The sequence below is a fragment of the Rhipicephalus microplus genome, chromosome 1, assembly GCF_043290135.1.
Source record: "Rhipicephalus microplus isolate Deutch F79 chromosome 1, USDA_Rmic, whole genome shotgun sequence".
NCBI lineage: Eukaryota > Metazoa > Arthropoda > Arachnida > Ixodida > Ixodidae > Rhipicephalus > Rhipicephalus microplus.
In genome coordinates this window covers 219,539,565-219,827,212 of record NC_134700.1, presented here as the reverse complement: position 1 = coordinate 219,827,212, position 287,648 = coordinate 219,539,565, and the positions used below count along the sequence as shown (strand labels likewise).

Here is a 287,648-nt window from a genome sequence, read left to right as displayed (position 1 = left end):
GGAAAATTCGATATTAAATCCAAATCAAATTGGCTTCAGAACAGATTGTTCAATCTGGTGTGCACACGCAGATTTAGAAAGCCGCATTCAGCTTGCTCGCAAAAAAAGACAACATGCGGCACTAGTGACATTGGATATAGCTAAGGCATACGATAGTGTAGAACATTCAGTATTATTAGACATATTAGAGAGCCACAATCTCCCAAAATATATATTGGCGTGGGTGAGGGAATTTTTGAGAGGAAGGGAGTTTTATTGCTTTAAGGATGGTTGCGCATCGTCAAAGTGCAAACAAACACGTGGTGTCCCCCAAGGCGCTGTATTATCGCCAGTTCTATTTAACATCCTAATGAGCACTATACCGCATTGCCAGGACGTGAAGGTGTTTGTATATGCTGACGATATTGCATTTTTCACGGCACATAGTGACATATATTCTTTATATCAAACGCTACAGAGATATGTCAATATGCTGGAGAGATGGCTAGATGCAGTCTGCATGACCTTAAATGTAAATAAGAGTGCAGTATTGATATTCCCGTTATCCGATCCCATCTCAATTTCAATATGTTATAAACAAGAGCCCATTCCACAGGTGGAATCTCTTAAATATTTGGGAGTAACTTATAATGCCAACCTAAACTGGACTCCTCACATAGAAAGCATGGCATCTAAAGCACAACGCGCCTTAGGAATTCTTCGTAGACTGAGCAGCCGCCGATATGGTCTACGCAGAAGCACAATGGTGATGATCTATAAAATGTATATGCGACCAATCCTAGAATTCGGGTGCGTATTGTTCTCAGGTGGCCCTGCCTATAAAATAAAGCCTCTGGTCATGCTGGAACGAGAAGCCTTGAGATTGTGTCTAGGACTACCGAGGTTTGTAAGAAACAATGTTTTGTATCAGGAAGCACGATTACCTACATTGCCTTGCCGTTTTCGTATCCTAACGGTTCAGACGTTTCTGAAATTTTATAGCTATGCGCCAAGACGATCTGAGTATGATTTTATAAATGACCCAGACAGCTTTTTTCTTGCCCATTGGCCACGCTTTCGAACACCTCAAATTGTTTTTGTCCAGAAACAACTAGATAGGTTAAATGTAAAAATTCGAGATGTGATTGCTGCGCAGGATACAAATCAAATTCTTAAGATTGAATTCGATGACATTTTTCCCTCTAAGGCTAAATTACAATCCTATAGGGTATTAAATAGCCGACTGCAGGATTATCTTGCACACGCGGAAACGAATGACATTATTGCCACAGATGCTTCAGTATTGGATGAAAAGACAGGTGTAGGTATATACTCACATTCGCTTGACTGGTCTTTTTCATTAAGATTACCGGATTTCACCCCAGTTTTTGAAGCTGAGCTGTTGGCAATAGTTCTAGCGCTGCGAAAGCTACCTTTGAATGCCGCTAATGCGATCATAATAACGGATTCCCTGTCAGTATGTACGTCGATTACGGCGTCAACAAAATCGATGGCCTTAAAGACGCTCCTTATGCTAGTTCCTCCTCAGCTGCAGCTACTGAAATTAGTATGGGTACCCGGTCATTGCGGCTTAGAAGTAAATGAAATCGCCGACTCTCTAGCACGAGCAGCATTGGAAGGGCCAGTACTATCAGTCCTTCCCGAAGTGGCCACTATAACGGCGACAAGATACAGAAAGCTTGCGCTCAGTGCAGACGCTATGGAAGCAATATTGTCAACACCAGAATTTACTCACTTAAGATTTCCATGGAAAAGTCACTGGTGTCCTACAAAACAGTTGGAAACCATAATAACCAGATTTCGATGTCGTGTCCCCCCGTTAAATTTCTATTCACATAGGGCTGGTCTGGCGATATCACCACAATGCAACTTTTGTTCAGAATTGGAAACAATAGAGCACTATTTTTTATCATGTCGCCGATACAAATTGCTTAGGAAAACATTCTTAGCCCTCCCATTCGCTAGCCTGCGGTTGAACTTATCTGCAGAAAACATACTTTCCTTCGGTGCTTACGATCTGGGCTTCAGCCACGAGAACGTTTTCTACGCAGTTTGCAAGTACCTGAATGAAAGTAAAAGAATTAAGCTTTTAATTGCGTGATTATTAATCATGCAAAAAAAACTAATAATAATTCCAACGAACACAAGAGCATTGTTTAACTATCCTGATTCTTATTCAAGGTAATGAATAGTTGTCTTATCTGCACGAGTGACAAGCAACTATTGCATTCCATTCATTCTGACTAGGGTGTCTTTATTTTTTTTATTCTTTTTTTCTGGTGGGTGGTTTCGATATTAAAAAAAAAACTTACCTAAGTCATCGATTCTTGGCCAATCCCCCTGAGTGGGTACGAGCCATGTCTGTGGATTCATCATCATCATCATCTGTGCCTCTCGTCTACTCGGACTCCACGACCATAGTCACTAGGCTTGTGGGCACAAGTTCGCCCTAATAAAGTTGCTTGTTTTTTAGCCTGTCTGCCTCAGCATCGCTACATTTCTGGTGGAGTTGCTGGGTTATGAATCGAAGCCCCGCGAGCTCAAGACAGCGTAGCCCCGACGACCAGCCTATCAACCCCGTGGAAGTGACTCCTGTACACCAGAGGGCAAGTCGCCGTCTTCGAGGTGACTCACCTGAGTTCGGTCCTCTTCACTTCTCACCAAGGGGAATTCAAACTATGGATGCCACCACTATGACTACCCAGGTAACACCAGCCCAAGTGTTCATTAGCCAACCGCACCAGCCGCCAGTATTCCACAGCGACTCGTACGAGGATGTTGAAGATTGGCTGGACCTGTTCGAGAGAGTGGCGCGCTTGAATGGATGGGACGAAAGAGAGAAGCTCCGTCGCGTATACTTCGCCCTGGAAGACTTCGCAAAGACATGGTTTGAAAACCATGAAACCTCGTTGTCTACCTGGGAGGTATTTCGACGACAAGCGGTGGCTACGTTCGTGAACGTAGACCGAAAAGAAAAAGCGGAAGCTGCTCTTCAATCCAGGAACCAGCTCACAAACGAGAGTGCTGCCATGTACATTGAGGACATGGTCCGTCTGTTCAAGCGTGCGGATTACAACATGGCTGAAGATAAGAAGGTGCGCCATCTGATGCGCGGAGTGAAGCAAGAGCTGTTCGCCGTTCTCGTCCGCAACCCTCCAAGCACTGTTGCTGAGTTTTATTCGGAAGCGACGGCTATCGAAAGAACACTAGAACAGCGCGCTCGGCAGTACAACCGGAATGTTAACTGCGCATCCGCACAGCTATTCTCTGGAGGCGTGCGAAACGACGTTGAAGCCCTGCGAGAGCTCATTAGATCAGTTATTCGGGAAGAACTGAGCAGACTGCAAATGCCCCAGACTTCAACTGCACTATCCTTTACAGACGTTGTTCGTGACGAAGTGAGGCAGGTCATACGATAACCAGAGCGTGAGCTGCAGCCAGTTCGACCTATCCGAACGTACTCTGAAGTTCTCCGACAACCCACAGTACACAACAATGCAGCAGTTGCGATGGCGGCGACTCCTCTTCCATCTACAGCACGCAGCGCACCTCGTCCACGGGAACCAACGGCTACCTATCTGCCCCCAGGAGCACGTAGCACGCATCGCTATGCGGAGCCTAGGCCCAGGAAAAGTGACGTCTGGCGTGATCACGAGCGCAGGCCTCTTTGCTTCCATTGTGGCGAAGCGGGTCATTTGTACAGATTTTGCCCTTACCGACAGGCTGGATTAAGAGGCTTCCCGTCGTATGCACCGTGCCCCCGAAACGGCGAACGACCAGCGGAGATTGAGGAGTACTTGTCCACGCGCCAGAACTCGCCACCTCTACGCCAACGTCGGTCACGGTCACCATCGCCTATGCGCTACCGGTCATCCAGCCCACGTGCACCTTCAAGGCAGCCTGGTCATCGCTCTCCAAGTCCACTCCCGGAAAACTGAAGAAAGCGACCTGTGTAGGCGAGGCCGCTGATAACATCAATTACGAAGATCCTCCAATATGGCTTGAGGGCGACGACGGTGTATTTCCGGTAAATCGGTGCAACCACGAAAGCGTTACTTCAGATTTGCGGTTGAGAATAGAAGGATGGGAGCTGAATGCCTTAGTCGACACCGGTGCTGATTATTCAGTGATAAGTCACAAGATGGTGAAGAAGCTAAACAAAGTTTTGACACAGTGGAGTGGATCGCAGATACGCACGGCAGGTGGTCACATTATTACGCCCCTTGGCAGATGCACCGCAAGACTTGAAATACGGGGCTTTATTTACGTTGCCGATTTCATTGTGCTACCAGAATGTTCAAGAGACCTCATTATAGGAATGGATTTTTTGCGAGCTAATGGCGCCGTAATTAACCTGCGTAGGTCCAGCGTGTCGTTTTCGACTGAACGAGCTATACCTGTATAGGAATCTGAGGGACGCCTAACTGCTCTACGCGTTGTTCATGATGACGTAACTGTGCCACCACGCTGCAGCATAATGGTGCTCGTAGAGAATGACGCATCTTACAACCGCGAAGGCATAGCGGATACAAATGTAGGGCTGTTTTTGAAGAAAGGTGTCTGCGTAGCTCGGGGTCTTGTTCACTTGACGAATGGCCGTGCAGATGTCCTACTTACGAATTTCTCCAATGAACTTCAACGCATCGCTCAAGGCACGGCTATTGCCTATTTACACGACTTCTGTATGGCGACAGAACTATGCAGCTTAACCACGTCAACCACTCGACCAGTGGCCTGCAACATCGACACATCCGTGACCGTCAACCAGAGCCTTCCGGACAGTCAAAAGAAACAGATTTACGCCTTAGTAAACGAATTCTCTGATTGCTTTTCAATTGCCTCGAAGGTCCAGCGCACGTCAATTACGAAACACAGAATTATAACGCAAGACGACACGAGGCCTATATGCCAGCATCCATATCGAGTGTCACAGAAAGAACGGGAAATCATTAAGAAGCAAGTGGAGGAAATGCTTTCGGATGATGTCATCCAGCCTTCGTATAGTCCATGGGCGTCCCCCGTAGTGCTCGTTAAGAAGAAAGACAACACGCTTAGATTCTGTGTCGACTATCGAAAACTCAACAGTGTAACTAAACGAGATGTCTACCCCTTGCCACGTATTGACGATACACTAGATCGGCTGCGATCCGCAAAGTTTTTCTCCTCCTTGGATCTGAAAAGCGGATATTGGCAAATAGAGGTAGACGAGCGGGACCGTGAAAAAACGGCATTCGTAACACCAGATGGCCTCTACGAATTCAAAGCGCTTCCATTCGGCCTCTGTTCCGCGCCAGCGACGTTCCAGCGAATGATGGACACTGTCCTCGCGGGATTGAAATGGCAGTCATGCCTAGTGTATTTGGATGACGTGGTGGTATTCTCTGCAACGTTCGACAAACATCTAGAGCGACTGCGCACTGTATTACAAGCCATCCGGTCAGCAAACTTGACAATCAAACCCGAAAAATGCCACTTCTGCTTCGAAGAGCTGAGATTCCTTGGACATGTCATTAGTTCTGACGGTGTTCGTCCTGATCCAGAAAAAACAGCCGCTGTTCAGAGGTTCCCTACACCCAAAGACAAAAATTCAGTGCGTCGATTTTTGGGTTTATGTGCCTACTATAGGCGATTTGTGGAAAACTTCTCAAAGATTGCGGAACCTCTTACAAAACTAACGAAAAACGACGTGCCCTTCACATGGGAAAGCGAACAACAGAAAGCTTTTGATGAATTGAGAAAACGGCTACAGGGTTCACCAATACTTGCCCATTTTGATGAGACAGCTGACACTGAAGTCCATACCGATGCCAGCAATGTCGGCCTCGGCGCCATCCTGGTCCAGTGGCAAAATGGTCAAGAGAAAGTGTTAGCCTATGCCAGCCGCAAACTCTCAAAAGCTGAGGCAAACTACTCTGCTACTGAAAAAGAGTGCCTCGCAGTCATCTGGGCAATAAATAAGTTTCGACCCTACCTTTATGGTAGACCGTTCAGAGCTGTCAGTGACCACCATGCTCTATGCTGGCTAGCAAATCTCAAGGATCCGTCAGGTCGACTAGCCAGATGGAGCCTTAGGCTGCAGGAGTATGACATTACGGTCGTATACAAATCTGGAAGGAAACACAGTGATGCCGACTGCCTGTCACGCTCTCCCGTCGATCCAAGTGTACCTGAAGAGGAAGACTTCCCGTTTCTAGGCGTTGTCGACGCATCCGAAATCGCTCAACAACAACGAGATGACCCAGATTTGCTGGCGCTTATACAACACCTGCAGGGTCTCGACGTTCAAGTACCTCGCATATTCTCCAGAGGGCTCTCCACGTTCTGCCTTCGAGGAAGTGTCCTTTACAGGAGGAACTTTGAACCTAATGGCGAAACGTTTTTACTAGTCGTGCCCACAGCCATGCGACAGGAAATCCTGCATGCATGCCACGACGAGCCAACATCCGGCCCCATGGGTGTGAGCCGAGTATTCGCCAGGATTCGCCTGAAGTACTATTGGCCTAAGTTGCTCGCATCAGTGCAGCGCTATGTGAAAACTTGTCGTCAATGTCAACGGCGCAAAACTCCAGCCGTAAAACCAGCCGGCCTTCTCCATCCAATAGACCCTCCGGATGCCCCATTCCAACAAGTCGGCATGGACTTCCTAGGACCTTTCCCGACATCATGTGCAGGCAAGAAATGGATTGTGGTAGCTACGGACTATCTGACCCGTTATGCTGAGACTGACTCTCTGTACAGTGCGACAGCTGCCGAAGTCGCCAAGTTCTTTGTGAACAACATAGTGCTCAGACATGGTGCGCCCATCGTCGTTATTACGGATCGGGGCACAGCATTTACTGCAGACCTTATGCAATGTCTGATGCGCATGACAAATACCGATCACAGAAGAACAACGGCGTATCACCCTCAGTCGAATGGCTTAACCGAACGCCTCAACAGAACTCTGACCGACATGCTATCAATGTATGTCGATGTTGAACATAAACAGTGGGATGAAATATTACCCTACGTAACATTCGCATATAATACCGCCGTTCAAGAAACAACCCACGTTGCCCCTTTCGAACTAGTATTCGGCCGAAGAGTGACCACCCCACTGGATGCCATGTTACCACTACAGGACGAAAACAGCTATCCACCTGACTTAGATGACTTCTTGCAACGAGCCGAAGAAGCACGACAAATGGCAAGATACCGAATACGCCGTCAACAGCGCGTCGACTCTAGTCGGTACAACAAGCGACGCAGTGACGCACTTTATCATCCCGGTGACAAAGTGTGGATATGGATCCCAGTGCGCCGCCGCGGACTCTCTGAAAAGCTTCTTTGTCGATACTTCGGCCCTTATGAAGTACTCAACCGTATAAGCGACGTCACTTATGAAGTTAGATCCGCGGGACACGTGAGCTCAAGACGCCGCAATACCACGGAAGTGGTACACGTAGTCCGCATGAAGCCCTATCATGACAGATCGTCGGAAAACGAGTGAGAGGGCGCATGTATCATTTTACTCTCTCAAGCATCGGGACGATGCGTCTGAGGAGGGGGATAATGCCGCGAAAGGTTAGCCACGTCCAAGTAGCCGCCGCAATCATCATGGCAAGAGCAGCAGCAAGACCCGGCTGGCATGCGTCACGCGTTCGGGCGCTCCAACAACGAGGAAGAGGAAGTTAGTTGAATCTGTGCCTCTCGTCTACTCGGACTCCACGACCATAGTCACTAGGCTTGTGGGCACAAGTTCGCCCTAATAAAGTTGCTTGTTTTTTAGCCTGTCTGCCTCAGCATCGCTACAATACTTACAAAAGGCCAACTCCGGCGATTTTTTTAGCTCAATGGATCTCAATGAAATTCGCTGGGTACGTTTCTTTGCACATTTCCGCAATTTATGCCAAAGTACAGTTTTCAGAGATGCACTGATTGTTTGCAAATGAATTTTAAAGATTGCCTCGAAAAGCTCACCTCGCTTGCCAGAGTTATTGGCAACACTGTCTGTGTGACGTCATGTTTGGCGTGTAAACGGACGTGACGCAGCCGATGGCATCGCTACTTTCGCCACCACAGCGTTTATTGAGGTGGCCACAAAGTGACGGCGGCGGTTTTTCGCAAGGGTATAGCACGGGAAAGCTTTTTTTCCTTCCTCTGTGGTGTTTGGCCGGCGCTTCGCTGGTCTGGTTTTCACAGTTTTCATACTCCGCGCCACCGAGACGCCAGTATATGACCTCATAGTACGTCATACGCAGACAGGGCACCTGTTTTGGTTTCGGTTTTGGTATTGCACCTTTTTGCTTATTAAAATCATTTCCGAATTTCCTGAGCATTTCAGCTATACCGCTCGTGACAAGAGTGCCCCAGGAACATAGAAACACCATTATCTTGACATGGTCAAAAATCGCCGGAGTTGGCCTTTAAAATCATAACCACTTGTAAAAAAAAAAAGTCACAGCGTCAAGCACTCCGATGCTTAAGCGTGAAGAAAAGAGGCAACAGAGAAGAAAAAGACGGGCACTTGAATTAGCGTAAATACATAATAATGCGCACTCTATAGCAATACGCGATATTTTAATTGCACCAAGTTGCCCAATCTGCAGTACTTGATCCCTTATAAAATCGATGAGACGACTGTAAAGCGAGAGTCGTCTCATTTTTCTCATAAGTAGGTTATATTGATCCCTTTGCCCCTTCTAGCGACCAACTTAGCACATATACCGCAGAATGGGACCTATCAGCCAAGCGACGACGTTATGTGATAACATCATAGCGACGCCACAAATTTTGACGAGGGTTCAGTGTATATATATATATATATATATATATATATATATATATATATATATATATATATATATATATATATATATATATATATATATATATATGTGTGTGTGTGTGTGTGTGTGTGTGTGTGTGTGTGTGTGTGTACCTAAGGGCTCGTTTTTCCGTGTTTTGACACAATATTAATGAGATCTAACAGACAGTAATGCCTATATATATATATATATATATATATATATATATATATATATATATATATATATATATATATATAAGGCTCTCGCCTTAACGCGTAGCCCATATGTAGCAGAAACGTCGCGCAAAGATGAAAAGAAAGCCACCCCTTTCTCTCCGCAACCATGAATTTCTTGCACAAGCACTGCAGTGAAATTGAGCCATATCAGGCTCTGATTATGTTACGTTGTCATACAACGAGCTCTTGGCCAAACCTCGTATAACGCCACACACATTCGCTTGGGTTCGCAGCGGTGAATAACCGTGTCAAAGAGATCATAATGGAGGCCATCGCCCACTGGGAGGAGAGAACTTGCCTCGTCTTCGAGAAGAGGTCCCGGGCCAACCTCTGGTACATCAAATTTCGCACCGATAACGATGGGTGAGTTTGCACTAATTTATAGCAGTCGCAAATGCCACTGAACTGCATATTACATTGTTATTATTGCAATACAATGGCCAATAAAAACTAAGTAAAGTACAGTGACTTTCTGAATAAACTATAAAATATATAAAAAAGTAGTACAGTAAAAATTTTACCTTTTAATAGGGATCAAACCCCACGCTGGTGCGTGACACTTTGATCAGTTGATTGGGTTGCCGTGGTATGGTGTTCTCTTCCAGATTCCTGATGAGTTATGCACGACAATTATAGGTCTGACCATGCTAGCTCGAATGATTTGTTTGTTTAGATGTACCAAACCAAGGCTATAGGTGGAAATCTGTCGCGTATGGAAGTAGGAGCTATCGAGGCGAAATCCCCTTTTCTTTAGCTTTTGTTTAGCTAGTACTCCACGTACTTGTACAGACGGCTCGTTAGCAAGTTTCGCGTCTCTTGTAGTGATTACTGTTTCGCACAATGCCAAGTCTACGTCAAGCTGTGCCCTAATTGGCTTACATATAATATACACCGATGTTCGCCACAACTGTTCTGGTTGACGACTCTGCCCAGTAAGAAATCGCGCTGCATAGACTATTTTGCAGATCATTCTGAGTGCCGCCATGTTAGACTGGGAAACCTCCGTGTTTTGTTTTTTTTATCTTTAACGACCAAACGAACAGTGTTACTGTAGATGCATACGCATGGAAACAATTGAGTTGGTGAATACGATATTTCGCGGCCTTCTAATTTGTGTTTCAATATATATATATATATATATATATATATATATATATATATATATATATATATATATATATATATATATATATATATATATATATATATATATATATATATATATATATATATCGGCCGTTCGGTGGTATGCCTGTGCTAAATCTGTCTCGCAAAGCAGCAAGGGGCCGTTCAGCGTCGCCCTGTATTGGCATAGTTTGCCCACATTAGTTAAGAAACCGTCCTCACCCACAGTGTCGCAATGAAGCGGGCCGATCTCGGAGGCAGTAAATTACGCGTATACGTGGATCACGTGCTCCGAGTCTGCATTCGTAGAGCCATATTTCCTGGCATGGAACTTTGTCACGATGGCTGAAAACATACCTGCCATGTACGATCACTTCTATAAGTCCGTTGAATTACATCCCAAAGCAATACGGCCTCACAGTGAATTCTCCAATACATGCAGCCTCGGTTTGATTTTTTTCCCTTCTTTTTGTACACAACTGCGACGCTCTTTTCTATTCGGTCGTCTAATTTCTAGTTTCCACGACTTTTTTTTTTACCGCAATAAGTATGAACAAGTTAGGTACTCCCGCAGTAATGGGTTACTTTTGGCCATGGTATAAGTTGTATATATGCATCATAACTATATTTATGTGCACGTCACGATCCATCATTGTAAAACAATTATTTTCAATAATCTACGAATACTCTCACTTACACGACACAGGTGCTGGTCGTTGGTGGGCATGGAGCCGCTCGGGCCACAGGACCTCAACATTGGGCCCGGATGCGAGCGCGTGAGCATTTTTAATAACTACTTTAATAACTACTTTAATAACTACTTTAATACCTATAGTCAACACTGAAGAAAGTTGCGCAGCGCCGTATCACTACCGCTATTTTCTAGAACTATCCACAAAACCACCCACTGAGCATTTCTTTCCCCACTTTTGTTCAGGCCGACACAAGTTCACCAGCATAGATGCCACTTTATATGTACTTTGAGTCCGCCCCGGCGCAGCCATTTTCAGCCTGCTCGCCCGTGTTGCTTGAGCACCCACTGGACGAGCTCACGCCTGACGAGCTTTCCCAGCGCGTTGCGTGGAATTTCGTCGACGAACGTGACGCCGCCTTCCAAGCGGAAAGTCTTCGGTGCGTTTTCTGGGAATAGAGGGAAAAAAGGGAAAGAGAGAAAGCGAGAAGGCAGGAGAGTTAAATTAAACACAGGCAGAACAACTAATTTAACGAAAGTGCTGCAATTCGACTGAGAAATATTGCTTATCCAAGCAGTCACGAGGACGACTCAAGACTGGGCCACGAGATTTATGCATGTAATTAAAATACATCTCGTAACACCATGAAGTGCTACACTACTTATCAAAAGATCACTGAGGGATGATAATTAGGCATGTTTAAAGGGATACTAAGAGATTTTTTTTTCGTATAACTAAAGTGGTGTTGCACGATACACTAGAATCAACACACTTGCCCAGAAAGGTCACTTTGTAAACGAGAAAACACGATGAAAGAAAGTGAGGGTGGTCCCTCCACTTAATTTAACCTGACCTAACCTAATGTTCCCGCACCGATTGCCATGGTGTCCGAGATTTCGAAGGCGTCCACTAGAGCCTGCGTCAGTTAAAATCTATAAAAAGGAAGTTCATTGTCCTGTGAGAGGCTCACAGACCCAACATACGGTGTTTCATGTAGTTTCGACGGTGCATTGTCGCCAAAATACGAAAAAAACACTTTGAAATCCGTGTCATCTCGCGCGGAGATTATGGCGCGAGTTTTAAAAACGAAACATCGACCTTGATTTTCTTCTTTATTATTATGCCTATGGTGGTGAAATAAACGACACCAATGTATTCAGAGTACCGCTTATCAATCTAAACTGATTCATTGTTTAACTATATTAAGTGGCACATATCTTAGCTATTTTCAGCAATACACTAATTGCTGCTCTTTTTTTTCTCGGTTGATGAACAAACGCCGCGATGGGTGAGACATAACTGTTCTTCTTTTGTTTTAAATGTTGGTACGATTTTCAGTTCTACTGCACGTTACTAAGGTGGTAGTTTGAACGCGCATGTACTCAAAAGCCATTGCACTGAAAGACGAAATCTGCGTTTTTGTTTCTTGACATTAGTTACATTTCCTTTTCTGATCTCTAGAGAAAAATAAATCGCGCCACGTTTTCGTGGATGTTCAAAGTCCATCTTTCCTTAGCATCAACGGTGAATTCTATCGGAAAATTTCTCTAATCTAAGCAACGCGCTCCGATCACAACGCGTCTTTCCCCGTTTCCTTAAACGCTCGCCCAAATGCTTTCAGGGATGAGACGAACCTTCTACGTATCGTGTGAAGTGTCCGGCCTTCAGAGCATCGGCTCCTGGCTTTCGGACAATCACGGCATGCGCTACGTGACCGGCTTCGTCGTGCGGAAGTCCGACGACGGCGCAGTCGTGCACTTCCGGGCACTTCTGCAGCACACTCTCCACCAGCACTGGCGAGACCTTCACCCCGCGGCAGCAAAAGAAGTCGCCCATCCGTTGCACCAGATAGAGCCAACCGTCCTCGTCGTAGTAGCACTGGTCGCCTACGCGAGGATTAGGTTAGGTTAGATTACACCAGCTAGAGCCAACCGTCCTCATCATAGTAGCACTGGTCGCCTACACGAGGTTTAGTTTATAGGTTAGATTACACCATGTAGATCCAACCGTCCTCGTCGTAGTAGCACTGGTCGCCTACGCGAGGATTAGGTTAGGTTAGATTAGTAAGATTGCATGGACAGACCCGCACCGTATACTACAGCTGTTTTAGAGAAAGACTTTGCTAAACCTGAAAAATAAATAAGACGAATAACAAACTCACAAGGTGCTTATGCATTCGCTGATTACGACTGAAAGGCTTGAAAGCCATCTCCTTCATTTTCTTAGCAGTCGATGCAATGATCTTACCTTCCCATGCTCCCCTGAATGCTTTCTGCTCCTAACATTGTGTGATTGATTGATTGGTATGTAGGGTTTAACTTTCCAAAACCACTACATGATTATGAGAGATGCCGTAGTGGAGGGCTCCGGAAATTTTGATCACCTGGGGTTCTTTAACGTGCACCCAAATCTGAGCACGCTGGCCTACAACATTTCCGCCTCCATCGGAAATGCAGCCGCCGCAGCCGGGATTCGATCCCGCGACCTGCGGGTCAGCAGCCGAGTACCTTAGCCACTAGGCCACCGTGGCGGGGCATTCTACCTTGAAGACGAACCTCAAACGTCCTTCAACCTTTTGTGCTGTCCCTGTAGGATCAGAGGCTTTGCGCGCTACATTTCACCCAGTTTTTGCTTCGCCTCCACAATCAGCCCACCTTTGATCGACGACGAGGTGTGATGACGTCACGGTGACGTAACAATTTTCGGCAAACTGCGACTTGAGGACGAGTTCGCATGATAAAGTCATCGCATGACGTGTTTTTTTTGCATCACCCTTGTTGACGACGACGGTCAATTTTTGAGTTTTAAGACTGTCACCCATAAACGTTTCTTCTTCAAGACTTTGTCAACTCGCACGCAACCTACGATGGGCGATAGAGTTTACTAACATATTTCATACTTATCAGCTCAGGCGGCGAGCTTCGTTGTTTGGCTGAGCTCACGGTATATTCTTACAGCATGGAAACACAACGAGCGTGCACGCATACCTGTGCTGTACCAGCCTTGGCTGTCGGTGGCGGGCTCGTGCAGCCTACCCCAGTACCCGAGCATCAGATCTGGACCTCGAACAACGAGCTCGCCTTGTTCGCACGGTCCTAGAGGCTTGCCCGTCTCGACATCTCTCACCTGTAGGAGAAGCACGACGTAAAACGTTTGAACTCTTAGATGCGAAGCAGCTTATGGCGAAACTCAATCCGGTGTATACGTAACCACCGTTACAGCGCATGCGCAGTAGCTGGCCCAAGCACGGCCAGAATGCGCTCACGCGCTATATAGTGCGTTCCGGCCTGCTTAGGGGGCTGGGTAATACGCTGTGGCCTCTCCCCTTTACACTCTCAGCAATCACGTGATGCCGTCGGGAAACGAGATTCTGCAGACGCGCGATCAACCAACGCGTTGTATCACAGCCTCCTAGATTTCCCTTGCCTGCCGGATCATCGGCGGTCGCTTGGGAAGCGGCCGTCGTCGGAACTATGGTGGTGGCGCCACTTAAGTAAAAAAGTTTTTACGTTTTCGGAGCTTATATGCAACAAAAATAACGTATAGAAATGTTTTAAAGAGGCGTAAACGTACTTATAATTAACCCTACGTAAGTGACACCGCCATAGATGACAGGCGTTTCACGCTCATTCAGCAGGCAACCACTTCAAAACAAGGCATAGCCTTCGAAATTAGCAAACGCCAAAATTGCTGATCTCAAAGGCCAAATGCAAAGACTCTTATTCCCACGTAGGTAGCGCCGCCATAGATGGCGGGCATTTCGCGCTCATCCGGCAGCCAAGGGAAATCTAGGGGTGTGTGGTTGTATCCATATAGTCAGACGCGCTGGCACGCGCTAGCGCGTTCGGCCCTGCGTAAGTGGCTGTGCACTGGCTGTGTAAGAGTCTGTGGCCTCTCCCTATAACACTTTCGGCAATCACGTGAGTGAGTGAATGAGTGAGTGAATAAACGTTTCTTGGGTCGAGGAAAACGCGATCAAACGCGCACCTGCAGTCTAATCCCGCCACGGGCCGGCGCGATCACGAGTACGCAACGAGATTGTGCAGACACCGCGCGATTAACCCACGTGCTTCCCGCTTGGCGTGGCGATGAATCCGCGTGGCATGCTCCAACAAGAGTTCGGCACGAGTAACAGAAAATACGGCGAATTCGTGGGGTGCTCCACTTGCAAGGACGCGTTAACATCGGGCAAGGTGGTCGTGGTGAACGGAACGCTAAGTCGACCCGTGAGCTGCTTCACATACTATACTCGTGGTTCCATTTAGTGGGAGATGATGCAATTTTTTTGTTTTCTTTATTTGGTATAGCGAATATCTACAAGAAAGGTGCGTAAAGTGACAAGAAAAAGAATGTTCAAAGTGTGGCGAAACGCAACAAAATTATTCCAATATATCGCAATGCGGAGAAAGAAATGAAAACTAAAATAATTTCGAATAAAATATGGCTTCACTGGATAAGGAGGATTGTGGTAGTAAGATACTCGTGTCGAAGAGGACATAGGGTGGAAGGTTAACTGCTAGGCCCCAATTTCGAAGCAAGCGAATAAATAAAGTGTAAACGTAAAGCTTTGCTTCTTCGTTCAAGATATAGAATGCCATTGTAGCCTGCATTATTTAAGAGGGTGAGTTATACAATGAGATCACATAGATCTGAGGGCAAAAACAAACCTAAAAGTTTAATAACACGCCACTTCCTTCTTACATTATCACTGTTTTGAGCTAGAACATGGTGTAGCTTACCATTGCTTCGACGCCCATGCCCAAGCGGCCGATCGACGTGAAACGGCATGGTGCGCCGTAAAGGCCCGCCGCGACGAACGGAATTTCCGACTGGCCATACACTGCATTCGAGTACAGAATAAATATATCTTTATCCTCATAATAACAATAATTATTATACGTGTAACTGTAGTGCCAAGAAACGGGTAAAAACTTTTGTATTGGTGCACCTGAAAAGAAATACGCAATGTACAACACACCCGCTGCAACACAACCACCACCACGGGAAAAACCAAAAGAAGATATATAATAACAAAAATAATGAGGTTTTACGTCCCAAAACCACGACATGATTACGAGGGGCACCGTAGAGGACAGCTCCAGAATTTTCGACCTCTTCGGATTGTTTAGCGTCCACCTAAATCTAAACGCAAGTGTTCTAGCACTTCACCTACAACCAAGTGCGGCATCTGCGGTGGGGATTCAATTCCGCGACCTTCGGGGATCGGCATTCATGTACCGTAACCGGTTAAACACTGCAGTAAAAAATAAATAAAATAAATTAAAATGTATCTAAACGAACAGCGAGAATGTGGGCTTGAAAGTGAAAAATTATGCAGTGTGGTTATTATTCGTCGAGTTCTTGTATCACCGCAGAGCCAAGAACTGCCACAATCGTGAAAATTAAAAGAAAAAAAGTCTGATCCGAGACATTAGGTCGTAAGTGAACTAAACTTTCAGGGGTGCTTTTCAGGTTCACTTTTTGGAAAACAACTCAGGCTAAAATTCGAAAAGAAAAGAACGTTTGTTAAAACGGGTAGGACATATATTCTATGGCGTGAACCTACAACTAATAGAAAATAAATCTAGGTAATTATTTAACTTTAAAATAAAGTGACTTCATTAGAGAGCCGCCTTACAGACTGTAAAGAGAGAACACTGGACCAGTAGCAAAAACAAGGGTTTAATGGTGGCCAGTTGGCGAGCCATATTATGAAAAGTACATTTAGGACCCGTAAAAAAATTATATCGCATTTAAATGCGCTGAGATGAAGTGAGACTTGAATTCAGTTTTAGGCAGAATGTATAGTCCCTGCTGCAAATGGTGATGCGCTGTCCATACATGTCTGAATTTCGTACAGCATAATACTAACGCCCTCGTTATTACATTCCAGGAAAGAAAACTAAGAATCACTTTGTTTTGTGAAGTATGCTAACTATTAATAATTAGCAAATATTTAAGTATATAATTGTGGTACAGCCAGTCATGCTCGATTTTTTCACGATAAAAAGAAAACTTGAAGCTCGAAATGCACATGCCGTTCGTTTCTGGTCGTGTCAACTTTGAGCAAATAAAAAATAATAGTTATGAAGTGTGTCCCGGAATGCAGCACGTTGAGAGACCTGTCGGACATCGTACGTAGTACGTTTACGAAAGTAATCAACTGCAGTCACACGCAGCACAGTGGGGTTGAATCAAGAGACGTCGACTATGCAGAAGGTTCAACCGATCTTATGCGCAATGTTTCTTGCCCTTTCTTTCCCACTAGTCTCAGGAACTGGCAAAAGCAAGTCGCGTCCACACATGTAGACGCTGCGCCTCAAGGGGGATAGAGGGTTCTGTTAGTGTGTCGTAAAATACAGCACTTACGCTGAATAAACGAATGGAGGTTCAGTTCCTGGAAGAACGCCCTGGCCAAGTCCTCGTTGATGCAAGAGGTCGCGCTCGTGACGTATTTCAGGCAGCTGAGGTCGTAATTTTTCCGCTTCTCATTGTCCAGTATGCACCGTGCCGTGTGAGGTGTCGTGCTCAAGGCGGTAACCTGTTGAAAACAAGGAGCAAAGTAACATCTGTTTAAATAAGGTCATAGCATATATTTTGTTTGTTCTGTAAGAGTCATTAGAAATGTTATTACACAGATTCCTGGCAATATGGAAACTTCCTGGCAGCGGAACTGCTGCTGTAGCTCAAGTACCGTATTTACAGGATTGTGACCCAAATTGTGATAGACCCCCCCAAAAAATCGCACGAATCAAAGAAAAAGGTATAAAAGCACGAGTGCCTTACATAAACGAATTCATTTACGACGTCACTGAACAAAAAACTAATAAAAACTCGAATTCCAGCGTGCAAAGGTAGCTTCACGGCAGCGCTTAGAAGAACGCAATAAAAGCTACTTTTGCATCAATAAGCCGGGATCATTTTTACAAAATATTTCGCGAATCATTGCTGGGACTTCGGCTTTTACTCGAACAAATATGATACACGTTAAAGCTATACCAGGAAGCCCAACATAATGTCATGACCATCCCACAGAGTGCCTTATTTCCCGTTTGTTTTGGTTCCAGCTGTAAATTGACTCGTCGATTCCCCCCCCCCCCGCCCCCCAGCCAACTTCAGATTAAAAATTTAAAGACGGGTCAAAACCTACAATCGTGTAAGTTCCGTACGTTGATCCTTACAAGAAAATGTCGCAACACTGTTAGATAAGTAATCTCAAATAATGAATTTTAAACCACCGTGAAATACATATCATGAAGGGGTATGCAGCGAATGACCTGAACTGTGTGAAGGTGCTAACATCTCTTGTGAAGTTGTTTGCGCCTCATGGCGCAAATGTTTTACGCAGAAGCCGCGTTTGGGGGTCACGGCTGTTGAGCGATAGGTGGCGTTGTGTTCGCGAGCGTAGATCACCGCCATCATCGTCAAGGTTGTTAGAGCGGTAGCACCACCGTAACGGTGACTAACTGGATTCCCAGAGAAGGCAAGCGAGTTAGGGGGAGACAGAAGGTTAGGTGGGCAGATGAGATTAAGGAGTTTGCGGCTATAAATTGGCAGCAGCAAGCACAGCCGGTGGTGACTCCTGGCGGAAGGCAAGCCTTGGTGGCGGTAGATGGCGGCAGAGAAAGGTGAACGAGTGGCTCTTCGGCTGGTGGCGTTTGACGCGAACGGTTGTCTCCGGTTGTCCTTGGCGCGAACGGCAGTGTGCCGGGGACCCGCGTGATAAGTCAGGCGTTGGCGACACCGCCTTGTTTGTCATGTTGCTGTTGAGTGTTATTTAATAATGTGTAAAGGTGTCTTAGCGTGTTGATCACGACTGATGTAATAATAATTCGGCGGACAATACCGTCGTTCTAAACTAGTTAAATAAATGTCTGTTGACTTGGTTTGTTCCGACCGCGTCTGCTGTATCCGTTCACTTTTAGAGCGTGGTGGTGCTCTCTCTCACAACGAGACCCTACAACTGCTTGTTTTAAGTAAGCTGAACAGAAATTTTGCATTTTGTAATATCTTGTTACTAGGTAAGAGCACCACACGCCTGCCTAAATCATTTGTTAAAAACATTTAAGGCCACTTCGCAGTAGAGGTGACAAGCCTCAAGTATACGTGCGGAGCTGGGCAGCCTTCTTTGTATCTCTTCGGCTTTCTTTTTCTTTCTTCCCCCCTTTCCTTTTTTTCTCCTTTTTACTTTTTTCATTTCTGTTGATTTTCACCTGGCTCTCTCTATTTTTCTTCCTATTTTGTTCCTTTCCCCCTCTTTTTATGATGATGATGATGATGATGATGATGAAGCCTCCACTATGGCTTTTGCCCACTCAGGGGGATTGGCCAAGAATTGAGGATATGAAATTTAAGGCCTTTCAAACGATACGTAATCCAAACAGAAGGAGGATAAAGCACACGTAAATACAGAAAGAGTGCAATAATTCCTTTTTGACATTTCGACCAGACAGAATAATATATACCTTGAATTGAAATTGCAGTAATTTTGAATACGTTTAAAATTGATGTTTAGGATTTGCTTAATAATGCTATAAATAACAAATATACAAAGAGAAATTTAGAAGCGCATTTGTTTTGTTTCGTGAAGATAACTGCAAACGGCATCAGAGGCATTCCTGTGGCTGTAGCCCAGAACCGAAGCACCAAAGAAGAGTATGTTCTCAATGGTGAAGGGCAGCCCAAGGTTAGCAAATGGGATGACAAGGATACGTTTTTTAATAATCTGTAACGGCGACATGACAAAAAATAATGCTCTGTTGATTCCAGATCTGTACAAAAGCTGCATAGGGGAGATATCCCCAGACCAGCCCTGTGTGGATATAGATTTAAAGGGGGCACACGACATCCTAATCTTGTTAGCATGACTTCCAGTTGCCTAGTATGACACCAATCAGATTTCCATCGATATTTCAAATGTCTAAATTCAGTGCATGGTGTTACTTATTCTATGACATCAGCCCTGAGGGAAAATTTCCGATATCTTATCGCCGTCATACTGGCCAGGACCGGAAGCACAGAAAGTATTGGGCCATTTAATGCCATTCGAGCTAACGAGTCCACCATTTAATTTAATTATAACCCGCAATGTCCCAATTATAACCAGCAATTTTAAGAGCTTCAGCTGAGGAGAAATTAGCGTAAGGAATGTCCTTAAGACATCTGATTTAGATGAAGCTGTCAGTGACGTACATACGGACAGGGAGTCTGTAACTATTATAGCAGTGTGGGTGTCCAAAGTTAGTTTTCGTAATACTAGAACAATTTACAAAAGTTCAGCTTCAAAAATAGGTGTGAAGTCTGGTAGTATTACTGAAAACGACATGTCAAGCGAAGGAGAGAAAATACCTACTCCTGCCTTTTCGTCTATTACTGAAGCAGCAGTGGCTATTACATAACTTGTTTCCACGTGTGCAAGGTAATCTTGCAAGCGGCTATTTAGGACCCTGTGTGATTGAAATTTGGGCTTATAGAGAAAAACCTCATAATATTTTATGATAAGATTTTGATTTGACATATTTGCTGCTGGTATATCTCGAATTGTCACGTTGATTCTGTCTAGTTGCTTCTGAACAAAATTAATTTGTGGTGTATGAAAACGTGGCCAATGAACAAGAAAAAAAAGAGTCTGGGTCGTTGATGAACACATATTCTGATCGTCTTAACGAATAGATATAAAATTTTAGATAAGCCTGAACCGTCGGGATACGGAAACGACGAGGCAAGGTTGGTAAGCGCGCCTCCTGATACAAAACATTGTTCGCAACGAACTTCACTAGAGCAGCATGTTGCCATCTAGCAAGTCACTAGAGCAGCATGTTGCCATCTTTTGCGAGCAAGTTGGATGCGGCTTTCTAAATCAGCGTGAGTACACCATATCGAACAGTGTTCTCTGAAGCCAATTTGATTAGGGTTTAATAATTTATTCTCTGTCATCCAGTTTGTCATTCTCTTATGAAGCACTCTCTCAAGAATGTTTTTATGTCGCGCTTACTTCCTCTTTTTTATAAGTGGTTTTGCCTGCGTTACGCAATCACACTAGTTGTTTTTCGGCGATGATTGTAAGTGATCGATGACCATCAAGACGCTCGAAGAAAAAGAGGTAAAAAAGGCCTTTGTCTGGCGCGAGCCCTCATCATTACGCTACACACGGAGCGTTACAGCATACGAGAGCACGACTGCCTACACTTGCAACTCGTGCGGCAAAGCCACATAGCGATATACATATCTCAATGGTAAAACCGCTGCCGCGCTCTACCTATCGACTAAAGTAATGCACACTTTTCTTCCGACTTCAAGTTACCCGTCTCACGCACTATATTCATAGGCAGTTGAGCAGTATTTCGTTAATTTCCGAACTAGTATATTTTTATCATTACACGAATTCACCATGCCGTCTACCATTGTAGTCTCTGAGGTGTTTGTTTCTTTTAACACATTCATTGACACATTACTATACGACACATTACACAAATATTTTTTCCCCCATGGCGCTGACACCTTATAGACACAAACCTCTACCCGCAACTCGACACTCGTCCGCGTTACCAGATAGATAAAATTAAATATAAATGAGCTTTTATCTTCTCAATCTCATCGCAATGCAAGCACCGTGCATGGTAGATGAGTGGACTCGTAGCACGAGGTACATTCGACGTCGTTTTGTTTTTTATTGCACGGAAAACGAATTAGCAGCCACACTCGGAGTTCCTTGTATTTACACACCTTGTGCGTGTGCAGCGCCTCGAGCACATCGTCAGAGGTCTCGACAAAGGCAGCCGACGCTCCCTGGACGATGGCTTTGCAGACGACGTCGAATAGCGCGTACACGTGGCCCAGGGAAGTGGTGGCGAGCGCCACGTCATCTGTGTTCAGCTTCATGTGAGCAGGATGGCTGAAATCGGCGAATTGAAAAAAAAAATAATAAAAAAATAGCGAAGAAAAGGAAACGTTGCAGTTCAACTGGAAACACGAAGCACCGCAAGTTATCGCAGTTTATTAACACCAAAGCTCCATAGAGGCAGTACAAACCGAGTACTGGGCCAGGTTCTTTAAAGCGGCTACTAAGTACGTGACGTAGTTCTTCAATTTTATTGCGACAGAAATTATACACTCGAGGTGCATTTTTGGCGTTGCCGTCAAGACCCGTAAAATGTGCAAATTTATAACACTGCCCAGCACGTCGCATGTTCTCTGTGTGAGCGAAAGTTTGCGGAGGCTGCCGACGCGGGCAGCTCAAGCAGAGATCAAACGCGTCGGCCTGCTCCGCCGAGTGAGGGCGCTAGAAGGGGTGGCGATGCAAACGGTGGTAGTATTGCATAATCGGGCAGCAATTGCGAAGTCTGGTCATGAGGGCACAGCCGCGTGCACTATATCGATAGAAATAAGCAGAAGGTGCCCACAGCTACAAACATACCATTCTGTCACGGCTTCGCGGTGTGGTGAAACAGCAGGAAAACTGTTTCGCTATACCTGGAGCGGCCGTATTCCTTTACGCCATTGTTTCGTATCTATAGAGTTACGCCAGATCTCACCCTAAAGGAGTTATCGGCGGGCCTTACTTCGTATAGCATTCCAGTTTATTGCTATCGAATTTCTTACGTTATCGTAGTGTCGCGTAACGCCAGATAAGATCCTAAAGAGTTAGCTTACAGCGTTATTTCGTATACAATACCGATTTGTTGCCACTGCATCTTTTACGTTATGATGTAGGGTTACGCCAGATATGATCCTAAGAAAGTTATCTGCAGGTCGAATAACAGTCCAATTTGTTGGTTTGCCATTATAGCAAAGATGCGAGATATAAAAAAGAGGTGATTTCGCTTTTTGTATGTAGTCGTAAAAAATATTGGCACGCTTTTTTTTTTAATTTGTCAACTGTATGATACATACTTGTCTTGGTAGCGTTGCGGCTTTGAAACAGAATCCTCAGTGGGACCTTTTTTGTCTTTTTTGGACACTTCCTTGCTACTCCATCCCCGGGATCAAGCCAATCGCAATTTTATTATTTTTTTTTGCGTTGTCGTGTTGTTACAGGAGTGACTTATTTCGGGTCAGTGGGTGTTGCTTAGCGAAAGGGGAAAAAACGGCGCTTATACGGCGAGGACATGGAAGGAACGACGCACTATGTGCCGTTTCGTTCCTTAGAAACACAAATGCTTTCCCCCGAAAGCCAGGCCAAAATATGCGTATAGCCACTGAAACACAGCAATCACGATCATGATGACATATATGTGCTATATAGGCTAGTTAAACGTAATGTAACCTGTTTGCCTGGACGGTGGCTAGCAGAGATTCGTGAGAGTGCACGACCACTTTTGGCTTGCCGGTCGTACCACTCGTTGACGTCATGTAGCAGATATCCTGCTCCCGGTACTCGATCGGAAGACAAGGCGTTCCATTCGCTCTGCGTCCCTTCTGCAGCAGCTCATTCCAGGTGATTACGAAGTCACACGTGCTGTCCCGTTTGTATGACACTTCGTCAAGCACTATGATAATCTGGAAGAAGGAATTCGCAAGCAAGAGCTCACAACGTTCACTCCATGTTCTAAATGCGTGTAAACGCAATAATTTTATATAGGAAGTCATTAAGTATATTGATTAGGACTATTACATAGTTTACTTGCAGTGGTACTAATTCAAAACCAGGTAAGACAGAAGTTTAGGAGAAGAGGGAGGCTTGACGGAATGAAAACTTCAACCTGGAATCCGATCTCACAACCTTCGACGGTTGTGGGTTCGGATAACGCAAACAGGCAAGACGAGTTTTAGTCCACGTTAATTAATGTCACCCAACGTCATAATTACTGGACTAAAGTTAAAGACAGCATTTGGCGTCACGTACACTTTCATTAGTATTACGATCCACTGGATTCAATTGGTTGTGTATAACATAAAAACAAGCCCACCCGAAAAAAAGTTTCGTCTTTTGCTAATGAAGATATTTTGTGATGGTAACCATTTCATATAGATGTTATTGATAATTTGTACTCGCTGATATATTATCGCTGGTATTATTGTAATATTTGTACTCGCCGATTGATAATTTGTAATCACTGTACAAATATTGTATTCATTCTTGTCTGGTGATTCCTTGTTCACGATAGTTCGTAAGATTTCAGCAATGTGTCACTTCCCGTACCTTAAGAGAAGGCACCATACGCTGTAGCTTGACGGCATCCTGCACCCAACATGGTTCACAGCAGAGGGCGGCAAAGGACAGGGGTCGCACCGCATCGGCGAGGACATCTGCAACCGCATATAGTGTATTTTTTTATCCGCGAAAATAATTTATACCGCACTGGAGAGAATCTGTCGTACCAATCGCGGTAGTCTAGTGTTGCCGGTTCCCATGTTGCGAATTCAATTCAGTCCCTCGTGAACGCATTCCGATGGCGGGAAAGTACACACTCTCGTGAAATAAGACATATAGGTGCTCTATAGAGAACTCCGAAAGGACAAAAATAATCAGTACTTTGCAGGTAACGATGTGCCTCAATATATCGGATAATGGCTTTGGAGCGTAAAAGCTTACAATTTAAACCCAATTCGTGCATTTTCTGTAATAGCAAATTACAGAATTGACACCGTAAGAATTAACCCTACGTGTTTGTGGAAATGAAGCAATCATTCATAACACTATATACTGTATAAAAAGTATTTCAAACTGCCGAATGCTGCGCCACATGCCGTGCCTTGTAAATAAGGCATACAAAAAGAAAAAGTGATGTTGTGTAATCTTGAAGGATCACCCTCTTCTTTCCAGAGTGATTGTTTTTTTTTTCAAAGAGTTTGATTTATGACTTTTTAATGCCATGATTAAGTCACCCGGCGGTTCCTGCCACAGTGGATCGTGTAAGACTACATGACGGCGTTGTGCTGCAGAAAAGCTACAGCATTTCAAGCACAGATACGTTACTCAATAGGAACCGGATGTAACGTCATCAGATGCTTCTAGTCACGCTATCAGTTTCGAAACTAAGTTTGTGCAAAATAGCGCGCTCGACGTTCGCGTAAGAGAGCTAGCCAATACCTATCGTCCACTGCATGAACTTTCGCCATTGTCTCCACCGTTTAGATATGTGCCTCTTCACTGCGAGATAGTGCTTGGACCATGGTCGGGCCCGAACAGAGAGATATTCGTTCTCAAGGTGCTACATCCTTTCGTCGTTGAGAGCTAACTGATACACTCACTGCGATTCCTTTTGTAAATACTTGCTTTATTATCTGTTTTTGCGTGTGCATGCGTTTCTGTATATGAGTGTGCACGTTTGTCTGTGGGAGGCCGGTGAAACCATGTGAAAATTCATGCATCTCCACGAATTAAATCATGACGTGTAGGCCAAGCTCAGGCTATCGTATCAAAGAGTAACCGTAACTTACCCGAGCGTTGCCCCATATAATGTAAATTAAGTGACATAAAGTGTATGGACGAATGTAAATTTATTTCGCCTTCCAGTCTCTTTAGGCAATTCAAGAAGGATTTAGCAATTCGCTAGAGGGGAGAATATGCCAAGACACTGAATGTGTTTAGAAAAATCCATTTTCACATACGTCAATAACATTCCAACAGAACACTTTTTAGTTAAAAGTACATTAATGATGATGACAAAACAGACTTCAATTACATGAACATGAATATGAAATGACGTGGAAGGAACATGTATATTCGATGTTTCAGACAAACACAGCCACACAAAACAATGTCACAAAAACACAGGTACACATATGCAGATTGCAAGGTAAACAAGAGGCACAAAGAAAACATGAATATGTGCTTTTCGCGTATTTACATGTTGGCATGGCATTTCTGCCGACGCACCGGTACGTCAGACTACCACAACCAGGCCTGTCGAAAGGCAAGTTTCACTCGTCTGTCACAGACCGGCACAAAAAGGCAAAACCAGTGGTGGATAAATTCCTCTTCACCGAGGAAGAAGAGCTCTTCCGACAAAACTGATGGCAGCTCCGAGCTCAATTGCTCTAGGACCTGTAAGAGCGCGCGGCGGCGGCGGCCCGCTGCTACCGCCTCGCAGCGGTTGCGCCAGAGGCAGAAAGAACCGGCAACAATGAGAAGGCAGGCGATGCGGCCTCGAGAGCAACGCCCAGAAGAAACGAAGTGATTTACTCAAAGACTGTGAAATCCAGCATGCCAAAAACCCGCCATCTTATACCGATGGCAAGATACCATTTTCGAGGAAACCTGTAACACAAAGGCCCACGTCGAGCGCTATATGTCCCAACAAGTTACCCATATTAAAATGGGAAGTGATTTCAGATGAACAGAAGCGGGGCTCACTTTTTTCTGCTTTTCATTTAAAATCACTTCCCATTTTAAAATGGGTAACTTGCTGGGACATACAGTGCTCAACGTGGGCCTTTGTGTTACAGGTTTCCTTGAAAAGCTTCAACACTTATAGGCACATTTTAGCAGAGATCAAATCATCAATACTCTTCTCGTTAGGATATTTTCGCCAAGAACAGCGTTCTCTTAGCTTATACTCGGCCTATGTCTACGTTGAAGTCTATTGCAAAGCATTTGTGTGTGTGTGTGTGTGTGTGTGTGTGTGTGTGTGTGTGTGTGTGTGTGTGTGTGTGTGTGTGTGTGTGTGTGTGTGTGTGTGTGTGTGTGTGTGTGTGTGTGTGTGTGTGTGTGTGTGTGTGTGTGTGTGTGTGTGTGTGTGTGTGTGTGTGTGTGTGTGTCGTATGTCTCGAGTACATAGCAAACGGTTGTACACCGTGACCACAACGGAAGACAAGACTAGGTCCTATAGGAGCTTTGCCCCTAAAACGCCTTATAAGATATCGTGAAAGGCTGATATTTATTTCCGCTTCCGTTATGAACAGCGTATACATGCTAAAGATTAAAATTCCTGTACCAGAAACAATGCGAAGGAATCAGTCTTGTTTGAAGCCATCCATCTAGCTAACGTATTTGCCATTGTCCTTCAACCATTGTATATAGCTTGTTCAAAAAGAATTGCGCATCGTTTCGATAAAGCAGAGACGAAAAAAAAACACAAAAAACTTGGAACATTTTAGGCGCTATAACGCGGGCGCTGCGTTGAGCACTGAATGTTCGTTTGAAGCGATGGCTGGCGTAGGTCTTATTGGTGACACGCAGACAGGTTTCAACGCGTACGTTGGGCGCATGTCAGGTTTATTGTGCATGGACCGACAAGTCAGTGGTGTAGCGAGCGGCGGTCGCCGCAGCTGTTACGTGCGAACGGACGAGGCGGCCGTTGGGGGCGCCGCGGCGAGCGCGTGGCAGTCGAGGTAGAGAGTGACGTCAAGGCGCAGCAGCGGTGTGGCCTACTTGGCGCCGCGCCAACACCTGCGGCGCGCGGCGCGTTGTACGGAGGAACAGCGTTACACAGGCTAGTCAAAGAGCTGCTTCGCATCTGAAAAGGGACATCTTGACTTGCGCTTACCTAGTCCGTAGCCTGGGCTCATGTACATAGACGCAACATTGGCGCTAGCTGCGCCCAGGAACATTGGCAGCAACTGTAATCGGCTGACGCTGAGGATCAGGATCCTGTCTCCAGCCTTGACCCCCAGTCGACCGAGAGCCGTCCGCACAGCCTCAACCTGCTCAGCGACGTCGCCGTAGTTCACCGCTTCGTGGGTTGTGCCGTTGATCTGAAGGACGGTGTTGCAACGATTGACTCAAAGCACGAGAGAAGTACAGCATGGACATTACTCTCTGACTGCTTCATAGAAACCAATTCCAACAATGCATGAGGTCTGCTGAATTTTTTCTCAGTAATTCTACAAGGAGAGTCCGTATTATTAGTCATATTTGAAGAGGCGTGGTGATTTTGCCTTTTAGTTTTTTTCAAGACATTAGTGCAGCACGCATGCGCCTGTATATATATATATATATATATATATATATATATATATATATATATATATATATATATATATATATATATATATATATATATATATATATATATATATATATATATATATATATGTATATATATATGTATATATATATATATATATATATATATATATATATATATATATATATATATATATATATACGTGTGTGTTGTGTGTGTGCGCGCACTTCTACTATAGGCACGTTTCATTTGAATTTTGTTTATTTAAAGTATATTTTTGTCTCCTACACCTCAAACCTTCATCGTTTTTTTTTTGCAGATCAATCAATCAATAAGTAAACTAATGAATGAATGATGCAATCGCGACTTCATGTTCCTGTACAACTTTTTACTAACCCTTGGTGTGGCAGCACGTGATCGTAACTATATAATAATAAATTACGTCTAATTGAACGGTGCACATATGTATATATCTACACCAAATGGTTGCACCATAAGAGGCGTTGTTTGCCCACGAGCTGGAACTCCCTTGGCAACTCGTATATCAACGAGCACTCGAACCATTTCCTGAACGATCACACTTCACTGTGACACGGACTTCAAACTTTCATACAATAAACAAAATACCATATGTGACACTGATAAGTGGCACATTTTTTGAAATTTTCTCACCCATCTTGAGTCGGTATGGGTGCGCAGATGTTGCAGTATGTACTCCCCGAAATTTCTCTTCAAGTCGAAGCTCTGCTCCTTCGGATCCACGATGCTCACGAGCGGCGAGGATGCCATGCTTCTTCAAAAAGTCCACGCGGTACTCTTCCACAGGCGACAAACGAACGGATGCAAGCTATACGCCCATGAATGACCCTCTCGAGGACAATGTATCTACAATCTGGTTTTTGTTGCTACTGATAGAGAATTAGGGTATCGACTGCTTCTTATCTGACTCGTTGCAGACGCTGACGCTGTGGCGCAACTCTCAAGAAAAAAAAACGCAAAACCAACCTACTTTATCGGCCTGGCCAGCACTTCATTTCCTCGCTACCAGGGCCGATACCAGGCATCGGCACAGTTGGGCTGAAGCCACCCCCCCCCCCCCCATTTTTTCCTCCTGCCACCACCCGTTGACCCCCCCCCCCCCCCCAGAAAGAACATAGTCATAACACAATGACTAAGTTCCCCGCCTTCCTTCCCCCCTGAAAGAACTCACTTATCGTGGGTTCCTTTCCCCGGTAAAATAATCCTGGTGCCGGCCCAACTCACCACGTAGTTATCAGCAACCGTGAGATGTAAGCAACTGATAGTTAAGGTTACTATACCAAACAAAAAAGGGAAAAAAAAACGTTTGTTTAGCCCTCCCGGCTTCTTTCGCACACGCTTGGCTTGTTTATGGTTAGCGCAGGGTTTGTGCAAATAGTTGACTTTTCATCACGTCCATCAACAATGGGTTCTTTAAACAACTATAGATACAACGGCCACGATTGTTTCCAGTGTTGAAACACGTTGTGAAAGAGAAGATAAAGAACAAGCACGCCGATTATGAGAAAAAATGATTATCAAGTTTGGACGTGTCATTTACCTTTGTCGTCTATTCACTTCGCGTGATACCAAATTTGGTACATGTGGAGCTACCGCAACGGCGGCGAACACGCCGTGAGAGGCCCAATATACTCCGACGCAACGTTGACGCACGCGCAGGTTGGGCACAGCGACACCACGCCAGCAAAGCGCGACCGCTCATGTTTGCATGCGCTAGCGACTGATCGTGCGAAGCCGATCTACGTCGCGTCGCTTGTCGCTGTCGCGTGCATTTTCGCGCTTATGAGGTTTGGCCTATAGTGTGACGCCACGCGTGACCAGCGCGACTAGCGTCCGTCGGCGCGGCCCGATGGCAACCGGCGCGAAATGCGACATGCTGCATTTCGCGCCGACGACGTTACTTAGACAGCACCGCGTCTGCCTTTCTTCGTGACTGAGGGACGTCGTGTGCGCTCAAACGCGCATGCGTCAAAGCAACGCAGCGTGGCGCGTGCCTGCGAGTATATGGCAGGCAGATCTACAATGGAGGTCAGTAGGCAGATCCATTGAATCTCTACTAGGGGGATATCGATGCCTGACATGGCATCGCCGGCGTGGCGCAATAAAATGAACGCCGGAGCGCGTGGGCGCCGGCTCGCTTCGAAGGGTATGGGCGCCTTGAGTGTGGCATGTATTAATGTTCTTACATAACAAGCATCTCGTGATTACCATGTTTGCACCAGTCACATACTTTCGTCATCCATTCACGTGAGGTAACATCACATTTTTGCACATGTGAAGGTAGCGATACGGCCGCGAGCGGATCATGAGTGTGGGACGTAGTCATATTGCCACGACATAGTGACTGCATTCAAATAACGCGCCCATCACCACGCGCACAGAGACATACATGGGCGCCGTCTAGTGTTGCGCAGAGACGATGATGATAGCACGAGAACCCAGCTGGCCCCTGCTGATGTGTGCCACGCGCTTGGGACTCTTCTTGAAGAAGTAGAAGAGGAAGACATCTTGCCGTTCTGCTGTAACGTGCTACGACCATAGTCCGTTTGAGTTGTGAGCACAGGTTCGCCCTTTAATAAATACGTTTTGTTATACCCCGAGTCCTTCAACATCGTTACATTTCTGGTGGACGTGCTGGGTAATGAATCAAAGCCCTACGAACGCAAGACAGCGTAGCCCCGACCACCAGCCAGTTGATACTGCGGAGCCGACACCTGTGCATCAGAGGACCAGTCGCCGTCTTCGAGGTGATTCACCAGAATTCAGCCCACTCCACTTTGCGCCAAGGGGAACTCAGTCAATGGACGCCGCCACCATGACAAGTCATGAAACACCAGCCCAAGTGGTGATAAATCAGCCTCACCAGCCACCAGTATTTCATGGCGACTCGTATGAAGACGTAGAAGATTGGCTGAACCTCTTTGAGAGAGTGGCACGTTTGAACGGTTGGGACGAGAGAGAGAAGCTCCGCCGCGTATACTTTGCTTTGGAGGACTTCGCAAAGACGTGGTATGAAAACCATGAAACCTCCTTTACGACCTGGGATGAATTTCGGCGACAAGCTCTGGCGACTTATGCCAGCGCGGATCGCAAAGAAAAGGCGCAGGCTGCGCTCGAATCCAGGAACCAACTCACCAACGAAAGTGTCGCAATGTATATCGAGGACATGATCCGCCTGTTCAAGCGCGCAGATACCCATATGACCGAAGACAAGAAGCTACGCCACCTCATGCGTGGGGTGAAGCAAGAGCTATTCGCTGTTCTCGTCCGCAACCCACCACGAACAGTTGCGGAGTTTCATACGGAAGCGACAGCCATAGAGAAAACGCTAGAACAGCGGGCTCGACAGTACAATCGAGACATAAACTATGCACCTGTCAATGTCTTCTCTGGACGCCAGCGAAGTGACATGGACGCTCTGCGAGAACTCATCAGGTCGGTGATCAGGGAAGAGCTCAGCAAGTTGCAAGCGCCTCACACTACAGCAACACTGTCTGTAGTCGACGTAGTACGAGATGAACTGAGGCAGATGATACGTGAGCCGGAGCGTGCGCCACAGCCGATCCAACGCATTCCAACGTACTCTGAAGTACTCAGACAACCCGCGGCGCACACCAATGCAGCAGTTACGATGGCCTCTCCTTGCCCACAAACGGTACGCAGCGCACCTCGTCCACTGGAACCGACGGCTACCTACCTGCCACGAGCCCGTGGTGTAGCTCGCTACGTGGATCAAAGGCCCCGGAAAAGTGACATCTGGCGTGACCATGAGCGCAGGCCTTTGTGTTTCCATTGTGAGGAAGCAGGTCACCTGTATAGGTTCTGCCCTTACCGACAGGCAGGATTAAGGGGCTTTCCGTTGTACGCACCATGCCCTCGAAACGGTGAACGGCCAACCGAAATCGAAGAGTACTTGTCCGCGCGCCAGAGCCCACTCACTCCACGCCAACATCAGCCAAGATCGCCGTCGCCCAGGCGTTACCGATCACCCAGCCCACGTGCTTCTTCCGCACGGTCTGGGCACCGTTCTACAAGCCCACACCAGGAAAACTGAAGCAAGCGACCTGTGGAGGTGAGGCCGCTGATAACGACAGTTGCGAAGATCCTCCATTGCGGTTTCAAGGTGACGATGCTATGTTTACAGAGGATAAGCGCAGCAGTGCGAAGATTACTTCAGATTTGCGGTTGAAAATAGACGGATACGAGCTGAATGCTTTAGTTGACACCGGCGCTGATTATTCGGTAATGAGTCACAAATTGGCAAAGAAACTGAAAAAGGTTGTAACAAAATGGAGTGGGGCACAGATACGCACGGCAGGTGGCCACACTATTACACCGCTCGGCAGATGCACCTCAAGGCTCGAAATAAGAGGCTTTACTTACGTTGCTGACTTCATCGTGCTGCCGGACTGTTCAAGGGAGCTTATACTAGGAATGGATTTTCTGCAAGCCAATGGAGCCATAATTAATCTGCGCAGATCCAGTGTAACTTTTTCGACAGAACAAGCTATGTCGGTGGAGGAATCGGAAAAGCGACGTCTTACTGCTCTGCGCGTTGTTGATGATGACGTCACAGTGCCACCTCGCTGTAGTGTAATGGTGCTTGTTGAAAATAAGGCATTTTGTGACCACGAAGGAATAGCGGATGGAAACGTAGAGCTATTTTTAAACAAAGGAATTTGCGTGGCAAGGGGTGTTGTTCACTTAACGAATGGCCGCTCAGTTGTCCTCCTTACGAATTTTGGGAATGAATGTCAGCACATCGCGCAAGGTATGGCTATCGCCTATTTCCACGAGTTCTGCATGGCGACTGAACTATGCAGTTTAGCGACAACGCCAACCACTCCACAAGAGACCTGCAACGTCGACGCATCAGTTAACGTCAACCATAGGCTCCCAGAATATCAAAAGAAACGATTGTTTGCCCTTATAAAAGAGTTTTCGGACTGCTTTTCAACGTCCTCTAAGGTGCGACGAACGGCTATTGCAAAACACAGGATTATAACAGAAGAAGCCACGAGACCGATTTACCAACACCCATATCGAGTATCGCAAAAGGAAAGAGACGTCATCAAGAAACAAGTGGAGGAGATGCTTTCAGATGACGTGATCCAGCCTTCCAGCAGTCCATGGGCGTCTCCCGTAGTGCTTGTTAAAAAGAAAGATAACAGCCTTCGATTCTGCGTCGACTATCGGAAACTGAACAGCGTAACGAAACGGGATGTATACCCTCTGCCGCGTATCGATGATACACTCGATCGACTACGGAGTGCGAAATACTTCTCCTCCCTTGATCTCAAGAGCGGATATTGGCAAATTGAGGTGGATGAGCGCGACCGTGAAAAGACGGCATTCATAACCCCAGACGGACTCTACGAATTTAAAGCGCTTCCATTCGGCCTGTGCACAGCGCCAGCTACGTTTCAGAGAATGATGGACGCTGTCCTCGCGGGACTGAAATGGCAGTCCTGCTTGGTGTACTTGGATGACGTTGTCGTATTTTCCGCTACATTCGACCAACATCTAGAGCGACTCCGCACAGTATTAGAAGCCATTCGTTTAGCAGACTTGACTATCAAGCCAGAAAAATGCCACTTCGCTTTTGAAGTGCTTCGATTCCTCGGACACGTCGTCAGCTCCGACGGCGTTCGGCCAGATCCCGAAAAGACAGCTGCCATCGCGAAGTTCCCGACACCCAAAGACAAGAAGTCAGTACGTCGCTTCCTGGGTTTATGCGCGTACTATCGGCGATTTGTGGAAAATTTTTCGAACATTGCTGAACCACTTACTAATCTGACAAAAGACGAGGTGCCCTTTAGGTGGGAAAGTGAACAACAGGAAGCATTTGATGAGTTAAGAACACGCCTGCAAGCCTCTCCAATCCTCGCCCACTTCGATGATACTGCCGAAACTGAAGTTCACACCGATGCGAGTAACGTCGGCCTCGGAGCCATTCTAGTCCAGCGGCAAAACGGCCAAGAAAAAGTGCTAGCGTATGCCAGCCGCAAGCTTTCGAAAGCCGAGACAAATTACTCTGCAACCGAAAAAGAGTGTCTCGCGGTCATTTGGGCCATAAGTAAATTTCGGCCGTACCTCTACGGTAGACCATTCCGAGCAGTAAGTGACCACCATTGCCTGTGTTGGCTGGCGAATCTTAAGGATCCCTCTGGCCGACTAGCAAGATGGAGCCTTAGGCTACAAGAGTACGATGTTACTGTGGTATACAAATCTGGGAAAAAGCACAGCGATGCCGACTGCCTGTCACGCGCACCAGTGGAGACGAGTGAGCCGGAGGAAGAAGACTTCCCGTTTCTAGGCGTCGTCCAGGCATCAGAAATCGCTGAACAACAACAAAATGACCCCGATTTGCTGCCGCTTATACAGCGTCTCCAAGGGCTCAACGTTAAAGTCCCGCGCACTTTATCCAGAGGGCTCCCGTCGTTCTGTCTTCGGGAAGGGGTCCTTTACAAGAGGAACTTCAAGCCTCATGGTGACAAGTTTTTACTCGTTGTACCTGCACCTTTACGAAACGAGATTCTGCACGCATGTCACGATGAGCCAACATCTGGGCACATGGGTGTCAGCCGTACATTCGCCAGAATTCACCTAAAATACTACTGGCCAAAACTGTTATCATCAGTTCAGCGCTATGTGGAAACTTGCCGTGAGTGTCAAAGACGCAAAACTCCATCCGTGAAACCTGCAGGCCTCCTCCAGCCAATAGAACCACCGCATGCCCCATTCCAACAAGTTGGTATGGATCTCCTAGGCCCGTTTCCGACATCGACTGCACACAAGAAGTGGATAGTCGTAGCCACAGACTATCTCACTCGCTATGCTGAGACTGACTCGCTGTACACTGCAACATCTCTTGAAGTTGCCAAGTTCTTCATCAACAACATAGTCCTCAGACATGGTGCACCCAGCGTGGTAATTACAGATCGTGGCCCAGCTTTTACTGCAGACCTAATGAAATGTCTGATGCGAATGACCCACACAGACCAGAGAAGAACTACAGCATACCATCCTCAAACAAATGGCCTAACGGAGCGCTTGAACAGAACTCTGACTGATATGCTTTCAATGTATATCGACGTCGAACATAAACTGTGGGATGAAATATTGCCCTACATCACGTTCGCATATAATACAGCCGTTCAAGAAACAACGCGAGTGACACCATTTGAACTTGTATTCGGCCGAAGAGTCACCACTCCACTGGATGCCATGTTACCACTGAATGATGAAAGCAGCAATCCACCTGGCCTAGACGACTTCCTGCAAAGAGCCGAGGAAGCACGACAGATGGCGAGATACAGAATACGCCGCCAACAACGTATCGACTCCTATCGGTACAATCAGCGTCGTACCGAAGCGCATTTTCAACCAGGTGACAAAGTATGGATATGGACCCCAGTGCGTCGCCGCGGACTTTCTGAAAAACTTTTTAGCCACTACTTCGGGCCTTACGAAGTACTCCATCGTGTAAGCGATGTAACTTACCAAGTCAGATCCGCTATACACGGGAGCTCAAAACACCGCAACCCTACAGAGGTTGTACATGTAGTCCGGATGAAGCCGTACTATGAGAGATCACCGGAAGACCAGTGACGCCTACGCCTACCACGAATCTATTCATTGCCTGACGCATCGGGACGATGCGTGTGAGGAGGGGGATTATGCCACGACATAGTGACTGCATTCAAATAACGCGCCCATCACCACGCGCACAGAGACATACATGGGCGCCGTCTAGTGTTGCGCAGAGACGATGATGATAGCACGAGAACCCAGCTGGCCCCTGCTGATGTGTGCCACGCGCTTGGGACTCTTCTTGAAGAAGTAGAAGAGGAAGACATCTTGCCGTTCTGCTGTAACGTGCTACGACCATAGTCCGTTTGAGTTGTGGGCACAGGTTCGCCCTTTAATAAATACGTTTTGTTATACCCCGAGTCCTTCAACATCGTTACAATATTACATTACACGCATGTCATGATCATGATGTTTGGACGTGTCATTTAGTTATGTCATCTGTTGGCGCCACGTAATAACGAATTTGGTACATGTGAAGCTAGCGAAACGGCCGCGAGCGCATCATGAGCGTAGAATGTAGTCATGCCTTTACATGACACGCATCTCACGATTATCATGTTTGCACCAGTCACATACCTTCGTCATCCATTCACGTCCCGTAATACCAAATTCGTTATGTGCAAAGCTAGCGAAACGGCCGCGGGCACACCATGAGTGTGGCATGTAGTCATGTTGTCACATGACACGCATGTCATAATTTTGATGTCAGGGTCTGTCGTTTGTGTTCGCCATGCACTCATGTCATACCATACCAGTTTTGCAACATATCATGAGAATTAAACCACCGCAAAAGCAGCAAGACCAAGAAATAGAAATCCTTACTTTTATGACATATATGTCATGATTTTCATGTTATGATTAGTCAGTTATGTTCAATATAAGTCATGTTATATCATACCAACTTTGGTATTGATACCAATATTCAAACGGCCAGGAAAGCTGGAAGTCGTAGGTGGCTAGATAGATAGATAGATAGATAGATAGATAGATAGATAGATAGATAGATAGATAGATAGATAGATAGATAGATAGATAGATAGATAGATAGATAGATAGATAGATAGATAGATAGATAGATAGATAGATAGATAGATAGATAGATAGATAGATAGACAGACAGACAGACAGACAGATAGACAGATAGATAGATAGATAGATAGATAGATAGATAGATAGATAGATAGATAGATAGATAGATAGATAGATAGATAGATAGATAGATAGATAGATAGATAGATAGATAGATAGATAGATAGATAGATAGATAGATAGATAGATAGATAGATAGATAGATAGATAGACACGCTCAAAGTCGCCGAAGTTCTCCAAGAAATGCTTCGAATTTTAAAAAACTGCCTATACGCTCTTGGTTGTGACAAACACAGTGTAGGGCAGCTATGCGTGACGGCGTGCGCTGAACGTGTGCGCAGAGGTCGGTGGTGATCCACGAGATCGGCCACGCCATCGGCTTCTACCACGAACAGTCGCGCATGGACCGGGACGGCAGCATCCTCATCCTGTGGGAGAATGTGCCGCGCGACCGAGCATCCCAGTTCGCCCAGACCTTGGAGAACAGCCGCAATGTGCCGTACGACGTCACCTCGGTGATGCAGTACTCGCAAGGGGTACGTATCGATCGCCCATATACAATCACGCACGCCCACAGGCGAGTGCACCACGAGAAGTGTAACTCTCCTCTCACTGATAATCTAAGGAGTTCGCCATGTCACCTTTTCGTCTCCGTTTAAAGGGGCCATGACGGCAAATGTAAGGAACCCTGGGCCTTCATCAAGATGCTGCGACAGCTTTTTGCCCGGGTGTCCCTCCAGATTGTTTTCTGGTGAATAAAGTTGAATTGAATTGAATTTTCGATCGTAATTTGTGTTACGTGGGTAGGGCCATAAGCAGGGGGGGGGGGAGGGGGTCCAGGTGTCGTGACACCTCCCACCACTTTTGAACGCGAAGCAGCTATTTGACTAGCCTGTGTAACGGTGTCCCTTTGTACGAATATATGCACAGATGACCAGCAGTGTCTTGAGCAGCAGAGATGAAACAAGTACGCGATAAGGATGTTTCGAAAAAACAGAGGTGCGTTACACTGGCGTTGGTGACTACCGGCTCCTACACTGTACACTCCGCGATGTGCAGGCTTTCAGCCCGCAGCCGTTCGAGAAGAACACGATCGTGACGCTGGACCCCCACCTGCAGCTCAGGCTCGGCGGAGACGGCGTGCTAACCTTCCGGGACCGCAAGCTGGCCAACCTGTTGTACAATTGTCCCGGTGCGTACAATATGCCCCGTCACTAAACTTGTTACTTTTCATGTGCGACTGGCGATGAATTCACTGACGTATAAAAGAGGCGAAATTAGCTTAACTGTGATAGCCATTATACAGGCAAACTAGACGAATTTTGGCCGTCGCCGTGATGTACTGAGTAAAATTCCAAGTGCGAAGATATAATGACTGGTCCACGCAGCGGATCAGAGACATCTGCGGCTGGTGCCGGGCTGAGAGCGAGCCGAGAAGGCTGATGAATTCCCGATTGGTGTTGGAAATCGCGTAGTCCGAGTAAAATTCAAAACCGTTCACTTACCCCTTCTTGAATGTTTGTTTCTTGCTGTTATTTCTATTTTCGTATATATGTATCGGTGGTGGCAGTAGTAGTAGTAGTAGTAGTAGTAGTAGTAGTAGTAGTAGTAGTAGTAGTAGTAGTATTAGTAGTAGTAGTACAGAAACAGGAGTAGCAGTAGCGACAAGGAAATTACTCTTTTTCACGTAACAAATAAGGAATCATGATTCACGACGACGTAGCAGAAAGAAGGCGCGAACACGCGCGATGTGGACGCGTTGTAATACCCGGCGAACACTCCTCAGCGCAGCGCGGCGCAACAACGCCCAGTTTTTAGTAGCCCGTCAACTTAAAAAAAATGAAGAGAAAAGTACATTGTTTCAACATAATCTGAAAAGAGGATACCAAGCGTGGCACTTGCTTGCAAATTTCGCGAGGCTGGACACGCCGGCAACCTAGAGCATCCTCAACTCATCTCACTCCTGTCATGTAACCAGCGCGTTGATGCGTGTTTGGCACTACCATTTGCCTCTACGACTGGGATAGCTTACTGAGTACATCGTACAGGTGGCTCATGGTCGTTACTTATATGTCGAGCCACAACCACTCATACCACGGAGCACAAACGAAGAACGCGTGTCGCTTGTCCAATGCGTGCAGATCTCTGCCCCAACCGACGCAGCAAACGGTGCGAGAACGGCGGCTTCCTCTTCCAGCCCAGCGGCGCGAACGACGACGATCCCTGCAGCTGCGTCTGCCCGCCCAACACGGCTGGAGAGCGATGCGAGGAGCTGCGAGGAACGTACTACGGTATGCACTCTAAGAAAAACGAACAAAGCTTTGTTCTAGCAAAAGACATTTAAAACAAGGTATCGCGCCGTGTGGTCGGGCCCCTATTCCAAAGCACCGCTGACCCCTGCCATCCCTTCGGCCCTCCAGACCAGCCTGAGCTGGTGTTCGAGGGCATGGACAGCAATGGCTCCCACGTTAATCTTGTGTTGTTCTATTCTTGCCCTTCGGCTTGATCCGTACATTCTCATTTGATGGGGTAGAGTGTGCATGTGTGCTCTCACATCGCGGGAATTTTGTCTTTGTACGCTGTGGCGTAGTATAAATGCAATCTACAGATAATCGTCTACGTGCCCGTTTGGAGCCTGCGCATAAAATGGCCGGGCAAAAGAGAGTAACTGTATAATTCATACTGAAGAGGGTTATTTCATAGCATAAGGTACTTTTTTGTGCAAAGGCTTGCCCTTAAGGCATAATATTTTGTGCGTATATGTGCAATAAATGTGAACCGTTAGGCCGGTATGAAGTGAAGTTGTGTCTTGTCATGTATCCAGTGGTCGTGACTGACTGTATATATAGCGAAGGCCGGCTTGCAGGAGTTGACAGGAGCGCTCCGACTGTTACCCTTGGCCTTTCCATATAAGGTGGTATGCATCTGCTTGCATCACTGGTGTGTTTCAGCAGCAGCAGCGCATTTGCCGTATATAGAAAATTTCCCGGGAATCGGTTTAATCCTTGTCAAAAAGGAGGAACGCAAGAGAACGAGCAGCAACTTTTAGTCCACATGCATTAAGCGCGTGTCTTTATGTTCAAGATAAACAAAAATCGTGCGCGAAAAGTGTACTGTATAAGTACTCCCACATAGTGCCCAAGGGCTTGTTGATATCAATCGTAGTGTAAAGGCGCGACTTCTATACAGTAGTGATAAACCTAATTTCACAGGTGGCGAGAACGATTATTAAGGTATACAAAATTGGTCACACGAACCACAGGTGATCCCGTATGCGGAGGCAACGTGACCAAGGCCGGCGAAGTCATCGAGACACCAGGTTTTCCAAACAGGGACGTCGACTACAAAGGTTGCACCTGGTGGATACAGGTATATTTTCAGCCTAGACATGTCAAAATTTTTTAATGCGACCATTAGTGACAGCGGACTTGGAAAGACAGTTTAATTTACCGAGTGCTTTACGGGAAACAGCCAGTGCTTAAACGGTGCTGTCTGCATGCACCATAGCACTATGCACATAAGGACTGAAAACTGGGCAAGTTGGTATGAATTCATACTACTGAAACGGCGCCACAAAGTAAAACTAAAGTACGGGTTCAAATCCCGGCTGCGGCGGCTGCATTTCCGATGGAGGCGGAAATGTTGTAGGCCCGCGTGCTCAGATTTGGGTGCACGGTAAAGAGCCCCAGGTGGTCGAAATTTCCGGAGCTCTCCACTACGGCGTCTCTCATAATCATATGGTGGTTTTGACACGTTAAACCCCACAAATCAATCAAAACTAAAGTACGAGAAAGGACCACGAAACACAAGCGCCGATTCTCAACTGAAATTTTATTGACGTGCGCAAAGCATAGAAATATACCCACACGTGATTTCACACAGATAACATCCCGTACACAAACGTAAAACAGCCGGTGTAAGCAACCAATAAAAGCACACAGAAACAACAGTATCCCCCATTCAAGCATACGATTTCTGCTTCTTGCAAGGCTACAGACGGGAAGCTGATGCATGATTCATTTTCTTTTTTTGTATGTCCCAAGCCCCAATGACCTCTCGAGCGACCTGGTTATGGTGCCATGACACTACTCTGGTTTTACTTAAGTGGGGTTCACATCTACACAGCCTATAGAATGAGCAGCCAAATGCAATGAGCAGCGATCGCTACGTACACCCGATTCGTGCTCTCTTAGCACACGTTCACCTTCCTGCCTTGCCTATGTATGCGGTGCGTGACAGGGGGATTCGGTGAACAACACTCGAGGCGCACTCAATTGCTTGAGATCTATGCTTAACACAACAGCCCACATTATCCTTTGCTTTTTTTCATTTCTGTTTCTTTTTTCGTTTACACGACGGCAAATTCCTCGGCAAATTCCTCGGGTTTACCGAATCCCCCTTGTCATGAGGCGCCGCATACATAGGCCAGACAGGAAGGTGTGTTAATGCCAGGATAAGAGAGCATGAGTTGGGATATACGTAGCGGTGGCCTGCTCATTGCAGGCAGTGTGCATGTGAACCCCATCTCAGTGAAACCGGAATAGTGTCACGGCATCCTAACCAGACCACTCGAGAGATTTTCGAGGCTTGGCGCATACAAAAAGAAAATGAATCATGCATCAGCTTCTCGTCTGTATAGCCTTGCAAGATACAGAAATCTTACACTTTAACGGGTAGATATGTCGTTGTTTTTGAGTGTTTTTTTTATTGGTTGCTCTCACCGGCTGTCTTACATTTATGTACGGGTTGTTATCTCCGTGAAGCCACCCGTGGGTATATTTTTATGTTTTGAACATGTCAATAAAGTTTCACTTGAGAGTCGGCGCTTGTGTTTCGTGGTCCTATAGTTCTCGTGCCTTCGTCCTAATTTGTGGCGCCGTTTCAGATGAGACCTATGCATGTAATGCGGACATCCACTGAAGTTACACGCGATACATCCAACGCTTTACCCGGCCGTGTGTCCGTGGTGCGGCGGTGGGTTGACTCTCTACCACATATCACCGGGGTGCAATCGTAAGCCAAGTGAATTAGCCACTTTTCTTGGCAGACCATTAGCACATAAAGTATGGAGCAATGGGAGGCACAACTCGCCAGCACGGACCCGGAAGTGCAGCTCATGTTCCTGGATCAAGTCCGGCAGGCGGCTCAGCCCATTGGAGCCCTGTACATTCCTCAAGCACGAAAGCTCTAAAAATACCCTCTCACTTTTTTCCTTAAATAAAATTTTCCTCTCTTATGAGAAACTAGTGCTTGTGTAAACGGCATTCTCTGCATGCAACTTCGCAATATAGGCCTATGCGTGTATACTACGGACGTATGGCGATATAACGTAATATACTCGTATAATGCCCAGTTCCATGAGTTCTGTGTTCTGTGTTATTAAGCGAAGGCAGTCCACCCTTACTATAGGCTATAAATCACATGAAATAGAAATGGGGGCGACGATTTTTAATTAAAAATTTAAAGGGTCACCAGGTGGCACGTTATACCATATTTTTAGGACGAAGATTTTAAACGAAATGATAGGCGAAGGGCACACAACCGATACATAGCACGCATACCATAAACAAATTATCTATAGTTAAAACTTCAGTGTCTCGCACGGTCGTAGCAAGCGCATTGGCAGCATGGGTCCATGGCACACACGTATCTTAACCAGCTAATGAAATATACCTAACGATGGCTGCGACAAGCCGAAGCCAGTACGCAAGCACGGCACCCCGAGCGCTATTAACAGCTGCGAGTGGAAGGAGAACGAAAACGGCAGACTCACACAGCGCTGCAATTTCGTCAATGACTCATTCCATTTATGTCACGCAGATTTTGCATGCGACAGACAACAGACCAGTTGTCTGACCTGCGGCTCTTTGTTCTGATTAGCTGACACTCCATGTAGCTTCGCCTGCACTGCACAGAGGCGGTGCCACGGAGTGTAGACGAAATCACAGGAGACGGAAAAACAATAACGAGAAAAATGGAAGCCGCATACGCTGAACCATTGACAATCATATGCACATGCTTTACACGATTGTCAACCTTTTATGTTCTCATTATGCTTCAGTTAAATCACACCCACATCACTCGTTGTGTGATTCGGGAGGAAAATTCAAATTTTTCGTAAAAGACTGTCCATCCCAAAAGAGGGGATGTCTTCTATGACTAATGTAATACGGGGCGGTATTGTGGAGGGGAAATTGAGAATCACCCGTTTGTAGCACGAAGACGAAGCCGCGAGCGAATTCATCGAATATTTCAGAGAGAAAGCAAGTCAGTCCGAGGAACTGCCTTGCAAAGATTGTTCCGCGCTCTACGCAGGCGCCCGCAGGTCAGGTGCCACGCCTGACATTCGAGGAGTTCAGCATCGAGCCGCGACTGCAGCTGCCGGAAGAACACCCGGCCAGCCGCTACAACGGACAGTGTGCCCGAGAGCGCCTGGAGGTTCGCACGAGGGACCGTTACCACGGAAAGATGTGAGAGCGACTCTCATCATCCACTTTCCCCCGGACTTCATTCCATGGCATAAACATACATCCAGTAGAGACGCATGTATACACCTAAGTAGGAGGTATGGGGAAATTACAGCTGTTTCTCGGGTTACTATAGCAGACTTTGATCAATACAAGATTGGCGTTCAAAACAAAACAAAAAAAATATGGATCTCTCTTTCTGTTAGTGGTTTCATGTCGTCTTACGCGATTCTTGCGTTAGTCATTCGTTGCATGTGGTACCGCAGCCGACGCTTATATTATAAGTGTAATTGTGTAATTTGGTTCATTTGAGCGTGTCATGACATTATATGGATTCGTGCCGTTTTTTCGAAGCTATTTGTGGTTGAGAATACCCTTTATTCAGAACGTCGGTGGCAAGGAAAAGAGATGGCGATAATTAACGAGCATATGCGATAAAGCTCAGGAAATGCTAAGAAGTCTTCATGGTAAAAAGTACGAAAAAAAGCGCTAGACGGGGGTATACACAGGACAGAGTACGATAGACTTTGTGATGGATTTTTACAGCTGAGCATTGTGATGGTGTGGTAACATTATAGAGACAACGGGTTCACTTACGACGACATGGCGAAAATTTGACAGACCACGAATAACTCAATCAATCAATAAATAAATCAATAAATCAATCAATCAATGTTTTATTCGCACAAAGAACGTAAACATGTCGGGGGTATAATAAACACATTGGTGGTCGTTTGCATATGCACAGGAAAGAACGGCCCAACCAAGCCTGTTTCGACATTTCCAGTCACGTAGTCAAAACACGAATACACATGTTGTGCGTGCCCTAACGCCAACGTCCACCCTGCTATACACTTTTAGTTTGCGTCCGCAGAGACCACGAGAACGCCCCACTAAAACTGTCAATTTGCGTTGGTCAGCGCTGCAGAAAAGCAGTGGGCAAACTAAAGCACAGACATACGTGCCAAGTCAACTGCCATTTTGTCAGAGAATGCAAGCTATGCGCGTTCATCACAATGAGCTGTCGTGTGGATCATTGTCCCAGGTACTGCGGCAACGAGATCAAGCCCAACGAGACGATGACGGCGCAGACACCTGACATGGTGCTCATCCTGGGAGCCAAGAGGACCAACACGGGAAAGGGATTCAGAGCGCGCGTTGACTTCGTCGACAAGGTCTCCGGTAATGCGTACGTGTTGCATGAACGCGACGGCGCACTAACTGGACGATCGTGTTAACACAGACTGAATAGCGTCGGTATGAGTGGTGCATGCTAGAGTCTTGAAACAGCATTCCTGTTGTCTTATTCGAACCACAACTTTCTCTTTCTCTCTTTGGCATTTAATTTATGATGGCAGAACAATCGGAGCACGTCTTCCTATTACATACGTACTCCATGAGAAGAATAAGCGGCTGTTTTAACTACTGTGATGACGTTTATTGAACCGGAGAAGTCGCAACGATGTCGCAACGAAAAATGGCCGTACGACAAGTCTGGCAAAAGGCGGCCCAGGTTCTCGTGCAATCAGAGCACGGGGTTTTTCCTTCTCTTTGGAAGGCGCATACACGTTAGTGCGTATGCTCCACTACAATACCCCCCGGGTTGAAGAGTAGCCATCCTGGCGACTCAGGGAGTAGGCACAATGAGGGGGTCGTAGTAGGGCTTGAGACGGTCGACGTGTACGGTCTCGCGTCCTCGACGGCGCAAATCTGGCGATTGTGTTAGGGGCTCGACGATGTAATTCACTGGTGAGGTTGAGTCAATGACACGGTATGGACCATGGTACCGGGCCAGAAGTTTAGAAGACAGGCCAGGAACGTGCGGGGGCACCCAAAGCCACACGAGGGAGCCAGTACGAAACGTAGGCGCTATGTGATGAGCGTCATCATGCCGGGTTTTTTGTAGACCTTGAGCCTCACTTGTCATAGACCGAGCCAACTGACGGCAGTCTTCAGCGTATCTGGTGACTTCCGAAAGCGGGGAGCACTCCGATACATCAGGGCGGTACGGGAGTATGGTGTCGAGTGGGTGGGATGGTTCGCGGCCGTACAACAGAAAGAACGGGGAAAAACCGGTAGTCGCTTGCGTCGCGGTGTTGTAAGCGAAGGTAACAAAAGGCAAGACAGCGTCCCAGTTAGTGTGGTCGGAGGAGGTGTACATCCTCAGCATGTCGCTAAGTGTGCGGTTGAACTGCTCAGTGAGACCATTCGTCTGTGGATGGTATGCGGTAGATTTCCGGTGGATGATGTTGCATTCAGCGAGAATAGCTTGGATGACCTCCGACAGGAACACTCGACCCCTATCACTGAGTAATTCCCGTGGAGCCCCATGGCGGAGAATGAAGCTGCGGAGAATGAAGAGTGCAACTTCGTGGGCGGTCGCTGCTGGTAGAGCTGCAGTCTCAGCGTAGCGTGTCAGATGATCGACGCCGACAATAATACACCGGTTTCCAGAGCGACTATATGGGAGGGGGCCATAGAGATCGATACCCACGCGGTCGAATGGGCGAGCCGGGCATGGGAGCGGCTGTAACATGCCAGTAAGGTGCCACGGAGGTGTCTTGTTCTGTTGGCAAGTGGTGCAAGACTGAACGTATTTCTGCACAAAGCGATACATTCCTCGCCAGTAATATTGTTGGCGCAGCCTTTCGTAGGTTTTCAGGACACCTGCGTGAGCACTTTGAGGGTCTGCATGGAAATTCATGCAGATGTCAGAGCGCATATGAGTTGGGACAGCAAGGAGCCACTTCCGACCACCAGGCATGTAGTTGCGGCGGTACAGAATGCTGTCTCGCACGGAAAAGTGGGCTGCTTGTCGGCGTAGCGCTCTCGTGGAAGGGACAGCAGACGGATCGGTAAGGTAGTCGAGTAAAAATGCAAGGTATGGATCTTTACGCTGCTCCGAAAGCATGTCAGTGGTGTCTATTGGTGACAAGGTGGTAAAAAGTGGTGACAGAGAAGCCACATCTGGGGTCAAAGGCGATCGCGAAAGTGCATCGGCATCTGCATGCTTGCGACCGGAACGATATACTACACGGATGTCGTATTCTTGCAATCGAAGTACCCAACGTCCCAGGCGTCCGGACGGGTCTTTCAATGTGGACAGCCAACATAGAGCGTGGTGGTCTGTGACCACGTCGAAAGGGCGGCCGTAAAGGTACGGGCGAAACTTCGTCAAGGCCCAGATTATGGCCAAACACTCCTTCTCTGTCACGGAGTAATTCAATTCAGCCTTCTTGAGAGCGCGACTTGCATAGGCGACTACGTATTCGGCTTGGGTGCCTTTCCGTTGTGCCAAAACTGCACCAAGACCGATGCCACTTGCATCGGTGTGAATTTCTGTGGCAGCAGCGGGGTCGTAGTGACGAAGAATGGGTGGTGAGGTCAGCAGGCGGCGCAGCTGGCGAAATGCGTCGTCACATGCAGGTGACCATGCAGATATACCTTTGCTGTTGGAAAGCAGACTTGTTAGAGGTGCGATGATGGACGCGAAGTTGGGCACAAAGCGACGAAAGTACGAGCAGAGACCGACGAAACTTCTTAGAGCCTTCAGTGATGTGGGCAACGGGAAGTCAGCGACAGCCCGAAGCTTATCGGGATCCGGAAGAACACCGTCTCTTGTGATGACATGTCCCAAGATGGTAAGTTTTCGTGCTGCGAAGTGGCACTTTTTGGAGTTAAGTTGTAGGCCCGCAGAAGTTAGACACGTCAGAATCTCGTGGAGGCGAACAAGATGTGTCGGGAAATCAGACGAAAAGACTACGATGTCGTCCAGGTAACACAAGCAAGTTTTCCACTTATGGGCACGCAAGATGGTATCGATCATGCGCTCAAATGTGGCAGGTGCGTTGCAGAGCCCAAATGGCATCACTTTGAACTCATATAGACCATCTGGCGTTACAAAGGCTGTTTTAGGGCGATCACATTCAGCCATTGGCACCTGCCAACACCCAGAACGCAGATCCAAGGATGTAAAGTACTCGGCGCCTTGTAAACAGTCAAGAGCATCGTCTATTCGTGGTAGCGGGTAGACATCTTTCTTTGTAATATTGTTTAAGCGGCGATAGTCCACGCAAAATCGAACGGTGCCATCTTTTTTCTTGACCAGAACGACAGGTGATGACCAAGCGCTTTGAGAAGGCTGTATCACTCCACGTTTAAGCATGTCGTCTACTTGCTCCGTAATGATGCGGCGCTCTTCGGCGGAAACGCGGTAAGGACGCTGTCGCAGAGGCAAATGTGAGCCGGTGTCAATAGTATGAGTGATAGTCGTGGTGCGCCCCAAAGCAGGTTCTTGAAAGTCGAAAGAAGAGCGAAACTTGTTAAGGAGAGCAACAAGTTGGCGGCGATGCGAGAGGGGAAGGTCTGCGTCAATAGCATTGTCGAAGGCTGACAAACTTGATGGCTCAGACGCATGAGTTATTGCGGCAATGTGACATGGCGTTTCGTCGGGAAGAATAATATCATCGATATTGTCGACAGGTTGCACATATCCCAACGTTTCACCACGAAGTAAGCTGATGGGGTAGTTGCAGTGGTTGGTAACCAGCATTACGGTTAAACCAGATGCAATTGTAAGAACGGCAAATGGGAGAACGATGCCCTTGCGTTCAGTAAAAACAGGAGATGGCGTAAACACCACCGTGGCGTCAGGTTGCGCCACACATGAAAGGCTTACAGGGACCGAAGCTTCCGGGGGCAAGGTGATGTCGTCGTCAGCGATGAGTTTGCAAAGCCGAGGAGACCGGTCGGGTGGTGGAAATTCATATGTTGGCACAAGGGACACTTCGGCACGGGAACAATCGATGATAGCTTCATGACCTGATAAGAAATCCCAACCGAGGATAAGGTCATGAGAGCAAGATGGCAGAACAAAAAACTGTACGACGTACAAAACATCTTGGATGACGACGCGCGCCGTACACAGAGCCGAGGGATGAATGCGTTGCGCGCTAGCCGTGGACAGCACCATGCCACAGAGAGATGTGGTCACTTTCTTCAGTTTCCGACAAAATTTGACGTCCATCACAGAAACGGCGGCCCCGGTATCAATTAACGCTAATGTGGCGACTCCCTCAACATCGACATCAACAACATTTTTCGGCGAAAACGGAGGCCTTGGGAATTGCGCGCAAGTTGCAGTTCTTGCCTCCGGAACTGCACTGATTAGTTTCCCTCCTCAGGAGGTGGTCGACGACGCATAGGCGATGGCGACCGGCGACGAGGGGATGGGAAACGAGCAGTCGATGGGCGGCGATCCGAGTCTGAGTGCCTCTGTTCATATGCAGATGCGGTGGCCTGCTGCGGCGCGTAGGTAGGAGTTCCGAAGTATGCGTTTGCAGGTGTGGGGCGACGGCGGCAGAAGCGTGCAATGTGGCCAGCGATGCCACAGGCGAAGCAGATAGGACGATTGTCTTGAGTGCGCCACTCATTAGATCGATGGAAAAAGCGAGGTGAGGGCCTGTAAACTGGAGGCGAGGCCGGAGGAGGTGGAGCTGATAAGGCGACTGGATGCGGTGGGGGCCGCGCGACCACAGCTGCGTAGCTGAGAGGTGAAGGTGGTGCAGGTGGTGCGTAGCCGACAGCTGAGAGATTAGGCGCTACTGAAGTGCACGGGTAAGGGGCCTGCACTGTAGGGAGGACATCACAAATTTCCGTGCGTATGGCCTGCTGCAGTGTCGTAGGCAGGCTTGCGGTGGGCGCGTCGCTATGCGGCAGCAGGGAGAGCTGTCGGGCGACTTCCTCCCTGATGAAGTCTTTGATCTGGTTGGACAGACTTTCTTTGCAAACGTTGGCATTTGTGAGTGTGACGGCCGAGATCGAATCCGGCGGTAGGACACTCTGTCGGGCGATGGAACGCTGACGGCGCAATTCATCAAAGCTCTGGCAGAGGCTTACGAGGATTGCCACCGTGTTCGGGCTTTTCGCTAGCAACATCTGGAATGCGCCATCCTCGATGCCCTTGAGAATCTGCCGAATTTTTTCTTCTTCGGGCATAGATGGATTCACACGCTTGCAGAGGTCGAGCACGTCCTCTATGTAACTAGTAAACGTCTCGCCAGGCTGCTGGGCTCGGTGGCGCAGGCGCTGGTCAGCGCGGAGCTTGCGGACCTCTGGTCGGCCGAACGCTTCAGTGACGAGTGTCTTAAAGGAAGACCAGTTGGCGATGGCGGTTTCGCGGTTCGTAAACCAAAGTTTAGCTACGTCTGCCAAGTAAAATATAACGTAGGCGAGCTTAGAGTCGTTGTCCCACTTGTTACTGGCGCTTACGCGTTCGTACAAGGAGAGCCAGTCCTCGACGTCTTGCTCGCCACTGCCGCTGAAGATTGGTGGGTCCCGTTGGCGAGTAGCGCCGGGGCAGGTAGACGGGACAGCCGGTGGTGCTGGCTGGGCTGGGATGGGCTGGTTGGCGACTGCGTCAGTCATGTTTTGCAGTGGTCTCTCGGGCAACTTGCGAGAGCGGAGCTCCAGGTCTGCTTGGGGATCTCAGCAGCCTCCACCAAATGTGATGACGTTTATTGAACCGGAGAAGTCGCAACGATGTCGCAACGAAAAATGGCCGTACGACAAGTCTGGCAAAAGGCGGCCCAGGTTCTCGTGCAATCAGAGCACGGGGTTTTTCCTTCTCTTTGGAAGGCGCATACACGTTAGTGCGTATGCTCCACTACAGTACGAACAACGTTAGCTTTGCACATGGTATCACACCGAATCCTATTCTAACGCCGCTGGTACGAGCTTATAGGTGAAGTAATTAAAAAACAAGTGCGTATCTTGCACTAGTGGAACAAAATCAAAGCAGAAGTTAAGGAGGATGAAGTGCGTACGTACAGGTTCATGGTAATAGTGATTCCTCTTCGCACTACCCGGAGCAACGAAAACTTTAAAGAGCTCCGGGAAGCAAGGCAGATTCATAAAAGTCAACCGCATTTTCAATGCACATTTCCTATGATGCCGGCCACGATGGGCGTCAGAGACTCGCTGATCGGCGTAAGTGTGGACAACGAATGTAGTAAACCTGCGCATCCCTTGTTAAACAAAAAGGACAAATCATTGCCTTCAGATGCGAAACTACACCTTGTAACACATAGAACAGTAACAGATGAAACGTTCAGTCCAGCGCGGTAGTGGTAAAGCACATGACCAATCTCCCAACGAACTACCTCACACGAATTCTTATGGGAAGTGAGAGAATTTCTTTCCCAGGCTTTTCAGTTCGCCCTTGAACACCTCGGCCACTGTTCCCTACAACTGGGAGAGCTGGACGACTCCACCCCAAGAGCTGCATCGTTCGCAATATACCCATTGTTAGTTGCTCCTATCCATCATATATAAGCAGGTCCAGACTTAAAGAGTCACCGTCCATATTCAGGTGTACTGTGACAGATGCGATTCATTAAGGAACAATTTTTTTTTTGCTCCCTTCTTAGTCACCTTCCCGCACATCCTCCTTTCTTTCATTTCAACGTTAACCCACAACTCCGCGAATCTCATAATGATGCTAGATTGATTTTGTCCTTGTTTTCTTTTTTCTAACTAATGCAGGTCTGGGTGAGATCGCGAACGCAATCGCCAACGTCATCGGAACGGCGCAGAACATCATCGAAGCACAGATTAGCGGAAGATAACAGCGGAAGGTGACGATTCGCGCATTCGGTCGGCTGGGCAATGTCTCGTTTAGATATACCACTCAATTTACACGATTACACTTGAGACCTGATGGAGCAAATTTCATTTTGTCGCAATAAAGGAAGATAATTATTTCTAGAGAAAGAAAGAAAGACAGTGTGAAACAAGGCTAAGCGTTATTTATATGCCATTTATACACGTGACAAAACCGTTTTTTGCCTTAGCTGCTACTTGATGAAAAGCCTATCCGAACGCAATTCGCCTTTTTCATGATGCAACGGCGCATGCACCATTGCCACATCAAGAAAATAACAAAACAATTTCTTGTCTCGGAGGCTTTCGTTCTAGCAATACCGGTCCAACCCCGGTTGCTACATAATCTCCATCAATACCGCAAATAGCAGCACAGGAAATGCAAAAGGCGGATTTAAAACATGGAGAAGGAGGAGGAATAAACTTTATCATTCAGAAAGAGGAGGAGAAATGTGGGAAACCAAGTTTGACGAAGGTTAGGTTGGGGCCCAAGGGGCCACAACACTAGAAGACCAGACCGCCATCTTGGCCTGTATACGCAAATTCTGGCTCCTTAAGGACCTCTCTCAGGCATCCGGTGAGGGAGATGGCTGGGGGAGTTCGAACACCCGCACTTCCCTTGAAACCGAAAGTTTTCGAAGGTAAGCCGTTATGTGCAACCAACAAAGTGAAGAGTTGGTATTAGATTTAAGATATCTATCACTGCAGAAGCGACTTGGGACAGCGGCAGTTTCAAGTGGTTAGGGGCAGGCCCGTAGCCAGAAATATTTTTCGGAGGGCGGGGGTAGCAAGGGCGTAGCCAGCGGTTGGCACACCGAGTCCGTGCTCCCCTCCCCCGAAATTTTTCGCCATGACATAGAGGGCAAAAATGACCATTTCCGGGTCGTGCCCTTCCCAAAATCAAGGTGCTGCCCCCCCCCTAAAAGAATAATGGCTACGCGCCTGGAGGGGGGGCACACTTGTTCTTAAAAAAAAACACCTGCTGTTCATTATTTATTATCGCTAAAACACTCCCACCATCCGAGTTTCGGGGTGGGGAATGAGGGGCTCGCTACGGGCCTGTGTAGGGGGTTTGGCGAGATGGGGCAGCGTTCTGTTTTTTTTTCTTTCCATATTTACGTGTGTTTTTCCTTAATTTTGAAATAATTCGTAGATCACCAAAGATACTGGCCTTGAAAAAAAAAGCGCCACGTGGTACAAACAATAACGTTCTCTTTCTAGCTTCAAGGATCATGATAATGATGACGATGGCTTGCGCCTTCCAGGAGTCTTAGACGAATGCATAAGGAACTCAGCAAGTTTTTTTTTTTATGGTAAAGAGAAGTGTTTGTTAAAAAAATAGCGGTGCAACAGAATGAGCATAGCTCGAAGGGAACACTCCGGACTAGCGCTGCGTATACTGTCGATTTATTGCTTCTAAAATTGACTGCTCACTCACCTACATAGAATATACGCCATCGGGCAATTAAAAAAAGCGACTGAGAAGAACAACGAATTTTAGTAGTGCTTAAAATACGTGTACGTGATGATTTAACACAGTGTATCGAAAAAGGGAATATCGATAAGGGGCAGAAAATTAGGTAATCGAGATACATCAAAAAACACTTAGTAAACACTGCCAGTTCGCAACGTTCCCACTTGAGCTTCGAACGGCATGTATCCTCGCCATTCAACACTTCGAAATGTTTATATACTAGAAAGTCGATCGAGCATGCCATTCAGCAATATGACGCGCTCTAAGCTGTTGCACGCCTTGGCGACGATGAGAATGAAGAACTTGCGCGTGCACTCGCGCACAGAATCGCGAGAAGATCAGCGTTCTATTTGGGCAGGACTGCGCTATCGCTTCGTGATGGCTAACTCAGTGAACGTGGACTCTGCTGGCGACACCTCATCTGTTCCAAAGCCACCCGACGTGCGCATCGACAAGTCGGGGACCACTTTTGGCGCCGGTTCCTCGAGCGACACTCAGATCCAGGCGGCGATGGCATTAGTAGCTGAAGGCAGCACACCTCCCGCATACCACAGGCGGCAGCCGGACGCCGGTTCACCATCGACAGCAACGTCACTACGACGCCAGCGGAAGCCTTCCGATGAGTGTTCCGCAAAAATCAGCTCGTCGCACGCCGGGTCTACACGTAAGAGGACGGATTTGTATGTCAAGGACAATTCGCGAGATGTGAAGATGGTGGCGGCGACGACGACGACGACGACGACTACCAAGCGAGGCGAAACTTCGCGGGCGAAAAAACCTTCAGCGCAGCACACTGGCAGCGCAGCGAGAAACTCGCCAAGCCTATTCGCCGCGGAGTCCTCGAGGAAGGCCTTGGAGTCGCCGAACAAGAACTCGTCACGGCGTAAAATAGAAAGTCCCTCTATGACAACCTCGACAGCCGGCAAAGATCTAGAGACGAAGAAGCGAAGGGATTTGGAACGAGAACGGTACTATACGGACAACGTCGCCTGCGACATGATCACTCCAGAGCTCCAGCACCAGCCCAGAGAATTTTCACCGTCTGAAGGCACCACAGAAAGTGTAAGCAGGTCAACTACTACTACAAGGAAAGGTTCTGTAGTAAGTGCCCAAGTCCAGACGCGCACAACCATTCGCGAAGATGCCGGAGCTACCGTAAAACCCGCATCCGAACTAACAAGCAGGATCGGAAAGAGTCAATTGTCGCAGAAGGTGAAATCGTATGTACCGGGGGCATTGCGAAAACTACCGATGGAAACGCTCTGCGAAGAAGCTGCGCGTTCTTCCGGCGTCCGAAGCCCGAAGGTACACACCTTTGACGTGCAATTCCCGCTAAAGAAGACGCGCCTGTCAGCTGACAAGTACACGTTGCCAGCGCACGAGACGGCTCCACTTATTAAATCGTCCACAAAGAGGAGCTCCCGTCTTGAACAATTCAGACAAGCTGCCGCAAAGACACAAAGTCGATCATCCACAGGTTTGCATACAACGGGCGATGCAATGGGTGATGCCGTGGAAGAGCAAGAGTTGCGAAGAGGATGGGTATGGAAGAAGAGAGGGGCAGGGCGCGCGAGTCCACCCACGCAGGCGAGCCGCAGAAGATGCCACTCCTCGGATATCCCCGATTCGCAAGAGCCGGAGCGTACCGTCATCCATGCTAACGAAGGCTCTCTTCACGAGGTGTGGGGACCGCTCGCCTTCAGGGAGAGCTTCCTCTATCCCTTGGCACTGTCCCTCGGTGTCGTGCTTGCACTGGTGCTCACCACTCTCTTCTACCCGTTCGGTGCCCCCTCGCGCTCATCCGGTCGTGGCGGGAGGGCTGTCCAAGAGCTGCCTACCTGCACCTCCGCCAGCTGCCTCCAGAATGCGGTGTACCTTGACGGGCTCCTCTCCTGGGACATCGTGGATCCGTGCGACGATTTCTATGCTTTCGTCTGCCGTCGCTGGAAGAGCCAATTTCCTGCGCCGTCCGCAGACTACTCCGTGTCCCCTGACGATGACTACACGGCCGTACTCGAAGAGCGGCTGCGCGATATGCTTCAGGACGCGTCTCAGACGACTAGGAGCCTGCAGCCGCTGCAAGACCTCTACGGGAAGTGCATGGATGTGAGGCGCACGGAGGATGAAGGCTGGAATACGCTGCTGGAGCTCATGTTCAACGTGTCCCTGGAGGGCTTCCCACTCACGCCACCCGTAAGGAGAAGCATGTCTGTCTGGAAGGCGGCTGCAAAGGTACTTCGCAAGACGGGCAGTTGCGCTCTCCTCAGTGCCGGCGTTGGCTCACACCCTTGGGCGCTCAAGGATGCCGTGTCAGTTGGTGCTCCCGACTTGCTGACGGCGAAGGGAGGCATGGACATCAACGAAGCGGTACGCCTCTACACGATGGCCGCTTTCTCGGCGACCAAGACGCTGAAGAAAGCCTTCCTGCCGCCGTCTCTCGCTCTCAATGTCGTCAAGTTCGCGACCGAGATTGAGAAGCTTGCCGAGCTGGCTCTGGAGAAGAGCAGACCCGTACCCTACGTCCTTGGATCGGTACCGGAGGTGATGGACTTTGTCGCCGAAATATTTGCTGGAGTCAAAGAAACTCCCTCCTGTGAGGCCGAGTCAGACGTGTTGATCACGACGCCCGCCCTCGTAAGCAAAATGCTGGAGATAGTGAAGGGCGCCGAGACCCACACGGTGATGAATTACCTCGGCGTGCGACTGATGATCGAGACATCTCCGTTTATCCCCCACTCTGATCTGACTGATGTATACGGAGCCCTCCTCTACGGCAAGCGGCGGAACGCGCTGCCGCGCTGGCAGCTCTGCATCCGCGTCGTCGAGAAGGCGCTGTTTCCACTGGTTTACTTCTCGCTGTTCACCGACCTTAAACTTCACGTATCCGTGAGAAGATTCGTTGACTTGACCCATGAGATCATCGCCGAGTTCGTGCGCGGCATCAACGCCTCTTCGTACTTCAGCAACGTCTCCAAGGCCGCCATCCAAAACGTAATCTCGAATACGCGATTGCGCGTGCTCGGACCGGACTGGCTGACCAATCCCACGCTCGTCGACTCCTTCGCCGACAAGACTCCCCTCATCACCGGTAGCAGGAGGGCTCTCGAGTCGTACGTGGCCACTTACGAGTACACCTTCCTCGACGCCCTGAAGCGCGGATCGGCTCAACGCTGGGCGCACCCTGCGTTCAGCGCCGAGTGCTGGTACGAGCACAGCACCAGGACCATCTACGTGCCCATCTTGGTGTTCAACGTTACGCACACGTTCGACCACACTATCGACGCTCTACAGCTCTCGCGGGCAGCACCGCGTCTGCACAGATGCGTTTTCGATGCGCTGCTCAGCGAGGCGGATTCGACCAACATAAGCGACTACTGGCTTACCGAAGACACCCGGGTCAAGCTGCAAGAGCTGGAAAGCTGCTTCGATGTCGTCGCCCACAAAGCGCAGCCTTCCTTTGGCAGGCTCAGAGACTCGTTGGCTGCGCGGCTGGCGTACTCGCACTTCCAGAGGAGCGTGAAGACTTCGGACAGGGTTTTAGCCCTCCGGCTCCAGCGAGGCCACGTGTTGAACGAGGCCCGTCTGTTCTTTGTCTACCTGATGTTGCAGACGTGCGAGAGCAGCGGCCGGCTCGACCCGCCAAGCATTGTCCGTGCTGGACAACAGTGGATCGTCGCTCTGCGAAACGGCGATGATTTTGCGGGCGCTTACAATTGCTCGGTGGGCACCGCCATGAATCCGTCGAGCAAGTGCGTCGCGTAAGCGTGCGCGCTGGCGTCCGGGAACATAACGGCGCTGACTTCGCGATGCTGTGGGCTACGAAATAGCGTCACGCCAGAAGTTGAAAAGCGCGACAGCGTGGTCAGTGTTTTCTGTTTTTTCTGTCGTCCCACTCGAATCGACGCGTCGCTCCTTACTTTGAAATATATGTTTGCCAAGTTTCCGCAAAACTTTGGGGGTGCAGTTGTATGCACTATTTTATCGTTTTTTTATCAATGCCTATTATTTACCCGATAGTCCATACCGTTTATACTGTCAGAAGCGCAAATTAAAACATATTTAACGAATTTTTCCTTTTTTTGTTGTGAAGCCTCTTTCTAAAAAAGTAGGCTCGAGACCAAGGAAGATTTAGAAAATCGCTGGAGTGGAAATGATTGCGCAGAAGTGAAGCCGTTCCTCTGGCAAGATGGCGATTGTGGCGGCCATCTTACTAGGGGCATGATAAAGTATCACCGTTTAGCGATTTAAAACGAAGCGTTTCCCTCGCACGCCCAACGAGTTTAATGTGAGAACTTTTTCGGGTCACATAGTGCTCCAAGTGCGTCTCACAGTTACTAGTTTTCCTTAGTGAGCCTCTAATTGGAGGCAAAGTTCTTTGAAGATTCAGTTTTCCATACTCGTTTCTGCGTGTTATTTCGTCGGTAACAACTATCTTTTAATATAGAACTAACGTAGCATTTACATAAAGTATCAAAGCCACTTGATCTTCAAGTGGGCACTCTCAGAAAAGAACATGTTTCCGCCATCTTGGCAGTGGCAAAAGGTGGCTTCTCTTCTGCTGGCTAGGCATTGCGGGAGCATCCACTCCAGCCATTTTTCTTTAATCCTCCTTGCTCGAGGCAGCCCATCCACCGCATATACCCCTACTTTGGTAGTCTTATATTCATACACGATGCTTTCTAACATAACCGATTGAACTGAACGACACGCACATCATGCCGGGGCCGGCCAGGCCTCAATAGCTATACGCTTGAGAACATGCTCGCTACCGTACATGCCTAATATGGTCTAACATAATCTGTAATGTAACCGTTAATGAAGCGTGATGCACAAATTTAGTTAGCTGAGTTACTTGACGAGTCGCATTTCTTAGACTGCCAATCAAAATGCATAAATATTCAACAAAATTTTACTAATAAATACTTTGGTGTACACAACGCAATGATGTCGGCAACTTCTGAAGGCCTATGCCTTTAGTCTAAGAAAAAAGAAACTAATACCAGTTTTGGTAAGGGCTGTCAAACTTAACCCCTACCGTTCTAGATACGTGTAAATCAAAAAGTTTCCTAATGTATAAGGTTTATATAGTAGTCAAAAAGTTCGTCGCCAGCTTCGGAAGCTCGGTATCCGGCGTCTTTGGAATGATTGCAAATTTGTTATGCTGTCAACGTTTCCGGCTGCATTTCAAGTCGAGTACAGTTAGTAAAGTGTAATTTAACTAGTCAAGTGTTCACTTACACTTATTGTGAAAATATCGCATGCTTCCGGCCAGCGCAGGCCTCCGATGTCGCCTTAGACTACGCGGCCTTTTTCAACGCAAGAGATTGTCTTTTGACCTTCCACGATATAACAAATCACTACCGCCTTCAGCGCACTATATACCCCCACCCCCCCTTACATCATGGAGCTTCGCGCTACCATGAAACACTATGGCGCCAGTTACAGACGCGTACGTATCCTACCCCATCGTTTCGCCATCTTATACACTCTGCGATATACCCCTCCCCTTTGTGCATTTTCTGCCAACAAAGAGCTAACGTATAGACCATATCATGTGGGGATGTACTCGAGACCCACAACCTAATTCTCTACACATTAATAGTAAGGAGCAATGGGAGGCTGCTATGTGCAGCTCGGCGCCCGAAGTCCAGGACCAGATCTTGGATTGAGCCAAGAGGGTAGCGGAGACCTACGTTGGGTAGGCTCCTCTGACACTCCACCACCTCACTTTTTCCTCTTGGGATAAAGTTTTTCTCCTCCTGCTCCAACAGCAAGCTGGTTCAAGATAGATGGTTCTCCACGCGTTCCTATGAGACCAGATGACACATTACTTTGAAGCAGGACGCGATGTAGTAAAGCTTTTGTTTTAGTGCGTATTAACAAGCAGCCAAGGCCAGCTCCTTTTAGCGATAGCGTTGAGCTCGCTTCGCGTAAATTTCGGTGTCGGTGTCGTTGGTTGTGAGCAAAAATCATTTTGTGCGTGACCGCAAAATCGAAAACGATGCAAATAAAACACAAGGAGCTGAGTGGGGACCGAACCAGGGTTGTTGGAGTCCGAGTGGGGATCGCACTCGGGTTGTTTGCGTGGCACGCGGATGTTCTACCACACGGCCACACATACTTTTTTTTCTTTATTGCCTTGCATATCATGACTGTTCACATTTTACATATTTACATATTGGTCCAAATTCAAATGCGTCACAAAATACACCCACAGAATTCATTGAGGTACCGTCAGCTCTTGGCTGACTAATAATCAATACTTGGGCATTCGTAACAATCGCTCAATGCACCCAATCCAGTCTGGCACATCCTCTTGGCTTTTCAGCATTTCAAGAAAATGGCACACAGATTTGCAAAAAATATTCGCGCACAGCTAGCACTTCTACATCCGCGTTTTCAAAGGCACATCGGGTTTTCCATATACTGTACAGGCCCAGAAGCATGATAAGATCATAAGGTACACCTGCCTCGTTTTTAACCGAAAGAAAACGGATGCCATGTGGACTTAACGGTAATTCTTTTTTCAAGGTTCTTTGCAGTATGTCCCAGAAAAAAACCCCGCTCCAGCAATCTATAAACACGTGTTCAATTGTTTCCGGTTTTTTACACAAGTGGCAATTTGTGCTCCATGGCACGAATATTCCCTTATCCTGCAACCACGTTTTAACTGGTAAGGTACCAGTATGTAATTTAAACAAAAAAGTTTTGACCCCTGGCGCTACAAGCATTCTTTTAACACGTTTCAGAACATCCTGTCCTGGGCCTGCACAATATAGCTGACGGTACAATGGAACAGGCAGTAAAACATCGACAAGGTCTCTATACAATTTTTTACGTGGTACTTCAGCCAGATACTCTAACGAAAATCTCACTGACAAAAAGCGGAAAGACAAAACAACTTCTTTTAAATACCCTTGTATTGGTCCTTGCATATTTGATGATGATACGAGAAATCACACGGCCACACATACGCTTGTGAAAACAGTGAAAACTTCCTCTGCTTGGGAATGCAGTGAAAGTAGCTTTCATTCTTTACAAACACATGCGTCCTGTGTACGTGCCTCACAATGCAACATGAAATATTGCAGTAATAATGCGTGGTACCAAGCGTCCATTGCCAACGGGCGTCAGAATATGTGATTATGATAATGGCTCCGTGGTTGAAAGGCGGTATCCCACTACAAAAGGCACACACGCTACTGCACCTGTTCCCTTAAAGCCGTGTTGGGTGCACAGCAAACTTGAACAGGTTTCATGGAGTAAGAGTTTGAAGTATGCACTACGAACAGGATGTCGCTATCGCGTTCCACTCCTAATAGCGAAGCTCCAGCCCCCCCCCCCCCCTTTTTTTTTTTGTATTGCTTGGATACGTGCATGGTAGAAGTGCTATGCCATGTAGATGCTAGTGTCGAATACCAATATCTATTGAACATGCATTAGTAGGGATGTATTTCATGGGCACATGGTACGCTACTTTCACCGCATTTTAAGACAGCCTGTGAAGAAGTTATGCAGGCCTCTTATACAGTACCTGTATATTAAAGCGATAGCGTTAAAAAGCTCGTTTCGCAAAAATTTTGGTGTCGATGTCGTCGTCGTTGGTTGTAAGCAAAAAATGATCATCCTTGCGTGACAAAAAAAAAAATCTGGCATCTTTGCGTGACGGAAAAATCGAAAAACATGCACACTAGAAAATCCTCGGTGCCAGTGGAGATCAAACGTCCGGATCGTTTGGGTATCAATGGGTATCGAACACGGCTCGTTTGCGTGGCAAGCGGGTGTTCTGCCACACGGCCCTGCCTCTGCTTGTAAATACAGTGAAAATAACTTCCTCTGCTTGCAAATGCGGTGATAATTACTTTCATGTTTTACAAACACACGCGTCCGCTATAAATGCTTCACAATAAAACATGAAATATTGCCGTTATAATGCGTGTTACAGGCGTACGTTGACAGGGGGCGTCAGAAAATTGGATTATCATAACGACTTCATAATTTAAAGCCAGTCACCCACTACGAAATGCACCCACGCTACTGCACCAGTTTAGCCACGTAGTGGGTGCACAGCAAGTTCGAAAATAATTCGTACACTAAGTCTTTGAAGTACGCCCTAGTAACATAATATCGCTATCACGTTCAACTCTTAAAGGCGAAGCTTAAGAGTCGCCCAATTTTCGCCACGTTGCTAGAACGTGTGAGGGTGGGAATTGATTGCAGTTGTCCCTTGTTTAGAAAAATATATTTGTATGAACGTACACAATAATAAAGCACTAAAATAACACGGCAAGCGAATTCACGTCTGAAGCCACAAATAGGATGATGAAACGCTTTGTTGCTTATTGGCTAAAGTGTTTATGAACAAGTGGGTGGGGTCCTCAGTCCGGGGTTCCACTGGCCTTTGCAGTTCACAGAGCTTGGTCGAAGATAGTTGGTTGTTCTCCACACCACGGATGTTGTTGGATGAAGTTTATAGAAATTATTCGCAGCGCCAATGTTCCCCACGGTAATTTTTGTAGAAAATAGTGCATATAGCTGCTGCTACTGAGGATGGCGATGATGATGACGGCGGCGGCGGCGGCGGCGGCGGCGGCGGCGGCGGCGGCGGCGGCGGCGGTGGCGGTGGTGGTGGTGGTGGTGGTGGCGGTGGTGGTGGTGGTGGTGGTGGTGGTGGTGGTGGTGGTGGTGGTGGTGGTGGTGGTGGTGGTGGTGGTGGTGGTGGTGGTGGTGGTGGTGGTGGTGGTGGTGGTGGTGGTGGTGGTGGTGGTGGTGGTGGTGGTGGTGGTGGTGGTGGTGGTGGTGGTGGTGGTGGTGGTGGTGGTGGTGGTGGTGGTGGTGGTGGTGGTGGTGGTGGTGGTGGTGGTGGTGGTGGTGGTGGTGGTGGTGGTGGTGGTGGTGGTGGTGGTGGTGGTGGTGGTGGTGGTGGTGGTGGTGGTGGTGGTGGTGGTGGTGGTGGTGGTGGTGGTGGTGGTGGTGGTGGTGGTGGTGGTGGTGGTGGTGGTGGTGGTGGTGGTGGTGGTGGTGGTGGTGGTGGTGGTGGTGGTGGTGGTGGTGGTGGTGGTGGTGGTGGTGGTGGTGGTGGTGGTGGTGGTGGTGGTGGTGGTGGTGGTGGTGGTGGTGGTGGTGGTGGTGGTGGTGGTGGTGGTGGTGGTGGTGGTGGTGGTGGTGGTGGTGGTGGTGGTGGTGGTGGTGGTGGTGGTGGTGGTGGTGGTGGTGGTGGTGGTGGTGGTGGTGGTGGTGGTGGTGGTGGTGGTGGTGGTGGTGGTGGTGGTGGTGGTGGTGGTGGTGGTGGTGGTGGTGGTGGTGGTGGTGGTGGTGGTGGTGGTGGTGGTGGTGGTGGTGGTGGTGGTGGTGGTGGTGGTGGTGGTGGTGGTGGTGGTGGTGGTGGTGGTGGTGGTGGTGGTGGTGGTGGTGGTGGTGGTGGTGGTGGTGGTGGTGGTGGTGGTGGTGGTGGTGGTGGTGGTGGTGGTGGTGGTGGTGGTGGTGGTGGTGGTGGTGGTGGTGGTGGTGGTGGTGGTGGTGGTGGTGGTGGTGGTGGTGGTGGTGGTGGTGGTGGTGGTGGTGGTGGTGGTGGTGGTGGTGGTGGTGGTGGTGGTGGTGGTGGTGGTGGTGGTGGTGGTGGTGGTGGTGGTGGTGGTGGTGGTGGTGGTGGTGGTGGTGGTGGTGGTGGTGGTGGTGGTGGTGGTGGTGGTGGTGGTGGTGGTGGTGGTGGTGGTGGTGGTGGTGGTGGTGGTGGTGGTGGTGGTGGTGGTGGTGGTGGTGGTGGTGGTGGTGGTGGTGGTGGTGGTGGTGGTGGTGGATCGGCCAAGAACCAGTAATGATACAAGAGTTTAACTTCGTCGACGCGAACGTATGGATTCGACCAAATGATTGTACAAATCGGATGGAGGAAAGGGCAACGAAAAGCAAAGCCCCTACAGATGGCACAAGAGGGCTGAGCAAGCAAGTTACCCTCATCAGTGCCAGTGATTCCTACAACGGATACCTCGGCTGCCAGAATTTCTTCTGAAAGCTACCCGGTTCTTGGCCAGTCCCCCAACGTGGGTGTGTGCCACTGTCCAAGATTCTACCCTACTCTACCCTTGGCTGTGGACGTGGAACTAATTTTATCCTTCGGAGGGATTACATTAGGTTATAGCCACAGGGAGGTTTTCTCTGCTGTGTGCGAGTACATAAGGGCAACAAAGAGATTACCCTCTTAGCCTATTGTTATTATCTACGGCTACGAGACTACCTGAATGCCTGACTTAGCACACTTGAAGATCCTGCCGCCCGGTTCTTGGCCGATCCCCCTTTGTGGGCGAGTGCCAGCAAAGCTGAAGGTTCATCATCATCATCATCATCATCATCCTTGGCTGTCGTTCAGGGCATGTCGCGCGCCAGTGTGCAGCAGTGGCACACGTTCAGAAGAAGACCGGAGTTTCACGCCACTTCAAGTCCGTAGCTGTTTCACAGGTGAGAGCACGACGCAATAATGTTTTGTTCCCACGCACGTATAACTGGCGCTTACGTTTCACTTAACGCGTAAGCAATGCATACGAGACGTAAGCAGTGCTTCGACGACACTAAATATTTAGGGCTAGAACCCTTCGATGGTGCGATAATTATGACATCGATAGTCACATAAGACTTGGGTTGCATGTATCTTGGTAATTCGAATATTAAAAGCAAGAACGTTACAACTCGCTATTCCTATACGTTTAGTTTTTTTGAGGCTCTTTTGTCGATATTAATTTTTTAAAAATGTGTTCGAAAAGTATTCGCTACTTCGAATATGCACAATTCGATTAGAGTACCGAATCGAACAAAACGCTATTGAATTCATTATTCGAAATTGCCCAATACTCACATGCCCCTAAAAAGCTGACGTACCTATATGATCGATAGTTTATCGCCATTTTGTCCACTCCTCGCTTTTTATGACAAAAAAAACGATTCTAAGACGTCTTCAGAACATTTTCGCAAACTCACAAGAACCAGAATGAAGTTTGTCTGTACGGACGCGTTGACACCTGTCTCTGTATTTATATCAACACACCTCGCGCATTCGGTACGGTAGCGTGCTTGATTGATATGTGGGGTTTAACGTCCCAAAACCACCATCTGATTATGAGAGACGCCGTAGTGGAGGGCTCCGGAAATTTAGACCACCTGGGGTTCTTTAACGTGCGCCCAAATCTGAGCACACGGGCCTACAACATTTCCGCCTCCATCGGGAATGCAGCCGACGCAGCCGGGATTCGAACCCGCGACCTGCGGGTCAGCAGCCGAGTACCTTAGCCACTATAGACCACCACGGCGGGGCACGGTAGCGTGCTGTTCGCAACCAAACGTACGAACCACAATAACAACCTGAGACACAGACACGTCACGATACCAGGGGAGGTTTTTCGTTTTCCTCATGTTTCGTCACGACGTAAAATTATTTTCCGTACCGCGTACTCATGTGCTTAAAGAAAAAAAAATAGATCCTCGTCTCGAGTAGATTTATGAACACAGTAACGCACGAAACAAAAATAAAGCGAAGTAACAAAACGCCAGCGTGGCATGAAGGATCAATATATCGACGCTCTGATAGAACTATTATGCCGAACCGAAAAAAGAAAAAGAAAAGCGAGAACAAAGGAATGCATGTCGCTAGGATAGGCATTCGGCGAATTTTCCAAATTGGCCGATTGAACAAAAATCCCCGGCTACCGCTCAGACTTCGTTTTCACATTCGCAACCTCCGCAGCGGTCTGTAGATAAGGGGCCCGACTGCTGACCCACAGATCGCGAGATCGAATCCGGGCCACTGCGGCCGCAATTTTGATAGAGTCGAAATCTATCGAGGCCCATGTACTTAGATTTATGTGCGCGTTAAATAAATTCGGCTAGGTGGTCGAAATTTCGTCCGGTGAGGAGCCCGGTGGTCGAAATATCCGGAGGCCTCCCCTACGGCGCCCCTCGTATAATCATATCGCGGTTTCAGGACGTTCAACTCAAGCAGTTGTTATCATTACTTTTACATCTTAAAGGGCCCTTAAAGCACTTCCGAGTACAAAGAGGAGAGAGTGCTGCCTTTATCACCTTAGCTACCTTTCCTACAGGCTCTCTCTGCTCTTCGTCACCTATTTCTCCATAAAACACGCGGGCAGTGCGAGCCCTGAGCCTCGAGCATATGAAGATTTCCCGAATTTTCAACTACGCGCTGTTATCTCCACTTGTGCTATCAGAAACTCGCAGATTGAAGCGAGATAAGGTTATCGCGCACGATAATAATGTGAGACAAGGTAAAACGGGCATGCGGCAGGTTAGGAAAAAATTCACAAACGATGTTTCTCCTATATAGTGAAATCGAGAGCCTATTTCCAGATGAAGACACGCGAATTGTGCCAAATGAAGCAGAAAACACCAGGAGGGAACAACGCGTGCAGTCTTCGAACATTAAAACGTAGTTTAGGGGCTCTTCAAACTGCGCTACCTCCTATCTTTCTGTGCTTAACTGCCTACACTCTGAAATGGCCGTTAATATGTCGAAATATAAAAAAAACTGACAGGAAGAGGTGGGGGGAAGGGGTAGAAAAAGTGGGTAACCATTTAGAGTACAGGGTACTTTACAATGGGAGAGCTTAAAGCCGTCCCATGGGCCTCAATGTTACAATTTTACTTATGGAAAACTTGATTAAGCAGCTTAAGCAGATTAAGTCACACAGTGGTGAATACTAACAACTGACATTTTCATGCCAGTTGAAAATGTCAATTGTTAGTAACCATCACGGTGTCACTGTCTCTGCTTCTGCCTCTCTGTTGTTTTTTTTTCTATTTCGACATTTTAGTGGCTTTCTTAGAGTGCAACCATGCACCACCTTGCCCAACAACACTACTACTAATTTGAGCTTAACTGTTCAAACCAACGTTTATAAACGTTGGTTCAAACGATGTTTTTTTTTTTTTCAGAATGGCTTGGAATCCAAAGGCGCTAATCGACCCGGTCAAAAAGAAGGACGATCAGAGTAAGGAGAAGCTTACTTTCTTGTGTGCTAGAAAAAAATGTAATGAATCGCATAGTCTAGCCGCTGTGAATTTAAAACAAGCGGAATCAACCGTATACATATTATTGTAAAAAAACTTTTCGACTGTGCTAACTAACATACAAGAAAGGGGGAAAACTGGATGTGCGTAACGCTCGTTCTTCAATACATATAGCCTACAGAATATGCGGCGGATAGTTCACGGAATGTAATCATCAACTCGTTGTAATTGTTGCCTCTCTAAACTGATGATACCCTGCTAGTAGCAAGGAAGGGATATGCTGTTATTTCTTTCTCCTCATCATTGTTCCTCATCCTACAGTACATTGAATTAAGAGGACCTTGTTCAATATAGTTCAGTCGGTGCTCTGAATCTCAGAGACGACAACGGCTGCATGACCGACACGTGTCATTGTTTCTTCCCCCAGTAAAACAAACTGCAGTGAAAGGAAAGCGACAGAGTTGTTACTCTTTCGCTTCCTCCCAGAAAAGCATGCCGCCTCGTAGCCTTCCAATACGTAACGTGCGTACAGTCCTGTAAAGAAAAAAAAATGGCCCCGTATCTGCATGTTTCACTGCAAATTTCGTCGAAAGACAATATTCTTGCGTGTGCAGAGACTGAACAAGACGTTTACTTCATGTTTTGCGCAAGAAAACCGGTGAATTGTATTCTGGAAGCGCTGCGTTACAGAGTCTCGATCCGTGCAGCGAAGGCTAGTGAGCGCATCTAGGCACGTTAGACACGAGCGCCATCTGGCAGTTATCTTCGAAAACGAAGGAAGGCATGCCCGCCCGCGGAGAAAGGTGCGTGCGTGTCTCGGAGGCGATAAGGAGTAGAACGCAAAGCGACGGGCAGGTGCCGCCACCGTGTCGTCTTAGCAAAGCATTGAAAACACTTGCACTTTTGAAAATCGCGTTGCACTGTCAGCGCAGCGTGATAAACGCTACGGTCCTTAAAATTACTTGTGTGTGTCTTCTCTAGTATAAAGGCACACATACAAAACACCGACGGGTTGTTATGGTGCCTCAGATATGCGCAATAATTGTTTTAATTGACAATCGCACTAGTATGAACGCTGAAACGAGCAATATTGGTGGGTGCTGCGGATGGGGTTGGCAGTTTGAGGTATCGTTCGGTCACTTCGGTGCCATAAGAGAGATCGTTATCGCGGAAATACGTTCTCGCTACTAGTGCATACGCTGCGTGCGCCTTATTTTCTTGGGATGGCTTTCAGCTCTCGTATAGTAGAGTACGAAGCACTCTAAATCGTTAACAACTTTTTCTAAACACACGCATATTCTTGTTCGGTTTAGGAGACTGGTTTTAGCGTTCGTGGAGAGCAAGACGGCACACAGCTCTCCCATAGTAGAGCACCTAGTGCTTTAAATCGTTAGCTACTTTTTTTTTTCGAAACACACAAACAGACGTCTGTTTTTGTCATCATTGTTAGTGTATGTCTAAGAAGAAAATGTTCTGTTGAGTGTTATTGACGTTTGTGACAATAAAATTTTCTAAACGCAAACAGACAAATGGACAGACAGACAGACAGACAGACAGACCAAACTTTTGGCGTCGAAAGTCCCCCCAAAACACTATCGTCTTCAAAAGTGCGGAGAAGCCCCGCCATAATTACCGAAGCATGGCAGCCGATCGCCTTCTCGGTAGAAGACGCGTTCACACACTCGGCAGTGTTCTCCGAAGTCGGAGTCACCGTCCTTCCAGCTTATGACGTCGGTCTGCAGTGCGCACCCATTGGTGCAGGGGTGTACGCATCCGCCTTTGAGGAAGAAATGCGTCATATTTTTAAAGCTGCATACGACTGCAGATATATGCATGCGGCATAGTTCAGATACTCACTGCACGGCATATGCCGCTTTTCTACGGCGAGACAGAAATGTCAGAAGGAAACAGGCCATCCGCTTCAACCGATCTTTAATAAAATATTTGTGGCGCAACTGAGACAAGTCAAGAAGAAAAGGAGAATACGGAATGGGGCGCCATCATGGGGTGGCCTATCCTGTATCCTCTCTTTTTCTTGGCTTGTCTCAGCTGCGCCACAAATATTTCATTAAGCTATGCACCAAGTCGCCCAACGTCACATTCAAACGATATATTTCTTTTTATAACACTACCTCTGAGAGCCATCTTGCGAGGAGATTACGTAAACGGGCAGATACAACATGTTATGAAGCTTAGACATACATTGCGATTGCAGAATAAATGCATACTAGCAGTGGGTAGATGAAGTATATAACACCAAAATTACACTTGTTACAAAATGCTGATTCGTACATAACAAAGGAGGTATAAATATCAACCTCGCTCAAACAGTATTCATGTACGACTTGAATAAATCAATCAATCAATCAATCAATCAACCATCACACACTTAATGCGCTTGTTTGGGGACGTTAAACCCCACGTATCAACCAACCAACGCTTAACGCGCCTTAATTGTTTTGTACTGTAAAGCGTGCTTTCCCTCACATAGGTACATCTTGGGGGGGGGGAAAGAAAACTATCACGGCAAGACGATGAGAATTGCGAGAAGTGGCTCGTGCTTCCCGAGTTGGTATGTGCCCCCATTATGGGCAGTACCAGCGCACACAGTACAGGCACAAACAAGCGCTGGCTCTCAATTGAAGAGAGCGAATTGAACATCGCTTGTTTGTGCCTCTTTTCTTCGTCCCGTGAGTGTGTGCACTGGTACTGGCCACAATGTATCACCAACTAGCCCAACTATCAGTTGTGCCCCCATTTCCGATAAGAGAGCTACAGGTTTTCTCCTTCATTAAAAAAAAATTCTTGTATTATAACCACAGGGACAAGGCATTCGCTTTTCGTGGAGGAAAAGAAAATGCCTGGGGGTCGTCAACGTTGCCTTGGTTTCACCCATGCTTCACACAGAGCTGTTACGCATCGTTTACGTAGACATTCAGCGAATTGTGTCAGATCATCAGCTACCAAGACATTGTTCAGCAGAGAACTATCATTTTTTTTTTCTTTTCACACGGTTCACCCCGTTAGCGTTTGCGTCACGCGCTGTAGCCTGTCAGTAGCTTATTCACGCTCGATCGGCTGCGCCCGATTGTTGAGGAACGCCGTAAGGCGTTGGAAAAAAAAGCGCATCGCTTAGACTGTTCTCATGTAAAACTCGAATGAATCAATCAATCAATGAATCAATCAATCAACCAACCAACCAAACAATCAACGCACATTTAACGCGCCTTGATTATTTTTTTTGTTCTGCAATGCGTGCTTTACCTCGCAGAAATCATTACGATTGCGACATTGCAGATAAAAGAGATCAAGCGGCGTCCCCCATACGTTCCCAGACTTCTGTGTGTTCTCATTAACACGTACTCGCAAGTCAAAAATATGTGACAATACTGCTCAAGTATATCGCTCTGCAGACGCGGACAAACAAAAGCCAGCGGCATCCAACTCGGCAGCACCCGCACCCAACACTGGGACGTCGCCAACGGGAGGTTCTACAGCTGCGCCGCCACCGCAGCCCGAGATTGTGGAATCCCCAGGTGCGCGCTCGGTACAAATCTTTATCTCATCGAGAGCGTGCGGCACAAAATGGGGCCTCCGTGATTCGGAGCGCCGACATAAGTGGACGATAACGGAAGCTGCGTACTGGGGCTTTCAGTGAATTTCCCTAGACTGATCATTTAGTGGAGTGAGCTGTGCCGGCGACAAGATTATTTTACGGGGGCGAGGAGAGCCCACAATAAGTGACTTCCTACGGGGAAGGAGGGGGGTCGCAGGGAGGCGGGGAATTCAGCCATTGTGTCATGACTATGTTACCTCATGGGGACGGGCAATGAGAGAGCAGGAAGAATCAAGAATCTCCTTTTTCTTTATTCACTTATTGAACCGCGCGATTTTCCCTGTTTGCTGCCTTCTTCTTCTTCTACTTGTCTACGGCGAGTTTCAATATGCTGTACTTTTATGTATCCATATCGGGCGCGACTGCATACGTGCATGTCACATGGATGAATAACCTCAAACTAATCTTTGCGCTAGAACGTCCACTGGCTTCCCCAGGATGCTGCTTCGGGCTAAAAACAACCGACTTAGCAGATAATGCCTCGCGCTGTCAAACTCGGAAGCCGCGGGATCAATTCGCGGGAACAGCGACCGCATTTAGGCGGCGTTCACAATACCCGTGGCCCGCTTGAACATCCTAAAGAGCGCAGTATACATGCGGGCGAGTCACGCGTGGGAGACCTGAGCAGGTACGTCACTTACGACGTCATATCATAATGTAGCATACGAGTATCGCTGTTTTGCCAGTGCCAGTGGTATATGCCCATGCACCTGTGGGACGAGTAAACTACGTCGTACCGCTTCGCGGTTCCCACTATTTTGCCAAGATCATCACAGCCAGAGACACAATCGACAGTGACGTGCCGCTCTACTGCTGACGTCATACGCGACGTTTCTGTCAAGTCCGCGTGACTTCCCCGCATGTTCTTCCGCTGTATGATGCGCTCTTAAAAGGATACGAAAATGCACACACGAGAGTGCTTATATTTAGGAGCACGTTAATGAACTGGAGGTGCATAGTAAACATTCATCCGGTGTTCGCACCACCGCGTCTTTTATCCGGTGCATACAACACGGCATTGCTTGTCTTGTAAGAGTGGTTTTAGCAAATAAAACGTAATAAATAAGTAATTAAAATTAGCATGCCCTTCGAATTGGCAGGAGCTAACTTATGGCTCCGTTCGTGGTATAGCCTGTGTAGAAAAAAACGACAAAAAACGACACGCTTCAGAGACATTCAAGGCCACGCCAAAGTATGTTCAAGGGTCGAAGCACACCGTGACACCTGTAAGCTTGAAAACAAGAGAGTTTTGAACAACTTTCACTTAAACGAACGATTAGTATCAGTAGACACATTATGCGTCGCGCCTATATTTTCATCTCTTTATGTACCATATGCAGGTGCTATTACAGCAACGTCCACATGCCTCGACAGCCCACAAGGCAGTGAAAGCCCTGCTGTGTTTCCTGAGAAAGACAGGCTTGTGTGAACGCCTCTGACATGCGGTAGAGTTCTACACGCTGCAGTGAAATTACTATCAGTCTCTCCCCCACCCTTTTTTTCTTTTCCCTCTCTTCTCTCTTTCTCGTCTTTGTTGTCCCCTTCCCTAATCCCCCAGTGTACGGTAGCCAACCGGATGTCTTTCTGGTTAACCTCCCTGCCTTCTCCCTTTTTGTTGCTTCCTTCCTTCCTTCCTATGTACCATAAGTAAACTCTTTGTGGGGACACATACGTCAACAAGTAGCTCTTGATCTGAAATTGCATTTTACCATTGAAGAGTAGTATACCAGAACGCCTCGTGTTATCAGCTATTGCGTTGCGGCCTGTACAATAACGAGAAGTTGTCGCCGACAGTAATGAGGCAACAACCATCACGTGCTCCGTCTCGCCGCCGATGCAGAGGTCTTCGGCTCGCGAGTTCCTCCGCCTCCCGGTGGAGGTTCGACCTGGGACCCGACCAAGCAACCGCGACGCCCCAGCATCGCTGTCTTCAAGCCCGACGCCGTCGATGACGCCCTCCAAGGATTCAGTGAGTGTTCCCTCTGCGAAAACCATTCACGGTTTCTCCGCAAGTGCGAAGCAAATAAATAGCAACAAACTGACATGGTGTGCCGTGGCCGTTGGGTGGAAACTGGTCGCCTAGGGCTCCCTCAGTATCCCGTATCTCGTAACTCTACAAAAAACGGTAACGTAAAGCAATACGGCCGCTCAATATAGCAAAGCGGTTTATGATGCTGTTTGTCGCCTCAAGCAATGAAAGCATAGCATCTACAATTCACTTTCAGTCGATAACGAGAGCGACCGCGTCCTTTTGGGTCGAAATTCGCACTTCAAATCTTTCTTTATTTGTCGCAAAAGATATGCACGCATTGGGGTTAGTATATACAGAAGGAGATCCCATAGCACAAGGCTGAAGGGGGGCCTCCTATTAGAAAATAACATGTTAAGTACAAAAAAATGGCAACAAAAAAGCGATTAAGTAATTATTGATAGTGATAAAAACAACACAAACATGCAATAAAAGTGCCAGAAAAAATGGTAACAAAACAATGTTCAGTAATAGCACATAACTATGAAAACAACGAAACGTGCAGTAAAAATGGCAGTAGAATCGGGAACGAAATGACGTTAATTAATGATATAAAGCTATTAAAACAACTCCAATGTGCCTATGTAATAAATGTGAAAATAACGCACACAGTAATAGCAGTAAATGTAAGCGAACGCAGATATAAAAAATGAAGATGAGTTATGATTGCGTGATAAGATGTTTTCAGTTCTTTTTTAAAAGCAGCTAATGACAATTGTTTAGTGCTTTGTGGTACTGAATTCCAAAAAAAATGGATAGCTGCAAATATGGCAGTATGTTTGCCGTAGTTAGCGTGTGTATTACTTGCTGATCTAGAGGCGCGCGCCCACTCCCGTCACCTTCGTGATGCACTTTCACCCCACGAAAGAGGGTCAGCGCGATGTCTCTCCGCTAGAGGAGCTGTCGACGGCAACCCGCGCACGCAGGGCGAAGTTTTCGCGTGCGCGGGTTGCCGTCGACTCGCGCGCTTTTACGCCCACGTAGAACACACGAGGCGCGGGGCGATGTCGATTTGGACTTTACACGGAACATGACGGCTATACGGCGAAAAACCCGCCGGGAGTTTACATGTAATCGCCAGCGCAATAGCTTAGAATTATTCGGCTCGACCTTAATGTGTCTATACACACGAAGTCTGTCTCTAAAAGCTCATGCAGATAACATTGCGATATACTTAGAGTCCTTCCACTAGTATGAAGATATACTGAAGCAGAAAAGCCGTGACCATATGGGGTGGATCTGGCATAGTGGATATTACTGTGCAGAATTTGTGTATTATCGTTATTGACCGTACTATGCGAATAAAGAGACAAACGCTCAAAGAATCTGGCGTTCCTTTTGTGCATGGCGCATATTCTCATCAACCGCGGTCCCAAAATATATCCTGTAATACATAAAAAAACGCCGCTGTTTTAAAAGTACAAATTTGGCACGCCGTTCGCTTTCAGGCATTGGGGCAAAATTGTTCCCGTCATTCCATAATGCCCGCGAAATCATACACATTTATGTTTGCTTTGATTACGTCATGCCCACTTGCTGGCGCATAAGCGTCGGAACAGACGATTGAAACGCGGTTCGCCGAAAATTGTTGTTCCACGCATCTTTCGTTCGTGGCCGCGATCCACCAAAAATTAGCCATAAACAGCCCCGCTATAAGTGATGCTACAATGACATCATAAATGTTCATTCCACAAGCTTTCAGAAGCGTCAAGATACGGTCACCCTCAAAGTTGCTCAACGTTTGGCACAGTACATTAGTCCTACCCCTCCTTTTGACATCAGCTGCGTGCTGTATATAGACACTTCGTGTGAATGTTGTTAAGCTTTTCACCTGCAATCCCCGATATCTCAGCGGACTAGCTCATTACTATGTGTTTAGTTGAAATCGCTGTCACCGCTAGACGCTATTATAATTCGCTTGTATGTCTCTCAGTGCTCCAGCGTCGTAATCATGACAATTATTGCTTTTGAATTTCAGAGCCAACAAAAAAGCAGCAAAGGCGTGTGTAAGTCGGAATTTTTAAATGCATATTTCTTACCAACTCTATAGCGCATGCAATGGGTGTTCCTCAAGATTGTTCTCTCTCTCTCTCTCTCTCTCTCTCTATATATATATATATATATATATATATATATATATATATATATATATATATATATATATATATATATATATTATGAAGTCTTGGTTTGGATTACCTTTTATTAGGACCGAGGAGCCGGCAGCCGACAGCTACGATGAATGAGCCAAGATGATGATGCTACGCGACAACGATGAGGATGCATGAGCCACACATGATAATGATGATAATGTACCGGTGAAGAGGATGCGTATACTAAATGCCCACATCAATTCCCCCCACGTGAAAGCGGCCAGCCTGGCCGCGGCAAGCAAGGGGACAAAGAACGTCGCATGAAGGGCTTCATACGGGAGACATGGACGACCTCTGTAGTTCGATAACGGCGATCTGCTGGGGCTACAAGTGGCGTCACGCGATAATTCACTGGTGAAGTCTCTTCAAGAACTGTGTACGGCCCAATAAACCGAGGCTGAAATTTGTCGCACAAACCAGGTGTGCGAACAGGCGTCAAAAGGAGCACTTCGTCTCCAGGTTGGAAGGATACATCACGATGCGATTCATCATAAACTAGCTTTCTGTCTTGCTGGCGGGCTTCAGTGTTTATACGAGCTCGTTGGCGGCACTGTGCGAGTCGTGAAACGTATTCCTCTGAAGAGGATGGAGATGAATTCGCTTGGCAGGTAAAGAAGGAGACGTCCAGGAAAGAAATAGGGGAGCGTCCATAAACTAGGTAAAATGGCGAGTAGCCGGTTGTTCGCTGAATGGCCGTATTGTAGGCGAAAGTGACGAATGGTAGAACAACGTCCCAGTTTTTGTGGTCTGGTTGAATATAGGCGGCGATCATATCAGCAAGAGTGCGGTGGAATCGCTCAGTGAGGCCGTTAGTCTGGGGATGATAACTAGAGGCAGTCTTGTGAGTTGTGCCGAAGGCCTGAAGAAGTTCGTTCACTAGTTGTGAAAGAAAGGCCCTTCCACGGTCACTGAGCAACACACGTGGAGCACCATGACGCAGTATAATGGCTCGGAGGATGAAATCAGCAATCTCAGAAGCTGAACCTGTAGTAACGGATGCCGTTTCGGCGTAGCGCGTCAAATGGTCAATGGCTGTTACTATCCACCGGTTTCCACCAGCACTGACTGGAAATGGTCAATGGCTGTTACTATCCACCGGTTTCCACCAGCACTGACTGGGAGGGGGCCATAAAGATCGACGCCTACAACTTCGAATGGTGTGGCTGGGCACGGAAGAGGCTGTAGTTTACCAGCGGGAGCAGATGTTGGTAGTTTTCTACATTGGCAGGTAGTGCAGGACCCGACGTACCGAGCTACACTAGTGGTAATGCCTGGCCAATAAAACCGACTTCGAAGGCGATCGTAGGTTTTATGGTAACCAAGGTGACCAGCAGTCGGATGGTCATGAAGTGCCCTGAGGACTTCGGACCGAAGCGATCGGGGTAGAACGGGAACCCAGCGCTGACCGTCAGGATGGTAAATTTTGCGGTACAGCACCGAGTTGTCCAGCTTAAATTGCGAGAGTTGGCGACGGAGCCTTGCATTAGGTGGACGGGAACTGCCAGTGAGGTAGTCTATAATACGTCGACAGTATGGGTCAGCCAACTGTCGAGAAGGAAAATCGTGCGGGTCATCCGAAGGCAGCTGGTCCATAGAGGCGAGAGAGGAAACCGCCGTAGACGTGGACTCCGAGGGCGTGTTGTGCAAATTGATTGCGGAAACCCCGAGTGGAGTCGCTGGTAGTGGGCAGCGAGAAAGAGCATCGGCGTCGCTATGCTTCCTGCCACACTTGTACACGATCTCAAAATCATATTCTTGGAGGCGTAGAATCCAGCGTCCGAGGCGTCCCGACAAGTTCTTGAGTGTCGAAAGCCAACATAAAGCATGGTGGTCGGTCACAATGGTGAAATGGCGGCCATGCAGATATGGACGAAATTTCTGTACTGACCAAACGATGGCGAGGCACTCCTGCTCGGTGATCGTGTAGTTCCTCTCGGCTGCGGAGAGGACGCGGCTGGCGTATGCAACGACTCGCTCTCGCGAAAAGTTGTCGCGTTGCAGGAGCACGGCTCCTAAACCGCGGCCGCTAGCGTCTGTGTGCAGGAAGGTCGGTGCATCATCGTGAAAATGAGCAAGTACAGGGTCGGTCGTAAGGGCACTCTTCAACCTGTCGAAAGCCGATTCACATTCCTGAGACCACTGAAAGGGCATACCGGAAGCAAGTAGCTTATGAAGTGGTGCCGCTATGGAGGCAAAGTTTTGTATGAATCGCCGAAAGTAAGAGGCGAGACCAAGGAAACTTCGCAAATCTTTTGGTTTGTCAGGGCGAGGGAATCGAAGCACTGCAGCAGTTTTATCAGGGTCTGGGCGAATTCCGTCCTTGCTCACAACATGACCGAGTACCTTGATAGATCTGCTGGCGAAATGGCACTTTTTGGTGTTAATTTGAAGACCAGCGCCCGCAAGACAAGTCAGGACCTCGTCCAAGCGTTGCAGATGTTGATGAAACGTCGATGAAAAGACAACAATGTCATCGAGGTAACACAGGCAAGTCTTCCATTTCAGGCCACGCAGCACAGTGTCAATCATGCGCTCAAAAGTTGCGGGCGCATTGCATAGACCGAACGGCATAACATTGAATTCGTATAGGCCGTCCGGGGTTGCAAACGCAGTTTTTTCTTTATCATCTTCGTGCATGGGGATTTGCCAATAGCCGGAACGCAAGTCGAGGCTGGAAAAGTATTCAGCACCCTGTAAGGAATCTAGGGCGTCGTCGATGCGTGGCATGGGGTATACGTCCTTTCTAGTGATCTTATTGAGTGCTCGGTAATCGACGCAAAATCGTACGGAATCGTCTTTTTACGCACCAGAACCACTGGAGACGACCAAGGACTGGTTGAGGGTCGGATTATCTCCCGTTGCAGCCTATCTTCTACGTTTTCCTCAATGATTTTCCGTTCGGCTAGGGAGACGCGGTACGGACGACGATGCACAATGAATGTTCCGTCGGTCTGAATACGGTGTGCTGTAGCAGTTGTCTGGCCCAGAGTGGATGAATGAACGTCAAAGGAGTTTGCATGCTTTTCCAACAAATCAAGCAGCTGCTGCTTCTGTGAGTCATTCAAGTCTTTGTTGATGGCTGCTGTAAAGGCCGAGGAAGCAGCATGATCTGCAGGATGGCCTTTAGAGGAGACAGGGGTAAGAGGCACAACGCACACAGGCTGCAGATCGGCAACGCAGGCGACAGTAGTGCCCCGTGGTAGTAAAATTTTATCTTGTGTGGTGTTGGTAGCAGCGAGAACAGTTGATCCATTGTTGAACCGAGCCACACCTGATGCGAGAGCTATGCCTTTATTAAGGCAACATGGTGACGGAGTGACCAAAATGTCACCAGAGTCGACGTCGTTGGACAAAACTGTCACTAATTGATGTTCGTTTGGTGGTAACTCGATGTCTACTGCAGCGATGAGTCGAAGTGGCCTGTAGGTTTCGTCGTTGAGCAAGTGGTCCGTGTCAGTAAGATGGACGACACGTCGTGCACAGCAAATAGCCGCAGAAGCAGAGGAAAGAAAGTCCCAGCCTAAAATGAGTTCATAGGAGCACGGGGATAGCACAGCAAATTCTATATGATGAAGAATTTCGTCGATTAGTACACGGGCAGTACAGAGAGCGGAAGGGCGAATCATTGTTCCCTGGGCTGTAACCAGTGTCGGTCCATCATAAGGCGTTGTGACTTTTCGGAGACGGGCACACAAATCAGCACGAATAACAGAAAACGCAGCCCCAGTGTCCACCAAAGCATCAACGTCCACTCCCTCAACTGTGACCGCAATCATATTGTAGGGGCGCGCTGGAGGAATTGGAGTCCTGTGTTGGAATGCAGTTTGTCCTCCAAAAACTGCATCGCTTAGTTTTCCGGACGCCGATCAGAAGTAAGGGAAGCAGGCTGAAGAGGAGAAGAAGAGCGCCGATAAGGCGACGGTGAACGGCGTCTGGTTGATCGATGACTACTGCGCAGTTCACCCGATGCTGGCGGAGATGGAGACCGACGCGGTGGTGACGAATAACGGCGACCCTGGTACAAGGCTCCTGCGGTATAGTCCCGTTCGCGTATGTCATACCCTCGGCGCTCGTCTTGCTGGCGCTTGCGGCAAAAGCGTGCAATGTGACCACGATAGCCGCAATAATAGCACGTAGGCCGAGTCGATCGATGAGGAAGGTAGTAGCTTGCGCTAACTGCACCAGGAGAGAGAGAAGTCAGAGGGACAGGTGACGGCTCACGCGGTGGTGATGAAAAGCCCGTGGGAAAGCTTGTGGGAGGTGCGGCAGCAACCGACGCGTACGTTCGTGGCGGGGACGTCGAGCTGACGGTGCCTGGTGGTGCGGCGGCGGTGTGCGGGAACGATGGTAGAGTACGGGAGACAATGGGCTGCAGGTTGGCCATGTGGGTCATGGACGTGAGCTCCTCCCTGATGACATCCCGCAATGACGTTGAAGAGGACTGAACGGGACACACTGAAGGTAGTGTGAATCCCATTGATTCTAATTCTTCACGTATAATCGCCCTTATCGTGTCTCGCAGGTTTGGATCAGTCGTAATACGGGTCACGTCACTGTCTGATTGTAGGCGCATAGACTCAAGTTCTTCGAGGCGCTGACAGGTTGTCGCAACGTCAGCAACGGTAGCCGGATTCTGGATCGCTAGGGCATTGAATGCGGCGGGTGCAATCCCCTTAAGAAGCTGGCGCACCTTGTCTGATTCTGTCATTGGTGTGTCAACCCGGCGGCAAAGTGAAAGAACATCCTCGATGTAGGATGTGTACGACTCCCCAATGTGCTGTTTCCGAGTCGCGAGAGCTTTCTTTGCGAGAGCCGAACGAACAGCCGGTGTGCCAAAGACATGACGAAGCTGATCTTTGAAGGCTGACCAGTCGGGGATGTCAATGAAGTGGTTGAGGAACCACGTCTTCGCGACACCCGTGAGGTAGAACGACACGTGAGCGAGTTTGTAGGTGTTATCCCACCGGTTAGCAGCGCCGACACGTTCGAAATCGTCCAGCCATTCTTCCACATCTTCCCCGCGCATACAAGCGAAGGGATGGGGCTCACGCTGGAGGCTGTTGATGACGTGAGAAGGCGCGGCACGCGGTGGTTGAGTGGGAACGGCTGCAGCACCGGCCTCATCTTGGTGCGACATATTTCCGGACACCTGGCCCAAGCGGCGACCTGAACGTAGCTCCAGGGGGTAGAGTGGTCGAGAGGATGGCGGGGGATCTAACAGCACTCTCCACCACGTATGAAGTCTTGGTTTGGATTACCTTTTATTAGGACCGAGGAACCGGCAGCCGACAGCTGCGATGAATGAGCCAAGATGATGATGCTACGCGACAACGATGAGGATGCATGAGCCACACATGATAATGATGATAATGTACCGGTGAAGAGGATGCGTATACTAAATGCCCACAATATATATATATATATATATATATATATATATATATATATATATATATATATATATATATATATATATATATATATATATAATGCAAGAAGTTTCTTTACTCATTTATTTATTTATTTATCACAGTACCCTCAGCGCCATAACGCATTACAGATCACGCCCATTTGCCAACGACGAATCTAAGGCAAACACCCCCCCCCCCTTTTTTTTTTCTTCTCAGTCAATTGGATTGATACGAATAAGCTTTACGGTACTTTCCGTGAGTATTTTTTTTTCATCATCTCCAGGATTACTCCCTTCTGACCAAGCATGCCATCGACGACGTCATGAAGTGACGTCATAATAATGCCACGAAATTCGGCGACCTGTGATGTCATGGTGACTTCATTACTTGATCATGATGTTTTTCATCACTCGCGGTGGCGTGGACGGTCACATTTGCGTTTGACGGGACATGGAAGGTTTTGACAAAAAAAAAACGGTGCACGAGAACTCAATACATAACTAGTCAGAGCCTAGCACGCATCACAAAGGCAGCCCGGTGCTTTGGGCAGCTAATCCGCCCTTGTTCTCAATATTTGCCCAAGTGTAGTTTTGTAAGTTAAAAAAAAGCGACGATTTAGGTACTCTGTACTCTGCTACGGTAAAGCGTTTCGCACGCTGAAGTTCTCTTGTGCCGCCAACCTCCTTCGCAGCCACTTCGATGTGACGCCCGGCGAGTTGGGCATGAACCCTCCTTCCATCGCGTGGTTCGTCTGTCTCACTTTCACCATGTTCTCTCTCACACTTGCCGTGCTCTTCATCGCCTACTACGTCAACAGGCCAGGTGAGATTTACCACCAATTTTTTTTTTCAATATGCATGTTTCACACCTTGATCCACCATGACGGCTCAGTTGGCTCAATAGTATAACAGCGTTGCGGCGGTTGTGCCGTTGCATAGGCCCTACCCAGAAACTATACAGGCGATGGCTCATCGAGGTGCTGATGGGCAGTGTCATGGCCTCAGAGACCAGGTGGTGCGCGATGTGTGAGATGCGGCTCGGAACTCGGAGGGCATGGCATAACTAAGAGGAGCTCTGATGTGAGCATCGCTGCACGAGCTGGCCCACACACGCGTTACTTATTGCGTAGACTTTCCTAATATACACTAGAGGGAACTCTGGCGCTAGTGTCTGGGAGCTGAAACGCACGGCGCTTCAGCGAGCGTGGGAATGATGGGTGGTAAACAGATTTGTCTAATCTTCATACTTCTGGCCTGCTTCTGGCTCCGCGTGTGTTCGTGTGGCTTGGAGTAGTTTTCTCACGAAACAAAAATCAACAAATGTTCACCGGTCGCGCTTCACCACCTTATTCTTTTTAGGCTTACCTGTTTAAATCGGGTCCCGAAGTTCAAAACGGTTTGTTTTTTCCCTCGAAACAAAACAGAAACACAGCAATAAGAGCCAAAAGTACGATTTGTCGTCCGCAAGTACGAAAACTAGGCAAATCTGTGTACTACCCATCAATTCCATGGTCACTGAACGATCGCAGCGCCAAAGTCTCCTCTAGTTACTTTTAGGAAACTCTATGACTTATGGGACAGCCGCGTAAAGCAGTTCAGATTAAAAGGTTCTTAAGGTCTGACCCCACGTACCCGTTGCAGCGCGTCAGCGCGTTGCTTTTAAACGCGGCGCTGAGCCCTCTTCCCATGGAGAGAGGACAGGCAGCTTCACGTAAACCTAAACTACGTACGTCACGTGCCCTCTCTCTGTACAGGGAGAGGGCGCGGCGCCGCGTCACAAAACAACACGATGCAACGTGTACGTGTGGTCAGGCCTTTACGTGTGTACTCCATCCGCTTCACGCCTTTCCGATACTCCTTGCGCCGCTCATTAATGAAAGGTCTCAAAATTTATATGTCTCTGCACAGAAACGAACCCGTACCGCACAGCTTCTTCAAACAGGACAGTACGATGCCTTGGCATACGGGGAGGGACCCATCAGCGTTAGCACACCCTCGTGCTCTAGTGCTTCACGAACTTAAGAGGTCACGCGATAACGGAATCAGTGGGCGCGGCACCTTCTTGGGCTAGGGCACATCTACGGACCGCACGCTGTCTTATCTGCCTGCTTTATGCAGAGCTAGAGTGTGTATTATCTAGAACCGAATAATAACTGGGGTATAACGCTCGAAACCACGATGATTGAGACACGCATCTAGAATCTCCTAGTACACTGTAGCAAGCTCAGTCAGAAAACGCTGCCGATCGGCCGTGGCGTAGCGAAGGGCTGCCCCCCCCCCCCCCCATCTCCCTTTCAAATGTTTCTTTTTGCCATAAAATGTAGAGTGCAAAATGGCACTCGACCACATTTGCCTGCCCGGCCCCCACTCAAAATGAAGGAGCAGCCCCCCCCCCCCCCCCCGAAAAGAAAAAAAAAAACATCCTGCTTACACCCCTGCCGATCAGTAGTCGAAGCTCCAGAGAACACGCGAGTCAATCATTGGAGCGCAGCACGCGGCCGGGGATCTGCTATTAATGCCGAAAGTCAGATATAGAAATCGCCCCCTCTTCTCTACACAAATGAAGCCATAAATCCAAATGACCGCGCCATATACCCAGAGTCTACGACCATTGACTGATTTGGGCATCGTGAGCTGCACAGTTAAGGCGACCACCGCGGGATGCCGCCACGAGTCCGCTTGCGATCACACTGAAAGTAAGCCACGCGTTAAGAGGAAAAAAAAAGAGAAAACAGTGTTCAAGGTCGTGACGCGCGCTGACCAACGGACGCATCTTAATTATTGCGCCCTTGTCATGCCTCTAACTGTATAATGTTACTTCATCCCTGCGTACCTCTCACTGGTACGAAAGGAGAGAAAGCACTTGAAGCGGGCGATACATCCCTGTAATTCCACCCATACTTGACGAATCCTAAAAAAAAAAGAAAAACTGCGGCGGTCGGTTTTTGAGGCAATAAGCTCTCTTAATGAAACCATTCGATGATTTCTTAGAAAAGTGTTGCAGAGCTCCACTAAAATCTCTAAATTTCCCCCATAAAATAAGGGGATCAGTAGTTCTTAGATTTTTTCCCTAACAGGGAAAACTTTGGGACTTCACAAAAGCTGTCTGGAGTTGTAACTAACACTAAGAGCGTTATTGGTCTTAACTGTCCCACAACTCTAATAGGTACTGATTTTAAATTATCTTCAAGTGTGCGAGAGTAGCTCAGTTTCAGTATAGGCTCGTACAGTACTTGTTTAGACGGTGACAATACTATTCATTACTTGACCGCTGTGATGCGTGAATGACTCTGCTAAAATTTATTTTTCCACAACACTGTATTCATTTATTTATACTTTGGGAAAACGAGTCGTTGCACACTCATACTTGCAATTGACAGGGTGTGGTTTCCACTTGTCTCTGCTAACCCCTGTAGCATACAGTTCGTACTCTTATTTTTTTCATAAAGCTTTTATATAACTAAGTTTTATGAATGTGCAAAGCTTTTAGTAAACGAAAGTTCTCTACTGATAATGAATTGTTCTTCGCAGGGTCCTACATACCACCTGTCGCAAACATCACAAAGAAGCCCATACCAGGTACATATAAGAAGTGATGCCAGAAACTTCAATGTTCAATATTTTCATTACAGCTAGCTGTCTTGTTGACCATTTTACTTTTACTATGATGCTCTACTCATCATCTAAGCTGTTCCTTCCGCCTAATGTAGTATAACGACACAGTCCACATCGGTAAAAGAATGTGAACTAAAGTAGCACTATGTTATCAGGCCTTTAAACCTTCAACAAATGCTTCACAAAAAAGATTTTGTTTTCAGTGACCAAATAAAGACATTTTGATCATATTGCAACAGTTAAAGGCAATTTGTGAACATTAACAAAATTTGGGGAGAGTTGGCTTATATACTTTTGCTTCTCAGCTAACACTGGTTTACAGCAGTGTTATGTTGCAGACCTGTTCACAATGACAAAGTTTTGTCATTATAGCGAACTTCTGTGACTAATGTTTTTTAGACTCACTGTTTTCAAGTGCTATATCTGACTTTTTCCTTTTATAGCACCAAAAAATGAAACTGTAAAGCATCAGGTAAGTCCACATGCACTAATTCTTTATTACCTATTATGTTTCTATATCTTATATTACTGTAAAGAAGCAGCAGTATTGCCATACAACCTACGTACCTCACATTTCTGACACAGCTACTTTATACGCAGGCCCGGATTGAAGCTGGTCTTCCAGACGATTACAGGACAGATGAAACGGTTGATATTGATGTCCTCTACAAATTAAAGTAAAATTCAGCCCTCCATCTTTATCAACTGGTATTTTTTATCTGTATTCTTGTTCTTATTGCATGCATTTACGAAGAAAAAAAAAGGAAAAAAATTTACCATGATCAACAACTGCACGACCACATACACTCAAACCTTACTATAAGTCACATCTGCCACAAAAATAATTTGTTAAGTCTACGAATTCCTTCCTTGTAAAGACATATTCGTAACACTGTATCTATATGAAAAAACTATTCCTCACTTACTTCATTATAACCAATAATTTGTTATATTTGTTCGTTATATCAAGGTTTGAGTGTACTCGAGATAAATGGGATACACTGCTTAGGATACCCACGTGTATCGTATTGTGTGATAGCCACATTTAGGAATGACAGCCATGATACACCTCATGTGGTCCTACCAGAAGAGGGTGAAAGAAAAATCAATGCATAGTTGAAAATAAAGCTTGAATTTGCTGTACGTTAACATATGTATTTGTCTTAGAGGAAAAACAATGCAGGAGATGTGGATGGTCTTTTATGTAATTCATGATTCCACGAGATTTGAGACATCTTTCATGGGGCAAAACTGTTCTTGCCGGAACACAGAGAAATAGAATACCACTATGCAACAATGAGTGCTATGTTCAAGTAGTTTATCATAGCAATTAACTGTTTTGTCTCCTCCAGAGGTACTTGACACCACAAGATCATCTTATTGACACTGCTGCTCATGTCTGCATCTCCAGAACTTCATAAACAGTTCTACCATTTAATTATTGAGTAAAATTAACCGAAATCTTCAGACTGCGAATGCTTTGAACATTTTATAGAAAATGTTAAGTCATTGTAGGCCTTTATTCATTTCCGATCTGACAGTACTGAATCACCATACCATGACCCACTAGTGCATGCTTTCCTTGGCTCTTTTAATATGAACTGGCTAAAACAATAGAATTTTCTTTTTTAGAGCACCATATTTAATACACGAAAGTGAGGGGGCCTTTTAAATACTCTGACCTTACAGGAATAAAAGCAGGTGTCTTTGCTAAAAGCATGCGGCAGCATGTATAAAGCAGAACTTCATCTTCCTAATTTGTTTCCTCTTTGAGCTAGCTTAATCTTCAAAACAATATGCAAACGCCACAAGAAAAGAATGAACAAGCTGTTTTGTTTTTCCTGCAAACGAATAAAGCATGCCGGTCTGAGACTGCTTCCATTATACAATCTTTCAAGTTTATAAATAAAGCACTTCTGTCCTGGTTTGAAATGTCAAACAGACTGTGCTGCTTTGTTCGCAGCAAAGTATGCATTTAATGCCACTGATAAGAGTCATTCAGAACTTGTCGTCGGGGAGAAATTCCCTCTTGAGGCGGTTCAGGCGTTCCACAAGATCGTCCAAGGAGAATTCTCCATGCACCTTGTTATCGCGTGTGCGGACGTTCACAGTTGCAGATGTCTTCTCTTTATCACCGACAACTGTGAACATGACAGGTAAGTTATGTAAGCACGAGCAGGTAAAACCTTTATGCTTAGTCAGCATCTAGCAAGAGCACAAAGCAAAAGGTAGGAACGTGAAAAAAGCATACGCAAGTTTAATCTCTCTGTCTGTAAATCAAACATCAAAGAAGCGTATCTAAAAATAAACCTGAAGGTACGAATTTGAAAAATGTCAGTCTGAAATTTTCACATTGCGCTGTGTGGTTAAAAACACTTCAAGGTCAATGGATACTAATGCACTAGAGCTCTTTAACATACTTGAGAAGCCTGAACTAAGTTCTTTATTGAACCATTCAGTTGACTTTGGTTCTCACACAAAGTAGTGCTAGCGATATCTGGCTATACATAAAGTATACAATGTTAAGCCCACTATGAAAATGTGTGAAATCCACAAATTTTGTACAGAACCAAACTGGCATTGCAAAGGGGATATCTAGTTAATATTTAAATAAGCCGTAATATTTAATTAAAATGTACTTTAAAACATTTATTATGTACACAGATCCTTTCTATAAATACAAGTGTTTGTTTTGGGTAATAAAGAATTACATTAACCGCAAATAAAAGAAAAGGCATCTAAAATGCAATTCCTGCTGTTGAAGATGAAAATAAAAGTTCAATGCAGCAAAAAGAAACCACTCAAACAATTTGACGTCCTTTTCTCTAATTCCCCCAACATACAAACACTAAGAGCAAGAACCATACGATGAAAACTCACCTAAGATGAAGTTGTATTGATCAAGCTGGGCATTGCGAATCTTCTTGTTGAGCGTACAGCCAGGGTCAAGGTCAGCATCGCAACGGAAACCAGCCTCGCGCAGCTGGTCTCTCACTTTTAGTGCGTAGTCATCATAAGTCGAGCCTACTGGCACCAAGTTGACCTGGCGCGGCGAGAGCCAGAAAGGCCTGTGCACAGGGCATAAGACTCAGTACGAGTACAGTTCCTTTCTTCCTCCTACTCTTGCTTGCTTTGCGTCAATGGAATGAATGCAATAGCGATATAGTACATAGACCACCTATTACTTATGTATTCAGCTCACCACTGACACTACATTTATGTTTTACAAAGTCAGTTCGTCATTTTGATATTCTTTTTTTTCTAGCATTTATTGCTCACAAAGGCAAAATGTGCCAGTATAAAACTTTATTGATACTAAATGATGCAGCAACAAGAAATGCAGTTCACAGTACATTCGTGAAATGTTTTTTACAGATTTACTTGATTCCACACCACCTCATCCCATTTTTATTTGAAAAAGAAAAAAAATAGGAAAAATTGTATTACTGAATTCGCTTTCTTTTGATACATTTTCTGATCCCCCCTTTTGTTCAGTCACCAAATCAAAGTATGCCCCATTCGATGGTTAATTGCCCCATCCCACGCATGCACTGGGGCTGATGCATTTGCCTATAAAAACAACAATTATAGGATTTAGAACTCTTACATCTTATGTTGATTAAAAGAAGAACATCTTACATTGAATAAGAGAAGAAGAGAAAGCCCTCACAAATATATGACAAAAAAAGCAAATCAAAACTTATTTCATGAACCTATCTATACAAATTTTGAAGTACCTTACTATACTGTTAGAATAAACAGCACATTTAAGGATGAGAGTGTTCTTTGCGAAGAAACATTGCACTCTGCAATTCTGTTAATGAGCAAGAAAAAGGCACATACAGTAGCATACAAAGGCATGCTTCTTAAGCAGTGTGACACTTTTCCTAATCTAACAAGCCCTAGTTGATGTCAATTATTATGTGCAATTTTAAACATTTATATTTCTATACAATGTCTGGTCTTTTGGCCTTGGTGCCAAATTGCATCAATCCATGCTGCAAAATTTAATACAAACAGAATACTAATTAAACAATTAAACTGATCAGCCACCACTATTTGAATGTAGTATCTTAGCAGCTTATATACTTTTTCAATTCAAACCCATCACTGCAGCACAACATTACCACTGAAACTGCTATTTAGTGTGGAGTGCCACAGTTCAGCTAAAACATGCTGAAACCACAGCCTCATGCACCCTTTTTGTTTTAAAGTAAATGCAGAGGCTCAATTGGCAGTAAGCTATCATTCCCTCAAGGCAGGTGCACCCTAAACAGAGTCAATGCTCATCACCATAGACCACAATAAGCTAACAAGAAAGGTTCATTATGCCTGAAGCTCACTCTATCTAAATTAAAGGTACCTCAATGTACGCGAAGACTATGTTGGCCATACATGTTTAGGAACGCACGAGCATAAAGTACGGCACAAGCAATCGGGCTGTGTAGTATACTTCATTAATACACAGGCTCTCTTCAATTCAAGCTCTGTTTTCTTGGCACAAATTTCTGGCCCTTCCCAAGAATTACAGTTAATGAAGTTCTAATGCACTCAAAATTTGAGTCTAATTACTGATGGACTCACCACTTCCCAGCAAAGTTCTCAGTGAGTATAGCGATCATGCGCTCTACGGAGCCCAGGATGGCCCGATGAATGATGACTGGGCGCATCTTCTCTCCACTTTCACTGCAGGGCAAACAAAAAATAAAACACCAGTTAGCTTATCTACAATTGTTCGAATAACCACGCCATGTTAACTAGCAAAGTAATGCACTGTAAAATCTAGTCATGTGCAAATGTTTGAGCCCTTTGAATATTCGATAGGATATTACAGCAAACAAATTCACTTTGACACAAATTGAAATTATTCAAAATTTGAGTGTTCAAAATGAACAGATAAGCAGACATAAACAGCATGTGCTTCCTGTAAAGGTGGTTTCACTGCAGTGAACGAGTGCACAACCATGAACAGAATTAGAACAAATCTGCACAGCCGCAAAGCCTAACTTAAAGGGGCCCTACAACACTTTTTGAGCCTGGCCAGAAAATGCTGCTAATCGGTAGTAGAGGCTCTTGACAGCACGCGAGTCAAATATTATAGCGCAGCACGCGGCCAGGAATTCACAATAAATTATCAAAGTCAGCTGAAAATTGCTTCGTCTTCTCTTGACAAATCACGGACGACGCTCAAAAATCACTCAAAAAAAGCCCATCTATAAGCCATTGGCTGATTTGAACACGGCGCCCTCGGTCGTTACAGAAATTGCCGTTGGAGGCCTCGACTGGTCCATGTGAGCGCGCAATCATTTTGAAAAAGCCGCGCATTCGAAGAAAAAAAAGTGCTGAAGGTCACGAGACGCGTATGACGTTTTTTTTTGCTCCTGCCATCCCTCCCTGCTTAGCTTCCAATGCTTTCATCAGGACTAGAGAATGAGATAATGCAACTGCAGCATGCAACAAATCTTTGTAATTCCACTTGCACTGGATGGATTCTTAAAATTTTTGTAGCATTGAATATGTGAGGCAATAAGCTCTTCCAGTGAATTCATTTCATGGTTACTTGAAAAAGTGTTTTAGGGCCCCTTTAAAAGGACCCACCCACAACTGGCCAGAACGGGTGATTAGATACCGGTGGAAAGAAAAAAATCGTGAATTATGGTGACATGTGAGCGCATACGTTTCGCGATCTGAGTAGCATTTATATTTTTAAATCGCGTTCAAAAGTAACCAAAACCGGTGTGTTGCGCCCCTAGAGCAAGAGCTATGAACCACAAATATGAAGTTGTAATAACTTTGCAGTGATTATTTAAAGCCCACTGGAAAAAGGGCTTAAATTTCAAATATGTACGTTATTGTTCATTTCTCTTTGTTTAATGTGGCTTGAAAGGTAAAAGAAATAGAGCATGAAAAGTGGCGCTGCTTTTGTGGCCTCCACAGGAAAACGGGTGCAGTCGCGAATGCGCGTGACGCCCGGCGTTTCCTGAGCAGCTCAATTCCCGTCACGTTGGGTGCTTTGGAAGAAGCATGTGAGCTTGGGAATGCGATAGCTGGAGCACGCGAGATGCCGTCGACCTCTGTGGAGAATCGCTGCCACTTCATGCCTGCTGCTGGTGGTGGCGATGGTGGCGGTCCGTCGAAACATGTCGCTTTGGCGCTTCTTTATAGGGGTTCGAAATTCGCGCTCGCATGCAAGCCATAATTCGTTCCTCTAACTCGCTCGAGTTGTCAAGCGATGACATCGAAGCTGAGCTACTACAGCCGAACATGAACTACTATGCTTGAATCGTCGATCATGTGTAAATGTGCCATTTCATTTTTGAAGACTTGTCTTGGCTTGACTTGGCTAAAGTCGAAAAAACTACCTGTGCACGGCCAAAAGTACTTGCATAAGAAGCCCCGGGAAAATGCTGTAACTCTTGTAATATAATTTAGCATGCTAGAAAGCAGTGGTCACGGTACTGCAGGCTTGACAAACACAATATTACGTGTTTGTACTTAGACCTTCACGTTTCCTCACTATCGGCGTTACAGCAACGCATAATCGCTATCGCGATTACATCCACTGTTTGCTGCATGTCTTCTTAAGAATGCATAATAACGGCAAATCGAAAAATTCTGATTATAAATGTTCTACGGTGTTTTCCGCGTTACCATTCCGTGATTACAAGCACTGACAGGTAAGCTTTACGTTGCACTCAAGGAAACGGGTACCATAAAAACTGGTCGTGGGTCTCTTTAAGGTTAAATTAACGTACTACCCTCCCATTCATTAATCATTAGATGAAATGCTTGTTATAATGGATTTTACGTTCTAAGTATAAGCAAATTTAAAATGTTACATATTTTACATGTTTTAATATCATTCTAAGCAAAAGTCAAATCCGGCTAGTATTCAAGGTTGGTTCCACTTTCATTCAAACCAAAAAGTATGACGCATATACAGTAGCATCTTGTTAACTCAAACTCTCATATCTCGAAAAATCGGCTAAGTCAAAATTTTCCCATGTGAGCTTCCCATGCAGTTCACTGAAGTTCCAGGGCAGCATACCTTGATATTATAGCTGAAGCAATTTGATTTCCTACCTAATGTAGTTCAGGTTAAACCGGATCGGCAACTGGAAATCAAGCTGGATGGTGGCGCACTGGTGTTGCCGCCGCAAAGCATCCATGATGGTAATGTCAATCTGCACAGAAATAAAATTCACCACTTTAGTAGGACTTTGAATAAAGCAAGTTCCAGCGACAAAAAAAAGTTATCAGCTATTTTGGCACCACGTGGCCTACCTTGGGACCATAAAATGCTCCATCGCCAGGGTTTAGCGTCCAAGGATAACCAAACTCGTTGAGAGACTGCTCTAGTTGCTGTAACACAAGATGAAAAGAAGAGCATGTAAGTACAATCGACTTCCGTTAATTCAAACTCGACGGAACCTCCGAATTTTGTTTGAATTAGCAACAAAATTAAATTATCAAAAGTTCTCAGATAAATGACTCTGGGTGAGGTGACACCACACATTATGACTAGGCATCGATTTTTTTATCACATTTAAAAATTTATGGAGTGTTTTTAAACCCTAACTTCATGCAATGAACAGAAAACAGAGGGGTAAGGTCCCTAAGTTTATTGGCCATTTACTGCTGATCAGACCTTTTGAAGAAATCGTGAATTGCCAAGTGCTTCTTTACCACACGTACGTGACTTCAACACAAAGCTCTCTATACCAGTTGAGAAGCATCACGGTTTACCCTGCTTGTACTTTTGTTTCAAACATTTGTTTACTAGCAAAGCCTTTTTTCTTGAGAGCCTGAGATGCTTATTTTTCGTTTTTAGGCTGTTAGAATTATTTAAACATGCAAATGGTTAAATAATAGTGGGAACACAGCAGATATTTTCTGGTATAGAACGGAAAAAAGTTTGAATTAACCAAATGATAAAAATACATTGAAAGAGGAGAGGGCCAACCAAAAAATTGAATTCTGTTTGAATTAACCGAAAGTATGAATTATCAGAGTTTGAATTATCACAAGTCTACTGTATAAGCAAATCGGCTACAGAGCAATGAAAAAAATGCAATTACAGTGAAGCCAGAAACCTGCCTTTTCGGCATCATTCCAGACTTCAATGTCTCCCAAGTACTTCTCTGGCCTCGTGGACAGCTTGAGCTCAAATGTGAAGCCAAAGATGGAGTAAATGTGCTTGAGGAAGTCCAATGCCCCCTTCATTTCTGTGACTATCTGCATGAGAAAGAAATAATAAAACATTATTGCACATTGCTGCTATGTTTTATGTCGCCAAAAAAGTGAATTGTGACACACTTCTGGATCATTTGGTGTGCACATGCTCAATAAAGAGGTCATTATGTCCTTTGACATATTGTTGCACAAGCTACAAATATAATGTGCTAATCACATTTTATGACTTGCCTAATTGAAACACTGCATTTTCATCTTGATGCATCTGCTAATGCATACTACCACATGCCAAAATATTAAACTCGTTCTCTGTTGCATCCCTTGATAAAATTATATGTTTCACCTACAGCATCATTTCTTAGCAAGTGCATTGTGCTTGAATGATTAACTGAGTGTTATCTGAATTTTCCTAGTAAAACTTACCGGTCACCACAGAATTATAGAAGTAGACAGAAGGACATAATGACGCCCATCTTACTTGAAGTTAGTCAAAGTTGTGCAAAGTTGATCCATACTTGACAATCCCATTTGTTTCATGCTCACAAAACAACCGTACATTTGTACACACGCAGGACATACACCCTGGAGAGGCACATAGGATAAATGGCAGAAAGCTTCATGTCTATTCTCACCTGCCCATAACAGTTGAAGTAACTCTGTTCTCCACTCATTTCTTACAACAGAACACCAATAAGCAGAATCGACAAAAGAGAACAGCAGTTTTTGACTGTAGCTGTACGGGGTGATGCTAGACGGCTCCGGAATGTACCTGTTGGGGTGCACAGAAGATATGCGCATCATCTTGTTGGAAACGCCGCACTCTTATGAGACCTGTCAGGGCCCCAGAAAGTTCGTTGCGATGCAGCACACCAAAGTCGGCCATTCGCAGAGGCAATTCTCGCCATGAACGTGGACGTACATCAAACATCAGACTAAAAGAAAAAGAGACAAAAAATGTGACAAAATGAAGAATTACTGCGATGTTTTGATGTGAGTGAGATGGCGAAAATGTACAAATGTCAGCAAGAATAAAAAATTTGATGTAGTTAACATTACCTAATACGGAGCACAGGAAGCTCTGTTGTGCGCTGATAGTTCAAAACAGTCTATAAAGTGTTACCATCAAAATTACACCCATTTTCTTTTGAAAGGGAAGAGTGAGTTGAGGTGCCTTTGATGGTGCACTTATTTCTCAAGGCATGAGCCAGTGAAAAAGCTTGCAGCACAACTTAACCATATCAAACAAGTTAAACACAGTAGTAACTATGAATTCAGCCTACATGAACTGTGCCTAACTTCATACGAAACATTTTTAGTGATCCAACTATGCAAGGCGTGTGGCTGCAGCAGCTATGAAAGTACCATTTGTAAACATACTTTTCACACAAATTTTCGACAAATTCACTACACAAATTCAACATCTAATACCTGTGGTAAACCCTCAGACATTTCCCTCTAAATGTTCAAATTCTGACCTACAGTCTTTCATGAACATCAAGAATGATCAGTCTTTTCATTGTCTCGGAAAAAATCCATGACATCCGGTGCTCTCGAAACCAATATAATAACAGTTCAGACCTTTCTGTCATATTATAATTAACAGCTGCTAACTCATTTGCCTATTTTAAGTTTTGATATGAAAAAGCTACACATCTCTCATTTTTTCTGTAAATGAACTATAAATAAACTTTTGAAAATTACAATTAGGCAAAAATGGAAAGTGAGGATTCTTACCAGTGTCCTGGGCAGTTCATTGGTTTCAAGGCAAATTTCTCCTTCTCAACATCAAAAGAGAACATGTTGTCCTGAAGAAAAATATGACACCACAGTCAACAAACGGCACATAAGAGACAAGCATAGCAGGAACCAGCACCGCAACAACAATACCTGATAGTGCTGCCAGTGTCCAGATGTCTGCCAGAGCTTACTGTTATAGATATTCGGACTGACAACTTCCTGAAATCCTCGTTTTCGGTACTCCGACTGCAAGGCAGAAGTTGAAACATATATCAGAGTTGAAGAGTTCATTGTTGAGTTCATCATAAACAGTTATTCAGGCTGGTGTGTCGCGATATGTGCAGCAGTGATTTTGAAGATAAATTTATATGCAGATGGTCGAGGCACTGAACTCACCTTGATCAGATCAACAAGGGTGTTGTAGATGTGTGCTCCATTGGGCAAGAAGAAGCAACTACCAGGGCTTAACTCATGGAAGAAGAAGAGCTCTTGTTCCTATGTAAGAAAGTCACCAGCACACAATGAAGGCTGTCATGCACCACAGATAAACATCAAGGTAGACCCAATCGGGTTTTCTGAAATGCGCACGAACCCGGCCAATCTTGCGATGGTCTCGCTTGGCAGCTTCTTCCTGGAAACGCTGCCACTCCTTAAGCTGCTTGGTGTCGGGAAAAGAGATGCCGTACACTCGCTGTAGGCACTCTGCATCTGCCTTGCCTTCCCAATATGCTGACGAATTCTGGACAAGTCAAGAGAGCGTTTTTTTCATAATGTGTAACCACTAAGTGACACTAATGCCGCAGACATCATGAAAACCATGTTGCTCACAACATGAGAAATCGAACAATTGTAGAGTCATCAGGATGCACAAAAGCTGTAGCATTGTAGCTATGCCTGTAAGGCCCAAGCAACGATGTTACTCTCAGTGCACAAAAAAAAATGTTTTTTTGATACACGAACTGGCCATATTTTTCCCTTCAACTTTACAACTGCGCGCAGTTGACAATATGACATGTTCAAAAAATACCTTTACTTAAGTCTTATTATTGATAACTTCCTGATTTGAAGGTTAAAATGAATATGACTCACACAGTCAATTCATTTGAATTGTTGATTTAATTAATGCCTGAGGTAATCTGATGATCGAGCTTCCACTTGCATTTGCTGAACTAAAGTGTAACCATATTTTAAATAATTATTCTCGACCCATGGACATGGAACGAGTCCGAATCCGTCAATAAGTAGCACAAATTTCGATAGCCGTAAGTAACCTTGCCACTCGCAAGCAGCAGATGACGCTCTCACGAGGAAAGATTGGGCCAATGGCGAGGCCTGCCAGAGCCACATGATGAATGCAGCCAATCGGAGGCCTCAAAATAAACTTTAAACATTTGCTTTTGCTACGCTTGTTTTAAAATGAAGCACCTAACTTAAGCGAGAAACTTGAAGACTGAGAAATGCCTTTTTCGACAAGCCCAAAGTGGCGACGTAAGGCTAGGCAGTTGTGGAGCTATAATTCTTTAAACATTTCTTTTTCCAATTTCCGCATAGCTTTCAGGAAAGTTATATTGCGATTGGAAAAAGGGCTACAGAAACCTATATAGAAGTTTCTAAAATTTAATTCTTGTGTTATTTTTTGCGATTTGAGAGCCACAGCCCCCTTAGGCATAAATATGTCCTTCGACCATGTTTACAACTTGTGATTGTTCCTGCATCGTAACAATGTTTTCAGGAATTCCCTGCATTTTCCTAGAGTTTGTCTTTCAATCATTGAAGAAACATTTAAAAATTACTCGACTCGATTCACACACAATCATTATTATTTGAATTCACTTCACACCCAAAATTTTACTATTCACACAACCCTACTTGATACCTTGAGAGTGACATGACAAAAATTTGAGAGGGTTTTGGGATTAATGAACCAACAGACAGGTGTGCCCCTACAGTGAGCCAAATTTTGAACTGTTATTCCAGCAGTTTCCCTCCCACAGTGAGTGATGGTCAATTTTAGAAAAGTGTCAACTAGAACTTCAGAATACTATTTTACGGGTGCATTATGAACCAAGTATACCTCGAAGATGGTGATAATATATAAATTTATGCAAAGTAACATATACACAAGAACCAGCATTACTTTCAAATGTGTACTGGAGGGCAACTGAACAGTTCTTATGCAGATCGTAAGTGCTGCCTTGGTTTCAGCGGTGTTTTAGACTGGCAACCTTACACACAACCAAATGTACAAACATACACGTGCATATGCGTATGTATATACAAGCACAGTTTAGGCAATTACCAGCCAAATGAATGGGATTGCAAATGATCACAATCTTGGGCTTTCACCTTTGTGACCTGAAGTGCCTTGACTTTGCCTGTGTGGCGCACATGAGGTCCTCTGCAAAGATCAATCAGGGGCCCACACCTGTACACAGTTGTGGTGGGCGTCTGCACCTTCTCTTTCAGGATGCGCACCTTGAATGGGTTGTACTGCATGGCACCAGAAACATATTTATAAAACTGTGACATACATTCACCACATTTCTGCAACTAATGATTCCTTGTGCTTATGGGGGGATCAGAAAAGTGATCTTTTGGGATAGTATTTGAAGTTGTAAAAAAAAGAACCTGACTGGCAGTGGCAAAAAACTCTTCATTTCAGAATGTTACCAGAACTACTGCTCGGATAAAATGTTCAAGCAGCGATTGAACACCTTGAATAACAACGAAGGCGTGCCTGTGTAGTCTCCGTGATCTTTTGGGATAGTATTTGAAGTTGTAAAAAAAAGAACCTGACTGGCAGTGGCAAAAAACTCTTCATTTCAGAATGTTACCAGAACTACTGCTCGGATAAAATGTTCAAGCAGCGATTGAACACCTTGAATAACAACGAAGGCGTGCCTGTGTAGTCTCCACCCTATTCTCATTAGCCCTTTCTACATGATATAAACTTGACTAATGAGATTTTGCATGATCAGTGTCCTTACAAAAAATAGCCTTTACGTCACAGAAAAAAAATAAAGCCTGAACTTGAGAGACCATTTCTTTTCAGGTTATGGTAGAACATTAGTACAGAATATTATGAATGAATAACAACCAAATAAATGCTAAGAATTGTCCTTATAAAGCAATAAATGCTTTAGTAATTAATTATAACATCTTCAGGGACTAGTTGGTACATCAATTAGTATCCTACACTCTGTTTTCTGTCTTATTTCATGTTGCTCTTTTTCTAATTTCACGCAGTTCACAATAATGTACTAGTTTCAGTAATGCTCATAGATAGTTTTTCACCAGCCTTATTAGAGACTGATAAAGAGTTGATAACATTTCTGTGGCTAATGATGGGGAATAACACACAATCAACACATATATAATAAGCTTAAAAAAGGCTGAACACTATAAACAAAAAGATAAGCTTTCACTCTAGACTCGTAAGCTACAGTGACTTGTTAGGTAGCTAATGAAGAAAGAGCATCTTGGGAAGCAATGCTCGATGTGCCACTCGTATGGACATGTCCATTTCAGCAGAGTGCATTCTGTTGCTCGAGAAAGCAATGAGCCATGATCACGCTCTTCACTCCTTCAATCCACCAATCCTGCACAGCACACTCCCGCCATAAGAAGAAAGAATGTGAACGAAACACTTAAAGAAACTTAAGAAGTCAGTCCTAACCATATGAACATGTCCAAAATACTTGAGAATCCCCAGATGCCTGAGATCACAGAATCAGAGTTCTTGAAGTGCCTCCAAGATTCATGCGTCCAAAAGTAGATCTCTGGAGGCTGCATTTGTTACAGTAAAGCGTATTTCCTCCATTTTATTTATGTCGAGAGTGGTGAAAGCTCCATGACGTCGAAATGACTTTGCGAAAAAAGAACCAGAAACAGGGGGCCCACTGCTCACAGAGATGCAGTTGATAAGTGGTGCCTTAAATGGGCCATTCATTAGATGGACACATCGAGAATAGTACACTCAGACCTCATTATAACAAAGTTGCATCTTACACAAAAATAAGTTCGTTATAAGCAAAAATTTGTTATAAAGGTATATTCACAACACTATTGCAAGACTGTTTTTCATTTACTTCGTTATAACCAATAATTTGTTATATTTGGGTTCATTATATCAAGTTTGAGTAGTTCCTTTGGTGAACAGAAGCACATGCACTATCATAAGAAGTCGACACACTATGGTGCATGCTGCCTAACCTCAAACATGCGCAGCAAGTCTTCCTTGGCCAGCTCCAACCGCTCAAAGGGCTGACGCTCCTTGACAATGTTGCGCATGAGCGTCTCAATCGAAGGGTGGTCCACAGCCGACACGCCCCCTTCATTCAAGTGCATGTCGTAGTAGAAGCCTCCCTCGATGGGTGGTCCATAGCAGAGGCAGCCTCCATAAAGCCTTTCCAGTGCTTCTCCAAGAATGTGTGCACTGGAGTGCCAGAACACCTGCTCACCTGCCAAATATTTGGCAACAAAGAGATAATGGATGTCTGTTTTTTTAACATTTTATGTACACCATTTTAAAGCAGTTATCCCACAGAAAATCAATTTTTATGTGGGCACATTGGTTTACAGTTAAAAGGCGCTCATCGTTGCCTCTCAGAGCTACTATGACCAGAGGCTGCAACAATTTTCGCACAGGCATAGTCTGCACCGCGTGCGGTGCTCCATCTTTGCATGAGCGGTGAACGTTGCAACAATATATTCAAACAGTAGCATTCTACACACAACACACAACATGAAGCATAGCAACAGACAGTGGATGGCAACGAAAGAGCACCTCCAAACTGCACACATTTTGCATGTGAAAAACTGGTTACAGTTCGGGTTAGTGGTGACGCTCGTAGCTTCCACGCACTATCACGTTCCCTTTAAAAGCGGACCGTTGAGCACATCAGGACGGTTAACTACCTAGGTAAGTTAACAGTGCTGTGGTCAGATGTTCCTCTGCTTGTCCACATTTTCTTCCACCCTGTTTATTCGTTCTAGATATTTTAGATACAACTTAATGCCCATTGCATATGCAATCTTACGAAGTTGCGGCATTAGACATCTCGGAGTTCACTCACCCTCTTTGTCGTCAAACTTTAACAGCTCCAAGGTGCAGTCTTCTTCAAGGGGACGATCCAGATCCCAAAGAACCTTGTTTACCTTCGCAATGACAACATTGTCAGCGAGCCCCTTGCTGCAGTTGAAAAGACAGAAAGTGAGAGATACCTCTTCCGAAAACTAGTATAATTGCATAATATAATGGAAATGATTTGCATGCCCAACTGGGTTGATACAAGTGCCATTTTTCATTTCCTATAAAAAGAAACAAAGAAAGAAAGACACTGCGAATGAGACATCAATAAACATGACAGAATGCTCTTAGCTATGTTTTATCATATTGTATCATGGGACTAATATACCGTCTTAAGCAAGAACTAAACAGGATTCATGAACACATCAGTAAGTATTAGTCTAATCACCACTGAGCATAATTAAAATAAGCTGCAGGTATATCTTGGGATCCTAGTTAAAAGAGTACTGACACTAATTTAAAAATTTTTGGGATTGTTGCTCAAAATAAAAGAACTAGTGTCGAGAAAACTAGAACGACTGCTGCAGTGCTTGGGAATGCATTGAATATATTTTATTACCACTACCTTAAAAATACTCTTTCGGTTTCGATATCAAGGCGGTAGCTTCTCAGTGACTTGTCAGAGCAGTGGGCCGTCGTGTGAAAAGAGTAACTGGCGACGTACTAGTGGTAAATCAGTCATCAGCTCGTAGTGCACGCAAAAAACGATGAGTGAATTGTAGTCCAGTGACACTAATGTGATTTCTGCGATTTTGGCTGCATGCAGGACGCAGAGTTCGCAAATTCAGAAACTGTCCTCACTCGTTGTGATAAAGTCCATTGTAATGAGGCTGCCTTGCAGGTGCTCAGCGATGAAAACATTGAAATTAAAATAAAAATTTTTATACGTGTTGCTTGACTCCAGTGTGTGGTGATTGTTGACACTGCATGTCAGGTAAACGAAAAATGTTGCCTTCGCAATGTCCTCAAATTGTGTCAGTACTCTTAAAGAATCAGACACACCAAAGCTCAAACTCCAGATGTGGCGTTCATTTGATTGCTTGGTACGCACGAGTTTTTTTAGTGAAGTATAAATTGCATCGTTTATGTAGAAGTTATTCTATATCGAGTGCAAATAGCGTCCAAGGCTCATCGGCACATTCCCAGCCATGAGACATCGACAGTATTTTGATGTGTTCAGCAAGCTCCTAGGCTACGCCTCAGACTCTGAACAATGATGGGCGAGCAGCGACGACGTCGACAATTTTAGTGTTGTCATCGCAGTGCCTACATGTGGTACCGTCTGGCGGCGAAGCCTGGCTGCCTAGCAACGGCTTTATTGCTTTGTTTCGCTTGCTTTGTGCAGTGCTTTTATGTGAATCCTGTGTTTTCGTTGTGCCGCTTCGGGTGATTTGTCGTGGAGTGGTGAGCGCGAATGCAATTATTTGAAGCTTCGGTCGTCGCAGACAAGCAACACGCACACAGTTTTCATGTCTTGCCAGCCGGCTCAAGCGTAATTCTTCAGCTGCCTCGTCGATGCGCGGTCCGGTGTCGATTTTAGAATTATTGCTTCAAAAAGAATCGAACCGAAAATGATTTGCCATGCCGCAATTCCATATTCCTCAGTGTTTTGATCATAGCTTGTGGACGCTGATGATGGCGGCAACGACAAGGGTGGTGGTGAATACATGCATATACACGTGCGTGCCGAGCAGACGAAATGTCAATTGAAGATCGCGTCACATTCATGTGGCCATGAGATCAGATGGGGCAGGACTGGAAGAGGTGACCGCTTGGCAACACTAAAATTGGCGAGCTTTGCACCCGTGTTAAATTGGGTTCAATACTGGTCATACTAATCGATATTACACATATCAATTGGTCCTCCTGATGCAATATTAGTACCAAATGGTTACTAAGGAATCAATAACTATGCGCTGACACAAAAAACGTGACATGCATCAATTTAATGTTGCTGCTCACTCACAGAGTGCCTGACTTTTGAAGAAAAGCTGCTTGTACACAACATGCATTCCCTGTTTTCCTGCACCTGACATTTTTTTACAAGAGGTCCATATGCAGTGGACACAATGCACACTAATTTAACTATGTGGTACTAAAATTGATGGAAACACAGAATGGTCAGCACCTTTGAAACTAACCTAAATCTTTACAAATGCTGTACATATGAAGTTGTAGCATCTTCATACAGCTACAAGTAAGAAACCGGACAGAAGGATAACACTTTGAATTATGACATGACAATTATAGAAAGTGCTTGGGTGTTTCACAGATAGTAAAGCAAGGCTGATTCTCACTTTTTTCCCAGCACACAATTTTTTTTTATTTTTTTCGAACAAATTTATCTTTCTTAGAGAACTGCAGTGTTTTTAACAATGCATACACAGCAACCAGATAGCTGAGATGGGCAAGATATCTACAGAACTCGAGCACTGCCATGTCGTTTAACCTATCTTCAATCCTACCTGATGCCAGCAGCCACCTGGTACGGGGTGGTCTTCCACGACTCCGCAGGCACTTGCTTTCCATCGGGTAGCGTTACTGTGATGGGGACACTGGTCTTAGCTGCTAGCTCTTGTTCATGACGTGCTTTTAGTTCATCCCACAGACGGATTCGTTCCTCAATGAACGCTGGCCATGGCTTCAGCTGTCACAAGGCAAAGAAACATCATCCAACTGTACATGTCTGGACAGTGAAGCTTTATCAGAACGCACCACATCATGCAAACTAACAACCACTTGTGTGAACGAAGTTTTGGCAAAAGCCTACTCCAAATAACGGTTGAGAAACAACACTGTCAGCAATCTCACATGGATGTCGATTGTATGATGAGGCGATAAACATATGTAAACTCTTTCACAGATTTCAGCTATCTTCTTAGCCCACTACATCACATAGACAGACATGCCCCACCTGCCTATCCCAGGCCCTCCCACAAGCCAATGGACCAAAATTTCTGGTTTTGTGTGTGATTGGCTCAAACTAGCAATGTAGGGCCCAGTCAAAAATAGTTAATGGGTCCAACTGGATGTTCCAGTTAGGAGCAATGGGTGGCAAAGGGGGCTAAGTGGGGTTCAAATGGTGTCTAACTGGTGCCCAATTGGAAGTGCATGCTGCAATGGGACTGTCCAATTGGACTTCCCATGTAGTGGCTTCTAACATTTTAACCAACTCTGCATATTTGAAGTTCTAACAGGATGACCTGCTGTCATGATAGGTGGTTCCAGTTGGTTGCAATGGGACTCAAATGGACGTCAATGGGACCCAAGCTGCAATGGGAGAGTCCAATAGGACACCCCAATTGCAGTACATGCATAACTTTGAAGTTTATTTTTTACAATTCTCTACCTGAGCAGTATTGAAAGTCATAAATGGAAATCTACGGTGATGCATCCAACCCTCCATATAAAGCAATTCATTTATGTGTGTTACCCAAACAGAATTCGAGCTAGTGCTTCAGCTTGGAATCCCTGAGCTCGGTCACTTACTTAAACCTTGGATTAAATTAAGCTTGTTTACAACACTTGCCTGGTTTACAAACAACCACTGTATCAGGGCATCTGATTAAGCTTTCCATATATGCATCATGAAAATGCAGCAGTTAAAGTACTAGTACACATTGGAACCGCACCTTCTACTGTTTGCAGCATCACAATGTACCAACGATGTCTTATTCCCAAACTAGGGAATATGGCTAACTACCAGTGAGCACCTGATGTCACGTGTTTATGGGCTACCTGTCACTGCATATAATGCTGCTGCAGGATATGACTGAATTTTTTTAATATTCATACGATAGAAAAGGTTATGCAACTAAGAGAAAACAATTAGATGTTCTCACTAACAAGATATCCGAAAGAAGGTATGAAAGGCAACAATAACATTGAAAAAAAAAGAATTTTATTTCAAGGCAAACAGGATTTAAATAGCACAGAACATATTTTGGTGTAAAAAAATTTCTTGGCCAGTGCTGCAACACAAGGCGTACAAGATACTTCAAATATTACAAATACTTATAACAGTAAATTGAATCACAATAAAAGGAATTTTAGTTCCAAAGGAGGAAAAAGGCATTGCCATACAACTGGCATTTCAGTAAAGCACTGAGAAACAGGTTTCATACAGGTTAACAGTTTACACGTGAACAGCATGTCTTTACTTATTTAAGGATGCTTAAAGGTCAACTCCGGTGGTTTTTCGAGGTCAACGAATCTCAATCAAATTCGCTGGGTACACTCTTACGCACATTCCTGTCATTTATGCCAATTACAGGCTTGAGAGATGCGCAGATTATTTGCAAATGAATTTTAAAGATTGCCTCGAAAAACTCGCCTCGCTTGCCAGAATTATTGGCAACACTGTCAGTGCGATGTCAAGTTTGTCATGTCAACGAAAGTGACGCAGGCGATGGCATCGCTACTTTGGCCCCTACATTGTTTATTGTGCTGGCCCCAAGACGACAGCGGTGGTGTTTGGCACGACCATAGCACGGGAGAGCTTTCTTCCTTCCTCTGTGGTGTTTTGCCGGTGCTTCGCTGGTCTGGCTTTCACAGTTTTCATACTACGTGCCGGCAGAACCAGTATACGGCCTCCAGTTCTTAACAAATAGTACATCATATGCAGACCGGGCGCCCGGTCGGGTTTCGGTTTTGCACCTTTTTGCTTATTAAAAATTGTTTTCGAATTTCCTGAGCATTTCAGCTATTGGGCTCGTGACAAGAGTGTCTCAGGAACACAGAAACACCATTACCTTGACATGGTCGAAAAATCGCTGGAGTTGGCCTTTAAGGATGCTCACAGTGGCACAATGAATTATGTATGAATGACAAGCACACATTCTATGCATAGTGTACAAGACTGAACTTGTATGAAAAAGAATAAAAAGCGTCATGTAATATTGCAGTACCCCGACACACACACTAAAATAAAGAATACAATAGCAGTAAGAATAAAAAAAATACAGCACCCACTGAATAAATATAGGAAAACATTCAGTACACAATGCAAATATAAAACATTAATACACACAAAAAGAGACATAATAAATTTAAAGAAATTCAGACCCACCGATCTCTTTTCGGTAATATTCAGATACCTAATACAATATGCAAAACACTAGACTTTAACGAAAAAAAAATATTTCCAAAAACAATCAAACCTAGAGAGCAAGCTGGCTTACAGACAGATATTTCACAATTTGTCACAGCCATGTGGTCAATCAATTTAATCTGCACAGCACGATAAATCCCTCTATATCAGTGGTCTCAAATATGCAGCCGGGGAGGCTCTCATGTGCGGGCCCACACATAACCATTTTCACTGCACATTTAAAAACATTTTCTTGGTATGTTCATGAGCTACACAGGCATGACTGCTCTAAAGAACAATTTTTATGAGGTACACCATGTTGTCACCATGCATTGAAACATAATCGTGAAACAAAAAATCATCACCATATCCAGAAAGTGAATGATGTTAGGTGAGCTTGCTTGGAGATGATCAGGTCACCCGCGAATCCTCCGTACAAATCTTCTATTACCATATATAGACGTGGCAATGTTATATATACATAACATACTCAATGTTTATTAATTTACATTTGGATTCACTATATACTTTTTGATGAACTATATACATTATATATACTCAAACGGAATTGTTTCAATGGTATGAGTCATCATGACAAACATCTTGCCTACTAGAAGAGCTAACTAGTCACGGGTGGCGATTTCACGTCGATCGCCTCAAGGCATTTCAAGGGCCACTCACATAAAAAAACGCTCATGTTTTGAGGCATAGTGTGCACTAAACAGGGTTCCTTTAAAACTTACACAGCATAGGTTCTTCACTTCAAATACATTACAATGTAAAGGAACTTGGAGGGAAGCATACATAGGAAGCTCTTTCGAGTTCCACAAACACAACCACCTTTCTGATTTCAGAGCATTCGACCAGTGATGTATTCGCTGCCTTGTGATTTACTTTCAGCACATGTGACATGGCCACCAAGTTGTACATCACTGGACTGCAGCTTAATTTCCTTGCAGATATATATGCTTTGTTGTCGCTGCCATGGTATATTTCTTCAACAATAACAAAATGCCCATTTTGAAGTTCAACAACAGAGCTATTGGTCCTCTTGTTAGATGCATACATGCTATCAGTGATAATTGATCCCTTCGCCAACATTCTTCTGTATTTGGTGAACTCAAGGGTAGTGTCATGTAAAGATGGCTGCAAACCTGCTGATGCACGTCGGGAACCGTGTCCGAAAAAACGGTAGCCACCACTACTAAGTACGCTTTTTTGCGTTTTTGTGCCATCAAAAGACGAGCAGTACTCTGCTACACTTGGACTGATAGCCTGCCGTTGAAGTTCTACTACCATGCTTTCCATCTGTAGGACTCGGCAGACTTGATGGGGAATTCCGTTAGCTGCTTTTACAGCTTTTTTTAGGCTGCCGTTCCCAGCTTCAAATGGGAACGCACTGTGTGCCCAAAGTGGTCCCCAGTGGCGCACACTCTTTGCTATATGAGTCAGTTGGTGCATGTTGAATGTCATGACTGACTTGCCAAACAGCAGTTCTGCACGCACATGAAACTCCAACAATAGCCCCTCGGCAATGGTGAGCTCAGTTGGGCTGATTGCACGCTGCAACATTATGTGCAAGGCTTCAACTAGGCAAGCCCAGTGTTGCATGTATGGCTTCTCAAGAATGCCATGCAAAACAGGGACACTGTAACAAAGTAGCCAGCTCTCAAGTTCCTTGGCCTTCCACCATTTCCGCTCTTTTGTCGGCCTCGGCAATCGCTTCACATCCATTGGTGGCTTAATAGACATAAGCCTGCGGTCCACTATGTGCTGATGTCGGCTTATTGAACAGGCACTATCAGAATTGAACCACAATTCTAGGAACTGGCGCGCTACCCCCAGCAAGACACAGTGCATATAGTCTGGCACAAAGCTCCACACTATGTTAAAATGGGGCAGGTTTATCAACGGTGACACTGTTTTGACTCCTTGCACAGGCACCCCCCCTTTCAAAGCAATCTCCATGTCATTTAGCATTTGGAGCTCACTTCTTTCTGTGGGTTCAACTTCCTCAACTGGGTATTTAGTTGCCCCGCCAGCTCTCTCACCTCTTTGGAGACACCAATTACATCCAAAATACCCATTAAATTGGGTTACACCTTGCATCGGTGCCCTAGCAACAGAATCTACACTTGAACAGATACAATAGACCTTATATTTTTCAACCCTTCCTTGACGTTGTAATTCAACGCCATTCTCACACAGCTCGTTCATTTTCTCAACAAAAGTACCTTGGAAAAGTGCCATGTTTGGCTTTTCTTTCCAGAACCACAATGCGGCCAGGACCAATTTGGACATTCTTTGCTGTGGAGGGAGCTCATTAACAATTAGCTGGATGGGCCAAATTGATGTCCCACTTGATTTGAAAAGCGGGGTCCCATCTGCATTCAACGAGAAACTGATTCTTGGTCCACAGTGTTGAGATTCGGCTACAAAAGTACGATACATTGTACCATCCCAGATGTCTGAAAATGTCCCATTCGTCGGAAGGGGCTTTGTTAAATCAAGAAGATCACAGTCCTTAAGTAGCCTTTGAAGTTGCGACTCCACATCGAGAGTGACAAAAAAGGGGGCATCCGAAAGGGAAGACACAAAAGTTGTGTGACTGCACTTCGAGCATTTCAAGTAAGAATTTGTCTCAAGACTGCCAATATGCGAAAAGCATCTCGGACAAAAAAAGAAAAAAGTCATAGTGGTGCCAGTTTCGCTAAAAAGTTTATGTAGGTGATACTGTGAGTGAGGTAATATAGGTTTATCAAAAATTCTGTTAATTAAATCTATTAAGCTAGTTAAACCCAAAAGAGTCAAATTATTCTTCACAGCATGCTTTAGTGCCATTAGGAGAATATCTCCCTTCGAAAGAACCACTTTCTCAGTGACAAGTTGTGTAAAAAGGTCTCCAAAGCGTGCCTTGCAAGATGGATCAGGCTCTGTCACTGGATCTGCAGCAGGCTGCTGAAAGTAAAAAAAAAAAAAGCTTTCGTCAATGAAGCTATCACAGAATTCAGTTATAGTGAACCGTGATAAGCCCAATGAATATGAGCAAACAACTCTGTTATTGATCAGTACAAAATATCATGCCTGCTAGGCTGATAACTTTTTACAGACCAACTGGTGAGATATTCTTTAAAATGAAAGAGCCAGTGATCTTGAAATGAATCATTCACCAAATCACCGCTACGTGTCCCTCTTAACAGTGCCCAATTTACACAGACATTTTCCAGTACATAAAAGAGCCTGTGAAAGTAGTGCCCTTAAAACCTGACCATAAATCTAGTTATTTCCAGTGAAAACAAACACACCATGTCATCATCTAATGTGAGAAAATCTCCAGGGAAACCTTGCTGTGAAGCATGGTCACTTGAAAAAGCTTCCTGTGAAGAAAAAAAAAAAGAAGCATTTAGTGCCACAGTAACCCAATCTGCCTATTCTAGTTAGCTGTGCTAGTTCACTCATAGCACGTAAATTACATGACAACAGACAGTGTTAAGAACATGGTCTGAAAACCTGTTGCAGGTTGTTCCCAGAGTTTATTGTCCCAAGTGATAACTCGTCTTGAACTGATTATGCAAGAGAAAACCACAGTGCCAATGCACTTGCTCAAGGCTATTCTAGTGGATGTGAATCTTCCAGCTGCACATATTTGTAGAGTGCAACTAGTGTGTAAAAGTTACCTCTTCATCCTTATCAAACAGTGACGAATCATCTGCGTCAGAAAGGCTTGCAATGCCGTCTTGAAGTGGAGAGTCCTAAAAAAAACCAACCAAAATTTATAATTTCCCATCGTAATACATAAGCATAAAATAGCATGTGTATGCTTACTAATTAACTGATAAGCCTTAGTAAAATAACTTCATCTGCTGGGGCGTGAGGCTCGCGTGCAGGAAATTTCTGTGACGGATCAGCGCTGTTCCTCTGCTCTTGTGCTTCAGGGGCTGCAGCAGGAGCTTCCATAGCACTGCCAGCTGACGAGCCTAACCGGCCTCCACTTGACGTTACCTGTGATAGAACAAGTGCGCCGATATAGTAAACGGTTTATCGTATAGAAACAATAGTTCTCGTAGCATTCTACTACCAGCTCAATTTACCGGCTCATTATCGGACTCGGGGAAATCTTCTTCACTTTCCGGACGTTCGGAGCCCGGACTAGCTATGTGACTATTCCGGCTCTTCAGTGATGTTGTTCGACTTGGTGGATCTGCCCTTTCAGTGTCGCTGTCTGCCTCATCACTCGAAGAAGGCATGCTAGGGCTGGCACCCTAGAAGAAAATAATGAGATTTGGACTTAAATTGCTGCGCTAAATTAATGAAAAAGAAAATGCACTGATAAAAAATAGCAATTTAACACGGCCGAGCACATTCGATCATTCGCGGGCAGAACTATAAAGGGTGGTAAAAAGGAAGACCGTAAAACACGGCGCAACGATCGAAGTCGTTGAGCAACATGCAGATTAATGTTGTGGACAACCGCTGATCTGATACCAGCAGGGCCCGGATCAAGCTAAAACCCCGATCGAAAGTGCCCATCCATGTTGAAAATGATCAGAACTTACGGTCGGCGGGCAAGCGCGTGCGGTGCTCCTTGGTAGCTGGAACTGAGACTTGGGATTTAAATAAGTCTTGTAGGGTCCTCTCTTTCTTTTCTTCGGACCGCGCTCCATCGCGAGGTCTTGAAGCAACAAGACGGCTTATTTCACTCCGGGACACGAAGTACAGAAACGGCGATGTAAGCGATAGGACAATGTGCACCGGCTGCCTGCGGCCACAGCGGCTGCCATATTGCATAGACACCCTGCAGCCAGCAGTCTGCATGTGAATTGATTGAAACAGCGTAGCGTTAAACAAACATTATAAAAGTAAAAAAATACTTTTAAAATTATTCTGATTTTTTGTTTACTTATAATGAAGAATAACATTTTCATTGACAAACTATCAGATCCGCAGCTGCGGTCGACCCTTGTTGCTTGCTGTGTGCGACCAGCGTTTGACCAGCTGTAGCGCACGTGTGTAGATGTTTTCTTCAGCATTGCAAGATGATTACCCACGTTCGAGTCCGGTACGAAGATGATAAAAAAATTGGAACGGTGCCAATAGAAGACGTTAAAGATTTCTTCCCCCGTCACCAGCAAGACTTCAAGTCCAAATCCCTCTATTTAGTCAAATGGACGGACGACAGTGGAGACAGCGATTACTATAGGGCCCGGATTCTGGCACTGGGAGGTAAGCCTGCTTTTGTTTGATATGTTGCCGGCGAAATGCATTCTCTTTGGCCTGGCTGACTGCTAAGCACTGTTCACCGTTAGTAACTACAAAGTATTTTATCGATAATCTCCACTAGCATAGTTCATTTTGTTAATTTACCGCGTGCAATCGCAAATAAGTATGGTGTCATTATTAATTTATGCATATACCTGAAAACTCTACGGAGATGACGCTGGTATTTACCTGGCCGCAGAGAGATACCAACAGCGTCGGGTATATCAGCCTGGAGTATATAAGGCCCTTTTGCGGTAGGACGCGCCTTTGTTTGTGGCACTGCAGCTTTTATACCTAATGACAAGGTCTATACGCTACTATTTCGCTCGCGGCATATGACGTTGTGTTACAACGGTACTTAAGCATTCACACGAGGTTCGATGGTTAATTTACAATGCAATAAAACTAATAAAAGTGCATGCTAGAGATCGTGAAATGTGCACGCGTCAGAGGATGATGTGACACTAACTCAGTAAATGTTAATGTTGCAATCCGCCCTCACGTTTTCCAGAATCGGAGGACTTCGCGGAGACAGAGGCCAGAGAGAGAACGCGTATTCCGAAGAGGGTTTATTCGCCGGCGTCTTCGGACTACGAGAATGAAGCGGAGGTAAATTATTATCTAAACCTCCTACAAAAGGTCCTGTCAACACTTGTGTAAACAGTGTGTAACAAGTTATTTTCTATTTTCGCCCAGAGCCCTATCAAAGAAAAAACGAAAAACAAAACAACAAGTGGTGCAGAGGCACGCCTGCTTCAGCTTTTAAAAAGCAAGAAAGAAAATATGAAGAGGCAGGCGAAAAATCAAGATGGGCCACATTCTAAAAAGCACCACAAAGAAGCAATGGACAGTGGGCGCCTTCAGGGGGCTCATGAAACCATTGATAACCTTGAAGAGCAGGTAGAGAAAAAATCTACCATCATTCGCCAACTGCGAAAACAAAATGAAGAAAAAGACAGGGAGATGGCTCAACTCAGAAGACTGAACATGGAGCTTCAGGACAAGGTTATTTCTGCACTGGAAGACATGAAAGGTATGAAGCAGAAAATGTCTTCATTGTACTGATTTTGTGCTGTGAAAGCATTAATGCCATTCTTCTGACATTTAGCAGTGTGTACAGCTTGTTACCATAAAACGTTCGGCAGTCTTTAAGTGAAGATATTTCGAGTTTAGACTGCAAATGGCTATTGTTTACAGCTGTTTGATGAAATTTAATGAAAATATTTTGTCAGCTCTTTTTCCTCTCTGGGCAATGCAAACAGCACGGCACCTCATGTATAAATGCAGGCTGCAGAATTATGAAAAGGATCATGGATGGCAGCCAGTCGAGCCCCTCCGTGTCTGAGGATCTACAAGACACCTTGACAGAGCGAGCCCTTCGCCCAGGTTCATCCAATCCGCAACCGAATGACAGTGAAACAATGGTATTCTATCTGGAATGTCAATAATGTGCAGCTGTCCAAATTACAAACAACTGTTCTTTTGAAAGCATGTTAAAATAATATAAAGCAAGATTGAGCATTATAGATTACTTGTCATAGAAGTTTGTCTCTGCACAGCTGAGCAAGACATTCCAAAAAGAGTTCAGTGATCATTATAGATATGTGTAAATTTTAAGCAGAACTTATGAACAACCAAAAAAAATGAATTTCGTTGTCAGCAACACAACTTACTAAAACAACTTCACTAACGTACTTGTTGGACAGAAATATTAAGGAATACACTTGGCCTTGTCTGCTGCTGTTTTAGCCATCTCGTGCTGCGCGGATTCAGCACAACCTCACTGAGAAGGTGCAGGCACTTTGTAAACTGGTCTTGCACAAAGGCTGCACTTTCTCTCAATGAATACTGTGGTGCTGACACCACCATGTGCAGTTCATAGAAAGAATGCTAGAGTGCAGCACCACAAAACTGGCTGACAAAGTGCTGGTGAAATGAATAGACCTTTGTTGTTTATGATATGCAATACAGGTTGCACTGCACATGGATGCCTTCAGAATGCATATGTTCCGTGCAGGTGGACATTGGACGAGGGCTTATGGTCAAGAAAGGTGCATGGGAACATGTGCAGTCCCATCATAAGGATTCCTTATTTGTCAAGGACCTGCTAGTCACCATCTGGTCGAAAGACAACCTTAAGGAGCGCTCCCTGCATGGTTGGTTATAATACAAAAGCATAGTGTGTGTCAGTTGGTAACGGGGGAATTCGTTGTTGTGGATATCTGTTATGCAGGAAAACAATTTTCAATTTTGAACTTTTGTGTTCTTAAAGTAATATCGATGCTATTAGTTCTTTAAGCAGCTGGTTTCTTCAAGGCTATTTATTGATAATTTTTGTTGTTTCAGACTGCTACAGAGCACGTCTGGAGCATCAAGGCGTGCCTGCAGGAGTACTGCCGTTGGCAGTCAAACAGATGAACCACTTCATTGTTGAGAAGCTTTCAGATATTGAGAAGCTTGCCAAGCGGTAAGATAAGTGTGTTCTTTGTGTCAAAGGACTCCCCCCCCCCCTTTTTTTAAGAGAAACTTGGCCATATTCATCTGCTTGCAACATGCATGTACAGAAAGAGACTGAGAAAATTTGGAGGCTCGTCTGGCATTTTGGCGCAGCGTGGCGCAATATGGTTTTGGCAGCTCGGCGCAAAAGCGGGGAATTGTATCAAATTCGCGTAATTGGCACAGCTGTTGTACCCCTTCAACATGCATAGCTATTTTTATGTTAATGTTTTTATGTTAAATCACATCTAGACTTGGAAGAATGTAAGCCATTGTGTGGCTGACTAAATGTATAAATTCTGCAAAACATTTGCAGGGCGAAGGACAACCAGGGCGTTGCGGAAGTTTAACAGAGGAGGACCATTGGTGCATTTTCTAAATAGTGTAAATATTATGGAATGTGTGAATAAATTTTCATTCTTTCATATTTTTTTTTTCTCTACCATTGTTTTTATCTTGTATGTGCATGCATTTGAGTGTGCATTAATGTCACATTCACACTAGGTAATCCAGCCTGTGCTGTTTCCACTGTGTTGTGAAATTGCAATTAATGAAGTGCAGTGTGATGACAGCCAGCCTTCTACAGGATTGTCATTTTCTACTTGCATCCGCAGAAATGTGATAATCATGTTTATAGGTCAGCCAAGAGACTGCAATTACTACACTACTACTTAGCTTCAGTTGGCTCTCTCTGTATACCAACCACTGGCTGGCTGAAATGCAGTTAGCAATTTAGCGTCAACCAAGTGCTTACCAGAAACTAATGGCCAGCCATATTAAATTGGCTTACCAGGTAGAATGGTGACTGGCTAAACACCAGCTTTTGTCACTGGGCCAATCATCTGGATACATGCAGTGCAGCTTGGTCGAAGACCAGAGAGTCACAACGCAGACGAGCGCTTGTCTGTGTTCTTTGTCTAAGTTCGCGCTGCATGTATCCAAGTATGTATCAACTAGCCCAACTCAACCTTTTATTGAAACATATGGAATCATTGGAGTCTCAATTACCATCAAAGTGCTGACCATTTGCAACAATGTGGGAAGTCATGTGGTTACCAGCCACATTGAATTTGCTTACCAACTAGAATGAATTGGGGGCTGTTTGGAATGCCAGTTACGATCAGTGGGCCAAACATCTGGAACCACAGGATTACCAGTTAGCTTCAACGGGTTAGTCTACTGAGACCTGCCGGGCAACCACGTGCCTACCATTAATTTTCAATGGGTTGACCATTTCAGGTCAACGGGTTTTCTATTCACCACCAGTTGGCTTCAACAGGTCAGCCTATTCACACCAAGTGGACAACCACCAGTATACCATTTAGTATAAATGGGTTGACCATTTTAGGTCAATGGGGTTTCCTATTGACCACCAGTTAGCTTCAACAGGTCAGCCAATTCACACCAGGTGGACAACCACCTGCATACCATTTAGTATTAATGGGTTGACCATTTGAGGTCAATGGGGTTTCCAATTGACCACCAGTTAGCTTCAACAGGTCAGCCAATTCACACCAGGTGGACAACCACCTGCGTACCATTTAGTCTTAATGGGTTGACCATTTGAAATCAACGGGATATTTAATTGACCACCAGTTAGATTCAACGGGTTAGCCAATTCACACCAATTGGACAACCACCAGCGTACCATTTCGTTTTCATGGGCTGGCCATGTGAGGCCAAAGGGGCTACCAGTTTGTCACCAACCAATTTCAAATGGTGCGCACCATTGCAACTAACTGGCAATTGCTCAGCACCAGCCACACTTAACTGGTAGCCAATGGGGTCCCCTGTTGAACCAGTTGCATTGAAGTGGTGAGCCACTTGGATCCCCCTTTGGAATATAAGGGTTTACCCATTGATTCGAACGGGATAATGTTCAATGGGTGGCGAAAATCCTACTGGTCCAACACCCATTGATTTTAAATGGAAATTTTCCAGTTGGACCCATTGAATATTTTTGACTGGGGGGCAACGCCTTCAGAATATATATATATATATATATATATATATATATATATATATATATATATATATATATATATATATATATATATATATATATATATATATATATATATATATATATATGCAGAGCTTAAATTCTAGCTACATACAAGTGTCTTCAATGAATAACCCCTTAAGAACCATTGCAAATGCATCAAGGCAGAAAAAAGTGCACTTCGACACCAACTGCGATAGGTCCTTTATGCCAAGGTACGCATGTTTTATCCAGTCTTTTGTTAAATACCAAATAATCAGATGCGCCTGTCATAGCCGTGATCGCATTGATAAAAGATGACTGCAAACTTACCTCTGTGACTGGAGCCTTTGAATCCGCTTTCGCAGCCACCTGCACAAACAACAGCAAAGTAAACGATCAATAGGCGTACCAAGAATGCCGGTCCACTTCAATACCGGTACGAGGTTGCGTCAACACAGTAACGAAATTTGAGTTGCAACCAAATAAAACTACAAGGCGAAGCATTGAAATGTTGTAAGAAAGTCTGCTGCGTTCACACCGCTAGTAACTAACGCGGACACATGCCGCGTGAATGAATGAACTACTGTTTTAAGTAGCCGTGTGACGATAGGGAACATCACAGACCCTGCTTTTCGTACGAACCAAGGCAGGATAACCATAGCGCGTCGCAAGGCGGAAACACAAAGGCAATCGCATTGTCCAACAAAGTGCGAGAGGAATAAAGTCACTGTTTAGTTTGTTCGTGCCTTTTCATGGTCGCCTAAACTCATCGCTTCCACTTGGTCCGACACGTTGGCCGCCATGACGCAAAAGAGAAAACATCGTGCAAAACAGGATCCAAAACTTGCCCGACAAGACCACTAGAAGCCGACTCGCGGTCGAGACAAGAAACCACGTAATGTTTCAGTTTCGGTTTCGTGTAGCTCATTTCGGCCGTTGTAGACTTTTGTGCAATTTACAGGCGGTTGAATGCAGTTAGTTTTGCTGCATCATTTAATATAACCCATTTTGTGCACTCATAGCAATCTCTCATCGCTTTGACGATCGTAGGAACTTATGTTCCTTTTTTTTTGTTACGAGCGCTTGCCAGCCTCCGCAGCTGAAAGAGAAGGAAAGGTGCACTTTCGCGGAGGTGGAGCAGAGGGGGGTAGCGGTGCTTGCGTGCTGGACATCGGGTGAGCCAAACAAAACATCTTCTTCGTGTTATCAGTCGCTTATGGGCATTTTCTTCAGTTATCTAAACCGCGCTTACTGAAAAGCAGTGCGCGTACCGTTTCTCTTGAGCAACACATGAATAGACGAGAAATAGCGTCTACAAAGTCCTTGCGTCGTTTCTGTACTGAGTACCGTCATGACGATTCTCTTAGGTGCATTGTGAATGCGTTACAGGTGTACGACTGTTGGTGCTTTGATGTTGCCGGAATGCGTGTGAATGTTTTGCAGCTTTAGGTTCTCAGAGACTTTCGTTTTATCGGCGCGCACTTTTCATCGAACGATCGCCGAGAAGGCCACGGCCATGCAAAAATGCCGGGGATCAGCTGTTAGCTGGTGTTCCATTTGCAGCACAAAGACTGGCTCCAAGCCAAACATTCCCGCACTCCCCCAAAAAAGCAGCAGCCATTTCGCTGACAAGCATCTGTGCAGTGAAATTAGCTCGCGGTGAGATTTAGCGCTTTGTTTACAAGCTTGACAATCAAGTTCGCGCTAAGCTAAAGTACTACCGGCAAGGTTCTGTTTACCGTACAACCAATGCCTTTCTCAAATTTTGGAGTCGTTGATACTACATATCGGTGATGCACATTGAATGTGAATATGCTTTTGTTTCTAGAAAATTGGACTAGTTGGAACATATCATAGCGATAAGCGCACTAAGAGGACAAAAAGGACACTGCAGTGTCGTGCACTTTCTTGTGTTTTCTGTCCTCTTTGTGCGCTGAGCGTGATGGACTTTTGGTTCTATATTTGTTTATTCGTATCCGCGCGTATAGATGGAGTTATTTCGGTTGCACTATCGTGCAATGACCGGACGCAGTACGATTGGCAATGACACTTCATTGTAATGAATGTTGACTGGACCAACTTGTATTAATTTATAAATAAAACCGAGTGTTACACGTGCATAAGTCTCAAAATAACGTTATGACATGATCTACACGTTTACCCGCATGAATAAAGCCATCTACAATTACAGTGTGCCAGATATGCACTCATGTGCATTTGGAGATTGTTCTAACATCAAGCCTTCAAAACATGCTGTCACTGTGTTGATTTCAGCAGGCATACCTTTAGTGAATGTTTCATATTTTAATACAGTTTCCTAGTAAATCTGTAGCATATACGTGTGCAGCATATATGGCATTTAAAAATATGTTTGCCAAATGCTTTTGATGAGATGATTGTAAAATTGAAAATCGAAACTGGCAAAGAAAACAAAACAATATGCCCAGAAAAAAAAAAAGAACGACAGGGCAAGTTACACAGAATTATAAGGTGGTCAACAAAACATGACGATGCATTAACGATTACGAAGGCTGACGTATGTTTTGAATGTGTAATACACTGCAGTGAATTTGCTTCCACTGAATTATGTTTGCAGCTTGGCATAAAGGACCCTGTAAAACACATCAGGACCTTTGTTCAGACTCCTCAATTTAGCATTGATTTACCATGACACATCTTTTGCAATTAGTATTCAACCAATAATGCAACATAGACAGCATACTCGCCCCACTTTTATGCACTGTTATATCTCATCGTAAATTGCACTGCTGGATAGGCAATTAGGCAGAGACAAAGGCACATATGCTGGAGGAATAGTCCAAACCATGCCAGCCTGCTAACGGGGTGGTAACAGAGTTTACTCAGTGACTGTTTGTTTGTAACAAGGGTGGGCAGGTAATGATCATTGCATGATGCACTGTGACATGCCATAAGAAACCTAAGCTGCTTGAGAGTCTGCATAGACTCCACAATTAGTGACGTAACATGAAATGCATGACACCGCAAAACACCACACTTTTTTTAATACACCACGTATACGCACACTAGCATATTCTTTTTTCTCTGTGCAGGACACTGGCGCAGTCTCGCAAGAAGCTGGCCCAGCCTAGGCCAGCACCATGGCAGCGCCCACGTGAGCTTGAGCACAGAAACATTCATTGGTCTTGCACATTGCACTGCATGCGCGTGATGTACATTAACATAGTGCCTACATTTCGTGGCTTTGCATTTCTCCGTGACTGAAATCGCACTTGCATCACGAGGACATCCTCTTTTGCTGCTAAGTGCTTAGTGGCTTGTTTTTTGCACTGTGATTTCACTACCATAGTTCTTCCTTTACTTTTCAATCATAGTATAATTGGAAAAAAACACATAGGATTCCCTAATCATCTTGTCTATGATGACATAATCATGCGGTCATTTTAACCCTGCAACCTTACGAGAGAGAAACGATGGAGAAAGGCAGGGAGGTTAACCAAGCTTGGCTCGGTTGGCAGACGCACGGACATATTTTGGTAGCTGATAGTTGGTAGCTGATAAGAGGAATGGTTAAAATTGATAAATTTTTCTTCATGAAATGAGAACTGGGGGCGAATATTTTGTTGCATGCCAGCTCATTTGCGTCCACAGTTATGTGGAATTGGCCTGAAATGCCTCTATCAAAGTGGTTGTAGCTGCATGGCCCTCTTATCTTTACAAATCTTTTATATATTTCTCAGCATAATTTTACAGGCACAAAATGAAGTACATCCCCGTGGTTGTCCTAAACACCGCCAAAAATTTTTCATTCTTGTCTTTGTCAGATGCACAAATCTGCTAGCATCTTTCCAGATACTCTGGTGTCTTAGTTGCGCAAGCACTACTCCTTTCTACAACTCCTGCCGTCCTTTATGATACTGATGCACAGCGGAAGAGGTTTAGAGGGAGGATTGCACTGCTTGCAGAGATACGGAGAATCTGTGGAGGTTGTGCCAAGTGTTGCCTGTGCTGGGTGGCCCACCCGACTCTTGCGGGATGCTGGGGCCACAAGTTACTTCACTGCTGACTGTGTTAAAAAATGCTGGTGAGTTTTCTCGAGGTTGACGAGGCTTTTGTTTAACTGAGCGCATTCAGGAAAAAAAAAAGATGAGCATAAAAGTACATTAAGTAAAAAAGTAATTTGATCAATTTTATTTAACTACTCTTATACTATACCAAAGGTGCTGCTCTTAACATGAAAACACCCTTGGTTGACTAGAAAGTGCTAAAAAAAATATAAATGAAAAAGCAGGTGGCCACACTACTTAGCTCACGCCGACTCGCCATAAAATCATAGGTTTCGATGTCATATGTTGCAACTTATGTTATTCTTTATTCATGAAAGTAAATAATGTTTTGTTTTAAGGAAACCAGATGATTAACTTAAGAAGTCACAAATTTCGTTGAGTCAATGGGGCCAAAATAGGGAAAACCACAATGAAATCTGTGGTTTCATCTAGTATGTAGGTGCTTGCTTCCGGCAACAAATCCTAAAAATGGAACTTTGACTTTTATTTTATCATTCAATAATAAACTGATCATCATGAAATTATGACGGTAGGTATTTCAAAAAATAATAACGCACTCCAAACTGATTTAGTGTTTCATTTTAGTGTCTCTTAAAGGGAGTGCATAATGGCGTTGCTGTAGGTTTCAAAAAATCTTTATCGTGAAAACTTTGCTTCAAGTCCAGAGTTGCATCATTGTCACAAACAAAGTGGATCAATCTGGAAAACATAGATGTTCAGTTTCATTTAGACCTATTTACGTCTGCACTGTTATTGGCTGTTCATGCCTCACTGCACTTGATATGGCATCCTCTAGTTGGAGCCTGCGAGATAAGAAGATTCTTCTTAAAAAATTATTTTAAAAGTTTTAAGTAAAATACCATCATTCCAAACTTACTATTGCCATATTTTCTTTTGATTGTGACAGCTGTGATATGTGAAGTCAGAGTGCAGTGTGACATTCACATGTTTCTGAACATAGTATTATTCACATTTTTTCTGAACAGTAAGCAAAAAAATGTTGATAAAAAAGTTATGATATTTAAGGAACAGTTTAACAGTTCAACAAATTTATGATAACATCGACAACAAATAGAACTACCTTTCTCACTCAATCAACATTTTATGCAGTTTCAAATGTAAACAATGTCTGTATGTATGTCACTCTAGTTGCTATAAAAACAAGCAGAAATTTTCTCAAATAGAAAAAATTTTCTGCTAGAAAAATTAAAAGGCAACCAACCTCCTTGAGTATGCTTTTAGCCATTTTGTGCACTCAGCGTCTGGACGCTACTTTCTTCAAAAAGGATGTGCTGCCAAGCGTTGTTTTTTTTTTTGTGTTGCTTAGTTTTATTGACCCTCGCGAAGCTTGTGACGCACTGTGGCAGTTTATAGAATCTTCTAACAAAATGTGCAATTGCAGCTGGGACAGCCTCTGCTGGCTTATTGTTTTGCCGTCCAGAAGCGCAAAGGAGGGATTCGAAGAATATACTATCTGAGTTGTTTTTTCTTTTCTTTAGACCTCTCTCTCTCTCTTTTTGTTAGTGTCTCATTGACTACACACATGGCAACTTGCACAGTTGTTTTGTCCTGTGCTCTTTACTGTTTGAGAAACACTGCACGGCCTTCATTCTGTTGATCCTGCAGAAAGGATGGGAAGCAGTTCCAAAAATAGCACAACTCGGGGTTGCTCCCTACTATTTTTTTTTAATCTCTCTTCTTGGCCCACTGAGGCGGTGGTCCCCCAGTGTCAGTGCCAAATCTTGTTGCCGTCATAGCATGGTCCTTAATCTAAATGGGAGTTGTTTCGTAACAAGGCAAAGCTCCAAAGTGGGGTGATTGCTCAAGAAGAAAAAAAAAACAAACTGTTTCCCACGTTTGCACGGCTGTCAAGACCTTGGATCTCGGTTTATGTTCGGACGTCAGGCTCATCCTCTTCTGAGACACCGTGTGCAATGGACGCTGGTAGGACGCTTTCTCAGTGTGCTGCTTTCAATTCACTTGCTTCTGTTCAACCTGCCTAAGCCTAGCACTTGAGCTGTGATGTCAGATTTTCTACAACTCACTTAATCATGCATGCATGTTTGTGGTCATCTGTGTGCTGGTTGCTGGCTGTCAATGCAGAAATGACGTGTATTCAAGAGTAGTGTGTGTGCTGATATTGTGTAGATGTCAAATAACTGCTAGTGTTTTATGTAAACATTTGAGATTGTGATCTTTACATTGTTGTGTAGATATACTAACTTTATGTTTGTGCCTCATGATAGACTGCATGCGGAAGAAAATAACAGCACTGGTGGTGTTATTTTCATTGGCCTTTTGCTGTTTAACATTGTTTAGACTTGCAAACCCAACTGCGCTATCAGAGATCATTTTACATGAATATCTTTTCCAGGTACATTGAATACTGTTTAATGCTCAGACAATAACAATATATGTTATCATTCAAGACCACCAGATTTGTCATAATATCGGTTAAACTTAACATAAATACATAAATGTGCATCAATTTGGCATGTTTACAATGAATCATTTTGTACAGCATTTCACGCAGCTTTCTGCTGTTTAAACCTTGATGAAATAATCAACATTATGTAGTCAGTGCATGCGGTGCAAACCAAGGCTATCTGTATGCAGAGTTCTGTATCACTTATGAAAAGAAACTTAATATCTTTCTAAAACAACATTACAGTTTCTGTATATGCTAATCTGTCTATTATTACAAATGGCAAACCTGTAAATGGCACTTTTCCAGGTCGTGAAACTTGTTTGGTATTCTTTAGTGTTAATTATGTGTCATATTAATAAAGCTTTTGCCATTTCAGAAAGTGTGGTGATGTAGGCTGTGACAAATATGCGACAAATGTTTGACAATCTGTAGCAAATGTTTGGCTTCTGTGGAATGCCTGATGACAGTGTTAAATGACAATAAATTATGCCCAACTTGGAGGGAAAAACATGTAAACTGATAAATCATGTGAAGTAAGTTGTTTAGCGAAGTTTACAGAATTATCGATATACTCAAGCTATCTATCCTTTTCCCCCCACTCACATAAAAATCCTCGTGAAAATCTATAGAGATAGCATAAACTTTACAATTATTGCGAAGTAATGAATGTAGTATTGCACACAATGGTGTAGAAGTATTTCGTAAAATTTATGTGCAGCAGTGCTTTATTTACATTGAGCTAAGCCTGAAGCTAAAAAATGTCTATTTAGTAAGGGTGTACGAATTTGAAATTTTTAATGTTTTCAATGGTGCTTGTTATTGGATTTGATTTCCCCTTGAGTTTTTTATTCGAAATATTTAAACTTTCTGAAGGCAGATACAGACAACGTCTGATTGGTAATGGCTCCTTCAGATTTTTCTTATGCGTCACCCCATCACATCCTCGTATTGCGGCAAAGTTGTCTTTATGGCCCTGCTGCGGTCACAAAGGTATTGACTCGAGAGAGCACTGATTCCAACATGGACATGATAAATGTGGTGGAAGTACAGGCTTGGTTTATGCCTTTCTGGACCTAAAATTTAGGCTGAAAGTAAAAGAAAGTTTGAAGATGTCTATCTTACAAAATTTCAGATATTCTTATATATTGACGTCTACGCGGCAGATTTGGAACTCCGGACTTGAAAGGAGCACACCATTCTTCGCCATATCAGTTCGGCTTCCACAGAAGTTTAAAAGGGTAGAGAGGCTGAGGAAATGGAATCTTTGCCTTTCACGCGTAAAGTGTTGCTGGTAACACTAATTGCACCAAACCATGTACAGGAGACTCTCAGTAAACGGAAATCTGTTAAACAGAACTACTGCTTAAACGGACCTATTGCCTCTGCAATGCTTGTTTTCGGGCTCGTATTCTACACTTTTGCATACCTCTCAGTAAACGGAACTCCTGTTAAATGGAACATATTTTCCCGTTCCCTTCAGGTTTTGTTTACTGAGAGTCTACTGTACATAAATAAAATTCAGTCTCTGCATTGTCTTTTTCTTAATAAGACAACTATAAAACACCACCATTGAGTGCTTCATCAACCTAGTCAAAAGAAACACTTTTGTGTTGCTAGCTCATTAGAATATGCTTAGGAATCCTCTCCCTTTATTCTCTAATTTTGCTGGGAAGTACTTGAAAAGTACTTCCCAGCGAGTACTTCCCAGTACTTTCCATGCCACAATTGTTTCTTGTTTGTGTAAATCACGGTGTATCGTTGTGGTGAAATAAAATTTCAACTTCAACTTCAAGTATTCCATAAATATTTGAAAATATTTAATTTGCACTCACACTTCAGTATTCGGATTCGCTTTGCAGCCCATATTTTGCAATTTGCACAGCTCTGCTTTATTTGGCAAGAGTTAGTGTTTACTTTTGACAAATTCTAGTATTCTCTTTCTCACATACTTTCTATTTTAAACTCAATCAGGTCATTTTTTAACTGCGTGAATGAAGTCACTCTTGATGAATAATGAGCAAAAGTGTGATGCATTTTGTGCTCTCTCTGTCTGCAGAGAAAAGGAAACAGCTGACACCAACGCAGATTGATGAGTGCATCCCGATGCTCCTCGCACTATTGGAAGTATGTCCTCGGCACAATTTTAAGCATGCATTAGTGCGGCTGCACATGACAACTGTCGTAGCATAGAGGTCATAAAGCTAGCTATGCATCCTCAGAGTATAAGTACGTAGTCAGAAACCATCAAACACTATCTTGAGCTTCAGACAGACATACAAACCGGTGACCTGCATGAAACTTCTAAAGCAAAAAAAAAAAAAAAGCTTAGGAGGTTTGGAAGAATTAGTGGTTCGGCTAATAAGGCACAGAAAATGCAGGCGCATTAAGAACAAAAGGCGTTTGTCTTTTCTGCTTCTCTTGTACCTGTATCTTTTACCTCTATTGTTTATTTTCGATAACTCACAGCACAAGAAGCACACAGGCGAAGTATAGGACAACACGAGCGCTATACTTCGTCTGCCTCCTTCTCGCACTGTGAGTTATCGGAACTATCACGAACTAGCCCAGACTTGCCTTCTTGTTCTATTGTTTATACTATGACCTGCATAGAACTATAGAAAACCTTATCACGAAACCTACTCTTATTAAAATAGTACATGTAAAATATGTCGTTTCTCTAATTCAAGAAGTGTTTTATTGATTTTGATGAAATTATTGCATTTGAAAGATAGTAAGGTAGTCAGTACTATATGCTTTAGAACTGCTTGTGTATGTCGGTCAGTTATAAATTGTGTGCATGTCTTAGCCATTGCATGATTTTATAATCTGAAACAGTTGCACTATATTAAAGTGTGTCATTGGGAACTCTGTTTGCAGCTCTGTTACCGCGTGCCACACATTGCTCTTGACATATATTGCCTGCAAGCTGTGTTTGTTTTCTTCTTAAGTTGGTCATGATGATTAAGGCAGAAATATGCCACGAGAGTTTGAAGACATGTGCCGCGAGGCTCACAGGGCACAACAAAACAGAAAATTTGACAATTGAATGGTAGTCATAATATTTGGTGTAGCAGTGACTACTAGTTAACTCCTACAGATATCAGTTTAAATGCACTGTACATACTAGTATAAGGTAGCTTGGCAGTGTACTTATCTCTGTCATATTGAAGTCCGAGGATGAGTATCTCGTGAGTAGCGATTGGAGATTTCATAGAAAGCAAGGCCCTATGATGGAGAGGCTTTTATCACTTCCTCAAGAGTACTGTGTACATAGAAAAGAAAAAGCTTATTAAAAAAACATATTGTGGGCATTTTTTCTTGATTGTCTAACATGGTGCTTTTGTAGATCAGTGACTGGACAGTTTAGGGCACCTTTAATCCTCTCTTAGGTTTATTTTTTTTTATTTACAGCAACCTAAAAATTCTTCTGTAGTTCGAGATGTGGTCATGGCCTTAAAAGAAATAGTGAGCGAGCAGAAAGGTAAGCACACTTTTGGTTTTTGACTTTCCGTGGTGAGATGTGATGTTTATTAACAGTAAGACCACACATATAACGTTGCTCATTGCCAGAGCTTGTTTTACTGCAGGGCAGGTTTAATTGAAAGAGCTCATGCAAACATGAGAAGCTCTGAGATTACTTCATTTATTATAATTGGTTTCATACTACTCAGCTTAACTTTTACGGTTTAAGCATTCTGGAATGAGTACCAGGCTTCTCAGTATTGTGTCATCACTAAAATATTTTTTTTTATTTTTTCAGCACTTTGGCACCTATTAAACATTTTTCTACACATCTGCAATCAATGTATAGTGAATCAATATCTTTTATACATTTAGATGTTTTATACATTTAATACATTCATATGTCAGACTATATATAGAACAATTTGCACTGGTTACTTAACAATGTTTGTTTTGCTTAGACCAGTTGTACAGGATACTGTTACAGTATAAAATAACTGAATAAAGTTACCTTTGATTAGAGAACAATATAAATCCAGCAGTATGCATGACACTATTTCAAGTATGCAGTGCATACTGTGTATGTACGGAAATGTTTCACCTTCGGAAACAAACTGGGAATGAATAGATGGCAGCCTAATTGTATCGTTTGGTAGAATTTTCATCCCTTGTTAACCTTGTTGCTTTCAAAAATGCTAACCAACTTATCCTCTATTGACTTAGAGTGTTACATCTTGAACGATTCCAAGCGAAAAAAAAAAAAAAGGAGGGAGGAGGGTCAACCATTATCAGTGTTGTCCTTGTTTTATGCCTGCAGTTTTATTTCGAAAGACTTTTTCTCTCAACTTTCTGAAATCATGCCACTGTTATCATGCATATTCCTGTGCACTTAGAAACATGATGGCCATTGTACAAATTTCTCCAGATGCACGTCACAGTTGAGCCGTTTTTCTGGCTGTGGTTTACATCTGGTGAAAAACAATAATGTAATGTTGATATTATGGCTGTGAATATTTGGCAGCCCAACGAAATGTTTCACCACCTAGTGTGAAAACGTTACCATCTAAAAAGTTTAGCGCAGTGGTGAGCAGAGCATGGCAAATTCTACCGGGCATAGCAGTACAGCTTTGAGATAGTGTATAAGAAACTAAAGAAAAATAAATCCCAGTAGTGAAGGAAAGGCAGATGATAAATTTTTTTGCAAATACTTGTGTTGCGATGCCCTTGAGTGCTAAACACACTCGACACCTATAGGGTAACGTGTCATTTGGTGCCTGTAATATGTTTTGTGTGAAAATGTGTGAAATTTAAACAATTTGATGCCACGTTTCTGGATACTCCATTTAAGAAGAATGCAAGTGTTTGAATAAACTACCCTGCATTTTATAGCTACTAATTGCAGTTAGGATTATGTAATTACATTACCTCAATTCATGACATATTTCTTCATAAAACAAACCACTTACCCACTTAAACTACACCCTATAGCAGGCCCATAGCATTAAACATATTTTTTTATGGACGGGAGGGGGCACTTGGTGAATACTTCAACTATTTTAGAATAACTCCTTTTTTTAGTGCTTATTATTGTCAAAACACTCTCCTTCATCAGAAATTTGGGGTTGGGGAGGAGAAGGGGGCTAGGGCACCCCTCGTCCTAACTAAGGGCCTGCCCAATAGTTATCCAATGACTATAATAATTCTCTAAAATATTTTTTTAATATTTCGAAATTTCTTCTGGGACACCCCATGTCGGGTATCTCATTAAACACAGCACTGCTTTCACCAGACTGATCGTTTGTAACAAAATATTTCACCCATAAGTACTACGTAAAACTTTTGGTAACAAATGTGTTTAATTTACCATTAGCTCATTGTTCGTTGTCTCTCTTTTGTCGCCAGTGCGCAGAAATGGCAAAAGTAAGTCGCACGTACTTTATGTTCACACTGTGTCACAATAAGATAATGTGTTATAACACTATTCCTGGACACTTTTGGCAATGTGTGCATCCAGGTCGAACCCGCCTACTGGTCGAGCAAAGTGCAACTCAGGTGCTGCTACCGGTGCTTCTGAAGCATCGTGACATAGGGCTCTCCGAACCGGCGTTTCTGGTGGCCCTCTGCAACCTACTCTCTCGTCTAGCCGTGCAAGGTGACCAACTCAAAATGAGCAGAAAAAGAGGTAGTGCGTTAAAAGTGCACGGTAATAAAAAAATATGCTTAATATGCAGCCTGTGTTTGATGCTTGCATGTAGTGATTTGTCTTAGTGTTCCTTTGTTTTCCCTGTAGGTCACTACCTGAATTAACAGAGTACTTATGTTGCATTTATTCTTACTTTCAATTAGATCTCAAACTATTATAAAAAAAGAACAAAAAGATGTTTGATTACTGCATGATCGTTGGCTTGCTGAGAACTATAACAACTAGCATCCTTTGCTTCACCAGTGATACTGTGAAACTCACCGTAATGTGTATACATTGCATAAACTGTGGTACAATGAATGTCATTGACTTTTGACCGAACGCTAATTACATTACTTTCCAGATCAAAAGTTTTGCTTAAGGGCTCGTGTCCTGGGTGCATACAAAGTTCCCTTGGAAGAGCTTCGAAAATTCAAAGTCAAAATCAAGGTCAAGGTTGCCCTCTTGCTGCTGCTGAAAAGACTGCTTGGCAACAGTTGAGTACTTTAGCATGAGTACCTGTGACAATTCAGTCTTATTATACTGCTTATCAAAGAATAAAAACTTTTAGATGTCTTGTAAGCATTTGATGTGAGTTATTGCTTACATGATTTCATAAGTATTGAAAAAATTACTATAACAGCTAGTTCATGACTTTCCCCTCACATCCGGGCTGTTGGCAGTACTCTTATTACTATTTAAAATCACCTTATTAGCCTTTTAAAGTCATTATTTCAGACCGGACGTGAAGCATTTGTAGTATTATCGCTGTGTTCAGGTAAACATGGAGCACTTTATGAAGTATCACCTGCAGTAACGATTTTATGTGGTGGTCTAGTGCTAACGGCATTTGGCGGCTGGCCCAATAGATACGGAATCGCTGTGCTATAGGCTCGTGTACTGTGTGTTTCTAGTGCACGTTCGAAAACCCCAGGTGGTAGATATTATCCTAAACTTTTCACTATAATATCTGTCATAGCCCGAGCCACTTTGGGACATTAAACCACATGAAAGAAACCATAAACTATCACTGCAGTAAAAATAAAAGTCAGTTTCGCCGCAATAAAGGGCAAAACAATGGATGCGATAGCAACAGCTTGGAATATAATGCTGAGAACAGCAAGCAGATTGTTTTCGTGCGTTATTTGTTTTCGTGCGTCATTTGTGCGTGAGCAGCACGTGCAGCGTGCTGCTCACACACAAATGACGCACGAAAACAATGTACACAGAAGGAGAGCAAACTAAGAACGTTTACCGCTTGACAGTTAGAGTGCTGTTTAAACAAACCAATTTTACACGAAACGTAATAACACGTACAGATATGAGTGTGAACTAACAAGTGCCCCAGTTGTTACTTCGCTGTGTTTGAAAAGCACACTCTTTTCCCAAACGGCACTTGTCCAGAGAGCGCCCAGCAACTAAATGCAATTGTTCCGATAAAAGTCGAATGCGCACGATTCTCCCCACTAAAGAATAAGCGCGCATTCAAAAGAGCATCTACCCCCCCCAGCTGGACAAAATACGCGTGGGAGATAAGCACGTGTTGGTGCATCGTGACGAGCTCTGCGCCAAAAGCGGGCAGCTTTTTTTTTTTCTTCTTAAGTTTTCATGTATATAGATACTTATACGTATACGGTGAATGACGGCGACGGCAAAAAACCAGCCGTGACTGCCGATATAATTTCCATCGCAATAAAACTTTCAGCAATACAATGTGCATTACAGTGGTTCTTGTCGGTCCTTACGTTAAAGCTATCCAGCCATGTTCCTATTACAATACTATGTCCACAACAGTAGTAATTTATGGCACAATGGACTTTCATTAACTTGGACCCATTGAACTTTGCTTTTTGGTTAATTTGATCTGAGCCAAATGTGCAGCTGGTACCACATTCATTTCATGGCACCAAACTTTCTTTATTCCGGCTTTAAACTTAGCCTTCACTGGATGATTTGAACATGTATCGTCATTTTATGCCCATCACATTGCAGTGGTGACCAGAGTGATGGTTTCAGTGACAGCAGCATCCCATTTTGCAGTGTTTGAATTATAAATGCATCAAAAACTCATCAACTCCTGCCAAAGTTTTCTGTTTTTTTTTGCTTGAGCAAGAAAGTCTTAATGCAAAAAGACAGATCGCAATTAGTTATTGCAGCATTTATCCAGTTCTAACACACGCCACGGTAGCTTGGCAGGTAGTGTCACACTGCTAAGCTTGAGAACATTGGTTTGGTTTACGGCCACAACAGCTGCATTTTAAGGTGGGAAATAGGTCACCTGTGTTTTGAATGCCTGCAACAGAACCTCAGGCTGTCTGGTTATTTATCTAGTACACCCATCACATTGTGCTTTCTAATCATGTCATTGCTTTGGCATCTAAATAATCATAATTTAATTATTAATTAATGCAGCTCTTATGCATGCTGTATTTCCTCAAGATATTGTTGGGACCTCTGTTTATACTTTCGTGGCATTTTATAGATCATCAAAGATTTTCTGGAAAGGTGCCCTGTTTACCCACTCAGATTAAGAGCCTATCTATTTATTATATCTCAGTATTTTGCTTTGGCACCGCATCTAATCTGTACACATCACTGACTGTAGAAATATACTCAAACTTGAGTTTGTCCGCTATTGCCTTTTGTTTCCATAGAGCAGAATGCAACTCTTTTGGGTAACGAAGGCCTGCTGGCGGAGCTATTCTACTTGCTTGAGGGCAACAGCACCATCTGCCTCCAGACTACCCTAACCCTGGAGTGCTTGTTTCTGGCCACCTGCTCCAGTGAGTACATCACAGTTGCACTAGTCAGCGCCTGATGTGCACTATCGTGGGCAAGTGAAATTCAAACGGAAAAACTTGAGCGAGAATTGCATACATGTTGAGGTCCTGTTAGTGTGCATGATCAGAGCACGAATCAAGGAGACATTATTATTTGTGGTAGGCAACAAGAAGGACTTTCATATTAAGTTTGTTAGTGGAATTGTGGCACTTCTTGTATCGTGTGTTTTGTTTATCTTGTTTTTGTTTCATTTGTCCATGCTAGTGAGCATTAGTGGGCAGTTTTCACGTGCCTGTATTTTACTGTTCACAAGTGAGAAACTATTCCCTGAACACTGTTGCTGTGCGTTTTGTGCAGAGCGCAATGTGCTTGAGCTGGTTCAGAGGGGCCACCTAAAGCATCTGCTGGCCATCGTAGAGACATGCAACGTGAAGGCTCTTCGTGGAGATGCGGGTCTCAACCGCAAGGAAAGACTTCTCTATCGCATCATGCGGGCAGACCTGGAGTGTCTTATTAACATTGCCAGGCATAGTATGTGCATAACACATCATATGTGAACTACTTATATTCTGTCTAGTATTGAAAGTGAATGTCTCTGTTCTGCTTGTCTCCATGAGATGAAGTGTGATTCTCACTTACAAAGTATTCACATGAAAGAGAAGTGAATTCTGTCATGTGAACACTTGTGCTTCCATGAGAATGAATCACTCTTAGCAGTGCTAACCATTTGATGAAATCGCCCAGCTATAGTGAGGTGCCATGAATAATTAAAACCTTTTGTTAATGCTTGGTCGCCACAAGACTTCCAAGCATGCACAGTATTGGCAGTTTTTGGCTGTTTAGTAACATATTGAGGCGTGTCTACATGTGGACGAAAACAATGATGGGGGATTTAATGGACACGAGGTAGTGGGCCTCTAGCTTCACTCGAGACCGAAGAAGACGATCTTGTGGCTCAGCTGTTAAAAACACGCTGCTTTCGTTGCCTCAAGGTGTACCTGTGTTTTTTATTCTCGTTGTACCGCGACACTTGTGGAGGTGCTGGGCCGCAACCCTGTCTGATGCTCCACACGCCCACTGGGAGCCGTTCATCGAGTCCAGAATCATTGTCACCGGTAACAACTCCGGTGCATCGCTCCAGTCGACGGTTGCGAGGCCTCGCACCAGAGCTCACTCACCCGCCGGAAGCTCCTAGGCACCGTACACCTCAACCAATGGCCAACGCAACCCCACAACAGGTGCCCCAAGGCAGCTTTCCGACGCTCCCATCTCAGGTGACCATCTTTCAAACCCTCGTTCCCGATCGCTTTAGTGGCGGTGCCCATGAAAACGTCCACGACTGGCTTGACAACTACGAGCATGTTGCCAAGGTCAATCAGTGGTCGGAACAGGAGAAGCTTTCTCGCGTCTATTTCTACCTTGACGACGGTGCTCGTACTTGGTATGAAAATAGAGAAGGCAATTTGTCAGCTTGGCCTGACTTTCGACAGAAGTTCGTCGATACCTTCGCCAATGTCGATAGAAGGGACCGTGCGCAGCAGTTATTGGACATAAGGGTTCAAAAACCTAATGAAACCGTTGCAACGTTTGCCGAAGACATGACTCGTCTCTTTCATCGAGCTAACCCGCACATGACGGGAGATAAAAAGTTGAGTTACCTCATGCGCGGTGTCAAGGAACAGCTTTTCGCCGGGCTACTGGGCAACCCTCCAAGTACCGTGGTTGACTTCATTAAGGAAGCTACGGCTATCGAGCGGGCCCTTCATCAACGCTGCAGGCAATATGACCGCATGTCCTGCAATGTCCCAATCAACCCTAACGCCATGACGTCTGAGAATAAGACCTCCTTACGAGAGTTGATTAGGGAGATAGTTCGGGAAGAACTGCAGAGGTTACGGACTCCGGTTGCTGAAAATTCCATCGCGTCGATCGCTGAAGTCGTACGCGACGAAATTCACGAAGCATTGTCTATGACTGGTCCTGATACTCAGCAGCGTCCTATGAGCTACGCTGCCGCTCTTCAACGTCCACCACCCGCTATGCCGACGCAGTACCACCAGGTGCCCATGGTCCCTTGGTCTCGGCCGAAAGAGCAGACACTGCATCAACCACCCACGCTACGGTCATACAACCAGCCGTCCACAGCCACCCCATGGGCAGCGACGCCAGGGGAGATGCTCGGACGTCCACCGACCCGGAAAACCAATGCATGGCGCCCAGTGGACAGACGTTCACTATGCTTTCACTTCGGAGGTGCAGGCCATATTGCCCGTCATTGCTGGCATCGAGGTGATTCATTCCGTCCTCATCGACCTTGGTTTGACGGTCAACGTGCCAACGACGAATACACACCACGCCGTGACGACACCCCTTTCTATGGAGCCCGTTCTCACTTTGAGGATGGCTGTACCACTGCAGAGGAGGCAATGCCTACTCACCCTCCTTGTCTGAGACGTCAATCCCGCTGTCCGTCCCCCGCGCGTTCGCCTTTGTCGCACCGCGGCACATACGCGGACCTTAATACAAGAAGGTCACCTAGCCCGCGACGGGGAAACTGAGGGCGGCGACCTCCGGGGGCAAGGTTGCAGGCCATAAATATGACGACAAGAAGCCCCCACAGCATGACGTCGTACAGCCGATAAGCCGTGAAAACGATGAAATTGTGACTGCCGACCTTAGTGTTCTTCTTGACGGTCAGAAAGTGACAGCTTTAGTCGACACTGGTGCCAACTTCTCTATTATCAGTCAGGACCTCGCCGACAGCCTCAGAAAAGTGAAGACGCCGTGGACAGGCCCTCACATAAGAACAGCAGGGGGCCAGTTACTGATGCCCTCTGGAAGATGTACCGCAAGAGTTCACATCAGAGGTTCTCCTTTCACTGCATCATTCGTCGTTATCGCCGCATGCTGCAGAGATGTAATTCTTGGCATGGATTTTTTATGGGAATATGGCGCCATCATCAACATACCAGAGAGCTTGATTACATTTTGCAACAGTTCGGGCTTACCCAATTCTCCAGAGGCGCGACTAAACCAACTGCGTATTACTGACGTCGACGTGGTTCTCCCTTCTAGGTTATGCACGCTTGTTTCGGTGGCCGCCGCTGCTCAGTTTGACGCCGAAGGAGTTGCTGACCAAATAAGCTCGCTGCTCTTCACCCACGGTATTTCCGTCGCACGAGGTATCGTCAGAGTTGCTGCTGGACGCACGGACTTGCTGCTGACCAATTTCAGTGCTGAGCGCCGGCACCTTCCTAAAGGCACGGCTGTCGCTTACTTCGACCATGTCGTAGATGCCGAAGGCTGCTTTGCGGTAGTCGATGAGTCGCTAAATCTTGATTCAGCGCCTGTTCTGGACGTTAGCACTACTTTGCCGAAAGACGACCGACGCAGACTCTTTGAGCTACTGGCCAAATTTCAAGACTGCTTTTCGACAACATCAAAAGTTAACCGCACGCCTTTAAACAGGCATCGTATAATTATCGACGGAACGGCGAGACTTGTTCACCAAAACCCTTATCGCGTGGCTCCAAAAGAATGTGAAGCGATACAACAACAGGTAGACAGAATGCTTGAAGATGACGTCATTCAGCATTCACAGAGCCCCTGGGCGTCACCTGTAGTCCTCGTTAAGAAAAGGGACGGCAGCCTGCGCTTCTGTGTGGATTACCGCAAGCTATATCAGGTGACCAAGAAAGACGTATATCCACTACCGCGTATAGACGACTCTCTCGAAAGACTTCGACACGCTCGATACTTCTCTTCAATGGATTTGCGGAGTGGATATTGGCAAATCGAGGTGGACCCGAGAGACCGTGAGAAGACCGCTTTTGTAACACCAGATGGATTGTATGAATTTAAGGTCTTGCCATTCGGTTTGTGCTCAGCGCCTGCTACCTTTCAAAGACTCATGGATACTGTGATTTCTGGGTTAAAGTAGAAAACATGCTTAGTATATCTGGACGACGTCATAGTGTTCTCCGCAACGTGAGCACCTTGAGAGACTTGAGGTGGTCTTATGAGCCATACAGTCCGCGGGCCTGACATTGAAGCCTGAGAAGTGCCACTTTTGCTAGGAAGAGCTGCGATTTCTTGGTCATGTCATCAGTTATGCAGGTGTTCGTCCCGGTCCTGAAAAAATCGCAGCCGTAGAACAGTTCCCTTTGCCGACAGATAAAAAGGCTGTCAGGCGCTTTCTCGGCCTCTGTGCATATTATCGACGATGTATCGCAGACTTCGCACGCATAGCATCACCGTTAACTCGCCTCACGAGAGAAGACGTCACCTTTGAGTGGAATAACGAAGGGGAAGCTGCTTTTAACGATCTTCGCCAGCGACTACAAACACCTCCAGTCCTTGCCCACTTCGACGAGAGAGCCCCTACGATGCTTCACACCGATGCTAGCAATGTTGGCCTGGGAGCTGTGCTTGTGCGGCAGCAAGAAGGCACAGAAAGGGTAATCGCTTACGCAAGCAGAATGTTAACACACGTTGAGGCTAATTACTCCACGATTGAGAAGGAATGTCTCGCCGTGGTATGGGTGGTTACAAAATTTCGTCCGTATTTATATGGCCGCCCCTTCAAAGTAATTAGCGATCACCACTCACTGTGTTGGTTAACAAATCTTAAAGACCCTACCGGCCGATTAGCGCGTTGGAGTCTCGGGCTGCAGGAATTCGATATGGCAGTCGTACATAAGTCAGGGAAGCGGCATATGGACGCCGACTGTCCCGTTCACCCATTGAGTCGGCGAGCCTACCCGAGGAGGAGGAAACATCATTTCTCGGTGTCCTCGACACGACCACCATTGCGCAGCAACAACGTGACGACGCTGAGTTGCTTGGCTTATATACCTACTTGGATGGCAGTTCTCTGAAGGCGCCAAGAGTTTTCGCAAGAGTGTTGTCATCGTTTTGTTTACGGGGCGGAGTACTCTACAAAAGAAACTTTTCGTCGACGGGATCTGCCTATCTACTCGTCATCCCAGCAGCCCTGCACACCGAAGTACTGAAAGCATGCCACAATGAGGTTGCCTCTGGCCACTTGGGTTACACAAGAACGTTGGCTAGGGTATAGCAAAGGTATTACTGGCCAAGGCTAACCACAGCCGTGAAGAACCACGTTCGCACCTGTCTCGACTGCCAGCGACGCAAGTCACCACCAACTAAACCAGCTGGCCTCCTGCAACCCGTACAGATCCCAATGACTCCATTCCACCAGATTGGCATGGACATTTTGGGTCCACTCCCTACTTCTACTGCAGGCAACCAATGGGTTATCGTCTCGACGGATTATCTGACCCGTTATGCCGAGACAAAGGCTATCCAGAGAGGTACAGCAGCGGAGGTGGCAAGATTTTTCATTGAGAATATTGTACTGAGGCATGGTGCACCAACCGTCGTAATCACAGGCAGAGGTACTGCATTTACGGCAGCTCTTTTGGACCATGTCTTGATGCTGAGCGGAACAAAAAATCGTAAGACCACCACCTACCACCCACAAACGAACAGGCTGACAGAGCGTCTAAACAAAACCATTGAAGACATGCTTTTAATGTACGTAGACGTTGAACACAAAAATTGGGATCAAATCTTGCCATACATAATGTTTGCATACAACATGGCCAAGCAAGAAACGACCCGCATGACACCGTTCAGCCTCGTTTATGGATGGGAAGTACGAACCATGTTAGATGCAATGTTACCGCACAAAGGCGACGACATTGTCCCGGATGCCGACACGTTTACTGAACGTGCGGAAGAAGCTAGGCAACTTGCACGTTTACGGATCAGCCAGCAGCAAGAGTACGATGCAGGCCGTTACAATGCTCACCGCAGAACAGTCGTCTACCAAACTGGCGACAAAGTATGGGTTTGGACGCCAGTACGGAAACGAGGACTTTCCGAAAAGCTCTTAAGAAGATACTTTGGACCGTACCTAGTGCTGCGAAGACTGAGTGACGTCACTTACGAAGTTGTTCCCGACAGTTCGCATAGTACAAGGCGTCACCAGCACCATCCTGAACTCGTTCACGTAGTCCGCATGAAGCCTTACGTCAGCGAGTAATGTGAGACTTTTCTTGAGAAAAAAAAAAAACTAAACTTCATTACAGACTTTGCATCGGGGCGATGCTCTTTGAGAGGGAGGCAAATGACGCGTGTCTACATGTGGACGAAAACAATGATGGGGGATTTAGTGGACACGAGGTAGTGGGCCTCTAGCTTCACTCGAGACCGAAGAAGACGATATTGTGGCTCAGCTGTTAAAAACACGCTGCTTTCGTTGCCTCAAGGTGTACCTGTGTTTTATTCGCGTTGTACCGCGACAATATGACACCTGCCATATATTTTGATGCTTATCATTGAACAATATGCTGCTTGACAGAATGGCAACTAGTCTTATCTGTATTGGGTAGATCTGTCATTTAGTATCCCTCTGCTAAGTTATGGCTAGAGCATAGCTGAAGTTTGGAATATGTAGGGAACAGCCTGGAATAGAATGCTTTCAGCTTCATTTTCTGCTCGTGCTCTCTTTGTCTTCTAGGTTTTTTTTATCTTTAGCTCTTCGTTATGGTAAGAAAACAAGAGAAAAAAGTGTTCATAAGGCCAGTAGTCCTTGCTGGACCAAAATAGACTTGCCCAAAACAATTAATGAAAGGAATAATTGTAAAAGTTTTTTGCAGTTAAACATGAGACAAGTTCATTGCTCACCGTTCAAAGGTTAGATCCTCATGTACCAATGCACAGAGGCCGGCCGAAGGGAATTGCGGAAACAAGACGTGCCACATTTGCTGTGGCGTTGGGCTACATCTCTAGGCCCCGGTGAGCAGGGTGACCGCCTGACAAGGGGAGTGTGTCAGGTGGTCCACAGGTGTCTGCCACCATGGCCATTACCAATTGCCAGGGTCCATGGCCCCCTACAGTGGCCCCTCGGTGCAGACAGCAATGAAGCCCTACCAGGTACACCACATGAATATTTATAACTTGGACTTTTCTAACAAAAAAATGCTGTTAATGATAAAAAACAGGCTCAGTGGGGTGTTGGCATAGGTTCCATGATGTATTGAAACAAAGATCATAAGTGTGTGCACATTAGGGACAGGAAATCACCCCCCCATTCTTAGTCATCCAATAGAGGGTTCTAATTCTACTCGATAACTTTTCTCAAATCACACCTGTCCAGTCATTCATTAAAGTGCAGAGTTATGGCCATGCGTGTTTTTGGTGATAATGGTGGCTGATGACCCACCGAAGTTGTGTTCAAGAATTGTGTATACTCGGTGACAACCCTTCTTGACATTTGAGTGAAGACTATGGAGGCAGAGCTTCTGCACATTCTTGTTGCTTTGCAAGTAGTATGACAGCTTGCGGCTGATTTTGGTTTTTCTTGCTCACATTGTTCACTGGTTTAGAAAATTAAATCCACAATAATGTGAATGAGAGGAAAATTCGGCGGTACAGTGTACTATCATGAGCAATACAAGTTCGAACACGCGAATACGTGTCGAATAGCTTCGAACCTTATATCAGCTGATTTGCAGCGGCCGCTGTCGGAAGCAAAGTTGAAAGGGCTCAACGCTTCCTCTAGCTGTTCGCACTCCCGCCGTGATTTTGTTGCTGCAAAGTGGGAGCTTGTTAGTGACCGCTAGCAGTGATGTGAATTCACTTCAACGCACCCAGCCCAATGCAGTGACCCAGCAGGGCATGTAGCAGCTAAGATATCGCCTGTGGCGTACCCTGCCGTTAAGCCCGGGCCATGCTTGTATTATATCTAGGTGACGCTGGCTGGGAATTTGATACACCTGTCTTAATTTTATTCAGGTTTTGTGGAGATTTTTTTGTGTGTGTGCATTATCATTCCTTGCAACCGATGCCATGCGATCAGCAGCCATTTTGCAGCAAAGCTAGCAAAACGGGAGGGTCGACAGAAAGCGTAAGAGTGCCCCTCCTTTACCCTCATCTTTCAGCAGTGCCATCCACGTATCACGCTATCTTGGTTTTGAGGCTACTTGCCACGCGCTCGTGTGTTCGAGCTCATATTGCTCATGATAATACTTTTAGTGCCATATTACGTGCATATTTTTTAGGGGCAGAACCAGACAGCACATTTGCAGTTGCACCCTGGCTCACTACGCTATAGATGCCCTGTTTACTTTGGAAAATTTGCGTCCTGAAAAGGTTGCACTGGTTTAGAATAAGAAAAGAAAGGCATTCTTGCAAACTGAACAATGTATTTTACCCTACGATGTCCTGAAACTGTTAGATTCATAATAAATAGGCTTGTGCCAATAGTGAACTTTAGGTTTGAAGTGAATCGAACGGAATAGTGATTTTGGTCGAATAATTTTGAATCAAATTCGAATAGTATATATGACACATAAAGAAAAATGGGCATATTTATTATGACTTAACTAGAACTTGCACAATATTGTTTAAAATTGAAATAGGGCTTCTGTGCAAATTCAATTTTTTTTGTTCAAAGGAAGTTGAAACAACTTTAAATAGTAGCAGGAAACATTTTATAATTTATAATCCTTAGAGCATATAAGCCATCATAACAAGCTTTTAAGCTTAATAAAATGAATTAATTTGTGGTTAATATGTTCATTTAAAAGGGCCCTGCAACGCTTTTCCAGTAGTCATGGAATGGATTCACTAAAGAAGCTTATTGCTTTATAAATTCACCGCTGCAAGAATTTTTAGAGCCCGTCTAGTACGAGCGGAGTTGCTAAGATTTGTCGCATGTTGCAAATGCATTTTCGCTTCTTGTTCCGACGAAAGGGCTGAAAGCTAAGCAGAGAGGGATGGAACGGGGAAAGAAAATATGTCACGTCACGCACGCTTCGTGACCTGTAGCACTTTTCTCTTTTTTTCTTTGAATACGGGGCTTTTCAGTGTGATCATGCACGTACGCGTGGACAAGTGGCGGCCTCCCGCGGCAGCCCCAGTAACGACCGAGCGCACTATGCTCAAATCAGCCAATGTCAGATACAATGGCTGTGACGAGTGATTTTTAACTTTTCGTTTCATCTGCTGAGCGAAGAGACCAATTTTTAGCTAACTTTGAGAATTTATTGTGAATTACAGACCGTGTCCTGCGCCATATTTGCCTCGCATGTTTCCAGTAGTCTCGACTACCTACCTGCATCTGCAGGGCTTTCTGACCATGCTCAAAAAGTGTTGCTAGGCCCCTTTAAATTTAAGGGGGGGGGGGGGAGCTAGCAAAATGCATTTTTTTTTTAGATAGGTGTTTTCACTGCTTAGCATATCTACACGGCAGTGAAACAACCCTTACAGGTGGTTACTTGTGAACTAATTACACTTATTCGTTCATTGTGAATACTTCGAAATTTTCAATAATTTAAATTCATATGGAAGCAAATTTGAATACCCTACTACTGGTTGGAATATTCGACGCATTAGAATTTTCGCACAAGCTTAATAATAAATTAAAAAAAGCATTTATTTCAGCAAGGCAAATTTAGGAAATTATCGGTAAACTTAAGTACTGTTTCTTGATGCGGTAGCAGGAATGGGAATAGGTGCTGCAGCTTCCACAGTGCTGTCAAAAAAAGCTGTCGCCGAGTGTAGTACTTTGTGCCTATACCCAGAAAAAATGAGGATAAGGCAGCTATTGTGAGAAGCATGTGATCACTTCATTGTCATTTTCGCACTCATTTTGCAGATCGTTCTTATTTTTGCTTGGGCAATGGAAGGGAGAGTGAGGGGTGGCATTGCAGTGAAACTTGCCCTTCCCCCGTTTCCTCCACCAAAACATTACAAGGGGTCAATGGTTTAGTTAGGATAAGCTTTGTTCATATATACGAAATGATATGATATGATGATATATGGTGGTTAATGGCACTAGGGTCAGGTGATGACCAAAGAGCACAGAGACAACATTTAGCATGCACAGCGGAAGACGTGAAGCGTATAACAGATACTCATTGAAACATATTATCGTCACGTACATGCCCAACGTTTGTGTTATTCCTGTTGCACTGTCGCAGTAGCTGAGGAAGCCCCAGTGACGCATGCTTCCAGTGATCACGACGAGTTGCAGTCTTCCCAATCAGCCACTTCGTCTGAACATGAGGCTGAACTAGATGAACCGGTGAGTTCAATAAGCTTTCCTGAATGCTTGCATGCTCATCACAACCTACACGCTACTTGTAGAGCCTGACCGCATGAGAACACTGTAAAGGGGAGCTGTTACGCTGGTTTTTTAATGCTTCACGGAAATTGTTTGAGTATGAGCACATAGAAGGTTAAACAAGGTTGCTTTCAGTATTTAAGGCAAATATACCTTACGAAAGCGACATCAAAATGTTATTACTAGTCCGTTCAAAGGGCCATAGATACTAGCTCTTTGATGATGATATTGACAAAGCTAAAACAGATCGTGAAAAACAGAAGTGAGATTTGCAGCATGTATGACATGTCAGGCTGATTTTCAAATTGGTCTTAATAGTATGTGCTGGACAAAGGACAACTGCATCAAATGCAAATTACAGCCAATGAAACTGAGCATTAGGAGTGGAAGACAATTCTTTTTATGAATTTAAACAAATGCATTTGAAATAATACAACCATAGCCATTTGTCTTTCACTGGTTTTGTTGAAGCGGTGTTCTTTGTGGAAGCGTGGCAAGTTCACTGAATTCACTCTGTAATGAGTTTCACTCGACGCCTTTCAAATCGCATTGCATTTCGAAGTGGCACATGTGCACATGACAGCAAGAGACGGTCGTTGTTCATTTTCAGCCTGACATACCGAAATGTGAACCTTCACCCGAAAAGTACCATTTGGATGTAGACTTGGAGTCATACTCCAAATTTTTCTCTGAATTGAAGGTCCACGAGGCAGCTGCAGTGAGTAAACACTGTTCCATGCTTTCTCTGTTTACACATTGCTGCAGCATTGCACAATGGGAACTGTTCTCTTTTTTTTTTTTTTAGGATGTTGGCCCTGCCACTACTTCGGAGGTTTCCTTGATTGAAACTATGAAGAGCCCCGAAGGCAGAGATCCTTTAGACAAGCTCAAGTGAGAATTATTGGACCTCTTGAAGCGTCGGTAAAAGTGCGGGGCAAGTCAGAATTACCTTTAATTTTGACTTGCATTCCAGACACTTAAATGTTTTACTGCCTGCTTATTCCATTACTGCATGGCATTTCACTCTTGTTGTTACAGGTGTAGCTATGAGCTTATGGTGCAGAGCACTCAGGGCCTTGTGCCTTTGGTGAAGATTGCCTTTCCAGAAATGATGGGCCACTTGCATACTGAGCCACTGGAGCGGTTGCACTCTTGCCAAAATTCAGGCGCCAGGTGCGTGAAAAACAAACATTTGTACTTGCGATTTTCGTGAACTGCAGTCAGGCCCTCTTACATTGACCTCCTTTATAATTCATGAAGGGTTAATGCATTATGTAGATGGTATGCTGTTGCTAATGTAGTGAATCTAGTTTTGGTTTCGCATCTATTGTTGCGTGTAGTCACTTGTGTGGCCATATTTTTTTTAAAGCTCACATTGTCATCAACTACTAATACAGTTAATTCATTATGAGCTGATTCACTGTTACTTGGCGTTACCAAGACAGACGCTTTTGTCATCAGTTCTATAAAAGAAATTGTGCATCTGTACTCTGGCCATTCAAGCTATCTAACGAGGCCCAGTTATTTGATCAGTTTATAGTTTTCTCCCACACAATGTGCGAGTTTCTGCTGAGAACAAAGGAAATGAAAAATTAAATTTGCTAGATTTGAAAGGAAGTTTAGTGCATGATAAAAATAGATAGGTATAAAGCCACCTTTATGATAGTGATATCGATCATAACAACAACTGCCAGCTTAACGGTAACAATGCTGGTGATCAGAGAGGCACTGATTAGTGTTCATTATGCAGTAGCCTCAAGTGATGCATGGTAAAGCTTCTGGTACTTCACTAGAATATGTCATTTTAGTACAGTACATTCTACGGCATACACAAATGTTCTCGGGGCCTTCTGTCGATATGAAGATAATAATGATTATGGTGTAACACTGCTTTCTTACTTTCATAGCAAGGGCTTCATTGTGGCAGACTCGATGCCTAAGTAACATGCAAGGGTTTATTGGTCAGTCCTCAGCTACCGTGAAGATCATGTTCCCTGTGACAACCTCAGGCCAACAAGAGTGTTGCGTACTCACTTTCTGAGCTGCGAGTGGCGCTAGGTAACACTCCCAGATAGAAAGCACTCGTACCCTATAAAAAAAGCAGACAAGGCAGTGCCCTTCATCGTAGCTCAATTGATAGAGCATCAGACGTATAGTTTGAAGGTTGTGGGTTGGAATCTTCCCCCCCCCCCCCCCCCGACAAAAAAGGTGATTCTTCATTTATTTTGATTCTCTTCAATTTAAGTGAGAACCATTACACTACAGGTTAAAAAAAAAAAACACAAGTAATGCCCCCTATGTTTTCTTTAGCTTAATTGTCCGTCAGTTTCATAAGCTGTCAAACAGATGTGCAGCATTGTGCAGCAGACATTTATGGTTCTTATGCAGAAACAAGATACTTGAAGAAGTGCGGATACGACTGGAGAATGTCAGGGACCCTAGCAGCTTTCCTGTTTTATATGACTACGACAGTCTAGCCCTACACAGTCTGCCCCCATCAAGACCTCTGATGAACAGTGATGCGCCACGATCTCTTCAGGAAGTGGTCACCGATCGGCTCTGGTTCGAGTCCCGCTTTGAAGGTGGAAACCTTCGCAAGGCCATTCAGGTGGTTACCTACCATGTTTTCTTCTTGTTAATTAGGTATGCATGACTGTCAGAAGAGTTTGAGCAATGGAAAACAGTCTTTAGCTCAGAAATTTGTGAAGTATGTATGCTGTTGAATGAACTTTGATAAGAACTGAAGTAAGGTTGTCTATAGAAGACAGTGTAGAGTCTAATGCTGTCCGAAAACAAATTGCAAGAGACAGTGGTGTCTTCTGCAAGCGCTGGCAAAACTGGTTCGCTTAGCTAACCAAGCTCTTTCATTTGAATGCTAAATTAATAAATCTAGCGTTGTTTCTTTTTTGTAATAAACTAATAATTATATTTCAAGCACCATACACATTTTCGTACAATGCAAACCTTACAACGCAATCCCCGAGTAAAACATAAGCCTTCCGGGCCACCAGCATTAAGTTTGCAATGTTTTGGTAAAACCATTAATAAAGGTACATGCAGCTAACATTATAGCTTGAAGGTCTTGCAGTCTGTTTCAAATTTTTTACAAATAAATTGTTTAAATATAACGTGTGTGTGTTTGCATGCATGTGTGCGTGTTGTGCATAACCAAACCCTTTTTTTTTTACAGGTTGGACCATATGAGTACAACCTTCTGATGAGCCCAGACATCAACACAAGCCTCCACCATCGCTGGTTTTACTTTGAAGTCGCAGGCATGCGCAGTGACGTGGACTACACATTCAACATTGTGAACTTTGACCGCAGTGGAAGCCTGTATAAAGAAGGTAAACCACTTAGGTTGCAGACCAGTGCTCCAACAGCCTGTGCTTCTATAGCCAGGCACACACAGTCCGTTCTTCATATACACTCAAACTTCGATATAACGTACCCAGATATAACAAAATATTCATTATAATGAAGTAAATGAAGAACAGTCTTACAGTATACATAGTGTTAAGAATATACCTTTATAACGAATTTTCTGATATAACGAACTTATTTTCGTGTAAGATGCAACTTTGATATGATTGGGTTTGAGTGTAGTACAGTAGACCCTTCTTAAATGGAATTTGAAGGGAGCAGGAAAATATATTTTGTTGTCATCATGCCCAAGCCCTACTGATGTAAATATTGGGCGGTGTTGTAATAATATTGGATTCTGTACGGTATGTAAGATAAAAATAGAGCTTTGTTTACTGACAGATGAACAGGGGTGCACACTCTATGTACGAAACGGGATATGTTAGCGGCAGTTCTTGCATTTATCAGATTTTCGTTTACTGAGAGTACTGTAGGAACGAATCATAATTTAGCAATTTTCGTGTTGCAGTAACAAAAATTTTTCATAATCATTGCCTGAATTAAGTGAAGTAATTTGGTTGGCGATTCCGATTTCTGAAATGGTTATAGCTTTATCACTTATCTGGAGTTATTGTGGTGATTAAAAAGAAAAGAAATAGATAAGCATCCCCGAACTATAGAGGCATAATATTTGTGAATTCTTCGACGTACAAATGTTGGCAGTGAGCAAGAAAAGATGAAAGAAACAATGGCCATTGACCAAAAGATTGTGCACATAACTTCTGTAATATTTTGTGCTAGCAGAGGAACCATACCTCTTGGTGCCCTACTTGTGATCACACTCATGCAGACATTTTTTAGTTCTGTGCAGCACCACTGAGATGAAGACAGGAAACTTATAGACACGAATGAATGCTGACTAACAACTGAGTAACTTCAACGTTCACACTTTAGCATGGCTTTCTAAGTACTGGACCTTAGCCATATCACCCACAGACATGCTTCGTAAATACAGCAGTGGCCAGCTGTAACAGCAAAAAAAATGCTGTTTTAAGTGAGCTGAAATGACTGGCGTACGGCAACATGTGGTGATGATGAAAGAAATGTGTTCTCAATGTCACTGCGATGTGTTAAAAGGCCAGTAAACAACCACAAGGTCCAAAAATTTTTGTAAAGAGAAATATGTCCACTTTTACTTCGTGAACATGCTGCCGCAGGAATTCTGCAAATACGTGTTATATTAAGGAAGTTACAGGGGCTAGAACATCGCGTTGAGCTGATCTCAAATTTTCGCGCAGCCTCCCCATCCTTCTCCTTCAGAGGGAGGGGAAGGCCTAGCCCATTGTCGTTACTCTGCCCACTTCGGCAATGTGACAAGACGTCAGCGATTGGTGTCATCGACAAACTCGGTCAGTCGCAGCGCACTTCCACTTGCTGCGATGTCTGGTTGTTTACTGTTTACCCAGTGCCAACGCTTCTCCGCAGCCCGGTCGCTCAATTTGTAGTTGACGACAATTTGCGGCAAAACTGCATTTCAAAACTGGACGTGAAGTTGGCCCAATTTTTTTAGAGTTCGATATTTTGGGAACAGACTGTCGGGCTTGTGGGAGCAGCAACACAAAACACAAATAATGTGCTTAATAGTAGGTGTGCTCATCAACAGGTGGCGCGACAATCTGCTCACTCCCAAAAACATTGTCAGCAAAGTGTCACGATTTCGATGCATGGAACCTATGGGGAGTTTTGCAACTCATATGATTGAATAGCTATGTCGTAGCTGTGGGTGGGAACAGGAACTGTCATTGACTTCGGTGCCGTTTTTTGAGGCCTGGTTTGGAGCAATCGACGAGCTGCATGCTGGGTCATGTCGCCAATCGTTGAGTTGTCGTCACTGTGCGTGCAAGGAGCGTTGGTTAGGTGTAGGAAAGGACCGCGGTAATTGTTTTTCGAAATGCAGGCTCTACGCGGTGCGCAGCTCTGTAATATTCAGAAAACGTGATCGCTGCGGTCTACTTTACGAATTACCGAGCCTGTTTGGGGGGTGTAAAAAAAAGTTGGAGCCTGTTTACTGGCCCTTTAATATTGTGAATTAATAATGCTAATGGCATTGTTGTTATTTGCTACGACGTTTTTGTTGGTGAGGTGTGATGTTAACGGAGTGTTACCACATGGCCATGACAGCTAGGAGTAGCGCATCTTGTATGTTACCTTTTTCTGTTATGCTTCAAAACTTTTGGTTCGAGGATTAGCTTTGAAAGTCCTCTAGAATTCTCATTAGAACTTTCTGGAGAGTTACTATCCACCAGTACTGTTCTAACGCTCATGAAGCGAGTTTTTCTGCTGAAATACAAGAACATTTAATATAATTACATTTTTTTAATTGTGGAAGCTTTTTTTGACAAATATATTCTGCCTGACAGATGCCTTTTGACTGTGTTTATTTCATTTTTCTATTAGCCCTCTGTTCAGCATCATTAGTGGGACATGCAGTCAAATAAGGGGGCATATGAATAAATAAAGTAATGGCCAAATAAAAAGATAAGACCATAGTCAGTAAAGTTAGTAATCAAATTTATATAGGCAACAATTCAGTTTTCTCTGTAAGTCTATCTCATTTGATATGTATCCTAATTAAAGACGTTGAAAACATACTTCAGTAATTACGCCTAAGCAACAATAAAGACTCTGGCACATGTATGCTGTTAGTTGTTCCAGCTACTGCTGTAGTTGCTGTTGCTCAGTGCGAGCTCATGTGTTTGACCGTCTGTTAAGAGAATCCCATTTTACGGGGAACAGGAAACAAAAGAGCTCGTGATGCACACCAACGAATCTCCGAATTGCCGAAAGTGAACCAAGGTCTACTGTTACTGTCTTGTATATATTTTGTGTGCAAGTACAAATGACAGGGCAAAAAACATCTTAGTCCCCTGTGTGAGACACATCCGACTGAGGTAAAATCTTTGATCGACAGCACGATTCTGCTGTAGAGCATTATTTGTCATTGTGTCAGTTACTTGTGTTATGTTGTGTTATTACTTGTCAGCTATTAATTCCCAGATGATGCAGCTGCCATGGCCTAGAACACAATACTTCTGTCAGTATAATTCGTGTATAAAACTTTTTCAGATAGGTACGGTTCATGTGAAGCCTTACTATAAGATGCCCCATGAGGACTGATGCTGACTTGCGTTGACAGTAATTTACAAGTTATTTTCTTCATTACTATTTGCTAGACTGCAGACTAGCATAACATGGTGAACACTGTATAAGTAGAGTTTAAAATTGAGGTAGTACCAAACGTGCCGGTGCAGGCCAGTGCCCACTGCTGTTCTCGGTCCGAGATGCGGCCAACGGCCGTGGCTGGCGTCGTATTGGTGGTGGCATCAGCTACCAGCGCAACCTGCACTGGCGAGCTGACAAGGGACCTCTCTTCACCCTGAGCTTCACGATCCGCTTTCCCCATGCTGGAGATGTGTGCTATATCGCCAACAGTTTTCCTTACGGTTTTTCTCTCCTTAAGGTAACTCACTGTCGTTGTTCCAATATTAGTCGGTGAAACGCTGGTGTATTGAACAATTGTAGCGTGTGACGGAAATCATTTGCAGAAGTACTATGCATATATTTTGAACTCCAGTTCACCTTCACATTCAATACATTAAACACCATCCTGTGCTCCTGCAGGTGCACTTGCCTGCGATAATGTACTTCATCAGAAATATTCAGGTGTGCCTCAACTCAGCACTGTTTCTTCAGCTTGTGTCAAACAGGATATTGAGTCCAAAAAATTGGGCAACCAATTGAGGTAAAAATGAGCAATGTGTGTATAAAAAAAAATATGGATGGCTCGTACAGCATTGATCTAATTTGCACTCCATATAATGATGGATTTTTTTTAGCTTCACCGCAGCACAGCTGTGTAATGTGGTATAAGGACTGGTATTACCAGGGAGAACTAACAGCTGTAGGAAAGAGGAAAGCCGTGCTGCGTCATTAATGCGGAAGGCTTCTCGTTCCAATATGTGCATTCCACAAGAAGGCATGAATGAATGAGTGTATAAGCCAAGTTCCATGCTCTCGATGTGACCTTAAAGCAACAACAACTTGGTGAATTATTGTGTTTCACGGTAAGATGCAGGCCCATTTGTGCAGGGATTTTTTATGATTTTCACAGAAACATTCCTTATTTCAAATAATGGATATATTGAACTACTATTTGGTGATTCCCCTTGAGTTAGATATAAGTTCAACTGTGGTACCACATCGGTAGACACTTTACCCTTGGGTGCATAGAATGATGTCATTCTTGCCAGATGAGTGACATTGTTTTCTGGTAATATGTGAAGATAATTTACACTCTCAATATGAATATTTGCCAATTACCATCTTCAAGCAGCATTTTAATTTGATGGCTTATGAGAAGAATTCTGCCCAGCTCCTTCTTTGTGCTTAAAAAGCTGCTTTCATAAGAGGGATATTTCCATTTTGCTATGTGTGCAGGCACACCTAAAACTTTGGCTCAGCTCGTATGACCGTGGTAGCATATTCCTGGAGCGACAGGAGCTGTGCAGGACCATGGCTGGCAACCCCGTGCCTCTGCTGACCATTACAGCTCAACCTTTAGAATGTGAGTTTCTATATTTTACAAGAGTGTAGAAGGCAACTGCCAGGTGAATCAGTGATGTTCCATGCAGGGAATTTTCCCCTTTTTCGGGAAATTTTCACCTGTCATTTTGAGCCAAAGGGAAATCTTTGTGATATTGCAGAAAATTTCAGGAATGGTTGAATTCTTTTATGACGACCGATAATTACCTCTCTCAGTGCGCCTTCATCTGCTATAATCGGTTCTGGCGCATGCACCACGCAAGCATAGCCTTTCGGATTTGTTTCTGATATTTACGCGGAGTGATTTCTAGTTAACTATTGGTGTTAGACTTGAATCCCACAATGTGCAGTGTACAAACAGTATATGAATTAAAATAAAGTCGTGCTTTTGTTGTGTGACAGTGGAGGGGCTAGTCCTGATTTCAAAAGTCGCCAGTACGTGACACGTAATTATAGTATGTGTCTGTGTGGATGGGGGCGGAAATTGGTACTGTTATGCAGGGAAATATGCTGGGAATTTCGTCTATGTTTGTAGGGAAAAATACCTGAAATAGGGGATTTTCGTGCCTCTGAATGGGAATTTTTCGGCGTTGTATGGAACATCACTGAGGGGAATAATGCCTACACAACACACCTTAAAATGAAAAACCATTACATTTCCAGCTAGTTGTGCAAGGCTTGTTGGTTCACAAATCCATGGCCATTTCAATCCTTTAAAACGGATCCACTAAGCGCCTGGATATAAAATCTTTGTGCATTAATTAAAGAAGGAGTATTAGTGAAATATCCTGAATAGTCTTGCTGGGGGGTAGTATTGTGTTCCAACTGAAATTAAGGTGCATTATGAAGTGGTAGATCACATACTAATGGAAAATAAAATTATATCAGCTCCTTTGTATATTTTTGTATAGTTTTGAATACCAGTGACACAAAGCCACTTTTTTCTATCACAGTCGAGCCTGATCTATTCTTTATCATGTTTGTCTCCTTCCAGCCAAGTTGCAGAAGAGATTCAATCATCGCTCAGATATGTGATCACGATCTGGCTTAATCAGCAGTGCATTTTGTTACATCGGAATTGCATGCACAAATCAGTCTTTTCATAATGTGTAAGACGAGTAAGAGAAATGAGCAAAATTTAAATTCGGAACTACTTGTGCATACCAGGCACTATTCACGTAGCAATAAATGAGCAGACATTCAATATCTTAGATTATGCAATCGAATATTACGACATATATGTATTCACTTTGGCTTGTGTGCTCAGTTGATGTTTTATCATAAGCATAACTTTATGTGCAAGCTAAATATCACTGATCTGAGGATCTGCTATGTGTAAATTGCATGGGTGTGCAAGATGCAGTTGTTCTATAGTTAGTGTACCGATGGCATACTCACTGATTGATTTAGTGAGAGAAAGAGAAATCTCATATATAACCACGAACTAGGTTTATTTATAAAGTGAAATTCTTTCATCGTTTCTGCTTCAAATGGTACCGCTAATTTTTGCAGTGAAGTGGTCTTGTCTATCTAGTTGTGCAAATACTTCCTAACCTACTATTTTCATCTGTTAACAGTATCCAGGCCATACATACTGCTGATGGCTCGAGTACATCCCGGTGAAACAAATTCTTCGTGGATAATGAAAGGTAAGCTTTGATCTGAGTTAAATATTTACACAAATAAGATGACACCACTGTTACCGAGACATCCCTTGTGAGAATTGAGGCTTGCCTGCTTCCTTTGCGTGGGCTTTGCCGCCTTTTTTGCCGTTCTCATGTCCCGACATGTCTCCCCTCCTCACTGTCTGCCGCGCTGGGAGAGCGGAGTGACGTTTAATCCCCTCACCCGGTAGCGGATGTTGACTGTGGCACCGCGCGCGGAGTCTCCAGAGACGTTTTCGTGCGCTGCGTCGGGAGCGGAGAGATACTCTCCGGGACTGCAGACGGTGAGCCATGCAATCTTTTCCGTCCGTCGACTCCCGTCGCTCGGGGGCTCGTCGGACTTCCCTGGCGGCGCCTCGCGCCCTAGGCGAACGCTCACCTTTTGTTGTCCCACTGCGTACGCACGACTGAAGGGCGCGACGGTGTCCTGGTGCGTGGCCTAGCTACGCCGACCCGTCTCCCTCCGACGCCAACGCGAGCGCCTTTGCCCTCGCTCGAGCAACCGGGCCTTGGTCCCTGTGTCTCCGTGGATCACCTTTACCGCGAAGAGGTGCTCGTGGCACCCTGTGTAGTACTTTTATGCCTGTGGCATGGGTAAGCCTACTTGCTTTCCTGCCGTGCCTTTGCAATGGGCTGTACTGCGTTTTGGTGTTGCCACAGACAATAAAGTGTTGCAAATTTGAGCAGTATCGTGTTCTCACCATGGCGACGGTTAACGCATGCCCTGTGGCTCGCTAAGACCGGACCCACGCTGGTGGCCACACTCCTTCGGGATACGTGTACACTACACCCTTTAACATTGCAGCAGTGTACATAGTCAAAAACACCCCATCTAGATGCGTATTCCTTTCAGATTCAGTTCTCGTCTCTGTAAAGACTCCACCACGCTCGCATTAAAGTAACAACGACTAAGCGAAACCAACCTGGCTCGATTTCTGGGCAGTGAGTGACATTATGAGTAAATAAATTTATAAATAATATCTTATTAAATGAATTCTTCCATCTAATACCTCCAACAAAGATTGGCTGGAAAATAGCTTGTGTATGTAGGAACAGTTGTCAGGATAGCGACTCAAAGTTGAGATTGTCTGGGCTGATGATGGCAAGTAGTACGGACTCAAAGAGTAAATTGTTATTACCTGTGAATTTGTTGCCACTACTTCAAGAAACTGAACTACTACACCTTCTAATTAACAGTTTTAAAGAGTACATGTTCCAAAGGTATCATTATTGTATCATCATTGAACTATTGTTCTTGGCATCCTTGCCTTTCTGGCAACTGTAGTGCTATAAGCGCTACAGTGGCTACCGAGCATTACTGTGAGCGTTACACTTCATTTAAACTTGCACCTTTGTGATGCAAAGCCAGCACATGCAGAGTGCTTAGGGATTTTTTTTTTTTTGAAAACTCCCTGTTATGTTTCCTTTTTTTTTCTTTTCTGTGTGGTACAAATTTCAATGTTTAAGGTGTGCACAAATGAATCTAAAACAGTCTTTTTGTTTGTATGCTGCAGCTGTTCCTATGACCTTGTAGGAAGTGGAAGTATAGCAATGTGTGTTTTTATCACTAGTTGCATTTGTGTCCTTTTTATCATTAGGGTATATCAGATTGTAGTTTTAAAGAAAGGTGCAATCTACATTACCTTTTTTATCAAACATACTGTCCTCACAGTATTAAACACACTAATGGCTGCGATACAGGTGTTCTTTTCATTTGCAGGGATAATCGATTTCCTCCTGAGTGACAAGCCAGTTGCACAGCGAGTCCGTGAAACCTTTGTGTTCAAAATTGTGCCAATGCTTAATCCTGATGGAGTCATCAATGGATGGTAAGGAAGCCTCCCTCATACATTCTCACTCTAATTCTGGATAATTATGTTTTTACGGCAGTGTGCACATGAGCATATTATTTGAGTCTTGTTGCACCGTTGCTTAGAAACGTGGGAATATGACTACACCTTTGAACTTAAAGTAACTTAAATTTAGTATTATTTTATCCAGATCCACTGCACAGCACTGCACTTTACCTTTACTGCACTGAATTTTTTACATTAAACTGGGTGCAATGGTTAGGTATGTGTGACAGTGGCTATTTTTTTCATGGCGACTTAGGCATGTTCGTGTCACGTACAGCTCGTTTTTAAAAGGCCCTCTGTAAGATTTAGACATTTCAAATGGACAATTGTGGTGGATAGGTCATGTGCTGACAGTTATGCTGAGAGTATGAAATGGCTGCCTTGCACAAGAATAAGTAAATTTCTAACAAGAAGCCACACACTCTTGCTTTTGAGGAAGTTGTGCTTTGTATGTGAGCCACAGTCGCTTACACAAACGCTATGCATAACACATGCTGCTTGCGCTGCCAACCATAGCAGACGAGTTCACTAAATATTGCAATACAGAACATCCAATTTTGCCGCTGCAAAATCTTTGTGAAAAGAAAATGTGGGACTGTCTATGGAAACATAATGTAGTCGTTCAGTGCCAGTACATGGGAGAAGGCAGGATAGAAATATGCTTGCTCATGCTTCTGATAGTAATGGGCGAGTGTGTCTAATGACAGTGAGACTTGGCTCAGAGTGCCATAATAAGGAAACACCTAACTTTATTATACTTCTGATAACAAGCCAACTTGAAAAGTCACTTCGATGGAACCAGACAGTCCCTTACCACTTGCACTGTATAACTAGAGCTTGTGTTCTGTGTCTATGTGAGGGTTTCTTGTAAACAGGGCATTTAACTGATGATTACGGTACGACTGCAGCATTTCTTAAACTTTATCAAGACGGTGTTTCTGGTGTGGTGCATTAGGCAAATGTTCAGTACTCGTGAATTGAAACAGGATAATTCAGGGCTAAATAATGCACATACTTTTGTTTCCATCATTTTCACTTTAGCTCATATTGGAATCATTTCAACCCAAATGCATAAATAAATTAGAGCCACATTATCTTTAGAGAACAGATTGGTTGTGACGTGAAATGGTTATCTCGAGCAATTGCTCATACTAGTCGTTATACAAACAATTTTATGTCGGATCTGAATCCATGAGTACTGTACAAACAGTTAAATAATAACCTGCAGGCTTTCTATATATCTTGTTTAATGATGGTGAAATACATATTAGGTGTTCCCCTTTAACCCCTTGCGGTTTGTTGTCGCCCGTCTCAACAACGAAATACGACTGCAGGGGATCAGCTATCAGGCTCTGCTGGAAAAGCTCTTTTGTTGCCAATTCACACACTCATTTTCTTACTCTGTTATAACCGAGTAAATTAGCTTCTTTTACTTGAGCTTTGCTGTATATTTGGACCAAAAGTGATGGAAGAGAAGCAAAAGTTCTGGGCATCAAAGGGCTAAGATGAGACCATACTGTGCACTTTTTAAGTCACCAGTGGCAGTGGAACAATAGGTTTCGAAAAACCTAGACCTGTGTACAGTTGAACCCCTTTATAAGAAACACTGATATACAGTCGACTCTCAGTAAACGGAAATCCGTTACAGATTTTAAACTGCGGGTTGATAAGAAAACGCATACGAGGTACCCTGCTTGTAAGAGACATCTCATACAAAAGACAAAAATTGCTGCCCGAAGCATAACTCTTATAAACAGTAGACATCATACTCATTGCTTAAGAGAACAAGGTGCCTTAAAAGTTAAGCATATCTGTGTTATCTAGTCGATGTGCATAGATAAGTTCAGCTCACCATTTATTAGAAGAAGAGTTAGTACAAGAATGGAAGAGATAAAAGAGAGAGAAACCTAGATGAATTGAAAGCATTTTATTTGTGCTAACATATTGTTTCCGTGCAGCCACCGCTGTTCGTTGGCGGGCCAGGATCTGAACCGGCAATGGTCATTCCCAGATCCTGACTTGCACCCCACAATCTATCACACCAAAGCACTTCTAGCCTATTTGGCCCACCAAGGACGAACTCCATTGGTCAGTCACCCAACAGAATTTTAGATATTGTATTATTGATATCTAATTTGTGAATGGCGGTCAAGCTTTATGACGATTTCTTTCAAGCCACACCTCCATTTATTTTTACTTTTTTTTGTCGCTAGGAAACTCCCAGCTGCATGAATGCATATAGTATTTTAAAATTTAGCAAAATGCGGTAGAGAGCAACATGAGAGTCTTGAAGCATTGTGTGTTGATGATGTATCTTCTTAATGCGCTTCGCACAGGACACATTTTTTTCTTTATCAGTAATGTGCAGTAGTACAGTCGAACCCGCCTATAACAAACCTGCCCCCCCCCCCCCGCCCTTGTTCGCTGGCGAGATAAGCGCGCAGACTAGCCCGGCTGGAAAGGCTATGTTCGCCTTGCAGAAAGAGGAGGCTAATGCATCCTTTCCCGCCTGTGTGTGTGTGTGTGTATGTATGTATGTGTGTGTGTGTGTGTGTGTGTGTGTGTGTGTGTGTGTGTGTGTGTGTGTGTGTGTGTGTGTGTGTGTGTGTGTATATATATATATATATTATTCGAAGGTAGCAGGTACGGTTCCTGCCCACAACATGTTATCTTTTCACCCACTTTTCTTTCTTCACATTTACATTACAATTGGTCTAATAACTTCCCGTATACTTTCCTTGGCATTATTGTCTGTTAGATCTCATAATTATTGTGGCAAGCACAGAAAAACGAGCCTTTAAGTATACACTTCTTTCCTTATATATATATATAATATGCATATACGTGACTGACGGTTATGACGGTGACAGCAAAAACCAGTCGAGACTGTCCGTATAATTGCTATCGCAATAATAGAAATCTATGGGCACCTCGCCGATGGCTTATCGGCGGTTGAAAGCGGGGTCCCAGGAAGTCGCCGGAGCGCCGGCTCCGTTCGCTATAACTGGTCAATGGTACTGTTACGAGTGACCGTGTTTATTTAAAGATGAGGTGAAATGGCATTGTGAAAGAGCAGCGTAGGCCTAGAACGCTTCTACCCAACCACACAGTCCAGGCGCTGCTCCGCTACTCTTCTTCTTCTTCCGTGTCCCGTAGGCTCGCGCATCTTCGTTTCATTTCCCCCGGCGGCAGACGAAGCTCGCCGAGCGAGTTAAATAGGCCTATGATGGTACTGTTTGAGGCGGGCTACGTGAACAATTTGCGTAGTGCGCGAACGCCGGTTATTGGCTGTGACTCGGGCGACAACGTAATTCACGTCACTGAGACGAGTGACTATCACGAATGGGCCGGAATAGTTTGCTAGAAACTTCCGGTACAATCCTTTTCTACGAACAGGAGTCCACAGCCACACGTAGTCACCAGGAGAAAACTCTATGGAGATATGCTTGGCATCGTAGCGACTCTTGCTGTGTTCTTGCGAAGACAATGTTCGAAGGTGCGCTAGTTGACGTGCTTCTTCAGCGCGACACAACGTCTGAGCAATGGACAGATCTTTCTGATGCGAGAAAGGTAATAGAGTGTCCAGAAAACTCTGTGGATTTCGTGCGTAAAGCAGAAAGAAGGGCGAATGTCCAGTAACTTCACGCTTGGCGGTGTTATACGCGTAAGTAACAAATGGTAAGACGGCGTCCTAGTTCCTGTGGTCAGCATCAACGTACATCGATAGCATATTTGTGAGAGTTCGATTTGTTCTCTCAGTGAGACCGTTAGTTTGCGGATGGTAAGGGGTGGAGTGGCGATAAGAGGAGCCACAGAGGCGAAAAATTTCTTCAACCACATCGGCGATAAATTGTCGTCCACGGTCACTGATGACAACCCGTGGAGCACCGTAACGCAGTATGACCCGTTGTAACAGAAAAGAAGAAACAGCGGCTGCTGTGGCCGATGTCAGTGCGTCCGTTTCTGTATAACGCGTTAAATAATCCACGCACACTATAACATATCGGTGGCCCGATGGGGTCTTAGGAAGGGGTCCGAGCAAGTCGATGCCGACTTTTTCAAAAGGGGATGTCGGTGGAGGGATGGGCTGCAAATAACCTGCCGGGGCAGTGGTGGATCGCTTGTGGCGCTGACATATAGCGCAGCTGGCGACGTACTGTTTTGTGGTCTTCCACATTTTCGGCCAGTAGAACCTCTCACGTAGTCGATGTAGCGTACGTGTGAAACCGAGATGACCGGATGTTATGTCATCGTGCACAGAACGAAGGACGACCTGGCGCAGGCTTTCCGGCACCACTAGAAGCAACGGGAGGCCATCGGCTGAATAGTTTCTTTTATACAGCAAGCCATTTTAAATTTTAAAGTGCTTGTCGACGGAGTTATGTGCAGCTTCGAGCAAGAGTTTCAGAGTAGGGTCGCGCTGCTGCTCACGTTTGAAGCTGCTGGTATCTGGGAAGCCGGACGAGACAGAAACTAAATAGTCATCAATGTCATCGTCGTCAGTATTGGCGTGTACTGAAGGAAGCCGGGATAAGCAGTCGGCATCTGTGTGAAATCGCCCGCTCTTATAGGTAACAGAAAAGCTGTACTCATGGAGGCGCAACGCCCAACGAGCCAGCCGCCCAGACGGGTCACGAAGTCCCACAAGCCAGCATAGTGAGTGGTGATCGGCCACTATTGTGAACTCGCAACCATGTAGATACGGTCAGACTGCTAAGCACTCGCTCGGTGACGGTGTAGTTCGTCTCTGCTCGAATCAGTGTCCGACTGGCATATGCTACGACGTGCTGACGGCTGTTGCAGTACTCAGGGATGCTGGTTGTTAGTGAGATATTGTGTAATTGAAATACGTATATTTCTACAGTCATGCGGATATCATTCGTTCTAAGTGGGGCTGTTATATGTGGGCTCGACTGTTTTACAGAACCCTGTTTGTCATCAGAGCAAGCGTACTTAAACTTTTGGCCTGTAGCACCTGAAGAGACCATAAAAAAAGTTCTTGTCTGTTGTTAGTTGTTGCTGCATTCATTAGCTTCAAATTCAGAATAGACTTTCTTGATACTATTTCTTTGTAGAAAGATGTTCTTTTCACCTGTGCAAATGTATGATGGGGAGTATGAAATTTTATTTCTGATGCTGTGAATGTGGTGCAGGTCATGTGCGACTTCCATGGCCACTCAAGACACTTCAATGCGTTTCTCTATGGCTGCTCGCCATCTCGTTCATGGTTGCTTCATGACAAACCTGAAGAAGATGATAATATTTGTGAGGTAAATGATCGATACGTGTTCTGTTGTTAATGCATTTTAATGAAACAATCTAGTAATGTGTGATGGTTGTGGATGTTCGTCACGTGGTTTGCGACTGACGGACGAGAAAGGATTTGCAAGAGTGCATTATAGGTAAAGAAGAAAACTTCATGAAGCACGCTAGTGAAGGAAAGACAGGAGAGCGATAAGCAGAATAATCTACATGCACAGGACTAATTGGCAATCACGCGCTGCGGAAGTTTTAAACTGTCAAGAGTTCAGCTTTGCTACTGCAAAAGCCTGTTGAGCACGTAGAGTTCCTCAATATTAAAGGGAAAATAAAAAAATGCCGCCCTTCACATTTCGAAACACTGTCCTCCCATCTTGTGCCAGTCGTTGTGCAGAAGGGAGAAGTGGCACGGAGGCTCTGGCAGGCACGGTTGTCAATACGCGGATGTGCGACACCATTGAATAACATTCAGCAGCTGACTCAGCACAGTGGGCCGCGACTCTCGAGGACCATGGTCAGCCAATGGCCCAGGAATGCAGCAGTAGGCAGGCTTTGTTCAAGATCGAGTTCAATTTCTGGAAATGTCCCATTTTTCAGGCCGCAAAATCTTTTCCATTTTTCGCTACACGTGAAAAGTGTTTTCTTGTTTTTTTTTTGGCGTCGTCATTCGCGTACACTTTTTTCTGTGACGCCTAACTGCCTCCTGGCCACACTGTTGCCGATTTTCTCGACAGCTGTGATGAAATTTGTCTTCAAAGCAGTCGGGCACTGTTTTCGATCCCCTAAAATCTTGCAGCTAGGTTCACGCATGCACATGTCTCCTGTCAAAGCACATGTTTGAAAATCTCAGCAACAAAAAAAGAAATGCCTCCAATGCTCATTCTGCCCTTGCTACACAAGAATGTGAAGGTGATAAAGCCGAGCCATTGCCACGCGACTGTAGCGAGATCGAAACTTCAAGAAAAGCTTTGTTTTTCGAGTAAGTTCTTAATCATATCTGTAAATAATACGAGGCAGAAATTTGGAACACCAATATTAAGAACAAAACCTCCTGTTATGCAGGGTTTTTTTATGATAATATTACTATGAGCTGGTACTTTAAAGAGAACAATGTGTTGAATCTCATATTATAATTGTGTAAGTTGAATGTAGTTGCATAGAACATAGTGAAAACAAACTTTGCATCCAGCAGGTGCTAGCTGCAATCTTGCACCAAGTGAGCCCTGCATTCACATACAAGTCGTGTTGCTTTGACGTGGAGCGGAGTAAGGAGTCAACAGCCCGAGTGACAGCCTGGCGGCAATTTGGAATTCCACTGAGCTACACGTACGAATGCTCCACAGCTGGGTGTGACCAGGGCATCTATGCTGTGAGTGTGCTGTCTCTTCACATTGTCCTGTGTCAACCACAGATCTCATACTCACTCCTCTTTGCAATGCATCAAGCACAGCGAACTCGGAAAAGTTGTCGCTTAGTTTACTTCATTACTTACTCATTTATTCACAGATCTGTTTCTACAACCAACTTTAAAGAATTCTGCTCTGACCCAGTGGTCTAGTGGCTAAAGTACTCGGCTGCTGACCCGCAGGTCGCAGGATCTAATCCTAGCTGCAACAGCTGCATTTTTGATGCAGGCGAAAATGCCTTAGGCCCGTGTGCTCTGATTTAGGTGCACGTTAAAGAACCCCAGGTAGTCGAAATTTCTGGAGCCCTTCACTGCGGCGTTTCTCATAATCATACGGTGGTCTTGGGACGTTAAACCTCACATATCAATCAACTTCAAAGCATTTTAGAAGTGTGTGATTCAAGAAGTGGACAGTTATAGAATACACATTGCAACTGAAACATCTAGCTTACAAATGTGACTGATTGATCGGTATGTTGAGGAGTAACAAGGAGGGAGAGAGAGCAGGATATCAAACCAATATGGCAGAATCAAACAGTGGAACACCTTTAATAGCCATGGTGTCGAAAAAATGGTAAAAATATTGAGATCTGATTGGAATGAATAAATCGAAGAGGTCTTTCAGTTTACTACTAGTTGCAATGCATACTTTATTTACCTACGATCAACACTTGTTGATATGGTGATGATTACAGTCATTTAAAAAACTCGGTGTCAAAAAACCTGTGTTTAGCTTTTATCTATGGGTGGCATTTAACATCAATTTACGAAGAGCTCTTGGCTATTAATGGCTGCATCGTGTAAGGTTTACATAGCACCTGAGGATTGTTTCTCACAGAAATGCGGGAATAAAATGCAGCTTTTGGAAAATCGTTCCGATATGCTATTCACAAGTTCGAACTGTTAGTAAAATTACAATAAAGCGAAGGTATCGGCAAGCTACATATTGTGTTTTTGCTGTACACATTCGTGCACTACTATTTCTGAAGTGCTTAGATGCGCTTCATACCATGTCCCATTATGGATTCCTTGATTTCTGAAGTTGGGAAGTGTGGTGATTTCATTCTTGTTCTCTTCTTCATTGCAGGGTTATCACCTAGGTGTGGCTCAGCTTGAAGAGATGGGCATGCAGTTTTGTGAAGCACTTAGCCGTCTGGAACTTTCGGTTGACGGTGATGTGCAGATGGACCCATCTTGCATTGAACTGCTGGATGTGTGCCGGCGGTATGCCTTTTCAAATTCACTCCAGGCGTTGCTCTTTGTGCTAAGTGACTGACCACAGCATGGAACATGTTTCTTGTGGATCACATCCAGGCATACTTTCACATGTGCATCGTTCAGCAATGCAACACGCATGCCATCAGTGTGTCCAAGGACGATGTGTTGTGTGTGCCCTTAATCATGACAGCTTAGTGAATACGGTGTTGCGCTGCTTAACTCGAGGGTGCGAGATTGATTTCCAGGTGTGGTGGCCATATTTCGACTGGAGGGTGATATGCAAGAGCACCCGTGTACATTAGGGGTGTGCAAATATTCGAAATTTCGAATAGTGTTTAATATTCAATTCAATTTGCATTGGAATTTTACTGTTCGAACTTCTCGAAAGATTAATATTGTCAATGTCCAATTGACCGTGACCCCTTCAGATATTCAATGTGCTTTATCCCACCACACTCGTATTGTGGCAAAGATGCCTTTCAGGCTCTCGTTACGGTCACAATCGTACGGACTCAAGAGAACACTGTGAACCCTACAGGAGAGTGTAGAATGGACAATCTCACGCACACAGATATTCCTTTTCTCACAATGTGGTCGAGATGTCCACCGTCAAGCGAAGAACGGCAAGTGAGTGAGAAGGTAGTCAGGATGGGGTTCCAGTATGCTATCGCGTTTCACACTTACATTCGAAGCTTACGTGTCCTCCCACATTTTTTGGCACATCGAACAACAAAATTAATTTTTCCGTGTCTTGTGGAAATGATGCTGATCGAAGGCACCCTGTTCTTTGGCAGCATCATTCTACGTTACCTGTGCCAACCTTAAAACTCTTGTCTTGATTGACTTTTCGTAGTTCTACTAGTGAAAGAATCAGCCTCACAGAGAAGTGTAATTGCTCAGGCGGCAGTAGAGCTTTAGACAGAATGACTGTGCTTGCTCTACGCTTTCCTCAAGAGGTCTAGATGTTCATGCCGGCTCGTCTTTCTTGCAACAGGCATGTCCGAGAGAAGAAGCGCGCTCCATGCAGCAGTGGCAGTACCGACTCTCTTGTTGAAGAAGAAGATGAAGAAGAAGAGGGTGCAGCTCCCATTGTAAAACCATAGCTTGCCCGGTGCTATTTGTTTTTATTGTACTATCCACAGTCAGTTTTACAAGGACTGTTTTTAGCACTCACTGAAGGTGATACCTTTCCCATCGAATGGTTGTTGGACATGTAGACGATTTGTCTGCAATGGCTCCCTGTCTTTTTTTTTCCCTCGTAATATCACGGGATTTGCTTGGTCAGAACTCAAGGTGATATTTTACCTAGCAGTATTGCTGGCTCTGTCGCACACTCTGTTGCCAATGTGCAAGTGTGTTCCATACAACAAGCACCCATGTGTTGGTAGCACATTAATTACTTGTAGTCTTTTTATCGTAGTGTATCCAACCAGCACACTTTTTATCTGTAAGATATTTTGGTGTGAAAATAATGGAGCACTTACAGTTTGGCAATAAAGGCCACATAGTGCGCACAGCTAGTCATAGCTTATAGAATCTAGTCACCAAATGCGACTGTTCTACAATTTTACTTTTTCTGTGGTAATTCAATGTTAATATTCCCAATACTTTTACTAGCAAACTTTCTTTCATATAGTATATACTAGCATGTTTATTCTCTGTACATTGCAGCATTAAAGTATGATTTTGAAATAAGACATTTAATTTTGATTTTGAAATCTGGTATGATTATGAAATAAAATAAGGTAGCAATAGCACTACAATAAATCACACTTGTGCAGTGGTACAGCACAGTTAATATCAGCTACAACTTAAGTTGTGAAAGCTTGGTATAATGTAGCAGTAACATTTCAGTGATGATCCTAGCTATTATAGATTTAGTTGAAATAAAAAAATGAAAGCAAGCAATTGAAGCCATTTGCCAGGACAAATGGAAAATAAGTGCTATTCAAAGGTAATATTGGCACATGCTGCTATAAGCAGGAGACGAATACTACAAGCTGCGACCATTGAATTCGGTGGTAAGTCATTTAACTACCCTCTAGCTTAAAATACTAGCAATAGAAGCAATGGGCTGACACATCACGTCGTTACTGCATACATTGTTGGTTTTGTCACAACATGAGTGACATTCCAAAACGTGTATCACTATCATCACCATTCTTTGGTGCCAAAATATTGAACTTGACACAGTCACGTCCAATACTTTGCAACTGATTGTCTCATCGTAATTGCTGTCACTGAAGTCTCATGTTCATTGATGCCATAATAACTGAGTGAGCTTGTCTCCTCAATGGTGATTTTTTGCCTCTCTGGCAGTACTATTCCACAGTGTCAGTTAAGTCAGCACCGTGAGACATAAACATTATTATGAGAAGTATACAAGTCCACCCTATGTATATTAATATAACATGAAGAGGCATGGTTTAGTTGGAAATATTAGGAAACATACACATACCATTAGAATTATTATGGAAATGTGAACTACTAATGTAGTATGCAGCTGTGTTTGTGGGCATTATGGTACAACATAGTGGGCAGTTTATTTAATGCAATGCTAGCCTGTGCAAGTGTGCATCGGGACACTTGGGTCACTAAAGGTCGTGTATTGTGTGACAAAATTTCTTACTGTAGCTAAAGTTTATCCAGTCCTCTGAGTATTACTCTCACCGTTACAGGCTCGCTAACACATTCTCTTTAGGCTAGATGGTGTGAGATTGAAAGTGTAAGCAAATGATTGGGTAAAGGATGTGACAAGGATGTCTCATTCCTTATTCTGTTGCCTGGTATGATGTACGTACTGGAATTCGCAGACTTTTACCTTCCACTACTGAGAACTTTGCTTTGTCATCACTACACAAGTACTACTTGCCCAATCCTGCGGAAGAGGAGAGTGGTTATAATTGTTGTAGACATGCCAAGCAAAAAAGACAGCTGTCATATCCATGCATATATTGTACTAAATAAATCTTATAATGTTGAATTTCACTGTAGCCACTGTTTCGACAAAAGTAGTAGCCTTTGTCGGGCACCAACCGCCTTCTTTATCAGCGCGTTTTTGTATAACTTGCTCACTCTCCTTCAATCTCAAGTGGAAACGTAGCAGTCTGTTTTGCACAGTCTATTTTTGGAGGGGCATTTACAATGGGCTGACCGTGAGTTAATTTCTGCACCAAAGGTTCGGGATACTTTGGTTACGGTGAAGTGCACTTGTTCTGATAAGTTTTTTTGATAAAGAAACTACACAAAGGTTCGACTATTCAAGAGTGTCAATATGAAGTTGTCGAGTTGTGCCTGCAGCCAATGATGTTGAGGCATTCAATAAGCCTTTCTGGAAATGTGTATAATGCTTATAAAATTAGTCAATTTGGGGCTGTGCAGTGCACGTGCTTTGTTTTACACCAAATCAGTTTGTTGTGTCACATCGGCGTAATATTGGCTCATTCACTTACATCAGAGAAAAAATTAGCTTTGCAGCGACTACATTTGTAGTGGGACGACATGGTTACCTTGATCACTTGCACATATATTTGAAGCTATGATGTGAAGCTTCATTTCATGAGCACTGTACATCAAGGTTTTGCCACATCTTGGTGCTCTACAGCATCAGCTGAATGTTATCACTTACACAGAGTTCTTGAGCAATTGTTTGAAGTATAGAGACAAATACTCCTGTATGCATTGCAATCGGTACTGCTGGTCTCTTAAACATTGATCTTCTGTATAAGCTGTGCCACACTTTGTTGGACACCTTGTACGTTCATTACATTCTAATTATGCAATGTAATTAAAACATGCTTTAGTAATGTATAGTAACGGTAGCACAATTCCTTTATGTGCACTTTCCCACTATGTGAAAGTTGATGCCACGACCGTTATGCTCATGTACACTTTTATTTCACAACTTTGCACACACACTGCACTAATACGGTTCTCTATACTTGGCTTCTTACTGTATTTTGCATTTAATGTCATGATTGCCAAACTTGCAATTTTAACATGTTTTTTTTTTTGTCCAAAAATAGGTCTATATTCTAAGTTTGCAAGTATGTTCTGTACTGTGTCTGCAAGTAAGCCTTTTTTAGGAAAAACTATGGACAAACATGGTGATCTGCAGTCATTGGCCACATGGACTCTTCTGCCAGACACAATATCTTCACAAGCCTTGCCCTCTTTTCCTGCTATTTATGTATTTCTCTGCATTTTTCAGACTCGGGTTAATACAAACTAAGGAAAATGCACAAATACTGTGCAAGCATCTTGCAGCAATAGAATCCTCAAATCCCTGTAGTGTTCTGCTGTGATGCACACTGCTGTTGTAATGTCCCATTAATAAAGTGCTGACTTTGCATCAATACGTTTGTTATCTCACAATTTCTTGGAAAGACACTGGTGACCACCAAGCTCAGTCAATACAGAACCGACCACCATAACGATCAGCTGATTATTATCTAATAAGTAAAGCTATTTTATCTTCAGTGCCCCTGCAGAAAAGAAGCAAATGAAAAAGCCTTACACAATGCCCATGCACTCTTGCATACAGGAGTTTCATGCTCTCTACACTCATTCTTTCCGGGGCACAAACTTTTTGCACTGAAGAATTGATGGCTTGCACTGACATCACTGAAGCTGCCATCTTGATGGTCTGTGTGGTAGGTCATGAAGTTCGTAATGTTGCGTTAATGTTATCGTCACTTCACTGCCAAATCCTTTTGTTTATTAATGCACAGAGGCCAACAACAATGACCCCCATCATTATATTTGAGCACGTTAGGTCTAATGTGATTATGCTGCCTTTATGTCAAATGCAACATATCAGTGAGCCGGTAGATTACCAAGCTGCATCAATTGTTAGCCACATTATCTTCACCTGGCATACAAATGCAACGTATTCACCACCTCACAAACTGATGTGCCTTACTCGTGACACAGTGCACATGTACACACAAGCAAGGCTGTTGACGCCGGCAGAGCTTTAAGTTTATTTGATCGCCTTAATTATTCCACGCTTCTTTTTCGTCTTTGTCTTCCCCTTCGGCAGAACTTGCTTGATATTGGCCTTCACCAAACATGATGCTTGGACGGTACGGGGCACAGCAACTGCTTTCGTCTTGTGCGGAGCACACGACGACGATTCTACTACCTCAACAACGCTGTCACAATCGTAGTCCGGAAATCCTAAGCCGTCTTCTTCAGGAAGCTCAATGTCTACACCAACCAACGAGGCTGCTCTACCTTCGGTGGGGCACTTTACCGAATTGAGCATTCCCAACTGCGCTTCAGATGTGTCCTTGGTTTTCGTAAAGGCAGCTCCTTCGGAGAACGGCGCACGAGCTGTCTTGGCTTCGCTCGTTTTTCCATCCACAGTAACAGACTCCTCGGTAACCCTAGAAATGGGGTCTGCGGTTATTACCTCAACGGATGGATTATCAGCGCTTTCATTTTCATTCTTCGATGCCACAGTGTTGTCATTTCCAGATGCCCTATCGGTGTAAGCACCGGCATTTAGCCGCACCGCTTTCAGAAAATCGTCGACTGACTTGGTAGCGGGCGCCGCACGCCGCAGGCCCAACGCCAGCAAAGAACGTACACTGGGCACCCACTCGTGCAACTCACTGGCACAGATTACGGGGGTGTTTTTGTTTCGCGCCAACTTGATAAGCCCGTGCAATAGCCTCGGGGGATCCGCAGAGGAGTTAAGTAGCAGCGCCGACAGCTGATCCTGTTCCAAAGCTCGAGCAGCACCGTTAAACCCCAGCACGAGGTAAGACAGCTTCGAGGGATCCGAGGGCGCAGTCATGCTCCGAAAGCGTTCCAACAGCCGAGCACGACACTCGCCGTCAATCGTAGGCCATCGCGTCGAAACCGGTGCGGCCAGAAGAATCTTCTTCCGCGCTTTCGGTGCCTTTGGCATTTTCGGAACGTTTCTTGTAGTTCTTGACCTACGAACGGCAGTAGCACACGGCAAGTCGCCCGCCGCTAGCGGCAAGCGATCGCTGTGAAAAGCAAGGTGCAAACCACGAGCACACAAACGATGAGAATAGAGATGTTATCCCTGCGTTCACACAGACCTGTAATACCACAGAACACCACAGAACACCTACCAGTTTCTTGGAAAGACACCTACCACTCTAACCGACCAAACAAGACTCGGCCCTACGTGCACGTGGGTTTTTTCAGCCTCTGCGTTTCGTTTCTGATGGATGGATGGATGAATGTGGCTGTACCCTTTAGATCGGGCGGCGGATAACGCCACCTAGCCGTAATACTTAGTGAACTAACCATTAGATTTATCTTTTTTTTTTTTCCTTTAAATAGTGAGGTTGAGGATTCGTACTTTGCAGTGAAGGGTTTAATTTTCACTCGTGCCTTGACTTTAGCCACCAATCAGATAACCTCCATCTAGTCAAGTCTACCTGCTTAATGTCTAATTTACCCTCCCTGTCCCTAAACCCCAGTGCTTTGAAAAACCCTGCGCCATCATCCTGAACTATAGGGTGAAGCCCTTTACAGAACATTATCAAATGTTCGGCAGTTTCTTCTTCCTCTCCACACGCACTGCAGTCTGCATACCATGTCTAACCCTTCGTATTTGGCCCGATATGTCTTGGTTCGCAATACTCGGCCTCAAACAGTAGAGATCAAACTACCCCGAGTATTTATAATAGATCATTTCCTTGGCAATTTCCTGCTTAAAAGTTCGATAGATCTCTAGTGCGGACTTCTTAATCATGCTACCACTCTAACCGACCAAACAAGACTCGGCCCTACGTGCACGTGGGTTTTTTTAGCCTGCGTTTCGTTTCTGATGGATGGATGGATGAATGTGGCTGTACCCTTTAGATCGGGCGGCGGATAACGCCACCTAGCCGTAGTACTTAGTGAACTAACCATTAGATTTATCTCTTTTTTTTTCCTTTAAATGGTGAGGTTGAGGATTCGTACTTTGCAGTGAAGGGTTTAATTTTCACTCGTGCCTTGACTTTAGCCACCAATCAGATAACCTCCTTCTAGTCAAGTCTACCTGCATAATGTCTAATTTACCCTCCCTGTCCCTAAACCCTAGTGCTTTGAAAACCTCTGCGCCATCATCCTGAACTATAGGGTGAAGCCCTTTACAGAACATTATCAAGTGTTCGGCAGTTTCTTCTTCCTCTCCACACGCACTGCATACCGTGTCTAACCCTTCGTATTTGGCCCGATATGTCTTGGTTCGCAATACTCGGCCTCAAACAGTAGAGATCGAACTACCCCGAGTATTTATAATAGATCATTTCCTTGGCAATTTCCTGCTTAAAAGTTCGATAGATCTCTAGTGCGGACTTCTTAATCATGCCGATTCTCCACATGTCAGTCTCCGTTTCCTTCACTTTCTTATTAACCGATAGTTCTTTTTGGTTTGGCCACCTGCTGTTTTCTAAGTATTTACCAGTCAATTTCCTGGTTCGCTTCCTCCACTTTGTATCGACATTCTTCATGTACAAGTAGCTGAAAACCTTCCTATCCCAACGCTCCTCCCCATTTCTCTCAATCGCTTCTCAAATTTTATCTTGCTGCTAGTTCCCTGCCCTCAAATGATGTCCATCCCATATCACTTTGTACTCCCTGATTTGATGTATTCCCGTGAGCTCCTAAAGCAAGCCTACCTATTCCACGTTGCTTAATTTCTAATCTTGCTTGAACTTCTGATCTCATGCACAAGATCGCATTGCCGAACGTCAGCCCATAGAACCATGACCCCTTTCCATATTCCTATCCTATCTTTATCAGCGGAAAAATCGGCCTTCATGCTCTTCCCGGGAGCGCGATGGAAGTCAATACGTCTGTCGCTGAATATTCGAGGCCACTCAATTCGTTGTGCAACAAGGGTCCGTTTCCTGGGCATTACCATCGACAACAAGCTATTATTGCGACGTGCGGTTGATGGTATAGTCACTGCATCAGTGCAAAGGATCAACGCTCTTCGTCGCATGGCAGGGGTCCGTTGGGGCAACAATCCTATGTCCATGCTTAAATTGAATGATGCGCTTATAACAAGCCGCATTCTTTATCAGCTGCCCCTGATATCACCATCACCAAGCCAGTTCGAACGCCTAGAGGCAGTGCACAGAAAGGGTCTTCGCTTGGCGATGGGAGTCCCTCAGGTGGCTTCAAACACGAAGGTCACCAATGAAGCCGAGTCTCTTCCGCTCCGCCTTTTGGCGTCTCAGGCATTATTGACGCAGCTGTCAAGACTGGGTGAGTCCTTCGCAGGCACGGCGCTTCTCCGGCGGCTAAGAGCAAGAACTGGCTCACATTTCAACGCGGCACTAAACACATTTCGATATTTAGTCTTGAAACTGCCTAAACGGCGCCCTATGAACCCGCCGTCGTCTTTTGTGGATGTTGCGTGTAACTTCAGCGTACCCAATCTACCAGCGAAGCGCACGATTCCAGCCGCGGAAGCAAAATTTCTTGCGCTGGACCACTTGAGCACCATGTACCGCAGCCACCTACAAGTGTAAACCGACGGATCAGTGTGCACACAAACGGATAGCTGCGCAGCGGCTTTCTGCATACTCTGCCTTGGCGTGTCATGGTCGGGCCGCCTGGATCGCGTGGTTTCGTCCACAACGGTAGAAAGCGCTGCAATCACGGCGGCTTTGCGAAAATTACGATTCTTTCTGCACGAGATGTTGTAGTGCTGACGGACTCCAAATCGGCGCGCTACAAAGACTGCATCGTGGCCTAGCTCAAGAAAAGTTCACCAGGCAATCTCTGGCACTAATCAAACACCTAAATGGCAAGAGTTTTAATATAAAGTTCCAGTGGATCCCATCCCACGTTGGCATTGAGGGCAATGAAAAGGCTGATGCCCTTGCATGCGAAGCACGTACATCGTTTCCAAAAGTAAGAACTCCCAAGACTTGCCAGAACAACAAAGATGTGATACGCAATCATTTCAAGGCGATCTACAAGTTTCCACACCAAGCATGTGTAATTCGTGGACTTTCTCGTGAAGAAGCGACGCTGTTGTACCGCATAAACCGGCTCCGCGTACACCCCGGCCTGGTCATTCAAGACTGGGAGATACGCTTCCCCGTTCTGTGCCTTCTGTGGTGACATCGGGGATATTGAACATCTGATTTGGCTTTGCCCACAGTTTGATGTGCAAAGAGCAGCGATGATCCGCACCTTGCGAAAAGGCTGCCATAGGCACCGGACAGTTGATGACGTCATCTTTCCTGAAGGACCCGCGGCAACCAGGAGGAACGTGCAACGAATTTTGTTAGTCTTCCTGCGAGACACTGGGCTGTCTGACACGTGGTGACATTTTCCAAATTCAGGAGATGCTCAGGCGGAACATTTGCCGGCCATGCAGGCCAGGCTAACCCCGCCTGCTGCAACACCACCACCACCACCCTTTCCATATTCCTCTCACAACATCATACCTATTGTAATTCCACAGTGCCCTATTTTTTATCATAGCTGCATTCCTGTTACCTTTAGTCGTCACGTATATTTCGTGTTCCCTTAGGTACTTGGTCCCATTGCTTATCCATACGCCCCAGATATTTGTATTTATCTGTTATCTCTAGCGTGATCTCCTGTATTCTAAACTCACTGCCTTCGTTATCATTAAAAATTATGACTGCTGATTTTACCTTACTGAACCTAAAATCTAACCTATCTCCCTCATTACCGCTGATGTCCATCAATCTCTGCAAATCTTCCTTGTTGTCGGCCATTAGCACTATATCATCTGCGTACATTAATGCTGGTAGTGCCTGATCAATGAGTTTTCCTTGTTTGACTAAAGAGAGGTTGAAGCCAAGTCCACTTGCCTCTAATTTGGCCTCTAATTTTTGTAGGTACATCATGAATAAGAAGGGTGACAGTGGGCACGCCTGCCTAAGTCCACGTTTCATCACTGTGGGCTTGGATACCTGTTTTTCCCACTTTATAACTACCTTGTTAGTTTTATAGATTTTCTTTAAACAATTAGTGACTCCATCTTCCACACCCAGTGTGTCTAGTATTCCACACAAGTCCTCTTGAACCACGCTATCATACGCTCCCTTGATATCCAAAAATGCTAGCCACAGGGGCCTGAGTTCCTTTTCTGCTATTTCGATGCACTGCTATTTCGATGTCTTGTCTTGTCTTGTCACCTAGGAGATCTTGGCTCATACCCTCATGGGGGATTGGCCACACTGTACCTCATAATAGATAATTTTTTTACAACGCTTGCTAAAAAAAAGAAAAAGAAATTAGATAAGAACAATAATAATGTTCCTTTGAAAAAAAAAACGTGAAAAAGTGCAGAAGAATGCGATAAACCAGAATATATAAAACAAATTAACAAGAATGAGGAAGGGGGACAAAGAATTGGATATACCTGACAGTACCACCACTAGCAGCGTATTCTTCCGGTTGCCTGAATGGATTTATGTAGCGCTGACAGAATAGCACTGCGGCCCACACCCAACTGACTGGCTCCAAACGATAATAGGGTGGATGTATTGACTGGCAATACGAGCATATCAATCGGTCTTTCAAGAATTATTCGGCGCAGTGAGGCGAAGCGACGGCATGTGAGAAGAAATTGATGTATTGTTTCCGGTGCATTGCAAACTGCACATAGGTTAGTTAATGAAAATCCTGATTTGTTGAGATAAAAATTTAACCGAGGAACTCTACAGCGAAAGCTTGTGAGGGTCACCTCACATTGACGGGAAAGGCATTTCGCGGTGTTCCATGTGAATTGCAAGTGCCGAAATTATTCAGATTGTAGGAGCGACGTTTCGTTGATTTTTAAGATTAACAGGCGTTTGAATCATTCGGCAGTAATAAAAGGAAACTGTGGAGCTACTAGCACCACCGTGAAATTTAAAGATGCCGAAGCGAGCGAATCAGCAATTTCATTTAGTTCAATTCCAGCATGCCCGCGGACCCAAATAAACCGAACTTCTGATAGGCACTCTACTATGCAGTACGAGAGACCAAAATATCCTGAGAAGAGGAGACTGCTTTGCGGACGTTAGATGTGTACATACAGACAAAGGATACAAAATAATAATAGCTTTTGATTGCTGATAATTTAGTTTTCGAAGAGCGAATGTAATAGCCAGGAATTCTGCGAGATAAATCTTGCGCGTGCAAGATCACGGATATTTCTCTTTTTTATATTAACATTTTCAGTTCTAGCTGAACGTTTTTAACATCGCATAATGCGCGTAAACTTTATTTTAATAAATTCAGTTTTTAATGCGTCTGCACAAATCACTTAAAAAAAAAAAAACAGACTAGCTGTACACGTGACTGTGACGTAACTTTTAATGCCAGTTTTTGCCGGTTGTCGTCTCTTCAAAAATAACAAGCAGCTGCCGATCACCGGATCACCGCTCAACAACTAGCTCAACGGTGCAACCGTTTCGCCGCCTGCGTTCCCGTGCAAGACCTCGTTTTACCGAGAACTAATACCCGGATTTCGCTCACACGTCAACAATGGCCACGGACGAAAGTCACGGCGCAGGATGCGCCGCAGATGCCGATACAACGGAAAAGGATGATCAGGTAGGAGAGTCGGTCTTAGGCTTATCCCCGAATATGTTTTTTTCCGTGAAGTCGTCTTATATCTTTGCGCAGTGCGGGATTTCACGTAGCCTGCGCGGCACCACTCGCGAATTTCGATGCGTTTGGCCTTGTGTTGTTTCGTGCAGGGCTCAGATGCGTTCCGTCATCGAGCCGTTACTGCTAACGGCCGTTAGCACAACCAATGTCGCAGTGAGCGAGTGCGTTGTGCTCGCTCACTGGTATTCAACCACTGTGCCTCGACACCTTGCTATTCTGTATTCCCGCCATCTGCATCGTATTAAGCGGCTTGATGGATCGAAACCTGTGTCATCGCCAACGTGCACGTGGCCCGCCTTTGTACGACGGGCTTTTAACTCGATTCGTTTACTTCTTAGCTGCTTCTCATCGGAGTGACCAGTACTTTGTGGGGAACAGATAAAAACCTGCCGTGTTATTTCGTGTCCGGCGGCCGAGCATACAATGTCGCAGCATTCCCGTCTCTGAGAAGTGCTGTTTGTCGGGCTAGTTTGTTGCTCACTATATTTTCAAATCGGCGCATAATCAATTACCATAAGGATAGTAGCACAAGAAAGATAGAAGCACAAGGTATAATCAAAGAAAGGTTTCACATGCCAGCTCCCCCGTTGGTTGCTTTGGCGTAGAAAGAAATGTTGCTCCTTAATAACTCCATGGTGCGACACCGTGCGTTACAGAGCTCGAGTTTGCTTGTCAGGATGCGCCTGTAAACTTCAGTTGGTTGAACAGCACTTTCGTTTGTGTGTGTGCCTAGCTTTGTACGTGTTTTTCAAAGCGGGCAAAAATGGAAAAGTGCTTGTTTGTGTAGCGGTAGCATCGAGTAACCTTGATTCAGCCAACCTATTCTCGACTTTTTTTTCTTTTTTGATAGCAAACAATGCGGAAAGCAGAGCTGGAAGAAGAGGCCAAGTTCAAGTCCAAATACCCTGCAAACATGAGGCCAGGAGGATCTCTCTTCCTCCAGAAACGTCTGAACAAAGGGGTCAGGGTCCTTTGTCACACTTTCTCAAGTTAAAAGTTCGATCTGATGATGAATGGAAGAATAGTGCATTGATGATCTCTCTTCTGCAAGTGTGCAAAATGCTTTCACTTATGAGAGCCCACGGAGTAGTGTTGTGGCTTCTCTGCAAGAAGCCTGTAGATTTAGATTTACTGTATGTTGAAAATGGTGGAAGATAAACGGCACTGCGGTCCTCTTATTTTTGTCTGTACTGGCCTGTTCTGCTGATCAGATGCCAAGCTAATGTGACTAACAGACATCACAGATGTTTGCCACATGGTGTTCGCAATGCACCTTCCGACACACCAGTGTGGCTCTGTCAGTTATGTAGCTGATGTCATATAAAGACATACTAAATACTACATTAAAGTGACAAGAGCAGGCTAAATTGATCCAGTGGTTTTTTAGCGCTGTGAAAGAGTTGAATTAATCTTGTTTGCTAGAAATCTGACCTTTTCTTTGCGACTTTGAAATTATGTGTAATGGCCCGAGATTAAAAGGAATACCACTGTTAGCTGCCAAGTGAGAGAATTGCTACGAATACATATAATAAGACTATATGACAGGCTCCTTTAGCAATCTTAAGTGTTAACTATAAGTGAGGCAGTATATTCTAACTTTTATTATTATGTTGTTATGCAGCAATAAAACTCTGGCAGTAAAACTGTATTCAGGCGAACTTGAAGTCAAGTGTTACTAAGCGAGCGATTGTTGCACTGGTTAGCACCTTAAGATGCTGTTAGCCTGCCTAAGCTTTTCTGTACCATTGACTAAGTTTTTATGATAAATACCTTAACAGAAGATTAGAAGATTGCTTCCAGATGCAGCTTGTCACACTGGATAGCCTAAAATATAGACTTGCTGCATAAGCAGAAGACAGGATAGAATGTGGATAGCCTGTGTATGCATTGGGGGGGGGGGGGGGACTTGAATACTGGCTGTGGAACCATGTTGCTGCACAGGGCCCAAAAATACGGCTGTTTTTTTACGATTAAAATTGAGAGAAGGGGAGTGTAAACCACGGCTTGCATGCAAACTTCGTGCAAGTTTTATAATTTCTTTGGGTACGTAGAGGGCTAAACTGCTACAATTTTTCTTTTCTTGTGCGTTTACAGCAAAAGTACTTTGACTCCGGAGACTACAACATGGCTAAGGCAAAAGGCCAAAAAGTGGTTCCACGGGTTCCTCCCGCTGTCCCCCAGAACCCCACAGGGGAGACCATCCCCACAGTGGAGTCGCTGCCACCACGCAAGACCTCGCTGGTGCAGAGCAAGCTGGCCACGGGGCTTTCTTCCTAGGAAGTGCAAAGTGGGGCTGCCCGCCCTACGGGGCTCTGGGTGACTTGCTGTTGTTGCTCCCCTGCCCTCCAAGATCCAAGTGCGACACCTAGATGGTGTGCGTTTGCTCGTACCTGGAAGCACAGGGCTATAGGATCTGAACTGGTCAGGTGCTTATAAGATCAACCAGTCCCACTTTCGCTCTGTTTGGCAAGACTGGGCCAACTGTAGGAGCAAGCCATTGATCTGGTGTTTTTGTGTTCTGGTAAAAGTTCAAAGGTGAATGTACCGGTGCCCCTCTTGTTCATTTCAGCTGTCCACTTCTGGTGGCATCTTGTGCTTACAATGAATTCGCTAGCATTGCGGCTGTTGTGATGGATAGATTTTGCAGCAGTATTAGTGCTTGTAAAAATAGTAGTGCTAAAGGCTCGCCTTATTCAGCAGTGAAATGGTGCATCTGTATACAAGAAAATGCGCTTTTAACATTTTTACAGCTCCATTAAAACAAAATTATTTTACAAAACAGTGCTCCTCCAAATCAAGTTTTGAAGTGAACTATATCTAAATGTGTCAGCATTCAGAAGTCTCTAATGTAGTTCAGAAACTTTTTCTTGGTAAATATTATATGAAGTGCTTTGCTGTTAAATGTACAATTTCTGTAAAAGAAAATTGCTTAACACTGGCCATGTAAGCCTCGCTGTACAACTTCAGTGCTGACAGATCTTGTGAATCCGTACGAGTTCCTGGACACCGTTCTTAAAATTTAACCACTTCTTTATAATTTAGTTGACCTCGTGGCTTTACTGCAGCTGAGTGAAAGTGCTTTCAAGTATCTTCTCCGCACTTGCAAACACACATGTTGGCGTACACGCCTAGGATTTGGTCAATGCTGCCGTGTCAGTTACTTGTTGTACCATGTGGATACCACATCCTGTGCATTTTTCAAGCATGACTCAACTGTTTGAGCCAAAACAATGTGTAAATAAAGCCTGTACAAACATTTATGTGCCATATTGGTATTACAGTGTTCAGCCAGAGCTTTAAAATTACATTGTACACTTGTCTCCTAGCCTTCCGTTCTCTCGTCCGCTGTGTGCATGCCGAAACGTTGTCGAACCAAGAATGTTGTCAAACCAACTCGCCCAACTTTCCATTTTGTTACATTGTACACTTGCAATAGTATTACAAGTTTTACAAATGCACATTAGTTTGGTATAGGATACCTTTGAGAGCACTAAGCTTAAAATAAAGAACGATGGAGTAAAGCAGTGAAATTCATGAGTCATCGTACAGCCATATATTGCAGTACTAAGGCCTCTCCTGATCTCCAACCCAGACTGTCCTATGCGAGCAGATTCGATTTTATGCCTCTAAATTATAAGTTTTTGCCATCATTACCTGCACTTCACATATCCTTGTGTGCATTCTGATGCTCGATCTGACCATTGGTGATCTGCGCTCATCAAGTGAACAGCTCTGGACTACTGTTTCCTTTTAAAGGAGCCCTGCAACACTTTTCCAAGTAATTATCAATTCATTAAAGAAGCTTATTGCATCGCAAATTGACTGCTGCAATAACTTTTACGGTCTGTTGGGAAATAAGTTGGTTAGTCTGAAAATGTCACAACTTTTAGCACTTCCTTCAAACACTCGGCTTGCTTTCAGTGTGACTGCATGCCGGCATGTGGCAGCATCCTGCGGTGGCAATGGCCACTCTGCAGCTCGCGATGCTCAAATCAGCCAGGGGGTGAGGACATTAGCTATACTGGCGTTTGTCAAGAGATGAACGATTTTTAGCCGCCTTCCGGAGCTGTAAATTTGAGGACCCTCTGCACTGCGCTATATTGTTTGGCTCAAGTATTTAGGGGTGAAGCTCCTTATGGTGGGGCGTGTGCTCCCCCCCTCCCCCCCATTGTCGCACATGTGTAACCTGTCGCACATACCGGCCCTCAGGCAAATGTCCACATGTCTACATGTTACCAAAAATGTAGCACAGCGTCCTTACCACGCTCTCAGTGTAACCTGTCGCATATACCTGCATACCAGTGGCTTACGAAAAATGTAGCACAGCGTCGTTACCACGCTCTCGGCGTTAAAGCGCTGATAGCGGAAATGTGGTACATACTCTCCTTTCGTGCTTGACGGTACTTGTATATGATATATGATAAGAAGCAAAACGGCGGAACTTGAAATGTTCACTAGATGGACCGATAGTTGCACCGATAGATGCACGCACGAATGGATAGATTGACGAACGCTTCGCCTTACTCATGATCAATCTTTCCGTGAATATGCTATGATTTTTTTCAGGAGCCTGACTGCCACTCAACGTTTTCTGACCATGCTAAAGAAAGTGTGGCAGTAGTTTTAATATCTACTAAAATACATGCTACCCCTGTCTGGTCCGCAGCGCTTCTTGGGCTATTGACCACCTCTGATGCACTCTGCGATCTTCCCATCTCTCCAAGTTATGCCTATCATTTCTCATTCCACTGCATGCTGAGTGGTCCTTAGCTTCTAATGTTTCAGTGCTACTTTCCATGGTTCTGTGCCATACATGGGACCTGACAAAACGCAATGGTCGCACTCCTTAGTAGCTGTGGTCATGAATTGAGAATGTCTACAGTATATGGAGCAGCCCATCCTATTTATTCAGTTGATTTTCTTTACATCAGTAGGCTCCTCAGTTAATATTTAGCTTAGACCTATTGCACTGATTTTAGGGTCCGGTGGTCTTATCACAAATTCTCGTTATCTTTTACTTGGCCTGTTTCTTCTATAATGTTTTGCAATTCATTGCTATGAGGCGTACCATGTTGTCTAAAGACTGTAGATGTGTTGGTTATTCTTTGTTCACCTTTACTACAGTGCTTCTCGACAAGCAGTGAATAACAATGGGGAAGCAGTAAATAACAATGAAGAGATTGCATCATCCCGACAGACCAGTTTCTAGATCGGGATTTATTCCGCCTCATGACTGCTGGTGTACACTGGGCTTGGTGCCAGCACAATTTTTAATTGTGTTATTTTGCATAATTTCATCTGAACGGTTAGCAGACACCAATATGTCATTACTTCAACATTGGGTGACAACTCGTACTGATATGTTGCTGGTAGCATGCAGCATTTTTCATCTTTAATGGCCCCTTGGTATGTAGCTGCTTATGAAGGAGGAGGGGAGAGGTCATATGAGCTACTTGCCATGAGTTTTCAAACAAAAATGGACTAAACGTAAAGACTCGTACTTTACGCAAAGTACTATCATTGCTTTCTGGCACCAAAAAAACCCTTTATGATGCGACAGTACATCAAAGAGAACAGCTGGTGGAAAAAAAAAATGGCTAAGTTTGCAGTGACAATAACCTCTCACCAAGAGCAATTTCTAATTACTTGACTACAAGCATTTAGCATCCGTACATTTTTTTACAGCGAAAGCTGTTATGAGATCAGAACACGGGTCACACACGGCCGCTGCCGGCGTCCATAACCAGTATTGCAAGAAATAAGAAAAACTCTGTAAATAAAAAACACCAAAGTGACAATTGGATTCGAACCCGAGTCTGCTGTGTGACAGCCCAGTATTCTACCACTGAGCCACGTCGGTGCTAAGAACTTGTTTGTAAACTGGCCTTAGGCAGGCCTGATTTCAGGAAAGGAATCGTGTTAAAGATGAGTAATAAAGCATTTTAGAACATCTAAGGAGCAACCAGGTGTCACACAATTCGAATTGCATAACGAGAATTTCCAGCCCATTAGAAAACTTGTTCTCGATTGCCTATTAACTGTGGTGCATACCCACTTCAGGTGCAATTTTTCGGTGTCAGCCACTGCACAAAAAAAAAAGCACTAAATTCCTAGCAAGTGCGTAGCGGATATCACACTTATCTATGACCAGAGTAGGATACTAAACATGGTGATAATAAAGGCCATGCAACCTCAGTTTGCAATGACAGGATTGCTGAGTGTTTGGGTTTGCCAGTCGAAACATGTGCATCCATAAGAGGTGGCACATCAATTCCATGGTGGTGGGCATGCTACTTACTGTTTGTGCAAACAAATAATCATTTACTATAACAGGGAAGCTTACAAGCTTAAGGTAAGTGAAGTACAGTGATCCAAGCAATGCAGATGTTCAGGATCATAAGGACTTGAAGACATGAAATATACTCGAGCAAGGCGTTTCATAAGTAAATCACTATGCTGCAGTATATACTATGGATGTTTCTGGCCATTCGTGTTGCATTTTCTACGTACATTTGGTACTACTACTTTTCTGTTATGTAACAAAACTAGCAAGTGTAAATCAAAGGGCTAGATGAGCCCTCTATGATCAGGAAATTCTGATTCCAAAAGTGAAGGGTTGCAGATGGACATGCCTCTGCAGCCTGGGTTCGCAGAGCTTTTTGATCACAAGTGGTTTGTGCCCTCACTATGGTGTTGTTCACTGATGCAGCTGGCCAGTGCTTGTTCATGTATTAAAGCCTGCCAAGTTTGAAAACAAGCTGCTTGTATAAATAAGTGTCCATCTTCACGGTAGCTTCCTTCAGAGTTCAGTAAGAATGCTTTTTTAATGTAATTTGCAAATTTAATGTTGAAACATGACTACAATGACATATCAAAACTTTCTCATCACTTCGCAGATGCAACTAGCTGAAATGGGAAAGTAAATGGTTAGTAGTCATACGTGACTCCAGCTGCAGGGTTCTGTAGGGTTTTACATTGTCTCATAGGAGATGCAGCTCTGCACCATGTCTTTGATGTTCTTGTTCTCCATAGCTGCAGCTACTCTTTCTTTGTCGTTGATCTGCTTGCTCACTGCAAAAGCAAGTGAAATCTGATATCATTACATGTTCTTCAGTCTGTTAGGAATGTTTTTTTTAATATTCCACTAATTACGGTTATCTGCAATTCAACAAGTAATGTCTGTCTGATATCATTACATGTTCTTCAGTCTGTTAGTAATGTTTTTTTTAATATTCCACTAATTACGGTTATCTGCAATTCAACAAGTAATGTCTGTCTTGCACAATTTAATTTGGTTACATATACTAACCAAACTGCCATGGGAACATTACTTCTAATTGAACAGAAACAGTGGCCTTACATTCAGCAGCGGTTGTGTGAGAACCTTCCTTGATAAAGATATCCAGCTGGAATAAAAAAATTCCACCTATTTTGCAATAAAGTATCAATTATGGCGCACTGGGCAGGCTACACTTCAGCATCTCTTACTACTATGGCATTGATAGCAAAAACAAAGTTCGATATTGTGTAGAGAACGCGTAGTTTGGCGAGTAGACAACCGGAAGGTAGTACACGTTTTCAGTGTTTAGTTTACTGGAAGCAACACGTTCAACGCAGGCTACACACCTTGAAACTGTAAGGCAAGTTTTCCTCCAGTTTCGTCCTCACACAGAGTCCTGTATAAGTAAAAATTTAGAGAGACAAGTGTCAACTTGCAACAGAGCTCCCGTCTGCTCACCAATAATCGCAGCGAGGTGGCAATGAGGCACGGTCGGTATCAGGGTGACGCTTACGTAACTGTAGGCGTCTCGGTCGGTGCTCACGCTTATCTCTTCCTCGGATACAACGCTAAGCTCTTCCAGTGTTTGAGGCTTCTCGGGATCACGAATGTCCTTTATCAGATCTGAAAGCAAAACAACACACTCCCTAAAGCAGTCCGAAACGCCACAAACCACTAACTTAAGTTGAAGGCTTGTCTACCGTAGACTTCTTCAACAAGCATCCGAGTTCTGTCATCAAGAACGCCCATTTTTAGAACACGGCAGAGATGTCACGATGGACTGGTTGCAAGGGACATCAAGGATGAGACTATAAAAAAGAACCGTACACTTATATAGGGTAGAATATTTATCTGACGCCAAATAAGCTAGAACCAAATAAGAGAACTTATGGCAACACATTGTTCAGGTTAGAAATCGCGAAAAGACGGGTGCGTCAACAGGCAGACCGTTACCTTGGGAAGCTTCTTAGCACATATTTCGTGGAACAGCAGAAATCGCAGCAGACGCCGAGGCATTTCGTGCCTGCAGCAGCTGGTCCGCCATCCAGATTCTATTCAGATCCAACAGCGTCTAGTTCTATCGTACGTACAATCCAAAAAGAGCCAAAGCCGATCACTTTCCAGCTGTGATTCAACAGCAGCAACATCGCGATTGCATCATTCAAGAAATTTCTGCACGTCGTACGCGTGCGCAGCTGTTTTTTTAATTAATTGGTATCCCTTAAAATCTAGGTCATCAGTTGGCGATCTTTGATGTGTCAGAGGAGCACTTTATGACTTTCGGTAGACTGAGAAGTGTTTGAATACGATGAACCTCCACGATTTCTTTCGGTCCTTCATGGGCTTCCCACCGCGCAGGGAACCAAGGTGAGCGAGTCCCGTCTGTTCGATCAACGGCGGCCTCTGGCGCATGCACGACATCTTCTTTTGGTTCCGTTTGACCTATACTGAAGATCTCAATCACTCTATGAATGTCTGCGCAGTTTCGGCGACCCTCAGCACCCTGACACTGGTGGTTTCGGAAGGGACGACAACCCGTATGAAGGATCGATGTTTGGCGACCCGTGGGATATGTTCAGACACCTTGACAGCGTCTTCCGCAACTTCGGGCTGACCGATTTCCCGCCTTTCCCGCACGGTAAGATATTTTGGATTGCTGTCCGAAACCACCGAGTAACGTGTACGTAATCTGTAATGCAGGGAGCGACGTACCCGCCATAGAAGGACCAGGCCCAAGTGAGCCGGGACATCTGCGTGATCACATGCTGAAAGTTCCAGACTACCATGAGCCGTTCCTGAATGCTCTGGATATGGTAAGAAGCAAGCGAATATCATGACGAGTTAGCTGCAGCTTGAAAAGTGTAGCACAGATTTCTTGCTGAATTTTTTTGCGACCACAAAACATAAGTATAGCCCTGGTTCTGTCATTGTGTGGTGCTAATGGCGTGTGTTACCGCGTCAATATTCGCAGGAACTCGTAGTCCTGCTTGAGTTTTGAATCGCACTTTTAGGGCCAGTACCACTATGTATTTCTGCGTACTGCACAATTATGCAAAGCTTCGCGTGTGTAATATCTTCATAATGGAAACAACTTTTTGTTCACCCACATTATAATTTGATGATTCGAGACACAGCTGATCTGGATCTCATTATTTACAATTGATATGAAATGATATGCATCTCTTAAAGCAGCATTTAGGTTGATCTTATAACAAAATTTGGAAACTTATTGTTAGAGCTTGAGATGCAAAAAAGCCAGCACATGACTCTTAGTTGAAAGGTTTGTTCAATGTATTTTGTCAGAATAAATTAAAATAGATTTTTTAGTGGTCGGACTTGCAATAAAGCATTAGAAAATGCTCCCACATTACCCTACATGTTTCTTATACATGTTCTTTTTCCCCATGGTTGTGTTCTTGCTTCTGTCCCATGCTTGTTTTTTTAATGCTCGCACAATATTTGATTAATAGCATATGTTCAAATGAACTATCATTGGTAATGTAAAATTTCTTCTGTGCAAGATTTTGTTGCTTGTTTTTTGTTACAAGTAGTCTGCCGTGGTGGTACATTAGTTACGGTGCTCGGCTCCGTAACCACTACAACTGCGGTGCTCCTCCGTGGCTGCATCCCAGTCGCGGTACTCACATTTAAATGGGCCCTAGCTGTCAACAGTTGAGGTATTATCCAGTAGTTTAAAAGATGATTATTTAGCTCTATCTATTTTGATAGTAACACCTTTTCAAAGTTTAATTCTAGAACTGTGAGTAAAATTACTTGCTGGCTTTTTCTTTTGATTTGTAAACCAAACCTTGTAATTTTGTTTATTATCCAAGAATATGCTCCACTGCTACTTTTCACTTGTACTGATATTAGGCATAAGATTGAGTTGAGTGCTAATAAATATATTTAGAACAAAAATGTGAGACAGTTGTATAACAGATGCAGTGCCTTTCAAAGCTCTACCCGGAGGAGTTATCGTGCACTGTTGATTTTGTAGGCATATAACACAGTTACATTTATCATGGGAATACCTTTAAGCAATAATAATAATAATAATAATAATAATATTAGCAATAATTTTTTGATTATGCTCAAGCCTGTGCAAAATATTCTGCAAAGATTGTGAACCCGTCCAGTGACACGTCAGGCTAGACAGAAAGAAAAGACTGTTAGTCTCGTATGTATGCTAGTCCATCACCAAAGGGCAGGCTAGAAAGCATTTCTGTTAATAGATAACTAGTAGAGATGTCTTAATGGTTACATTGAGGTGGTGTCATTCATGCAGTGTCACTTTAATGAAGTCAGAATTGTTTTTGTAAGGGAGGTTAAATTACTGTCTTATTGAGTATGGTTAGCATTGCACTTCCTCTTATGTATGAACTCATGTGAGAGCACGGCTCAGCACAATCTTGTGTTCTAGATCGGCATGATACACATCGCAAAACGTCTCGTTTATAATAACAAGATAAAATTTGTCTTGCAGTTTCCACACATGCCCCCAGGGCCTGCCCAGCGAGAGGAACATCCGTGCAGGGACATGGGTAAGATAGGGAGTCCTGTCAACAAACTTTTGGGATATTTTTCTAAATGGCCTACTTGAAATAGGCTTTCCTGAAAACAGTCTCAGATAAGGTCATAAAGCAGTGTCATAGAACTTAATACGCACAGGTTGTTGCAAAACTCGAGGCTAAACTCTTTTTTTAGTCTGGTAATGCTTGTGGAAGCAACATTTTTATATTGATTCCAGGAACATGATTACCTCTTGTTTAAATGTAAAAAAAAACTGCCAGACTTGCACAAAACACGTAGTATAGTTACAGCAAAAGCTGGAAAAGCAGTTTTCTTAGAGCTAGTTGTAAAAATTTTTGGGGCAACTAATACAAGTACACTTGCGAGGTGCCCTTGGACCATTAGTCAGCATGACGTTTGTGATGATGTGGGGAAGCATCCACTATGCCATTTTTTGCCATGCTGTGGCGTAGCATGGTACTCATTACACACTTGTAAGGCATTATGCTTTGGTTGATGATGATGAAGAATTATTGCTGAGCGTTTTGTTTGTAAAGGGTTGGAGACATTCGGCGGCCCACTCGTTATGCAATTCACGCCTGGATGGTATTTTACTCTTCTACCCCGCTATATTATTTATGTCAACATGACTCCATCCCCGACATGAACCCTGTATGGATCTTTCTGTGAAGGAGTTTTAAGCAATGGTGTGGCTCTGTCGTAGTATGATAAACTGCGACGCAAAGGACGAAAGCTCAAATCCCACTCTATCCTGAGTATTTGTTTTTCTCATTTCATTATTTTTCTTATTTCGTGTTATAGCAGTTTATGGACATAGACGACGGACAACTACGCCACCAAAATCGGCTGCTGTAATCTCTCAACAGCTTTGCTCTAAAAACTCAGCTTATAGCACTTCAGAACTTTTTTATGCCTCCAAGATGTCTTCTATATGGAGTGTGTCAAGTAGATGGCAATGTTCGGTCGCAAAGTTTTAGTTTGAGGCCAGGGATTTCTGGAACTTCACCAGATGTCACACGGCGCTTTTATACTCAGGCAGTGACATGCTGAACAGTTGAGATGGCACTGTTAGAACATGAATGCTGTTCGCACTCACAGCAACAGATGTACCAACTTTTCCTTCTATTCGTGACTGCAACATGAAAATATCATGTAATGTCACGAGTACTCTGCAAAGTTTGGCCTTGATGTTATTTCCCGACAATTCTCCACCTAGAAAGCTACCATCGGCATCCAGTGAAATGCGAACATCAAAGCGCATGGCCCAAGCATTAGCTCATGCGCACCATCTAGTTATCACTGTTGACAGGTGTGGACATCTGGTTTGGTACCATTTTGTGATCCCCCTTATGTGTGACATTTTTGCGGCTGTTTTTGTTCTGATATGTTTATATTATATGTTTATAATGGCGGCAGACATGGGTGTGTGAGCTGCTTGTGGTAATTTCGCTTCAATTTAATTTTTTTGTTGTCACTTTCTTCTTTTGAAACAACAAATCTAGAACAGAAGCGAAAATATTGCTCTACTACTATGTCGGGGTCATGCAGCGCTGCCAAAGTGGGGGTACGCTCCTGTTGTGGTGATGACTATACGAAGCACACTATACCGTTGCTATTGCTTGGGCCTCACACCCCGCTTTTTGTATTTCATGTGATGCCCGTAATGCCAACTCAGTCAATCTAAAATAGAGTTTAATGTTTCTGTCTAGTGTCACATTAGCATACTATACCATGGTGTCACAGTTGCAACAACCTACCAGTTTGGTTCAGCTGTCTCAATGATGCCTGTACATTTGTGCAGATCTGGACGAGCATGTTGCTAGGGGCGGCCTGGACAGCCTGATGGCCCCGGTTCCGTTTGAGGCACCTCAGCAGCCTCAGCAGGCTCCTGCTTGGGGAGGCAGTAGTTCACTGCGCACCTTTTCTTCGCATAATGGGGTATGTGAATGAGGCTGGCCTTATTCTCAACATAGCACAGTGGCAGAGGCAACAAACACTATCACAAATGCTTTGGAACATGGAGAATAGTGTCATGTTGTAAATGCAGTGAAAAGTGTGCCAGTGCCCAAACTGTGAGTCGTAGAACTTCAATGCAGGATTTTGATCCCGGATATTAAGGGAAGTGTCACCCAGAGTATGACGACAACCGTAAAGTGTCATCAAAATCTGATCAGTGAGTCAAGTGCATAGACTAAGTATTTGTGACCTATACATTTCATTGCACCGATGCTCCTGAATATGTTCCTGAATGTACACTGCCGCTGTTGGCTCACAAAAAATGTTTTGCTGTTGTGTCGGCAACAACATTGAGGACACATGCTGGGTCTTGCACTGTGCGATAGCTAGAAAACAGTTATTAGCAGCGAAAAGTGAGAATGTGCCAATATCAAAGTTATGGAAAATTGGTAGAATACAAAGGCAAGAAGCTTTATCGCACTGATGGAAAATTTGCAACAGTATTTTGCAAAATGGCTTCTCTGGGATCATTCAACTGCATATGGTGCTTCACAACAGTGAAGTACATATTGTCAGATTATTGCCACGTGCAATATTATTTGACATAAACAAAAAAAAACAAACAAAAAGGCCTCTAGATGGCTTTACGTGCTCTATTTTCCAACTTCTGTGTTGGAACATCTAGTTTTTTGGTAGTGAACTAAAGCAAAGTCTAACATTTCTAGTTAACCGTTCACATGCAGATATGTATGACCAGTGTCATTATAAGTACGCTTAACTGTACTCTAGTTTGTTTGTTTTCTTGTTTGGTAGTGGGACGTGCAAGCTATTGCGAAATTACCGTGCCCCCCCCCCCCATTCACTTCCTTGATGTAATTCTTGCAGAAAGTTCAAGAACGCACAGTTGTCAGGGATGCCCAAGGCAATGAGGAAGTTACAGAGCGCCGTAGCCTTGGTGACAGGTCCATGACCGTTCGTACCATCAGGAGACCTGATGGAGTGACAGAAACTCAGGAACAGTACATAAACATGGATGAAGGTAAGCTGAACGTCATCCTTGTGTGCACGCTTCTCTAGTGTAGAAATCTTCACAAGGATTCCACACAGATATCCTATGAGACAGGCAGCAAGTAAGTTTATGACAGCCAAGAAACTCAAATGTTAGCAATAAGACTGAAGAGAATCATCAGTTTGCCTGTCAATGAAGCAGCTATACGCTGCTTGCACTCGCCAAGTTCATAAAAAGTGACTGACCCCTGCATTCTGGAACACTGCACGACTTGAAATTCCAGTTGAATGTTGCTCTTGTGTGCCTCTTGTGTAAAAAAGTCCAGCAAGAAATTTCTGCTTCGATATCTTATTAGACAAGCAGCAAGTATGTTAGGACAGCCGCGAATAAGAAAATTGCATGCTGGTGCAGACTCAATCAGTACGGCTACTATTTAAGGACAAAAAAGGGCGGGGGCATGCAAACACAGACACAAAAAGGAACGTGCCAGAGATATAAAGTACACTTAGTTGTATTTTAGATGTCTGGAAGGTATGAATGCACTAACACATACTATACATACAAGCACAAATACTTGAATACAAGACAGCTATGTTTGCTCGTATTACAATCTTAAAGCTTAATAAGATCTAACCGACAATCATGCCAAGGAAAGTATAGGGGATGTTATTAAAAGTAATTGTAATGTAAATGTGCAGAGAGAAAAATGGACGGAAAGATAACTTGCCGCTGCCAGGGACCGAACGTGTGACCTTTGAATAATGTGTCCGATGCTCTACCAACTGAGCTACTATGGCGGCTATCCCCTTGTCCACTTAGCGGCGTATTTTTGTGGCTGCCTCTATCACAGGCAATAAACTTCTGTAGTGAGCCCGTTCGGTGGTTATTGAAAAAGTGTTGTAGGGCACCTTTAAAAGCATAATGTTTAATCAAATTCAGTACAAAGGTTACTGAGAAGAAATCATTGGTCATCTATTTCGGAGTTCCTCTTTGTTAGTATGGACTTGTTTTTAAATCTGAGTATACTTTTGTGAAGTACTTTAGAGGCAGAGGGATTAAATCGATGACTTTTTCTCTGCAGTATGGTTCTACTGCATTTGAACTTTGATAAAAAGAAAAGAGAAAGAGAGACTGCATTTGATTTTTATATGAAAGCCTATACTACTTATTTTTAGACCAAGGACAGGCACTACACATGTTAAATATACGAATTGAGGAAAGAATGTGTGCTGCAACACAGCACCAGTGGTCGATGCAGAAGTTAAAGTAAATCGGCAATACTATAAAAAAAAAGCTTGTTTTTTCCCCCGATAGATTACACTAATAGTATTCCCATATTCTTTGAAGGAAACGGAATTCATATTGTTCTGACGAGAACACGTGTTGGGAACTGGCCGAGATAAATTAGCACAAAAAATAAAACAAGCAACACAGGAAAAGTGACGAAGACAAGCTTCTTTTTTAAAGCTGCTTGTCATGTCATTGTTTTTGCTATTTCGTTTAAGCCAGTTGTAAAAGACTCACTAGCCCAACAATTGATTCTTCTAGGTGCTGGAATGCTGATGATAATAAGTGAAATGTGTTCTTCAATTTTATGCTATTCGCAGGTGATAAAGCAGCATTTGAGCAGATGTGGCAGAGTGCAGCTGCTAGTCCCTCAACTGCGATTCCCTCCGACCACAGTACGACCGATTCGGCCATCTTCCGCCGGCTCTTTGGGTTCTTTCCATCGAACAGGTCACAATGAACAGTAGTTGTGCATGTCTTCACGGGAGCGCTACGAGCACTATAGACGAAGCATTTGCAATAGTGCAAGTTGGATGTTAGGTATTAACAGTTTCTGCAGGGGTACAAGCTTGTTGTGCTCTTATTAATTAAAAAAGCATAATTATGCAAGGATGATGCAAAAGCACCATGAAGATGTGCTATCACAGAATTAGTAAAACAAGGCTTGAAAGGTTTTGTGAACCCAGTTTATAGTTACATATACATTAACTCAGTTTTGCCAGACAGCAATGTAAAATACTATTCATCAAGATTCTGCATGCTTACTCTGTGGAGCTTGGCAAGATTTACTATGAACCAAGTTTACTAATCATGAAGCCATAAACTGAATATATCAGAAAGTTGGAAAACTGTTGTATGTATTATATTGTCAGTTGTTACCATGCCTATTGCAAGCTTTTGTAATGAGAGTTTTGTCTGTCACTTGTTACCATGCTTCAAGCATTACTCTGTTGCGAGGCTTTGCAATGAATAGAATTTTGTGTTTGTGTATACTAGTCACAATGGCTATTTTTTGTCTGTCAGAAGCTGATGCATGTTGTTTTTTTTCTTTACCTGTAGCTTGAGAGTTACTTTATATCCAGCTTAACTAACGTAAAGAACTGTGATACCTATACTGTGTATTATGACGAATGCTTGTGTTTTTCCAAAATACTTCAAAGGCAGGTTAGATATAACATTATACTCTTGTGCCTTTTCTTTTTATTAAAACATTACATATCTTAGTCGAAGGTAGTAGTGGACTAAATTTTTAATTATTGGTTGCACATCTTCATTGTTGCTTGCTTCTTATAGTATTTATTTGCTTGATGCCTCTTTAATTTGTCTTATGGGGTCTATGGGTGATGGCATTGCTTTCTTATGTATGTGTGTAGTTTTGTATTTTAATACGTACCCTCATTTTATGTGCTAATAAAAAGTGCATTTATTTTGTTCTCTCAGTCTGACTTTCTTCGTTGACCTTACGCAAGATATTTTTTGAAAGGTCAGCATGAGTGTGCAATGTCTCTTAACACAGAACGTTATAAAAGAAAACAGCGACTTTTACACAAGTGAAAGACTTGCGGTGTAGAAAGGCTGATATAACGTCATATATGCGAGACTCTTGTTTCGAAATTTTTTGGCAGGACTACCAATTTCACTCTGTGGCAACTAATGGTGTGACAGTACTGGGTGTTCTCACTGTGCTTGTAAAAAGACGCTTTGTGAATAAAACAGTTAATGGGCGAAAAATTGAAGATGTAAGTTGAACTTGTCGCATTAAATGTCTTGTAGCATGCCTTCACAAGATGCCCATCACATTCATTTGCCTAAGTTGTTGCATGAACTGAGTTAATCCTCATGTTTAATAAAAGGCAGTCAATCTTTTGGTAGTTTTAACACTGAAAAATTTGTATCTAATGGTAGCTGAACTTGATCAACTGTGTAGGGGATCCTCTGTTAAAACTGATTGTTCTGATGGTCAAGAAACTTACAGGTTACTAGGCTGGTTGTTTTGGGGCTTGCTGTGCACAGTTTGTATATAAGAAAAAAAAAAAAAGCAATTGAGCATTGCCACTAAAACAAGCAGTTGCAGCTGACCGTATAAGACAGCAGAGTCAACATTCGTAATACAGCTTTAATGCTGTTTTTTCACCACTTTCATAACACAGTTGGAGAACTCTCAAAACAACCACACAGATATAGCATGGCAGGTTCGGTGGTGCTCACTATCATAGCTCCAGAAATGGTACTGGACACTGCCATAGGGCTCAGTTTATCAATGCTGCCATAGGTGTGTACAAAGGAGGGGGGGGGGGGGGGGGGTAGATTTGCTGCCATGTTTTAGCTTAGTAGGGAGGGGCGGGGGGTGCTGTGAAAAACGTTCACCTGCCTTGATGGGCAAACCTTCACTGGATTTCGTCATTATGACTGTAAGATTGGTACAATGAGGCCTTGTAAAATATGCTCTTCCATGCACAACTACGACATCTACAATGCTGTGCAACGAATTCACATTAAGTGACGGACTCACAAACTGTCGAGGTGTTCATTGTTTTTACAACACACTTTTTGAAGCAATGAATGCTGCTTCCATTTCTTTCTTTTTCTGTGTCCAAAACGTCATGATAAAGCAACAGCTTTAATTGGAGGCCTCTTTCAACTGCTCCCCAGTTCCTGCACGGTGTGAAGAGCTTCGCGATACATGTCTGGCTCAGTCCCAGCAACCACGCAACGATGAAAGCGTCCCAAGTCGAGCTTTCTGCCCTGTTGCACCACTTCAGCCACCACATCACTGGCTGCCAATCCGTTTTGCAGACACGTCACTGAGGGAACGTAGTCAACACCTGAAACAGTGAAACGAAGATTGAGCAATGCAGCACACATTACTGCGATCTTTCCTCATGTCGCTCGTAGGGATGCTCAACTCTCTGATTTTGTGACTCTGTCTCCCCGGCATAGCTCTTGGGCCTGCTTGGGCTTTCCCGCACTGGGAACATACCTCAGGACCATTGGTGCCATTACATACGCAATATGATGAGACATTATACAGGTGTTCTTGCATTCGTCCTATTTGATGGTGTAGATACTTAGGTCATAGGAGCCTGCTTCCTTGTGTTCAGCTTGGGGATGAGAGTTAGCATGGTCAGCTAGTGCTATCAACAGTATGCTCTACAGGCTGTCCTGTCTATGTCTTTCTGTCCCTTCTGAATACCCGTTCGAGAGACTACACTCTTGAATGACTTGGGCATGGGTGTCTGGAAAGGGTGAACATTAGTCGCTCGACATTTTGGCATGTTTCAACTCTGTATAACAGTCACATATGTCAGTACCGAATATTTCAATGAGCAATTATCACTCATCAAAAGATTTTCGCTAGTATGATTGCTGCTTTTGAACTAATTTATCGAAACAAACAAACAATGTCTGTAGATGTCTGTTTTTACTCTAATATAGAAATTAAATCTCAAAATTTTCTGCGCACAAAACTATTTCATAGTCCCCTTTAAGTTGGGCAAGTGGAGTGCTTACAACAGAAGCAAAAACCTAAGCTAGTGCCATTTATAGAACGAGAGCAGTAAAAATTAAGTGATGATAATGAGTAAGCCGAGAAAAACAGCTTACCGGTCTGACGACCTCTAGCTTGGCAAGAAATAAGGCCAGTCGAAGACACAAATGGTCCAAAGATGTCCGGAAAGGAATGCGAGACGAAGCGGGATGGATTTTCCACTTCCCTCAACCACCTAAAGAATGGGGCAAAGAATGGCTCACACTGTTTCGGTTCATGCTGGCCTATCTCATACCAGTGATGTTCTAACAAAGTAATGATCAGTTAGGCTGGCAAGATTATGTACTGCAAGTATCTCTTATTCAAATAAAAACTTCATGAGCACGCCAGGAGAGCTATTCTCGATGTGGCCATGTAATGGAATGTCCATTTTGGTCACCGCTGATTGGCTGAAGCTCGGCAAGCAGTGCACCCCGTTTCTGGTTTTTCTTCCGTAACGTCATTTCTGATGTCTCGAAGCTTTCACTGCTCTCAACGCAAATGTGAATGACAGAACGCAATGCAATAAATGCAGCCTCCAGAGATCCACGTTTTGCCAAGCGAATCTCCGAGGCTTTTAAGTACCTCTGATTCTGAGATTTCGTTAGCTCTTGAATTAGGTTTAATGTGAAGCCTGTCCAATGCACTGGCGAAAGTCTGTACGTATACCCTGCATCATTCTCAAGCAAGTGGCACATGCATATGCAAGGACAGACTTATCAACTTTGTTTAGGTGATGTGTTACTGCAAATTTGATTCACTTCTTACAGTGAGAGAGTGCAGTGCAGGTTCAGTGCACAGGCTTGGTCAAGAGCGCAATGATGACACGGCTCACAGCTTTCTCGAGCAACTGATTGCTCTCCGTTGAAATGGACATTTCCCGTAGATGGACACGTTGAGAATAGTTCCCCAGGTGTATCAAAATATATGGGGGGTCTTAAGACAATGACCATGACTTGAGGCATGTTATCTCATGTGTTGACTGCGATCAAGTGAATGCCATGATCAACATGCATCTCCTCCTCTAGCCACACTGTGGCAGTGCACGACTGTTCAAGCAGGTGATCCAAATTATGGCCTGCACACACAATCTTGGAGGTTCTCTGCAGCAGAAGTGAAAGTTGGGCTAGTGGAGATGACTGGAGGCTGTATGTGCAAAAGGTCTTTCATTCTATAGACTAGGGCAATTAAATTTTCGTGCATTACAAAGGCTTTTATTTTTTCACTTTCAAATATGTAATCAGTTTTATAACAAGTTGCGTAGTTTTTGTATTGTACCATGAAAATGTGTAAAATATAGCTCGCTTTTGACACACTTGTTCTGCCACTAAACTTGTATAATTATGAACCATTAATGGCTGATATTGTGCCACTTTAATTGTGGTATGCAAATAACTGACAAGAAAGCATGTATTACACATTTTAATAAACAAGAAAAATTACAATGTGAGAAGTCTTAAAATGCTCAGTCCATACGAATTGCTTACTGTATATTTATAATAATTATACCAATGATATCAGGTTTTAAAGAAGCTGAATGCAATCTTCGCATGTTAAGAAATATGTGGAAAAACTTCACCTGGACCTGGCCATCAGAAGTCCCAAAAACATTGCGTCCAATCTCAAGGAGTTGCCCATAATGGCATCTCGAGAAAATTGCATTTTAAATGTAGAAATGAAAGCTCATCTATGTGGCAAAGATTTGCTTTTTGAGACGATTTCTTCCATCATGAGAGCTTGGGAATCCTGGTTAGTAAGACCAAGTATCCTTGGTAAACTCTTGTGCCATGGCGAGCAGCCAGGTGACAATTTACAGCAGACTCAAGACAATCAGCTCTTCATAGTTTTTAATAGCCACCTTGCACTCATTAAAAGTGATTTTAGCTCAATTCGAGTTTGACTGTAACCTAAATACATTTCTTTTTGTCATGCAACTAGAAAAACTAAGCCTGTGAAAGCAAGTAAAAACAAAAAATATGTATTTTTAGAAAAAACTTGCTTTTCAAAAATTTTCTTCACTTAGCATGCACACTGTTTATTATGCCAGCATTTACTAAGTGTTTGTGATCAACAATTGATACCTGCTTAATTTTTTCCATGTGTGTGTGACACCATGCTTGTTAATTTAGTTAGTAAGTTAACATTTACTCCAATCACCTATCGTGAATGCTCACCTGACTTTTCATACATGGCTGTCACAATCAACCATCTTCTAGAGAAAACTCATTTTTTAGTAAAAGAGCTCCAATACTAGTACTCGGTACACTATGGTGAGACAGCACAAACAATGGAACAGTTAAAGAACACACAGGCAAGGTGCTCTTCTTCTTTTCCATTGTTTGTGCTATTATGTGGTAATATAGATACGCAAAACCACCTGGCTCAGCTCAGAACTCTTGTATATTCCATACTGATTTTCTTCCACAAAGTGTTTTCCTACCAGTTCTACAGACATGTGTCATCTCTAAAGGCAGATGCATTTATGTTCTTCTACTTGCATGCGTGCGATATGAGTTACACAACTATTTTAATGTGCAAGCCCACACGTAAGCACTGGAGATGACTTTCTCAAAGGAAGAATATATCTCAAATTGTTAAATCCTTTCAACATGACAACATGAATGCTAGCCAGCATCAAAACGGTAATGAATGATTGGAAAAAGTTCATAAGAGACTGAAAATGACATTCTTTAAAGAAAACAGACATTCTGGTCATAAGTCAAGTGCAGTATCACAGCAGCCTTATTAGGTTCTTTAGTCAAATGCCTCAGACATACAAACCAAAGCACTGCAAGAATGCAAGTAAAATGGTAGCACTAAGGTTCCACAAGGATGACTTGAAGAAATTTAGTAACACTGCGAAGTCATTCTTCACTATGCAATGGCGTTCACCACAGTTAAATGGCACAGATAATGAGACAGGACAGTGGCAAGCAAAACACATGAGCAGTTTTTGTTTCCTATTCCCCCCCCCCCCCCTTTTTTTTTCAGTGTTCGCTGTCAAGTGGCTTGTGTTCCACCATGTAGGAGCCAATCACCTGACTCCACTCTATAGTACAGGTTGGCAAACTTACCGACTCATGAGTCAACTCACTCAGACTCGGATTGGGCCTTGAGTCTGGTTGAGAAAAATTTTAGTGAGTCTGAGTTCAAGTACGGCCGAAGCACAACTTATGTTTCTTGAGCGAGTCTGAGTGAGCTCAACTTTTTACTTCCAATCTATGGAATCCTTCCAATCTAGTGAGTCCTGTCTACTCACTTGCAGCATTACTACTCGCATTCAGCCTGATATTGGCTTATGTTTATATTCGTGTATTCACACATATATATATAAATGCGCCAGTGTTCATGTACCACCTCAGTATTTATTGATCAGTGGCGTGAGTTAGGGGAAGGGGGTGCCATGACCTCCTCCTGCGAACTTTTTCATGGGAATGTTTTGACAGAAATATTTCGCATGAGTTGCGTATTTAACAAAAACATCTCTACTGAATTGAAACTACTGATAACTCTTATTTGAAACAAGATCAAAAGGCATGTAATTGAGCACGGATTATGTAAGGTACTGGCATTTCAAACAATGATCACAAAAGTTCATTTTACACTAACAGAATCATGAGTCAATTCACTCAGACCTAGGTCAAGCCGTAGGTTTGAGTGCATCCGGCAACGCAATACATTTGCGAGTTCGAGTCCAAGAGAGTCCCATTGAGAAAAATTTCAGCAAGTTTGAATGAAAATTTCAGTGAGTTTGAGTCAGAGTGAGCCCTAACAGTCAAATTTATTTATAAGTAAGTATGAGTGAGCTCCAATTATGAATGAGTGAGCTCCAACTATGCTTTATATGCTTATATGCTTTATATATATATATAAAGCATGACTGTGAAAAGCTCAAATGCTTGGCAGCCTCAAACCCTCAACGACATGAGTGTATGTGGAATGACTGCTACTGGTTCAAGCAAAATGATACACACATTAGGACTGCAACTTGCTACTAAAAACAAAATAAAAGCACAGGTTGAACATTGAGCAATAATGTGTTAGTAATATAAACATAAAAGCTTACATAAGGGATCCTTCACACACGCGTTCTGCAAATCTCCATAGCACTTCACTGGGATCCTGTACCCGGCGTGGGAATCTACGGACCATAAAAAAAGCGGAAGCTTAGAGGGTAATTGAAAAATACATTATTTTATAACAGAAATATTGAGCCTTGGCTAACAAATTGAAGTTGCCAGCTTCTGCGTCATTCAATTCTTCAGTTACACCATACAAATAAAAGAAAAGCAGACACTATAGCTTTGCAGTAGTACAAAGGATAATTTTGATGACACATTGGCTCGCAAGTCCCGTGAATGATCTGACAAAATCTGGTAGTTCACTCACTTGGACACCATGCTAGCGTTGCACCCTCTCATCACAGCCAGGTTCATTGCTGACAGTGCAGGGCTACGGGCGCCTGGGGTGAGCATTGCGAGGCTGCTGCCTTGGGTCCAGTCTGCCAGCAGCTGAAGTTCACCGAGACCAAGGGGCAGACCCATTCCCAGCACACATAGCTGCAGCAGGGCTTTATGAGTAATTCAGTAAAGACATCCAGGAAACTTCTCCGCGATTTGGTCACTGTAACAACCGCTTTTCCTTTTTCGAGCCTCTGTGCTTGCCTTTTTAACGAGATAGCGTTAGAGAGCTCGTGTCGTAGGAATCCTGCCGTCGGCTTCTGCCCTGTTGGTTGTGAGCGAAAAATCGTCTGCGCGTCTGTGAGCGAAAAAGGAAGTTAACAGAGATCGCCACGAGAGGCTGCTACTTGTCCCCGCGTGAGCCTGCCACCACACTGAAAAAGCCACGCATTTGAAAAAAAAAAAGTGCTCAAGGTCACGAGGCACGGTAGTTTCTTTGCCCCTGCCAACCATCTCTGCTTAGCTTTCAGCGCTTTCGTCGGGATAAGAGAAGAGATAGTGCAATTGCAGCATGCGACAAACCTTTGTAACTTCACTCTGACTGGACGGATTCTTCAAATTTTTGTGCCGTTGAATTTCTGAGGCAATAAGCTCTTCTAGTGAATTCATTCCATGGTTACTTGAACTAGTGTTTCAGGGCCCCTTTAACGCGCTTTGTTAGACAGGTGTCATGACGCAAACGAGCCTATTCGGCGATTTGTAGGCGCATTTGGGCAGCCTCAAACCACGTCGAAAAAGGCCGAGATAGTTCAGCCATCGCCGCTAAAAACACACAGGAACTTTCAAACAGCTCTAAAAATGGACAACTATGTCCATCTAGCGGAAAACATGCCTTTCTAGAGGCGTTGATCAAGCAAACAGCAAACGCTAGATAATGTGCTGCTACCTGTGAGGCATTGTGAGACTCTTTATGGCATCCAAGATGGCGAGCGTGCCACGTGTATCTTGGAGGCCATGCGACCCTTGCTTTGGATCAAGAACCTGTATGTACCATTCGCACGCGCGTGCTGGTACGATCTACTGTGTGTGTGTGCGTGTGTGTGTATGTAACAAAACATTAATAAGTATGCACTTAGCCGTTGAAGGGTGCACTAGGGGCCGCATTTCGCTATCGCGTTCAACTCTTAAAGGCGAAGCTTAAGGGTCCCCCCATATAATATTTTTTCTTTAGTTACTTGTGAAAGGTAGAGACGGGTGAATATTAGGGCGCTTTGAATATTTGAACAAATATGACAGCAGTCGAATTCACCTCAACACGATTTCAGGTCATTCGAAATTTTGAAGTATTTGAAATGAAAGAATATGTACTAGATATTTGAGAACATGTAGAGCTTTGTAAAGGTGGTTTCACTGCAGTATGAGAACGCTATGCCATGAAACCACTCGTTCAAGGATAATCCGCACCACAATTATTTAAGTTTAAAATCGTGTTACACAGGTTTACATGCGCTAAGCAATGTAATTTTCAAAATGTAATGTATTGCACTTGCACCTTACTGCTATAGAAATCTTGCTACTATTCAAACGGGCTTCCACTTCTCTTCGAACCAAAAAAGTGACATTAACATATGCCCTGTTCAAAATTTTAAAAATAATGTGCAAGTTAGTTGGACCATGACAAAAAATGCTAATTTTTCTTGATATGTGATATACACTATTCGAACTGTTCAATTTGCAATTATTTCACCAAATTACTATTTGCTTCAAGTTTGTTTTGAACCTTGAACTTACTACAGTCAACCCACTTGTAATGATCCCAGATATAACAATCTATCGGTTACAGCGACCATATTTCGGTGCATTCATGATATTCCTATACTACCCTTTGAAACCGAGTCCACATACAGTGAACATTTTTCAAAGCCTTTTTTACTTTTACAATGAACACTTCTGAATGGTGACGGTAAAAATATAGTACACACGTAAGCAAAAAAAAAAAGGTAAAACAGGCATTTTGGCGCATGCTCGCGTGCGCTCTGCTGCAGTTTAATTGCGACAAACATATCACATAGCGCGGCGGGCACCCCACGCAAATTTCGGACATTGCGAGCAAGGTAGTTCATTTTCCGTACATACATTTCTTTACCGGCAAAATGGAAGTGAGGAAAAAAACAAAACGAAAAGGAATAAGAGGCACAATGATGAATTGCGGTTAGCTTTCGCCTGGCAAAATGTTCCGACGCCGTTCTCGGCATTTACGACTGCCAACAATCAACCAACAATGCCTTCGAATGCAAGAAGCCATAAATGCGAGAAGCAATAACTTTTGTTGCATGGAAGTTCACTGCGAAATTCAACTCTCCGAGACCACAATGTGCCGAGAAAGGTTTTGGAGACGGCAGAGACTGGTCGATTAGTAAGACTGGCAACTTCCACGCGGTTTCGGCGGTGCCCGAATGGATAAGCATGCAAAAAGAGCGATGCGAGGTGGCCAGTGGCAATGAACATGCCATTTTGACTCATCGCCGGCAACCTTACTAGGGTCATCTGCACATAGCAGCTCAGCAGAGTGATGACGAAACAAGCGCGTCATGCTGCCATTCCCAAGTTTACAGCCGCTGCGTTGTGGGAGACTGCTTGTGCGCGTTGCTCGCAAAATTCTTCGTTGTGTTAAATGAACACACTAGTCGCTGCATTCGAGCATGATGCTGAGTACAGACGCACGCATACCTTGCACACAAAAGCACAAACTCGCGCATACATTGCACTGCAAGCGAACTGGCATGAAATGACGAGAGCCGAATAAGCGTCGTGCTGCACGTGACCAGTTAGGGATGATTAGTTCAACGTGGTGGTACCCCACTTCAGTAGATCCCCACGAGTTCATTGTGAATGTGGTTGAATTCACTCGTGAGCAAACTGGTGTTGTTTAGCACGCGAGAAGGCCCGACTTGTCAGCGAAGGGGTCGTTCCCACTTCTGAATAAAATGCACAGGGGAAAAAAATTATTTCGCTACTAAGGGGCGGGTGTTTTTATGGGTGGGTTCATATACAACAAACTACTGATATAATGACCATTTATCGCCGCACTTTCAGGTTAGTTATAAACAGGTTCGACTGTCTAGTGAAAATAGCTAAAGTGATGGCATAAGAAAAGCAAAAGACACATTGATACCTGAAGAAAAAGTGGTAATAAAAAAGTGAATGGAAACAGTTCCAACAACCGTGTAGAGGTTGCATTCATCAGATGCCAGCTATCACTTAAGAGCCTTTAGGCTGAATGGACTAGACAGAGGACCAGAGGTTCCCACACCCCTTAAGCTTAAGCAATTTCATTTGATTTCATACAGTGCCGTGCCAGGGAAGTCCTTTTTGTACCAGCATTGGCTGGCAAATCATGCAGCAAACAATTCTACATGCTGCTTGACTATGGGTCTTTTTTACAAAGCACCTGATAGCCTGGGTAGCATGGATGTGAGAACGATAGTGGAACAAGGGGATCACCCTCGCACCTGACGGTGTACTTTTGAAGAGTGGTACTAGCGTGGTCAAACATAATTATTTGAATGGCCTTTTTATTGCAGTAATGCACTCATGAATAGAAGAGGGTAACTAGTCGTTGCATGTATTCTGGCTAGCTGGCAATGTTGTGTAAAATAATCAATACAGCAAAAGTACATTAATTCAGTTATTACGAAACCAGAAAAAATGTCCAAACTGAATTATCAAAATAATTAAAAACAATGAACAAATGTCTATTACATATGTAAACTTCATTTAACAATATAAAAACGTAAATGCTGTACTTATTTTGCGTAAGAGTAGCTTGAAAGCCAAATTTTATATACCCTGAGATTTATTTCACAATGCGACTGCACCCCCAGACCTCCCTGACTTAATTAGCCTGACGCACACTCAGCACACCTTCCTCATTATGTATCTAGCCACCACGACGCGCACATGACTACTATACCCAGAAGACAAATGGAATTGGCTGCTGCCACTGAAGACTTGGTCCCCAGGAACGCAATTGTGGATGGCAACGACGACTTTTTGAACAGACGCGGCTAACAAGGTGTCACACGCAGTAGTAAACGCAAATAGGCATGAAGCATTCTGCCTTTCTTGTCATCACCAAATGGTTTGCAGCGATCACAATGGCAATGCAGGCTGCACAACCCCATTTAGGTTGTCTTTGAATGTCATTTTTGCTTCTTCGCGCTCTAAGAATCATTTGAATTAACCAAGTTGCAGTGGCCAAACTAAAGAGTTTGATGCCATTAACATTGTATATGCTGGCCGAGAATGAAGATGTCTTAATTACCTGATTTTATGAATTAATGCATGTTGAGTTAATGAGTGTTTAATGTAAATGCCCTTTTTAATGTTAGTATTATACCTATACCAAGAACAATTATGCCTCATTCATGAAAGAGGGTAGTGAAATTACCTTTTGGCCCCTCAAAGGAATGCAGAAAGGCTGCCATAGAAATTAGGTAAAAACCGCTGTTTTGTGCACATAAATTGGCAATAGCTACACATGTTTCTGACTCTATGCACTCTATCGATGTCACCACATGCGGCACAATCTCACAGCAATGCAGGAGTACCTTTTTGCTGGGGCTGCAAAGCTGGCCAAAGAGCTCAGGCACTTCCAGAGGTTGGCTTTTCAGCTTGAGAGCACACATAATGTTGTCAAGGGCCAGGCCAAGGACACCGCTTGTATTGTAGTGGAGCAGGTCAGACTGGATTCAGACAATAAGTGGTCAGGAATTGAAGCATCCACAAAATACATTTCAAATTTAGGAATAGTACATTATATAGAAAAAAAATTTAGTGTGAATGATTTGAAACACATAAGCACACACAATGCACTGTTTCCACTAAGGTCAGAAAACACAACATATTGTTCACCAGTTATTTAGTTAAATGTGTCCCCCTCTCATATTTATTGCAACCCTGTTCAACTGGTTACTGTCAAGCACACCCTGAATTTGTAAGCTGCTGCTACAAGTGACTAGAAACTAGACACTGATTAGCCATGGCCCTGTTTAATATCTAGTATTACCATTGTAAACTTTCAGTAGGAAGGCTGGTGATGAAGAGCAAAATAATACAGCAAAGATTATATATAATGTTAGAGATTGGGCTTGTTGACGTATTATAATGTAACTTTGAAGTGCAGAGATGAAGGGATGAGACGAAAAGGATATACACAGGATGAGATGGAAACAAAATATTGTAGGAAGAGTGACGCAACACTTGTGTTTGCCATTTCCCTTCTGTCTCATCCTTTGTTTATGTACTACGAGGTCACAAAAGAGATTGGAAACATATAAAATGAATCTTCATATAAAAAAAATTACACTTAACACTTCAATCTTAACACTTAACGCATGTCTCATTTTTAACAGCTTACAGTGTTAAGCAGATGAGGATGAGTTTAAGAAAAGGCAATGACACATGCACTTTGTCCTCTTTTGTTTAGCACTGTTAGCATCCAAAATTAACTTTCAACTAGCCCAGATTTTTTTTCTCATAGAATATGTCTTAATTTTTAGATTGGCAGCAAGAACTCACTCCCAACTTGAGATGCTTGAAGTCCCGAAGAAGGGGCTGAAAATAGCTACTAGATACACTCAGCGGACAGAAGGCGGAAGATAGTCGGTTGAGGCTGTGGTAGCACATGACTGCATTGAAGTGCCGGTGTGCCATGTCGAGTGCAACCTGCATTCGTACACAGTGGTCAGGTATGTAAACAAAACTTATTTTGCACACAGCAATATCAACCAAAATGTGCAAGTGTTCAAGATTAGGGAGGACATTGCAATAGTATTTATTGCATAAATACTTGAGATAAGCTGGCATTTTTCATGTATAACACCTTCCTCACAAAGTTCAGTTGCCACAGTATAAGAAGCAAGAATCTTGTGAAAGCATTAAGGGGCTTCCCATAATTACTGCATTCATATAATTACAGTACCTAAATATTCATAAACAGAAATGCAGAAGTTTGATCAGCTCCCTTATTGCATGCTCTTTGCTACCTTGACTGCCTATTTTCTTCCTATGTCCTTGGCCTGAAAGCCTGCGATTTAAAATTGCATAAGCCATCACTGATGAACGCCATGTGTGCTGTGCACTGTAGAGCCACTGACAACTCATTGTCCATCTCCACCATGCATCGCAAGCATGTCTAAATGCTATACAAAGGAGGCTCCTAAACAAGTCATAGTTTTTCCAGAGCACTCGGTAAATTCTCCTCATTTTCAGTAGGGCAACATTAACGAAACCAGAGTTTTCAATTCGTGCATTAGAATGGTAGATTTCTGCTGAGCACTCACACGCCCTTCATTGATGCTATTGTAGAGAGGCTGATACAGAGGCCAGCAGACAAGGGACTTGTTTGGGTAATCGTCGCGAAGGATCTCCAGAAGGCTGCTCGTTAAACCAGTAAAACCATTATGGCCATCAAGTAGAATGTTAAAAGCCTGTAAGAAAAAGAGACAAGAATCTCAAGAATTGCATTCAGTATATTATCGTGGCTTCCCTAACAGGCATTTGTAAAAGCGAAGTAAACAAAAGTTGATTGATATGTGGGGTTTAATGTAGCAAACCACTACATTAGGTATTATGAGAGACGCTGTAGTGGAGGGTTCTGGAAATTTCAAACACCTGGGGTTCTTTAATGTGCACCAAAATCTGAGCACACGAACCTACAGCATCTCCACCTCCATCGGAAATGCTGCCGCCGCAGCCGGGATTCGATACCGTGACCTGCAGGTCAGCAGCCAAGTACTAAACAAAAGTCAAAGGAAGCAAGTACGTTGCAATGCATTACATGTTAACAGCATCTTGTTTTGAGCCTACATAGGACATTTACTTCCGGATACAAAAAAAAAAGTTGCGTAAAGCTAGCTTTGTATATTTGTTTGGTTCCTTACCTTTACCAACATACAGATTTTATCACGGCCATGGGCAGCGTTCCTCGTCTCATAGAGCCCTCTTTTCATAAATCTGACTACTGTTGTATCAAATGTGGATATAATGATTTACAGATGACACCAGCATGTTGCAAGCAGTACGTTCTTACAAATAAAATCAAGTATTAAGAAAGGATTTGAATTTTGTATGTGGCTTCATTACACCAGAGTTCAAATGTATACATAATACCTCTTGAGCATTCATAAGTGATTTCAGAATCCACCAATATATTTTTTTTACACTGGAAGCTTGATGCAAAGGCTTTACCTGAAGAGAATCACAGTCTTCTGCAAACCAGCGCACATCATCCACGAAACTGTTCTGCCACTCGGGATCTTCTGCACATTGGTTTCCTATCCCAAACAGGTCAAAGGGATCATCTGGACTGTGCCAAACAAGGATAAAAGTTAGCACAATTTTTACCAAATAAGTTGTCTCCCTTTTCAATAAAAAGTTCCCTCACACACGACTAGAATGGCTGCAGCAGGGGTCACATGAAAAGTTTGACATTTGATGACTGAAAATGACAAGGGCCTCTCCAGTCTTTTTGAATTTTTAAAAATACTGAAGAAAAATACATTTCCTGCGTAGCCTGGAATCAGCTCCAATCACCCAAACCTAAGCCTTTGTGCTTTTGACAACGACATTATGCGGTCAACAACCAATTTTTTGGACATGCCTGATTGCTTCGATGCCTTCACAGAACAGCCATGTAACCCATAAAGCCAATGTATCTAGGTGCCTAAAATTTCGGACACTGAGACCTTTCATGATATTTTAAATGGTTAAGACGACCAAGATAGCATTAATCTCAGCCATTACCAAAGCCGTGTTTATTACACACTATCAAATCATCCCATCCGCTAGCAGCCATCACAGCTCCCAAAAGTAAGCTTTGTTGCAATGCACAAATCCTACGTGTCTGGTACACCCAACATATCGTGACGATGCATACGAAGAATAATATACAGGGTGTTTTTTGAAGCAATACAGATTTTTCCTTAAAAAACTGTTACAGCAAGGCACTAGTACTCATCGCACCCAATTTCTAGGCGGAGGCGGAAAGATTTTGCCACTAATTAGATCACTCAGAAATGACTAATGAATAAAAGTATTTTAATTAACATTTTTATTATCCATTCTCAGGCAGTTGTTTATATCGGAAAGTTGTTCTACGACCCAATTTATGACAAGCATAATTTTTAAATATCGAAAATATCACGTGTAGTTTGAAACATCCGTCGCTGAATTTCCAGACTGCAATGCTGGAGATACCAAAACTGAACACACCAGGTGCGCCGGAAGGGCGGTCCATGTAGTGCGCCAGATACGAATTGTCATCCTAGCAGCACATGCTGACCAACGGTCCTTCGCGAGCAACGTGCAATGGTTGTTTGATTCTTTATAATTTCAACTTCTGAAATGTGCAAGACTAATATTAAGAAAAAATCTTTTGATGTCTTGCAGTCGCAATGACCAGTATTCAGTCCCTTGGCATGGTGCCAGCAGCGGCGTCCCCGCCTCACATGAACGCGTATGGAATCTGCACGATGCGCTAAGCGCAAGAATATGAATGCATGCGAAACAGAGGAAAAATGTGTTTAAGAAAAAAATGTGCATTGCTTCTTAAAAAAAAACAGCCCGAATAATGATTGTTATAGTTTTACGCCCCAAAACTACATTATGATTATGAGGGATGCTGTTAGAGGAGGGCTCCACAAATTTTGGTCTCGTGTTCTTTTAATGTGCACCTAAATTTAAATACATAGGCCTCTAGTATACTGTCTCTATAGAGATGCTGCCACCATGGCCGAGATTCAATCCTGCAAATTTCGTGTCAGCATTTGAGCAGAGTAATAGCCAGACCACCATAGCAAGTTATAAAAACGAAGGAAAGGAGCACCAGTAACAGGACACAGTATGTGTAACAATCCTTATTTATGCACACACATCACATTTTTCTAGTCTTTCCTTACACGAACAGCATTGAGATGCCTAGCATTAAGCATACTTGCAGGCTTCCAGAGGTATTGCAAATGTGGCTGTGATGATTTGGACACTCAAGATCTTAAAATTACTTCCATTATACAGTTCACCTCGCTGTAGAAGTTGCACATCGTGTTGCTCACGACATAGCCGGGACATAAAGAATAGAATAGAATCTCCATTGATACATTTTTCACAACTACCGGAACACAAAACATATCGTTAAAAAGTTCTATTAAACAAAAGGTGGAAAAAAAAGGATGAAAATTTGCACACTTTACTAACAATATTGTGGGCATTTAGTATACGCATCCTCTTCACCGGTACATTATCATCATTATCATGTGTGGCTCATGCATCCTCATTGTTGTCGCGTAGCATCATCATCTTGGCTCATTCATCGTAGCTGTCGGCTGCCGGTTCCTCGGGCCTAATAAAAGGTAATCCAAACCAAGACTTCATACGTGGTGGAGAGTGCTGTTAGATCCCCCGCCATCCTCTCGACGACTCTACCCCCTGGAGCTACGTTCAGGTCGCCGCTTGGGCCCGTTGTCCGGAAATATGTCGCACCAAGATGAGGCCGGTGCTGCAGCCGTTCCCACTCAACCACCGCGTGCCGCGCCTTCTCACGTCATCAACAGCCTCCAGCGTGAGCCCCATCCCTTCGCTGGTATGCGCGGGGAAGATGTGGAAGAATGGCTGGACGATTTCGAACGTGTCGGCGCTGCTAACCGGTGGGATAACACCTACAAACTCGCTCACGTGTCATTCTACCTCACGGGTGTCGCGAAGACGTGGTTCCTCAACCACTTCATCGACATCCCCGACTGGTCAGCTTTCAAAGATCAGCATCGCCATGTCTTTGGCACACCGGCTGTTCGTTCGGCTCTCGCAAAGAAAGCTCTCGCGACTCGGAAACAGCACATCGGGGAGTCGTACACATCCTACATCGAGGATGTTCTTTCACTTTGCCGCCGGGTTGACACACCAATGACAGAATCAGACAAGGTGCGCCAGCTTCTTAAGGGGATTGCACCCGTCGCATTCAATGCCCTGGCGATCCAGAATCTGGCTACCGTTGCTGACGTTGCGACAACCTGTCAGCGCCTCGAAGAACTTGAGTCTATGCGCCTACAATCAGATAGTGACGCGGCCCGTATTACGACTGATCCAAACCTACGAGACACGATAAGGGCGATTATAAGTGAAGAATTAGAATCAATGGGATTCACACTACCTTCAGTGTGTCCCATTCAGTCCTCTTCAACGTCATTGCGGGATGTCATCAGGGAAGAGCTCACGTCCATGACCCACAAGGCCAACCTGCAGCCCATTGTCTCTCGTACTCTACCATCGTTCCCGCACACCGCCGCCGCACCACCAGGCACCGTCAGCTCGACGTCCCCGCCACGAACGTACGCGTCGGTTGCTGCCGCACCTCTCACAAGCTTTCCCACGAGCTTTTCATCACCACCGCGTGAGCCGTCACCTGTCCCTCTGACTTCTCTCTCTCCTGGTGCACTTAGCGCAAGCTACTACCCTCCTCATCGATCGACTCGGCCTACGTGCTATTATTGCGGCTATCGTGGTCACATTGCACGCTTTTGCCGCAGGCGCCAGCAAGACGAGCGCCGAGGGTATGACATACGTGAACGGGACTATACCGCAGGAGCCTCGTACCAGGGCCGCCGTTATTCGTCACCGCCGCGTCGGTCTCCATCTCCGCCAGCATCGGGTGAACTGCGCAGTAGTCACCGATCAACCCGACGCCGTTCACCGTCGCCTTACCGGCGCTCTTCTTCTCCTCTTCAGCCTGCTTTCCTTACTTCTGATCGGCGTCCGGAAAACTAAGCGATGCAGTTTTTGGAGGTCAAACTGCATTCCAACACAGGACTCCAATTCCTCCAGCACGCCCCTACAATATGATTGCGGTCACAGTTGAGGGAGTGGACGTTGATGCTTTGGTGGACACTGGGGCTGCGTTTTCTGTTATTCGTGCTGATTTGTGTGCCCGTCTTCGAAAAGCCACGACGCCTTATGATGGACCGACCCTGGTTACAGCCCAGGGAACAATGATTCGCCCTTCCGCTCTCTGTACTGCCCGTGTACTAATCGACGAAATTCTTCATCATATAGAATTCGCTGTGCTATCCCCGTGCTCCCATGAACTCATTTTAGGCTGGGACTTTCTTTCCTCTGCTTCTGCGGCTATTTGCTGTGCACAACGTGTCGTCCATCTTACTGACACGGACCACTTGCTCAACGACGAAACCTACAGGCCACTTCGACTCATCGCTGCAGAAGACATTGAGTTACCACCAAACGAACATCAATTAGTGACAGTTTTGTCCAACGACATCGACTCTGGTGACATTTTGGTCACTCCGTCACCGTGTTGCCTTAATAAAGGCATAGCTCTGGCATCAGGTGTGGCTCGCTTCAACAATGGATCAACTGTGCTCGCTGCTACCAACACCACACAAGATAAACTTTTACTGCCACGGGGCACTACTGTCGCCTGCGTCGCCGATCTGCAGCCTGTGTGCGTTGTGCCTCTTACCCCTGTCTCCTCTAAAGGCCATCCTGCAGATCATGCTGCTTCCTCAGCCTTTACAGCAGCCATCAACAAAGACTTGAATGACTCACAGAAGCAGCAGCTGCTTGATTTGTTGGAAAAGCATGCAAACTCCTTTGACGTTCATTCATCCACCCTGGGCCAGACAACTGCTACAGCACATCGTATTCAAACCGACGGAACATCCATTGTGCACCGCCGTCCGTACCGCGTCTCTCTAGCTGAACGAAAAATCATTGATGCTCCAACGGGAGATAATCCGACCCTCAACCAGTCCTTGGTCGTCGCCCATCGTTCTGGCACGTAAAAAAGAAGGTTCCGTACGATTTTGTGTCGATTACCGAGCACTCAATAAGATCACTAGAAAGGACGTATACCCCATGCCACGCATCGACGACGCCCTAGATTCCTTACAGGGTGCTGAATACTTTTCGAGCCTCGACTTGCGTTCCGGCTATTGGCAAATCCCCATGCACGAAGATGATAAAGAAAAAACTGCGTTTGCAACACCGGACGGCCTATACGAATTCAATGTTATGCCGTTCGGTCTATGCAATGCGCCCGCAACTTTCGAGCGCATGATTGACACCGTGCTGCGTGGCCTGAAATGGAAGACTTGCCTATGTTACCTCGATGACATTGTTGTCTTTTCATCGACGTTTCCTCAACATCTGCAACGCTTGGACGAGGTCCTGACTTGTCTTGCGGGCGCTGCTCTTCAAATTAACACCAAGAAGTGCCATTTCGCCAGCAGATCTATCAAGGTACTCGGTCATGTTGTGAGCAAGGACGGAATTCGTCCAGACCCTGATAAAACTGCTGCAGTGCTTCGCTTCCCTCGCCCTGACAAACCAAAAGATTTGCGAAGTTTCCTTGGTCTCGCCTCTTACTTTCGGCGATTCATACAAAACTTTGCCTCCATAGCCGCACCACTTCATAAGCTACTTGCTTCCGGTATGCCCTTTCAGTGGTCTCAGGAATGTGAATCGGCTTTCGACAGGTTGAAGAGTGCCCTCACGACCGACCCTGTACTTGCTCATTTTCATGATGATGCACCGACCTTCCTGCACACAGACGCTAGTGGCCGCGGTTTAGGAGCCGTGCTCCTGCAACGCGACAACTCTTCGCGAGAGCGAGTCGTTGCATATGCCAGCCGCGTCCTCTCCGCAGCCGAGAGGAACTACACGATCACCGAGCAGGAGTGCCTCGCCATCATTTGGTCAGTACAGAAATTTCGTCCATATCTGCATGGCCGCCATTTCACCATTGTGACCGACCACCATGCTTTATGTTGGCTTTCGACACTCAAGAACTTGTCGGGACGCCTCGGACGCTGGATTCTACGCCTCCAAGAATATGATTTTGAGATCGTGTACAAGTGTGGCAGGAAGCATAGTGACGCCGATGCTCTTTCTCGCTGCCCACTACCAGTGACTCCACTCGGGGTTTCCGCCATCAATTTGCACAACACGCCCTCGGAGTCCACGTCTACGGCGGTTTCCTCTCTCGCCTCTATGGACCAGCTGCCTTCGGACGACCCGCACGATTTTCCTTCTCGACAGTTGGCTGACCCATACTGTCGACGTATTATAGGCTATCTCACTGGCAGTTCCCGTCCACCTAATGCAAGGCTCCGTCGCCAACTCTCGCAATTTAAGCTGGACAACTCGGTGCTGTACCGCAAAATTTACCATCCTGACGGTCAGCGCTGGGTTCCCGTTCTACCACGATCGCTTCGGTCCGAAGTCCTCAGGGCACTTCATGACCATCCGACTGCTGGTCACCTTGGTTACCATAAAACCTATGATCGCCTTCTAAGTCGGTTTTATTGGCCAGGCATTACCACTAGTGTAGCTCGGTACGTCGGGTCCTGCACTACCTGCCAATGTAGAAAACTACCAACATCTGCTCCCACCGGTACACTACAGCCTCTTCCGTGCCCAGCCACACCATTTGAAGTTGTAGGCATCGATCTTTATGGCCCCCTCCCAGTCAGTGCTGCTGGAAACCGGTGGATAGTAACAGCCATTGACCATTTGACGCGCTACGCCGAGACGGCATCCGTTACTACTGGTTCAGCTTCTGAGATTGCCGATTTCATCCTGCGAGCCATTATACTGCGTCATGGTGCTCCACGTGTGTTGCTCAGTGACCGTGGAAGGGCCTTTCTTTCACAACTAGTGAACGAACTTCTTCAGGCCTCCGGCACAACTCACAAGACTGCCTCTAGTTATCATCCCCAGACTAACGGCCTCACTGAGCGATTCCACCGCACTCTTGCTGACATGATCGCTGCCTATATTCAACCAGACCACAAAAACTGGGACGTTGTTCTACCATTCGTCACTTTCGCCTACAATACGGCCATTCAGCGAACAACCGGCTACTCGCCATTTTACCTAGTTTATGGACGCTCCCCTACTTCTTTCCTGGACGTCTCCTTCTTTACCTGCCAAGCGAATTCATCTCCATCCTCTTCAGAGGAATACGTTTCACGACTCGCACAGTGCCGCCAACGAGCTCGTATAAACACTGAAGCCCGCCAGCAAGACAGAAAGCTAGTTTATGATGAATCGCATCGTGATGTATCCTTCCAACCTGGAGACGAAGTGCTCCTTTTGACGCCTGTTCGCACACCTGGTTTGTGTGACAAATTTCAGCCTCGGCTTATCGGGCCGTACACAGTTCTTGAAGAGACTTCACCAGTGAATTATCGCGTGACGCCACTTGTAACCCCAGCAGATCGCCGTTATCGAACTACAGAGGTCGTCCATGTCTCTCGTATGAAGCCCTTCATGCGACGTTCTTTGTCCCCTTGACTTGCCGCGGCCAGGCTGGCCGCTTTCACGTGGGGGGAATTGATGTGGGCATTTAGTATACGCATCCTCTTCACCGGTACATTATCATCATTCTCATGTGTGGCTCATGCATCCTCATCGTTGTCGCGTAGCATCATCATCTTGGCTCATTCATCGTAGCTGTCGGCTGCCGGTTCCCCGGGCCTAATAAAAGGTAATCCAAACCAAGACTTCATAATATACTTTTCTAGATCAAGATTGGAGTAGCTAGTCAATTTATGCAGTACTCTATTCTATTCAACATCAAGGAATAAATTCTCCTGATTACGTTTCACTAGATGGCGCGGTGCACTGCCTGGCGCATCACTATCATCATTGGATGATGTGGCCGTGCCAGGCAGAAATTTTTTCGCTGCGAAATTGCTACTGCTGCAGTCTCTGAGCCTCTGCGATGTGCAGATCATGGCTTGGTGAAATCCAGTTTGATCTAGTATACCAAAGAATAAACGTAGGATTTCTAGATACATAGGTCAAGATACACTTTTATGGCCATATTATACAATTATGGGCAAAAATGTGATAGCAATAAATACATGAAAATGCGCTACTCCCAAGGGACGTTAGTCGGGAATAAAACAAAAGACATATTAGGCTGAAAAGTGTATTATGCGGAATCATGTCAGCGAGTTTCTACTGTACTTGGCTATACAGATCATTCCAATGTAGAGGCGTTTCTCAAATCTTACTTGTCGTGCAGATAGCGTGTAATCAGGTGAATTGTGCGAGGATGCAGATGGACATCGAGGAACTCTGACCACAGCTGCACTGGCTCCTTCTTGGATTCCACCTGCCTGCTCGATTGATGTACAGGGTCCACTACAAATAGTGCAATAAACTATAGGCTTTGAACTTGCTTGACTAATGTCTAGAAAACCCTGTAAAGCTAGGAAGTACATTATTTTCATGCCTATAAGCACAAATAGTCTAGGAAGAGCAAGAACAGAGTGCACATGCAAGCCACAACCTAAGCCTGTCATCGAAAGCAGCTTCATGACACTGGGTTAGGCAATGTAATAATTTTGCACCTTAAGGGAATATTTATTTAGGTATGTTACTGAGAATCCATGTCACAGCTATGCTCCTCAGCTCATCAGATGCTGAGGGCCGATGTGAGTGTGTAAGGCTGGCTTCATTATTATAATATGCCTGCCAGTATGTCTCATTGCTTACTTTCCTACTCAACCCTCGCCTCACATCTGAGTATGTGGCTGGATAGAACGCAATGACTCAGGCTGACTTTCACTCTGCTATTCCAACGAATCTCTGTGGCTGTACTGAATGCCACAATCAGTGTAGGTAGATTGCTATTCAATGTTAACATGAATAGAAATGAATGCACTATGGCCAGTCTGAAATTCGAACTTTTGCAATGAACCACAGTTAAAAAGCAGCCTGAAGTAAATCATGTCACTTTAAAGGTACACCACCTCGGCAAACATCTTTGTCCTGGTCAGCAGGAAACCGTTGTACATCCTGGAAAGTCAAAAGCAACAAAAAGAGACTGCTGTAGAAAAACTGACCAACTAGTTTAATGTATAACAGCAAATGCTAGAAAAGGTTCACCAAATAACATAGAATAAATGTAAAGTAACAACTTGCCACTCACTTTCAATGTACGCAATTTGAGGAATGCACTGAAATACTGTTCGCAGAACTGTTTTCATTTGGCTATCATAAAGGGACCAACAACTGGCTAGAACGTGTGATTAAATTCTGGTAGAAATGAAAAGACTGTGAATTATCATGATAGACTAGAGCGTTTTTTCCGTGAACTGAGTAGAATTCATATTTTTTAATGATGTCTTAAAGTAACAAAAACCGGTATGTTGCACAGCCTTGGCGAAGAGCCTTGAAGATTGATTATGAAGTTGATTACTTTACTGTACGTAGTCACATAATGTGATGCTGTCAAGTGTGGCATTATCAGTCTTCAGAATTAGAGTAGGTATATTATTATCCAGCCTTGCTCAATTCTGTGCCGCTTATGGGGTAAAAAGAGTAGCATGATGAGAAGCGGTGCTGCCTTCGCGGTAAACAATGGACCCTGTTTAGCCATGGTGCATGCACGCAAAGTGCCCACGCTCACGGTAAGCAAGAAAACTCGAAATGAACCGCTCTTCCATCTACTGTTTGCAGCATGCATTGTCATGTGTCTATACGGCTCCATATTTGCTGCGGGGAGCAAAATTATGATTGAAATTGTTTCGTGGCGTTCTCCACGTTACCATTTCGTCATTACACACTCTTTCTGGTAAGCTTTCCATAGCACTGAAGAAAATAGGTATCACAAAAATTGGCTGTAGGTCCCTTTGAAGAGTATCCTTAGCTAAATATACAGATAGATACATTCTGATTACACCTGTTTGCGCTGGCAAGAGCTATATATACAACAAAGTACAGAAAGGAACAGTTTTTCCAGTACCTGTTGTTTTCTTTACCTTGTGTATCATTTTACCTTTTGCACAATATGAACTAACTACTAGTCCAACAACGTTTTTTTTATTAATATACACAACAAATTGATGACCTCAACACAAATCTGGAGGTTATCTTCCTAAATACAATGCTGTTATAAATGTCTATATTTATGCCAAAATAAAAAAATTGAGGGAAGTTTGGTACAACTTGCATGGCCTTTTCTGTAAAGTACTTAAGGCTACACAGTTCAAAATACACCTAGGTTTCTTCTATACAGTCCCAAGCAAGTTTCCCCGAGTAGAAGTTTTATGTAAAGGCGAAGAGTGATAATGTGGAAATGTCACTAGAGTATTTTCGACAGAGACTTCCAGAGAAAATACTGGTTTATGTCACATTATAAACACGTATTGATGTATACAGCAGCTCTCGAAGAATTCTCATAAAACAGGAATTCTCATAAAAGATACTCGCTCTATTATATAGCTAGCGACGCACTTTATCTCTAGAGCCACCTGGAACCTTTCTCTCTGGTTCAGCCTTGTGGATGGTGACCTTACCAGACCTGCCAAGACAAAACAAAAATGAATTTACACAGAATATTCAAAATTAGAGCTGTGCGAATAGTAAAACTTTGAGTTCGAAGTGAATTCGAAGTGAATATTGAGTGCAAATTGAAAAGAATACTTTTCGAATATTTCTAGAATATTATCCTAATAAAAACAGAAATTACAGTAAAAAATTGGAGAGGATTTCTAAGCATAGTCTTATAAAATAGCAACATGAAAGTGTTTTTTTTTTTTGCTAATGAAGAGCTGCCAGGATGGTGTTTCATAGTTATCTTATCAAGAATGAGGCAATGCAGAAGCCGAATTATATTTATGTAGTACATGATTTGGTGCAAACAAAGTGATGCCGCTAACACTGTATGCACGAAAGGAAAAGATGCCTTTCACTCAGTCTTTTCTCCTCTTTAAACTTTGGTGGAAGCCCAACTGATGTGGTGAGCAACGGTGCACTCCTTTCAAGTCCGGAGTTTCGAATCTGCCCAGTAAATGTACATATATATATATATATATATATAAGAACACCTAAAATATTGGGTGCTAGCAAATCTTCAGCGCCAGATCTTTTTTTGGACTGCCTGCCCGAATTGCAGACCCAAAACTGCTGATTTTTCTTCCACATCTGCCACATTTATCATCTCCATGTTGGAACCAACGTTTTCTCGAGTCAATACATTTACGACCACAGCGAAGCTTGAAAGAGAGCTCTGCCACAACACGAGAGTGTGATGAGGTGAAGCATATTAAAATCTGATGGGGCCACTTTTATTTTGACGATGACTGTATTTGTCTTTGAGAAGTTCAAAGATTAAAACTTCAGTGTGAATCGAATTGAATAGAAAACACTATATAAATATATTTTAAATCTCGAATATTTGCGCATCCTTATTCAAAATGCTATAAAAAGGATATAGCAATTATCAAAGATTAAAACTTCAGTGCGAATCGAATTGAAAACACTATATAAAAATATTCTAAATCTCGAATATTTGCGCATCCTTATTCATAATGCTATAAAAAGGATATAGCAATTATAAGTCGTGATAAAACAGGGTTGCATTGCCCTTTAGTGAGATCATATAACAAACAAATAAAAAGGGCACATTCTAGTAAGGGTAACAAGAATCTTTTCTGTTGTGTGTTCCTTTCCTAATCAAATGTGCATGATAATCAATTACCAGACGAATGTAGAGGATTCCATTAACCTCCAGAACATCCTAGTAGTTAGTGTAATCATATTATCAACACATCAGCCCATCTTAGAATTATCATCAGTTCAATATATCCAGATTTAGTCGTGCTTTGCTGAGTGACCACATGCCATGCTCAAAAGTAGCCCTTACCAAACATAAGAAAAAGCAAGCCAAACAATCCAGTCGAGAAAGAGAATAAAACAGCAATGTTTCAAAGTTGTGTTAACCACATGCAATGGCAACATCATGATGTCGCACTAATAGAAATAGTGACAATCGTTTTCCTGAAAGTTGCAGGCAAGAGATTTTGATTACTTATCTAGTATACATATAGACCTTCAGCTTTAACCCCTTTCCTCCCATTGATAAGTATAGTCATTGGATTTTGTGCCGAAGTGACCAATGATGACTATACTTGTTGTCAAAGAAAATTGGTCTCACGTCGAACCAACGACTAGACTCGCAATAGTTGTGTTTGTTTATGCTACGTGGCCACACTTGTCCACGTTGCGCCATTTGCGTCTAGGCTTTCATTTTACTGACATCTCTCATTATATTGCTATGTGATGAAACCTTCATTGAGCTATAGTTTTTTGCAATTATATAAATATGGTAGACTCTTGATAAGCATAACCTAGAGGTACCAGGAAAATAAGTTCCATTTCATAGTTCTATTTACCAAGAGATGAGGGCAGAGTTCAAGAACGAAAGCAATCATATGAGAGGTAGTCATTGCATTTAGAAAATTTCCATTTTCTGTGAAGATACCTCCCGAATTAAAATAAATGTACCATTTTATCCCGAATAAAAAAAAAAAGTCAACAAATGAAGCGAGAAAACATTTCAGGTACATTCCGTATTATTTTCTTCTTTATTCAGAGGTTAGTAAAACATCCACATTGCCAAGCTCAATGAACAGTAGAAGTTCTTTCTAACATCTTAAATGGACAGTCTTCTTACCAAGCAATCACTTCATTGGCTGATGATGGTGGAGGGTCATAAAGACAACCGGTTGCCTTCAGGTTTCCTAAACTTCCTTGAAGGTCGGCAATTAGAAGACGTGGTGTGTATGTCACATTGCCCTGCATGTATAAATGACACAATGAAATGAGGAAAACTGGGCACATGAGCCAAAGAAAAAAGAAAAAGAGTGGTTTTGCAGCTGCAGACGCTTAGAAATAGCTTGATGGACATCACGTGAACACCTGTGAAATCAATCAACTTAGAAAAAACAAACTTAGCTGTAGCTTAATGCACTGCCCTTATAAAATAGTGTAAAAGGAATTACTAATATACTCTTCTCTTCGGCAGGCATCTTTTCCTTTGTGCAGTGACATCAGGCAGTATAGCTACATGTAAAACAACGCTCGGTCAGTACCTGTCAATGCAGCAGCGATTGTACATTAGTACAAGCTGTTTCACACTTACGGAAAAACTCAAAGAGCACACTGCAATGTACATATTAAAAAGCTTGGTAAAGTATAGCACCATTTTGCCAATCCCCTTTTAAAAGTGTGATAATATTATGTATAAATGGGCACACAAACAGAAGACCCCTTGGGGGTAACTAGATATTCATGTGTATATGTTCAACTTTAAAATGAAAACAGCACACACTGATAGTTCGAAATGCTCTTATTACAAAAGCCAAATGTCCCAAGCCTCACATTGCATCCCTCATAATCATATGGCGGTTTTGGGACATTAAACCCCACATATCAATCTAAGCCTCATATGAGTACACATTCAGTAGATAAATATGTGCAAGTCTTTACACAATAGAAACATTTTAATGATGACTCTACGCTTGTGTATCCATAGCTTGCACGTGACGTCATAGACGCACAGCATGGCAGCTTAGATGACGTCAAAGCGATATATTCGCACAGTCATCAACCTGATTCAAGAGTGATAACGACATTGCTGAAGTGTTATTGGGCCTCTGTGCATTAGAAACAAAGTTACCAGCACGCGATGTATATGAAATACATATAACACTAAGGTGACATCACAAATGTTTCATCACGTCCCCCCATGTTGGTGCTTCAATGTGGCTGCTTCTGAAACGTCTGCGTAAGTAATATATACCGACATGAAACGGGTCAGCACAGGCCACTTACCTTGGGGTTTCTTCCTTCGCGAAAAAAAGTATCGTGAGAAAACTCAAGGGGTATCGTTTTGTCATTTGGCTTGTACGAAAAGCAGGCTTCCTGTTAAATAAACAACATAAATATTGTAGCAGAAGATTACATTAGAGGTATGCAAGCATAATAATGCTTTATGTGGTCTGATATTTTTCACTATAGTAATCATGCCCGAGAGTTTTTAGGCTAAATGCCAGCACGCTAGATCAGAGAAAAATTGCTGCGATTACATATTATCTGTCAACAAAGTGTGCTTTGCACCATAGATACTTTGGCAGCTAAAGAAACCACATTAATGCCACTGTCCTGCCGGTTTAGATGTTCAGTATCAAAATTCAGTTCAGTTCAAAATCATGAAACAAATAGTCGCGATATAGCGAGCTAAAGCGAAAGTAACTTCTCGTCTAGTGCGGGGAAATACTTTGGGCTAATTTGCCGTAAATCAGTGAATCGCAGTGCATTCGGAAACAAATAACACAGATGGGAACATGGAAGATATAAGTTGACAGCTCCGCGCATCGATTTCGTGATGGTCGCAGCTAATGAGCATAAATAACACATACAATTTCTCTAGGAGATAACTAGAAATGCTTGCACCTTACCTGCAAATTCCAAATATGAGAGCCCACAAAGTTAGCGTAGTGTCCGAGCTGCAATGTTATGACTTCTCTGTTAGGCATGTTTTGCTAATCGCGCAAGGCACGGCGACAGAGGTGCTGATTATAATCACGGCATTGCCCTATGCAGCGTTAGTTCCTTGTACACACGCTACTGTGGAGTCAATGGAGTTGACATTCCGCCTAGCTCAGGGTCGCTTCCCTGAATTTTGAATTCAGCAGCGCAGCTGCACCAATGCGCTATGCAGCTCAATCGCATTAAACCGCGAGCAGGTCATACAAGGCTTTTATTGGATTGGCTTCAAATGACGCCAAATGCGCCGAGGCGGAGTCGATAGAACGCCCATCCCAGCCGCAGACAGCTGAGCCAGCGCTACGAGCGCATTGCAGCCGTGAGCTAAGTTATGGTCCGGCCTAGAGTGCCTGAGCTTGCTTTCGAGCTGTAGAAATTAAACGAAACTTGCAATATGGAATTTAAGAATGCCATATTCAACGCTGCTAAAGATGGCAAGCTTAAGCGCCTCAAGGTACGTCAAATTTCGCACCTGACAAAGCTGCGTCAGTGCATGTCGTCTTATGTTTTGTTAGGCTTAGTAGCTTTCGCTCTTAACGCAATATTTTCAATCAAGAGAAACTTAAATGCGCGTGTAATGCAGTGATACCTCTGTTTTGGTCTTCGGTTATAGGTATACGCGGGCCGAGTTCCCACTTACCCACTGGCATTGAACGACGCTCACTTTTCCTGCTTAGCTCTGGGATCGAGACGCTTTGTGGTGTCTTTCAGACGCTTTATTGGAAACCTCCGTTGCATTTTCGCGTAAGCGTTCGTTGCGTCAAGTCCAGGCGAGAGCAAAATCTGATTTTTTTACAGTGTTGTGGCATTTGGTGCGCATTCTTGCTAGGAGTGAATCGGGAAGTGTATTTGATCTGATGACTCGAGTCGGAACTCTCGAGAAACAACGCAAGCGAACATCCTGTTTGTGACGTCCGGAACGCTTGTCACACGTGTGCTGTAATGAACATGTGACAATATCCGTGATCTAATTTTTGCCTTAATTATGTAAGCTAGCGCGCAATATTGACAAGCTCATCGCGAGTTCACACCAGAGACAGAGTGGGAGGGAATGCTTGCGCAGTTCGCTGCAATTTCGTCCTGTTTCACATGCACTGCTGCCAGCACGAACCAAACATGCGCGGAGTGCAGTTCTGTGCTATGTAATGAGTCTGAACAAAGTTCATGTGCTGATTTGGGTGTCGTGAAGACGGCACTAAAAAGTGACACTTCGTCAGTGAGCGTAATTAAAGTAGCATCATTTGCGTAACCTAAAAGAAAATGACTTTGCTTTCTCGTAACCATGTGCGTCCTCTTTTTTTAGTTTTACCGAATTCAGTAACCGTGGGCAATGCAGGTGTTTTTGGACCATAGAACAAAGGAGGAAATCCAAATGCTGGTTTCCGCAACAACTAATGGAGCGACACCGCTAGTGATGGCATCTCGAAATGGCCATCTAGATGTGGCCGACTACCTTCTTGACAGATGCGAAGCTGACATTGAACAGGTAACCACTCTGGCATACGATTGGCATTGCTGTACAAGAGTGTTTTGCCTTCCGGAACTTGCGTGAATGATGTATTGGCATCAAGTCAGCCAAGTAATTTTGCATAAGTATAGTTCTCTTATGAAGTTAACCGGCTTGGCAGCTACTGCATGTTATGTACCCGATATTGTTACTGGTCGTTATACCGATTGCAGTGTACATTATCACTTACGTACATTATCAGCTATAAAGATGTATTTGGGAAATCATATGATTTCAGGTAAATGTCAATTTGTTGTGAATATAATCCAGATACTGCATAAAGAAGAAGTTCTTGTCTCCTCTGCGTTATCTTTGGACGTGTGAACTATGTTGGGAAGCTCACAAACTCGCATGTTGTTTTGTTTCTGCGTCGCTAAACCTGCTTTGCTGAACTGAAATGCATGCACGAGTCTCGAGATCTGTGAGCAATATAGAAAGCAAAAAGATTTGTCCACCCCTGGTCTATTTTTGTTTAGAAGGGGGAACCTTGTGTGCCAAAAATGAAACTTCAGGAAATGGGAGCCATCTGGCTGCATGGCAAATATTAAATGTATTTAATGGAAAGCTGTTTATTGCGGGGAAGGGAGGGCATCATGATAATGTCGTCAGGCACATCTTTGGCATCTTTCCATGAGAGCGTTGTGGCTTTTAGAGAAGAGGCTTGGCAGAAACAATTCAGAAAGCGTGCCACAGAACAACACTTTGTACATTTTCGCATCAGTTGAAAGAATGTCAACAAAAATTATTGTTAACCTGTTCGCTTGTTAGCAGTTCCAGTATTTTCTGGTCCCTGCTCTGTCTTACACTGCAATATGTGAATGCATTGTAGACAACTGACATATGTATTGTGCTAACTTGCTTATTTTTTCTTTAGGTACAAGTTTTTTTAATTTGTGGAAAGAATGAACTTTTTTTATGAGGTATGATGCATGAAACATTTATTTAACTGGGTAGAAGCTGTTTCTTGTTAAGAATTTCAGCCCGTAAAGTGTTGTATAGCTTATAAATAGGTGTATAACACTCAGTTCTATGTAGGTGTCATATATGCACTTGTTACGGGTGGAAGTTGGTATCCTTGGTCAATTATCCAGCTCTCCCTGAAAATTGACTGTGATGACTCATAACTTGATATTTGCTCCATAATTTATTTTTCTTATGATTAAACTGCTCCATACTGAAGTGCTCTGCTTCAAAGCTGAGTTATTTTGTCCTTTCCACTTAACTTTCTCACAATTCTAAAATTTACTGCTCGGAAAGGTTTGCAGCAACTGGTAGCAGTTGTTCTTTGCCGTGTATTTTTATCATTGTGCTGAGAATAATTTTAGCATCACATGCTAATTATTACTCGGAGACATTTGAAACATTTTCTTGTTTGAAAATAAAGAAAGATGAGGGGAAAAAACAAAGTTAAAGAAAAAGGATCTCTTGATCTTGTCACTACATAAAGTTGCAGCATATGAATGACAATAGCCCGACAGTGAGTAAATATAATATGCTTATATAAATATAATATGCGCCAAGCTAATAACATGAAAAAGGTAGAGGGAAGAGACAGGAATAGAATTGATTTGTTTAGCATATCGGGCACCAACTCGCCGAGAAACAGGTTCTTTTTAGTAAATAAAAACTTGGAAAACATTTCAGCTTGAAAGCAATCTCAGAAATGCCTGTATGTACATGTGGCTATACTTCCACACAGTACCATCAGCGTCAAATGAAACCCGAATAGCAGCAAGGCTTCGCGATGGCATAGTGTGTGCCGTCCACTTATCACCATGGACAGGCACACATATACATGCACAGAGCTGCTGAACAGGATGGGCACAGGCTGTCAGTGGTGATTACTGGACAGTGCGCAGTATACCATTGCGAAGGGTTGCTGTTTCGTTTCATTTGACATTGATAGTACATGGCCAGATTCATGTGTATATTGGCATGAAGCTAAGTACTGCAGCACGCGTATCAATTTGTAGAAGCCTCAATATTTAGGTACGTTAATGCAAAATGAATCTTTGAAAGCACGTAGTTCAGTACATATGGTAGCTTGATATAGATACATGCATGTCGACATTTTGTGGGACGATGCGCGTGTGTGCCTGATGAAAAGGACGAAGAGTGGTCTCCGCTCAGTGTCTGGTCCACCGGTCACGCCGCTTCTGCTGCTGGTCTGAAATATATTTCATTCACAGCCTCGTCGCTACGGCGTCTCTCTTTCGTAACAATATTTTAAATAGGAAAAATTGAATTACTCAGTGTAATGGAGGCCCGACTATTCGATATTTCTGATTTGATGAAGAACCGGATTGTGTGCTTGCATAATAGATGACCTTCTGGGTGAACAATATTAACACGGTTGAGGAGCTGATTTATCATTTTTCAATGTTATGTGGTTTTGTGTGTGCATTTGCTTTACTTTATCTACTAATATTTCTGACATATCTTTTTGTTTGTGTGTACATATCCGTGGGAGAGAGAGAGAAAGCTTGGCACCTGATTAGTCTATGCAATCTAAAGTTGCAACATGAATGGGTGTCAAACAGGCACTTTGAGTAGCAATCGAGCTTCGAAAGCTGTGAAATTTCTCAACTGCAGTTGCATCCCTTTGCATTATGCTCAATGCTCAAATAAGCCATTTGCACGTGAGCTATGCAGTCCCTGATTGAATAAGCCATTTGCTGGGGACTCAGCTTCTCACTAATTTATGAGTTAATTTCATAGTTTCATAAAATTTCGCACTTTGAGATATTAATGTGCAGTGAATTTTATGCTTCCTTTCTTTTTTTGGTGGTTCATAATATTTAAACAGATGCCATTTTGTGGGTGTGTTTTGTAACTGCACTTTGCAAAAATGTCTTGATAGTGAAGCCAATTATTTTGGCTGCAGGTTGGCTCGGTTAGCTTCGAAGGGGAGACTATCGAGGGTGCTCCACCTCTGTGGTGTGCAGCGGCAGCGGGCCATCTCAGTGTAGTACAGAGGCTGGTGGAACGGGGTGCTCGCGTGAATGCCACAACACGGACCAATTCTACGCCGCTGCGAGCCGCATGCTTTGACGGCCACCTTGCTATAGTGCGGTATCTTGTGGAGCGTGGCGCTGACTTGGAAATTGCCAATCGCCATGGGCACACCTGTCTCATGATCGCCTGCTACAAGGGGCACCTGGATATTGCCAGTTACCTCGTTGCTCAAGGCGCCCACGTCAACCGCAAGAGCGCCAAAGGTATTTATAGCGAAAAATAGAAGAGTTGCTTGAGAAGCGGGCATGCATTCCAGTACATTAAGTGATTAGAACACACGCCTTCTGGATAGCATCATCTGCTCCGCCACGGTGGTCTAGTGGCTAAGGTACTCGGCTGCTGACCCGCAGGTCGCGGGATCAAATCCCTGCTGTTGGCGGCTGCATTTCCGATGGAGGCGGAAATGTTGTAGGCCCGTGTACTCAGATTTTGGGTGCAGGTTAAAGAACCCCAGGTGGTCAAAATTTCCGGAGCCTTCCACTACGGCGTCTCTCATAATCATATGGTGGTTTTGAGACGTTAAACCCCACAAATCAATCAATCAATCTGGATAGCATCATCTAAACGTAGAAGCTTAATTTTTTCATATAAGTTGTTTATGTGCGCTCTCGAAAGCCAACATCGGATCATGGCCACACCCCACGATTTATGAGATATGTAGGCCAGTTTACCATGTATATAAAGTTGTCCCCCTGTAGTAGCACAAAGTTGTTCTCTCATTGTGTTGTTATAACAACCCTGTTTTTTACATTAGCAAGGTGCACCCATATATATATATATATTTGGTGTTGTAGTCTGTTTTATGTGTCAATCTAAATAGACAAATTCCATTTTCGAGGAAACACTGCTCTGCATGACTGCGCTGAATCTGGGAGCCTGGACATTCTTCGGTTGTTGCTGGAACACGGAGCCCGGGCTGAGCGAGATGCATACGGCCTCACACCGCTTCTGGCTGCGGCAGTCACAGGCCATGCCCCTGTGGTTGAGTTTCTTTCTTCGCTGCCCAACTGCCCACGGGAGCAGCGCGTTGAGGCTTTGGAGCTACTGGGGGCCACTTTTGTGGACAAGAAACGGGACTCACCTCGTGCCCTGGCTCTCTGGCGCAGGTAAGCAGCACTCATGTGGTGCAGTCATAATAAAAAAAAATTATTCGCTCTACCTGTTGATTTGATGTCTGATTGTTTGAGAATTTGTAGTAACTTACGAAGCACATCACTTATTCTGCTGCGAACAAGCTTATTTAGGAACAAGTACAAAAAAAATCTTGGGTTATAATGCTTGTTTCTCAGCATCTTTCAGAATACTTGCATCAAATCAGAGGCAGCCCTGTTACTAGTGTCATGTAGTGACTGAAAACTGCCGTAGATGCTGCAATGACCAAGAACGTTGCGTAGAGGTTTTGCTCTAAGCAACACCATTGCCCACATTGTGCATCAGAGTTTCTTGGTGCCTGCAACTCTGCTAAACACAACTAGCAGCATTATAATATACATACCACGCATATAAACTGGTGATTCGAATTAAGCAGAGGCAGGAAAAAAAATGCACTGCTGACTTATGTAGAATCACTGTGATTGCTGAATGTTTTGGTGTCTAATATGCACCCACACTTTATGGTTACACAGCTGATAATTACCATAATAATGTTACTTGACTGTCTAAACTATGTAAAAGCCAAATGTGCATGTCCTGCCCACCCCCTTTCCTCTTTATCCTGCTTTTTGTTGTCTTTTTTTCTTTTGGAACAGAATTTTTCCAATTATAACAAGAGGTAAAATACAAAATGAACAAACACTAACTTCACTCAATCAAACCATAGCTTCACTTCTCCCATATCTCCTAGACATCCTTTTAGCACTCCCTGCAATCAATAGCACACATGACGTCGTGCGTTTATGAAAGAACTCCTCAGCAGTTGATAACAAACAGCTTAGGCTAAAAGATACAGCAAACCCACGTACAATGAAGCCGCTTCATTCGAATTATTGCTTTCATCGTAGCGTCACGCAGTCCCGGCCCCAATACGTGCTTTTTAGGAGAAATTACAAGCATGTCAATAGCTTGCTCCGTTTAAAGTGAAGTAACAAGTTGCGGATCCCTATATACAACGGCACAAGCGATTGACCGCCCACGCCGCTCAAGTGCCTGCACGCTTTTTTCATCCACGTCTCATGCCGAGCGTTTTTTTCTGCACTGAGTGAGCGATGTTTGGCTTAGCATTGTCAGGCTAAAGTGCGCCAGTGCAGACTGGTGCAGATTATGCAGACAGCGCTCTACTCCGGTACGGAGATGACCGCCTGAGGCGCTCGCTAACATGCCGGTTGTAGAGTGTCTGCGCACATCAAGGCACTGTAGCCAGTTCCTCACTGCTACGCCGCTGGCAGCTTGCGGGCTATGTTGGTGGTGTCACGTGACCTGTACAGAGCATTTGTGTGCTCCCTGGCTGCTGGGTTTTTTCCGTCTGGGCTTGTAAGACGTGCGTGTGCTGTACGAGATCTGTGTGAACCCGCGACGTGCCTGCAAATCGTGTGTGTTTAGTGACCGTCAAGTGAAAATGGCACCGCCGGTGCCTGCAAATCGTGTGCGTTTAGTGACCGTCAAGTGAAAATGGCACCGGCGGTGCCTGCACAGAAGTGTCTGACATTGGAACAGAAAGTTGAACTGATACGTGAGATGAAAAAAGTAGGCCGGCAGAAGTCTTAAATCACAAAACCATTCTGGAATACTGCCGTCAACATTGTGAACTGTTTTGAAGAATAAGGCTGCCATACTGGGAGGTTTCGAGAAGAGTTTCTGAGCCAAACGAAAGCACAACCATGATTCCATGTATTCTGAAGTGGACAGAGCGCTTCTAAAACGTCTGAAAAATGCTAGAAGTGCGAACCTTCCTGTAAATGGGTCTACATTGATCGTAAAAACTGAAGACCTAGCCGCCCGAATGGGCAAGCAAGATTTTAAGTGCAGCAACAGCTGGCTTGAGTGTTTCAAGAGACGGCACTGCGTGTCTTCAAAATCGATCGTTGGTGAAAGTGCAGCAGTGGACTGTGACGTCGTAGATGGATGGCGCAGGCATCGGCTGAGTGCCATACTTCAACAGTGTGAAGATACATTTACAACTTGGTTGAGGCGGCAATCTTTTATAAACTTTGCCCGAAGCGCATATACACTACACCGGGCGGAACCTCATCAGGATGTAAACAAAGCAAGGAACACATTACAGTGCTGTTTGGTGCTAGCGTGACGGGGGAGAAGCTTCCTTCGCTAATACTGGGAAGGCGGCAAAGCCCTGGTCAACTGAAATAGTCGACTTTCTTGGAGGCGCCGATGAAGAAGATGAGCTGCTAGATAAACAGCCTCGCCAAATACCAACAGTGGCGCAAGCGCAGGAGAGCCTGCGTCTGTTGTGAAATAGAGGGGAGTGTGAGGGTGGTGACCACGACCTCATAGTTTGCCTGAACAAATTGGAGCAGGCACTTCTCGCACCCAGCCAAAGCACCCGACAGTCAGTTGGCTGCCTTTTTTTTTTGTCTGAATAAAAGTTTGTTTCACTGAATACCACTTCTGGGAAGTTGTAATGGCTAATTTAGAAGTACTTGCTGAGCTTTTATGGGACAGTTGCATGTATCAAATTACCGCTTACATCGAATATTTTTGCGGTCCCGCTGACTTCATTATTACGAGGGTTTACTGTATGTGAACTGTGGTGCTGGTGTTTGAGCTTCTTTTAGTTTTGCTTCTGCACTAGTTTACCATGCTGAAGAGAGCTGCATGCTATGACAACTGTGCTGTTTGTGGGAAGCTGTTAGTGTCGACGCAGTATTTTGCAACATGGCCTGAACAATACTACACGAGCAGTGCATGACTGTGCGTGATGCTAACAGTTGTAGGTTAGCGGCAGACTCTAAACTAGTACAATAATATTTTGTACATGCGTGTTGTGTGCAGGGCCCTGGAGGAACGCTGCCTTGAGCCCCCTTTGCCCAAGCCCTACAGGAAAAGTACTGCTGCTTATGGCCATGCGATTGAAGCCAACTCCCCAGCTGACCTGGACGATCTTCTCTGCGAGCCTGACCAAATGCGCATGCAGGTCGGACCACTTGAAGCCAATGCTTCTTTATTTGAAGGGGGGGGGAGACGAGCAATGCTTGTCCCCCCCCCCCCCCAGATTGTATCGTACCTTTCACAAGCAAGCAAAAGCCCACGAGCAGCGCTCGTGCGCTTTATCCACTCGTGAAAGGTGCGATGCACGGGGGCATGTTATCAATTTATACTTATTGTGGAACATGGTGGCGACGGCAAAAACCCTCTGAGAGCGTCCATATAATTGCTATCGCAATAACAGCGCAGTTTTTTTTACTGTAAAATAAGTGTTTTAGGTTAGCTCTGCCTTCAGTCCATGTTTTGTTTAATTTGCGCGTTTATTTTCCTAATTTTTTTACTGAACCTGCATATAAGAAAATCCTCTTTATAACGAATTTTTCCACAAATTTATCAACTTCGTTATATCCAGGTTTAACTGTAGTCGATATCGAAGGAATTGCTGCTGAGCTCACTTGCTGCAGATAAGCCAGCACATACGCCATTAGTATAGTCGGCATATGTGTGCACACACCGGAAAACTCTGTGGTTGCGCACCTGTCAGAGAAACTAAACGTGTGAGAAACTTTGTCACCCTTCATCATTCTGCCACCGAGAGCCAATAAATTTTTGCAATTCTCAAACAAGATAACATGCAGGCAAGGCAGCATTATTCGTGGTGATATATTTAGTATATACATGTGCCTGCCTGTGAGCAACTGTAATCGCAACCCTGTGGGCAATAGACAGCACCAGGTGCTCACCCTTTGAGAGATTAGACACCAGATAGGCATCAGTTCTTGCAAGTACAACAAATGGAAACGACCCGTGGCATGAAACTCTAATATATTGTCATGTGCTTGTACACATGCGGATATTTTAGCCATAGATAACAATTCAGTATTTATGAAAACTGAAGGTCGGGGAAAAAAAATGTTCTTGCATTCACGCATGGTGGTAGCATTTGCCAGGCAAAAAATAGCCATAAAATTGACAGATTCTTCAAGCGCACTAACAGAAATGGAAATGTACAGCATCAGAATTTGTGATTTGGAACTTAATTGCTTCTGACCTTTATATGGACATAATTGATCCACAATGGTTTAAGTCATTGAATTTCAACTTGTCATTCGTGGTCGTGAACCTTTAATAGTAAAAAGCAGGGTGTTCGCATACTTGTGAGGTTCATAGAGTGCATATTGTGCCACGCCTATCAGTGCCAGCTTGTTTTTCTTTTGATGTCTTCTTTCTGTGTCTGTGTACAAGAACCTGCAAAGAGTTTTTAAAGCAGGTGGGCTAAGTGTGAACTCCTCTGAACCATCTTGTTTGCAGGCACTCCTTGTGAGAGAGCGTGTATTGGGTCCTGCACATCCCGACACTGCATACTACATTCGCTACCGTGGCGCTGTCTACGCGGATCTCGGTGACTTCAACCGCTGTGTGGCTCTATGGCTCTATGCACTGGACATGCAGCAGCGCTGCCTTGAACCGTTCAGCCCCATGACTCAAAGTAGCCTGCTGTCCTTTGCAGAGCTTTTCTGCTTCATGATGGCTGAGGCCAGGCCTACAAGGTGAGAAGCATGTACACGTTGGCAGTCAAACTTCAGTATGGTCATTGAAAACTTCATTGTATGATGAGTTTTGTCAAGCTGATATCGCATCTGGGCAGTTGTCGTGCTTATTTTGATTCAAGAAAAATTAAGTGAACAATGTTGGTTCTATCTAAGTTGAAATCCAAGAAAGCCAACTGTATTCCCATTCAATCTCTCTCCACCTCAAATACAGCGATACACTAGATGCTTGTTAATTCAAACTGATGCTTTGGTGTCTGCACAGCCCCGTGCATTTCTATGCGAGAATACTCCCAGTAATTTGAGCACATCCATATCCACAATGCTTAATTCGAACTGGGAACTCCTGATTTTTATTGCTTCTTGCAGAAGTTGGCCTAGAGTGATCACGATATGTTGCATAACCAAACCAAACTAAATTTACTATAAAAAGAAAAGCTGCATTTCTTGGCAGATGAGATTTTAGACACTGTGCTGTAGCTGTTGGGCAAGTGACTCGCAGTGCTCATGGAGTTGCGACATAAGAAATGCAAGCGAATGCAAATTACAGATTACTTTAAATTTTGATTGCGTTAAGTTGGCCATGTAAGTACATGTGTTATGGAGTGCAAATAGCATCATACATATTAAGGTTAAGGCTCACTGCCTATATGAATGTATAACGGTGCTTGTTTCTGGTGTATAACTGATTAGTTATTTCTGTTCACTGTTGGAGCTCTTTGAACTTAATTTACGAGCTCACCTGCCACAAGCATGTTGTAGTGCCTAGTTCTCGATAAAAAGTCAGTTGGTGACTTCTTTGGGTTCTGCTCGCACACTGTCGCACAATAGGAACCCGAAGCAATGCTTGGTGCCGCTGCAAATTTGGACATGCAGCACCATCTCTGGCAAAAAAAATGGAAATTGGGGGTGTACATCATGCGTTTTCCCATTTTTTCGCAGCACTGCTGCTCGCCTCCGTGCACGTGCAGGGCTCTCGCACTGCACTTGGAACACTGTGCACGGCATTAAAAAAAAAAAAAAATATCTCCCAGCTCGACAGGCACTTTGAAAAGTGAACGTAATCAAATAAAAAAAGTTCGTTTATCATGTTCACGTTAAGCAGACAAGGACGATGCCTGACTTTAGGTGCGATTCATTTACAAAGTCCGCAGCATTACTGTGTACGATAAGTCAGGGTAAGCTTCCTTTTGTCTTACATTAAATATACCTAATGATCAATATGCAGTGCGGCATTGTCGTCGCTCTGCTAATTCAAGCTTTGGGTCCCTATGGCCATTCATTCTAGCACCCGCTAATTTTAATTGCACTTAATTTAAACAATTTCATCGTCCCCTTCGAGTTCGAAGTAACAAGCTTCGCTGTACACACAAAGTTGGCCACATCTAAGGCGAACACCTCATTAGTATTCGTGCCGGCAAAACTATAAATTTATTCTACTTCACAAGGAAGATAAACAGAGTAATAAATTCCATAACTTTGTTGAACATCATCTTCTGTGAGACCGTGAATGCTTAGGAGGGGTTCATCTTGCATGTGGATGACCCTGTATATTCAGGACAGTAACTTGCCTCCCTATAACTGTGACTACTGCATTCCAAGTATGCTGCTGTGAGCCTGCAGCTTATTTTGGGGCAAACCAATGACCCGATTTAACGCATGCCTTTCTTTAAATCTGTTGCAGGCCATCGCGGCGCCAGCTTGCCCCTGTTGAGTTCGCAGATGTACTTGCAGTCTTTGAGCGTGCCGTGACAGAGCTGGTGTCAGCCGGGCGCCACATGCCAGAACCAGCAGAGGGCGTCCAGCGCACATTGGCAATTGCACTGCAGCTAGCAGCTCTCCTGTGCCGGCTGCAGGTAAGACTTTCTATGCTTGCTAGTATTGACAATTTGAATTCACACATCTAATAATGTCCATATTGCGTGCGAGTCATCACACTGTGCCAATGTAGTGTTTCGGAATCCAACAAAGGCCGAAAAGAAAATGTACACATTAAGAAATATGGCCTTTATTGTCGCTTTGAAAGACAGCGCATAGTGAATGGAAGGAATGCTTGTCATTAACTTGCAACCATGTGGCCCTAATCACTTGTAGACCACTAGCAGATCCAGGTTTAAACATAGGTATGCATCCATAAATGGATGCTGTCATTGAAAATTTTCTTACTTTTACTACTTGTCTTTCAGTCTCAGAGCAGCCTGGAGGAAGACACTTTCCGGCGTGCTGCGTACCGGCTGGTGCACTTAGATCTGCGAGGCCCACGTGGCGAGACATGCTTGCATTTGGCGTGTGGTCATGCACCGCCAGCTAGTCGCCAGGCCTTGGGCGCAGTGTGCCAGGAGGCTTTCCCAGCGCCTCCTCTTGTGCGTCTGCTGCTCGAACTTGGAGCCAACCCCAATGCCACCGACCACGACCGGCGTACACCCTTGCATGTTGCAGCACGCAACAAACCATTCTCACGAGCCTCCGCCCTTGCACTGCTGGCCCGTGGCGCTCACCTCGACCACACCGACGCTGCCGGTTGCACAGCCCTGGACTATGCGCCCATGCTGGTGGATTGTAGTCCTCTACGTTACACCGGCCTGCAGTGTCTGTGTGCGCGGGCTATTGTGCGCTTTCAGCTGCCCTTCCAAGGACTGGTGCCGCACCAGCTGGAGAGCTTTATCCAGAGCCACTGAACAATGTGGCAGGGCATGTGTGATGCCATCCCCCTTCTCGCGTCTGTTCTTCAGAAGTCACCTTTTTTTCCCCCAGCCTATCCTAGGTTCATAGAAATGCGTTGGAGACTGCCAGGGTCTTGTGTGGCTGTTGTACTGCGGAGGTCAAATGTCAGGCTCCTTATTGAGGCGAGAAAGATGTTCTGAAGGCAGTTCTTGGCAATGCTGTGGGACTTTTTTTTTTTAGTTTTTGTGCATGTGCTTGGCTAGTTGTCTTCTGAGCTTGTAAGACTAACTTTGAAAGGCAGAGTAAGGAGGCTCTCAGTTGCTCCCATTCCACTGTTAAAAAGCCTGTAACCAGTAGCATTTCTGAGAGCTCTGCATGCCATAGTGAAGAGGTGAGAAGCTGCCTAGCTAGCTAGCCTGGCACATGTGGCCAATGAGAGGGCATATCACAAATTCCTGACAATGTGATAACCAGGATCTCTTTGATAATAAGGAAATAAAGACTTTTCCTCATGACAATCTGGGGATTCAAAATGCCTATTTACCCGAGTGTGCAAGATTTTCTGGTGGTAAGAAAAATGCCGACGGATTGTTAAAATCTTTTAGGTTTTTCTCTAGTGCATGAAATGCCAGCGTCCAACAAAAGGTGATCCTACTGGTCTTCAAGTGGCAAGACGCGTAGTTGTAGTTATGGTTGAGTGATGAATCGCAGTAGCAAATGGCTAGAACATTGATAGAACATTGGATAGAACATTGAAGGAAAGTTTTTTAAATGGACGGTAATATTCACTGCGGAAGTTTCTCATTCCTTCTATGTTTGTGTGTTCACTACAGCTGCATTTTTTTATTATCGATCACCTAGTTATTTGCATACAACATAAGCATTTACGAAGATTCCTTGCTAGTAGAATTTGGTGCAGTTGGTCAACCCTAGATATAAAATGCAATGTTTGTTGAAATGTACAAGCGCTAATGACACATAGCATAATGGCATTTGTATGCTGGTAAAGTTACAGGTCAGCAGGGCATGCGAAACGCTGGCTGCGGCAGACTACCTGTGCATTCGCTTCTTGAACACATTAACACATTGCAGAAACAAATTGCACGTTGCACAATTCTAAATCAGCCTAGCTGGGAAATGTTGCATCAATCCAAGGGGCCATATTAATATTGCTTTTGCACATTGTGCTGCTTGGCTGCTTCTCTCTGTTGCAGTCTCCGGTCATTGCAAACAGCTGTGCCTTTCTGCATGCTTACATTTGAAATTTTCCTTAGGGTGCCGTGAAGTTGGATTTGCAAAACTTTAAATTGTGGGATGATATTGGCAAGGCTCATCTCATTTGTGCAGATATGGCTTTTTGAAAACACAAAAGTTAGAAGTGAAATTTAAAATAGTGTTGCTGCTTGTTGTTCACTGTTATAAAAGATAGTCTTTGTGTTATAAAAGATAGTGTTTGTGTTCCTTCAAGGTGTGAATCGAAGTAAACGTTGCATCATTTCTGGCTTTCCTGTACAGTGCTTAGCAGTCCGAATGCAACAATTGACCCACATGGCTGCTGGCACTTTTCGTGCCACCTGGGAGCACTTGGTGATCGTTGAATGGCCAAATTTAGTCACTGTACATCAGATGTACCCTCACTTTGTACATCTTAGCACATCAATTTGGAGAACTCTGCACCTAATGGGAATGTTAATTTTTCAAAGCTGAATTGCTGAGCGCTGTACACAGCATTTATTTGGGCTTACTTAGAAGAAAAACAAATGTGGCCCAGTTGGTTCAAGTGGGCCTCTGTGCAGCTTGTTCTTTTAGTTTGGTGATGAATGCTTGAAGTGAAGAATAGCTCTTATCATATGTTGCATGCTACAGTTGCCTGAAACTTGCATGCTTCTTTTTGCTCCAATTTAAATTTTGCCAAGTCCTCTTACTATGATGTAAAGCGAAACGATTTGGAATCGAAGCACCAGCATATAATTAATGCAACTCTCGTGGGAGGGCAGCATTGCTTTTAAAGACTACGGTTCCATCTCTTCGAGGTGTGGATGTAAGCATCGTGTATGGCAAAAGCTGCCTCATCTTATGGGACTTTCACGGCTAACTCGGGATGTTGAACGATAAAACATGACTGCTGCTAGACAGACATTGTGACCAAGGAGCTGACGTAGCATTTTTCAATATTTGGTGTTTGTGCGTTCATTTGTGGAAGTACCCCATGTTAACAGATTATTACATTGATGCCTCTGATATATGAAAAAGACATTTTGGTGCTTTCTGGTCCTGAACTCACTTACCTAACTTGTTGGAGGCTTTAGTGAGGTCATGCTGTTGCACGATTCATCAGCTCCACAAACTTCTAAGCTGTTGATACATGAAACCTCCTCAGTGATTTGCTATTTGACTGTGTGGTTTAACATTAAACGTGTGGAATTATCAGTTTTTTTTTTAATACATACTTGCGTAAAGGTGTATTTCAAAATTTTTTCAAAAAGTTCCCTTGCTATTATTGCAAAGTTTTGTTGGTCTTTTAAGTGGTGCAGCATGATGTAATTTATTGTAAGTCTTTAGTGCATTAATTTGACCGTAACAAAACCATAACTGAAGCTGTAGAGAAAGAAAACATCCTGCTGTATTGCAGTATGTTTTTTCAGTTGTTGCAACACAGATGCGGTTTGAACTGCACTAGGCAAACACTCACATCTTTGTTTATATTGGTTGCTAGAACTTCTGCGTGTTTCAGTTGCTGGTTATCTATGTCATTGCTTATGTTACATGAAATGATTGAATATTGTATTCTGATCTGTGATGTGTCATTAGTGTAGCCATCATTGCTACACTGTAAATTTCATGCTCATGTTTCTATCTATTTTTAAGGCTAACCAGTGCAAAAAGGCTATATATCTATTTTTAAGGCTAACCAGTGCAAAAAGACTATGCAGAAACCTGTGCATGATTTTGGCTTCAAATTTGAAAAAATTAAAATTCTTCTGAAGAGAATGCAAAATTCCTCCAATATTTCTTTTGTCATAATAGAGGAGACATTATTATCCAGGAAGTGTATTAGATTAGTACTCTATTATGTTTAAAATATTGGAATAGCAACTTGTCTAGGGCAAATTATTTATAGAACGAAGCATGATAGTTGCAGATCTGCTCGTCCGAAGCCTTCGCGATAAAGAAGCATGTACCATTAAACAGTACGAGAATGTCCTGAAAACCTGTAATGGCTAAGGATACTAACTTTGTGCTCCGTTACTTCATGAGTCAGACAAGCCACATTAACGAATATTGCTCATCATTAAAAAGTACACTCAAAATTTTCTTGTAACTTGAACGAGTAGGATTATTTTTAAATTAATACAGTAGACATCCGACAAACCTCACTTGCCAACTAACAACTGACTAGACTCGCATGTCGACCTGCGCAACTAAAATGTGAGCTTAATTTGGCAAGCAATCTTGTGTCTGATTGCCCATGTTTTCACACAGCTGCCTCACTTCATCGCACTGCTCAGACTAGTTATGAGGTTTGTGAAGACAGCTCAGAAAAAAACATGGACAAGAGAGGCGACATGGACAAGCACTAGTCCATGCTTCCTCCCTTTTGTCCATTCGCATTTTCTCCTGCATTGTTGAAAATTTTCTTAGTAACGTAGCTTTCTGGGCTAGTTGGTTCATAGTAATAGGAAGAAAAAACCAGCAAAAAGCCACACGAGGACAGCGAAGAACAACAACCACACAGAAGGCGACATGGACAAGCGCTTGTCCATGTCGCCTTCTGTGTGGTTGTTGTTCTTCGCTGTCCTCGTGTGGCTTTTTGCTGATTCTTTTTCCTATCAAATCATTCTTGATGATGAATCACCAGCTTGCCCAAACACTGACGTGAGATTTGACTGTAAACTGCTGTTTCCTTTATTGTTTTAAAAACAAATCTACTTAGTTTGTCTTCTGGTCTGTACATAAGACACCGACCATTAGACTGAAGCACACAGACAACTTTCATCAGTGAAATATTGGGAAGCTATAATGTACTGTGTGGTGCATTATCTTTAGTTATTTACCAATTTACTGTCTTCTGCTAACACCACACATCAGTGCTATTTCTTGCTTGAGCCATTAGAGGTGTTGACTCTGTCGCATCTTGTATTGTACCTGTTGCAAGCTGAGACATGTCTGCATGGTGGTGTGGCTTGTGCACTCACAGCGGCCAAAGGCTCAGGAGCTCCACAACCACCGTGCCCAGATGTTTCTTTACGTCCTACTGCAAGCTCCTATTGTAACAAAGATTTTAAAGTGCCATTATGTCTTCGCTTGCTTGTCTTCCTCACTTGTTTCTCGGAAAGGATCGAAATCCCTGTAGTCTCTTTAGTTAGAGTAGCACAATACGATGAAAGCTTTCATTCTACTTCTAAAAAAATTGTTATATAGGCTTTTAATTATGACAGCATAGAAAGATTGCAAATTCAATTTAGTGCTAGCTTTTTATGCAAGCTGCTGTAGGCGATTGTATGCTGGGAACAGTGGAGAGCTATGTTTGATTTAATTTGAAGTGAATACATCTACATTGTTTTGATTGTAAATATGCAGTAGAATCATTTTAGACTTGCTCTTTTCACGACTGTGACGTTGATCGTTTTCCTGTGTGTGGTCGTCGAAGAAAAATAAAGAGTAGGAGCACTACGTGTTTGTTTCTGCTTTGGAATGAAAAAGCAATGGAAAGTTATAAAACATTGTTAAACATGTTCAGCAGGAATGCTTGAGGTAGCTGAGGTTCTTTTAGCATTGCTTGAACACAGTGAGTTGTGAAGCATATTTAATCTGTGGGACATAACACCCATTGACATACTTGTAGACTTTGTTTCCAGTTGGGTAGCAAACCGGTTATCCTGGACTGGTTGACCTCACTACCTTTCCTTCTGTACCATTTAATCTCGTTTACAGTTTTTCAGGTTAATGTTTTCTTTGCACTGCACTTTTATATTGCATGAATCATGTTATTGGACCTTGCATTTGCTCGTTGACCTCTGCATATTTTTCACATACTGCAGAAGCTGGTTGACATTAAACATGTAAAGCTATTCTTGTACGTGATTACAAACTTCCTTAACCTCACGTAAAATGAACATGCAAACATTGCTGTACTATTACAGAAGCATAATGAAAGATTGATGCAAAGTTGTTGCATTTTTGGCACAAGGTTGTGGGATTGAATCTCGGCTGCACTGACCGAGGCAAAATGCTTGGGGCCTCTGTGCTTTGATTTAGGTGGGCGTTCAAAAAAACTAGGCGGTCGAGATTTTCAGAACCCTCCACTACAGTGTCTCTCGTAAGAATATGGTTTTGAGACGCAAGACTACAACCACGGTTAGTATTCTCGGCACAAAATTTCAACCCGTGACACCCTTGCATATTACCAGGCTGGATGAACTGCTCTGTACTCGTGTCGTATACTGCCGCTTTTGCTGTATGCATGACTGAAGACATAAACAAAAGAAATACAGCTAAAAAAAAAGGAAACTAAATATTGGGGCTATATGTGGCAGAACCAAGATATGATTGTGAAGCACACTTTAGTAGGGGGACTACAAACTGCATTAGACTCCACCAAAACCTGGAGGCACAGAAAGGTGTGTTTGATTACAAATTTTTTTGTTAATCAAGGGGCACCAAAATCACGTTAAATGGTTTTATAAGAAGAGCATTTCATTAAGTATTACTATGGTAAAAAGTAATGCTTCTATCACGCTCTGCTTCTAACATTGTAACTTATTTAGTGCACGATTGAGTTCGGTGAACATATTTTTAAATAATTCAGCAAAGTACTCGCATTCGCAATACCAGACTTCCAACTGCATTTCTTGGTTTGCATGAACCAGACATTCGGGAAAAGTAGCTCACGCAGGTACAGCACTGTCTACACTTCAGCACTGTAATCATCTTGTCTTTTTACACAGACCTCACTGATAATACCACTTTAAACTCTCTTTAGGGCAGGCAGAAAAGTTATCAACTGAACCTTGTATTTGTAATGGTGTGTGCAAAGCACCGAGTCAACATGAAAGCAAAAAATTATCAATTTCATCCTCTTGCTTGCTTAGTGATGTCTTCGGTATGAAAAGGGCTGAAAAATTTTTTTTTGCATCATAATGCAGCTAAACTGATACTTCGACATTACAGTTGAACCTCTTTATAAAAGGTTCAACACCAGTGTGCCTATAGTAAAATATGGGTTGATAAAAAAAGTCTATACGTGGTACCTTGCTTACAAGAGACATCTCATGTAAAAGACATAAATTGCTGCCTGGAGCATGCCTCTTATTAAGGGGTTCAACTGTGTAGGTACAGTTATAAGCAGTCCAATCAAGGAGGTTCTATACCATGTGTTCTGGAGTGGGGGTGCGCCCCGATAAGTGACGTCAGTCACCGCCATATTGGAAAAGGAAAAACTGAAGCAGACAACAAAGTGCGCTTCATAGCTGCGCCCTCACAGTCGCCTTTGGAGACTGTGACATGCTTTTGTAAAGCAGTCAAAGATTTTACAAGGCCTTGGTGACTTCGTGCGTTGCTAATGACTGCACAAATCACATCAAGATAACGCCTGGGATCACTTTTCACGTGTAAGTATTCTCGCATATGCTGTTAAATTAGAAACAATATGAAAGGTGCGCATGCGTGTAATACATGCATATAGCAAACTGATAGGTGTTCTATGGTATAGCTATATGGAAGGTATCTTGAAGCTTTAAATGCTCGCTGACGCGATGTTGCCCATAAGTTTTAAGTTTATGGATGAAGCACTTGCGGTCTATGGCTGCACGTATTTGGAACGAGTAGGACGTCTGAATGCCTTTTGAATTCCAAGTTTTCTGGTGTTGTCTTACAAGGCAAAACTGATGGCGTGCATGCATATTTTTTAGGCGAGTGAATGTTGAATTTTGTGCATGTTTATCGCGGAATTCGCAAACGTAGAGAATATTCCATGCCGTGATTATCCGTGCTACAGGTTTTCGAAGTGCACTGCGTTCTGCCTGGGAACGTGCTAATTGAAAAAATAGTAGGAGGGCTACAGACGGTGACCATTACTGTTCCGTTCACTTCGAAGAATGCTGCTTCGACAGAACGGGGCAGACAACGAGACTGCGGTCTGGCAGCTGTGCACCTTCGATTTTTCCTGCTTTCCGAGCGCATGTACAAAAACGTGTTAGTTTCTACCTCCTTGACATAGCTTCACTAGAATGTAGTCAAGAAAATAAGCAATTGCGTCTAAAACAAGATGAGACACCTTTGAAATCCGTAGTATCTTGCCAACAAAACTGAAACCAAAACGCCGATCGACGAAGTTGTCTAAATGGGTGAGTGGCGTTATATCAAACATCAAGCTACCTCGTTTTTAGGCTCTGAAGGCTGCGCTTGCCATGGCAACACACGCCGCCAACGGAACTTGATAAATAATGTGCATAACTAACGCCACTGCAATCGTTCTTATAAACGGTTCCTTTGGGGTACGTCTCCTGGAGTTTGTCGGTTGCACGCGACATCGTTGCTTCGGTTTCGGTTCCACCTGTAAATTGCCTAGAATTCCATAACTCTAGAAAAATCACTAATGACTCCCAGTTTACTTAATTACCTCTCTTTTCTAACTTTAGCTTCAATTATTTCAACTTCCTTATTGATTGATTTGATTTATTGATATGTGGGGTTTAACGTCCCAAAACCACTATATGATTATGAGAGACACCGTAGTAGAGGGCTCCAGAAATTTAGACCACCTGGGGTTCTTTAACGTGCACCCAAATCTGAGCACATGGGCCTACAACATTTCCGCCTCCATCAAAAATGCAGCCGCCGCAGCCGGGATTCGAACCCGCGCCCTGGGGGTCAGCAGCCGAGTACCTTAGCCACTAGACCACCGCGGCGGGGCTCAACTTCCTCATATATTCTCTGGTAATCTGCTGACACACACACACAAGCACATATATGAAAGAGGCAAGCATCGGGTTCCCCTTGATGTTGAGTATCTGCAGGCACATTTTTTAAAACACCAAATATATATACTACAACCTTTTTGTACTGCAATAGTGCGCCAGCAAGCTCGATATGCGAAGCATCCCTCGACAACAGATTGATCTGAAAGTGTGCAGCTGACAATGAGTGCATGAAAGAATTTGTTTAATTAACAAGAAGAGGCACTTATTTGTCGGTGTAACCTAAAAGTGGTCTCCATCTCATTTTTTTTTATCGCGGAACTGCAAACCGACGCGCGCAATGTGCCTTTCCATTGCGGTCTATGGCGGTTCCGCCCTGTGTTTCCTCTAGCTATAAGGCCGCCGCCGGCTTCACTTGCTCCCATCGGCGGCGGCCGGGACTGCCACTCCGGGACTATAAGACCTCCTCGAGTCGAATGAACCCGCGAAGCCGGTGACAACGTGGGAGCGGCCCGCTTTGGGCCAGGACACTTGCTATTAGACCTCAATGAAGTTGTTTAATCCATCTATTCATTGCATAAGAATTTTGCATTAAGGCATTAGGTTTCCCACATCTGTACTGTTCATTTAATTTTCTTTACTACAAGTCTCATTTGTGTCAGACTGCTGTTATATAAAGTAATGAAGTACATGATAGTTTCCATTTAGCATGTACTCACAGGAAGATATAATTTCTGTTTTACATTAGTTAACACTGTTGCGTTTGAGGAACTGTGGGACAAGTGTGTGCACTCCCTCGCTTCTGTCCTTTCACCACGAAGTTGTCTGGGGGAGGAAGGGGGAGTTCACTCCCCCCCCGAGTTGTATGCCTGAGCAGCCACGGTTATCTGCATTTTCTTCTATGCATGTACCTTCAATGCTGGAATAAGCCATTAAACAAGCATCCTAGTTTTGATCAAACCACAACAATGATAGAATTATCATTTTTGTCCTTTTGTCAATGTGCCAGTCAGCTCGAACCCAATTGACAACCGTTGAAGAGTATTTTATATTTGTGATTGAAACAACAAATAGTTCATACACTTGATGCTATGAATATCCTTTTGGCACATTCCAATTTAATGCCTTCAGGTGTCGCACCTAATTGGTTGCAAGGGCTGATACACAACCAGGGTCTAGGCGTACTAGCAGGTTGGAGGGCTGTGTTTCGGATAGCTTGCTGTGCAGCGAGGACAGCACTTTTATGAGCAGCCGCTTATTACTTTGGAACTCCTGCAAAAAAAAAAAAAAGTTTAATTTATGAAACACAACCTAAGGTTTATGTTTATGGTTTCAATCACAAACAGCTATGATGATGTATTTGTGCAACCTGATAAGTAATGACTACTGCTATCACAAAGATCAACTTCTAGACAAGCTCATTTTTCATTGCAGGAACATGTAAATGGGTTTAGAAACAGCAAATAAATATGCCATACTTGCAAGCATGTAAAAAACTGCTAAAAAATTCTATATTAGACACTGGGGCAGTTGCTATGCAAATACACTAAGCAAGGGAAATACGCTAAGCAAAGGTCCTTGGGAAAATACTTTGATGACATGAAAGTGTTTTCAAAATCTCCATCACTGTGTGTACTCTTTCACTTGAAAAGAAAACAATATATTAGTAAGCGGTGCACGGTATTAAGCTTTAAAGAATCCCGCGAAAGTTTGTAAAATTTCTGCAGTGACAAGCCTGCTATTCAACACTCCACGCAAGTGGATACTAGTATTCTAAAAATAACTGAATGGCAAAATTTTCTGGAAGCGATTATTCTGGGGTTTACTGTAGACAAAAAAAAAAAACTTGGTCCGTCTCCCCGAAGGGAACCCATATGGGATGCGAAGCAGCAGTGTTGCGCACAAGTGGCGTCACGGAGTGAACGGTACTAACGCAGGTGCTGTGGTACGCAGGTGCTGACAGGTCTGAGCTGTTGATCTTCAGGCTCGAGTGGGGCTGTCCGGCCGGGACTCTACCTCGAGGCCAGTGTGTGAAATGCAGCATCAGCTGGCACAGCGTCTACCGGCAGCCCAGTGCTGATGCCAACTACGACGACAACTGCATCAACCCCGTGCTTCATGCCAGGCTTCCACTCAACGACGCGGGTGATACCCCGCTCCTTCGCAACTCTCCGTGACCAACTCTGTGCAGGGACTGAGTGGTAGGACTCGATGATGAGTAATTAACTTATAGCATGTACATTTCTTTGTAACTGTATTTGAGGAGTTGGACCAGTGATATTTGGGGTAAGTGTTCTCAAGTTATTGTTATTAAAGGTATGCATCAAATGGACTCGTCCTTCGGGAAGTGTCCTGAGGTGGCTCCTCGGACCTCCCAAGTCGCACCTGCACGTTGTGCGAAACAAGAACCATGACGCTACAGCATCTAATAACCTAGTAATCGACAAGCTTCCAAGCAAACTTAGACTACATCAGTCACCAGACTGTAATTTCCACTCAATGACAGCCAGTATAGAGGACACACCAGAGTTCCCCTTTAAGAGTATGGTATAGTCCACTTTTACCATTAAACGACTAAATAGACCTGAGCAGATGCCAACAAATGTTTACAATCATCAGCTGGTGTGCAAACTTCAGTGTGATGGTGCCATATGTTTTGTTTTTGTGCCTCTTGAGGCTTGCCAAGTCGCGTCTCGTGGAAAGAGTGATATTTGAGGTTAATGTAGACATAATTTTATGATACAAATAAACTTATTTCTTTTCTCTCTCTCTCTTCAGTGACACTCTAAACGCTCTGGCATGCAGAAATTATAAAACTACAATTTAAACTTTTACTGTGAAGTTGTAATTGTAGACCTCTAAACTTGAGGTATCAATTTCTCAAAGTTATTACATTAATTACTTCTTTAAAAAAATAACAAGCACTTAAGTCAAAATTTCACTAGAATTGCTTACTGAATTCGACTCAGACACTTGAATGTGACAGACATAAATTAGGTTTGATAGATGCGTAACAAAATTAAGTATTAATGCATTTTATATTGTCACGCACCAAGAGCCATGAAGACAAGACAGGAACAGCGGGGCAGAAAGACACGAGCATGTATCTTTAAATGAAGCGCTAGCACACACTTCTTTGTTCTCTTTTCCCTTTTCGGCTCGCTAGGGCTTGCCGGCTCATAACTCTAGGTGGCATTATTCCCCCTCCCATTAGAGCATCGACTCGATGCTCATACACAAGGTGACAGCAAGGCCCATAAGGGAATAAAAAGAAAGGGAGAAATGATACTTATAGTGCACAGGGCATATGCAGGTGCAAAAAAAAAAAAGAAAAATGTCTGTGGTTGGTCATAAGAAAAAAAAAACATTACAGTTCAAAGTTCGTTCGAGACCCTATGGACAACGAAAAAAAGAAAATGTTTGCTGCCCTGGCACAATAAGGCGAGTATTACCGCGTAAAATAAGGTTTTAACGGGACGACATGCACAATCTCTGTTCGTGGTGAGTGCCGCTGGGTGGTTGCCGAGCCTCCGTCTGGAATGACTTCGTAGTTGACCTCGTTCAACTGCCGTAATACTTTGTAGGGTCCGAAGTACTTGCTCAGGAGTTTTTCGCTGATGACTGAATGTATGGGCTGTCGGAAGAAATCCATTTGACCACCGAAAGCTCCCAAGTAGTCTGTAGTTGAAGCGTTGACGTGCCGTTCGTATGACGGGGCCCAGTGCCTAAGAGTGCTTTCGATGGTGACGGCTTCTCTGAGAAATTCGGACACAGTCTTGGGAGGACTGCGCACAAGCCCACTGAAAAGCGTTCTTTCACCCCGCACATGAGGTACTGTACCTTCTTTTCTTCTGGCATGCCGGGGTCAGCTCAATGGAAAAGACGCGTCGTGTATCGACATACATCGCAACCCCTTCATTCGGCAGTTGTATGCAGGACTGCAGATCGCGCTCAGCTCTCTCCCATTGGTCAGGGCTGGCATATGTCCCAAGAAGTCGGCGTTTGAAGTCTTCCCACGATGTAAGAATACCTGCCCGGTTCCCATACCATATACGTGCGCCGTCCAAAAGACTGAAACAGACGTGCCGCAGTTTGTCTGCGTCGTCCCACTGGTTGTGCACGGCAACGAACTCGTAATGAACGAGCCAATCTCCGACATCCTCAAGTGCAGTGCCATGAAAGGGATTTGGCGTTCGCGGCGTGAGTAAAGTGCAATGAAGCGGTGTTGTGCCGTTCGTACCGTTTGGGTTGGTGTCAGTAGGGCTGGTCGGAGCTGCCATGTTGTTTACGAGCAGTCCAAACTCAGGGGATTGCCCTCAGATTCTTCTGCTGGCGCGGTGCACAGGAGTGACCACCGGTATGACGCTTGAGTTCTTGCTATGTGGAGGGGTACGGTGCATAGATCACCCAGCACGTCCACCAGTTTGTCACGCACCAAGAGCCGTGAAGACAAGACAGGAACAGCGGGGCAGAAAGACACGAGCGTGTATCTTCAAATGAAGCGCTAACACACACTTCTTCTTTGTTCTCTTTTCCCTTTTCGGCTTGCTAGGGCTTGCCGACTCATAACTCTAGGTGGAAATATGCTTTCAAACTATGGCTATTTCTGTTAACTATAAACTAAACCTTTATCATTGCTTTACACTCAAGGCTAGAAAGGTCCCATCAGAAATATTCCACATATTCACTTTTTCATACTCGATAGCTATGAATGAAGAAGAACGTACAGCGCGAACACAAGACGGGAATACTAAAGATGGGACACAGACAAGCGCTGCAGACAGCGCTTGTCTGTGTCCCATCTTTAGTATTCCCGTCTTGTGTTCGCGCTGTACGTTCTTCATCATGCAATACCAACTAGCCCAAAGTTTCACTCTTCTATGAATGAACATGGGTTTCGTGAGAAAGAAACCTTAAAGAATTACAGACACGAAACTTAAGTAGTTTCAGCTTGTTGCTCTAAATCGCTCAAACACGAGTCTCAAAAACCCTAAAAACAGTGTCGTAGTGCTTGGGAATGCATTGAACATATTTTTAACACCTCTACCTTAAAAAGACATATTTAGTTTTGATATCAAGAGGATGGCTTTACAGTGGTGAAAACAAAAAAATGAAAAAGTATATATCTGAACGAAAACATAACCGAAATGTTATCTATTATTTAGTTCTGGAGTGAAATCAAAATTTTTTTCAATCATTTTTCGGTAAAACTTGGCAATCCGGAACTACCGAGGTAATGCAACGTGAGCAATGATGCATACCTCGGAATGCAATAATAGAGCATTTTTCAGACAGACATTCCAAAGTAAAGATGTGCTGAAATTTTGCAACAATAAATGAAAACAGTGGCGAATAGAGATGTTTATTAACATAGGTGGCCTTTCGTGTGCCTTTCATGCTGGCCAGCATGAAGAGGGCATTCTCGGTGCTAAAGTTTGTTTTATTAGAACAGTGGTCTTCCACATCGGAGATAACGCTCAATGATCTGCTGCTTCCGAGATAATGGCGACTCCCTTGAAAAAAAGCAGTGAGCCTGCTCAAAAAAATTTATTTCTGACTTAAGAAAACAAATACTATGACTTTAAAGAGTACTGGTTTGTGCTACTTTGTGAGAATTCATTGTTCAGTTACTTTGACTCCTCTGAAGAATGTGTTTTACCCCTGCCCCACTTTTTAAAGAGGAAAGCTATAAATAGTTTAACTTCAAACCTTGCCTGAAAATAAAAACTATTACATATTATTACAAAAATATTTTTTTTTATTCCGGAACAGCAACAAAACGAAACGTAACTAAAACCAAAACGAAAAGCAGTTCTGACACCCTGGTGTCAACACTAGCCTGACACTAGCCTGGTGTCAACACTAGCCTTACGGGAAGACTGCAACTCACAAACTACTAGCACTAGCTCTGTCATTTGCTCTCAGTCGCACGCACTTCATGTAAAAAACGCTGAATTAATTGTCGTCCGCTAACTCCGACAGCAGTTTTTGTGATTTAGGCAGCATGCAGGATGCAGACTTCGCAAAACCCAGAACACTTTGTAGATTTGTGATATTTCCATAGTGGTGGGGCTTGCTTGCAGATGCTGGGTGATGAAAACTTTAAGATCAAAGTAGAATAATTTACACCGGTTGTCTGGCTGCAGTGTGTGGAAAGTGCGAATAGTGCACATCATAGAAATTAAAATGCTTTTACGAGTTCACTTTAAGCAAGTGTTGATAAGTTGCAGGGGAATAAGAAACTGCATATCAAAGAAGCTAATGACATCCTTGAAGCACGTAAACACTGGAAAAAGTTCTGCAATCGCAACGATAGGCAATGCTACGCAATGGTCTATGAACGTAAGGAGCGCCAACTTACTTGTTCGATTCTCTCAAATTCTGAGAACTGCCTTTGAGAAAGCTGTTCGTCGATATAGACAGGAAAGATGCCATGTAATGACTTGCTCAGAACAAAGAGTGACTTAAAACAGTTATGCACCTGAAAGCAACACACCAGATTTGCATTCAAGATTCATCGCAAAGAATAAAGTTTTGAACTTTGAACACTAGGCAACATTATTAAGGGGAAGTGGTTCACCAGATAATTATTAGTAATGTACATGGAGGCATTCCTCTGCCTGACATTCCTCCAGCAAAGCAATGGAGGGCAGTACCATCTTTTGAATGATGTAGTCAGTATGCCTAAATTACAATTCATAACAGTTGTCAAATGATACAGCTTTGTGAATTGAGCCTTATACCATCTAAGAGAGAACATGGCTTTTTGAGCTAGTTGGTCAAACGCAACAAAAGGTGCCCCAACACTAGCAGACATGTACAGTGTCAATTTTTATGAAAAGGAACACGGCGGTGCGTGGCCTGCGTGCTCTGGTGGCTGCTGGCAACATGTTCAAGCGAGAGCAATCACGTTCTCTTCTTGCGTCATCTCGCGGCGAGCAAAACAAGATGTCAGTGCTGATCTGAAACCGCTGGGAAGATTGCAACCCAGTCCACCTTGAAGGCGATTACCGGCTCTCGCGTAATCGCCTTCAAGGGGGAGGGGGTCGCAATTTTGCCGCTGGTTCCATATCAGCAACGAATGGTTGTTTTGCTCGCCGCGAGATGACGTCAGAAGAGACTGCGGTTGCTCTCGCTCCCCTTGAACACGCTGCCAGCAGCCGCCGGAGTGCGCAGGCCACGCACTCCTGTGTTCCCTTTCATAAAAAATGGCACTGTACAAGGTAGACGCAATAGAACAAGTGCTTACAGGAGACACTCAACTGAATATGTGTCCCTCAAACAGCTCCTCATCAGAGTACTAATTTCAACGTAGCATTACTAAAGTTGCTACATCTCAGTCATAGTGCTTCTATCATCAAAATATACTGTGCAGCTAAAATACATCACCTCGTTCAATAGCTAGGCAACAGGAAGAAATGCCAGCCAAAGTCATTGTGAATCTTGGCACACTAGTACTGAGGGTGCGTGAAAAAAGAGTGTGCTACCCATCACCATGAAGTCATGGGTAGCACACAAATTTGCATAGTCTTCGTGCTTGCTGGCTTCAAATACACTTGTCGCTTCGTTTGTTATTGTGTTTTGGTTTTGTTTCAAATAAAAAAATAAACTTTTGTGAACTTCGTGAGCCGATTTGAATTGGTGGGCCTGAAAAGTTCAAGGTAGTAAAGTGCAACTGCTGAACGTTTGCTGATTGTCGTCTTGTGACCAAGCAGCTTCAAGCCACGTGAAGTCGAACAGAGCCGGAAGTATGAAGATTAGACAAATTTGTATACTACCCATCATTCTCATGCTGGCTGAAGCGCCGTGCGTTGCAGCTCTCATAGACACCAGCGCCAATCCCTCCAGTGTATTTATAGGAAGCTCTACGCCACTCACAAGTCGAAATATGCAGTAGGTAACTTACAGGTTGCAACATTATCATGCTGTCTTTAAGAAGGGAAGTGAGGTAGGCGTTGTGCACGTGCTGGATGGCTTCAAAATCTCGAGTCTCCATCACTTGTGTAAGCAGACGACCCAACTGGATCTCTATCACATCCACCTGAGTTTGAGTTTGAGTTTATTCAACCACGTGACAAATACACGAGAATACAATGTATAGGTGGTTTGGTGCGAAGAGAAAAAAGCTGCATTTCACAGCTTGACTGGCCCCTTCACCCAGAAAAAAATCTAAACTACAAATTTACAAAAGATTACAAGCATTACAGGCAGCGGAAAGCGACAATACAAAAAGAAACACGCATGTGGCCCATGACAGCAAATAATAGAATCGCAACTCTAAAATACATACAAAAATATTCATAACAAAGCAATGCATGAAAGAATAAAAACTGAATAACAATTGCAGAAATCACCCAACATTCATTTACAAAACAATCAGCACATCCGATTTAACATTTCAGTTTTAGACAATATACGCAGATTATCAGTTGTTAGTTTCCATTTGTTCATCACACTTGGAAGGCGGTAACGTAGTGTTTCAAATCCATAGTTTGTGCGAGGACAAGGTACGTGCCAAGTCTTTGTACAGCGAGTAACGCGACTGGCAGGATTTGGTTGCAAGGTAGCCAAGGTGCGTAAAAAGATACTTCCTCTGCGTATTTCTGATTTAAAAGCTGACAGAAGCTGGTATTCGTAATAACAGGTAATTCTTAAAATTCTATATTTTGCAAATATTGAAGCAGTGTGTGCGTTATAGGATACACCTTCAATGCACCGCAAGGCATTTTTTGTAACACGACCAGGTCCTTTAGAGATGCTTTAGAGCCTGTAGACCAGACCAGATGACAATAGGAGCAAGCTTAGTACACATTGGTGTGTCACATGTATTTCTTTACATGTACATACTTTCTAGGAGAGCAGCTCTGGTGATGTACAGTCATGAACAAATTAAGTATGAACGAGTTAGGGTAACTAATAAGGTCGTGCAAATATTCGAATGCTTTGAATACTCGAACGAATACGCTCATACCTCGATATACCGAACCCAGATATAACAAATTATCAGTTATAACGAAGTAAATGAAGAATAGTCTATGAAATAAATGTGGTGTTAGGAATATACCTTATAACGAATTTTTGGATATAACAAACTTACTTTTGTGTAAGATGAAACTTTGTTACAGTTAGGTTCGAGCATAATGCAGTATTCGAATTCACTTTGAATGAAATTTAAATAATTGAAAGTTTAACATAATTCGAAATGAACGAATAAATGCATATTATTTTGCATGTGACACTCTGTAAAGGTGGTTTCACTGCAATAAAGCGGTGCTAAACCGTAAAAACTTTAAATGCATAAAATGCTCCTGTAAAAGTAGTTTCACTTCATCAAAGCAGTGCAAAACCGTGAAAACACATATCCAAAAGAAATTCGTACTGCGGCGAAGCCCCACTTCAAAGCTAGGAGGATATTACCCTCACATTGATTCACCATTCAAGTTTAAAAGATTGATATACCGGCTTATATCCTTTAGGTATAGCAAGTATTAACCTTTTAAATGCCGCACTATGAAGCAATAGAAAAAAAAACTAAAATTTATGTTGATAATTTGCATTGGCCTTCTAAATTACCTATGATCAAAAATACAGCCACATTCACAATGACTAAGCATGTTTTTTCGCATGTTCCATTTTTGGAACATTGGCATTTCCCATATGCAAAATACACATTTTCTCTGTAACAACTTTTATTGACTTTTCAGCCGGGTTTCCTTATTCAGGATAACTGAAGAATATTTAGCGTCATACGATGTCTCTGAAAAGTATAAATATTTATAACAACACTTTATGAAAATTTCTTTTTTCATACCAGTGGCTGTACTACAGTGAGCAAATCACAAACCATGGTAAGCGGCAAAGCCTTTCTTGTGCAGCCGCTTTTTGCACTGCTGGCACTGATTCGTTGTATTCTTCTTGCATTCCGCGCACCTTCCCTGAGTCGTTGAGATGATGTAGTGGCCATCAGTTTTTCTGTCCTCATGTCTCAGATGAACCCCGCGTCCAGGTCTTACAGTGAGTTTCTGCTTGAGCTGCAGCAAGGACATGGTGACGTCCCGCCGAAAGGCGATGTGCGTCATGGCGGCATCACTACTCTTGTGAAGCTCGCAGTGGAGGTGCCATCCTGCAACGACAGCCATGTTCAAACCATTTCTGGAAAGGTTCCCCCAACATTTCTTGCTCCTCAGTCTCGGTCGATAGCTTCCGAGGAGGCGGTCCATCACATCTACTCCGCCCCTGCCCTCATTGTATTTTCTGACCAATTATGGTTGACGAATGTCCATCGTTTTGTTTGAGCGTCGTGAGGAGTGTTTTGCACTTCCAACAGGCTCGTGGCTGAGGTGGTTAGAAGAAACTGTGACGACTGCATTGTCATTCCACCTGCATGCGCAGACTGCCCCGTCACACTTCTAGTGGGAAGATCCTCTTTCTTCCTCTTCGATGTTTTTCAAGCTCTTCAGTGGACAACCCTCGGTTGTTGTATCTCGCACAGTCCCTGTCGCTCGAATCCCCTGGTCAGCCAGTTTCGTCAAGAGGCCGTGCGAAGTGAAAAAGTTGTCAAAGTAGACTTCGTGATGTTCAGGCGCTTCCAGGACCGATACCATATTGCTAACAACCCTGATCCCGAAAGGTGTGTTCTCGTCCTTTTCGTTCCTCCCAAAATATATTTTCATCGCATAGGGGTACCCATTCGAAGACCACATCATCCATATTTTGTACCCAAATCGAATTGGTTTACCGCAAATAAACATTTTGCACGAGTGGTGGTCATAATAGGGCACCATTGACTCGTCGATGCTGAGGCTTTCATCGAACACTCCAGACTGCCGGAAACATTTGGAGATTTGGTCGTAGAACGGCTGAAGTTTGCCCATTTTTTCGCCTGCTTTCAACTGAGTGTTGTCAACAACATGAAAGAACCTTTTCAGATGCCGGAACCTATTGCGGGCCATCACTGTCGCGACTATAGGCACACAAAGATCTTCTGCAGTGCTCCAATACGAGTCCTCACACGGAACGGAGTGGTACCCGCTGAAAAGTAAGAGGCCGAAAAACTGACCTATGTCCGCTCCTGTGACGTCCACCTCCTCCCCCTTTTGGGGTGCGTATCTTGCAGTTAGTTCAGCCAGTGAACCAAGATACTTTGGAGAAATAAACTTGCTGAACAGCATAAATGGGCTCATGTTTGCAAGATCAGGAAATGCCTCTAGCAACAACGGAGGACTCTCGCTGGAAGTGTTTCGTCAAACGTGGCATGTTCACCCCATACTGGTGTATGGGAACGCTTCGGAGCATTTGTTTTCCGAGCGTTCATTGAAGCTTTGCGTCCTTTTTCCAGCAGCGAATTGCCGCCCCGCTGGTTTTTTTCGTCGTTGCTCAGGACTCGAACATGCAGAAGGCGAATCAACATCTTCATCGCTGCACTGCATAACTTCAACGTGCCCACAAACATCATCGGGAACAACTTCAGAAAAGTCGTTTTCGTCCACATGCTCCTCGTCAGTTATATTGCCATCTCCAACAGGCGGCAATTGGCATACAGACGCACCTTCGCGTTCGTCATCAGGAAGGCTGAACAAAAGGTCAATTGCTGCCTCTAAAGTGAGGAAGCGTTGTGCCATGACCCACAACGAAAGTTATTGCGGTGTAAAGCACAGTACTACAAAAATAAAACCAGCCGCAAGGTAGTTTTCTACTTACATTCACAGGGATTGATGCAGCTAGGCACTGTAGTTCAGTGCGGCTCTTTCCACGTGTCTGGCAAACTCAAAATGACGCCCAGGAAAGCTTATGTTCAAGTTTCTGCCAAGCGCCGTACAGCGGGCGCCATTGACAAGGCAAAAAAAGAAAAAGAACGAGGCAAAACGCTCGTGCGCATCTACGCTGCGTTCGACACTGTGAAACGCCAATGTTCCAAAAAAGGAACATCCACACAAAACTCTCAAGCTGAAAACTAGATTGTCTTTGTCATTTTTTTATTGTATTGCCGCGTAATCCCGAACTATTTGTCGATATTTTAGTTCTGCTTTGCTCACTGCAACATTACTTTTTCCTGCGGAATAATGCAACAAACATCTGGTGGTCAAGGAGCGCAAAATATGCATGTTTTTAAAAATTTATCTAATGATTTCCCATAGGTTCATAATAGAAATTAAAACTGCTACGTTTTTCACAAGCATCAATGAGTATGCGTAAACATAAAATTTTAATATGCGATATATTGGAGAGGAAATAAAAAATTAGGTTTCGTATGTTCCAATTTTGGAACATTGGCAAGTAAAAGGTTAAAAAGTGACATTTTTCAGGGTATCACTTGCATTCTATCAAAAGTCAAATTCTGCTACTATTTGAAGTTGTTTCCACTTCCTTTGAACCAAAAAATTGGCATTTGCACAGGTCTTGTTCCAATTTGGAAAATTTGTAGTATATTGTGCAGGTTAGTTAGGTCATGACAAATATGCCCATTTTCCTTTATAACGAGTAGTATTGTTACGGGGTTAGAGACTTTTGTACAAAATGCGTTTACAGAGAAAAACCCACAGGCAAGAGTCACAATGGCTGATTAACACCCTCGCGCACCTATCATCAGCTGCTTGAGTTCTTCTTCCTTTACTTCATCTCCGTGACAGGACACCCAGGCGTTGGAGAGCCGTCTCGGCGAGAGTCCGGAGAAGTACGAGAGAAATAAGGTTTCATGCGCGAACCGTGGACAATGTCGACAAGTGAAGAACTTGATTTATTGAAGTGCAATGGTCCCATATGGTAGTTGACGTTGCTAACTTGACGTAAGACTAGGTAGGGTCATGCGTGTCGGGACAAAAGTTTTTCGGAGAGACCTACACGGCCACACGGTGACCAGAGGAGCACGCGGTCACCTGGGGCAAACGTTATATTACGGTGCCGGTGGTTGTAGCGGGCTTTTTGCATATCCTGTGACCTGGTGAGACGAAACTGGGCGACTTGACGAGCAATGTGAGCCCGGTCAATGGCTTCGCGAGCGTACTCGGAAGCAGATATCTTGAGAGGCAAGGTGGTTTCAAATGGCAATATGGGGTCGCGACCATGCAAAAGATAAAAAGGTGAGAATCCCATGGTGTCATGTCGAGAGGAATTATATGCGAAAGTCACATAGGCCAACGTGGTGTCCCAGTCACGATGATCTTTGGAGAGGTACATCGAAAGCATCTCTGTGAGCGTGCGGCTGATGCGTTCAGCTAGGCCATTAGTTTGTGGGTGGTAGGCGATAGAGAGCTTATGCGCTGTGGCACATGATCGAAGGAGGTCGTCGAAAACTTTGGACAAGAAAGAGCAGTCGCAGTCCTTAAGCAGCTGTCAGGGTGCACCGTGGTGTAAGATGACGTCATGAAGAAGAAAATACGCGACGTCAGTGGCGCAACTGATTGGCATGGCCTTTGTTATCGCGTAACGGGTAGCATTATCTGTGGCGACGGGGATCCATTTATTTTCCAGTGTCGTCATCGAAAAAGGGCCAAGAAGGTCGAGTCCCACGCGATAGAATGATTCAGAGGGGACTTCAATTGGGTGAAGATATCCAGCTGGCAGCAAAGAAGGTCTTTTCTGGTATTGGCAGAGGTCACAAGTGGTGACATATCGACGCATGCTGCGGTACAGTCCTGGCCAGAAGAACTGACGTCGCACGCGGTAATATGTGCGGGAAACACTGAGGTGTCTCGCAGTTAGTGCGTCGTGAAGTTGTTCAAGTATGGCAGGCCGTAGATGACGAGGAATGATGAGCAGAAGCTCAGGGCCTTCAGAGCTGACCTTGCGGTGGTAGAAGATGCCTTCCTGCAGTACGAACATACGGGATTCAGTGTCATGGCCGTCAGACTGAATGGCGTCGATGATAGTGCGCGCTGACTCATCATGCCGTTGTTCAATGCGCATATCGCCGATGTCAGCAAACGCCATTATGCTGATCTCCATGTCAGTCGCAACGGGATCAGGAGGATCCACCGGATGGCGAGAAAGACAGTCTGCGTCCTTGTGCAAACAGCCAGATTTGTAGCTGATGCTAGACAAAAATTCCTGGAGCCTCAGAGCCCAGCAATCCAGACGTCCAGTCGGATCCTTCAGAGAAGTCAGCCAGCAGAGGGCGTGGTGGTTCGTAATAACGGAGAATATGCGACCATATAATTATGGCCGGAACTTGGCGACGGCCCAAACTAAAGTTAAACACTCTCTCTCGGTGATATAATAATTTCTCTCAGGGGGTGAAAGCAGGTGACTGGTGTAAGCTATCATGCACTGTCTGCCGTGGTGCCACTGAGCGAGAACTGCGCCGATACCGTGGCCACTGGCGGCGGTGCAAACTTCTGTGGCAACAGAAGGATTAAAGTGGGCAAGTATTGGGGTCGTAGTTAAGTAGCCGATGAGAGCGGTGAACGATTGAGCCTGCTCAGGGCCCCATGAGAATGTGGTATTTCTCTTCAGCAAATCAGTGAGTGGCCTGGCAATGTCGGCGAAGTTTTTCACGAAACGACGAAAGTACGAACATAAGCCAATGAAGCTCCGGACATTGGATGTAAAACGGGGTACCGGAAAGTTACGGACGGCGCACATCTTTTCGGGGTCTGGTTGGACGCCATCGGCGTTTACAAGATGGTGTCACAAAACGAGCGCTCAAAAAAGGGCGCGCCGCCAAATTCTCGCGACGAAGCACCGAGAGGTCAACGATAAAAAAAGAAAGAAAACAAGCATCCAAAGACTCCCCGGGCGCGCGTCCCTCTCCCCTCGGAAGCGTAGGTTCGCTAACGAACCTCCTCGCATCGGCGGCCGAGCAAGCCCTAGAATGTTCTTGATGGAAAGGGGCGTGGTGATGCAGGGTTGCATCATCCGTCGCGGACGGCCCTCGTACCGTCTCTCCCTTTCCCCAGCCTTTGCTGCGTATCGCGCCGACGAAACGATGAGAACTTTCTGGAATCTCGCGCAGAAGGTATTTAATCGAGCAGTCGAGATGGGAGATCAGCAGAAGAAGGAAATTAACGCCAGTGTGCGTAGGGTATTCCGCCGTGACTGTCGGTGAAGGTTTTGTCCTTAGTGACAAAGCAGGAGAAGAAGAAAGTATGCGCCAGAGTGCGTAGGGTGTTTCGCCTTGTGGGCGAAGCCTTTTGTCTTCCGTGACAAAGGAGGAGAAGAAGAGGATTTCCACCTGAGGGGTGAGGCTCGAGCTACAGGCAAGAGTGTGTGTCTACTGCTATCGAGCGAAGACGCGTGGCAACAGCTGCGTGTGTGAAGCCGACGTGTTTCCGGCGAAGAAGTTTGAAGCTTGGAGAGTGGCCAATTGAAGACGCAAGGTTTCCTGGAAGAGAAACTTCGGGGGCAGCGGAACGACAACAACGCTGGTCTTTGAGTGAGTGATTCTCGGAAGAGTATCATCCAGACTTTTGTTCCAAGAACTTTGGACTGAATAAGTTTTTTAACTCTTTAGTCTTTAAGTGTCTTGGTTGTTCGATGCATGCGACTGCATTGTAGTGCGTATTGTTGTCTGTGTCCGTTGTTTCGAGTGTGGCTGATTGTACTGTGTAGTACGTTGTTTGATTGGTGACATATTGTATTCAACTATTGTCGAGTGTGCATACTTGTGTATCGTTTTGATCTGCCATAACTGAGAATATAATTTTGTTTTGTTTATCAACTCTCGGCTCTGACTTGTTCTTTGGACCACAGCCGACATTCGCTGGCGCACCAAATAGGACCACTTCTAAATTGTCCACGCTTTCGTGGTGCGGTACGGGGGGCTGATTTCGGCCCTTGGAATTAGCCCGGCGGTCGCCTCCCGAATTAACGGGACCCGTGACAATTAATCTGGCGTCCGCGACAGGACCTTTTTGGTGCACAGTGTGTCCAAAGTAGTGAGAAAGAGCCTCGAGTTGTTGATCGTGCTATCGGAACGATTCTGTGTGTTGCTCAGTGTTCTCGTTAACAAGTGCAGGAGAGTGTTCCGATAGACTGATTTAGGCAGATACTTTTTGCACGCGGCAAGGTTTTATTTGCGAGACACAATGGACCTCGAAAAGTTGGTAGCTCTTGGTGAGAAGATGGGTCTTTCTGGCGCCGAACTACGGAAGTGGGTAAGCCAGAAGGAGAAAGAGGCAGTGGAGAGAGAGAGAGGTTGGCAGCTGAGAGGGCCAAGGAAGAAAAAGCAGCTGAGTTGGAGAGAGAGAGGTTGGCAGCTGAGAGAGAGAAAGAAGAAAGAGAGGCAAAGGAGCAACAGCTGAAAGAAGAAAGAGAGCAGCAATTGAAGTTAGAGCTGGAGAGAGAGAAGTTGGCAGCCGAAAGGGCGAGAGAAGAAAGAGAAGCGAGGGAGCGACAGCTGAAAGAAGAAAGAGAAGCGGAGATGGCTGAAAGGGAAAGGCAGCGGCAGCACGAGATGGAACTCGAGCGGCTCCGTTTGCAACAGCGAAGTGAAACTCCGGTCCAAGCTAGAGTTGAAAGCAGCGAACAGGAGGACCACGGATTCCCCTTGAACCCAAGCAAGCTGCTCGTAGCGTTCGATGAAAGGAAGGACGACCTTGACGCGTACCTTCACAGATTTTATACGATTGCAAGGAGCCAGAATTGGCCGGAACATCAATGGGCAACTGCTTTGAGTACTTGCTTGAGTGGTGAAGCGCTCAGTGTGTACGGCAGGCTGACGCCGACCGATGCAGCCAACTATGCAAAGGTGAAAGCTGCTTTGCTGAAGCGATTTAGATTTACTGTGGAAGGTTTCCGGGACAGATTTCGGACAGGAAAGCCAGCTGATGGTGAGACAGCTACGCAGTATGCCGCCCGACTTTGCCATTATTTCGACAGATGGATTGAACTTTCAGGGACAGCGCAGGAGTACGATGAGCTTAGAGAGCTCCTAATTAGAGAACAATTTCTTACTAGTTGCCACCCAAGCCTGTCGCTGTACTTGAAAGAGAGGAGAGCTAAGTCACTTGAAGACATGCTTGAATTAGCTGACCAATTCTTGGAAGCGCAAGGTGGCACAAATTTGGCGAGAGTCAAGAAGGAGTGTCCCGAAGATTCGAAGAAAACGGCACCCGAACAAAAGAAGCATGCACCGGAGAGTGTTCCACGATGTTTTCTGTGTAACCGAGTGGGTCATCGCGCAAACAACTGTCGAACGATCTTTACGAGCCCTACGGTATTAAAATGTTTCAAGTGTGGTCAGACTGGGCACAAAGCAGACACATGTCGTAACGGAGCGAGTCAAACTCACCAGGTATCCTGTGTGCTAGCAGCAGTGAAGTCCGATGATAATGCCGTCACCGACGGATTCGTAGAGTTGAAAACTGGGGAGAAACTTCCTATTGTGGGTGCTGTAATGACAAAACAGCCGACCGGTGTTACGAAGGGAATGCCAACACTGCCTGGAAAAGTTGCGGGCAAGAAGATTACGGTGTTAAGAGACACCGGTAGCTCCACCGTTATCGTGCGGAGAACTTTGGTACGGGAAAGTGAGTTAACAGGCAAAACGAAACCAGTTTGCCTAATTGACAGTACGGTTCGGATGCTTCCCGAAGCATAAATTGAGGTTGAAACCCTGTACTTCTGCGGGAAGGTTACTGCTCTATGCATGGCGACCCCCCTGTACGACCTCGTCATCGGAAACATCGACGGGGCGCGAAGGCCGAATGATCCAGAATGTTTGGGGGAAGACCCGAAGATGGAGCCCCCGCCGACACAGGGACCGCGAGATACAGCGGAGAAAAATCCCGTGAAGGATCTCACTCGAGCCCAAGGTGAAGCCGCGGTGCAAGAGACAGGGAATGAGGAGATGATCATGTTGAATGAGTTCACGTGCTAGGCAGCTGGACTTACGTCGGCACGACCTCAACCGACCGACAGTGTAAAGGTGACGGAGTCGGCCAGCTAGGCCAAATGTCGTGACATGAACAAGCGGGTGAATAACCGGGCAGGATCAGTTGAGCGTCATGACCCGTTAACAATGTCAGAAGTGACAACGATGGCTGAGACGCCACCTCAGATACCGTCGTTGGAAGGGGCTCGCCGGAACAAAACGAGGAAAAACAATAAGAAGAGATCGAGAGAGCACCACAAGAAAGGGCGCAAGCGCCGCTCGAAATGCACAGGACAGGTGTCGAGGTCGATTCGGAATGTGTTTGACAGTGCTATATGTTAAGTTAATGTGGTTGTTATCCTGTGTCACAACTGTATGTCGAGTGAGTCAAAATGTTTGTTATGGTGATGTGATTGTACAATTGTTGTAATGAGAGAACTTTGTACATTTGTATTGTTTGGAATATGTGATGGTGTGTTGTACTCATGTACCTGTGGTTATATTTCATATGTTGTGAGATTGAATTCCAATGTACAATTGTATTGAGTGATCTATTGTGAATGTGACGTGTCATGAGCGACGGACTGTGTTACAGTCTTTGAGAGTGTGGGGACTGTTCGCACTCGTTTGTGTGGTTTTGAATATTATGAGATATTTTTAAAGTGGGGGGCAGTGTCACAAAACGAGCGCTCAAAAAAGGGCGCGCCACCAAATTCTCGCAACAAAGCGCCGAGAGGTCAACGATAAAAAAAAAGAAAAGAAAACAAGCATCCAAAGACTCCCCGGGCGCGCGTCCCTCTCTCCTCGGAAACGTAGGTTCGCTAACGAACCTCCTCGCATCGGCGGCCGAGCAAGCCCTAGAACGTTCTCGATGGAAAGGGGTGTGGTGATGCAGGGTTGCGTCATCCGTCGCGGACGGCCCTCGCACTGTCTCTTCCTTTCCCCAGCTTTCGCTGCGTATCGCGCCGACGAAACGATGAAAACTTTCTGGAATCTCGCGCGGAAGGTATTTAATCGAGCAGCCGAGATGGGAGATCAGCAGAAGAAGGAAATTAATGCCAGTGTGCGTAGGGTATTCCGCCGCGACTGTCGGTGAAGGTTTTGTCCTTAGTGACAAAGCAGGCGAAGAAAGTATGTGCCAGAGTGCGTAGGGTGTTCCGCCTTGTGGGCGAAGCCTTTTGTCTTCCGTGACAAAGGAGGAGAAGAAGAGGATTTCCACCTGAGGGGTGAGGCTCGAGCTACAGGCAAGAGTGTGTGTCTACCGCTATCGAGCGAAGACGCGTGGCAACAGCTGCGTGTGTGAAGCCGACGTGTTTCCGGCGAAGAAGTTTGAAGCTTAGAGAGTGGCCAATTGAAGACGCGAGGTTTCCTGGAAGAGAAACTTCGGGGGCAGCGGAACGACAACAACGCTGGTCTTTGAGTGAGTGATTCTCGGTAGAGTATCATCCAGACTTTTGTTCCAAGAACTTTGGACTGAATAAGTTTTCTAACTTTTTAGTCTTTAAGTGTCTTGGTTGTTCGATGCATGCGACTGCATTGTAGCGCGTATTGTTGTCTGTGTCCGTTGTTTCGAGTGTGGCTGATTGTACTGTGTAGTACGTTGTTCGATTGGTGACATATTGTATTCAACTATTGTCGAGTGTGCATACTTGTGTATCGTTCTGATCTGCCATAACTGAGAATATAATTTTGTTTTTTTTATCAACTCTCGGCTCTGACTTGTTCTTTGGACCACAGCCGGCGTCCGCAGGAGCACCAAATAGGACCACTTCTAAATTGTCCACGCTTTCGTGGTGTGGTTCGGGGGGCCGATTTCGGCCGTTGGAATTAGCCCGGCGATCGCCTCCCGAATTGACGGGACCCGTGACAGATGGCCCGGAATGGCTATCTGATGGCAGTCAAATTGACATCTCTTGGAATTGCAGCGAGACGGGTCAGGTGGCTATCAAAAGTAGATGAAAAGGCTATCACATCGTCTAGGTAACAAAGACAAGTAGACCACTTATAACCATGCAGGAGAGAGCCCATCATTCGTTCGAATGTGGCAAGGGCGTTACATAGTCCAAAAGGCATGACCTTAAACTGGTATAAACCATCCGGTGTAATGAAGGTCATCTTCTCGCGGTCCTTTTCATCGACAGAAATCTGCCAGTAGCCGGACCGAAGATCAATAGACGGGAAGTATGTAGCGCCGTGCAGGCAGTCCAACGCGTCATCGATGCATGGTAGCAGGTATACTATGTCTTTTCGCGTGATCTTGTTGAGGTGGCGATAGTCAACGCAGAAGCGCCAGGTACCGTACTTTTTCTTCAGAGGGACGACAGGGGAGGCCCAAGGACTACTTGATGGTTCTATGACACCTTTGTTCAGCATTTTATCAACTTCTGCATGAATAACTCTGCACTCAGTGTGGGAGACACGATAGGGGCATCGGCGAATAGGACTGGAATCACCAGTGTTTACACGGTGCTGAACGGTGGATGTTTGCCCGAGAGGTCTGTCGTCGAAATAAAAAATTTCGGTATATGACGCAAGAAGGCGATGGATGTCGTTGGCTTGCGCAGGATTGAGGTTGGGTGCAATCATCTTCAAGAAACGATTTGGCAGAGAACAGGTGCTGTTATCTACAGGAGACTGAAGCAAATTAATCTCAGTGGTGAGAGCCGCTATTTCGAATTCGTCAGCATTAGATACCCCGGCCAAGAACACGCCGCGAGGAAGCACTTGAGGGCACAAGCTGAAATTGAGAGGTGGGAGCGAGGTACAGTTGTCAGTGACAGTCACAAGCGTATGGGGAATGGCGATGTCGCGGCTCAAAAGGATGTCGGCAAAAGGAAAGAGGACATATTGACCATCGGGAACCTGTGGCTGTGCGGTCAAAATGACGTAGGTGGCTGCCGGAGATGACAGTCGCACATCCTGTAGAAAGCACAGGTGCAGCGGGGCAGTGTGGGGTTCAGCGACTATCTGAGGCAGCTCTAGCTGAAGGACGCCGGTAGCACAATCGACAATAGCAGAATGATTTGACAGGAAGTCCAGACCTAGGATAACATCATAAGGGTCAATCACGGCTAAAATGACAGAAGTAGTGTGATCTTTTATACTTAAGCGGGCAGTGCACAGACCGAGAACCATCGACATGCGGCCATCGGCCACACGGAGCATTTGTGCAGACGCTGGTGTCATAACTTTCTTTAAACGTGTGCTAAGGCTTGAACTAATGATTGAAATGCTTGCGCGGGTGTCTACAAGTGCTTGTACAGGTACACCGTCTACTTCAACGTCTATTCCATTTCGTCTGGTGGCAACAAAGAGAGGATTTGCTGCAGAAGTGGTCAATGCGGCATCACCTCCGGGACTGCATTTCTCAGTTTTCCGGGACAATGCGGCCGGAAGCCATGGGGGACGAGAAGCGCCATGGTTGTGGCGAACAGGACGTTGGGCGACGTATTTGCGGGGAACGAGACTGGTGCCCACGTGGTGAAGGCGAGCGGCTGTACCAAGTGTTCCGAGAATGGCCAACAGCATTGGACTATTGGGCAGGTGAAAATGTGCGGGCGGTATTGTTGAAACGGGTCATATCGGTCGTTGCACGAGGTGCCGAGGACCATGATATGTCCGATGCGGTGGCAGTTGAAACATATAGGCCGGTTATCTGCAGTTCGCCACTCAGCAGGGTTGCGAGTACGTGGAGAAAACCGTCGGTCAGAGGAGGACATCGCGATAGGGCATTCACAGACTCTGGGCGCGGTGACATGGCACACGGAATGCACTTTGATGTTTTCAAGCTCCTGGCGCCTGATGGCTTGAACAAGAGGAACAATAACAGGAGTGGTATCGGTACTGCGCGAATAGAACGCTGAGGGTGCCACTGCTTCCAGTTCGCGACGAACAATGCGTGTCAGGTCTCCCGGCGGTGACAGACGTTGTGTTGCGGACTGGCCCTCGCAAGTCGATGTTGCAGTGGTGTTTGGAAGTCGGGTGAATGTTGGCATAATGCGGCGACTTTTCACTTGCTCAAACTGACGGCACTCTTTGATGATCGCGTCCACGGTGGAACAGCCCTTGCACATCAGCAGATTGAACGTGTCGTCAGCAATCCCCTTCAGGACATGCCCGTCCTTGTCACCTTCTGTCATGTCATTTTCGGCTTTTCGGCAGAGGGCCAGCACGTCTTGAATGTATGTGAAGTAGGATTCTGTGGGAGATTGGGCACGGCAGGCCAACTCCTTTTTGGCGGCGATCTTGCGACTCGCGGTTTTGCCAAACACCTCTCGCATCTTTTCTTTGCATTGGTCCCAGCTTGTGAGTTCCTTTTTGTTGTTTTCATACCACACCTTGGCCGTGCCTCTCAAGTAAAACTGTACATTAGCCAATTGAAGTGTGGGATCCCATTTGTTCGGCACACTCACTCGTTCGAACATGAATAACCAATCGTCAACGTCGACGCCATCGGTCCCGCAGAATGTACCGGGATTCTTAAGTGGCTTGATTACGTATGGTTGTGACGCCGTGTTCGTGGGAGACGCTGACGTTGACGTGGAGGGCTCAGCATTGGCCTATTTGGAAAACCGATGCGACGTCCGCTGCAGAGCTCCGTTGCCTGATGGTTACGCAGCACCTCTCACCAATATGTTACGGGGTTAGAGACTTTTGTACAAAATGCGTTTGCAGAGGAAGACACACAGGCAAGAGTCACAATGGCTGATTAACACCCTCGTGCGCCTATCAGCTGCTTGAGTTCTTCCTCTTCCTTTACTTTATTGATTGATTGCTTTATTTGCTTCGTCACAGTACAGTGTAACAGGAGGCGGAGGGAAAAGCCGTAATGACGGCTTGAGGGATCCTCCGCCCCCTTTGTGAACAATGGCAGCAGATGAAGGACATCACAATATCATACACTTTCACATTGTTTTACGTAAAGATCATGCCACAAAGGAAGGAAACCTGAAAACGTAGTTGATACATACTTCATCTCCGTGACAATATATATATATTCAAATTCGATTCGAAATTATTCGACCAAATTCACAATTTGCTTTAATTCACTTTGAACCTAAAATTCACTATTAGCACAAGCCTAGTAACTAAACCAAATTTATTCATCATTCTTATGGTCAGAACACATGATTTCGATTTGCATGTTTTGCTATGTGCGGCGTAAACCATCTTTTGGAAATCAGATAATTGGTGGCCCGAGACAGCACCAGTGAGACCCATTACACATGGCAGCTTTGTTCTTGTTTCATTTGTCCACGATGGGTGCGTAGCCAAAATGGCTCACAGCATAACATCAAGGTCAAATTTGCACTAGTTTAGTGTTCTCTGTGACAATGCACAAACGACGACTCTTAAAATAACCTTATGAGTCAAATGCAATGTGAAACATACGAAAATAACACCAAGCTGAAAATTAGGACACTCACGGTAAAAATGTTAAGATGCTGCCAATTTCTTTGTGCTAACCATGTCACTAAGATACAAAGCATTTGCTTAACTGTGAAACGAAATGCTTGTATTCACTCAAACAAGAAGACCAAAAATGGCACCAATCAAGCGCATAGTTGTTGAGTAAATGAAGAGCAGAAACGTGCGTTGTTCACCTTCAATTTTAAAAACTGAATGCATGATTTTTAGAAACTGGACAAAGGTAAAAGTTTATGGTATTGAGTAACAAAAATTTGAAATAAGTCATATCATGATGTTCAGGAACATGAAGGGTAGGTCCACAAAAACTCAATTTTTCAGCTGATTATCAGTCCTGGAGAGCCATGTCCCCTTTTAAATGCACCATGAAACCTCGACTGTTTGATTAGCGTTGAATGCAAATGGTTACTAATTTTCATGAAACTACTTGTGTCCCATAAATTTCTGCAGAATGCAGAAACTGGTCTAAATACTATTCCTTGTGCATTTCAGCACAACTTTTTTAAAAACAGGACAGTCAAGATAAAAATATTTTTTGTGGCCAAATTTCAGAGCAGTTGGGAACATGGATATTTGAGACATCCATGTTCCATTTGAGAAATTATAATAAGCTCCTCCATCAACTGGGCATGCTGCAAGTGTAGATCAGAAGTCTTGCATTTCCACGGTCCAGCAAATGCTCTAGCAGCTCTTAACGTTACCTTCGCTGCACGGCTTTTAAGTCTCCTAGTCGCTGTCTTAGCCACACAGCTCTCGTAAGCCATGATGTTTGGGTTCCCCACAGGACATACATACATGAAATATTAGTGGGAACTGGTGATGTAGATATTGCACGCTTTGCAATTACATAGCTGTTTTGGAGTGCAGAAGCTCAGAATTTTTTTTAGTTAGGAAAAGAGGTACTGCAAGTTTTTTCATGATGATGGGATGAATAAGCTGTGTGTGAAACAACATAGCTTGTCTCTTTTTGATTGTATGTTCTATGAGGGCCTTTTGACTATATGTGCTATGAAGGCATAACCCATAGAAGGGTTTCCTCATGACTTCAGAAGGTGGTGAAGAAACGAGAAAACGTGATTGTTTAAATGTGCTTTCTGTTCATGGATCCTTAACCATGAAAAACAGGCGCTTAGTGTCAGATATTGCTTGTTTTGTATCCTTGTGTATTGTGTTGCGGGTCTCACATTCATATGCATTTGGACTTGAAATATTTATTGATGCTACATGTTAACATCTGTGCTCTATGATTTTACTGACAACTTTTAGAAAGTCCACGATTTTCTCAGACCCTGCACACTACTGTATAAACTTTTTAGGCTAGCAGAGTTACAGGGCATGAAATACTACAACTTACTGTGGTTCCTCAGTGAGCAATCACATTTTGCTATTATTTTGCCTGATTGACTGAAACTGTGACTGATATAGCTAATATTCACTTGGAATTTCGATTCATTTTGCTAATCAGTCACAATTTCAATAGATAAGTTCAGAGATTTGTCCAAGCAAAACACTCTGAGAGGGTGCACCGAGAACGACAGGAAGCCAAAAGAATCATAGGGTTGTGGCCTACCTGGAGATAGTACTGGATGCTGTTCAGAAGGTGTGTCATTTCTGCCCGCAACAGCATCATGCCTTGCATCAGATCTGATTTGTGCAAGTGCCTTGCACGTGCAACCTTGCACTGAAGCACCCAGCACTCCTGAAGAAAAGTCTGAGCACGCTGCAAGCCAAACAGCAGCCGAAACAGTCGGTTGTATCTGTAAGACAGCCGCTGTGCTGAAGCCATTACATGAGTAGTCTAATCTTGTGTCAATGTCATGCTGTTCCAAAACACGGTTTCCCCATTAACTCAGCCAACATTCATGGGACACAATTTATACAGAACAAAATGTAAGAAAAGATAGTTTTATAAGCATGTTTGTTTACTCAAAACTTCAGACACATGAAAGCACATTACATCCAATCTATGGAAGCGAGACAACATTTTTACTAGGCTCTCTTCTTCTAATCTTTAGTTAAGTGAACCAGGTAGCATCCTCAACAGGGTGCCACAGATTAGCATTGTTTACAGTAATTGTTGTACTCACTTTACCTCGATGCAACTTTCTACAGCGACATTTTATCTGTTGCCCCTCCCCAGCTGAACTTAGTAACTGTCAAAATCACAGTCGTAGTTCGGAACAATTTAAGCGTTGCTTTGCACAAAAAAAAAATGTCATGCAGAAAAGTTCTAGCCCTAAGCATTAAGAAGTTTTCGAATAGAGGCCCCAGAAGTTTGCGGCCCCAAAAGCCCTTTTCGTATGCACGCTTTGGGTCAAGCAGTAGCGATGAGTTTTCGAAAAGGATCTGCGGCATTTTGGGCACTCTAGCCTTTGCCGAGAGCTGTCACTTCAGTGGGTTCCGTCAGGCTTGTCTGACACAAAACCTTTGGGGATCGTGCTAAATTCGAGAAATAGCGTTCTTGACCCAAAACCCAAACCCGGTGTGGATTTTGTGCATGTGCAGTTGCCTTGAAGCTATTTTTTCGGCGTGCCAATCTTTTTGGGGCCCCTATTCCAAAACTGTTTATTAACAACAGAGCTAATGTGGCACAATGAATTGTTCACCATACTGCATATGATACCCGAGCTTCCCAGAAAACTTACTTTGACATGATAGGCGGAGTGAAGAACACGTGAAGAAGTGGCTCAACCTTGTAGTTTAAGCCTATTGTCTCCCAGCAAGCCAAATGTGGCTCACTGCTGTCGTGTGCTGTAGGAAAGGCAAATACATAAATTCATTATACACAAGGACGCGGTGCAGCATAATCTACAAAAGCATAAAATTCTCAATCTAGCAACTACAACAGCACGCGCACTGTGGCTATGTGAGATAGAGCCAATAAGAACCAGTCTCATGAAACAGCACGATTTTCAAGATAAGGATTAAAAAGGTCACTTGTAGTCCATAACACATGCACTAAACTGCAACTCAGCATAGCACATCAGTGCCAGCTGTAGTTCAGGGCATAATAATGTCTGCAACAAACAAGATGAGCGGTGAACAAATCAAAACCTGTTTTCTGCAATGCGTATGTAATACATTTCTGTAATAAAGATGTGACACAGCTTTTACTTGCAATGTATGAAAGGCACTAAATGGTATTGTGCAAATTTTGGTGCAATGGGCTCGTCTTGGCATACAAAATGATGCTTTTCTGTAAAACATGCATGCTGCACTAAAACACGTAAACATCAATGTTCGTATGATGAGCTCTGACAGGCCTCCAGTAATGTAGTTGTGTGCAGTTCTGCGCGAATGCATTGAAATACGATAGTGCAAGGTGTCCCGTAGTGTACTTTAGAGCGAAAATCTCCTGAATGCTGGAAATAACACACAGATTCACCTCAAAAATTTCTTTTGCCAGGAAACCCAGTATAAAACAATCAATGATACTCGTCTGCTAACCCTCTCCATATTCTGTCAGAACAAACTTTCTCGGAAAAGACATCTTAACACAGCATCCACTGCAGTCTACAGCACACTTTTTCTACCCTAATAGTTTAGCTTGTCTTTGCTTCAAACAACTACCTGCGGTGTAGCAAAGAGTTGCATGTACAATGCCGAAGCAAAAGACTATATGGTGCTTTATTCGGGCATTGATAAAGAGTGCCAGGCCGAGAGGCCATGAAAAGCCTAAATGAAGTTGGCAACTTTAGCTCTTGTTTCTAGGTCCCATTGCCAATTTAGTTGCTGTTAGAAACTGTCAATGCTGCCAGATCTTCTGCAAACAAGTAACCGAATTTTCCCTAGAAACAGAAAAAAGGACCCATCTTCAAGGAAACATACTTTTATGTACTAATGTTTTCAAGGAACCATTCCCGCATGAGAAAAGAAAACAGGTATATATAGTATTATGAAAAAATACATAAACATGCATATAGAATTGCATGTTGTAAATCACTTCTTCATCCATGTATTTCCTAGTACACAAGAGTGTTCCTAGTACACAAGCTCAAAGAAACAAAATAGGTGTTTGTCTCTAATTTGCAGTCTATCCATCAAAGAGGGCTTGCGCAATGGCAAAAAGGGCTTAATTATTGGAAGAATTATACCGGTGTCCCACGGGCATGTTTATTTGCGATCAGGTTGATCACGATTATCCGGATCGCAATTAGAAATCTGGATCGGATTTCTTCATTGCGATCAACTTTATGACCGCTGCTACACGGCCCAAGCCAATCTGGTTCAAGCTAAGGTCAAATTAAATGCGCCAGGTGGCGATTGCGTGCCGTAAAACATCTCACTGACAAAAGTTGGAGTGCGAGATTTGTAGCGCCATTTATCAGCAATCTTATTCGTGCAAGAACTGCTCAAACGTTAAAGTTTTGCGTGCCACTACAAGCGCAATTTAATAAGTTCATCATTCCATAGCGTTTCCATTCTACTTGCCTGTATTGCTTTCAGAGATTATTATTCTTCCCTTTTATTTCTGATGGCCCCCGTTTATTTGCGTCCAGTCACAGCGAAGCGTCAATCTTGTTGTACGCGACAGAGTTTCACTTCTGGCGCCTGAGGTCTTTGAGTCGCCCTTGCCAGCTGTCAATTACTAGAAAGGTCTCTTCATTCGACCTCGAAGTGCGCGTATGTTGCGACGCAGTCAAAAGGCTTGCGACACTCGTAATCAGTTTGTTTCGAGGTGCTCCAAATACTCCAGTGGTGCGAGAGTTGAACTAAGCACAGGACCTAATCACGATAGTCTTGACCTAATCACGATAGTCTTGACCACGATCATGCCCGATCGTGATGAAAAGTGACCGTGTAGCAACACCTAATCTGGATCGACACTGATCGCAATTAAAAGTGCCCGTGTGACACTGGTAATATTTGACCCCCCCCACCGGCATGGAAAGGTGAAACTGAAGGCTAACTGGGGTTCATAAAGGCAGCGCTGTTGAAAATAGGGCCTTAGAGGCACGAAAGGTTGAATTATTTACAAGTAAGCTTCCCGAAAGCTACCCTACATGTGTTAATAATGCTGACTTGATGCCCATGTAAAGCAGGCAGGTGATACTTAAGACACTTCAAAGTTTTCTCTATAGCAATTATGTCAGAGCTCCAGCGAGTTGTAATTCCAGCAAATTAGAAAAGACGTGCCAATGCATGTATACCTATTCAAAATGAATTATTGATTTGTAAAACTATACTGTAGTCTCCTTTTGAGGTCTTCTAACTTATTTGCATTCTTTGGGGAATGCTTAGCAAAGTGATTGTATGCTTCTCTAAGCATTAAGTGTGATTTTTCGGTCTTGATCGTTGGTTACTTTTTCATTTGTCACTCACACCCTGTAGGACCAATTGTGATGCGGAACTGTTCGGCGAGGTTCTCATCATCTGACTGGAGCAGACTGCAGGCTTGCCGAAATATCACGTTTGTGTCTGAAAAAAAAAAAGAAAAAAAGGATAACTATTATCATTATAAACTAAAACTTGAGCTTCAATGCCTACACAACACTGTGTTTTTACACTATTTTCTTTCTACTTTCTTTTTGATGGCGTGGACAGCATTTAATCTTTCATTCTTGTGTGTATGGTTTGATGATGTTGCGGTTGCATGGAGTCCTAAAAATTTTATAGTTAACGCTTTCTTGTTTTTACAGAGAAACTTTTTACTTCTAGTTCGTGTGTTTTCAAATAAAGAGCACAGCAACAGCAACAAAAACAGAAAGACAAAAATGCAGCTGGCGTGGCCAGCAGAGCGTGCTCACAAAGACAAAAAAAATAATACAAGAGATGTCGAGCCGGTGCAGTGCATTCGTGTTGCAGTAAAAAGCTAAAAAAATAGTGAAGGCATTGACAGCAACACTGCCAATACAGACGGCGAAAGCGGGAGCGAGTAAAAGTGGACAATGCGTTAAAAGACCGCGCATCTGAGAACGTCGCTGTCCGCAGTCGCTTAGGTCGAGGAAACGATTGGACAGCTGTCTTCAGCCGAAACAGACATACACTTTCACTAGCAATCCCTCCAGATCTGATTGTTACAGTCCCAAAATTTTTTCTATGGTGCTCTTGCTGAACTCCTTCTTTCAACTAGCCACGTCGCAAGCAAATTACAATAAATTAGTATTGTAAATACTAGTTTGGAGAAGAATCACACTTAAACTTGATGTGCCACACTTGCACAAATGCTATGCTATAATGCATTAGTCACCTGAAAATTAAAACTCCAGGAAAGGATCCTGCATTTCATGTAAAATCTACTGTGAATAAAACAACATTTCACCCTCTGCCCTTTTCTCGTGCGCGAAAAGAAAGGCAAGCACAGGTACATGAAAGCCTGCCTCTGTACACTTGTACAGTCACATATCATTTAATAAATCTATTTTCAGTTCTTTTGCAATAAACCTGTGCAGTTGTCAACAAAAGTTATTTGAAATACATAGACAGCAGACTTGTGTAAGAAGTAAATTTTAGGTTCAAAGCTACCAGTGATTTGGTCAAATAATTTCGAATCGAACTCGAGTATTATATGTCACACATTATAAATAAAAATGAGCATATCTGTCATGACCCAACTAACCACTCAATATTTTTTTAAAATTGAAAGAAGGGACATACAAATGTCATTCTTATTGGTGCAAGAAGAGGAAGCAATTTTGAACAGTAGCAGAATTTGACTTTCGGTGGAATGCAAGTGAAAACACCTGTAAAATATGCTACGTTTTAATATTTATGAAGAGCATATAAGCCTTTATAACAAGTTTTCAAATTTTAAAAATGTATGATTCAAGGTGAGGGTAGTCCTTCAATTAACCTTGAAGAGGGGCTTCTCGGCAGTGCGGATTTTCCTTGAGTAGGTGTATTCACAGTGTAGCATTTCTCCACAGCAGTGAAACAACTTTTACAAAAATTACACGAGGTTCTTGGCTTTTCTTTGTTCATATCGCATACTTCAAATTTCAAAACAATTCAAAATCATGTCAAAGTAATTTTTAATACTGCAATACTTGTTTGAATATTCAAAGGGCTCGAATAATGGCACAAGCCTAATTAACAGTACTTTCATGAAGCCTCTGAGAAGCTAACACTAGGTGCAGAATGGTACAGCGATGGCTCTTCATGCAGTGCCTGCATTACTCCTGTGAGTATTTAAATTCGCTGTCTGATTGTAACAGCATTATGTAGGTCCTCTGTAAAGTCATATTTGAGAAACACACAGCAGCCCACCAAGTCACCCACGCCTTAATATAACTGTAAGGCTCAATTACGAAACACCAGAAAAAAAATTAAATGAAAGAAAAAGAAATCTACAGGCACTATTGTAGAAAGCAATCACATGTGTTCTTATTGACATTTCCCGTAATAAAAAAAAAGAAAGAAAGCACTGGACACTAACCGTATGAGTAAGGTTAACACTAAACAAGGCTTCAGAAACAATTTTACTGTTTATAATAATTAACTGCTGTTTTCACAATCACGCTCTACTAAAGCACCAGAGAAGGTGATCTTAAGCTGACGGCATGCTGCAGCTGATTATAGCTTTGATTACATAATGCAATGTATGCTACGATATAACTATCACTATATTTTCCTGCATGTATTTACATGTGTGAAAGCATGAAGTATCCCAAAATAAGAAGCTACTTTCTTGTGCAGCAACCAGCGAGTGAACAGATTTTGCGAGAAAGCCAACCTTTCTACATTTGTGCAGTGATTTAGCATAAACTGCATCTAGTTGACCTGCCTTGCACAGAACTTGTGCATTCAAGCGTCCAAGTTGAAGGAATAAGCAATAATTCTATAGAAATATTGGCAACTTCCTGAATCAGTGTAGCGGAAAGGCATGAACTGATGAGAGACTAGAAGCAAGACACGGAACAGCCCCATCTTCTCCCATTTGGCATCGCAGGTGCTACCGATGCTACACTCAAACCTAACTATACCAAAGTTACATCTTACATAAAAATAAGTTCGTTATATCCAAAAATTTGTTATAAGGGTATATTCGTAACCTTATATATATTGCAATACTATTTTTCATTTACTTCATTATAACCAATATTTTGTTATATCCAGGTTCCTTATATCGAGGTTTGAGTGTACCAACAAAACAGGCTGGTCAGATGAAGGTCACTCCCCGATTGGGGATGTCACTCACTCTGCTCGGTAGTGGGTTCGCGCACTTCGCACAGGATGTGTTCGGCCACCTGTGAGAAGTGCAAGAACAGCTCCCCCCGGCCCAATAGAAAGGTGTCCCTCAGAAGCCGCAGCTGAGAAGGCAGGCTGCCCTCTTCCACAAACAGCTTCCACAGGTGCTGTCAACAGAGAGCGATGCAAGACAATGGTCATGCAATAACGAAAATGGCTGTTATCAGGTCATAAATTTAAAAACTTTGTGCCAGATTAAACTAAAATTGCATTTTCAGACCTTACAGGCTTTCAAGGGCTGCTGGACTTACCAACGAATGAATGAATGAACTTTATTTAAAGCCCGGCAGTTTTTTCCTGGGGGGGGGGGGGGGGCAAGAGAGGATTAACCCCTGTCCCTTCCCACTCTCCGTCGATTATGATGGCGGTGCCTCAGGTGACCGCTTGAACTCCTTGGACCCGGGTAGCATCTTCAGCTTGCTGGACGGCCCAAAGCTGGTCGGCCAGCTCGTTGCTGGTGACTGCCGCCTACCAGCGGCAGTGTAGCTGATGCCGCCGATCGGCAACAGTGACCGCAGCCGCGGTGGAGGCCGGCCCCTGCCATCGTGCAGTGGTAGCAGCAGCAATTGGCCTCTAAGTTCGTCACTGCCTAACATGCATCGCGAAGGGAGCGACGGCAGAGACATCAACTTTTCCAGCACACTCCCAAAACATGTGCCGCAGTGTGGCCCTTTCCCCACACGCTTTACACGTGTCCGTCGGGTATAGGTGAGGATAACACAGGCGTAGGATCGCCGGGCCGGGGTACGTAGTTGTCTGTAATAACCTCAGAGTTACAGCCTGTCTTACCATGGAAAAATTTTTGTGGTGGCAGTTATATAGCGATATGCAGTTCTTTTTTTCAATAATATACAGGTTACCTCAGACCTGCAACAAGTATTTTGTGCTAGATTGTCAGCAACATACCAACATGACTTTTGACAAAGAGCTTGAAGGAGTACTGACACAAATTTTAAATATTTTCAGATTGTTGCTCTGAACAAAACCACCAGTGTTGAGAAACATATAAAGAATGTCGTAGTGCTTGGGAACGCATTGAATATAATGCCGCTGCCATAAAACAGCAATTTTGGATTCGGCATCAAGGAGGCGTGTCACAGCAGTGCGACGTAATGGGAAGAGAAACACTGGCAACGTAATAATGACAAATCTGTCATGTGATAATGGTGCACTTAAATAACGAGTAAATTCTTGTCTGGTGAGCCTGACAGTGATTTCTGCGATTTTAGGCTGTGTGTAGGACGCAAATCTCACAGACTCGGGAACTGTCTTGACTCCTCGGGATAATGTCCGTCGCAGTGGCGCTGGTTCACAGATTAACTTTAAAATACAAAAATACATCTTATACTTGTGTTCTGACTCCAGTGTTTAGAAATCATTGACACTGCATACCAAAGAAACCAAAAATGCCCCTGTTGCGATATTCCAAGACTGTTTCAGTACTTTTTTTAAAGGCAGCAACAAGCTACCATTGATATCTATCAAATAGTGCTTGCTTAGTTTCAAGGTGCAAAGTGTGGCATTTGATAAAGTTATCTCTATTCAAAAATACTTATGCTCCCCTGGAACTTGAAATAAAAAAAGAATCTGTCGGTTGTACTAAGTGCAGGAGGACTCGATGCCAAATCATTCGACAGTAGTGACAGGCGAATGCATTCTCCTCATGATTGAATGCTGCTTAAATTAATGGAAGACGGTTACCGCAGCTGCAGCTGAGCGAACGTCCTCAACAAAGGTTTCTAGCTGGAACAAATCAATCTCTTCAGATTCGCTGATTTTCTGCAGGCGCTTCAAGAACTCTGCCTCTTGCTCAGCTGTATAGACTGGCCGCTCTGCACAAATAAAAAAAGACCATTTAGCATGAAATTAAAAATAATTCTTAACAGAATAACATCCAACACAATACACAATAATACCAAGAGTGTGCTAATAATGACAACTTTCAATATAAATAAAAATAATCTGTTGAGAAATTACATGAGTGCTTGCACTTGAACGTAACAATAACCGTTATCGACAAGCTGGGAGAGACAGATTTATGCAAGTGACAACTATTCCTACTGAATCTGCAGCAAGATTTTCATAAACGTTTAGAAGAAGCATCACTCCCTGAAAGAACTGATGGGGCAGGTAACATGGGGTAGATAATTATGCATAGTTTTTATGCAGCTTCCCCACAAACTTGCATAGATATGGGCGACCCAATTTAATGTTTGGCCACTCTCGCCACGTTTGCATGGTACTTCAAATCTGTGTTGCCATTAAATGACACCGACACTGTACACACTACTCAGTAATGTTCTGCACAATGACACAAGCTTAAAAGAGCACTTATAATGGTCATAAGTGCTATTTAAACCATGTCTCATCAAGCCAGTAGCCAACTAGTTGATCCTTGTACCCTAACTGACATTCTGCTCTTTTGTTTTGTTGCAGTCACTTCCATGTTGCACAGGATAACTGATATCATTTCTGCATCAACTAGCTTCTGCCTCAACGACAAGCTCATCCTCTGTTCCTTATACCAGGGCAAATCTTTAGGGGCGAAGCTTCCAAAGCCGTGGGTCTGTTCCTCCTAGCTCACCATGGTTCGTGACTGCCTAGTTCGATGACTCACTCAGCAGGAGTGGACAGACAGATGGACGGCTGAACAGACAGACGAATGGTCAGACAGACAGATGTACAGAGGGACAGACGAATGCACAGACAGAAGTGCGCACGGATGCACGAACAGGCGCTTCGCCCCACTCATTATCATTCACTCTGTAGATATTCTGTGATTTTTTTCTCAGATGTGAACCTCTCTCCATGAGAAACCTGCATTTCTTATAGCTTCGTGCTACAAATTGCTGCATGACTACTGTTTTCTTTCATGCACAATTTTTTCTGTGCCACTTTTGCAATCAAGCCATTTGGCCTTCATGCACTGAGGCAGTCATCATGGGATACTGACCTGCAGACTGCCCAAAGACCCTCACAGCTGAACCAGCAAAAAGCACTTTGCTGGCAAAAGACTGGGACAGCTGTTCTGGCAGCAGATTGGATTTCAAACGAAAATCTTGCATTGACTCTAAAGGGGCCTGCAATGTCAAAAACAAAACATTCACACAGATGAATGCCGTCTACACCCCAGAGTTCTTATACAGTGGTATGTCTTGGACGTGAAGTCTTTATTACAAATGAGCTTAGCCCAATGACTGGACACTAAGTCGAAACCCGCAATAACGAAACCCTGTGAGTACGAAATCCCCGCGGCAACGAAATATTTCCGGATCCCCGGCTAACGTTCATAGAAGCCCATGTATTACATATCTCGTGGCAACAAAATGTTTTTAAACAGCGATCCCGCATTAACGAATTTTCTACCACGGTGCGGGCCTTATTTTGCCCTCACGCCAAAGCTTAACTGTCGAAAATATGCTCTTATGCATGTTATGCGCACTCAAAATTTGTAAACGTCTGCTTTTGCCGCGCTAGCGTGGGTACCACCATTTTTGTTTACTTAAATCGGCGATGGGGTCTGTGTCCTGCAACATGCCTGGCCGGCCCTAAAGTGATGCATCTGTTGCGTGTGGTGTTTAGTGTGTGAAGAGGGTGGAAGCGTAGGCATACATGATAACAATTATCTTTGCCCTCTCTACCAGCGAAATCAAAATGTGACAGCGTGGTGGGCCATGAGCCTTACGCATGATCCTGATGAACGCGATAGCAGAAGACCATTTTCCGCTATGTTTTTTCGTGAATTTTGATCACACGGACCCATCTTCTTGTGAACGCAATAGCTTGATCGTCCTGTACTAGAGTGCCTCTGGTAGCACAGCGTCTCTGCAAGAAGAGACGCACGCGGAGAAACCAAACCCGCGGGTTGTTTTGGATGCGCTGGACACCATTCACTCCTTCTTCGGGCACATGATGTATGACGTAGCAACGGACCACTTTTTCCAGTGCAAAAGGAGAGCTTTGAAGTTGTTGCATGGCAAGGGTCGGCAAAGTCGGCAACTTCTGGCAATAAATTTTCGTTCTGCTGGCCATATCACTGTTTTTATGTCTCATACTCGCGGCAACGCAATTCTTGCGAAAACGAATTTTTACGGTTTTCCCGGCGATTTCGTTATTGCGGGTTTCCACTGTACTTCCGTAAAAAATCTAAGTTTCACACAAGGACGAAAGAATGAACACAAGTTACAAATTTAAAGGTTATACGAAATAAGATTAGCAGATAACTATACTAGATACGATCTCACAAAACGCAGCAAGATGCTGGTTGAAGGGAATATAGCCGCTCCAGTGATCGAAGCAGTTTTTTGTGTAGCCAGTTTTCTAAACGTGAAGTGCTGAGTGCACAGCAAGTTTAAAAGCCGTCTACTCATGTATGTTGAGATAGCGCGTGCACCAGTGCTGGCCACTGCCCCCTTTTGAGCAAAGTTGCTTTTCAAGCGACGCAGCCCCTGCATATGCTCCTCCGCCTGAAGGACAGCCGGGACGTTTTCTCGCTGCTTGAGAAGCAATTGACTGCAGACTTTGTACACAGGGTAATGTTATCTCATGCTCTTCTTGTGCGACAGAGTTGGCTAGCTCGTTTCATTTCTGTTTTATCCATGTTGGTCCACTTTACTTGCATGCTTTTACTCGCTGAGAACGCCAATGCAGAGAGAAATGTACGGAGCACGCCGGCAGTAGCAAAAGCTTGCGAAGAGTGTCAATATAATTGTTAACACAATACACTCAGACATCGATATAGCAAAACCAGATATAATGAAATATTAGTCATAATGAAGTAAATAAAATATAGTCTTGCAATAGATATAGAGTTAGGAATAAACTTGTACAGTGGATTTTTGAAAGTAACAAGCTGATTTTCTAGTAAGGTGCAACTTTATTATAACAAAGATTGAGTGTAAAACAAACAGCTACTAGGTTTAACTAATGACCAAATTTATGTACTGTTTCTCACTGCATGAATACTGCGGACATTAGCTATTGCTTTCTCTCAAACAAAAAACAAAATGCATGTTTTTCTTACAACACTTTGCAAGTTTATACAACATTAAGAGAATATCTATTGAAGTCCTGTATTGCAATTACAGAGCCTTTGTAAGGTATCACCTAAAGTATTGCACATTAGCACCGTCTGTCATTGGAAAACCATTGATTTGTTAATGCCAGAACTTAGCCTTACCACCTTTTTATAGGACAATGTTCAGTGTGTGAGAAAAAAAAAGCAATTTGAAAATTTCAACAGTTTATTCCCTGTATGTGTCACTGCATAATCATGAAAAATTGACTTGAGAAATTGCACGAAATCAACTAATCAGATTCCACATCTAGAATCCACTGGAATAGGCTGGCAATAGGATGCCAACCAACCTATACCTATCAACTACTAAAAGTTTACATACATAGCAAGATGTGTGTTACAACTAACCTCTAAACAGCTGCTGCTGGTGTTGGGCTCTGTTCGTGATGGGTCACCACCCAACGCCTCCACAAAAAATTCTTGATAGGGGTCCCGCAGAATACCATACAACACCCAGGAGGAAATCTGTTGACACAGCACTCCATAGCCAGCCTGCAAGAGCCTGCACCAATGATGAGAAAGTTGAAAGAAAAATAATTTATGTGTACACTTTGTAAAGAGGGTTTATTGAAGGACTGAGCAAGCGGGTGGTAGCTCGACAGGAACGCAGGCGGACCCAGATGACGGAGCTTGATCGCCGATCACGTGCCTTTTTTTTTTTGTGTTGATAGCTGACCTGATGGTATCAACGTCTTTCTTATTCACTATAATTACCCCTGGCAAAAAAGTTGAAGCCATCCTGGCAATCTAACACTTGGGGACAAGCGGGTCAAAGTAGGGCTTGAGACGGTTTACGTGAACAATATCACGTCCACGCCGACGACGGTCGCTCGGTGGCGTGAGGGGTTCAATGGCGTAGTTCACGGGTGAGGTACGCTCGACCACGCGGTAGGGACCATGATAAGTAGAGAGTAGCTTGGGTGATACACCAGGGGCGCAGGGCGGCACATGAAGCCATACAAGTGCTCCAGGAACGAACGTTGGTGCAGAACGATGTTCGTCGTCACGGGTCTCCATCTGGCGCTGTTGGTCGGATGTAGTAAGCCGCTTGGCTAGCTTGCGGCACTCTTCTGCGTAACGAGCGGCTTCCGAGACAGGCGTGCGTTCGGAGGGATCTGGTGAGTATGGCAGTAAAGTGTCGATGGTGTGCGATGGTTGGCGACCGTACAGGAGAAAAAATGAGAAAAACCCGGTAGTGACTTGCGTAGTGGTGTTATACCCGTATGTGACAAATGGAAGAACGAGGTCCCAGTTTGTTTGATCAGAAGCGACATGTGTAGCGAGCATGTCCCCCAGAGTACGATCAAACCGCTCAGTCAAGCCATTTGTCTGTGGGTGGTAGGCTGTACTCTTCCGGTGTACAATATGGCACTGTTGAAGAAGTGCTTGGATTACATCGGAGAGGAAAACGCGCCCTCGGTCACTGAGGAGTTCTCGAGGAGGACCATGCCGAAGCACAAAACAATTGAGTATGAAAGTTGCGACATCTTGTGCTGCAGCTGTGGGGAGAGCAGCAGCTTCAGCGTACCGTGTTAGATGATCCACTGCCCCGATGGCCTATCGGTTGCCTGTCGTTGTCGATGGTAGTGGTCCATAGAGGTCAATTCCTATACGGTCGAATGGGCGGTCTGGGCATGGAAGTGGCTGCAATGAACCTGTCGCAGGATGTGGCGGGCTTTTCCGCCGCTGACATTCGTGGCAGCCGCGAATGAACTGGCCGACGAAGGTAAACATTCCACGCCAGTAATACCATTTCGTAGGCGCTCGTAGGTCTTGAATACACCGGCGTGAGCACATTCGGGTCGGAATGAAACGACGCGCAGATAGTAGAGCGCAGAGTTCGGGGAATGACTAGTAGCCATTTCCTACCATCTGCTGAATAGTTGCGCCGGTACTAAAGGCCATCCCGAACACTGAAGTGCGGAGCTTGGCGGTGCAGTGTTCGAGTGGTTGGAAGTGTCTGTTCCTCGGATAACGTGTCAAGAAGCGAAGCAATCCATGGGTCGTTGCGTTGTGCAGAAGAGATGGTGTCCTCGTCAAGAGCTGACAACGTGTTGTCTGAGGAAACAGATGCAATGTCCGGGGATAGGGGAGATCGCGACAGTGCATCAGCATCGGTATGGTTGTGGCCGGAATGATATACAACGCGAATGTCATATTCTTGAAGCCGAAGAGCCCAACGGGCAAGACGACCCGATGGGTCCTTGAGCGAAGATAACCAGCATAATGCGTGGTGGTCCGTTACTACATCAAAAGCACGGCCATAAAGATATGGGCGGAACTTGACAAGTGTTTAAACGATCGCCAAGCATTCCTTCTCGGTGATGCTGTAGCTCGATTCAGCCTTGGTGAGAGTTCTGCTGGCGTAGGCGACGACATACTCAGCGAATCCAGGCTTGCGTTGCGCGAGAACCGCACCGAGGCCGACACCACTGACGTCGGTGTGGACCTCAGTTGCTGCCATAGGATCGTAGTGACGCAGTATTGGTATTGAAGTGAGAAGACGATGAAGGGTAGAGAAGGCTTGGTCACACTCAGAAGACCATGACGAAATATCAGTGGTGCTGCCTATAAGTTTGGTCAAAGGCGCAATGATAGAGGCGAAGTTGCGCATGAACCGGCGAAAGTAGGAGCATAACCCCACGAAGCTCCGTAACTGCTTCATAGTCGTTGGTTTGGGGAAGTCGGCGACAGCCCGTAACTTAGCCGTGTCTGGAAGTATACCGTCCTTTGATACGACGTGCCCGAGAATCTTAAGTTGCCGAGCAGCGAAGTGACACTTCTTTAGGTTGAGTTGCAGCTGAGCATTCTTCAGGCACGTGAGGACGTGTTTGAGACACTCAAGATGTGTTCCAAAGTCTGGCGCAAAGGTGACCATATCGTTGAGATAGCAGAAACAGATTTGCCATTTCAAACCCCGAAGAACCGAGTCCATCATGCGCTCGAAGGTGGCAGGGGCATTGCAGAGGCCGAAGGGCATGACATTAAACTCATATAGACCGTCCGGTGTCCCGAAGGCTGTTTTTGGTCGATCGGCATCTGCAAGGGGGACCTTCCAGTACCCTGCGCGCAAATCTAATGATGAAAAAAACTCGGCACATTGTAAAGTATCAAGGGCATCGTCAATCCTGGGTAAAGGATATACATCTTTTCGAGTGATTTTATTTAGGCGCCGATAATCCACGCAGAAGCTAACTGAACCATCCTTTTTTTTTTAACGAGCACTACAGGTGAGTCACATGGACTTTGGGAAGGTTGAATGACGCCGCGTTGCAGCATATCATTCACCTGTTCGGTAATAACTTGGCGCTCCGCCGCAGAAACACGATATGGTCGTTGTCGTAGTGGCGCACGGGAGCCGGTATCGATGTAATGTAGAGTGGTAGAAGTGCGGCCAAGTGAAGGTTGAACAACACCGAAAGATTCGCGGTACTGGTACAGCAGTTGGAGGAGTTCAGATCGTTCAGATGGTGACAGTCCGTCTGCGATCGCCGAATCGAACACTTTCGAAGCCTGTAGATCAGAGTGGTTAAGAGCACTGACGGCGGCGAGGTCACTTTGGGATGATTCTTGCGGTACGGTAAAAATTTGTACGTTATCAATGGGCTGTACGCATCCAAGAGACTCACCTTTAAACAGTTTGATGGTATGCGGAAAGGGATTGGTAAGGCAGAGAGCACTGGCTCCATTAGAAATTGAGAGGGCTAAATAAGGAAGCAGAAGTGGTTTCCGACTTAGAAAGAGGCTTGATGGCTCAAAAAATGCTACTTCATCACGCATGTCGTCGGAGACCACAGGGAGCAAAACAGCCGTTGTCGGTGGAATGTCAGTGTCCTCTTTGACAACTAGCTTGTGCGCGGCTTGATTAGTGTGGTCGTAGGGCTGGTCGAACAACGGAAGCAGTTCAAGTTCGGAACGGGCACAATCTATAACGGCGCGATTACGCGATAAAAAATCCCAGCCAATATGATGTCATGAGAGCACGAGGAAAGGACGATAAACTCAACAATGTAGTGGTCCTCCGCAATTGTGAGTCTGGCAGTGCAGGCGGCTATAGGTCGAACAGGTTCTCCATTTGCTGCACGTAAGGACATCATATCAAGCGGCATGGTCACCTTTCGGAACTTGCGGCAAAGTTTGGCATCTATAACGGACACAGCGGCACCGGTATCCACAAGAGCGTATGCATGGGCACTGTCTACAAGAACTTCGACGATATTTGACGGCAAGGTGCGAGGACTTGAACATTACGATAGCGCAGTTCTTGCTCCCTGAACTGCGACGGCTAGTTTCCCTCATTTTGAGGGGCTGGTCGTGGACGCATGGGTGACAAGGAGCGTCGATTGGGTGAAGGTGAGCGACGAGACGAAGTTGCCGAATAGTCACGGGAGGACGTGTTTGACTGATGATCCGAACTTTCATAACCAAAAGGGGGTCGGTCCGTGTAGTTGCTTCGTGGTCGGGCGTCTGTGTAGCCGGGCGCCCGACGACGGCAGTATTGGGAGATATGGCCAGGGCCGCCGCATGCAAAACAGATCGGCCGGTTATCCCGCGTTCGCCAGGCATTTGCAGCGACGGGCGCCGCCCAGGCGACATACGGCTGAGTCGAGGCTGTGGTAGCGAGGGGAGGAGCCCATGTGACGGAAGACTGAGTAGGAGCGGTGACATGTGGCAGTCCATTGAATGGCGAGGGCTGGTGTGGCTGCTGCCTCTTTACTGCGTCAGCATAAGTAAGAGGCACGGCGACAACTTGCCTCTGAAAGGGCACTGGCATAGCCTCGGCAATCTGGTCCTGAAGCACAAGTCGGAGCATGGGAGTTAACGGGGTAGGTTGTCGCTCTTGCTGCTGCTGCGGGAGCTCTTGGCACTGACAAAACGGCAGGAGGGAAAGCTGACGTGCGACCTCCTCACGCACAAAGTCTTTCATTTATGCTAGAAGGCGGGAGTGGTCAGGTACGACGTCCAGTGCAGCGAGTGGTTGGTTAGGCTGAAATGAACGATGGGTGAGAGCTCGTTGCCGTCGCAATTCATCGTAGCTCTGCCACAGAGTTACCACTTCAGACACCGTGCCAGGAGACTTCGCAAGGAGCATTTGAAATACGTCGTCATCGACACCTTTCATAATGTGCTGGATCTTGGCACTTTCGCTCATTGCGGCATCGACGCGCCTGCAGAGATCGAGTATGTCTTCGATATAGGCGGTAAACGTTTCGCCAGGTTCTTGTGCCCGTGAGCGCAGGCGTTGTTCGGCGCGCAACTTCCGCACGGCAGGGCGACCGAAAACAGAGGATATTACCTGCTTGAAAGCGGCCCAGTTTTCGAACTCGGATTTGTGGTTTGTGTACCACAGTTTCGCCACATTAGCCAAGTAAAAGTTGACGGTGCTCAACTTAGCAGCGTCATCCTACCTGTTTGGTCCACTGACTTTTTCGTAGGACGACAGCCAGTCCTCGACGTCCTGGTCTTCGGCGCCCGGAAAGATCGGGGGGTCTCGCTCGTGAACCGGGCCGGGGCAAGTAGCGGCTGTGAGAGGTGCTGTCTGTTGGGCAGCGTCAACTTGCATGGTCGACGGCAGGGTGCGGGATCGGAATTCCAAGGTGTAGGTGATGTAGTTACCCCGCACCTCCACCAAATGTGAAGAGGGTTTATTGAAGGACTGAGCAAGCGGGTGGTAGCTCGAAAGGAACGCAGGCGGACCCATATGACGGAGCTCGGTCGCCGATCACGTGCCTTTTTCTTGTGTTGATGATAGCTGACCTGATGGTATCAACGTCTTTCTTATTCACTATAACTTTAACACTTAGTCCTATTGTACCTGACATATTCTGTAACGAGATGAACTTGAACTACGAATTATTAAATACAACTAGGCACAGAGCTTGCTTTGTCATCATTTACTTCAATACCTTTTCTATTTCTATGGCAAAGCTAAAAGTACATGGTCCTAGAAGTGCTTTTACAGGGAAAATGTAAAGTCTGTCAAACTGGAAGATGCATCAACGAGCGGCTCAGGGAACACACACAAAAGATTAACAAAAATGCAGATAAAGGAGCCCATCTTGTGGCTCATATTAACGCTTGTTGCAAATGTGAGGCACGATTTGAAAGGGTGTAGGTCCTTGGCAGGAGCAACCATGAGCATGTGCGGCTCGCTTTGGAAGCCTATCATGTCAGAGAAAGTGCTCATCCTTGCATAAGTGACACGTCCCTGTCCCTGCAACCATCCAAGTTTGATTTCATTTCATCCTGTATGTAATACACTGATTCATTTTTCAACTCTATTTCATTTTTATGTTTCTGCTTTTTTTTTCAATTGCGTGGCACGTGCATGGCAAGGCTGCCTTGGAGGTATATATGCTATGACAATTGCCGAAATAAAGTCAGTTGATAGTCAGAGCTTGTGCGTGTCGTCTCTTCCTTTGTGGTGTGTCTACGTTTGCGCTGTAGAAGTACTTCTAGGATTACGAAACAAGTAGGCTCAAAAGAATTTTTACTAGAAGTACATGGTTAGCTGCAGTACACATTTATATTAGAAAGCTTTCATCCCAGGACTGCAGAATGTTTAGTGAAAGTGGTGCAAGAACCTGCGTATAGTGTGTATACCAAAAGGCTAGGCTAGAAAGTGTTTTACAAAACAACGGTGTATGTTTTTTCAGCTGCCTGAAAGCCATAGGCTTACATGCTTTTGTACGATAACATTTTTTGGGAGCAGTGCCATTGCAATAATTGTTTACGGCGACGCTCTTGGACAAACAATCAATCATAAGTTGCAGCTTACATAAAATGAGTGAAAGTGGCACTAGGTTATAGAATAACATCCTCCAAGAATTGCCACTAAAGCCAGCATTTTATGAAGAAGTCTATAGGGAAGCCTGTATGTAGCCATTGCTATTTCAAATATCAATAGAGTTAATCTTGCAGGCTAATACCCTACAAGTAGGTGAGAAAATTATTACTTTTTAAGTTCTTTTTAACAAGGCTTCCACAGCACTAAAGATATGTGGTTAAGGAGAAGGCAATATTATACAGCAATGAACTAACCAGTTCTTTATTATGATACGCATCAAGTTAAAAAGATACTACGATACTGTGATGCAACGATTAATGCAACCTTTATTATACCGCAAGGGCACGGTTAAGTGACCACACCCAAGGCACAGATTGCAGTCAAGCCGAGTTCCCATAACCAACGAAGACAACGAACACCCGTGATAATAAGCATGTATGAATAATGTAGATAAATCTAATGAATGCCCAGTGTGGGCGTTCATTAGACATGATATTAATACACATCATAGAAAAAGAAAGGCAGTAAAACAAGAATTCACCAGCTCTTGAATCACTTTTGCTTTAAAGGTGCTTTTTTGTTTCTCCAGAATTTTTATTGTTCAAAAAACACGCCTTCCGACATTACAGTGTAAAGTGTGATATTTCATTGTCCCAGTGAATAAAATTTTGCCATTACATTAACGAGCATGTTCAACAAATATTGTGCTCTGGCTCACTACGACCAAAAAAATGTGATAAACATTATAGCCCCTATAGCATGGTACACAAAATGCCCACACTCACAGTGACATGCTTGCTTTGCCAACAGGGAGTGCTGTGGTACAGCTCCGATGCAGGGACTGTAGAATGTTGCAACCATGCACTTGACTGGATTCGATCTCAGCAACAAGGTCATGCAACTTCAGAAAAAGCAGGTGGTACTGCACGCAGAAAAAGTACAACGAGAATGCTTGAAAATTTGAATAACAGCACAAAAGATGTGAAAAAGACAGACACCATATTGTTCGTTGTTGGACATGTCAAAAAACACAGTACCAACATTCCGAGTGTTTAATGCAACTCAAACAGAGCTACTAAGAGGAAATTAAGGTAGATGTAGATAGGAAGACAAGGCGACAGCTTGAGTACTGCTATCTTGTTTTTCCTCCGACCTTCGCTTCTGCTTCATTTTACTACGAGTTGTGGCAAGCACTCGAAACAAGGTACCAACCAGCCCTAACTGCTACTACATGGTACACTTGGCAGCATAAAATAAGACACTCGGAGACGTTTCATGACCAGCCAAAAAAAAAATAAGAAGAACATAACAGGATTATGCTGCATCCAAGCTTCAATAGGGGATCAACATCCAGTATACTGCATTAAAATTCTGGCAAAGGTAATGTTTGGTGCCACATGACCTAAGCACAGTGTTTGGATGTCTCACACTGGTTGGCATAAGAAAAAAACACTCACTTTTTCGAGCCTCTCTTGAAACCGCATCAGAGAGATCTCATGTGCCTCGAGAACTTCTTTTTCAAGAACAAGCAGTTCATCTGTGTACTCGTACAGGACTTTTTGCAGCCCCGAGCAGACTGCATGCAGATACAAGCCACGTCTGACTGGCCTCTGGTCTTCCTGAGCACCTTTAAATGAGAACAGATGGACCAGTTGAAGTCTCGCCTTACACAGACACAAAAATATCTCCCCTGAAAGCAATTGTAATCTTAGTAAGTGATGTTAAAATGATCTGCTTCCAAGGAGACTACATCTAAGTTATCAGAGATGTCCAACTGGAGGGCTCCAACCGTTTTGGTTATACAGGTGTCTCTAGCATTCACCTATTTGACTTTAAGTGCACCGTAATGTTGCCCATATCACAATGCAACCAGAAGGGCCAACACATGACCGTGAAACTTACTGCTCAGCAGACCAGTGTGCTTGCCATCAAGTTAAAGGGACCTACAACTGACTCTTTTCGATCCAGTTTTTTCCTGCTGGACAGAAATCTTACCCTTCGTAGTGATCGTAGCTGCAGTAGTTGATCTCAAGAGCATGTAGTCATTTTATTAGCAGTATTTTTCGATCTGAAAGGCTCTGAACACGGTAGTCCCTTTACATACGGCAACGCTGAGTATTGATAGTGATGCCGGTAAGCTTCCTGGTGGCTTATGCATGCTGTCGTTCTTATTTTGCAGGATTTTATGGAACTATGCTTAACCACATTTGTTCTGCACTTTACAACTATATTTTTTTAAAAACAAGCGATTAAAATGAGACGGTGTGGCTCTATAGAGCTTCCCTGCATTTGTACCGCGTTGCCAAGCCAAGTAATCTGAAACAAAACTGCGCATATGTCACGCAAAGGGAGCACTACTTTAATGCGTACTACTAACGCAAGCTTATACGTATACTTTTATAAAATATTATTTTTTGCTATAAGGAATCAAACAATATTTCAGTACTAATCAATAAATCGTTGACCGTGTACATTAAACCATGGTCACGTGGCAGGGCATTCATGATAGTTTATGTTTTTGCCTCCAGAGACACCACAAGCCATTTTTTGTGATTTTCAATGAAGAAATAAAAACAAAAATCCACTTGTCATGAGAAAAAACAGGGTTGGCTTGAGTCACTATAAGGGACAATCTTTCCTTTCGTGCAGTGATCTCATTTCATGTTCTGGGCAGTTGTCGGTCCCTTTAAGTCGCTAGGCACACACCACCTACTTCTTTTGCTTGGTCCAGTGCATTAAAGAAACATGCAACAGTTGTGTTGTGCATGTCACGTTGTCTAGCAAGTGACATCAAGTGCGAACACGTGCTGAATGGAAGGGTGTACACATATAGTGGTGGTCTCCATCCCCATCTTCTATGAAACTGAAACAATATTTTAGTGCCAGCTACTGACAATACTATGCAGGTATGGGCGATGACAATGCCTCTGAAAATCTGCAAATCACATGCTTCTTGGCAGTATGTTTGGAAAAAAAAAGAGAGACACGATTATTACCGCTCGCGAAGAAACTTCGGTGAGTTGACACGAAAGTTCGCAGGTACTTGACATGGTAGCCTAAAGCACAAAGCTTATCCAAAATCAGTGTTTCAGATGGGTGCATAAACGGAAGTCCTTTGGTGACCTGAAATAAAGTGCACAACTATTAGCGATATATTTCGAAAAATTTACAGGAATTATAATATGTGTACCTGAACTCTTTTATACGTTCTTAAAATCACCAGAGCCATAAATTTCGCTTTGCATCGACTCATGAAATGACATAACAGATATGAACTGAGAATCATACCCGAGTTAGGTATCAAATTTAATAGAAACTGAAAAGTACGAGCCCAGCTGGTGAATTGTCACCTTTCTTTAAAGGCCGCAACTTCAATGGAAGTTCGTTTCTACATCGCACCGGGACAGTTTCACAAGACGCGATATCGTTCGAAGAGATTAACATTTTATGAGTGTAGATATCATTGCCATAAACACAGTATGTTCATTTCAGACATCGCGAAAAAATTATCGTAAGATCGCAAAGAAGTTTCAGATTGCTGTTATCGTTGACTAGTCGACAAGCTGCCTCCGTAACATTACCGAAAAAGTGCCTTCTTTTTCCACAAAAATGCTTCCTGGGTATCCATTCAAAGCGAAAATCAGTTCGTGAAGCATATTCTTGGTTTCTGCAGAAATAGATGTCACTGAATCGGCATAATGGACGCTAAACTCGAATTACAGCAACCTTCGTGTAGGCGAAACCTCGTACATGATTGCCGCCATAATGAACCTATTCTTGCTATGGTTACAGCAATGCGGCTGACTATAGTGGTTTTAAAATAGTCACGAATCCCGCAGATTTATTTAAGTAACAATTAACCACTAATTTTTCGCGTTTTATAAGATTACTTCTCGCATATGAAAATATTTTGCGAAGAAGTTAATGCGGCGACAATGTCGGTGACACTCTTATGGCCCTAGCGAGGCCACAACTGTGGATGGTGGTGGTTTGCTGCAAGTTTCGGTTTTGTGGACCCTTGGCAACAGCTTTTTGTTTTGCGCGATTCTTCAGAAAATGGTATTTTCGCTCCAGTGTGAGAAAGCTACTTAAAATGAAGTTCGTTAACGTCGAAACATACAGACTTTACTCAGGCACATAGCTAAACTGATGCAAATCTGCTGGAATAAGGTGTATACCTAAGAGCTCGTTTTTCCGTGTTTTGACACAATATTAATACGATCTAACAGACAGTAAGGCCAAGGAATGTATAGGAGAAGTTATTAGAACCAATGTGATGTAAAATAAGAAGAAAGAAAAGTGGGTGAAAAAATAACTTGCCGTGAGCAGGAAACGAACCTAGGACCTTGGAATAACGCGTTCGATGCTCTGTTATTTTTCACCCACTTTTCTTTCTTATTTTACATTCATTACTGTCTGTTAGATCTTTATATATATATATATATATATATATATATATATATATATATATATATATATATATATATATATATATATATATATATATATATATATATATATATATATATATATATATATATATATATATATATATTATCCCACATTTCTTGAGTGGTCCATGGTGGAGGTGCCAACAGAAGTATTTTTACAGACGATATGTTGACATTGCTGTTAGCAAACTCAGCGATTCCGTACATCTAAATTTTGTGCAACGGACTACTGTGAATGCTTCACCACACTAAAGGAGCCATATAGAAGACTTTCCGGCATAAAAAAAGCAATAATGAGAGGTTTTGCTGCTAGATTCAAGTTATGATCAGTGGGTTATAAGTTCACAACACATTACCAATTTTTTCAACGAGCTCAATGTAATGCCTCTACCGAAGTGTTCTCCCAATCACTTTTTTTTTCATTTATTTTAAAGATTGTTAACTGTTGCTTGCTTCTGTCAAAGGACCTACTACTATATGGTTATACAATAAAGGTACTGCATGGGACAAAAGACTGTGGTGCAAAGGTTCCATATGGCAAATTTCTGCTTAGTTAAATATAAATGACCATTCTCATTTAATACACAAGTGTGCATTTCAGAATCTACTAAAGGAGGAACCTTTCAATTAGAGGCTATATATGTTCCCTGGTTAAATTAGAACTCCGCTTTTTGCAAATATGTCCTGCGCTCTACGAAGTTTTGCACAGCTTGAGCTACAATGCAAGAAGTGTCAATATTCCTACTGACAACAACTTCGTATATGAAAGCATGGTAACTGTGTGCTAGCACACCATGATATTAAAAGCACATTTTTAGTGCCACATTTACACTGTGCAAATATATTTTGCAGAAGTGGGAGTCCTACATTGTTTTGCAGGTTTTGCTATGAGCATATACATGCACACTGATGAAAGTTTACAGGGGCAAGATATCCTGCAGGGGAAGGGTATTATTGCAAGCGTTGCTTAGTCTGCAAGTATACGTGCATAGAAAACCTCTGAAACGATATATATTCACTTCTGCAAAACTTTTTTGCGCAGCTCAGATGCAACGTTAAATATGTGCTCTTAATGTCATGGTCTACCACCGTACAGTTACCTTGTTTTCTTATACCGCATCGCATTGTGATTAAAGAAATGTTGTACATCAAGAGCCCAATGAAGTAGTGAATGCATCATAGATTTCTGTAGAACTGGCTATAAAGGGCAACACAGCTTACCGCCCCTCTATTAAAGTGATAGCACTTCACACCTTTTGAATTCACGTATTCAATTTCTTTTTGTTTACCATCATCTTGTGCTTGCTTCAACAACTTCGCAAGGTAGGTGGTTGCAGGTCTGTACAGATTTCTCACTGCACGTGCCATTTGACTTCCTGTGCCAGGTATTTTTAAAGCAAATGTTTGACCAGTAGATCAATCTTCCACTTGACACATTACAAAGTATGAAAAATAAATGCTCTTTATGCCCATGAACCTTCTCTTGGGCTGCACTGTCATGAAGCTACACGTAAATGTTTGAAACTGCAGGAAAAGTCAACCTTACTTGGAATTCCCATCGAGCCAGAAAATGCAATAATCAATCTTGGTCAATCTTATCACATGTGCTAGTAACCATGAGGGTATGCCTATGAGGTATGTGTCAAGTCCTGTTGGCTAGAAGCAGCCTAATCCGATTGCAGGTTGGCACCTGTGCGACTGTTGCTCTATGTTAGCATCTCTATACAGATATATTAACATTATTTTATACTAAAGATTATTATATTAACAATATTTTATATTTTATACTCTCCGCCTCGCCACGGTGGTTTAATGGTTAAGGTACTCGGCTGCTGACCCGGAGGTTGCGGGATCAAATCCCGACTGCAGCGGCTGCATTTTCGATGGAAGCGAAAATGCTGTAGGCCCATGTGCTTAGACTTGGGTGCACGTTGAAGAACCCCAGGCGGTTGAAATTACTGAAGCCCTCCACTATGGCAGCTCTCATAATCATATGAAGGTTTCGGGATGTTAAACCCCACATATCTATCTATTTTATACACTTGGTCGTATACAATCTATTTCCAAATACAATTGCTAACAAAATTCACCAACATTACACTTCAATCAACCAAAGAAACAAGCAGTATTTTCAACTCAACAATCGACCACATTCATACTCTCAATTAGGTGATAGAGGAATGCTCAGAATACACCCAACCAATATACATAGTCTTCGTATATTACCAGACGGCATTTGATTCAGCAGAGATATGAGTAGTCATGCAGACACTGCGGAATCAGGGCATCAAAGAAACATATATAAACATTCTGGAGGAAATCTAGAGGATCGATTGCCACCATAGGGCTTCATAAAGAAAGCGACAGAGTACCAATCAAGAAGGGTGTAAGACAAGGGATACAATCTCCCTAATGCTATTTACCGCGTGTTTAAAAGAGGATTTCAGAGGCTTAGAATGGAGAAGTTAGGGTTAAGAGTTAATGGAGAGTACCTTAGTAGCCAGCGCTTTGCCGATGACATTGTATTGCTGAGTAACTCAGGGGACGAATTGCAACTCATGATTACGGAGTTAGACAAGGACAGCAGAAAAGTAGGTCTTAAAATTGATCTGCAGAAAACGAAGGTAATGTACAACAACCTCAAAAGAGAACAGCACTTCGAGATAGATAGCAGTGCACTTGAAGTTGTAAAGGAGTACGTCTACTTAGGACATGTATTACTCGCACAACCCAACCACGAGATCGAATTAACTAGAAGAATAAGAATGGGGTGGAGCACGTTCGGCAAGCATCTTTAATTCATGACTGGTAGATTGCCACTATCTTTCGAGAGGAAGGTATATAACAGCTGCACCTTGCTTGTGCTTACGTAAGGAGCAGAAACCAAGGGGCTTACAAAGAAGGTTCAGTTCAGCTTAAATTTGGGACGGCGCAGTGAGTGATGGAAAAGAAAATGATAGCTGTAACATTAAGAGACAAGAAGAGAGCAGAGTGGGTCAGGGAACAAACCGGGGTTAAGGATACCACAGTTGAAATCAAGAAGAAGAAATGGACACGTGCCATGCACGTAGCACGTAGGCAGGATAACCGCTGATAATTGAGGGTTACTGACTGGATTTCCAGAGAAGGCGAGGAGGGTAGGGGGCGACAAAGTTGGGTGGACAGATGAGATTAGGAAGTTTGCGAGTACGAAATGGCAGCAGCAAGCACAGAACAGCGTTGTCTGGTGGAACAAGGGAGAGGCCTTTGTCCTGCAGTGGGTGTAGTCAGACTGACGATGATGAAATAAAAGAAGTTTGGTCTCATGCTCCTTGAAATGAGCAGTTCAGCATCTGTGTCTTCTTGGTTCGTACCCCTTACTCAGTGGCACCACACAACAGTATGTTAAGCAAAAGGGCGATATGAAGCAATGTTACTGAATGCTCTGCTGCTGCACTGTGTCTGTATTGCTAAGGACATGGCACTGCTTATATCGAGCAAATGGCACCTTGTAAATTTTGTTATTACACGGAGATTTCTAAAAGTGTGCAAATAGGCCTACAATGAACACCTGGGTAACTTCCAAGAGATAAGCATGTTTGGCTCTGCAGTATCTCTCAAACTGCTACGCCTTACGTACTATCACAAGAGTGATACCTTTCTTAGAAATGTCAAATAATCTTAATAGAAATATAGACAATGTTGCTTTGTAATCCCTGTTGAACATCGTCAGGTTTCATAGAGAATAAAAAAATGCACACAGGAAAGAATATGCAATTTGCTTGATGGAAGTAAATCTTTTTGCTGAATAGGAAGCAGTGGCAGTAACAGTTACGATGACAGTTAATCACTTCAAACTGTTGCCTTAATTTGTATGAATACCACATTGCTTGTCAGGTCTATTATTTACAAGGACTTCAACAAAGATCAGCACAGTACTTTTCCATTAAGAAAATAATTATTTAGAATCGGCACCCTCTTTCAGGTTATTCGGGCAAGTGGCTGCCCTCCTGCCTTCCTCCTGTGCGCACCTATGCCTCTGCTCACAGAGCTAGGGACATGACAGAACTGACAAATGATTACAACTCTCACTTACTATCACCACATAAGCTTCAATATCTTCCTTTCCTCGCTATAAAAGCGGATGCTCTCTTCTGACACAATAAAAAAAAGGAGAAAAAAAATGAAGATAACAGAACGCATATACAGGGGGGGGGGGGGGGGGGTCGAAAGTTCCCAGGCCAATAACCAGTGTATTGCTATGGGAGCCAGCTACGTGACATCGTTTGATGTTGACCTTAATACAATTCTTTATGACCTGCTGCTTTAATGTAAAAAAGGCTTGCAAGAAACTGTGATTTTTCAATTATTTTTCAATAATATTTCAATTATATTTTCTCAAATGTGAGCAATCACTTATCTAACCATTATACCAATTGAAATGGAACAACCAAAAAAACTGCACATAAATTTAAAGGCCTTTGGCTTGGGGTCTGCAAGAATAAAAGATTACACAAAAAACATGAAGGCTTGATTCTCAGTAACACTGACATTTTAAATACATTGGACCATAACTATATCACTGCGGCTGTAGCCGTACACCTTCACTGCCTCTACCATGCATAAAACAAGAATTCAAGATAAACAAAATATCACCAGCGTTAACTTTGACACAGTAGTTGACGCAATTATTCTGACAGGTACTACTGTTCTCATTTGATTAATTACAGGTACAGTTAGCTATGCCTACTCGGCAGAAACATCTGTACTGATGTCAGCCCTCTGATTGTGTTTACTTCAGATCTGGGAAATGTAGTCAGCATTATGGGAAGTCATCTTACTTGAAAATTTTCACAGTGACCTGTATCGCAGTGTGACCCAGGGGAGACGGTACCCACATACCATAAAAAATATGCCTTAAGTGATCGGAAGATGCAACAAATTTAGCAAGTATATAACTGTTACGAAAGCTGCATGCAACAATCGACTGTACACGCCTCTGGCAAGGCTATGCCACTTGCAGCGTCTTCTGAACCTTTAAGTAATAAGTTGAAATGGAGCAAGACTTTTTAATTGGCTGTTTTTGTATGCCATAAATTTTGTCTTAAAGATACTGGACATAGCAGTGTTACAGTGTACTGGTGGCTGATCGTGCAATGCATGTAATTTTCTTCCAGTCATCACGAAAGTACCACTTGCACCTGGTGTACCCAGAAAGCTAGCCCTAAGGCCTATAAATGCCTGCTACAGCCAATCTCTGATCACAGCAATCGAGCAACCGCTGCAACTTAACACACTCCCGGCCAGCCACAAATGCACAGCTTAGTATATTTACAAGTTACTAAATAGTATTTGCTGCTTTCGGATTGCTATCCACATCTCACATGCAACACATACACAAACGCAACACAGGTCATTTGGCTGATGCAGCAAAAGTATGCGTTAAAAAGCCACGCGTGGACGTAGACGGTAACATTGTTATAAGAAGATAAAAGCATTGTTTAGAGGTGAACGGGATGACCTTCCAACAAAAATTTTACACACAGCATGCCTAAAGCCATTTAATTGTGCTTGACCGTGCGAATTCATAAAAAATGTTAAACCCTCAACATTTGCTTGTCGGTCACTCTACCAACCGTAAGGCCTGCCAGGCAAGGATCGCAGCTGGATTCACCTGCGGACAGTGTGTGCAAATCAAGAAGCGTACTACCCAACAATATCTGTCAATAGTGTTGAATCTGCCTAAATTGGCAAAGTATGCCTTCAATCTCCTTCATTTATTAACTTAACAATGCAAGGTTATTAAAACAAAAAGTGAAAAAAAAAACTGCACTTTACTTTTCAAGCCTACACTTATGTGTCAGTGTAGCACAACAAATTTCAATGCATTTTTCCCACATTTCGGTTGTCGCAGTTTAGTGAAGGTTCAAAAAAGTAGAGAAATGAAGTATTTGGTTTCCTTCATAATAAAATGTAGTTGTGATTTGGCAACATGCAATTAAGCAGGCCCAAGGATTCACCGTTGACATCTATTTCATCACGGTGAGCTGGTGCAGGAACTTCAAAGCAGCATTGTCATCTTCTGTCTATTCGTTTTAGCCTTCTTTGTGGCTACCCAAGCTTGTTCAAACAGTACTGACCACTTTCTGCAATTGTACATGCATAAAACAGCTAAACTTTTTCCTTTAGTGTCTCCATTCTTTCCAAGTTCAACGAAGTTTAGCATACCAAAGAAGGATTTTTGAATACTAGAAAAAAAAATTATTGTATTACTTGATGCCGTTTTATACTAGTAAAGCTTATTCTGTATTCGACACGTATGAATGGCTGTCTTACTGCTCCTTTGCCAATTTGTAACGGGGTCGCGACCTCGCCAAGCTCTCGAGCTTTTAGTCCCATACTTCTATTGAAAGAGAATAAAATTGATAGATATTGATATTTTATAGCTTATTAACTTGGTCTATGAAACAACGTATAAATGTCACCAGTTAATAGCCCCTCCCTACTCCTATCCAGATGTATTCCCCAAACAAGCTGTCAATCCTGCACACATTATGGTAACCTAGGCTCATGGACTTTTGAATCACAAAATATACAGAGTAATATGGCACTGTAAGGTCAGCGACACTGATGTCAGTCGTGAGGTGTACACACAAGTGAAGGGGAGCCAATGAGAGTAAACTTAGCATGCAAGCTCAAATGATACGTGTAGCCTACTCAGTGTCCTACCTAAAGTAGTGGCACTATAGAAATAAATCATGCGACATGGAAGGACTTGACAATTGTTATGATAGAAGCTCTTTTTATGCATAAAATCCATTTAGTCACAGCACTGATGTAGATACTGTGAAACTGAATAACAAAAATATCAACTGTTGTCGTGCTCAGAAAGCAAAAAATAGCCATTATCACTAAAAAAAAAAGAATGCTTTGTTCCAAAAATATTTGCACTATAACAAACTCTAAACAATATGCAACAAGGGCAAGCTGCTTGTAGAGAAAGCTCCAAATCATCACACTGGAAAAAAAAGAATCAATGGAGGACAAGCC

The 287,648-nt window shown here is 44.2% G+C and overlaps 15 protein-coding genes across 33 annotated transcripts in view; 7 read left to right on the top strand and 8 right to left on the bottom strand.

Annotated features, from left to right (window-relative positions):
* Positions 1-50,658, top strand: part of LOC119166981 (blastula protease 10) — a 64,257-nt gene extending 13,599 nt beyond the window's left edge. Inside the window, exons 3-11 of one of the 2 annotated variants that reach the window (XM_075891397.1) lie at positions 9,259-9,388; positions 10,857-10,926; positions 36,755-36,949; positions 37,473-37,605; positions 38,555-38,704; positions 39,676-39,782; positions 42,729-42,883; positions 43,926-44,062; positions 50,423-50,658. In XM_075891397.1, the coding sequence (XP_075747512.1) occupies positions 9,259-9,388; positions 10,857-10,926; positions 36,755-36,949; positions 37,473-37,605; positions 38,555-38,704; positions 39,676-39,782; positions 42,729-42,883; positions 43,926-44,062; positions 50,423-50,505 (1,160 nt within the window). In that variant the 3' untranslated portion in view covers positions 50,506-50,658. Of the gene's footprint in view, positions 1-9,258; positions 9,389-10,856; positions 10,927-36,754; positions 36,950-37,472; positions 37,606-38,554; positions 38,705-39,675; positions 39,783-42,728; positions 42,884-43,925; positions 44,070-50,422 lie in introns of both variants that reach the window. The other variant, XM_075891399.1, reaches the window with a different exon arrangement.
* On the bottom strand, positions 11,099-28,579 carry LOC119159658 (uncharacterized). The gene is made up of 10 exons (XM_075891396.1): positions 28,365-28,579; positions 27,273-27,480; positions 23,984-24,090; positions 23,108-23,340; positions 21,568-21,736; positions 17,212-17,383; positions 15,582-15,682; positions 13,830-13,968; positions 12,477-12,728; positions 11,099-11,290 (listed from the first exon to the last, which is right to left on the bottom strand). Exons 1-10 carry the CDS (start codon positions 28,479-28,481, stop codon positions 11,157-11,159), a joined length of 1,632 nt encoding a protein of 543 aa, XP_075747511.1. The 5' UTR covers positions 28,482-28,579; the 3' UTR covers positions 11,099-11,156.
* An 11,710-nt stretch (positions 50,659-62,368) lies between the features above and the next one.
* LOC142808150 (uncharacterized) lies at positions 62,369-82,552 on the top strand. The gene is made up of 9 exons (XM_075891395.1): positions 62,369-62,468; positions 64,953-65,008; positions 68,441-68,563; positions 70,484-70,612; positions 72,651-72,678; positions 78,928-79,058; positions 81,767-81,814; positions 82,294-82,322; positions 82,451-82,552. The coding sequence occupies exons 2-9, from the start codon at positions 64,954-64,956 to the stop codon at positions 82,529-82,531; spliced, it is 624 nt and encodes a 207-aa protein (XP_075747510.1). The 5' UTR covers positions 62,369-62,468; position 64,953; the 3' UTR covers positions 82,532-82,552.
* A 1,223-nt stretch (positions 82,553-83,775) lies between these two features.
* Positions 83,776-112,566, bottom strand: ThrRS (threonine--tRNA ligase). 3 transcript variants are annotated; one of them, XM_037412484.2, is made up of 17 exons: positions 112,444-112,566; positions 112,028-112,066; positions 99,335-99,516; positions 96,856-96,971; positions 95,993-96,240; positions 94,127-94,270; positions 92,373-92,519; positions 92,177-92,275; positions 91,931-92,026; positions 91,778-91,848; positions 90,813-90,975; positions 89,948-90,085; positions 89,135-89,212; positions 88,934-89,034; positions 86,435-86,536; positions 84,731-84,918; positions 83,776-83,991 (listed from the first exon to the last, which is right to left on the bottom strand). In XM_037412484.2, exons 1-17 carry the CDS (start codon positions 112,498-112,500, stop codon positions 83,849-83,851), a joined length of 2,112 nt encoding a protein of 703 aa, XP_037268381.2. In that variant the 5' UTR covers positions 112,501-112,566; the 3' UTR covers positions 83,776-83,848. The 3 variants fall into 3 exon arrangements, with proteins under 3 accessions (XP_037268381.2, XP_075747504.1, XP_075747506.1); XM_075891389.1 differs by having other exon boundaries at positions 112,322-112,531; XM_075891391.1 differs by lacking the exons at positions 83,776-83,991; positions 84,731-84,918 and having other exon boundaries at positions 86,431-86,536; positions 112,322-112,531.
* On the bottom strand, positions 100,749-104,799 carry LOC142808082 (uncharacterized). The gene has a single exon (XM_075891392.1). The coding sequence runs from the start codon at positions 104,797-104,799 to the stop codon at positions 102,730-102,732; it is 2,070 nt and encodes a 689-aa protein (XP_075747507.1). The 3' UTR covers positions 100,749-102,729.
* Positions 104,751-106,648, bottom strand: LOC142808098 (uncharacterized). 2 transcript variants are annotated; one of them, XR_012894655.1, is made up of 5 exons: positions 106,515-106,648; positions 106,050-106,220; positions 105,784-105,960; positions 105,636-105,710; positions 104,751-104,916 (listed from the first exon to the last, which is right to left on the bottom strand). XR_012894655.1 is itself a non-coding variant. In XM_075891393.1 (4 exons), exons 1-3 carry the CDS (start codon positions 106,620-106,622, stop codon positions 105,787-105,789), a joined length of 453 nt encoding a protein of 150 aa, XP_075747508.1. In that variant the 5' UTR covers positions 106,623-106,648; the 3' UTR covers positions 105,472-105,710; positions 105,784-105,786. The 2 variants fall into 2 exon arrangements, 1 of the variants encoding a protein (XP_075747508.1); XM_075891393.1 differs by lacking the exon at positions 104,751-104,916 and having other exon boundaries at positions 105,472-105,710.
* Positions 106,995-109,384, top strand: LOC142808134 (uncharacterized). The gene is made up of 5 exons (XM_075891394.1): positions 106,995-107,181; positions 107,729-107,826; positions 107,914-108,250; positions 108,505-108,641; positions 109,235-109,384. The coding sequence occupies exons 1-5, from the start codon at positions 106,995-106,997 to the stop codon at positions 109,382-109,384; spliced, it is 909 nt and encodes a 302-aa protein (XP_075747509.1).
* Positions 112,567-112,738: 172 nt separating the features above from the next.
* LOC119159660 (cytosolic carboxypeptidase 1-like) lies at positions 112,739-160,471 on the top strand. Of its 10 annotated transcripts, XM_075891385.1 has the most exons (26): positions 112,784-112,872; positions 114,769-114,830; positions 115,642-115,760; positions 120,228-120,295; positions 121,583-121,652; positions 123,536-123,553; positions 123,648-123,785; positions 124,180-124,311; positions 126,470-126,598; positions 126,954-127,127; positions 133,344-133,556; positions 136,607-136,710; positions 137,360-137,467; positions 137,555-137,640; positions 137,788-137,922; positions 139,138-139,357; positions 139,940-140,096; positions 143,424-143,632; positions 144,610-144,736; positions 146,292-146,363; positions 148,099-148,207; positions 150,193-150,322; positions 153,388-153,504; positions 154,683-154,862; positions 155,986-156,122; positions 157,111-160,471. In XM_075891385.1, the coding sequence occupies exons 2-26, from the start codon at positions 114,817-114,819 to the stop codon at positions 157,217-157,219; spliced, it is 3,075 nt and encodes a 1,024-aa protein (XP_075747500.1). In that variant the 5' UTR covers positions 112,784-112,872; positions 114,769-114,816; the 3' UTR covers positions 157,220-160,471. The 10 variants fall into 10 exon arrangements, with proteins under 10 accessions (XP_075747498.1, XP_075747499.1, XP_075747500.1 ...); XM_075891383.1 differs by lacking the exon at positions 115,642-115,760 and having other exon boundaries at positions 112,739-112,872; XM_075891386.1 differs by lacking the exon at positions 123,536-123,553.
* Positions 160,472-161,074: 603 nt separating this feature from the next.
* Positions 161,075-162,277, bottom strand: LOC119159661 (uncharacterized). The gene has a single exon (XM_037412486.2). It carries the CDS (start codon positions 162,028-162,030, stop codon positions 161,098-161,100), a length of 933 nt encoding a protein of 310 aa, XP_037268383.2. The 5' UTR covers positions 162,031-162,277; the 3' UTR covers positions 161,075-161,097.
* Positions 162,278-167,470: 5,193 nt separating this feature from the next.
* On the top strand, positions 167,471-170,273 carry endos (endosulfine alpha). The gene is made up of 3 exons (XM_037412487.2): positions 167,471-167,672; positions 168,580-168,690; positions 169,824-170,273. The coding sequence occupies exons 1-3, from the start codon at positions 167,604-167,606 to the stop codon at positions 170,004-170,006; spliced, it is 363 nt and encodes a 120-aa protein (XP_037268384.2). The 5' UTR covers positions 167,471-167,603; the 3' UTR covers positions 170,007-170,273.
* A 4,275-nt stretch (positions 170,274-174,548) lies between these two features.
* galla-1 (cytosolic iron-sulfur assembly component galla-1) lies at positions 174,549-176,099 on the bottom strand. 5 transcript variants are annotated; one of them, XM_037412492.2, is made up of 6 exons: positions 175,963-176,099; positions 175,689-175,817; positions 175,468-175,632; positions 175,356-175,405; positions 175,090-175,135; positions 174,549-174,800 (listed from the first exon to the last, which is right to left on the bottom strand). In XM_037412492.2, the coding sequence occupies exons 2-6, from the start codon at positions 175,756-175,758 to the stop codon at positions 174,700-174,702; spliced, it is 432 nt and encodes a 143-aa protein (XP_037268389.2). In that variant the 5' UTR covers positions 175,759-175,817; positions 175,963-176,099; the 3' UTR covers positions 174,549-174,699. The 5 variants fall into 5 exon arrangements, with proteins under 5 accessions (XP_037268389.2, XP_037268391.2, XP_037268390.2 ...); XM_037412494.2 differs by having other exon boundaries at positions 175,528-175,632; XM_037412493.2 differs by having other exon boundaries at positions 175,710-175,817.
* Positions 176,100-176,156: 57 nt separating this feature from the next.
* Positions 176,157-183,378, top strand: LOC119159666 (HCLS1-associated protein X-1). Its single transcript, XM_037412491.2, has 7 exons — positions 176,157-176,376; positions 176,493-176,647; positions 176,710-176,822; positions 178,493-178,550; positions 180,341-180,477; positions 181,381-181,534; positions 183,112-183,378. The coding sequence occupies exons 1-7, from the start codon at positions 176,318-176,320 to the stop codon at positions 183,249-183,251; spliced, it is 816 nt and encodes a 271-aa protein (XP_037268388.2). The 5' UTR covers positions 176,157-176,317; the 3' UTR covers positions 183,252-183,378.
* A 1,921-nt stretch (positions 183,379-185,299) lies between these two features.
* On the bottom strand, positions 185,300-212,331 carry mst (misato mitochondrial distribution and morphology regulator). The gene is made up of 14 exons (XM_037412489.2): positions 212,041-212,331; positions 211,415-211,504; positions 210,255-210,376; positions 208,034-208,100; positions 206,548-206,593; positions 205,807-205,936; positions 197,969-198,086; positions 197,062-197,208; positions 196,298-196,444; positions 195,328-195,462; positions 190,707-190,876; positions 190,384-190,458; positions 186,395-186,513; positions 185,300-185,616 (listed from the first exon to the last, which is right to left on the bottom strand). The coding sequence occupies exons 1-14, from the start codon at positions 212,116-212,118 to the stop codon at positions 185,429-185,431; spliced, it is 1,632 nt and encodes a 543-aa protein (XP_037268386.2). The 5' UTR covers positions 212,119-212,331; the 3' UTR covers positions 185,300-185,428.
* A 76-nt stretch (positions 212,332-212,407) lies between these two features.
* Positions 212,408-225,480, top strand: LOC119159664 (protein fem-1 homolog CG6966). The gene is made up of 8 exons (XM_037412488.2): positions 212,408-212,582; positions 213,465-213,614; positions 216,520-216,853; positions 217,489-217,756; positions 220,596-220,737; positions 222,060-222,298; positions 223,983-224,154; positions 224,485-225,480. Exons 1-8 carry the CDS (start codon positions 212,523-212,525, stop codon positions 224,974-224,976), a joined length of 1,857 nt encoding a protein of 618 aa, XP_037268385.2. The 5' UTR covers positions 212,408-212,522; the 3' UTR covers positions 224,977-225,480.
* An 8,425-nt stretch (positions 225,481-233,905) lies between these two features.
* Positions 233,906-279,950, bottom strand: LOC119159668 (gamma-tubulin complex component 4). Of its 2 annotated transcripts, XM_037412496.2 has the most exons (14): positions 279,750-279,947; positions 279,165-279,291; positions 277,626-277,795; positions 276,954-277,090; positions 269,730-269,883; positions 267,258-267,384; positions 266,006-266,136; positions 264,255-264,411; positions 261,440-261,535; positions 258,763-258,868; positions 257,688-257,874; positions 240,788-240,922; positions 239,243-239,362; positions 233,906-234,153 (listed from the first exon to the last, which is right to left on the bottom strand). In XM_037412496.2, the coding sequence occupies exons 1-14, from the start codon at positions 279,822-279,824 to the stop codon at positions 234,022-234,024; spliced, it is 1,854 nt and encodes a 617-aa protein (XP_037268393.2). In that variant the 5' UTR covers positions 279,825-279,947; the 3' UTR covers positions 233,906-234,021. The 2 variants fall into 2 exon arrangements, with proteins under 2 accessions (XP_037268393.2, XP_075747490.1); XM_075891375.1 differs by lacking the exons at positions 239,243-239,362; positions 240,788-240,922 and having other exon boundaries at positions 279,750-279,950.
* Positions 279,951-287,648: the final 7,698 nt, after the last annotated feature.

Coding starts and splice junctions, on each gene's coding strand:
- LOC119159668 (XM_037412496.2), bottom strand. CDS start 279,824: ATGCTTCACGAACTGATTTTCGCTTTGAATGGATACCCAGGAAGCATT. Junction 279,292..279,749: donor AAAAAGAAGGCACTTTTTCG/GTAATGTTACGG, acceptor ACTTTATTTCAG/GTCACCAAAGGACTTCCGTT. Junction 240,923..257,687: donor GCATCCAGTACTATCTCCAG/GTAGGCCACAAC, acceptor ACTCAAACTCAG/GTGGATGTGATAGAGATCCA.
- endos (XM_037412487.2), top strand. CDS start 167,604: ATGGCCACGGACGAAAGTCACGGCGCAGGATGCGCCGCAGATGCCGAT. Junction 167,673..168,579: donor CAACGGAAAAGGATGATCAG/GTAGGAGAGTCG, acceptor CTTTTTTGATAG/CAAACAATGCGGAAAGCAGA. Junction 168,691..169,823: donor AGAAACGTCTGAACAAAGGG/GTCAGGGTCCTT, acceptor GTGCGTTTACAG/CAAAAGTACTTTGACTCCGG.
- LOC142808150 (XM_075891395.1), top strand. CDS start 64,954: ATGGCTTGGAATCCAAAGGCGCTAATCGACCCGGTCAAAAAGAAGGAC. Junction 65,009..68,440: donor CAAAAAGAAGGACGATCAGA/GTAAGGAGAAGC, acceptor ATCGCTCTGCAG/ACGCGGACAAACAAAAGCCA. Junction 72,679..78,927: donor AAAAAGCAGCAAAGGCGTGT/GTAAGTCGGAAT, acceptor CCTCCTTCGCAG/CCACTTCGATGTGACGCCCG.
- LOC119159660 (XM_075891378.1), top strand. CDS start 113,130: ATGTTTTGCAGCTTTAGGTTCTCAGAGACTTTCGTTTTATCGGCGCGC. Junction 114,831..120,227: donor AGCACCATGGCAGCGCCCAC/GTGAGCTTGAGC, acceptor CTCTGTCTGCAG/AGAAAAGGAAACAGCTGACA. Junction 150,323..153,387: donor ACCAAGGACGAACTCCATTG/GTCAGTCACCCA, acceptor AATGTGGTGCAG/GTCATGTGCGACTTCCATGG.
- LOC142808098 (XM_075891393.1), bottom strand. CDS start 106,622: ATGGAGCGCGGTCCGAAGAAAAGAAAGAGAGGACCCTACAAGACTTAT. Junction 106,221..106,514: donor CACGCGCTTGCCCGCCGACC/GTAAGTTCTGAT, acceptor ATTTTCTTCTAG/GGTGCCAGCCCTAGCATGCC. Junction 105,961..106,049: donor CCGAGTCCGATAATGAGCCG/GTAAATTGAGCT, acceptor GTTCTATCACAG/GTAACGTCAAGTGGAGGCCG.
- LOC142808134 (XM_075891394.1), top strand. CDS start 106,995: ATGATTACCCACGTTCGAGTCCGGTACGAAGATGATAAAAAAATTGGA. Junction 107,827..107,913: donor ACTACGAGAATGAAGCGGAG/GTAAATTATTAT, acceptor ATTTTCGCCCAG/AGCCCTATCAAAGAAAAAAC. Junction 108,642..109,234: donor CGAATGACAGTGAAACAATG/GTATTCTATCTG, acceptor TGTTCCGTGCAG/GTGGACATTGGACGAGGGCT.
- LOC119159661 (XM_037412486.2), bottom strand. CDS start 162,030: ATGCCAAAGGCACCGAAAGCGCGGAAGAAGATTCTTCTGGCCGCACCG.
- galla-1 (XM_037412492.2), bottom strand. CDS start 175,758: ATGGGCGTTCTTGATGACAGAACTCGGATGCTTGTTGAAGAAGTCTAC. Junction 175,633..175,688: donor TAGACAAGCCTTCAACTTAA/GTTAGTGGTTTG, acceptor TTTTGCTTTCAG/ATCTGATAAAGGACATTCGT. Junction 175,136..175,355: donor ACTTGCCTTACAGTTTCAAG/GTGTGTAGCCTG, acceptor TTTTTATTCCAG/CTGGATATCTTTATCAAGGA.
- LOC119159666 (XM_037412491.2), top strand. CDS start 176,318: ATGAACCTCCACGATTTCTTTCGGTCCTTCATGGGCTTCCCACCGCGC. Junction 178,551..180,340: donor ACATCCGTGCAGGGACATGG/GTAAGATAGGGA, acceptor ACATTTGTGCAG/ATCTGGACGAGCATGTTGCT. Junction 181,535..183,111: donor GTACATAAACATGGATGAAG/GTAAGCTGAACG, acceptor TGCTATTCGCAG/GTGATAAAGCAGCATTTGAG.
- LOC119159664 (XM_037412488.2), top strand. CDS start 212,523: ATGGAATTTAAGAATGCCATATTCAACGCTGCTAAAGATGGCAAGCTT. Junction 213,615..216,519: donor GCGAAGCTGACATTGAACAG/GTAACCACTCTG, acceptor TTTTGGCTGCAG/GTTGGCTCGGTTAGCTTCGA. Junction 220,738..222,059: donor CTGACCAAATGCGCATGCAG/GTCGGACCACTT, acceptor TCTTGTTTGCAG/GCACTCCTTGTGAGAGAGCG.
- mst (XM_037412489.2), bottom strand. CDS start 212,118: ATGCCTAACAGAGAAGTCATAACATTGCAGCTCGGACACTACGCTAAC. Junction 211,505..212,040: donor CTCATATTTGGAATTTGCAG/GTAAGGTGCAAG, acceptor TTTATTTAACAG/GAAGCCTGCTTTTCGTACAA. Junction 208,101..210,254: donor GCCAATGAAGTGATTGCTTG/GTAAGAAGACTG, acceptor TTGTCTTGGCAG/GTCTGGTAAGGTCACCATCC.
- LOC119159658 (XM_075891396.1), bottom strand. CDS start 28,481: ATGGCATCCTCGCCGCTCGTGAGCATCGTGGATCCGAAGGAGCAGAGC. Junction 15,683..17,211: donor CCTCCATTCGTTTATTCAGC/GTAAGTGCTGTA, acceptor ACTCGAATGCAG/TGTATGGCCAGTCGGAAATT. Junction 12,729..13,829: donor CCAAGGCTGGTACAGCACAG/GTATGCGTGCAC, acceptor ATCCTCGCGTAG/GCGACCAGTGCTACTACGAC.
- ThrRS (XM_075891389.1), bottom strand. CDS start 112,393: ATGCGATTGCCTTTGTGTTTCCGCCTTGCGACGCGCTATGGTTATCCT. Junction 91,849..91,930: donor GACACTGGCAGCACTATCAG/GTATTGTTGTTG, acceptor ATTTTTCTTCAG/GACAACATGTTCTCTTTTGA. Junction 89,213..89,947: donor TCTGGAATGATGCCGAAAAG/GCAGGTTTCTGG, acceptor CTTGTGTTACAG/CAACTAGAGCAGTCTCTCAA.
- LOC142808082 (XM_075891392.1), bottom strand. CDS start 104,799: ATGGCACTAAAGCATGCTGTGAAGAATAATTTGACTCTTTTGGGTTTA.